Source organism: Euprymna scolopes, chromosome 35 (assembly GCF_053919585.1).
Source record: "Euprymna scolopes isolate OS-2025 chromosome 35, ASM5391958v1, whole genome shotgun sequence".
Classification (NCBI taxonomy): domain Eukaryota; kingdom Metazoa; phylum Mollusca; class Cephalopoda; order Sepiida; family Sepiolidae; genus Euprymna; species Euprymna scolopes.
Window position 1 is genome coordinate 69,035,811 of NC_136516.1, and position 243,947 is coordinate 69,279,757.

At 34.1% G+C, this 243,947-nt stretch overlaps 4 protein-coding genes and 2 pseudogenes across 4 annotated transcripts; 4 read left to right on the plus strand and 2 right to left on the minus strand.

Moving 5' to 3' along the window:
- The first annotated feature begins 4,715 nt into the window (after positions 1-4,715).
- On the plus strand, positions 4,716-5,006 carry LOC145259657 (uncharacterized). The gene has a single exon (XM_080117313.1). The coding sequence runs from the start codon at positions 4,716-4,718 to the stop codon at positions 5,004-5,006; it is 291 nt and encodes a 96-aa protein (XP_079973439.1).
- Positions 5,007-11,178: 6,172 nt separating this feature from the next.
- LOC145260047 (U2 spliceosomal RNA) lies at positions 11,179-11,308 on the minus strand (annotated as a pseudogene).
- A 54,384-nt stretch (positions 11,309-65,692) lies between these two features.
- On the plus strand, positions 65,693-65,809 carry LOC145260022 (5S ribosomal RNA; annotated as a pseudogene).
- A 2,876-nt stretch (positions 65,810-68,685) lies between these two features.
- On the plus strand, positions 68,686-187,912 carry LOC145259906 (protein disulfide-isomerase A5-like). Its single transcript, XM_080117836.1, has 21 exons — positions 68,686-69,107; positions 97,161-97,287; positions 111,240-111,327; positions 127,825-127,890; positions 130,994-131,039; positions 134,483-134,575; positions 140,394-140,454; positions 141,083-141,150; positions 142,982-143,073; positions 145,367-145,435; positions 148,094-148,230; positions 153,806-153,873; positions 160,041-160,135; positions 163,028-163,093; positions 165,416-165,555; positions 165,678-165,748; positions 166,281-166,409; positions 168,734-168,926; positions 170,644-170,711; positions 176,071-176,152; positions 187,881-187,912. Exons 1-21 carry the CDS (start codon positions 69,045-69,047, stop codon positions 187,895-187,897), a joined length of 1,839 nt encoding a protein of 612 aa, XP_079973962.1. The 5' UTR covers positions 68,686-69,044; the 3' UTR covers positions 187,898-187,912.
- A 151-nt stretch (positions 187,913-188,063) lies between these two features.
- Positions 188,064-190,167, plus strand: LOC145259907 (endoplasmic reticulum resident protein 44-like). Its single transcript, XM_080117837.1, has 3 exons — positions 188,064-188,223; positions 188,587-188,822; positions 189,987-190,167. The coding sequence occupies exons 1-3, from the start codon at positions 188,204-188,206 to the stop codon at positions 190,127-190,129; spliced, it is 399 nt and encodes a 132-aa protein (XP_079973963.1). The 5' UTR covers positions 188,064-188,203; the 3' UTR covers positions 190,130-190,167.
- Positions 190,168-208,132: 17,965 nt separating this feature from the next.
- On the minus strand, positions 208,133-242,654 carry LOC145259908 (uncharacterized). Its single transcript, XM_080117838.1, has 4 exons — positions 242,386-242,654; positions 216,915-217,008; positions 210,125-210,193; positions 208,133-208,479 (listed from the first exon to the last, which is right to left on the minus strand). The coding sequence occupies exons 1-4, from the start codon at positions 242,500-242,502 to the stop codon at positions 208,322-208,324; spliced, it is 438 nt and encodes a 145-aa protein (XP_079973964.1). The 5' UTR covers positions 242,503-242,654; the 3' UTR covers positions 208,133-208,321.
- Between the last annotated feature and the right edge of the window lie 1,293 nt (positions 242,655-243,947).

A 243,947-nucleotide genomic window follows, 5' to 3' on the forward strand; every position in this document is an offset into this window, starting at 1 on the left:
AGTTTGGCACTTATAAACATGCCGCCATTTATTTACATATCTATTTGTTTATATTTTTTTCTAAAATTATCTACGTTACCTTTGCATTTTGGGACTGTACCAATATTATAGTAAGGCATTGTTTTGCCATTACATGTATTCAACCACGGAAATCCGAGACCAAACGTATACAAAGCTACGTAAAACTGCTTCTTCCTTCACTTACCCCCGTCACTACTCACTCTCCCCCTCTCTCTCACTCTCTCACTATTCATTTAGCAATGAACGGTTCGACACTTAGGAACATGCAGCCATTTATTTACATATCCATTTCTTTCCATTCTTTTTTTTTTTGTTGTTGTTAAATTACCTTTGCATTTCGGGACTTTACTGATATTATATTAAGCCATTGTTTTTGCCATTATATTTATTCTCTTTTTTGTATCACGTGACATTTTCTTGGCAGTTGTGTGTGTTGATCTACTTGTATTGTGCTTTCCTCCGCTATTCGATGAGTCCTCATTCATTTTTTTTTTTTACATTCTGTCATTAATGATATGCGTCATTTATTCTTATTTCTATTTATTTATTTATTTATTTTAGTTCATTTAAATCCGGACCATTGTCCTCATCTTTCATCGTGGTTGTTTCACAAAGTTACATCCAACTACTCCCTCAACTTCAGTTGGTCAATAACCTGGTGAGCCAACAACATCTATGAAGCGCTGTAATTGCTGATGATTCAATTACAAGATTCATCATTCCGACACCATTGCGGTTAATCACCAGACGAAGGCCAGAGGAATAGTGGGGCGAAATGTTGTGAAACAATAACTATAAACGTTAAGGATAACAGTCTGCATTTATATAAATAACTAAACTGTTTTCTTTATTTATTCAATTTATACCTATGAGCTTTCCCGTGATTTTCCGCTATTTGCATAAATGAAACAACATTCGTCACACTAATTGTTTCTTTATGATAAACATAGTTATATCGCAAGATCCCCACACAGTTACATAAACGAAGGACGGGACGAGGAGGAACTATGGAACAACAATGGCGGCGCGGAGACAAATATTGTTTGTCGGCAAAATGTTCAGAGCCGTATTAAACACACATCGGGGTGTCAAAACACATCCACTCCCACACCCACACCAACAGCATAACCCGCAAATCATCCGGGTGGAAAACACTTAAACGGCATTAACTAAATTAGGAGTAGAAATATTAATAATACACCTGACAACCCCTCTCACATGCACTTCAAACATAAATAGTTAGGTCACGGAGTACGGTCGCGACGTAATTCCTACATAAGTTGATTTGCAATGTTTACAGCTTTGATGGGATATATACAACTGAATATACCTCCAAATAAGCGAATCCCTGATGTGTGGTTAATTACGGAAAACTAACACAAATAAAAAATACGACAGCCATTTTTGTCTCGGAGCCGCTATGTCCCCTACTACGTCCGCGCTCGCTGTATAAATAAGCCGACCGTCAGAGAAAAAAGTCAGTTACCTGCAGATTGCCAACCAGAGCGGATCGCCTCGCTGACGGTATCAGCAGCAGCAGCAGCCACGCCAGTTCTCTTCAGCCCTTTCCAGCAGCAGCAGCAGCCACAGCCGTTCGCCTCAGCTCTTTCCAGCAGCAGCAGCAGCCACAGCCGTTCCCCTCAGCTCTTTCTAGCAGCACCAGCAACAGCCACAGCCATCCCCCTCAGCTCTTTCCAGCAGCACCAGCAGCAGCACCAGCCACAGCCGATCCCCTCAACTCTTTGCAGCAGCAGCAGCGGCAGCTCCCCTCTCGGCGACAGCAGTTGATTCAAAAGTGCTTGGTCACCTATCACTGTTTGTTCCCTGAGGCCTACCACCAGAGGACTCCACCTCTCTTCAGCAGCTCCCCTCTCGGCGACAGCAGTTGATTCAAAGATGCTTAGTCACCTATCATTGTTTGTTCCCGGAGGCCTAGCACCAGAGGACTCCAACCTACAATAACACCTGGATCCCTATTCCGGTCTTCCTGACGCCTAGTAGACCGTGTATACCAATTCACCTTGACCCTCAATAAAGGTTTGAACTGAATTACTTCGTTTGTTCTCCTTGCTTCCATACGCTCATGTTATTATATAACAACTGGTGTCAGAGTGTTCAGCAAGATGTGTACAGACAGCTACGAGGGTTTCACGCGGTCGGAACTATTCACATTAATTAAAGAACAGAAGCATCTGCTATTCAACCTGAGGACAGGCTCGACACAACTGTCAGAAGAGGCACTTCAGGAGATCCTAAACGACATAGATGCCATGACAACAGCCCTGAGATCAACAGCAATAACAACAGCTACCACAAGCAGCGACTACAGCATGCTAATGCGCCAGTAAACAATTCGAGACGCCATGAGACAACAGAAGCCCTTCCACCCTGGACAGGACGTAAATCAATTCATATCAGCACTCACCAAAATATATGCAATACATGTCTTACCAGAGGTAACAACATACCCAAGTCTGGAGGGCGAATTTGTCAAGTCCGCAAAAGACATGCTGGACCAGGGTATATTTCAGCAAATGCTGGACTCTGCACAAGGCACATCCACCTTCAACAACCTGAACCTTCAACAACCTGAAGGAGTATCTACTAACAACCCACGGCAGCCAAATGACCACCTTCCAACATTTAAGCAAAGCCTGGGACTTAGAACGACATGATGGCGAAAAACTAACAGATTTTGCTGGTCGACTCAAAACCACGCTCAGGGAAGCAGCCGTCCACATCAAGGCAAAACACAGAAAGGACAGAAACAACGAATTATCCGTTGATGGACTCATATCAATCATAGGTGCAACGCTTATGAGTGAAAAGGTGAAAGCATGGAAAACAAACATCTACCCTCACCTCGTCAGAACAATGGACAACCACTATACGGCAACTGGTATAGCGGCGGAAGCACAGCGATACCTGGATCGCGGCATAAAATCTGATGTCACCACTTCCCAAGACTCCGCACTTCTCTCTCAAGAGCACTACCCGAGCCAAAGAAAGCCCCACCACGTAACAAACATGCACACGCACTCTAGTGGACACAATCACTCAAACTTTATGGATGCACACAAGAAAACCGATCAACGTCAACATCAGCAACAAGAAACTCGCAGACAAACAGTAGGTTTCCCTGTATGCCAGAGATACCTCAGAGGCCTACCCTGCTTTAAGCAAAATTGCAAATACCGTCACCCACCCCGCACCCAAACACAAGCCCTTGTTGCAACAACAGACGACAACATGCCAGAGACAGAGGACCAGGATTTTCACTTCGGTCAGGACGAGATGTGATGCCCCGCCCGACCCGCTTCAATATCAGTCATCACATCTTCAATTTTCAAGAACGAACCAACTACTCACCACTTGTCCACTCCACCTTTTACATTGGCGACACAAAATTCTCAGACATCGTGATGCTCGATTCCGGATGCTCGACCTGCATCATACCAGCATCGCAGCTGCCAGACGAGGCCAAGAAACACATAAAACGCTCGGACGTCCAAGTGAGGGGCATCAATGGTAGCATTACCGCGCTTGGCCAACTAACATGCGACATTATAATCGGCAACCAGGACACACCCACATTCTCTGGCATAAACACCCTAATAACGGCACAATCTACACCAATCCTGATTGGCCAAAACATCTTATGCCATGATACCTCATCTCGTACACGGTCGACAACGAAAAAGCGAAAGTGGAGTTCAAGTGCACACTCGCTCAAGGAGGCTCCACACACACATCTAACATCGTACGGCAAACGTCGTCACCAAACAGTGCCACAGGCGACTCACATACCAATGTCATCCAGGACTACCTTGCTATCGGACCCCATCATGAACTCCACACCTTGGACGAAAAGCTTACATTGCTAAAACACAACACAGGACACACACTACCAAACCATCCTAACCGAGACGAACTAGAGGCCACCACCAACCTATTAATCCGCTATGCCGATATCATCGGTACTGAAAATGGCAACAAGGGCACATTCATCTGTCCCATTCGGATACCAACCAATGGCCAATCACGCAGCCAAAAACAACATCCAATTGTCCAAGCCTTGGAAGAGGAGGTTAATGCCGAGATTGGCCGCATGGCAAACAAAGGCATCATTGAAGCCTGCAGCGACCCCAAAGGTTTCAACAGTCCAGTATTTGCCGTACGTAAGAAAAATGGGTCAATTCGCGTTGTTGCAAACTTTAAAAGAACGCTAAACAAGGTGCTAGTCGACCTGGACCCCTACCCAATACCCAGGATGGATCACCTGCTCAACAAAATCAGCAAGGGCAACAGGTATTTTGCATCCCTTGATCTGTGTAGTGGATATTGGCAGATTGAAATAGATGAGCAGGACCGGCACAAAACAGCCTTCACATGGAAGGACAAATGCTACCAGTACACTCGCCTGGCTTTTGGTCTCACTTCAGCCGGACAAATCTTCTCCCGTTGCATAGCAGAGGCTTTAGCCACAGTCACATCACGCAGCAACATATCATCTTACATCGACAACAACCTGGTGCATGCTAAGACGTTCAACAAAACAATTGTTCATGGCCCTTGGACTTAAGCTGAACCCAGACAAATGCTCCTTCCTAGCACCTGAGGCAAAATTTCTCGGCCGCATAATAAACAGTGAAGGGTTCAAGGCTGACCCCGAATATGTTCATGCCATAGGAAAAATGAAACCCCCAACCTCAAGAAAGGAACTCCAAAGTCTCATCGGCCACCTGGTTTGGATCAGACAATTCCTTGAGACGTGCCTTCATGAACAGATCAAATCGAGCATGTTCTCAAAACTCATGGCTCCTATACACGAGCTCAACAAGGCCAACAAGCGATTCCACTGGACCGAGAATGCGGACAGAGCATTCAGGAAAATCAAGGACCGATTATCCTCCCCGCCGGTTATCTCATTTCCAGACTTCTCCATGCCCTTCACGCTCACTACTGATGCCAGTGATGTCGCATGAGGAGCAATCCTGATGCAAGAGTCCAGCAGCGGGAAGAAGAACATTGTCGCAGTCGTGTCCCATTCCTTCAATACAACAGAGCAAAACTGGTCCACAACGGAACGTGAGGCATATGCAGTGAAGTGGGCGATACTGAAATTTGACTACTTTCTACGTAACCGTCCCTTCATTGTGTTCACCGACCACAGATCGCTGACATATCTTGACCAACGAGAATTCAATAATGCAAAAATACGAAGATGGCAGGATGAGATATCGTGCTACAAATTCGTATTAGAATATGTGGAGGGTGAATCTAACGTTTGGGCTGATATGCTCAGCAGAGGCTGTGGACAGAAGATCAAGACTCCCAGCGACCCCAATCCAGCAGGAAGGACATTCACACTGGATGGCTCGAGCTTACGCATCTACATCCCATCATGGTGCGTCGGTGACATCGACAATCTGAAACTGCACACACCACAGAACGCTCACACACAAAGACGCATGAGCGACGCGTTTTTCGCATACCACACCTACTGCTCCATTCCTGCTGAACAAATCTGTGAACACCTGGATATTGCAACTGAACAACAGAAGGATGAGACCCTGGCCGGAATCATACACGCACTCCAAGCATCATACCCGGACGGTCCACAAATTGATCCCGACGACCACCGAGCTAAGTTGTTCAAGAGAAAGCTACATCAATTCTTCTTAGAACCGGGAACCATGGTCCTAATGATAAGAGACCACAAACATTCCCTTAGGCTGGTCGTACCATACAAGCTCAGACCCAAATACCTCCATCAAGCACATGACAACAACCACTCAGGCATAACACAGATGCAGGAACTCCTCTCCAGTTACTGGTGGGAATCAACGACATCAAGGTTTATGCTGATTCCTACATCACATGTGCAAAATGCAAGGGAAATTATGGTAGACGCACCCGCTGGCCCATGGGCCACTGCAAGCGGGGTAAGAGACCTTTTGAACTCATCTTTGTGGACTTTGTCACAATGCCCAACTCAAAGGGAAAAAGATATATACTTACAATACTGGACAGCTTCAGCCGGCATCTCATCGCTATACCATGTGCAAGAGACCGTGCCATTGACACCGCCCGTGGCCTGTACCAGTTCTTCCTCCGACACAGAGAAATCCCACGCATAGTGTCTTCCGACCGAGGCACACACTTCACAGGGGAAGTATATCGACAGTTCTGCGAACAAATGGCCATCACACAGGAACTGCATTGCCCTTGGCGCCCACAGAGCTCAGGGAACATAGAGAGACAACACCGGACAATGAAGAACGCCATCTACATGCTGTGTGAAGACAGGAATTGCGAGTGGACAGATGTTCTCGAATCGGTTGTGTCATCCATGAATGCCACGACCAATAAGGCCACCGGTGTCTCCCCGCATTTCACAATCACGTGTCGCTACCCTAGCATTGGCTACCAACACCCCACAGAAAGGAAGCCAGGAGCGATGACCCAGGTGCATATGGCATGCAAATTAATGCCCTGCTAAGGCAGGTTCACCACCATGTCGCCCTGGCCAATGATGAAGCAGATCACAAAATGGAGAGCCGCGCAAAGCACTTCTCCCACAAGAACCCGCTACAAGTAGGAGACAAGGTACTACTTCACCGCCCTCAATCAGCCACGGCCCAATCAACACACATGCAATGGATAGGAAGCTTCACTATCACCAAAACCAACAGCATGATGTATCAAGTACAAGATGAGAGCGGCATCATAACCTGGATACACCGGGCGCACATCCGACGAATAGCACCGCACCTGTCTATCACAGACCTCCCACCCCAACCCAGTATCACTGATGAACAGCAGCCCACGAACGGCCCCACATGAAATCCTGACGAGAATCGGATGCCATCCTCACAAGCCAGTCAACCCAGAAGATTACCAGCCAGAACAACAAGAGGACAACTCCCTACACGCTTCAGAGACTTCGTCATGTAAATATGATCGAGATCTGGGGGGGCATTGTTATATCGCAAGATCCCCACACAGTTACATAAACGAAGCACGAGACGAGGAGGAACTATGGAACAACAATGGCGGCGCGGAGACAAATGTTGTTTGTCGGCAAAATGTTCAGAGCCGAATTAAACACACATTGGGGTGTCAAAACACATCCACACCCACACCCACATCAACAGCATTAACCGGCAAATAATCCGGGTGGAAAACACATTAACGGCATCAACTAATTTAGGAGTAGAAATATTAATAATACACCTGACAACCCCTCTCACATGCACTTCAAACATAAATAGTTAGGTCACGGAGTACGGTCGCGATGTAATTCCTACATAAGTTGATTTGCAATGTTTACAGCTTTGATGGGATATATACAACTGAATATACCTCCAAATAAGCGAATCCCTGATGTGTGGTTAATTACGGAAAACTAACACAAATAAAAAATACGACAGCCATTTTTGTCTCGGAGCCGCTATGTCCCCTACTACGTCCGCGCTCGCTGTATAAATAAGCCGACCGTCAGAGAAAAAGTCAGTTACCTGCAGATTGCCAACCAGAGCGGATCGCCTCGCTGACGGTATCAGCAGCAGCAGCAGCCACGCCAGTTCTCTTCAGCCCTTTCCAGCAGCAGCAGCCACAGCCGTTCGCCTCAGCTCTTTCCAGCAGCAGCAGCAGCAACAGCCGTTCCCCTCAGCTCTTTCTAGCAGCGGCAGCAGCAGCCACAGCCGTTCCCCTCAGCTCTTTCTAGCAGCTGCAGCAGCAGCCACAGCCGTTCCCCTCAGCTCTTTCCAGCAGCAACAGCCACAGCCATCCCTCTCAACTCTTTCCAGCAGCAGCAGCAGCAGCCACAGCCGTTCCCCTCAGCTCTTTCCAGCAGCAGCAGCAGCCACAGCCGATCCCCTCAACTCTTTTCAGCAGCAGCAGCAGCAGCCACAGCCGTTCCCCTCAGCTCTTTCCAGCAGCAGCAGCAGCAGCAGCAGCATCAGCAGCCACAGCCGATCCCCTCCACTCTTTGCAGCAGCAGCAGCGGCAGCTCCCCTCTCGGCGACAGCAGTTGATTCAAAAGTGCTTGGTCACCTATCACTGTTTGTTCCCTGAGGCCTACCACCAGAGGACTCCACCTCTCTTCAGCAGCTCCCCTCCAGGCGACAGCAGTTGATTCAAAGATGCTTAGTCACCTATCATTGTTTGTTCCCGGAGGCCTACCACCAGAGGACTCCAACCTACAATAACACCTGGATCCCTATTCCGGCCTTCCTGACGCCTAGTAGACCGTGTATACCAATTCACCTTGACCCTCAATAAAGGTTTGAACTGAATTACTTCGTTTGTTCTCCTTGCTTCCATACGCTCGTGTTATTATATAACAATACCTTTTGTCTTCTTTGTTATTTTTGTTTTTTCTTTTGTGTTTGTTCTCCACTTAAATAATATGAGCCACAACAATTCGATATTTTGTTAAAAGTGAAAATATGTGTGTGTGTGTGTGTGTGTGTGTGTGTGTGTGTGTGTGTGAACATTTCCCTACCAAATAACTCTGTCAATTTTCAGTCTAGAAACTCGAGATTTGACATAAAGAGTATCGAGATTTTGGAAAATCTTTTTAATCAGTTTCCATCCAGAAATTTGGCTGTCAAGGGATAAAAGTTCAACGACTTGACCTTTGAGAACTTTACCAAACTCCTCTGTCAATTTTGGGTCGAAACACTTGAAATTTTAAATGTAGGTTACTTGGACGTGGATCAAACTTTTTAATTTGATTCGAGATCCAAACGATAAATGTTATGGGGGTCAAAATTGGGGTCAAATTAAAAAATATTTGACCTCTGCGGTCTCTACCAAATTACTCATCCAATTTCTGATATAAACATTTGAAAATAAATTTACATAAAGGGTAGTCAGAGATAGGGCAAGCTTTTTAATTGGTTTGCGTCGAAAATTTGAGCTGCCAAGGGCTTAAAGTTCAAAAGATTTGACAGTTGCGGTGTCTAGCAAACTACTCAGCCAATTTTGGGTCCAAACATTTGAAATTTATACATAACGGGTATTCAGACATGTGGCAAGCATTTTAATCAGTTTTGGGGCGAAAATTTGTCTGGCAAGAAGTCAAAGTTGAAAGAGTTGACCTTTGCAGAAATTCCTCTGCCAATTTTGAGTCCAAAGACTTGAAATTTTAGATGTAGGTAACTTGGACATGGATTAAAGTTTGTATTTTGATTTGAGACGAAAATAATAAATGTTAAGGGGTCAAAATTGGGGTCAAAGTTTCCAAAAATTTCCTATGCGGTCTCTACAAATTACTCAGACAATTTTTGGTCTGAACATTTGAAATTTTACATAAAGTGCATTCACACATACGGCATGTTATGAACAATATATAAGGCCCGAGCAAAGCCGGGCTGAACTGCTAGTTTTTTTATAAAAAGGTTTCATTGGGGGGCGGTCTTCTTATAACATCAATGATTCATCTTTTCTTATATAAAAACATTCTGTTTACAGTAGATATATAAAAATTGCAAAAAGTAAATAAAAAATTAATATTAAAAATAAATAAGCGATACAAAGTGCAAGTTTTCTTGAAATATATATATATATATATATATATATATATATATATATATATATATATATATATATATATATATATATATATTCAGTAAGTTTTATATTTTATTTTTAATTTATTGTATTTATACTTTTTTTCAGTTTCTTTGTTTGGATATTCGTCTGCGTCTGTTACTTTGCTAGTGACTGAGTGCTGGTGCTGGTGTGGTCGAGCCCAAACCATAAGTTACGCAAAATCCCGAGGATCCGGGTATAATTCTACTAGAGTGCCAAACTTTTCTTATACCAAATATAAAAATTAAAGTTGCCTTGAAACTTAAATTCAAATTCTCTTATAACTCCTCGTGCAACGCCAAAAAAAAAAAAAAAAATGGGTCGTGCTAGTTAAATAAAAAACATTTCATTTATATGTTTCCTTTAATCACAAGACTGAAACTTTTGCAATTATTCGTATAAGTATATAAACATGAACATTTTGGTGATTTTGATATAGATACATGTATCTATAAAGTGTGTAAAGAAAGAAAAAGAAAGAAGAAATCGATTTGCGTAAGAGATGGTATGTGTGGTGGTAGGAGCTCTTTTTTGAAAATCATCGCGAAAGGGAAAGAAGAAGAGAAAGAGATAATCATTCGTTGACTCCCTTTTCTTTATGAAATCTTCTCACATAACTCGTCGGTGTATCTTTCTTTCTAGTGAGCAATGTTAGTTTAATTTAAGAGAGGCTTTAGTAATTCATCCATTTTTTTTTTTTTAATTTGATCGCTTAAATTAATTTCTGTTAATGTCAACAAAATCATTGTATATATATACATAGGAATAATTTGAAAGTAATGCATAATCACGTTCATTGCACCGGTTCTCATTAGATCAACAAAGTTAAGCAACATTAAGCCTGGTCAGTACCAGATGGGTGACCAATTTGGGGATTCAAGACGCAATATGTAGGGAGACGTCAACACCTTCCAGCAAAAGTTGCAAAAACGTAACATCGTTATCTTCCCTGACGAGAATATACATGTGACTGGGGACTGCTTGTTGATTTCATACTCCCATGAAACTTCCTTCTTTCTGCTGGTTAAACCCGCATAGGGTTAGTGCCGTTTCCATATATATAGGAAAAATAGGATAATAAAATGACAAATGATTAACACTAAACATTAGTTTATAATGAGTTGCTTAGAAATAGTTATAGAAATTAAGTATTTAGATAACTGTTTTTTGGTGTTTTCATCTGTACTAAACAGACACTATTTCAAAATATTATGTTGTTATATTATTGATTTAAATAAAAATAACACATTTAAATTGTAATATATAAGTGATAAAAAAAATTTTGCCATTTATTCTTTGAGGAGACTAACAGGATTCCTGACCTAGGGATTTAGATGAAACAAGGCAATAGCCATTAGTCGCGTGCTCTCGTGTAATGAATGAATGCGTGAATGTACTTGCAATAACCCTTATCCCTGACGTAATGTACTTGCAATAACCCTTATCCCTGAGTGACTTCCGGGCCTTGATAAGTGGTGATCACTGTGTAAAAAAAAAAAATTGAAATTGAATGATCTGGAGAATGACTTGAATGGCTTTGAGACTGACTGGTTGTAAAGTGGGTGATCATTTTAAATTAAATTAATGCAGAAAAGTGATCCCCCACTTTATATCACAATAAGTGCAGCAGCATGTAGTAAGAACAGATACTAGACTTTGATCTTGGCCAAAAGGCCAAGAAAAGGGTATTTATTTGCTCCCCCACCGAGCAAATTAGGCACAAGGCCGATTTTTAATGTGAGGAGTGAAGGGGAAATGAGGACCAACTCCCCGGGGAGTAGGGGAGCTGGATATTGACAATTGGTATAAAGGGTTGCCCCTACATTGACCAAGATCTTATATGTGGGGCTGGTATTTATTTGCTCCCCCACCGAGCAAATTAGGCACAAGGCCGATTTTTAATGTGAAGAGTGAAGGGGAAATGGGGACCAGCTCCCCGGAGAGTAGGGGAGCTGGATGGTGACAATTGGTATGAAGGGTTGCCCCTACATTGACCAAGGTCTTATATGTGGAGTTGCCCCCACATATGGTCTTTGCTTGCAGTATCTGCCGGAACAGATACTACACTTTGAGATATTAAATCTTTTATTCATATTAAAAATACAGTGAAAATCAACAATGAACAAAAAAACTTAAGCACATGGCCAACTCAAAAGGGGGGATTGTGGGGGTCGTTGGTCATCCTTGTCACTCCAGAACTAAACAAAATCAAAAGTTTCTCCCAGCTACTATCTTCTTTCACCATAATACCGCATTCACCCTTTCGTACTGGGGGACGTCCTACTTAACTCCCAATTTTTAAAACATTTTTTATTGCCGTGTAAAAACAAAAAAGATAACAATAAAATGGTACAATAATTCATTTGTATCGAGGGAGGGGGAAGAAAAAACAAAAGGTGATTAGTAGGACCCTCCCAACCCCGTCTAGTTGATAGACTGCCCGTTCCACTAGGTTTGTAAAAGGAACCTCGCTTCTGTGGGTCAGTCTCTAAGTGGGGATGCCCTCTAGATGCGGGTGAATGGAGAAATGAAAATTTTTGTGGGTAAGGGATGGAGATTAGTTTGTATTTCTTTTTCTCCAAGATGGGTAAAATTTAGAGGAAGGGGTGAAAACAAAAATTGCAGGTAAGAGGGGATGGGGATCTTGGAGGCTTCCTAATCGGAGAGGGATGGAACACACACTCAGCTAGCTGAGAGGCTACTTGTTTAATTTTACTTTACAGAACTGCGCGTTCCACACCTAGGCGGAGAACACATATTCAAATTTGGCTCCTCTTCGTACACAAAAACTTGCTACATGTATCCATTTTCTGTCAAATGCCGTGCGATGCAGCCTTCTTCTATCACATCTGATCTTCACCCGTAGTTGGTGTTTAAAGAAAGCGATCAGATCCTGATCAGAAAAAGACCACCACCCCCCGACAACCTTGCAGACGTGACGTCCAAATCACCATTCTCGCCACGGCTAGGATCGTAACGTAGACCATTTGTCTTTCCCGGTCCCACAGTGGCCTCACGATGTCCACGACATTGGATACGGTAATTGGGCGAGGATGCTCAGGATCGAATTGACAGATGATGTGGAGCGGATCTCACTCTGCTGCTAACCCAAACGCGTGCATAGCAGGTTGTCGGCAGCCCCCTTCACTAGATCCCTTGGCTCGGCACTCTTTCATGTAGGCAGATTCTCCCCGCGGCCTACGACGGCTCCCGATAGAAGGGTCGAGAACGAGGTCGGGGAAGGCAGCAGTAATCATGGGGTGCCACGGTTGGTCATCTTGCATATAGTGGTTCAGGAAGGCCAGCCTCTCAGCGTCTCAATGACATCTCAAGTCTGGAATTCCCAAGCCTACCTCACACAGACGTTGCATATAGACCTGTCTGCTCACCCAGTGTCTTCCTCTGTCCCAAAGAAGCAAGGACAAGAGTTCAACGAGAGCTGTTAGGTGTTGTGCAGGCAGGGGAAATACGGCCAATCGGTAAAGGATGAGAGGAAAGACGTAAGTGGAGCACGCCTCAACTCTACCCTTTAAGGAAAGTTTCCGAGGAAGCCACGAATTGCAGCCTCCACCTTTGACCGTATCACCAACCAATTTTTGTCAAGCTGGAGACCCAGTCCGAACCATACGCCGAGGATCCGAACCGGGCCATCCGACCAGTTAAAGGGCACCGGGAGGTTGGCATTGCCATTCCAGGCGCCCAACCGCAGTCCTGCCGACTTGCTGCGGATTATCTTGGTTCCTGCAATTCTTTCGTACCGAGCGAGCGCCTCCGACACGATCTCAATGTCTCTGAAGCTCGACACAAAGACAGTGACTTACCCACCACTTACTCCCAGTAACCGCCCCACAAAAGGCCAAGAAAAGCTTAAAAAGCTAAGAACAGCATCTATTAACAACAGACCTTTGATCTTAACCAAAAAGGACAAGCACAAAAGTTTTACGGACAGACTGGTCGATAGACGGACCGACGGACCGATGGAGTGACTTATAGAGTCGCTTGCATGTGACTAAAAAATAGAGAAATAAAAATGTAATATCCTTCTTTTAAAACTTCTTTTTCTCTTCCCATCGATTTATCCCCTCTGCTCTTTATTTATCTCCATACTCTTATCTAATCTCTAAATATCATTTCCGACAAAGATAGTAGTTCTTGGTGACCTCCAAAGGAATGAATATTAAAAAAAAAGTGCCCATATTCTGGCAATACTCAAGAAATTATTGTAGCTTTTTTGGTATGTGTTTTCTAGATTTTTCTTTTTTATTACACACGCGCATGCGTGCGTACGAACAACTATCTCCTATAATAGACTAACAGGCCGCAATGCCCGGTCATAAAATACACATAAATATTATATTTTGCAGATTTTTTATTTATTATTATAGAACCAATTCTCTATTGATTATTATCCAATAAATGCTTATGATATAAAAAAATTATGACTTTGGGTACCATCCACTAGAATCGAAACCAGAACATTTAGTGCTCCAACCTTAGTCAGTAGTTATCACTAACAGTATTGTTACCATCTGAGTTACTGACAGATTAATATGAAAGATTAAAACTTAAGGGACTTTGAGCTATGAATGTTTTATTTTGCGCATGCACAAAAGTAACAATAGGAATAATGTTTTATTCAACTTACCCTGGCACGGTAAACAATTTTGTTTTCAATTTTGACCCCTAAGCAGTAATTTTTGCCAGCTAAAAATCCAAATCGAAAGTACTACAGGTCCAAATACACTACATATCAAATCTCAACTGTGTAGACCAAATATTCCAAGAGGAATTTGGTAGAGACTTTTTGTACACACACCAAAGGATTAGTTGGCCAAAAACATGCCCTTTTCTTTTCCCTGCGACCTCTTTCCCACAGAAGAGACATTGCAAGCCTGTCTCTGCTTCATCGTTATTTTCACGGCAAATCCTCAGCTAAGCTTCAATCTATGCCACCCCCTTGCCAAACTTTCACGAAAAACACTCGTCTAGCCCAAACCACTATCAATAATTTCCCACACTCTTTATCTGTGCCTAAACCTAAACGTAGATTTCATGAACAAAGCTCCTTTCTTAGAACGGCGGGCCTGTGGAACTCTCTTCCGATTGCCTGCTTTCCAGTCCAACATAAACAAGTTCTTGATAAACCGTCCCCCTAAGTAATCCAATTTACAAAATTCCAACTACTTACGTTCACCACGCCATAATCACATTGACTAATATATACTCATTAACCCTTATCCTCTAGTGGCCTCCGGGCCTTGATAAATGGTGATTCCTGTATAAAAAAAACGTGGTGAGGCAACAACAAATATGAAAGGCAGTAATTACGTAGGATATAGTTAAAAGATTCAGCATTCCTATCCCTTCGCGTTTAACCACCTGACGAAGGCCAAAGGGATAGTTGGCTGAAACATTGTGAAACAACAACTATAAAGATGAAGATAACAGTCCGCAAATAAAAAAAGTTTCACTCCATTATTTACTTAATCACTCAAACATTCCATATGGCATCTTGCACTGCAAATTAGAGAAAAGCAATCATTCTTATTGAATAAGAATTCCCATCAATAGGTTCCTAGTGAAAGCGTACCAAGACAAGATGTGCTTAATCTTGGTACAGGGCTTTGTTATAAAAAGAATAGAATGAAGTAAAATATTGTCTTTGCTGTTTATGGCATTTTTTTTTTTAATTTCTCTTTTTATTTGATTTACTTAATCATCATCATCATCATCATCATCATCATCATCATCATCGTCGTCGTCGTCACCACTGCCACCAAAACGACGTCCATTTTACATGCTGACGTGGCTTTAAGGAATTCAAATTTTAATTTCATTTTTTTTCACTCCATCCCCCCAACACCACCACCACCACCACCACCACCAAAAAATTACATTTATTTAAATTGTTTCAAAGAAAAATTGTTTTTTTTTATAATAAGTTATCAGATTGGGAAAAGCTTTCTTCTTCTTCTTCTTCTTCTTCTTCTTCTTCATAACTACCAACTACCACCACCATCATCATTATAATGTCCACTTTACATATGCTGCCATGTGTTGGACGATTTCAAGAAATAGAAATGAGGACTTGGTTTGTTTTACAGCATATCAACCATCTATGAATTATTTAACCCAGACTTATGTTGCACATAAAGCTGGAAACGAGAACTGAGGTTAATGTTGGACTAGCATTCAATGATGATCAACGAATATTTCACACTCCTATATTTTTATTGTCATCGAAATCCGTGAAATCGCCCGAGAGGAAGCTTCACATGCTTCCATGCAGTAACAGTCCAAAATATATGTTATTCTACATTGCACTCTAGAGAACTTACTGTTTCTTTTATAAAGTTTTATCTAAAAATATCAGTGAATTTGTGTAGGTAAAAATAGTAAATAAAAATATAAAGCTACAACTAGAATCTGACTCAGATCGGTTAGTAATAAATTTTCAAATATATAAAAAAAAGAGTTAAACTCGACTATGATTAGAACATGCAAAATAGCTAGAACAATATTAGTGAAGAAATAAAATTTGGAAGCGAGCAAATTTTTAATGAATTAAAAAGAAAGACTTTGAAATTAAGAATGTTTACAATAAACAACTCAAGCAATTTCTTGAATTGTTTGGATTAGATGAAAACAATTTTAATTATAGAATTTGTCAATAAGTATTAAAAAAAGTATTTTTGCGAATTTCTCCACACGATTGAAAAAAGTATTTTTGCAGATTTCTCCACAGGATTGAAAAAAGTATTTTTGCGGATTTCTTCACAGGATTGAAAAAAGTATTTTTGCAGATTTCTTCACAGGATTGAAAAAAGTATTTTTGCGGATTTCTTCACAGGATTGAAAAAAGTATTTTTGCGGATTTCTTCACACGATTGAAAAAAGGATTTTTGCGGATTTCTCCACAGGATTGAAAAAAGTATTTTTGCAGATTTCTCCACAGGATTGAAAAAAGTATTTTTGCAGATTTCTCCACACGATTGAAAAAAGTATTTTTGCGGATTTCTTCACACGATTGAAAAAAGTATTTTTGCAGATTTCTCCACACGATTGAAAAAAGTATTTTTGCAGATTTCTCCACAGGATTGAAAAACGTATTTTTGCAGATTTCTTCACAGGATTGAAAAAAGTATTTTTGCGGATTTCTTCACAGGATTGAAAAAAGTATTTTTGCAGATTTCTCCACAGGATTGAAAAACGTATTTTTGCAGATTTCTTCACACGATTGAAAAAAGTATTTTTGCAGATTTCTCCACACGATTGAAAAAAGTATTTTTGCAGATTTCTCCACAGGATTGAAAAACGTATTTTTGCAGATTTCTTCACAGGATTGAAAAAAGTATTTTTGCGGATTTCTTCACACGATTGAAAAAAGGATTTTTGCAGATTTCTTCACAGGATTGAAAAAAGTATTTTTGCAGATTTCTTCACAGGATTGAAAAAAGTATTTTTGCGGATTTCTTCACACGATTGAAAAAAGTATTTTTGCAGATTTCTCCACAGGATTGAAAAAAGTATTTTTGCAGATTTCTCCACAGGATTGAAAAAAGTATTTTTGCAGATTTCTCCACAGGATTGGAAAAAGTATTTTTGCAGATTTCTCCACAGGATTGAAAAAAGTATTTTTGCGGATTTCTTCACAGGATTGAAAAACGTATTTTTGCAGATTTCTTCACAGGATTGAAAAACGTATTTTTGCAGATTTCTCCACAGGATTGAAAAACGTATTTTTGCAGATTTCTTCACAGGATTGAAAAAAGTATTTTTGCAGATTTCTCCACAGGATTGAAAAAAGTATTTTTGCAGATTTCTTCACAGGATTGAAAAAAGGATTTTTGCAGATTTCTCCACAGGATTGAAAAAAGTATTTTTGCAGATTTCTTCACAGGATTGAAAAACGTATTTTTGCAGATTTCTCCACAGGATTGCAAAAAGTATTTTTGCAGATTTCTCCACAGGATTGAAAAACGTATTTTTGCAGATTTCTCCACAGGATTGAAAAAAGTATTTTTGCAGATTTCTTCACAGGATTGAAAAAAGTATTTTTGCAGATTTCTCCACAGGATTGAAAAAAGTATTTTTGCAGATTTCTTCACAGGATTGAAAAAAGGATTTTTGCAGATTTCTCCACAGGATTGAAAAAAGTATTTTTGCAGATTTCTTCACAGGATTGAAAAAAGGATTTTTGCAGATTTCTCCACAGGATTGCAAAAAGTATTTTTGCAGATTTCTTCACAGGATTGAAAAAAGTATTTTTGCAGATTTCTCCACAGGATTGAAAAAAAAAGTATTTTTGCAGATTTCTCCACAGGATTGAAAAAAAGTATTTTTGCAGATTTCTCCACAGGATTGAAAAACGTATTTTTGCAGATTTCTTCACAGGATTGAAAAAAGTATTTTTGCAGATTTCTCCACAGGATTGAAAAAAGTATTTTTGCAGATTTCTTCACAGGATTGAAAAAAGTATTTTTGCAGATTTCTCCACAGGATTGAAAAAAAAAGTATTTTTGCAGATTTCTCCACAGGATTGAAAAAAAGTATTTTTGCAGATTTCTCCACAGGATTGAAAAAAGTATTTTTGCAGATTTCTCCACAGGATTGAAAAAAAAAGTATTTTTGCAGATTTCTCCACAGGATTGAAAAAAAGTATTTTTGCAGATTTCTCCACAGGATTGAAAAAAGTATTTTTGCAGATTTCTCCACAGGATTGAAAAAAGTATTTTTGCAGATTTCTCCACAGGATTGAAAAAAGTATTTTTGCAGATTTCTCCACAGGATTGAAAAAAGTATTTTTGCAGATTTCTCCACAGGATTGAAAAAAGTATTTTTGCAGATTTCTCCACAGGATTGAAAAAAGTATTTTTGCAGATTTCTTCACAGGATTGAAAAAAGTATTTTTGCAGATTTCTCCACAGGATTGAAAAAAGTATTTTTGCAGATTTCTTCACAGGATTGAAAAAAGTATTTTTGCAGATTTCTCCACACGATTGAAAAAAGTATTTTTGCAGATTTCTCCACAGGATTGAAAAAAGTATTTTTGCAGATTTCTCCACAGGATTGAAAAAAGTATTTTTGCAGATTTCTCCACAGGATTGAAAAAAGTATTTTTGCAGATTTCTCCACACGATTGAAAAAAGTATTTTTGCAGATTTCTCCACAGGATTGAAAAAAGTATTTTTGCAGATTTCTCCACAGGATTGAAAAAAAGTATTTTTGCAGATTTCTCCACAGGATTGAAAAAAGTATTTTTGCAGATTTCTCCACAGGATTGAAAAAAAAAGTATTTTTGCAGATTTCTCCACACGATTGAAAAAAGTATTTTTGCAGATTTCTCCACAGGATTGAAAAAAGTATTTTTGCAGATTTCTCCACAGGATTGAAAAAAGTATTTTTGCAGATTTCTCCACAGGATTGAAAAAAGTATTTTTGCAGATTTCTCCACACGATTGAAAAAAGTATTTTTGCAGATTTCTCCACAGGATTGAAAAAAGTATTTTTGCAGATTTCTCCACAGGATTGAAACTAAAGGATTAATACTATACCCTGTTTAGTTCAGAAAAGATTTTTGCTAAACTCAATTGTAGAAAATCTTTTCAAGTTTAATTTAAGTGATGGTTATCTACAAATATTTGCAGATGAGAATTGCTTAAAGCTACTTTGTATAGATGCCAATTGGAGTTTATATGAATTCAAACAATTACCATTTAAACTTAAGATGGCATCAGCCATTTTTTAACAAGTGATCCATATGGGGCACAACTAAAAGGTGTGATAATGATCATGACTATGGTGTCAGCATTACTATGATGTGTTGGTGATGTAACCTATTCCGTGATTATATGAACTCTTCTAGACATTATGTATAGAGAAGCCAATGGTTAAGGACGAGCTGTATATCTATTCTGTATTTCTGTAAATGCACTCATTACTACTGGCCAAAGCTGCCAAAAATAAATGTTAAACTTATGATGATGATGATGCTGTGCCATTGAAAATATCAGCACAAATATATATTCATGTACCTACTACTAAGATGAATATCAAATGGGTAAAATAAGAGAGTGTATATTTATGTACTTATGTAAAGAATTAAATTACCAAGAAACAATAAAACTGGTTAATTGGTTTGGTTTGGTTTTGGTTATTTTGTTTGACAGCATTTCAATTTTGTTTGTTTGTTTTTTAATGCTGAATCTAGTCATTTTAGTAAAAGTTTTTATGCTCTAAATTCTTTATCTTCAAATATTTATTCACAGTGTTTAGTTTGTTTGTTTCATTTTACAGCATAAATCAACTCTTTTGGGGTTATTTAATGCCAAAGCCAGTTATTTTACTATTTATTTCTTTTTGACTTTTTCACCCTAACCAAGGCATATTGTCACTTGGAATGTAAGGGGTTACTATCTAGGATTGAGCATTAGTTGTGCAGTGAGATGTCTGTTCACATTACATTTAAACTTCTGCAGATTATCACAGTCAGGGAAGTGGAAAGCAGGGAGGGAATTCCAAATTCTAAGGGAAGAAACTATTAGAGTAAAAGTATTTCCAGAATCAAGATACCTCAACAGTGAAGTGGTTTGATTTTGCGACTTTTTAGGTTAGTCAGAAATATGTACGTCGAGGGAGCAAAAATGTTATGAGTTCATCAGAGCACATTTTATTAAAGTGCTTGTAAAACAGACACTTTTTTTCTTTTTTTTTACACAGGCATCACCACATTATCAAGGCCAATAGGCCACTCAAGGATAAGGGTTATAGTCATAGATGCAACATTGTGGCGATGAGACAAGGGTTAGATCTTAACTGATGATGCGCAACGTATATGATTGGAGATCGTTTTTGGATCTTGTCTAAGAGTGAGAGACAAGTGGCAGATGCAACCCTAACCAAGCATGGGCAAATTGTGGCTTTTGGTAAAAGTTTTTATGCTTCAAGTTCTTTATATCTTCAAATATTTATTCACAGTGTTTGCTTGGTTGTTTTATTTTATGGCATATCTTTTCATTATTTTATGCATAACTTTTCATTATTTTATGCATATCTTTTCATTATTTTATGCATATCTTTTCATTATTTTATGCATAACTTTTCAATTTATTTGATAATAAATATCTAGTGCACTTTTTATCAAACTACTTGATTACGAGTTTTAATTGGTTTCAGTGAACAAGTTTGATGTTTTATTCACAAACACTTGAAAAGATTAAGTTGTAAAAAATAATTGCATGTAGTATCAACAATATACAGTAGCTGCATATTAATAATTTATACATTGAATATCAAAATAGATAAAGCATCAATTTAGATGGGTTTAATGCAACTGTGAATATTACAACATAAAATAATAAAACCAAAAAAACAATAACTTATTAATATAAAAATATAAACGTAAGCTCTGTGCTTCATTTCATCTAAGAAACCAATACTACTGCAGCTGCCGACCTTGTGACAGTCTAATTGCCACTACGATTATTTGCATGTTGTAGGTACAGTTTATCAAAGGTCCATGAAACAACTTAAGCATTAGAATTGTCGATGTAGTTTATACAATGAAAACTTTTAAATTAAAAAACAATAATTATATTGACAATAAAAAATAATAGAAATAATTATATATATACTTTTTCACTTATATTCATCCCAAACAACACACATTGTCAGTGGGATGTAAGGGGTTACTATGAAGGGCTAGATTAATAAGAACACCGTAAGTGGGGAGTTGTACAATAAGATGTTTGTTCACATTACATTTGAATTTCTGCATGTTGATTCAGTCAAGGAAACCGCAAACATCTCTGAGGAAAGAAGCTATTGGAATAGAAAATTTTCCAGCTTCTGAGAATTGCTACAGTGAAAGGGTGAGATTTTGCTGGTTGGTTGGGAGTATTTACGGTAAGGGGGCACAAGTGCAGCAAGTTCATTAGAGCATATCCCATTGAAATATTTGCAGAACAAGCACAGGAGATGCAACATTGTGGCGATTGAGCAGGTGTTCAAACTTGGCAGATAGTGAGGGACTTATTAGATTAGAGATTATTTGTCGGATGTGATCTAAGAATAGGAGAGCAGTGATTGCTGCACCGGCTCAGATATAGTAGCATTGCTTCATGATGACTTTATAGAGGTATAGAATACTGGCAAGGGTTGAGAAGTTTTCTATTCTGGTAGAGGGAGCCCACCTTCATTGCAGTAGATTAGCAATATCTTCTAAGTATTTGTTCCAGTTCATGTTACTTGTGAATAGTAGACTGAGTAGTTTGAATGTTCGGTGCTATTAGACATGGCAGTCAATAGTTGAAAAGATTTTTTTATATAATTGTAAAGATCTTTGTCTTGCTAGCATTACATGTTACCATTTATCATCTGTGTTATGATCCAATTTCACTCCAATCGTCTTAGGATTCAACTTTTGCATTGGATATGTTGCATTCATTTTGCTCTCATGTACAGAATAGAGCATGGTGTGATCAGCAAATATACCCATCTCAAGTGCAATTGCATCAGGGAGGTCGTTTATGAAAATCAGGAATAATAACAGTTCCAGAATTTACCCCTAGAGCACACCTGTATTAATTTCATGTTACTTAGATGTACACCCATTGAGAATGATCTGGATCTTTTTTTTTTGTCTAAGAAGGATCTAATTATATCAAATATCATTTGGTAATACTGTACAAATTAATTTTCATAAGACAACCTTTACGTCATACCTTGTCAAAGACTTGGGGTATGCCCAGTTCTATCGTCCTAGCTTCATCTTCCTTGTTCAGAGTATTGCATCAACAGTAGAATAAACTTACTTATTCTAGTATTTATCAGAAAGAAATTTACAAGCTGGTGAACTATTGCTAGGTTGATTAATATAATTTCAAGATTTTAGCAAAGAATAGCAGGAAACTGATAAGGCGAATCAGTTATTTCACCACAAATGCAATTTTTTTAGTTATCAGAGCAGCACGATTTGACAATGCATTTGGTATTAAATTTGGAGAGGATAAGTACCAGCTTAGTAGCTATCAATATAAATTTGGAGAGGATAAGGAGCAGCTTAGTAGCTATAAATAACAAATATACATTTGTCTTTATTATTAACTAATAAGGAAGACTCAGCATTACCTAGTATTGAATAAGGAATATTATGTCCGTTTTCAGCATATTTTGAATGTCCTCTTCTAATCCCCTCATATAGTCTGAGGAATCTGAAATTTTAGAAAACTCTCCAAATTAATACCTTATACATATTGTTTAAATTCCATTAAATACATATTTGAAATTTTCCCATCATTCTGTTGATGAGATTTGGAGTTATTTTCATTGCCTGCCTTGAAAATTTCAAACATATGATTTAAATTTATTCCCAAAAGGATATATTTGAAGTTTTAAGAGAAGTTCTGTCTTATAGATCTCTTAAGAGGGACTTAAAGATTCAGTACCACTTCCATTGTTTTTCTTAGACAATTTTATTTTTAATTTTTAGATTTTGTATTCTTTCTTCACATTGACATTAGAGTTTGAATTATCTACTAGACACTATACTCAAGTGTCTTTGGTCTCTTTAGACAAGGTGTTGTCAGGATAATCCGACATGGGGATATGTCATTTTACAAGTAAACCCTAATCAAATATTCAAGATAACATAGTATTTGAAGTCCAAAGAAGATCTCATCGGCATAGCGAGACACTGGCTCATACGAGGAATAGTGTACCTTCTCCAAGTGATGTTACATCAAATAACTTCACTAAATTGGATACTCCACCAGACTAGATGAATTCTTATCCTAGAATCCGGCAAGACCACAAGAAAGACATAATATAATATAGTTACCTGATCAATTAAGAGGAGGAAAATTATTATTTCTCAATCCTTTACTAACTTAATATTTGAGAAGTAGAGGGTAATCTTGATTGAATACACGAATATCTATGAATCATAGAAATCAAGGGGTAGCGGCCTCCTTGATTTCTTAGAACTTACTAAAGTAAACAGAAAGAACATTATTTCATAACATTAAAAAATAGTATTTAAGGGAAGTAACTTATATTATAGTGTATCATTAATTATCTCCCTTTGTTAACTTTTCAACTTATTGTTAATACAGTAGCTATGCCGATGAGCTTCAAATACTATGTTATCTTGATTAGGGTAAACCCTAAAAAAAAAAAAAAAGTATTCAAGGGAAGTAAGTATTTATTATAGTGTATCATTATCTCCCTTGGTTAACTTTTCAACTTATGAAATGGATAAACAAAAGTATTCAAGGGAAGTAATTATTTATTATAGTGTATCATTATCTCCCTTGGTTAACTTTTTAACTTACTTGTGAAATGGACAATTTTATTCGTCGTGAACGATCAAAACCATATAACTGGAGAGAACATTTTTCTGTTGCTATGAATAGACTGATATGAATAAAGGTTCATTTATAGATAAGTAGATCCTTCCGCGAAATTTTGATTATCTTTGGTTTAGAAGCACACGTGAAACATAATGTTTTAATGTAAATACCTACTATTTGTTACGTATCATTAGGTATCTCCAAAACAATGTGAAAAAAAAAAAAGAAAGCATGATTCTGTGACGTCAGACTTGTCTTAACTATATGAACTATGGAAAAGCAGAAACGACTTAATGATTTTTCAAACCTTTGTTTATCTTCTTCAAACTGCAATTAATAATGAATCTTTGTTATAATTTTGTTAGGTTGTAAGATTTACACAGTTTAATGATTAATAATATTATAAACATTTGTGTCCATAATGTGTTTTTTGTAATACCTCTTGTTGCATTGATCTGGATATTATTATTATTATTCTGTTTGATTTCAATAATATTCCATTTTCAATGGGCAGTTTGTCCCGATAAGACCAATAAAGTCTCATATTTTTATCCACTTCTCTGAGTGTGTCGCACCAACCTCTTAGAATAATGTCCATCAATTCACATTGTGTGGCATCCTCATTTGTTGCTTGGTGCAATTGAGCTAGTTGTTGGATATAAAATTGAACAAAATCCACCCTCAGGTTCAAGTCAATGGCTTCTTTAGCTTTTTTTTTTGATAACCATAAGAATCCATCCATTAATGTCATATCTTTTCCAAGGTGATATAAAATCGTCATATCATACCCTTGCAAAAATAACAGCATGCGTTGGAGGCAAGATGGGGCTGCAACCAAATTTTTTAAGTTGATCATTTCCAGAGGCTTATGATCACTTTCCACCTGGAATGCACTTCAATAGATGTAAGTTCGAAATCATTCACAGTCAAAATCAGCTGCAAGGAGCTCCTGCTCTATGTTGGCATAGCGTTGTTCAGTCTCTGTCAAAGATTTGGATGCAAATGCTATGGATTTTCCTTCTTGAAGGAGAGCAGTGCCAACTCCTCTACTTGATACATCAACTTGGATGACGGTTTGCTTTGCAGGGTGAAAGTACGATGGCAGCATAATATCTTTGCAAATTAGATTCTTGATTCGCGGAAGGGATCTTTGGTGATTGATTTTCTGTCCATTGGTACGCCACTTCTTTTTTAAAGAAATCTCTCAATGGTGCTGTGATATCTGACAGGTTTGGAATGAAAGGTGCTATGTATGTGATGATTCCCAACACTCTCTGCAGGTTGGTGGTGCTCAATGAACTAGATAACATTTTTTATTTCTGTTACCTTGCTGGGGTCAGAGTGCATATCATTTTGATCATATATTGCATAAAAAAATGGAATCTGTTTCTCATTGATTGCACTCTTTTCACAGTTGAAACAAAGTCCTTCCTTCTGTGTAATTGTTCTGGGATAGTTAATCTATGATATTATGGACTCCTCTGGCACTATGTAAGCCAGACATTTCTGCTGTCGAGCAAAGAGCACATGTGTAGTTTAACCACTCGCAGTGAACACCAGGATTCTTTCACCTTAATATTGTGACCCCCTAAACAGGGCCACAATGGTGTTTTTAACTAAACAAAAAATATATGAATAAACACAATTGCCCAATTACGTTTACACATTTATTATACATTGACAAACATTTAAACAACAATACAATATAAACACAATACAATAGCGACAGTTCGATAAGACTCACCGACTGGTGGAAAAAGTTCTTGCTACAACTCACCTCGTCTTGAGAGGGAAAAGGCAACACGTCTGCCCGTGACCAAAGGGAAAAACCAACCAGCCTTAGAGCAGGGGCAGATTACTCCTCCCCGGTGTCCTCTAATTTTTAGTCCCCTACAATGGTAATCCTCATTAAATTGTAAAGGTTCTTGTTGTGCACTTCTTGGATTCCTCTAAAAACAATAACATCATTGATCAGTTATCGAGTGCCAGGGCACTTCTCCAGGATCATATACGTCTTCGTGTTAAACATATTCTGAGACGTCACTAGACCAAAAAGGCATCTATTGGAAACAAACTCTTCCAAAAGGTGAGTTGAAGATAGTCAACAGTTGTGAAACTGCATCGAGTTTGATAGACCAATAGCCAGTTTTGGCATCCAATTTAGAAAAGTATTTGCACCAGAGAGTTTATGTGCAAGTTCTACCATTGTAGGGGTCTTGTAATGTCATCTCATGATGGCCTTATTTAAATCTTTTGGATCTAAACACAAGCAGAGTTTTCCATTACCTTTACACACATAAACCAAGCTGCTGACCAATTCTGTAGGCTTGGTTACTCTTCTTATGACACCTTGTTTGACCATATTCTCCAACTCAGTCTGGATTGGGACATTTTCTCTGTGCATGTATAACAGAGTGGTTGCCTGCTTTCAGGACAATATGAGATTCACCCTCAAAATTACTGATATTGTCAAAACAATCTGGGTACATATTTACCAGATCCTGTGTTGATCTTTTTGAAACTGAGGTTTCCTGGATTGCACAATGTAGAGTTACCAGTTTAAGGTTTCTGGTCGAAGTCCTATGATAGTAAGATCTTCTGTTGTCACAACAAAGAACTTGAATGTCTTCTATTTTCTTTTGATTGAACAAGATATTTTTATGGATCCGTGCTGTTTAATATTAGAACCATTATATGCTGTTAAAACAGTCGGTTCATCCTTTGTTTCACTGGAGAGTAACTGTCCTGTTGCACTTACCAGGTGTGGGAACATCTTCTGGAAGGTATGTAGAGTTTAGTTTTCAGAAAGTGCCTCGGAGGTTGGGAAATTTGATTATAAGGTTTGTGAAAATTCCTGCCTGACGATCATTTTGATTTTGGATAGAGTCGAACGACATTTGTTCAAACTTATTAAATGTCCCTTCATTGTCTCTCCAAGAGACATTTACAGAGTGCACACGGTTGCTGTGCTTCTGGTGCTTGTACTGATTCCTTTGTATTTCTCAACGTTGTGGTTTACTATTTGCTTCCTTCCGTGAGTATTGGCACATGCCTAGCTGCTTTCTCATTTTTATTGGTGCAGACTTTGGCCCAATGATTTTTCCGCCCACAAGTTGAACATATGCTGGACATTTTCCACTTAGGTGGGAGCCTCTGTATCGTTTATTTCACTGCATCTATCTTTTGCTCTTTTCGTTCGTCTACTTCAGCTAGTTGTCTCACGTGGTCTATGGAAATTTCATGTGTATTGCCACAGTTTATAGCTTCCTGCAGCGTCAAATCTTCACCCTTTGCTAAAAGTTGTTTTTGAAGTTCTGGATGCTCTATAAGTCGTCCCTCTGTTTCTTGTATATCTCGGAATTTGCACTTTAATACAAGTAATTTACATTTGGCTAGAAAGTCATCGAAATTCTCTGATTCCCTTTGTTTATAAACAAGATAGAACCAAACGTGGAAATTCAATTATGGTAACAATCTTTCTTCAAATTTTTGCCACATGATTTTTGGGTTACTTCTATTGGCTTCATTTTCGAATGGCCAGGTGTTATACTTTTTAAGACATTCTTCTCCTGAATTCTAACAGAATATTTTTGACTGAGAAATAAAGGTTACAACGCTGCTTAAAAAAATCTGAATGCTTCAGTTAGGTCTGCAGATGTCTAACACAGACGGTTCATTCGTAGCCATTGTATACTTAGTTCCAGTCGATATTAAATTCACAGGTTTTTCTTTTTTATATTATTATTTATTTAAATACGAAAGAAGAAACGTACATGTATATTTGTTTTCTGTAGAAAACTATCTGTATGCAAATTTATTTATTTTTTATTTTATATATATATATATATATATATATATATATATATATATACGATGGCATCAAAAAGATATTGTATATATATATATATATATATATATATATATATATATATATATATATATATATGATGGCACCAAAAAGAAAGTCCGCACTAATAATTCTTTCAAAAAGTACAAATTTAAGTGAATATAACTCTTTAAAAAACCTATACCTCATTTGATTCATCTTTTATTCTTCTATAATTTATAGTATTCTAGTGTTATTAAATGTAAGTTTAGAAAATTAATGCAACACAAATACCACAGGAACACAATGAGCTAGTTAATATTTAGTAGCATAGCCCTTCTGCAATTTGACAACCTGCAATCTTTTGGACATTCCTTGAATAAGTCTGCAGCAATACTCTGGTGGAAGGGTATCCCACTTTTCTTTAATTTTTATTCAAAGTTTTTCTAGATTTGAAATTTTATCATTGCATAGCTGTTGCTTGATGTAATGCCATACATTGGATTGAGATTTGGAGATTGTGCAGACCAATCAAAATACGGAATATCATGCTCTTTAAGGCACCTCATGACATTGCCAGCTGTGTGAATGGGAGCATTATTCTGTATGCAGATGGAAATATCATCAAAATTTCAGCCAAGTAAGGTAGAAAATGCTCAGTGAACATATTTATCTACTTGATCGAATTAATTTTACCTTACAAGCGAACTATAGGCTCTGAACCATTGGTATTAATAACACCCCACATGAAAATTGAACTGTAACCATCTTGTAGCGATGAAACTGTGTACCTAGGATTAAATCCTCCATCCTTCCTTCGATGGATATACTGCCTACCATCACTGCCTAGCCTATTGAACTTGCTTTTGTCACTAAAAATCACTTTCGACCAATATGAAGAGTCATTGCTTCTGACGTAGTACAGACAACACTTTCTGCTCTTTACAGAAATCATTGGTTTATGCCTTGCAACACAGCCTTACAAATTAAATTACTTCAATCTGTTCTTTACTGTAGAAAAAGAGCACTTTTTAACAAGATTACACTTGGATTTGGGGAGCCATTTCAAATCTGTTTTTGAAACTGCGGATCTCAAAAGCATTATCTTCCCTGTAAGAAGTAACTCTAGGACAACTGGATTTAGAATCATCACAAACACTGCCAGTGTTTTGCTACTTTTGTACAGTATTCGTACTGTTTTCTCATCACATTTAAATCTGCAGTTGATTTCTAGATTGGATAAAACAGAAAGGTGGAGATTAAAAAGCTTTTGACGATCACTAAAAGAAAGTTGAGGCATATGGACTAAATGTAACGTTGTATAACCTAGAACAACAAGAATTACGATTAGAGATGTTTTGTTACCTAAAAGGTGGATATTTTAAGCTGGTTTTAAGCTCATTTGTTGCTGTGAAGTTTCTTTTTTACCTCTGCAATTATAAGTCAATTTTTTAAATTGACATAAACATGAGGATACTTCAATTAAAAGTCAAATATGAACAAGTAAAATTATAGAGGAATAAAAGGCGAATCAAATGATGTATTGGTTGTTTAAACAATTACATTAAATTTAGCTTAAATTTGCCGTTTTTGAAAAAATGACATTTCATATTTCTTAATAAAAACTTAATATGTCTGACTATGTAGTGGTTTTTCACGGTGGTCAACTGAAATATACATCTGTAAAGGCCTGAAACTGCACCGTTATCCATTTACACTGAGATTCGGCATCCTCAAAAGACGCCAAAAGTGCCCCAAAATGGACAAAAATTACACTTTTTCCCCCATAGCGTTTGATCCATCCATTAGATTTTCCTGAAACTTGGCCAACATGTGGAGGCCAATGTTCTTAATATAAATTCAGTATGAGTGACCCTGGCAAAATTCTGGTTCGCATCTCCCTGGGACCTTTAGGATTAAAAAAACATGCCTTTTTGGAGCTCTTTTTTCATATTATTCAGAAACGCCAAAAGCCAAGTACGCCCAAGGACGGAGTACTGCTGCCACATTTGGGCAGGAGCTACTAAAAACAGCCTATGCTGCCTTGACAGAGTACAAAATAGGCTTCGTGGCTTAGTGGGGGATGCCCTTTTATCTTCCCTGCAACCTCTCTCCCACAGGAGGGACGTTGCAAACCTGTCTTTGTTTTATTGTTACTTCCATGGCAAGTGCTCGTCTGAGCTCCAATCCCTGGTCCCCCCCCTTGCCAATCTTTTACAATAAACACCCATCTAGCTGAAACCACTGTCAAAAATTTTCCCCACTCTTTATCTGTGCCAAAACCAAAACGTAGATTCCATGAATAAAGCTTCTTTTTTAGAAGTGCACGCCTGTGGAACTCTGTTCCGTTTGCCTGTTTCCCACCTAACTACAACCTGGATGTCTTCAAGTCCAACATAAACAAATTCCTGATAAACCGCCCCCTTAAGTAAGACACTTTATCAAATCTCAACACTAACGTACTGTACACGCAGTAACCCTTATCCCCGAGTGGCTTCTGGGCCTTGATAAGTGGCGACCACCTTGTAAAAAAAAACAAAAAAACTTGATCTGTGTGTCTATGTAGTGGTTTTCCATGGTGCTAAATTCAAATATACATGTCTTAAGGCATGAAACTGCACTGTTTGTCCATTTTCACTGGGATTGGGCATTCCCAGGAACTCAAAAGGGGTCACAAATGCTCCCAAATTGCAAAAATTACACTTTTTACCCCATAACTTTTGCCCCATCCATTAGATTTTTCTGAAACTTAGCGAAAATGTGAAGGTAATGTTGGCCCTTCACACTTCTCACATTCATCATTTCTTCACTATTTTTTGTGGTGTCATCTCACCAGAGAGGGACCGTGCATGCGTGGCTTGTTTATTTTCTTAGTAAACCCGCCTGAACAGAAGGAGTTGTATATCTTAAACTCTGTCGATTAGAGAGTTTACTAAGGGAATATAATGGTAACATATTATCACACTTACTTGATTACTAACATAAAAAAAGACATTGTTGCTTTATCAGCAATTTTAAAGTTTTTTTTTTTTTTTCAAATCATGTGATGGTTAATCACCTGACCGTTCAGTTATATAAGAAGAAGTAATCTTCCTACACGTTTTTTTTTGGATACCAGTTGTGTTTTTCTGCCCACCAAGAGGTTACATCTTTGCCTGGCAAGATACTAAATTAACTGACTATCATGTCATGAAAGGATGCAATTCTTCTGCAAACTAAGGTCGGTGCACACTGTTTCCTTGTCTTCACTGACCGGTTATTGATTTCTTTTGGGGGAGAATTAATTTTTTCACACATTGTGGAAGAATCCCTTACTAATAATAATAGTAGTAACACAAATTTGTGGAAAATACTTTCTCTTCTAAAATTAGAACAATGCTAGAGATGACCCTTATGGAAAATGAACTTTATGTAAAATAATTCTCTGCCTTGCAGAAATCCATTGCTGAGTATTTGATGAAATGGGCGTATGGGTTTGTAAAATTCAACTTCAATCTTCTGAGGACTGGGTGCAGATTGAGAAGAAGTCGCTTGCACATACACTGAGATTCAAAATAGAACTGGAGCATTTTGAGTTAAAGTTCCTCCCTGCTGCCACTGAGTCCCAAAATCTTCCTCCATATTACCCAGAAGTTGAAAGAGGTGTGTCATCATTTACTATGAAGCCGCCTTAAATTCAAATTACTGGACCTTCTTTTGATGGGTTGGATATGCAATCCAATCCCATGAGTTTCAGGAATATTTTGTTGCAGTTCGAGAACTGCTCTATTGTTGATTGACCACCTTAATATCAGCAACAGAAATTATAAGGTGGCTCTTTCTGTCCTGAAGAGTGAGTACCACAATGAGGATGAACTCATAAACAATATATTCCAGGACGTTCTGTAAATGGGACAGATCCGTTACTTCATACCCTAAGCAGCCTCACTTCTGGCAGAGTTGGAGGGGTCTTTTGACTGTTCATTTTCTGGGGTTTGCCTTATGATTGAGGTTCTGTTCTCCAAATTTCTCAGAGAGGTCAGAGGAGAGTTTATTCAGATTTCTAAGAGAATCACCACCTTGTCATCCATTCTGCAAGATACTAAGGAGGCTGTCAAACCTCTCCTTATCAAGGAAGACAAAATTTCTGTCTTGGCACTTAATACTATGTGAGGTTCCTTGGGGAATGTATCGTCTAAGCCAATACTTTGTTCCTCATGAAGGAATTCTTCTCTTCAGGTTAAAACCTGTGTTGTGTTCATTTGTTCAAAATCAACAAAAGGGATATATAACAATTGTAGCCATCAATTATTATTATTATTATTATTATTATTGCTATTATTATTATTATTATTATTATCGTTATTGTTATTATTATTATTATTATTATTATTGTTATTGTTATTATTATTATTATTATTATTATTGTTGTTGTTATTGTTATTATTATTATTATTATTATTGTTGTTGTTATTATTATTATTATTGTCATTATTATTGTTATTATTATTGTTATTGTTATTATTATTATTATTATTATTATTGTTATTGTTATTATTATTATTATTATTGTTGTTGTTATTATTATTATTATTATTGTTATTATTATTATTATTGTTGTTGTTGTTATTGTTATTATTATTATTATTGTTGTTGTTATTATTATTATTATTATTATTATTATTATTATTATTCACTAGAAGTTTTAACACAAGTCATTCACAATGATTGTTTATCGCCAATAACAAATGATAATCCTTGAAGTCTGATTTGGTGCTACCAACTCATGTTGTCTGAAGGTACCAGATTCTTGACTTAAATGCACCAATCATTGATGTTATTGTGTTTTCCTTTCACTTTGCAAATCACAGTCATGTTCTGCAAAGTCAAAAACAAAAACAGTAATTTTCCTCTATAAAAAATAAAACCAAACATCATTAATAAATACACAAAATTATAAACAACTTGAAGGATAAAATCTTTCTTCCAAAATTACTGGATTTGGCATTAAATAACATGAAAAAGATTGCCGTAAAACAAAACAATTGACCTTGAAGTCTAAGTGACAACAAGTCTTCCCAGATTTCTTCCATTTTTTTGCCTTTTCCAATGATCTTTCCAAATCGTTTTGTAAGTTTGCAGTTTTGTATGAAGTTAAGTGACAATAAGCTTCCCCAAAGTTCCAGTATTGTTTACACCTTTCCAGTAGAAGTCTATTTATTGCTCTCCTCCTTCAATCTTTCCTTCATCCTTAACCCTTCATGATCATTTTGTTCGGCGTCAACGAAGTGTGTGCATTTTTTTTTTGGTGGGGTGGGGGGAGAGATCATTTTATTGTATTTCTCCAATAGTAATTTTGATTTCTTTTGGCCCATGTGATGTTCTTTCTATATTTTTTGTTTCATTTCTTTTTCAGCTTATCTTTAACTGGTTGACATACATAGATCTGTATGTTGGTTTCTGCATTAAAGGATTTTCCTTAATATTTCAGTTGTTTTCATCATTTCAGTTTACTATATGGTGTCAATCTTCTTTTTGATTCCAATTTCTCCTAGTCTTACCAAGGTTTTTTCAGTTTTACCAAGGTTTTTTCAGTTTTACCAAGGTTTTTCCAAACTATTGCTAGTGCTGTTACGATTATTGTATTATAGTGATTTCATTTGTGTTTCATATTCCTTTCACTTCAAGCTTCATAATGTTGCGTTGTTGAATGTATATATAATTTTCTAGCCTGTACATTTTTTCAAATGCTTGCTAAAATCTTATATACACACTGACAATTCTTTTGTCATTATTTTCAAAATCAACACAAAGATGAATTTATCAACATAAGTTCTATTTACAATTAAACTTTTGCCCATCGACAAGAAAAGAGAGATACTAGCTTTAGGGGTTGGTTGGTGTGTGGCACGATGACGGAGAGATATTTTTTACTCACGTTCACCCCAAAACAAAGCATATCACCACTTGAACATAAGGGACTACTAATTGGGACCATGCTTAAGAAAGATTAACAAGATGTTGGTCTATGTTACATTTGAACTTCTGCATATCAGTACAGTCAGAGAAGCAGGTAGCAAGAAGGAAATTCAAAATCTAGCTGTTCGAGGAAAGAATTCCAAATCTAACTATTTGAGGTAAGTAGAAAGCTTTCTGGCATTTAGGGACCTCAAGAGTGAAGGGGTGTGATCTTGTTTCTGAGCAGGTTTGTCGGGATATGTATGTCAAGAGGGCACAAGTGCAATGAGTTCATCAGAGCACATTCCATTAAAATACTTGTAAAACAGGCACAGGGATGCAACATTACGGCGATGGGCCAGGGGTTGGAGCCTGACAAATTGGGACCTATTAAATTGGAGACTCTTTTTTGGACTCTATCCAAGAGGGAGAGACGTGGTAGATGCACCAGCCCAAATATGATAACAATGCTCCATGCATGGGTGAATGGTGGCCTTGTAGAGGTACAGGTGTGAGTTGTTTTTTAGTATGATAGAGGAAGCCCACTCTCCTTGCAGCAGCAATGTATTTCTTTTAGTTCATATTTCCTGTGAATGTTAAGTCGAGGAGTTTGAATAAAAAATACTCATGTAAGGAATTATTTGTCATGGATATCGCTGGTTGGGGAGGCTTTTTATAATTGTTAAAGGAGAGCAGCTTAGTCTTACTAGCATTAAATGTTACCTTCCATTTATCCCCATTCCACTATGATCTCATTTTCTAAGGATTCAGCCATTGTTTAGATTTGTGTACATCCGTTCTTTCCTCATACATATTATAGAGCATTGTATTATCAGCAAATATACCCATCTAAGACACAATATTATCAGGGTCATTAGTGAATATCAAGAATAATAGTGGTCCAAGGATCGACTCATGAGGCACTTCCATATTAATGTTATGCTGCTTGGATGAACGTCCATCAATGACAATCTGGATGGTCCTATTGTCTAAGAAGGATCTAATTATATTTAGTATACATACAGTTATACTATATGATCTAATTTTCATCAGCAGCCCTTCATGCCAGACTTTGTCAAAGGCCTTGGATATATCAAGAGCTATAGCCCTGGCTTCGCCCATCTTATTCAGTGCATGGATGACTGTTAAAATATCTGTTAAAATATCTAGATGACTGTTAAAATATCTGTTAAAATATCTAGATGACTGTTAAAATATCTGCAGTAGAATGACACTGCCTAAATCTATACTGTTTGTCAGAGGAAAGATTAGCTTTTGTAAGGTGGTGAACTAGTGCTTGATTGATTAGCATCTCAAAGATTTTAGCAAAGAGAAAGAGAGGAGACTGATAGTGTGATAATTGACCAAAATTCTTGTACACTAGTACCACAGAGGCCATCTTCCAGCTATTAAGGAAGCAAGATTCAGCAACGCATTTGTTGCAGAGTTTGGAAAGTATGGGGGTAGCTCAGTTGAGCATTTCTTAGTATAGCAATGGTTGGTAAATAGTGGTGCAATTACTGATTGCCTTTTATTCATGACACTATTATAAATTTTCCAGAAATCATGAGTTCCTATCTTTTGTGATTCTATGTGTTTCCTGGTTATTTCAGCATGCCTTTTTTTTTTTGACTATGGCTATTGCTCTCTTGCACTGATTTCTAGCATCTACAAATTTTTATCTATTTGTATTTGACTTATGATGTATAAACCAGCAGAATGCATGCTGTCTTTGTGCGATGGCAGCTGCACAATCTGTAATGACTATGGAGTGAGTGGAGCTTTCTATAATACTTCTGTGCAAGGACATGTACTTCAATGCCCACTTGTTTCATTGGCACACTATTCAGCAGGAAGAGAGAAGATATTGGTCCATGGGGAACCTGATATATTCTCTAATGGCTTTATCAACATAAGTTTTATTTACAATTAAGCTTTTTGCCTATTGACAAAGAGAGAGATGTTAGTTGTAGATGTTGGTGTGTGGCACGACAATGGAGAGATGTCAAAGGTGTCAATCATGCTCGACCGCTGTCAGTCTTCTTTCTATTGTTATCTCTTATATAGACATCAGTCGACATTCCTTGAAATGTAAATATTAAGATATTATATTATTTTAATTGGAATTCATTATTGAGATGAGCATTATTTATATTAATTTATTTATTGTGGACTTTTATTCTCATCTTAATTAGTTATTGTTGTTGTTTCACAACGTTTCGGCCAACTATTCCTCTGGCCTTCGTCAGGTGGTAACCGCGATGGATAGCAACTTCGAATCTCCTAACTGCATTCTCAGCAGTCACTGCCATCCATAGTTATTGTTAATAAATTAATATAAATTGTCGTTGTTAATAAATTAATATAAATAATACTCATCTCAATAATGAATTCCAATTAAAACAATATATATACCCGTCCATGGAAGATCAGATAATAAATAAACGTGGATTTATAAGATCAAAAAACCCAACCTTGATCGCCCTTCAGGGCCCGTGGCGCAGTTGATAGAGACGTTGAATCTCTACGGTTCCAGACGAGCATTGTCTGAAGATAGCGGTTTCAATCCTACCCAAAGCCGGCCAGAGGCTTACTTGGCTAAGACGTGGTGAGACGACAACAACTACGGATGGCAGTGATTGCTGAGAATGAAGTTAGGAGATTCGAAGTTCCTATCCATCGCGATTACCACCTGACGAAGGCCAGAGGAATAGTTGGCCGAATTGCTGTGAAACAACAACTAATAAAGATGAGAATAAAAGTCCACAATAAATAAATTAATATTAAGATATTACATTCTTCTTTTCTATTTTGCTTTGTGCAATTCATAACTTCTGATCTTGGAATATAAATATTTCTTTGTTTTTGTGAATTACAATTTCGGTCATTTTTATAGGATACGAGAATGCAGATCAAAATCTATCTAGAATATGCGTAGATGGGATGAAAACATTAGCTGGAAAAATAATTTCCCCAAATTTAATCGTGATAATCGTTGGCACCATGCCCACCTGCAAATGCTAAAAAAAAAGAAAAAGAAAATTTTGGGGTGACAATATCGGTATGAATGAAGTAGATTTGTTCTTGCACGTGGCAGCCAGTGAATTACAGTGCATGATCGAAGCCTTTATATTAATATCTGTATATTACTTGTCGCCACAAAATTTTGAATGAGATTTTATTACGCAGCATAGGTAAAAACCTGTAAAAGTCGGAATCCTAAAGAAAAATGCAGAGGGAGGCCTAATGTACAAATTTACCCCCCACAAAAAAAAAAGTAAACGTGCACACAATTTCTAGAATCAGTCCAGAAAGAAAATAAAATGAAATACTCCACCAAAATCAATTCTCTAATTATTGAAATTTACGTTAAAACTGTAGGGTAAGTGATCGGAAAAAAAAAAAAAATCGGTAAGACCATAATTTTCAAACACACCGGTAGGTCTGTCAGTTGAGGTATGTAAACACAAAATAGTTTGACAAAATAGATCAGATAATAACATAAAAAAGAATGCGCTAAAAAAAAAAATGGACGAAAAAGTTTACGTCTGTTTATATATTTTTATGGTAAACAAAAGTAAACCTAAAATATTGTTAACTGTAAAAATAGTTGTGGATATTTTACATATGAGAGAGAGAGAGAGAGAGAGAGAGAGAGAGAGAGAGAGAGAGGGAGAGAGAGAAAGAGGGAGAGAGATATGTTTATTTACATGTAAATGACTGCTTAGATAGATATTTAATTATCTAGTGGTACTCAGGTTTGATTAGGTCCTTTTTTCCACCACAAATAAATAAATAATAAAAAAAATCAAACATGTAAATAAACTTTGCAAAAATGAATCATTTTTAAGTATCCAAAAAGTGTGTCTTGGTAGACAGTTCTTATAAATGTGAAAGTTATTTAGACTGTTCATTGGATTGAAAGAAAAAAAGCAGAGAATGTCCTTTGTTTTCTTAGTGAGAAAACAGGCTTACTCTTTCTGTGTGATATGAGAAAGAAAGAGGAAAGTAAATGTCTTTGTGCGCAGCTGAATATCTGCATTATTCTGTGTGTGTGTGTGTGTGTGTGTGTGTGTGTGTGTGTGTGTGTGTGTGTGTGTGTGTGTGTGTGTGTGTGAATAGGTGTGTTTTGTCATGCTGGCGAGAATAAGTGCCAACGACAACGTTGGTAAGAGAAAAAAGAGGTGGAAAGTACATGTTTGTGTCTGCGTACATGCAAATAGGTGGGTTTCGTCATGTTGGCAAGGAAGTAGCAATGAAGACGTTGACACGAGTAAGTGAAAGGAGAAAAGAGTGAGTGAGAAGAGTTCGCTCATCGTTTATATATTTTTCGATAGGCTCCCAGGCGAATTGGGAAAAAATTTTGAAAATTAAGTCTTTCTTTGAGCATTAATTGGTTAAAAAGTGCACATCTTTGTCATGTGGTATACTTTCAATTACGTCCACCGAACAAAGCACATTTAAGTTTTCTTCCCTGCGGAATTTGCGTTAGCATATTTTTTTAAAGTCTTTGCGCCTCTGAAATTTATTAATTTCTTTTTGTGCACATAATTGGGTTTTTATTTATTTGTTATTTTTAAAACAAGAAATGAATGCATTTTTTAAGTGTGTTTAATCGCACAAATACTCCCCCTAGATTGGAAAAGATATGAATATTTTTCAATATGTAATGTATTCCTTCAAATGTTTTGGTTTTTAACGTAGGTTTCACGTTTGTATCTTTTTCTGCTGTACTCCCTTATTTCATGGGAGTTTGTTCTGGTGGGGAAATTTTCTGAGGGTATTCCTCAATGTACACTGGTTAAATTTGGTCGAACGCGATGTTATTTTTCCTTTCTTTTTGCAGAACAGTAAAATATTTTTTACACCTATTCAAAACTTGGTCCTGAGGAATTTGGACAAAGTGGCTTTTTACTGTGTCATTCCTGATAAACACATATTGCAAGTGTGAAGGTCGTTTGGAATATAAGTTTGTCTGTCAACCCTGCTGGTGAGTGTAAAATTAAGAAAAGACATTTTGTGTTTTAACTCTGTCACAAATGTAGTTGTGGGTGAAATGTCTGTGTTCTCATGAAAATATTGTCCAGGTAGTGTCACCGCTGACCCAAAACCTACTTTTGCTGGCATGCTTGGCAAATCTTTTATTGTGTTTTGAATCATTAGAAGAATAAACGGTAAATTATCTATCCAGTCTGCGTTGTTAAGACTCGTAGCCAAAGAAGTTTTTAGTTGTCTGTGAAAACGTTCAACAAGGTCATTCGAGCAGGGGTGATAGGCTATGGTCTTTATATGGTTTGTTCCCAATAATTGGTTAAATTCTGTAAAGAGGGTCGATTGGAATTGTGAGCCTCTATCCATCGTGATTACCGAAGGTACTCCAAAGATCACTATCCAATTCTGTAGTATAGCTTTAGCTATTGTTGCAGCCAATGTGTCCTTGACGGGTATGGCTGTAGGCCATCTTCTAAGTCTGCTGACTATTGTGAAGATGTGGGTATATCCTTTTGAGGTGGGTAATGGTCTCACCAAGTCGATGTGGATATTGGTAAATCTAGCATCAGGTGTGCTGAAAGTGCTCAGTGGTGATTTTGTGTGCCCGTGAATTTTATTCTTTTGGCAGGATACACATGTCTTAGTACAATTTCGAATATCTGTGTTCGTATTTGGTCAAACAAAACGGTCTGTTATTATTTTTACAGTGACTCTTTTGCCTGGATGGGATAAATGTTGGAAAACTTGTCATCGGATGTTTGGCAATATGTACGGACGTGATTGTTTTTTTGCTGTGTCACAATAAAATGTTGTTGTACTAAAGGGTATGGGCATTTCCTTCAGTTGTAAAAAGTTTTCCATCTTTTGTTCTTGTGCAATTAATTCCATACTTAGTGAACTGGAATTTAACGAGGTAATTATAGCTTGTGATAATGCGTCTGCTACAATGTTTTCTTGTCCCTTGACGTATCTGATATCGGTGGTAAATTGGGCTATATAATCAAGATGTCTGATTTCTTGTGGACCATATTTATCTACATGTGTATTAGCGTTGGGATGATTAATTGGAATCGGAATCAGGAAAATCGGAACTTTTTAGAGTATCGGAATTGGTATTGGAATCGGATAAATTTGAACCTATTTTCCGATACCAAAACCGATTCCTTTAATTATCTATTTTATTTTATTTTGTTTTTATAAAATGTCTTCGATTGCTTTTAGTAATAATAAAATCATAAATATTTATTGATTTAAACTTCCAGTAAGATTAAAATCTCTGTATCACTCCCTCACAAGTGTGTTTTTATGTTTGAGAAAATATAGGCACATTTAAGATGTGTTTTTATGGTAATCGGGACAAAATAACAATTTTTATAGTTAAATATTTAGAGATTTATAAAGAATCGGAATTGGGAATTGCTTATGAAATCGGTAATTATATCGGAATTGGGGGAAAATATTGGAATCGTCCCAACACTAATGTGTATGCAGTGCGCACAAAGTAAACAAAGTAACGTGATAAAAAATGAATAAAAAAATGTATAAAATAAATTGTAAGGTTACTGAATATCTCTATGTAGACATTAAATATTTTTGTCTTTGTTGCAATAGTTATAAAAACAGATGTCTTGTTTATGTGTCAGGCATTTGCCGGGCCCAAGAATGTTTCTTGTGATACTATATTTTTATTATTACTTTTTTAAAAAAAATTTAGTAAATGTTCGTTTATATATAGAAGATGAGAATATGCAGAGATCAGCCAATGAAAGTTGCCGGATATTTATAAGGGAGAAATTATTATTTTTGGAGCTGGGAATGGAATGATAATGTCTAAGTGTTTATGAATCAGTTATGAAGGGTGACAGAAAAATATAGTTATAATGTGCATATATCTTCTTGGTCATGAATGGGTGCAGTATGAGGACTTTAGATATAGAAGGAAAAATAGGAAGTACTTCCTATAAAGATGTTAACGATAGTGGTGATGTTTCTCCTAGGATGGAATATAGAATCTTATTATAACGAATAAATGTGTCTATAATGTTGTTCTAAAGTTACATAAGATAGTGACTAATAGTCTAGACATAATAGATTTGTATGTGGCATTTGTTGTTGCAAACCTACGGTACTTTGGTCCAGAGGAGAATTTCTGCAATCAAAATATTATATATAGGAGATAACAAGTGAAAACACTGGCAAAATATAACATTTTTCCATCATTCCATCTCTAGCAATAGATTGTATTTTGATATCAAATAATCTTCAAGAAACAGACAAACCAAACCATACTACAGTGTTTCATATTCGATAAGATATAAATAAATTGACCAAGATGCTTTGCAAGAAACTGGCCAGTTCATTTGTTTCTTTTCCCATGATTCCTTTCGTCTCAGTTTTGGTTTGTTTCTTTGTTTTTTTTTTTTTTTGTTTTTGTTTTTTTTATTTGCTTTGTTGCTCTGGCCACTGACCTTTGCAAATGACAGCCAAATGAAACGGGTATTTGTGATTCAAGTGGCCACTTTTATTTATTGCATACTTGATCATTCATCGATTTTTATTTCTGTCCGCTGGAGGATGCTGAGATGGAGAGACGTTCTTTTTTGCCTCATGATGTGTCCATCTGAATCTTCTTTCACTATAAGTTCATACATGTGCATCTGCACTCATATACACACGTTTACAGACACATACAAACATGAACATATGCATACAGATGCTGGGTTAAACAGAACTGAGAGGGAAAAATAACGAAATACCAAGGTCTTATGTATGACATAAAAAGAAACTAGAATCATAGGAAGATTTCCATCATTCCAGTTATTATAGGAGCAATCGGACTCATGAAAAAGAATTTCAAAAACTACTTGGTGAAATATATTATACATATACTCGGTGAACCACGTGCAAGAGAGATACAAACAGTTGCACGTAAAGGGACGGTTAGAATCTTAAAAAGATCTCTCGGTTCGAATGTATGAGATAATGAGTGAATGTCTAGCATCCAGAAGGATGCCCCATCCCCAGCTAGAACAAAATGATAAGGAAAAAATGCAGTCTCTCAACTTCTAAAATAGTGGGTGAATATTTGGCATCTGGCAGGATGTCCATCCCCAGCAAAACCAAAACGATATGATAATTGAAAAAAAAAAAAAGAAAAAAGCCAACACAATGAATCCATTTTGAGTACTTGACATTTGGGATGTGTATATTTATGAGCAATAAAATTTCCACTAGGATGGCCCCAAGTGTAAATGTGATATTGTGGTGTCTGAAATGATTTTAGTTAAAAATAAAACAGACATTTTTTTATTATTTCTAACATAGGACGATTAATGACATGCCTGTTTTGTCCTCAGTCCTTCTATGCCATAATCTAGAGTGCCTCTTTTGAGGGAGTTGGATTTTGTTTCCATTAAAAACCAATCCTGTGTCTAACTCAGCATTGGTGGGGAGGAAAGTAATTAGAAACACATTTTCCAGGGATACGAGAGACAAACGCATAGACGTACACACTTTCACACACACATATGCATACATATGTGCAGCCATGCATATTGACGCACAGATGAACACATATGCATGCACATGCATGGGGGAGAATTTGAATGCCTACTAAACGTTATCTTTGAGTGTCTTCGGTCTTTGTGTATAGCAGTTTGTCAGGACAGCCTGGCATGAGGATACTTCCATCTGTAAGTAAACCCTGACCAAATAGTCAAAATAATATGGTATTCAGAGATCAAACAATATCCCCTTGGTATGGTTACACACTGGCTCATACGAAGAAGTGATGTTGCCTCAAGTAACAGTACTTTGCTGGATACTCCACCAGAATAGATGAATTCTTGTATTGGAATCTGGCAAGATAAAGCGACCATAAGAAAAAGATATAACATGTTCTTCACTTCTTTATTAACTAAAAGTTTTTTTTTTGTTTTATTTTGTTTTTTGTATATTTTTTACAACCATTCACATCAACCAAAACATATTGTCATTGAGACATAAGGAGCTAATATTAATTAGGGGCTATACAAGAGGAGTTGTTACACAAGATGTTTGTTCGCATTACATTTACATTTTATACATATTAATACTGTCAGAGAAACAGGGGGTAGGGAGGTAATTCAAAGGGTAACAGTTTTTGGAAAGAAGCTATTACAGTAGAAAGATGTCCAGCATCTGGGTACCTCAATGGTGAAGGGGTGAGATTTAGCTGAGGTATTAACATCAAGGGGACACTAGTGAATCAGCGCATATTTTATGAAAGAACTTGTAAAATCTGCAAAGGGGTGCAACATTACGGCGATGAGACAGAGGTACACAATGTAGAACCTATTAGATTAGAGGCTCTTCTTTTGAACCCTGTCTAAAAAGAAAAGATTGGTGCACCAGCCTAGATGCGACAGAAATACTATGTACATGTGCGAATGGTGATTTTGTAGAGATAAAGGATACCAGCAGGTGTGAGAAGTTTTCTAGCTTGGTATAAGGAGCCAACTTTGGCAATGTTTCTTATGTATATTCATGTTACCTGTGAATGTTGGATCAAGGAATTCAAATAATGGAATCTCAGGTAAGGTGCCACTGGCCATAACAATCGATGATTGAAAAAGTTTCTTATAATTGTTAAAGGAAAGGAGATGTGTCATAGTAGCATAAAATGTTACCATTTATTTATGTCTCCATTCCACTAAAGATTGGTGGAAATTTTCAAAGGAATCAGCCATTACTTCACATATGTGCGGGCTTGTTTTGTCCACATGTTCAGAATCGACATGCTGTTGTCAACAAATATACCCATCTTGGACACAATTGCATCAGAGAGGACGTTTATAAAAATCAAGAAAAATAACAGTCCAAGAAATAACCTCTGGGTTACACCTGTCTTAATATCATATTGTTTAGATCAGAGGTTCCTAACTGGGGGGTGCAAGACGATATTCCTGCAAGACGATATTAAGTGTGAAAAAAGTTTAGATAAAAAAAACTAAGTTTAGCGGGTGCGAGATTTGAGGAAAATTTCTTGAGCGAGTGTGTACCCATCCCCCCCCAAAAAAAAGGTTGGGAACCACTGGCTTAGATATATCAAGGACAATATATAGACTAGAAAGATAAAGTCTGATTCTAACATTTAAAAACAACTTTATCTATTATCTTCATTAATCTATAATATAAATCTCACCTGTTTAAATGTATGTATATATGTATTTATGTATGTATGTATGCCTAAAACTTTCGACAGAGGCGACGTATTTTTACAAGATAAGTATCGTTTTGAAGCTCGACCCTTCGGATGACAAATATCGAAAAATTGGCTAAAAACATTTATTCCTTCACCCTCAGCAGGGCACTTTTCTATAAGGAGAGGTCGCTGTTTTCGCCGATATTTTCGGAAGTAATCCCTTATTTTCGATTGACTAGCCTTAATTTAAACCTTCGCCACTTTGGTGGTGGACGCAACAGCAAAGACATCATCTTTTTTTTTCATATTCTTTTCTCCCTTTACGGTACGAGTTCAAGTCTGCCTGCCTACTACCACTTTTTTTTTTTTGCTCAACACATACCTCCAAACACCCGAGCAACGCCGGGCACCCAGTTTAGTGTTTTAATAAAAGAGAAAAGTAATGGAGAAAAATATTAGTAATAGAATAAGTCCATAAGTATTGATGAAGATAAAAAGGTTAGGAACTAAATGTGGTGTTAAACGAAGTTCTGAGGAGAAAAGTTAATATATGTGTACCATATTGAAGTCACGGTTCGACGGTAGCCATGGTGGATTATTAATCTCCTTCTCGAACCCTTGGTCAAAAGCGCAAGAAAATTCTGTTGTACCCGAAGAGAGAAATTTAAAGATTCGTCCAAGTCACGTGGAGTTGTTGTCGGTACCATGAGAGTCATTTATTGACTCTGTCACACTTTCATTCATTTCCTTCGATTAATGAATTTACATTCTTTTGATTAAAAGAAATTCGGGGCTGCTTTTTCTACTGAGTTCAATGAACAAAGAGTGACCTTGTTATATATATTCTATTTTTTTTTTTTACTATCGTCCTTATTGATCTGATAGTATAAGTTCTATATAACTTTATTCCTTATCTTTGTAATTTAATTTATAAATTGATCCTCTTACAGCCTTTTCTATCTTGATAGGTTTGCTTTAATTAATAAATCACATCCTTATACCATTTGTAGACATTTATGCTGATGGCACTACCATCTATGGTAGTACATCTAAGACCGTAAATGACCAAGTTATATCCGATTCTCTCTACTCTGATCTTGAGCACATAGCACAATGGGGAAAGAAGTGGCTGGTTACTTTTAATGCATCTAAAACCTATCTTTACATCATCAACGTTCTGATCCCCATCTGGCATCAATTGAAATGAATGGCTCAGAGGTCCATCCTGGGCCCAACTCTCTTCCTGATCTACATCAATGATCTCCCAAATCACATACTTATATCATTCATTGACATCTATGCTGATGACACGACCATCTGTGGCAACACATCAAAGGCCGTAAATGACAAGGTTCTCTCTAATTCTCTCTCTCTTCTGATCTTGAGCGCATGGTACAGTGGGGGAAGAGGTGGCTGGTTACTTTTAATGCATCCAAAACCAAGCTTCTATCTTTACATCATCAACGCTCTGATCCCCATCTGGCATCAATTGAAATGGATGGCTCTCATCTTGGGGAGGCTCCATGTTTTGACAAGCTTCTGGGTTTGACCTTTACTCCTGATCTGAAATGGAACACGTACATCAGGTCTGTTGCCAAGGATGCTGGGAAAATGGTGGGATCCTTCTACTGCTCCAGAAGATATTTCACTACTGATGCAATTCTCTATCTGTATAAAAGCCAAGTTCGTCCAAGGACGGAGTACTACTGCCACATCTGGGCAGGAGCTGCTAAAAACAGCCTATCCTGCCTTGACAGAGTAGAAAATAGACTTTGTAGTGTAGTGGGGGATGCTCTTTTCTCTTCTCTGCAGCCTCTCTCCCACAGAAGAGACGTTGCGATCCTGTCTTTGTTTTATCATTATTTCCATGGCAAGTGCTTGTCTGAGCTCCAATCTCCCGTCTCCCCCCTCGCCAATCTTTCACGAGAAACACCCGTCTTGCTACTGTCAATAATTTTCCCCACTCTTTATCTGCACCTAAATCCAAACGTAGATTCCATGAACAGAGCTTCTTTCTCAGAAGTGCACGACTGTGGAACTCTCTGCCTGTTTCCCAACTTGGATGTCTTCAAATCCAACATAAACAAATTCCTGACAAACCCCCTTATAAGTAAGACACTCTATCACATCTCCAATTGTACACGCAATAACCCTTATCCTTGAGTGGTCTCCGGGCCTTGATAAGTGGTGATCTCCATGTAAAAAAAAAAAAAAAATAAAAAAGAGCCAGGTACGTCCAAGGATGGAGTACTGTTGCCACATCTGGGCAGGAGCTGCTAAAAAGGACTTGTCCTGCCTTGATAGAGTTCAAAATAGACTTCGTAGCCTCATAGGAGATGTCTTTTTCTCTTCCCTGCAACCTCTATATCACAGAAGAGATGTTGCGAGTTTGTCTCTGCTTTATCATTATTTTCATGGCAAATGCTCTACTGAGCTTCAATCTATGGTTCCCCCTTGCCAAACTTTCACAAGAAACACCCGTCTAGCTGAAAACACTATCAATAATTCCCCCACTCTTTATCTATGCCTAAGCCTAAACGTAGATTCCATGAACAAAGCTTCTTTCTTAGAACTGCATGCCTGTGGAACTGTCTTCCGTTTTCCTGCTTTCCAGCTAACTACAATATGGTTGTCTTCAAGTTCAATGTAAACAAATTCTTGATGAGCCGTTCCACTTAAATTAACAAATTTACCGAATTTCCATTACTAACGATTACTATATTGTCCAATTGACTACTGTACACTCTTAACCCTTACCGTCGAGTGGTCTCTGGGCCTTGGTAAGTGGTTATGCCTATGTAAAGAAAAAAAATTTTTTTCAGGTTCATTTATTATTATATCTATATATCTATATCTATATTTATATTTAACACTGTTTCTGATGCCGGACGACATCATGTTACCTTGCTAAGCAACCATGGCAAGTCAAGTGTCGTTGACACTGGTTAAGAATTCCAGATATCCCAAATTTTTGCATATCAGACATTAATGAATCTCTCAATAAAGTAAAAAACAGTTGATGATAAAATGTCGAACTAACGTCCGTGGAAATCTCAGCAATCAGTCATATGTCTTATATCGAATTTAAATAAGCTTCGTTTTTCTTTGTGGGTTTAGTTTTGATAATAGGGGTTAAGAAAACAGAAACAGATTGTCATATTTTGTTTTGCTGGATTGTGGCTGGGAGAAGTGATTTAGCCGATAACATATTTTATTTGTTAAGAAAAAGAAAGAAAACAAAAAGAGCTATCAGACGAAAAAGAGAAAGAGGAAGAGAGAAAAGTATTTTAGAGTCAAGAAATAAAGAAAAAGAAAAAAAGATTCAGAAGAAGGAGCAGTAAGAGAGAGGAGAGGGGGAAGTGCTGATCTCAGAGAAATGGGGGCAGAGTTAGTGGTTTTCATAAAAACGACATTTGTTTTAACTGATAGGAGAGACTTGGGTTGCTTGCTGGCAGACAGCACACATTGGCTTTGGTCCGACAGCCAAAAGCTGAAGACTTCTGAAAGTGCAAAGTGGAAAGAGAGACTTTCTCCACGACAGACACAGATATAAACTTTGTCTTGAACCTTGCAGCAAACACAGAATTAAGTTGAAAATCCTGCATCCAAAAATATTAGTTTGTTCTTAAATCTAAAAGAAAACCTGAATTGTTTAACTTTGCTTTGCATGAACTGTATCTGAAATTGTTTCATGCAAACAGTTATTTTTGTTAAGAAAATCATCTCCGAAATTTTCATAAATTGCTGATTGCCTGTTTATTTTGAGAAAACCATAGTTGAATCCATATCTACCCTGAAACTTGATACCCAAATTGCAGCTGATAAATGCACATATTAACCGCCACCAGAGTATTAGGGGGATGAAGAAAGAATTCAACCACAACATCAGACAACGATGAGTTAAAGGTATTGCCACACAGACTTAGCGTCGTGTGCATTTTGTATGCTTTGTGCATAAGAGTGGTAATTTCCAGTGACCAGTGAGGTTTTTTTGAGGGGGTCCAAATACAACTTGACTTTAAATTAGAAGAAAAAGCCATAAAAAATATCATACATCGATACATATCCCTAATCGACAGGAATAATAAAATTAGACTTATCATTAACTATAGAAAATTTAAGACTCAAACCTTGTAGTAAAAAAAAAATGCTTCTCCTAAAACTATTAGAAAGAACCAATGGCATCTATAGGTTTAAATGCATCATGGGAGAATGTAACTCCTACAACAACCTTAAATCCAATAGTTACAGTAAAAGTGTAACTGCTGGGACTTAGGGTTGGTGAACATCTTCTTGCTCATATGTCCGTGTGCACAACCTGCTCACAAAGAGATTACATTTATGGTCTCATGTTTAATTATACCTTCTTTTATTTTTATTTTTTATTTTTCTTATCATTTTTTTTGTGTGAAAGTCATGTCAATACATGCCATACATGTATTTTTCGGGCGCTTTTGCCGGATTCAGCTAGCATCATCAGGAATGATTATATCAGACGGAGAAAAACTGAACGAGAGGGAGTTTTTTTTTTTTTTTTTACTAATAGCAGCATTGATCATATTAGCATATAGTTTCTCATTAAAACCTAGATAGCAATTTATAGACGAACAGGTGTTTGCTCTATTTAGGATATTCCAATTTACAATTGCTGATGATCACTGTTCAATTAATTCGTTAAAGTATTTAGATAGTGATGTTCGGTCTACATAGTTTGGATTTTCAAAAGGATATTTGTGCCCTGTATTTCTTTCTTTGAATGTGTTACTTGCCATGCCAATATAATGTATTTTATTATCCGGGGTTTCTTTTTAGTAGAAATAGTAGCTTTGTAAACAACTGAGGTTATTAGGCAGTTTCCTTTAAGGGGCATTCAGACTTTCTCCTACAATTGCGTGATTTAGTTACTTTAGGTGTATTTCTATTTATACTATTTAATATTTTGTTATTATGTTTTTTAATTATTTTTCTAAATCATCACAACTATAGCTTAATTTGATAGTATTTTCATAAAGATTTTGTGCAGAATGTTTTTGGGAAGGAAATGTCTTTCGATAAGGTTTAAAAATTTATTGCCTAGGTTAATTTTAAGCATCATATTAAAAGGTGGCATAAACCAGATTATTTTCTTTTTCTGTTTATTTTAGATGTACTATTGGAGGGTATTGGTTCAATATATTCTAGTTGTGTATTTCTATAGTCATTATCTTTAAGGGCTTTATTGTAGAAATTTTGTGGGAGTTGAAGATGCTTTTTTTGGAGGAGTTGTTAATAATCCTTTTGTTATTGACTTAGGTATGTGTTTGAACACAGATGGGATTAGCATTATCCTTCTTATATGGTTCATAACACTCCCTCCTTAAATCTAAGGTTACATAAAAATTTTTTTAACTATTTTACTATTAGAAACAATATCAACATTTAGCTTGATTCTTCAAAATCAAAAGATTCTCTGCTTAGTAATACAGTATTTCTGCACTTTCTGATGATTTGAATCTCATCCTCAGAAATATTAGAGAGAAGCTTTGCGAATTCAATTACCTCCTCGAAAAGTTATTTTGTGATAGAAGGGGTAGTAGTTTTCAATGACAAATTGTAAGAAGGAATAATTTTGTTTACTATTTATGTTTGAGAACCACTTAATCGTATCAGTTATCCATAGATTAAGTTTGTAATTTGCCTATTGATTCCATCAAGAATATTTTTGCTGATCCTACCTATTTCAGGTCTAGTTGGGTAAATAAGTCTACTTGTCGGTTTGCTAATAAAATCAGGTTTTTGATCTTTCAGGAGTATATAGGCTTTTGTAAAAATCATTGAAAATTTTATATCTATATCATTAATTGCTAGATGAAAGATAATGTTTTTAAATTGCAACAAAATGTACATTACATAAAATAAATCCAAGGTCATTTTTTTTATTCAATTTAAATTAAATTTTTATACCTTACTTTGTAAAATTTATAAAAGTGCACTTCGAAGATAAATAAATTTCAAATTGAATCTTGTACCTTTATTTTTAAAGCCTATAGTAAAAACATTTTGTTTAATAATTTTCATGCCTTGGTTGAAATGCTTTTCTAACTTGTATCTTATCTTTTTAAGATTATATTTTAAAACTCTCCTTCTCTCTATTTCAGTTTGTATTTCTCCTCACACCACAACTCATTTTTGCAACCCCCCTCTTTGTATTACTACAGGTCTGAATATTCTCTCTGTTTCAGTTTGTATTTCTCCTCACACCACAGCTCATTTTTTGCAACCCCCTCTTTGTAATACAGGTCTGAATAATGAGAAAATCTGATTTTTTTTTTAACAAAAACTTTAAAATAACTTTTTTAGATTAAATTTTTTTAAACTTCTTTCGGAATAGAAAATCTTTAAAATTTAATAAGGAACATATTTCATATAGGTTTCATTAACAAATATTCAGTAGATAACGAGAAAAATAAATATGAAAATTTCAAAAGGACTGTATAACTGGTTACGGTCAATAGTAGTCCTCGCCAGCGAAAGTCTTTGTTATTCTATTATTATTATTAGTTAAAACATTTTTTGTCCTGCTCTTTCATGCCAGGACTAATACATATATACATATAGATATTCTGTACTGTTCAACAATGTCTGTCTAAATGAAAACATGCTGCCTAAATACACAATAGATATATGCATATCCATATATTTACATACATATATTTACATACGTATACGCACGCACACACACACACACACATACACATACACACACACACATATACAGGGTGACCCAAAAAAAAAACGGCCCCAACTCTAATTAGGCCCCGTTTCTTAGTGTTTTGTCCGAATGAAATGAAACTTTGGTCATAACTAGTTTATTATATTCAAAACATCACATCAAAACACTCGGGTCTTTGGCCTTTTTTTTTCTCTGTTGACTGTAAAATGCTCAGGAAAACAATTGAATGTCCTCTGTTTTTTTTGGGTCACCCTATATATATATATATATGCACACACACACACACACACACACACACACACACACACATATATATGTATTGTATGTACTAACAAATAACTACTTATCAAATATAAAGGGCATCAGAAATAAGGATTAATAAGTACCATAAGAATGGTGAAACAATCTGAAAATTAATAACGGTGATTGAAACTAGGCAGAAGTTTTTTTAAGGACAGCTCAACAAGTATTTGTTAACATTGGACTTTAAGACGAACATGTTGCAGTTATTAGGAATGCAGAACCGTGGTAACATGTTCCATAGATGGGTACTTCTTAGAAAAAACTTTACTCTATTTCCATTTAGTTTTAGGTACACAGAGTGAGAAAGACAATTGTTTACAGTAGCTGTATGAAGACAAGGTTTTTACTGTGAACCATACATTGGAGCTTGATCGAACATCTACCACGAAAATAATGATTGAGTAGAGAGAGACTAGCAACTTCTCTTTTGTGTGGAAAAGGCTGCAAGGAAGAAGACACCAGACCCACTATATTTCAAATTCGCTTTTATACTCTGTCAAGGCAAGAAAGGGTGCTCTGAGTAGCACCTCCTCATTAGTGGCAACAATACTTCATCTTAGGGTGTATTTGACTCTTATACCAGAAGGATTGCGTCAGTAGTGAGATAATTTAATGGTTGAATTATTGAACTATTTTTCTAGCTACTTTCAGTATAGCTGAACTAGCCTCTATCTTAAACCAAGGATTGAACCTACAGTTATTTAACAGATAGCAGCTCTAACCACTAGACTCATACGAATCCATCTGAACCATATAAAAGAATTGGACTACTGTTCTGATCTTGGATGTGATTCTCATAAGATTTCGGTTGATGTAACCTCCAACCTTCTTTAGATGCATTTTGTCATACTCGGGAATCTGTATGTCAAATGCGAGAATGTGTACTGAAACTTCCACAACGATTTGTGATGTAACAGATGTAAGTGCTAATTAATAAGTTCTAAGTGACAGTCTTCTGGAGATTGAAGGTTACACAGCATACACACATACATTTAGATATATGTATACTACACACACAACACAAATACAGTTGCATATATATACACAATACACACAATACACATATATATACAAACGCACACACACATAGATTTACATATATACACACAACACACACATACATTTGAATATATGTACACAATACACATATACATTTGCATATATGCACACAACACACATATATATTTGCATATATGCACACAACACACATACATTTGCATATATACAAACAACACACATATACATATGCATACAACACACACACATACCTTTACATATACACATAGCAACATGTTGAAAAGATCAAATCTTTTTAATAAATTAAAAGTTAAGATCTTTTGTCTTCTGACCTTTTAAAAACTTTTTGCATTCAGAGTATGAATAATTCTTGTAATTAATTTTTTTTTGTCACGCCTGCTCAGCAGGGGATATCGGAACACCTGTGACGCTTCTCTCGTTTATCAGAATTAAAGCGTTTCAATGTTGGTATTAACAGCATTGAACATTACAATCCAGAGTTATTGATTTAAAACTGGAAAGTAGAAGAGAAAAACTAATCAATTACTGGACAGCGGAGATATTTACTGATCGCTTCTATTTCAACGTGTTCACATGTATAGCTATTAATAGAAGTTTTTCTTTTTATTGTTGCATGTTTTTCCCTTTGTTCAATTCAAATAAGGCATATTGTTGCTGAGGTGTAAGGGGCTACTGTAATAAGAGGGCACAAGGGGGCAACATGGGTGGGTAGTTCGGTATCAAGATGTTTGTTCACATTATATTTAAATTTCTCTATGTTGGTAAGGTTGAGGAAAGGAATTCGATGTAACTTCCAACCTTCTTTGAATGCATCTTTTCAAACTCGAGAATCTTTATGTTGAACTCGAGAACCTAGGTGGAATTTCAAACTGAATCATATATCTAATCCACAGAGGAGGGGTAGATTGTTCTTTTTCCATCAACCAGGACCAGGTAGAAATATTAAGTAATTTTTATTTTCATTCTTAGTATCGTCTGTAATCAGATTAGGTTTAAAGTTCACAAGCTTCATGCTAGAATTGTTCACACGTCTACAATGGATAAAGGTGTTGAATAACAGTCAGTGGTTTGTTTTCCAATGCACAGAAATTCGACAAAAAGTGGTCAAGAATCAAATATATAACAAATAAATGTTACCAAATATTGGAAAAGTTACTCTCCTACCTAACGAGGTAGGTTTTTATGGTTTTTATTAATGTAAAATGTTTATTCAGCTAAAAAACAAAACAAAAAACAAACAAACAAAAAAAAAAACAAGTAATAAGAACTGGTACTTGACTACAAAAAAATATATTTGTCATGCGGCCATTTTTTTTCTTATGGTCGCGTACCGGTTGACATAGCTTGGTTTTTTAACCAATCAAACTTGTACACGTTACTTGTTACATTGTTTTTATTTTTTAACCAATCAAACTTGTACACGTTACTTGTTACATCGTTCTTATTTTTTTAACCAACCAAACTTCTACACGTTACTTATTACATCGTTTTTATTTTTTAACCAACAAAACTTGTACACGTTACTTGTTATATCGTTTTTATTTTTTAACCAACCAAACTTGCACACATTACTAGTTACATCGTTTTTATCTTTTTTAACCAACTAAACTTGTACACATTACTTGTTACATCGTTTTTATCTTTTTTAACCATCCAAACTTGTACACGTTACTTGTTACATCGTTTTTATCTTTTTTAACCAACCAAACTAATACACGTTACTTGTTACATCTTTTTTTTTTTTTTTTTACAAGATGGTCACCACTTATCAAGACCCGGACCACTCAGGAATAAGGGTTATTGTAAGTACAGTACGTTAGTGTGGAGATTTAATAAAGTGTCTACTTAAGGGGGAGGTTCATCAGGAATTTGTTTATGTTGGACTTGAAGACATCCAGGTTGTAGTTAGGTGGGAAGCAGGCAGACGAAACAGAGTTCCACAGGTGTGCAGTTCTAAGAAAGAAGCTTTGTTCATGGAATATACGTTTTGATTTAGGCACAGATAAAGAGTGGAGAAAGTTTTTAACAGTGGATTCAGCTAGACGGGTGTTTTTCGTAAAAGATTGGCGAGGGGGGACCAGAGATTGCAGTTCAGATGAGCACCTGCCATGGAAATAACGATAAAACAAAGATAGGCTTGTAACGTCTCTTCTGTGGGAGAGAGGTTGCAGGGAAGAGAAAAGGGCATCCCCCACTAAGCCACGAAGTCTATTTTGTACTCTGTCAAGGCAGGATAGGCTGCTTTTAGCAGCTCCTGCCCAGATATGGCAGCAGTATTCCATCCTTGGACATACTTGGCTTTTATATAGATAGAGAATTGCATCAGTAGTGAGATATCTTCTGGAGCGGTAGAAGGATTCAACCATCTTTCCAGCGACCTTGGCAACATCGTTTTTATTTTGTTTAACCAACCAAACTTGTACACGTTACTTGTTACATAGTTTTTATTTTTTTAACCAACCAAACTCGTACACGTTACTTGTTACATCGTTTTAATTTTGTTTAACTAACCAAACTTGTACACGTTACTTGTTACATCGTTTTTATTTTGTTTAACCAACCAAACTTGTACACGTTACTTGTTACACCGTTTTTATTTTTTTAACTAACCAAACTTGTACACGTTACTTGTTACATCGTTTTATTTTTTTCACCAACCAAACTTGTACACGTTACTTGTTACATCGTTTTTATTTTTTAACTAACCAAACTTGTACACGTTACTTGTTACATAGTTTTTATTTTTTAACCAACAAAACTTGTACACGTTACTTGTTACATCGTTTTTATTTTTTTAACCAACAAAACTCGTACACGTTACTTGTTACATCGTTTTTATTTTTTTTAACCAACCAAACTTGTACACGTTACTTGTTACATCGTTTTTATTTTTTTAACCAACCAAACTTGTACACGTTACTTGTTACATCGTTTTTATTTTTTTTAACCAACCAAACTTGTGCAAGTTACTTGTTACATAGTTTTAATTTTTTTAACCAACCAAACTTGTACAAGTTACTTGTTACATCGGTTTTATTTTTTTAACCAACCAAACTTGTACACTTTTCTTGTTACATCGTTTTTATTTTTTTAACCAACCAAACTCGTACACGTTACTTGTTACATCGTTTTTATTTTTTTTAACCAACCAAACTTGTACACGTTACTTGTTACATAGTTTTTATTTTTTTAACCAACCAAACTTGTGCACGTTACTTGTTACATAGTTTTTATTTTTTTTAACCAACTAAACTTGTACACGTTACTTGTTACATCGTTTTTATTTTTTTAACCAACCAAACTCGTACACGTTACTTGTTACATCGTTTTTATTTTTTTAACCAACAAAACTTGTACACGTTACTTGTTACATAGTTTTTATTTTTTTAACCAACCAAACTTGTACACGTTACTTGTTACATAGTTTTTATTTTTTTTAACCAACCAAACTTGTACACGTTACTTGTTACATAGTTTTTATGTTTTTTAACCAACCAAACTCGTACACGTTACTTGTTACATCGTTTTAATTTTTTTAACCAACCAAACTTGTACACGTTACTTGTTACATCGTTTTAATTTTTTAACCAACCAAACTTGCACACATTACTAGTTACATCATTTTTATCTTTTTTAACCAACTAAACTTGTACACGTTACTTGTTACATCGTTTTTATCTTTTTTACCCAACCAAACTTGTACACGTTACTTGTTACATCGTTTTTATTTTTTTAACTAACCAAACTTGTACACGTTACTTGTTACATCGTTTTTATTTTTTTAACCAACTAAATTTGTACACATTACTAATTACATCGTTTTTATTTTTTTTAACCAACCAAACTTGTACACGTTACTTTTTTACTGTTTTCCACTAACTGGAACAATGCATATTTTTTGTTTTCAAGAATGGTCTTACACAAAACTGAAATGTTCTGTCAACCATAGCAATTACAATTACCTGGAAAGAATTGGGAGATTTTTGTTCAAGGTTTACTCCTCTAGTTATGTCTATAGCCATGCATATTGATGGCTAGTCTTGTGAAGAATGTGGCTCTTTACTACATATGGACAATCATTCATTTTGGAGAAACTATATGTTGTGCATCAGATAATGCGGGGTTGTATGAAGATCCGTCAATGATGCTATTTCAGAAAGATACTACTCCTCTACAAAGCCTTCCCATCTATATACTATAAAAAAAAACTTATAGTGTTTTGGAGTTTATCTGTCCATACACAAATAGAAACATGTGATTTGTTGATAAAAAAGAATAGGTAGAGCATACTTTACTAAGGCAATAGTTTTTATGATATCAATACTCAAGTTCAAATCTCACATAAATCTAAAGGAAGGTTTTAACTTGATGGTTTGGTTTACCGCATATCAACCATCTATAGATTACTTAATGGATAAAGTTGTCAAATATAATTGCATTGATAGCATCATTGTTAATATTCTCAGAATATATGACTTCCAGAAAACATTGTTCTTAGAAAACATTACTCATAGAAAACATTGCTCTTGGAAAACATTATTCATAGAAAACATTCTTCTTAGAAAACATTACTTATAGAAAAAAAAATTGTTCTTAGAAAACATTGCTCTTAGAAAACATTGCTCTTAGAAAACATTGTTCTGAGAAAACATTACTGATAAAAAACATTGGTCTTAGAAGGAAATTGTACAGAGAGGATAGTAGCATTACTAGTGTTGGGACGATTAATCAAAACCGGAATCGGGAATCGGATAAATCGGAACTTTTTGGGGTATCGGAATCGGTATTGGAATCGGAAAAAAATTATAGTCGAATTTCTGATTCCAAACCAATTCTTAAAAATTTTTAAATAAAAAATGAAACAAGAACAAATTATTTTTTTTTTAAAGCTGTTCTTTTACAACATAACACTGAAAAGGGCCACAGAATGAGTTATAAATCTCATTTACAGATTTAACATTGATTATTAGAGTTTAATTTATTTTATTTATTGGTCATTTATAACTTGCCTATTGCCTTTGAAATCTATTCCCTAAAATGTCTATGTGCCCTCACCAAAACGAGTTCATATGATTATTAACAAGTTTTAAATGCTCGAGGGGGGGGGGATAAATTTCGTTGGTGCCAGCTGTACATTGGGATGTTTGTCATCGGCTTCTTCTGAAATAATTAAAGCTTTATGGCACCTTCTTGGACTCAAGGAATTCCTCAGACTCTCCAAACCTAATTTAATTTGTTTTTATTAGTTTTTATTGTAAGCAAAGAGTTCACTTGCCTAGAGTTGAACTTGCCTAGAGTTCACTTGCCTAGAGTTGAACTTGCCTAGAGTTGAACTTGTCTAGACTTCACTTGCCTATTCAATATCACAGATTTTAAAAAGCTTTTTGCACCTATTTGATAGATGGCCATATGGAGTGTATTAGAGATTTGAACTTTAATATCAAAGATTTAAAATGCTTGGAATTTTTTTCTGGTGCTGGTTTTGTCTGATCACCACATCCTTTGAAATATTTCATGTTTCATTTTATTTTGTTTGGTTTTGGCACAAGTGAAAATATAGATGAACATCTCACAAGTTTATAAAAAATTTGGAAGAGCAAACATTGAGAAGTTTATTTACTTAAAAAAAAAACAACTTTCATTTACGCTTAAAATACCCAAAGCATATGAGACTCTACTTTTTTAGGCGATTATATGTGAGCACACTAAAACGTTATTTTAGAATTTAGAATGGGGGTTCAGTTGTGCATATAAATATAATGTAAACTAATCCCATTTCGGTACACTATAACTTTTTAAGCAGTTAAGTTATTTTCGCCACTAATTCTGAGGCCGATCAGCAAAATCATAAAATCACATGTAATTGCTATATTTTTCGTATTGCCACCCATACTTAGGGTTAGTAGTAGGAAAAGAACATGGTTTTTATGACATTTAACAAAACTATATATTAATAGGATAGCATGCTTGTTATTTATTTTGTGTGTCACGATTACATCCAACTGACTATTGTTTAATTATGGATTCCCATTTCTTATAATAAATAATTTTACCAAGAATTCTTCATAAGTTTTGGTTTTGGTTTCGATTATAGCTGATGGAACTCCAGTGATCCATTTTTTTTTCTTTATAAATAATTTTATCAAGGATTCTTTATAAATTTTGGTTTCGGTTTCAATTATAGCTGAATAAACTCAATTTGATGCACCAAAGTCATATGGATATATATATATTTTTTTTGGTTTCAATTCTAGTTAATGGAACCCAAGTCATTTTTTTAAACTTTTGAAATCAGTACTATATATTAGATATAATATAATGTTCAATAGAAAATTGGATCCACAATAATAAATACAAAATCTGCGTAAATCAAAATTTATTTAAGTGTAGTTTACGACCGACACTCTTTTGATAGTCATTAAATAAAATGTCACGTTTAAAAAATTATTTAAATTTTTAAGAATTAGATGTGCATAAGAATTGCGTTAAAATATTTGGAAAACATAATTTGCAAAGTATTTAAACTAACATATAGAAATAATACTAAGAGACACTGTTGTCTGAGAAATATAATACAATAATTATTGCAGAAATCTTTTTTGGATATATTTCTTCTTCTTCTTTCTTCCCTCTTCTTCCTTTCTCTTGAGTTTGCTTCACTGCTGCTAATGTTGGTCATGTAACTAATTTCTGCCTGTTGATTGATCTGCACATTCCCGTGTTTTGTGATAAAATTCAAGCTAAAGTTGGTAGTTCGTACTTGACACTTGAAATGTGTTGACGTGCTATCTTCTCTCCATCTAGACAGGACGTTAAAACATTGAAGTGAACTCATCTAAGTTACCTGGTGAAGTTTATAATGTTGAACTGATTGCATCTAAGCTACCTGACGAATTTGCATCTCACAGAGAAATCAAGTAAATCCAAGAAATCTGTCAAGGACTTTGCAGAAAAATATGTCAGAAAAATACCAGCTTACAGGAGAGAAGACACATGTGGGAAATATTCTCATGAAGAAAGATTGAATTAGAAGTGTCAATCACTATAACTAGATATTTTCATTTAAGGTCTGAAGAAAATAGATATGTCTCAAGCTGCAGTTTTTTTAAGTCAAAAGAAAATATTTCTCTTCTAACCGGACACAAAGAAGGAACAAGGAAGTTTTTTACTTCTTGCCTCTTCAGAGAATGTTATTATATGAAGAATTATATGTATTTTTTTCCAAGTTATTCCTTCAGGAAAATGAAGAAATAAATTCCTTGCTCTAAAGAACACCCTTGGAACATTATTTCAGATAAGTTATCTTTGTCTGCAGATATTTCAACTAATCTACTCGAGAAGGCTATTATTTTAAAATAGATGGCATCACAAAATGTAAGTTGAAAGTGCAAACAAAGGGAGTGAACTCTTTTCGACTTTGCCTAAGTATATTGACCTGTCTAAAAAAGTCCTACGTTGGTTAAAATCTCTTATCACAGCAGTAAGTTAAAAAAAAGGCCTTTTCAACCCATCTGTACAAAATAGACTTCGTGGTTTAGTGGGGGATGCCCTTTTCTCTTCCCTGCAACCTCTCTCCCACAGAAGAGACATTGCAAGCCTGTCTTTGTTTTATCGCTATTTCCATGGCAGGTGCTCGTCTGAGCTCCAATCCCTCGTCCTCCCCTCGCCAATCTTTCACGAGAAACACCCGTCTGGCTGAAACTACTGTCAATAATTTTCCCCACTCTTTATATGTGCCTAAATCCAAATGTAGATTCCATGAGCAAAGCTTCTTTCTTAGAACTGCACGCCAGTGGAACTCTCTGCCGCTTGCCTGTTTCCCACCTGACTACAGCTTGGACGTCTTCAAGTCCAACATAAACAAACTCCTGACAAACCGCCCCCTTAAGTAAGACACTCTATCAAAACCCCCAATACTAATGATTACTACAATACTATCTCATTGATTACTGTACATGCAATAACCCTTATCCCTGAGTGGCCTTCGGGCCTTGATAAGTGGTGACCCCCCATGTAAAAAAAAAATATCTATCTTTCTTTTTATCTTTCATAATTGTTACCACACAAAGGACTTACTTTGTAGCTGGGAGCAAAATCTTAGCAGCAGACAGCTCAAGAACATGTTTTTGGCTGTAAGTTTCTTTTTTTCTCCTAATAAAATTGCTTGTTTGTTTCTATCCACCAAGTCTTTTCTCATCTCATTTTTTTTTGTTGTTGCTCTTCTTTGTCTTTGTATTGGTAACGTTTTTATTCGTCAGAGTGACCTTCATTGGAAGTGATGATAGCAATTTCGACACACTGCTAAGATTTTGTGGAACCTGATTAAAAAAAGGGGGTTTTCTAGTTATAGTGGAATTTTTTTTGCCTTTTATTTTATTATAGAAATTGCCCCCCTACCCCTCCTGAATTAGTTTTTGGTGGCTTAGTCACATTCAGTTTATTTCACGCTGTCTGCTATGCTCTTTGGTCTTTTTTTGCCAGTTTTGACTGTCATATTTTCTCTTTGGTTAAATTTTGGTGAGTTTTTTTTGGGCGCCAAGAAGCAAGTTACATCATTGGTTCTCCTTTTTAGGAAATCTGTAACAACTGGGATTTGTTCAATTACTCCCTCTCTCTCCTTGTTATCTGTCGTCTCTGTCATGGTCACTCCTCTCTCATTCTCTCTGTCTCCTACTGATATAAATCTTGGTGGGCTGTTATTGGGGGTAGAGCTTAGCATAAAAATGGCTTCTTCTCCTGCTACTACTGCTTCGTTGGTGCAGTGGAGGAAGTTAGCCAGAGACAAAATATTGACTATGTTTGAATTGTTAGAGTTGCAGAAAGAGGTTGGGGTATCTAGTTTGGCATTATATGAAAATCAAATTGATGATTATTTGAAATCTGTGAATCTTTTAGAAGAACAGATTTGATGGAAGAGATTGATGAGACTATGTTCGAATTCTTTAATAAAGAGTGTACGTTGTTCTGGATACAAGTGTTGGAAAAAATATATAACTTACGACCTTCTAAGGTTGATGATTCCATTGAACATCAGGAGTCTACTTGAAAACTAAGGGTCCTAACTTGGTTCTTAAGATTGAGTTCTAAGTTCAATGATAAGGATCTGGAGACTGATAAGTTGACCTTTCTGAATTTCAGTTAGGAATTTCAGAATTGCGTAGCTAATCTTGACTGCGATGCTTTAAAGATAGTCATTTTGAAAAATTACATAACTGGTTACGCCTTCCAGTTAATTAAACATTTGACAGTATCTGATGAAAACTATCAGGTAGCTCTAAACATTCTCGCTACAGAATTATTGGATGAAAAGATATAATTGATTCGATTTTTTCTTCTATATTATGTACTGACAGACAAGTAATGTTTTTGCTGTCTGGAAATTTCTGAGTATTTTGAAGGCTCAGATATAAGAGCTTTTGGTCTTTATCAAGAGCTGATTGGTATTGAAAATCTTGAGTTCAACAGATACTCTGTCGATACTGATTCTGTTGCGCTTTTCATAGTATTTTGCGACTCTTCAGATGAGGCTTACGGTATTGCTGGATATTTCAGCATAGTAAAGCTAATTTAATTTTTGCCAAGGTAACGGTAGCTCCTTCTGTTAAGAGGGCCTTGCCCGTATTGGAATTATTAGCTGTTTATATGTGTGTTAAACACGTTTCTGTGCTGATTAATATGTTCTCTTCCAAAATGTTGAGTGAAATCATGATAGCCGTGGATGCTCAAGTAAAGTGTTGTCCTGGCTTCTGTCCTATACTATTAACTCAAAGTGTTAATCTATCAGAAATCGTTCAAAGGATATTAAAACAATGATTGTTGATTTACGTTAGAGGGGATATAAGGTGAGTTCAAATATATCAACACAGGAGATAATCCTGCAGACTTTGTTATGTGAGGCATCTCTCTAAATAAATTTAGAAGGGAGATGGAATTTTGGTTGAGAGGTCCTGTCTGTTTGAAGGGAGATAAATTAGACTGGCCTACCTTTGGCTCGGAGTGCCTTAACTTGACTAATAAAATACTCACTGCTGCATACACTAGGTGTGAGGATGAGTTAAATGATCTTTCTCTAATTAATGTAAAAAGATTTTCCTCTTTAAATAAGTTAATAAGAATATTGGTTTAGTTTTTAAATTTATATTTAAAATAAAAAGTGTTGATTGTAATTTTAGTCTTAAGGCCAGATCTTATTTAATTAGGATTACTCAAAGTCAATTTTTGGTCAGGAAAAAGAATTATTTGGATAAATCCTCCTGTAATGAGATCCATTTATTGGTATCTAAATTCAATCTATATCTGGATGAAGAAGGGTTGATATATTCTCGTGAACAAATTAACGTTACTTATTTTTCCAAAGATATTATGCATCCTATTTTGTTGCCTAGGTATCAGACCATACCTATATATTCAGCTTGGTATGGGGCAGTGTAGGAAAGATTAATTAAGGTGGTTAAGAACTGTCTTTTTAAGGTAGTAGGACGAAGGAAGTTAGATTATTTCCAACTGCTAACGGTCTTGCCTCACTTGCAAAGGTCTATTAATGTCGATGATATCATATCCAGGTCTGTAAGATCTGGCAAACCTTTAAGTGAAAAAGATCTTGATTTTCTTTAATACTGAGTTGGGTGTTGAAGGAATTCTTTCTGACTTTGCTAAAGTATATTGACCTGTCTAAATATTCCTACGTTGGTTGAAATCTCTTATCATAGCAGTAAGTAAAAAAAATAGGCCTCCTCAACCCATCTGTCTTTCTTTTTTTCTTTCTATCTTTCATAATTGTTACCACGCAAAGGACTTTCTTTGTAGCTTCAAAATCTTAGCAGCAGACAGCTCGTGAACATTTTTGGCTCTAATTTTTTTTTTCACAAATAAAATTGTTTGTTTGTTTCTATCCATCAAGTCTTTTCTTTTCTCATTTTCTTTTTTGTTGCTCTTCTTTGTCTTTGTATTGGTAACGTTTTTATTCGTCGAAGTGACCTTCATTGGAAGTGATGATAATAATTTCAACATTATTTCTATTGGAAGATTCACCAATTAATTTTTTTCACAGAAATAAACAAATACACAATAACTGAATTAATTATTTAAATTATTTTTAAAAATCTATATTAAAAAATTGTTTTTTATTTTCTCATATTCAAATAGAAACAAGTGGTAGTTGACACAATAAAGGGAATAGGTAAAAATACACATTATTTAGGCAATAGTTTTTGTTTTTATGAACCAGAGTTCGAATCTCACATAAGTCTAACTAATTTTAAAAAAAATTGAAATCCAATCTGGCAACATGTTTTATAGATTTAAAGAAATTAATACATTACAAAAATATATTCTTTTTTAATTGGAATCCAGTCTGGATTCATATTTTATAGATTTAAAGAAATTAATACACAACAAAAATATATAGTTTTTTAATTGGAATCCAGTCTTGATAAATGTTTTATAGATTAAAACAAAAAATAATACATTACAAAAATACATTGTTTTTAATTGGAACCCAGTCTGGATACATGTTTTATACATTTAAAAAAATTAATACATTACAAAAATATAATGTTATTTAAATGGAATCTAGTCTGCATAGATGTTGTATATATTTAAAGAAATTAATACATTACAAAAATATATTGATTTTTAATTGAATCCAGTCTGGACACATGTTTTATAGATTTAAAGAAATCAATCCATTACAAAAATATATACTTTTTTTAACTAGATAGTTATTTTATTTTCATTTTATAATCCACAAAAATGTAGATAGGAAGTCAATTCAACATTAGTTCAAAGCGAATGAATTTTTCTTAAAAACACAATTTCTAATATTTTTTTGCCAATAAAAATAATGCATAAATGCATTCATCATAATTACTTACTCTCTCATGAAAATACTAAGTAGCATATTTTCGACAAAATTTCACAAATATTTTTCTTCAAACTACTTATAAAACAGTAGAAGGTAGGTAAAAATGGAAATTGACATACCAGGTACTATACCAACAACCAACACCACTCAAGCAGTTGGTATATGAAAATTTATACTTGAATGTTTAATTTGAATGACAAAACAGTTATTGGTTGTAAAAAATATAATTTTCTTTTTGTGTTCATTATTGTGTAACAATGTGTGTAGGTGTGTACATTATTTTGAAGCTATAAAATTGATGTGTTAATAGCGATGTGTGTGTGCGTGTGTGTGTGCGTGCGCGTGTGTGTGTGTGTGTGTTTAATACTTACAAATGTGCAAAAGTTATTGTACATTAATTTATTTGACATAACAATGTGTGTAGAAGAGTGCATTATTTTGAAGCTGCAAAGAAATGAGTATAAACTGATGCTAACATATTAAAAATGTATGTCATTTCTTTTGAGTTGCTAACCTACAACATACATTTTAATAACAATGTGTCTGTTATTATTTGAGAATATCAGATTTATTTGTTTAGTTAAACTTTAATTTGTATATATTGTTTTTTTGTAAAACCTAGTTTTCATTTGAACAATAGTCACATTGAAAGAGTCGTTACATTTAGTGGGATTGGTCAAAAGTCGAACCCCAAAAGCATTTATGTATCATAGTCTCAAATCCTCTCTAAATCAAAGTAATTTCTTGTATTTCCTGACTTTTCATGGAATTCAAGTCGTTTTTTTTTATAATACCACTCCTCATTTAAAAAAATAATTCCAATAAATGTGCATTATTATCATTTTTTGTATTATTTTTATTTTTTTTGTCTTTGTGTCTCATATTTATAAACAAAATGAAATTCCAACGATTGGGGATATTTTAAGTAGAGTAACCCATAGAGTAAATGTGGTATTGTGGTGACTGCTGAGGTGAAAGGGATGGTCAAATGGTGAAAGAATGAAAAATAACAGTGTTTGAATGAATAGATCAGAATTTTACTTTGATTTTCCCCAAACAAGAAACATTGCCACTGAGCCAGATTTATAGGGACATCTTAAGTCAAAATGTTTGTTCACATTACATTTAAATTTCTGCATGTTGGTAGAATCTGAGAAACAGTGAACGGGGTGGGGGGGGACTCCAAAGGCAGTCAGTACGAGGAAAAAACAATTAGATGTATGAAAAACTTTCCAGCATCTAGAGATCTCTGCAGTGAAGGGGTGGGATTTTGCTAATTGTTAGATCGATCAGGTGATTTATGCAAAATGCATTTAATTAAAAGTAGAACTTTTTAAAAATAAGAATGAAAATGTTAAAGAGTTCAGAGCTGGGAACAAGAGTGCACATTAAATCCTAGAAAAAAGTTGGATATGCCTCATGGAGGTAAAATGCTATTAATTTCTCAAAATTTACTTAATTTATGTCACTTAACTCATCCCCCCCCCCCACTTTTCATCCAATCGTTGTCTCCTACATTAAAAAATTGTAAATTGTAAAACAATACAAAAAAGACAGTTAATATGTTATAGACTAGGTGCACAATCCCATAATGTTTCTCATTCAATCCAGGACAACGCCAGGTTATTCTACTAGTCTTTAATATAAAGAGCAATTATTTGTATGTATGTATGTATGTACTGATGGCCTTTGGAGTCCCCCCCCCCGTTTACTGTTTCTCAGACTCTACCAACATGCAGAAATTTAAATGTAATGTGAACAAACCTCATGACTTAAGATGTCCCTATAAATCTGATTCAGTGGCATATTTCTTGTTTGAGTAAAATCAAAGTAAAATTCTGATTTATTTGTTCAAGCACTGTTATTACATACATACATCATAATCACATTGACACACCGGTTCTCGTCAGATCACCGAAGTTAAGCAACGTTGAGCCTGGTTAGTACCAGATGGGTGACCATTTGGGAATTCTAGGCGCTGTATGTGCTCTCCGCTTATCTCGGCATTTGTTTCCAGTCGTCTTGTACATACATTTCACTTGCCACAGGTATTTAACAATGTCGACTCAGGAGATGTGTGGTTGGAGATTTCGCACCTTCTGCCACAAAAATTTCACGCGCAGCACCCCTTCGTGGGTATCCATAGTCTGTTAAAGACTGCAGGAGCCCTCTTATGTATGTATGTATGTATGTATGTATGTATGTATTTCTTTATTTATGTATGTATGTATGGCTAAAACTAAAAAAACAATAAAACAATCACCCACAAAGTTGTCATTTTTTTTATCAGCATTGCCTTGGATGAATATCTAAAATTTAGAAAATTATTAATTCTTTGACTCTAAACTGGTACAGTTGGCGGCAGGGAAGGCCATTTGTTTTCTAACCACTAACTAAAGGAAAATACTCTGATTTTTTTCTTAAGGAGTTAATTTTCTTATACTCATTCGTTCCTTGGAGAATCTCTAAAACGGGGCAGGGTTGTCTGTGTATGTGTATATCTAGAGAGAGAGAGAGAGAGGAATAGGCTGAAAAGTTAAATGGCATCAAGGTTTGTCAAGTGAATGGCTGGTGAAGTTACTCAAACAACTAGACTATATGAACCAACATCTAAATTGCGATTAGAGTCCATGGAAAGCAGGGAGAGACACTACACTTTGTTCTTGATAATTGTCCATGTCATGGGTTGAGGAATTCGCAGTTTCTGCTGGCATGGCTGTTGGATCTAAGCTTACCAGACTGACAAATGAATTTAACATTCAACCTGGGAAAATTGGTGACTTTGCAAACTGTCTCGTTTGTTACGAAAAGAGTGGCGGTTGTACAGCTTGCAACATAGCTTTATCATATTTCCCAAACAAAAAAGAGTGATGGAGGCAGCTTCATGTTTAATAAGGTTGATTATTGATCATAGATTTTGAATTCTGACATTTTTTAGAGAGATGAAAATGTTAACTTCATTTAATGTTTTCATCGCTGGCAGTTATGTGTTTTCCTTTTTGTAGATGAAAACAAATGTTTGTTTGTAAAAAAAAAAAAAAAAAAAAAAAATTAACAAACACACGAAAACAAATATTTTTTTTAATACAAAAACGGTGCTTGATCAGAATTCCCCTTCTGAAGAAGAAGAAGAAGAAGAAGAAGAAGAAGAAGAAGAAGAAGAACAACAACAACAATAACAATAACAATAATAATAATAATAATAATAATAATAATAATAATAATTTGGGGAGGCTTAGTGCTACCCAAATACCAGTGAAGACCGATGGTTGATACCAATGAAAAATCAGTAGTAAACGGCTATTGTGATAACGCAAACTAATTTGCAAATGTTATCAAAAGAGGTGGTGAGTATTGAAAATCTGTGGAGACTTGTTATCACTCAGACTCCAGGGAACACTACAGGTTTTTCATAAGGAGAATTCTTTGATGATAGCCCGTATGAAAACTTCTATTGAGTAATAAAATAAAGAAAAGTTTGTATGATGTACGACGGAAAGAAATTATCGTACGCCAAGTGGTTTTATTTTTAAATAAGAATATCAACTGTAAGGGTTAAACTATGAGCGACGGTCTTGGACGCCATCTTGAAAACAGACTGAAAAAACAAGGGAGATAACTCCAAATCGAAATATTTAGAAAATCACTCTTAATATGATGGTAGAGGGGGGTATTAGAAAAATTCAAATTTGCTTAGAAATGGGTTTCTTTATTATATATATAAAAAAAAAAAAAAAAAAAAAATACTGAATCTATTTATGTGATTTTTGGTGTACGAATTTTTTTCTGCGTCTCGCGTACGTACATCATACAGATTTTTCTTTATTTTCAAAGAGGGAAGGAATTTTTGAATATGCGCCAAATAAAACTTTTGCACTTTAAAATTCTACACAAAACACGTTTTGACAGAATCTAACGAATTTAAAATTAAAGATGAAACTCTAAAAATATAACTTGTCGATAATTTAATAACTGTAACTTTTTAACGGCTTTATGTAAGAAAAGTTTAGCATCTAATTTAAAATCTATAAATTAAAAAAAAAAAAAAGGCAAAATACACTTTGATTTCTGGACAACACAAATCGATTATAAATGAATTCAAATTTAATTGATCACCCACCGTCTGAGCAGAAAATGTTGTTGATGTTCGTTTCTGAACACCTAGCGAAGGAAGGACAGAACGAATAACCATTTTGTTTCATATTTTTAAAATGATTATCGTTTTGATTATTACATTTTTTAAAACTATTAGGATATTTTAGATTTTTTTCTCATATCGTCATTCTTGTTGCTTTACGGATCCTACCTTTTTCTTCTGTAATGGCAATACGAAAATTAAATAAAAATTTAAATAAAATGACAATACATGGAAAAAATTAAAAATATATAAGTAGTTCTGAAAAATATTTTTTTTTCTTAAATGCCTATTTTGCAAATATAAAAAAAAAACGGGGGTTACTTGTCATATGGAGTTAACAACTGGATGGCCAATGTTATTTACGTTAGTAAACTCTAAAATTGCAGAGATTCATTTCTTTTTAATATAAGTATTTCTATGATGTTGACATAAAATTGCAGGAAAAAGAAAGAAAAAAAAATCTCACTTTTATTTTACCCTTGATAATGTGGGGGCAAAGGGTAAAATTTTACCCTCAAAATATGTCTTAAGTTTGTATCATTCGTTTTATTTATGTTCATTTAGAAACATAACATATTTAAAATAGTGCAAAACTGAATAAAAAAAGACTTAATGGGTGTTTAAAATAAAATTTTATTAGATATATAAATGAATTCGTACACGTGTAAAATGAAACGGAAAACTAGTTGAGGGCGACCCACCGATTTCCCGCAATATGACGTGTCACTGTTATGCGCCTGCGCCCTAAACGTGGCGACTCTCTTTTCTTTTTAAGTCAATTTGTGTTCTCTTTTTTACACGTGTGTCTTCCCCTCAGTTTATCTCTTATTTATATCTTTCTGTTGATGAAGTTACATCTACTGCTATTGCAACAACCAAAGGGACAGCAAACGAAATAAACACGACTACACAGACAAGTAGTTCAAATAGTAATTGTGGTCGTAGCAGTGGTGGGTTTTTATGTATTTGTTCAACCCTCCTGTAATCCAAAAAGGCAGTGTCGACTGATTTCTGGGGTCTTCATCCCCCAAACCACTGCTTGCTATTTTTTTTTCTTTTTATATATTTCATTTGTATCTTCAACATGGCAGCGGACACTTCGTCTTATACACGGTCACTTTTCTTTTTATTTCTCGTCTTGATGGCGGTGAGTAATAATTTAAAAATTAATCTTGGGAGGTGGGGAAAAACCCAGGGAAATCAGACCCCGAGCGATTTTTTTTTTTTTTTTTTTTTTTTTTTTGTGTAACTATTTCCCTCCTTTTGCAGAACTCGATTTCAGAGAAGAAATAAAGGCAACCGACGAATCAAAAAACTTTTGATGGCTCCATGTTCAAACTAATTTTTTTTTCTTGAGAGGTCCCTTCCTTGATAGCTGAAAAAGAAGACCCACCTAAAAATAGAATAGCTGAAAAAGATCCGTCTAAAACAATAATTAAAAACCATTTATTTTTTTTAAGAGCAGAATTAAAAGATAGGGGGGGGGGAATAAAAAAACACAACACAAAAGATCCCTTTAAAAAAGAAAATCTGAAAAAAAAAAAAATCTTCAAATCGAAAAACATGCCATAAGTCTTATTTCCACGTGCACAATAAAGGGTTGTGCTTTTCGGAATAGAGGCCGCAGCTTTTTATTTATTTTTTTAGGGGAGATAATTATCCAACATAAACAAAAAATAATGCATCGAATAATTTTCTAAATATACTAGCTGTATTTGATATGGACTGTGCAACTGTGCTGAAATAATGTTATTTAGAAACTCATTCTTAATAAGGAAGGGCAACTGTTCTACTTAACATGTAAATAAACAAAAATACCGTAAAAATTGGATTGAACTTGAAGATTTTATCTATCCTAATCCGTAAATACAGCCGTATTTACCTGGCGTTACTCGGGTGAAGGTTTTACGATGACAATAATTCAAAATAGGTCGTTTTTTTTCAATGTGGAACCCCCTCCCCCAAGAAGAACTCTGAATTGGGACAAAAATAAAATTTCCCTCCGTCTGATCGAGAACAGATGGTGTGTAGTATACTACACTTTGAGCATTAGCCAAGAAGTATTTTGAAATAGAATCTTAAATCGTTTTGATTTTCTCTTATTTTTTGGTTTCCACAAACATTCAGCTAATAGTAAATACTAAAAAAAAATAATTCAACGTGTATTTATGAAAGTTAAGTCGATGCGAGAAACATACTTCCGATAATTTTGTCTAAAACGACTTAATCGACAATAATCTGCAGTTCTTTTTTAAACGTCAGAAAACGATGCGGTCTCTATTCCAAAGTTAAAGTGACATTTACTTTAATTGTATTCCATTTATTTGCAAGGTCGATTTTCCACGCGAGGGCCCCCTCCCCTCCAAAGAAGTGTTCTGGACTAGGAACAAAATAAAAAAAAATTCCTTGGTCTAGGAGGATTTCGTGAGTCCAGAATTGTCCGCCTCGTATAAAGATAGAACGAAATTGTTTTATTTATAGTTTGTATCTAATTTGAAACGAGAAATTGTACCCTCCCCCCACCCCTGCCTCTAAAAAATAGTGTTGACTGTTGAGTGTTTTCTGTTTAGACTTAAGGGTGTAAAGTTGAAAACTTAAACTTCCCCAACCAAATCCTCAAATAAACATTATTTTTAGGACCTGGAAAGTTTCATTTGAACGATTGTATACGTGTTTTTCCATTCATGAATATCCCTAATTTTTATAAATTAAAATGTAATAAATGAATACCACGTTTTTGACAGTTTAAGAATGGACTTAGAACCCGCCCATTTTTTTTTTTTTCTATTTTATTTACTTAGGACTTATTACTTGTTTAAGATCTAATCGCCTAATCTTCTCCCGGCATAATCACATTGACATGCCGGTTCTCGCTAGATCATTGTTGTTAAACGACGGTGGATGACCATTTATAAATAATACCAGACACTATATGTGTGACTGTGAGAACGACGATACTCTCTCTACCAAAACTAATGTCGTTAAAAGGGTCTCTGGCTGGCAAATCCTCTATTTTTCTCAGTGTGCTAAAACCTGAGACAGTGCACAGTGCACAACTTTACATGTAAAAGAGAAATAAAAAAAACATCAGTAAACCAAGAGTATCCGATTTGAAACGAGGTTCTGTCAGATTTAGGCCCTCACATTAGAGCTCGAAATATTTAATTTTAAAAATTTAATAAATATTCAGAATTTGTTTCAAAAAAGCATTTTGTTTCTTTTCTTTTTTTTTTTTAATTTTCTCATTTTGTTCAAGCTGGGCATGGGGCATCCTACCGGATGCCTGAAATTCACTCCCTATCTCGTACATTCCAACCGAGAGATCTTTTAAAGATTTTATCTCTTCAAGTGTAATTGTTTGAATGTCTCTTGCACTTGGTTTACTAGGTATATTTTTCAAATAGTTTTTGAAATTCTTTTTCATGAGTCTGGTTGCTTCTATAATTACTGGAATGATATCTCGGAAATAAGTGTCTACCAAAGCTGTATCACCTCAAAAGAGCAAGAGGTATGAGTTTCTTAGAAACTGACCATGAACATCGAGCCACTATTAGTGAGCACCGACCAATATCTGGAGCAGATGAGCTCCCAGAACCCAGACTTAATGATGGTACATCAAGAAACAAGAGCCAGTAGAACAATCTCTATCACAAAACTGGCCAAACGTCTTGGACAAGACTTTTATAAATGAGACAGAAACACCAAACAATCCTACCAGGGAAATAGCCTAAAAGAGCTGCCAGAAATACATCAAGACCCTCCATTGCAGAAAATTAGAAGAATGGGTCAACCAATGTACCAAATATTTTCTGGATGAACAATTCCTGGAATATATAGATAAGAAAATGCCCCAAATCAAGGCTTGATGACCAATACTTTTAAGATGAGTGGTCTCAGCAATGACAATGAGTCAAGGTTGTGCCACACAGAAATAGTGTGAGCCACCTGATGTTCTGTTGTAAGATTCTGTTGGGCTACTATAAAATGCGACACAATAGATTGCATATCTCCATTGGACCATCTATAAAAAGAATTGAATATGTAGTTAGCAGCTCGTCCCAGGAATTTATACCAGAAACAACTATTGGAAACGAAGCATGCATCATCTACTATGACTATGCAACATGGAAAACAAAGCTGTTAAATCTGATATGGGACAAGGAGAAAGTAAGCACCCTAGTTGAAATCAGCATCTCTGATGATGAAGATAACAAAATACCAAGGTTTTATGTACGACATGAAAAAACCCCTGAATTTTATGATCGCCATCGTTCTAGTAATTATAGGATCAACCAGACTAATGAAAAATAATTTCCAAAACTACCTAGCAAATATACCCGGTGAACAAAGTGCAAGAGAGATGCAAACAATTGTGCTTAAAAGGAGTAGTTAGAATCTTAAAAATATGCTATAGTCTCTGAAGTAGTAGGTAAATGTCTGGCATCCAATAGGAAGCCCCATCCCCAGCAAAAATAAAAAGATAAGATAATTATATATGTACAGTAGAACCCTGGGATACGGTGACCCTAGGATACTTTTTTTTTCAGATTACGATATGGAATATGATGCTTTTCCAGCCCTTGGCTTTGGTATTTGTCCTGCCTTACGGTGTTATTTATAATGTTATTTGATTATATACATGTGTATTATATACTGTACTGTATTTTGTTAATTTTTAATATGTACTGTATAAAATTTTGCTTAGCTCCCGCTTAATTAATGCCATATTCTGTGGTTCTACTGTATATACTATGAAAAAATCTGGATTTTTCTTGTAAATTTGTTTGTTTGTCCCTGTGCACACTGGATATGTCATCCATAAAAACAAAGATGAGGATGACACTAAAGATTACACTGGGCAACATTTTTTACTTTTTAAATGTTTAGATTTTTACAAGTGATTTAGAATACTTTTTGCACTGCTGAATCAGAAAATGGCATTTGTTTTTCTCCATCAGGTCAGGTTTTTGTGTTAAGTTGAATTGGAAAAAAAACTAAAATAAAATAACAATATCTTGTGACAACATTGATTACATTTTTGTCAACACATATCATCCTAAATATGTTTTTAAGAGAAAAAAATGTTTTGCTAAAATCATATATTGATTACCTGATAGAAACATCGAATAAACTCAATGGTGGGCATAGATAAAGCTAAATAAACGTAAATTGTATGTTGCTTCACCATTGTTCAAACTTCAGGACTTGAACTTCTGTTTCTTCAAACACCTCGAATGCTCAGCGGCAGGGAGGTCTCTCTTCAGATTCCAACAGCAGTCTGACATCATGACTGTATTCCAGCGACCCTCATACCTGGTCTTCATCTCTTTCAGGTCCTGATGGAATCTCTTCCCCTGCTCATTACTCTTTGAACCCAGGTTCTCAAGAAACCGGTCTATATGTGAAAATAGGTAGTGCATCTTGGTGCTCATGTTGCATCCAGGTTTCTGAAAGAAGTCAGCATGTTGTTGACAAGTTCTGTGTAGTTCTTGGTCTTATTGTTGCCAAGAAAGTTATTCACTACCTGAACAAATACCTTCTACGCTTCGTGTTCCATTTTGTTCATGGAGTTTTCAAACTCTGAATCTGAGCGGCCAGATCCGAGGACTGACAAAGATGACAGCTTTCAACTTCTCCATGGTCAATCCTGGAAAAGCTTGGCACAAGTAATTGAAGCAGTCACCATCCTTGTCTACAGCCTTGCTGAACTGCTTGATTAAGCCGAGCTTGGTGTGCAGCAGCAGTGGCAAGAGTAATCTGTTCCTGTTTACCAAAGGGTCGTTGATGACGTTCCTTTCTTTGCAACCATTTTCTCCTGCACAAGCCAGTTCTTCTTTGTACCAATTTATGGAAAATTTTAAGGTTTTGATATCAAACAGATCCCTTTTCAACACAATCACCCAGAACTATCGGACCTTAAAAGAGGCATTTCCAATCAAAACAATTATTCGACGTGACAGTTTACCTCTACTATCTTCTAAAATACTCCACGCATGCATACATGTGAACAAAAACGTAAAACATAGTATGTGGCCATAGCTCAAAAACTTTACTTAATTGAGGAAAACCAGTGTGATGTTTGAATTCAGCACATCAGATTCGTCCTTACCTGTCTTATATATACATACAGGGTGGGCCACAAGTAACTTATCAGTCAATGCTTTCTTGTAACGTATAAGACATTTCATTCTGACTCGCTTTTTTTTTTTTTTTCTGCAACTTAAACTGTTAGATATTAAACTATATTTCTACGCATCTCACAAATGTTGCATGTACGATTGGTTTTACATTTAAAAGATGTGAACTTGACTTTTCCCTCTCGATTCATAAAAACGTCCTGATTTTGGGTTTATCGTAGTTTTCAAACAAAAAGTTCAAGAGTGTTGATCGTTTTAGCTCAATAAAAAAAAATTCGTTGGTATTAAGTTACATTTGAATAGGAAAATAAACAATGATCATTAAGAGGCAAATGGGTGGTTATTTAAACCTATTTTCAAAACAAAAATACAGAACAATCTTTAAAAAATTCAAATGTCCGATTGTTTTCTATTTGTGTTTTTTGTCGCTGTACTTTTTCTTTCCTTCTAAGCAGAGGTAAATACAATTTATGTTTTTATTGACAATTATAAGTAAACGGCGATCTTGCTTTCCAACTTCCAACAATTTGGTCGTTTTCAAGTCCAACATAAACAAATTCTTGATGAGCCGTCTCCTTAAGTAATCCAATTTGCCAAATATCGACTACAGACGAGTACTACGATATTATCCCATTGACTACGGTAGACTTATTAACCCTTATCCTCGAGTGGTGACTACTCCTATGTTAAAAAAAAAAAAAAAAAAAAACTTACCCGTCACGGAACGAAGATACTATATTCCAAAATATCACATCGAGTATTTTTAACTAAGAAAATCAAATTTTGTTACGAAGTGAGACGACGCTATTTTTGATCCGCCATGTTTTATAAATGAGGACACAACTTACTTCGAACTATCGAGATCAAAATCAGCCTTGTAATGGATACAATTTACTATTAAAATCGTAAAAAAGTTGTCTATAGAGAAAAAAAAACTACTTGATCAATTTGTGATTTTTGGAATATGACATCTTCGTTCTGTGATAGGCACGTACATTATAAAGATGTTTCTACAATTTAGTTTTTGTTTTTAAATAGATATACTTCAAAACACGTAATATTGAAGTAAAGTTAATTTAGATGAATTAAAAAAATTTTCAAAAGGACTTATTGCGTAAAAACGATATTTTGTGGTCATAAAATGTCTGTTATATAAATTGAATAAAGACATTTGTAGTGAAATTGAGCTTTAAATGTCTATAATAGAACTTCTAAGTTGATTTCCTACATGGGCTTATCTGTTTTTAATGTGGGGAAAATCTACCTCTTCTAAAGAACTCTGGATTAGGACAAAAATTATATGTAGAAGGATTTCTCATTCACTAACTGAGGACAGAACAGATATTACACTTTGATTCTAGTCAAAGATTGTCACTCGCAACACCTCCTCACCCACCGTTTCTGATGGTTTTGCCACACGGACTTACGGTTAGTGGTAGGGTTAAGGAACGGCATGCTTTTTTTTTTTTTTTTTTTTTTTTAATAAATTAAGTTAAAGTTAAATTTTATTGTTTAAATCGATTTCAAAATCCTGGTTCGAGGGCCGGTCCTTGTTAAGGATCTCCAAGAAATTTTAAATATCTCTGATTATTTTATTTTCTCTTTACGAGTTTAATTTCAAATTTTTTATGATTGATTTTTTTTTTTTTTGTAAAATGTTACACCTTGTCTCAACGCTGTCAAAAAGAAAAAGATGAAAAAAAAATGAGATTAGCTGATTGACTTAGAATAAGTACTTTTATGTCAAATTGATCGTCGATTGTGCTTATTTTTGCATTAAATACTAATCCATAATCCCTCACTGTGCATCGAACGGATACCATAATAATTAGGTCGCTGCACTTTATCATAACAAAGATCCATAGACAATTTGAGCGAGCGGCCGAGAAAAAGTGAAATGGACAGAAAGAAATATTTACGAGTAACCATTTTTTTTTTTTTTTTTTTTTTTTTTCAGAACTACTAGCATATTTTTCTGGTCAGGAAATAAGTAATCAGAGTATGTTAGTAAAATGAACTCTCGCTATACGATCTCACCTTTTATTTTTATGCCCCCCCCCCTCTATTTTCTCAGGATCTTGACGTAATTGCATTCACAATAGTCTCACTTTTGTTTTTTTTGTTGATTATATGGGGGCAAAGGGTAAAATTTTCTCATATTTTTCCGTATTTTTTTTTTGAATTATCAAACAACAATAATGAAAAAATCAACGACGTGTATGTTTGGATTTCTCACCATAACTTCGATAATTATACATTGAATTATTTTTTAGTTATTTATTAATCGCTTACTTACTGAAATAAAAATAAAATAATCGAAAACTAAAACACTACTTAAGATAGTTGGCAGGTCGATTTAAAAAACATGCTATTTCAAATAAGAAACAAATTGTCATGTCTAAAGTATATATGCGTGTAATATTTGTTGTCTATAGCGTTGCCGTTCTACTTAATGAATTTTCGTAATTTTTGGATATATTAGTATTTTCGACATAATTAAATACGTAATGTTGTTTTTGCTTAAAACGACATATTTGTCCACTCTATCTTAACAAGCACCACTAAAAGGAAGTAAAAAAAGAAAATCTGTATTTATAAATTCTGCTGAAATTAAAATAACATTATTATTTAGAAACCTTTTTTTTTTTTTTTTAATGCCGTATTTTGACGTTTAACTTCGTCAAAAAACGACATTATTTTTGCACCAACATAATAACATGGAGATGGGGGCTTAAAAAAACTATTCTGTACTTTCATCTAACAATTAAAAAAAGTAAAAGATATTGTAAAAATGAAATTGAATTTGAAAATCTCATTTATAATTAAAATAGCACGATTTGTTTTCTGCATAACTGCCAAAGTCTATTAACATAAAAATGTAAACATTGACTATATTTTGAATTATTTTTCTCTAAACTTTCCACCCGAGCAACACCCGATGAATAAAGCGAGTGAATGAATAAATACATTTTATCTAAATTTAATTTTATTGGTGAAGAATATATATATATATATATATATATATATATATATATATATATATATATATATATATTTCTGTTTGAAAATCATAAATCTGTCGCAAGCTACAATGCGTTTTTGCGAGCTTAAATGTTTTGATGCGACATTTGAAAAGATTTTTTTTTTCAATATGAAATTTACAAATTCAAGTTTTATTTTGCCTTTTCTGTTTCAAATATAATTTTTATTTAAATTTGAGAAACACAATAAGATTAAATTTATTGTATGAATTTGACCATTTTTTTTTGTCAACACAATACATGGATATTGAATAAATGTTGCTTATGTATTTTTTGGTACCGCGCTATTTTTAAATATATATATATATATTTTTCAGGTTAAATTTAAGTTTCACAATATCTTTTTTTTTTTTAATCAAATTGTTAGGTGAAAGCAAAGAATAGTTAAAAAACACCTTCCCTTCCCACATGTTAAGAATGGCTTTCGAAATAATAACGTTATTATTTCAGCGCGGTACCAAAAGTACATAAGTACCAAATAAATCCTATTCGTGTGGTGTTGTGTGACCATAAAAATATCTTCTAAGATTTTCTTTTATTCTGAATAAAATATGACAGACAGTAACCAATTTTTGTGTTTATTTTAATAGAAAAAGTAATTAGGCTGTATAACGTTTATTAACCGTAATACCCTTAAGTTCAAGTTGACAATACAAAAAGAAGAAAAATCTCACATATACTAGTAATTCTGCTCTACTAACCTTGGCCTTTTGGCCAAGATCAAAGTGCAGTATCTGTTCTTCTTCAGTGCTTGCTGCACTTCCATTTCTTGTTCTCTTTCGGTGGAGGAGCAGTCCTTCACGACTGAGACAATTTTTTTTATTTTTGTACCTTTTCTCCACGTTAAAAAACGACCCTGGGAGGCATTGTAAATAGGTACTAGTAATTCTGGGGGAAAAAACCATCATAAAACGGTACTGCTTTCTGTGGTTGTTGTGCTGGCTGATCTGATGCAGATGCACCTTTGTTAAATAATATTTTTAATTTAAATTCAAGTTTTACGATATCTTTTATCTTACCATGTTAAGAATGGCTTTCTAAATAATGTTATTTCAGCACGGTAACAAAAGTATATAAGTACCAAAAAAAAAAAAAAAAAAAATGATTACTTGTTCTGTACGTAATGCGCCTTTGAGTCAGGAAGTTGACCATTTTACGTTATATTTATATAGTAAAGTGATTTCCCCCTCAAACGCATTCTGTTTTAAAATGAGGTATCTACAAAGTTTGAAGGATAATGATGTAAACCAAATTAGAAATCTTGTTTTTATTTTTCTCTTGGCAGCGTGGGGGCAAAGAGTATAAATTAGATCAAAATGGCACAGACATAAATATTATTTTTATCAAATCAAAACATTTTTAATGAGTTAATTTTATTTCTTATCAATTAACGTTTATAGTATGTTTTCTCTAAAGTCGATAATCATTACTTGAGCATCTCAAAATCAACAAGAATAGGACCTATTTCATTTATATGTATTTATGCAGAATACGGACCGCACTCACTGAAGTAACGTTATTAAACCCGTTCTTATTCTGTATTTTCACCCAACAATTTAATAAACAAGATACCGTAAAACTTGAATTTAACTTGAAAATCCTATCGAAAAAAATAACACGGTCCGTATTCTGTATAAGTACTCATTATGGTACTAGTGCATAGAGTGATCCGGACGTAAATAACGTTATTATTTAAAAAGCCATTCTTAACATGGAGAGGGGAGGGTGTTTTGTTTTGTACCTATTCTATACTTTAACCTTACAATTGAATAAAAAAACATATCAAAACTTTCATTCAACTTGGAAATACGATAAAAAAAAAAAAAAAAAAATAGCGCGGATCGGATCACTCTCTGCACTAGCACCGTCATTATTTATGAGTTTGTCCGTACACGTGAAAGGCCGAAATGAAAATTCGACCGAAAAATATAGTCGCCATTTTTATGCCATTATAATCAAGTCTAAAAAGGATAAGGCAAAAGAAAAAAACGTTTTCTTGATTTTCATCAGAAAAATGGTAAAATGATATTTTATCCTAAAAAAAGGTTCCTTGTCTTTTTAACTAAAAAATTATGGAGCTAAATTTTTTATCAACCCTTCCTTACCTAGCCCCTTTCTCTACTTAAGATAGCAACTATATTTTTCCGAGCGAGATTTTATATTAAGAATAAATTGGGTATTAACACTCGCAGCTAAATAAATAAAAAAACAAGGTTCTATTTTTTTAGGCGATTACGTATAAACAGCTTGAAAACTTGGTACAAACAAAAGTTTTGTTTGTACCAAAAATGGTGCAATAAAGATGGGGGGGGGGACCTAGTTTTGAAAGCCGATTTATCATAATTTTTTTGTAGGTTTCCGACTACTTTTTAATTGTTTTTGAAAAATTAAAGACTAAAGTTAATTTTCTAAAGGAAAAAATATTTGTACATGTGAAAAAAAGTTATGAAAAATGTTTTCACGGCAAGCTAATTCAGCTAAATTTTGAAGTTAAATAAATTCATTGTAAAAACATGAGTTTTGTGGGTCTGTTTTAAAGATAATTAGTAAAGTCCTAAGATATTAAATTAAAAAAACAAAAAACACCTTGTTTATACAAAAAATAGCTTAATTAGCTCCCAAAAGCAAGAGATTCTTGCTTCGTTCAACCAAAAGAAAACAGTCCTCGTCACATAGATTATACAGAAGCTCAGTCGAAAAGCTGTCTGAAAATGACGTCAGGTAATTAAAAGGAGGTAAGGGGTGCTGGTTTTCTTTTTTTTTTTCCTCAGACGTGCATCCGTACATTCCTATCGTGAACGTTTGTCTAATTTTTACCATTTTTTAATTTAATTATTTTTCTATATTCCTGCTTTTAAATTAAAATTTTTAATTTTTATTTTTCAAGCTTATATAAAAATTATGTTATGCCGAAAGTTTCACATTCATGCAAGCAAGGAAAATATTAGAATCGTACATAGAAAAATTATGCAAAATCTGTAATTCCAAAAACAAAAGTAGAAATATTTTTTGCAATTAAAATTTTTTTATATGAAAATATTGAATAAACAATGCTTAATTCAATGATAATATCGGTAGTTCGAGAAATTAATTTTTCGATTTAAATATGGACTTTAGGGGCTTTTTTCGTAGTGTTTTTGTAAAAAATATATTTTTTTTAACTGTACAAAATTTACAATACTTTATTTTCATAACAAAATAAATTCATGCATTTTTTTTTTTACTACTGATACCCATAACTTTAGTAAAGGTATTTTTTTTTGTTTAAACAAAATAATACAAATAAAGATTCAAATAAAAATGTGTTCATTATATTCCGTAATCATTATTTGATAAATACTGAAACTTTTATTAAAATTGGTTAATTTCCTGATTTTTGAAGTTTTAAGTAAAGGGAGGGTCAAAATGTTTATACATTTTTAGCATCGCCATTCATTTTGCACGTACCTACTTATTTTATAATTTAAAGTGGGAGATCAGTTTCACATTTAAATTAAACGTAAAAATATCCTCCATTTCCAGACCATAACCAAATTATGGCAGTTAACCAAATGATTTACTTTTGCTATGAGAGAGGCAGGTTAATCCTTTAAATTGACCCACTTCACTTTTTAGGTGACTAGAAAGTAACCCACTTTCAATGCAGCAAAAGTTTGTCACTATTGTTTTTTTCTTTTATGTGTCGTGATATTTACATTTGTTTGTTAAACAAACAAACAAATGATCAATAATCAAGATGACGTTGTCAAGCCAAACCTTCTTGCTCAAGGTTTACATATAATTTAAAATTGTTTTAGATCTTGGGTGTGAAAGTAATTTAACTAAAAGAGGTCACCTGAGAAATTAGGGACTGTTACTGAGGGCCGAGTTAATATATACTTGGTTTGGTTCCGATCTCAGGAGACTGGAATTACCCACCTCGTTTGGCCAGGAAAAAGAGTTCATTGCTTGTTGTACGAGTCACCCTCATTTGGGATGATGGACTGACCAGACTTTACAGGTCAGTTTATTCCCAACACAGTGCCCATTTTGAGAAGAATTGGATGTCCCCCCCCCCGTATTAAAACCCAATATTCTAACTTTGCTCTTGTGATAGGAGGAGGGAGTAAATAATTGGCCTTAAATATACTATTTGAAAACTAACCCTAAGTCCCGGTGGCTACACTTTTTAACTCTGTCAAGTGGTGGACCCTTCAAGGGTTACCAGAATCTCACTAGTTCCTGGAAAATACTGCTCGGATGCTTGAAACACAGAAAATGTACACAACCCTAAGTCTGTATGTCAACACTGTTCACTTCGGCTAGCAGTATGTCACTTTGACGTTGTGCTGATTTCTCTTCTCTTAACGGCTTGGTCTGTGTCTGCACATTCAATTTGACAGGCAATCAGCAAATAAAGAAAAAAAAAACTAGTGGTCATTTTTCTTATAAACAAAAACAAAAAATAATTATTCACTGACAGTTACAAAACTCTGATCGTTCATGTTCTGACTCTTAAATACAAATGCTCTGGGGACTGGCAGCTTCTATTAGTAAAGTCGGGGCTTGTGTCTTCACAGTGTAGATTCATGGGCTTAGAATAGGGTGAAACTTAAGTCATGAGTTTCTCTCTGACTGATGTGAAAACCCCAGACGATTGGCAGAGAGTGTGTCCTTGAAGCTATTTTTGCCTCCCATTATATTGAGAATCCGGTGGCTTTAACCCTACCTCCGATCCCCAGAATTTCATTTGATAATTCTCAGAAAACCAATTCCAGGCAGTTTTTGAAATTCTCAAGTTCTAAAAACATTTTCCTTTCATTCTTATTCCTCAAATTTGTATCTCTGACTGCCACTCTCAACAGGAGGGTCCATTGCCTTCACCCTCCAGTAGGTCTCTACCTTTCACCATCACTCACGTGGAAGGGCCTCTCCTCTTCTTGCTTCATTTGCATAACCAAAGATTTTTCTCAAGTGCCATTTCGTATGAGTAAAAAAATAATTTGGTTATTTTTGAGGGATTATCAAATTCCCAGACAATAGTTAGTAGACCCTTGAATTTCTATCCACCATTTTGTTTTTCCTTATCCAAAGAAACTCATAATATCTGGCCTATATTTCTTATGACTTGCAAATAACTTGACCACCCAAGAAACAAGGTTAACTGCTTTTCTTAACAGGGGTGGTATTTAGATGAAACTTGTCATATCACCAAAAGGCACCATTTCTGACATTTTTTGAGATATCTTTATATTTCAAATGTCTACGTTTTCAGCTAGTGTTTTTTTAATAACCGTTTATGTCAACACAAATTATCATAAAAAGTAAAGATTTCTTCTTTATCAATATCCACAAATAAGTGTGTGCATGTATTAGCTCAATACCATAACAACCTTTCTTAACAATGCTCTCTTTTTTTTTTTTTTTTTTTTTCAATCATCATTAGCATTATAACTACCATCATCAACATCATCACTGCCATCATCATCATTATTGTTACATCCAACGACACTGTCACATTATTTGTACTCTCTAGAAGTTCTCCGACAGAATATCAGAGTACTCGCTGACAACAACTGGTGGTGTTTCTTGGAGTCTGCATAACAACAAATCTCCCCATATTTCCAGTAATCTTCATCTTTTTCAATAACCTTTGAAAATGATTTTATTATCGCAACAGCCATTTATGATTGGCAACAACCATTTGTTTTCAGTGGAACTTGGGTGGTAATAAGCTTCCAAGGTTACAGTACTCTTTGTACTCATTTAGTGGAGATCTGGTGAGTGCTTTCCTGTGTTGGTTCTTCCATTCTCCTTGACCCTTCACACCTGTTTTTCTGGTATCAGCCGAGGTTGATGGATTTTTTTTTTTTTTTTGTAGGAGTAGCAGTTCTTTTTTTGTTTTGTGGGTGGGGAGAAATATTATTAAAAACATTGAAACAATTCAATAAAACCTTCAGTAAATATTAAGAAAAGAAGTTTTTAAATGTTAATTTTTTGGTAATTCATTGTTCACACACACATTTCCACTTTGGTGTTGACTTTCAAGCCGACTTCGTAGATGTAAGATGGCATGATGTGTCCCTCACTTGAAACCACACCAAAGACCATAACTGTGGCCGGAAAGTTTGTTTTCATCACCCTGGGTACATCCTGTTATTTTGAAGGTGCTGGCAATGGTCCTGTTGTCATAACTTAAATTCGTAGAGAGCATGAGTTGTACAGTGGTACATCTCAGATCTCGCTCGTATAACATTGGGTCACTTTCACACATGATAGAAGGCTCCTATTGCTCTTGGGATTTGTACACAACTGGTCAACTAGTAGATAGTCTACAACAAAAAAAGAAAACCGGTTTTCATCAAATGGAAATGGAATCATGTCTTTTCTGGGGCGACTATTTTGATTGTTCCATTATGTACATGTGATAGCAGGTGCGATGCCCTGTTCTCAGCAGATGCCATACCAAGTGTGATAATATAGTTTGGATGGCTAAGGCGATACTGTTGACACAATTTTATCCTTCCACACTATGTATAAATCTCAGTCGACTGTGTGTTTTTATGTCCGCTAAAACTTGTCATTCGCATCAAACAACCATGAACCAATTACCATTAGGAAGAGTGATCTCTTGGACACATAATATCAAAAAATTACAAAAAAGTTATCAATTATTTCATGTAGAAATATCGTTTTGTTTGAAGGGGGGGGGTCAGGTTTTTGATGCTGTTAGTTAATCGTGAACTGTCGGTTCATTGTTTCATTTTTAAAAGCTAAATTTGCAATATGATAACATCGGTGACGTTTTGATCTGATCGATAGTGTTCCCTTACAATCATAAGTTTTGCACGTTCGTGCTCAGTTTGTGGTATTTTTCTTTTTTCTTTCTCCTATCTTTTAAAATTCTCAACTTTATTACACGCAGCCACTATGTGGCATTTTTTTGTTTCAATGAAAAAAGATGTCACCCAAGTCCTGTTTTTTTAAAATATTTTATTTAATTGTGTGTGTGCTAAAAACTTTTGTCAACTTCATTGCTGCAGAATGGACATAGTATCATTAGAAAGAGCAGTCTCTCATACAAATAATATCCAAAAAATTGGAAAAAATCCTCAATTATTTTATGTAGAAATGCCGTTGTGTTTGAAGGCAGAGGGTTAGGTAAAAATCTTTGCTTAGATGCTTTTTCTTAAACATGCATGTGCAAATGTGAGTTTCTAACTTTCAACTTAAATAGATAAATTTGCATCTTGGTCCATTGTATAACCTTACTTACAGTCTTATCTTTTATAAATTTGTGCCTGGCACATGTCATTTTGTTTTTTCCTTTTAATAATGCGATAAGTATGTTTTTTAACAAATTTCTTTTAAACTGCCGAACAATCATGTTCTTTTTTATTTTTGTGTTTTATCTGTTGTTTTTAAACATATCTTTTATTTTTCAAATTAAAGTGCACTTTAATTTGAAAAACAAAAGATATGTTTAAAAACACAAAAATGTAATCGCCACCTCCAGTGTGATTGTGCGACAGTTTAAATGCTGCATCAATGTAAAAAAAAAAAAAAAATAAATAAAAAAAATGATAAAAACACAAGTGCTTGTAGTTCGTCAGAGCATCCAGCATTAAAGTACTTGTAAAACAGGCAGAGGGATGCAACATTTCATTGATGCGACAGAGGCTGAAGCCTAGATGATAGTTCAGCACCTATCAGGTTGGCGACTCTCTTTTGAACCTTGTTCAGGAGTGAGAGACAAGCAGCAGATGTACCAGCCCAAATGTAACAACAGTACTCCATACATGAGCGAATGGTGGCCTTATAGAGGTACGGGATACTTTCAGGTGTAATTAGCTTTCTAGCATGGTAGAGAGAGCCTAGCTTCTTTGCAGCAGTCTTGGCAATGCTCTTAATGTATCTATTCTAGTTCATGTTCCCTGTAAACGTTGGGCCAAGGAGTTTAAAGGAAGTACTTTTAGGTAATGTTTTTTTGGCCATTGCTCTACCCTCCCCTGCTTTGCCCACTGAACAGTATATATGTTAGGAGACTGCTGTGGAATGGGCTTGCCTAAATCTATATTGATTCTCGATTAGAAGTTTAGCAGCTGTAAGGTGATGGACTAGAGCTTGATTAATTATGGACACATATTTTGGCGAAAAGCGGGAGGAGGCTAATGGGGCAATAATTCAATGGGTCAGTTCTTTTGCCAGAATTCCTGGAAACTGGTACCACAGAAGTAGTTTTCCAGCAGTCAGGAAAGCAAGATTCATTAAGGCATTTGTTGTAAAGTTTGCAGAGAACTAGAGCAACCTCACTGAGGTTTTCAGCAGAGCAATTTTTTAATAGCACAGCCGGGATGAGATAATTTTGTATGTGGCATCTGTTGTTGCAAACCTATGATACTTTGGTCCAGAGGGGAATTTCTGCAATCAAAATATTATATATATAACTTCATATTCCTGTCTGTTTGTTTGTTCACAATTTGATTAATATATACAGAAGGTCCGTTAGTTTAGTATTTTATTTATTTCTATATATAGTATGATTCTTTAAAAAATATACGATTAAGAGGTCACCTCATTTGTTTATTATATTAAGGAAAAATCAATTGTACTAAATAGCTTTATGTTAGTTTAAGTTAAGCGAGAGAGTTGTTTTAATTGTTCTATTTAAGATTATTTCATCAACTCTAAATAACAATTATATTGATAATATATTTAGTTAAATTTATTTGGAATTATTACTTCTGACATCAATTTTTTTATGAAACAAGTAGTTATTTCCCCTGATGAGTTTTTTTTTATACATTCCAAAGTTCGAAAGATAAAAAAATCAAACTCTTCCCAAATAAATTAATTTGGTAATCGCAAGACATTTCTAGCGTGAAAAAATAATTTCGTGTAGACAAAAAAGATGTTTTGCTTTATTTTTAAATATTCAATACTCCTGCATAATTTGACTGGGATTCTCAGGAATTCTCGTCAAGCATGAATCGAGCGAGATCAGCAATCATCGGTTTAAGCCGGGCGTTGTAACAGACGCTTTAAAAATAAACAAACCAGAAAAAAATACAAATGTAAATAATCAAAAATAACAAAAACCTACCTTTAAAGGATTGAAAATATTTTTATTTATTTTATTTTATATATTTTGTTTTTTTAATTTTTTTTTTTTTTGCAAAATATTTATCAACAAAAAGTTTTTTTAGTTTTTTTTTTTCCTTCAAGAAAAGATGAAAGTTTTACTTTTTTTTTTTCACCGTAAATTCTTAGCCGTAAGTACAAGATTTTTTTTTTTTTTTTTTTTCCAAGACTTTTTTTTTAGTCAAGTTTTTTTTTTTTTTTTTGGGGGGGGGGCCACAGAAATTTTAATTTTTTTTTTAAAGAAAATATGTTGAAAAGCGTAAATTGTTAGATGAAACTACAGGAAAATTTTTTTTTTTTTTTTTTTTTTTTTTTTCAAGAAAACTTTTATTTAAAAATTTTTTTTTTAACGGCTGTTCATTGCCGATGGAAGAATCTTTTACTTTGGTCACCTGTTGAACGGCCATCGATGGCAAAGAGGGAGGAGATAGGGTAAAGGAAATGTGTAAGTGTACGCCGATATAATAGCGCATTTCCCTTCGCGTATTTTTAAGGGTAGCCATTTCGGACGCCCATAAATAAATGATTTTTACTATTGTTAGAATCTCACCTGGTGGAGGGGGTATCACATACTTTTTTTTTGTGATTACATTTACGTGTTTTCATCTGTTCTTTTATTTTTGAAATTGTTGTGTGTGTGTGGGGGGGTATCGACATTATCCATGATGAAAATGATTAATATCCTTAGTTATAGTAGGTGTGTTAAAAACGGAACTTTATGTCGACCCGGGCAACACCAGATACCCATGTTAGTATTATATATGGAGATGAGAATTCCATCCTATGAAGTCCAAAAATTATTACTAATGTAATCCAATGAACGATTGAAAAAAAATGAAATTCAAAAGCCATCTTAAAACAAAGTCCCTAGAATATCATGAAAATATCCAGAATATATGGTTCATTTCGTAGGGAATCAGTTTATATATATATATATATATATATATATATATATATATGTATATATATATATGTATTTGTTTATATGATCACGACAAAAAAGAAAGGTTGTCTTCCACAAGAAAACCAGTTCTCATAAAAAAAGAAAAAAAAAAAAAGAACTAATTTTCTTCTTGTGGTAAACAAAGATTCTTCTTTTTTTTTAAAGTCCCCTGATGATGGCTTGTCGTTTTAAACAACCATCTATCTACATTAGCATTAAACATTAGCATGTCCAGTGTCGCGACCTTGTAAATTTGTCTACATCAATAAAAATATATCTTGCTTTATTTTTATTGAGCACTCTTAATAACCTCATTAAATTCATGAGTTTTCTTGAATATCTATAACTTGGTATATAAATGACAAGAAGATGTTCCAAATTCCAAGATATTGTTCATCGTACTGCTTATTTCTTTGAGCATGTTAAAATGTTCAATTCTTGATAGCACCTGTTTCGTAATGCAGAAACAATCCTATAATTATGTCAATTTTTGAGTAAATAAAGGGTGAAATATAATCGAATAAACATTTTCCCCATAAACTTATATAATACTGTTTATTTGTTTTATATGCATTTCTATGTCGCTACACATTCACGAGCATGTTTCGGTCATCCATATAACATGTAGCTAGAGACCTCTTCAGGCGATATTACTTATACAAAAGTAGAGACACTAGTGCAAATTGGAATAAATTGGAAATTTCCCACACATTTAAATCAGGAGGTTTGTCGTATGATATTTAAAAATAAAATCAAGCAACAGCATTTAAATAAGTGAAGGAGAAAGGAAAAGGAGGGAATAAAATAATGATATATAAGAAATAGACAAGAAAAAGAAAAAAATAAGAATAAAAAATTTTGGTATTGAGCACTCTTGTATAAATCCTGTTAAAATTCATTGGTTGCTTCACTTCTAGAAAAATATTAACTGGAATAATTATATATATATATATTGATTCTCTATAAACACAATATTTATTATGTATTTATTGTCATATTCTTTTCTCATGCTGAAATAAGACATTTGTGAATGATTTCCAAATTTCTTGTCTGCCACCATTTTGCTTGTGCAGACTATTAAATCAGGTCATCATTAACTGATCCCACATATCTTGAAGGGCTTTGTGTGATCAATGTCAATATGGGACATACTTTATAACATTTTACTAGCGACAAGAAGCATGACCGTACATATCAGTTGAAACATGCGACATATTTCCTTATACAAGGGGCGTGCAATAAGTAATGCCCCTGACCCACTTCCCATAGCAACAAAACTTGGCACAGTTATTAGTCTTTTTCTGCATAGGAACCACCCAGAGTTATGCATTTCTCCCATCGTTTGATGCAGCTCTGAAGACCGTTTTTGTAGACCACCCCAGGTTGGTCCTCCAACCACGACGTGACTTCAGAAATCTAGGCTGTATCATCTGGGAAATGCTTTCTTTTCAAAAACAACTTAATGGCTGGGAAGAGGTGAAAGTCAGAGGGTCCAAGGTCAAGAGAGTAGAGAGGATGGGGGAGGATTTCATAACCACATGCCCGTGCTTCTGATCTGGCGACATGTGAGTTGTGGATCGGAGCGTTGTCCTGCAGGAGGAGGGTACCTTTGCTGATCTTGCCCCGCCTCTTAATTTTGATAACTTCCCTTAATTTCCTCAAAAGTGAAGCATAATAGGCTCCTGTAATTGTGGTACGCTTTGCCAGGAAATCTGTCATCACTACTTCGTCCTGATTCCAGAAGACTGTGAGCATGAACTTGCCAGCGGAGGGCTGCACCCTTGTCTTCTTTGGAGGTAGTGAGCCCAAGTGCTTACACTGCATTGACTGGGCTTTGGTCTCTGGATCATAGTGATAGACCCAGGTTTCATCCTGTGTAATCAGTCTTTTGAAAAACTTTGACTGATCTTCTTGGCACATCTCCAAATTCATCCTCGAGCACTCGACGCGTTCTTGCTTTTGGAATGGTGTGAGCAACCTGGGAATCCATCTGGCAGACACCTTATACATATGCAAATGGTCATGAATAACAGTTTCCACAGACCCTGTACTAATCTTGACGTCTTGGGCTATTTGGTGAATAGTAATGTGCCGATCTTCCAAAATGGCAACCTCAACTTGACAGACAGATGCCTCATCAATGGCAGAAGGGGGGTGACCAGGTCTGGGAGCTGTTTCCACAGACTTCCGGCCATGTTTGAATTCCTGATGCCAGCGTTTTACAAGGTCATATGATTGGGCATTATCACCATAAGATTCTTTCATTTCATCAAAAGTCTCCTGTGGTGTGCGTCCTTTCAAATACAAAAACCGGATCACTGCTCGACATTCAACAGGCTCCATTTCACACCTGACTCAGTTCAAACACCTGTAAAACAGAAATCACAATTAGTTCAGAGCTGTAATTTGCCACATAACCCGTAGAGATATAAATCATTGCACATGCAAAATTTCAGGTAGATCAGACAACTGGAAGTGGGTCAGGGGCGGGCATTACTTATTGCACGCCCTTCGTAGCAGCATGTAGAATGAGAATTTTCTCTCTCTCTGTCTGTCTGTCTGTCTGTCTCTCTCTCTCTGAAGCGTTACAGTCAGGATTCTGTTGTTGACCACGTTTTGCAGCAAGAGTATAGGTTGGATATGTATGTTGTATGCTGTCACTCTTGCATACAATGGTATCTATGAATTATGAATTATGTAAACTTGTTGGCAACTGTCTGAAAACTCCATGTGACAATATAGTTGTGTCAGTTCCTAAGTCGGTGAACTCATTGACTCTTTCGGCACTTGCGACAATTTGTTTCTTTGGGAGTTGAGTTTCAACAGGTGGTGTAAATGAAATTAGCTGCATCTGCTATATACGGTACCAGCAAGTTGGCAAACATTTTGTCATGCCACTTAATGCATGTTCTGCATTTTATGGAGTGAGAGCCAATTCCAGACTGATACTGCATGTGTGGAACAGATATATCTTTAGTGTCAGATAGCATGTGCTCCATCTTTGTCATATTAACCCTAAAGTCACCCTTTTCAAGCATTGATTTTTACTTGTTAAATGCTGTACTCGTTTCTATTGTACTGCGTGCACTGATAACAATATCATCTGTGTACAAAACCATCATGGAACACCACTTCAAATTTTTGTCAGCTCGTCAGAGATATAAACAAGTACTGATCTCTGGTGCACTTCTACCGTTATTTCTAGGGGTTCAGAAACTATTGAGTGAACTTTGGGCCTTGATAAGTGGTGACTCATGTATAAAAAAAAAACTCGCGGTCGTGGTTGATTTGCATTAGAATCTGGAAACTGCATTCACTAGTTACTCAGAACTCATTTGCACCTGAGGGCCTCAAGGAAAGCTTTTCTTGGCACCTTTTCTAGATCAATGAAGACCTTAAAAAATTGCCTTTTATGTTGGAGGAATTTCTCACGAAGTTGTGATGGCAGCAAAAATGCATCATTCAGTGCTCAAAATCCACAATGTTGTTTGGCCTTTCCGATCAGGGGAAGACATCCAATTCACAAGTACTCTTTCATAGATCTTCAAGCCATGCTCAAGGATACTTAATCGTTTATAACTTCTATGCTGCAATGTGTGTCCTTTATCCACTGTAAAGTGGAGCAGTGATGCTATTAGTCCATTGAGTTTTTTTAAGAAAAAAAAATTGGCAGAAGTAAGTAATTTTGCCTTCATGATTCAACTAATCGTTTGTTATACTTAATTTAATAGACTGGAAGCCTTGTTTCTCAATGATAGTGCAGTGATTGAATTTAACTTGCAAAATCCTTTAAAAAAAAAAATCAGATTAATTAAAACACATTGAAACAAAAATGAAAATAATAAGGAAAGACACCCGGACAACACCAGATAGATGTTGCTAGTAAATAGATAAATCTTAAATTTAACTTGGTTGATGGGAGCTCATATTTCGAACATATCTATTTTATTTATATAAAAATGTCAGCATGTCATGTAACTGGAGCCCCCCTCCCCTCTCATATGACCTTTTACCCTTTTGTTTATTTATATCCACGTAGACAAAACGGCCAGAGTAATATTTGACTATATATTTTTTTTGTTTCTTTTTTGTTTTTGATGCCCGCTATGGCTTCACAAATTTCACTACTTAGAGCGCTAATGACATTAATTTTTAAATAATAAACATTTAATTCATTACTTTGTAAATATGAAACAAAAACTTTTGCATAGACATTTTACCATATTAACATTTTAGAAATTTCGATTTAACAAATTTATTTATCTTTGACCATAAAGAAAGGAAAAGAGAAAAATCAATTGTGTGCACATATTTGTTCAAAGAAGCTTAACTTAGATTTTAGAAATATTCAATTCAGTTTATTTGATCAAATATAAAACTAGCATGCTTTGCCAGGTCGAGAAAGTAGGCGAGCACGTGTCCAATTTTGAATTGTGCATTGTTGGCGCGTTTATTACCTCTTGTGGAAGTCTATTCCAAGGTTCATGAATCTGGAATGAGAAAACAGTCCTCTTCTAGTTCATTTGAACCTGATGGTGAAATAATTCTTGTGGTGTATCTTTTTGGTGTTGGAGTGACTAATAGAAATAGAATGTCATTTTTGGAAAATTTTGTTGGTCATCCTAAAAAAAAAAATTGAACACAATTGCTGAATATTTCTCTACAAAATGAAAATTCATTAACAGAACTATTTTTTATGTTAAAATCAAAGTAATGAAATTAAAAAAAAAAAAAAAAAATGGCTAATTAATAAACTACCCTTTTTTAAAGCAATATCTAAATTAGTTAACCTTACAATATCGCATATACCATAGCCTTATATAAAAAAGATAGAGTATAACTATTAAATACAATTGAATTAAAACAGAACGTTTTGACTTCACGGTTAGTGAGTTAGTACAAGATATAAGCCCAACTTTTATAAGACAAATCATAAAAAACTGTTCTTTCTGGAGCAAAACATTTTTTTTTTTTTTAATACAAGTTTGGTAACATCTTTGAAAACATTATTTCGAAACCCAAACAATGCTATAAAATATTTTACTAAATAATTAAAATAATTTTTTTTTCTGAGATTTACAGTGTAAGACACCATTTCCAAAAAAGATTTACTTTTTCGTATTTTTTTTTCTTCATTGTATTTGTGTTACTAACCCCAAGGATTTAAACCCTTCGTGGAGAGAAAAATCTTTGAAAAAAAAAAAAGTCTTAGACAAAAAAAAAAAATGATTTTAATAATTTCATAAAATATTTTATAAGACTAGTTTTCTAAAATTTAAAAATGAACTTTATGAAATAATGTTTTCAAAGATATGATCAAACTCCTATTCAAAATTTGTATGAACCATGCAAACACACTTTGATTTTAGACTTGCAACAACTATCAATAACATTAGTCATATCCTTTTTTCTCTTCATGAGGGTTAATACCACCAACAAAATGAAGAGAAAAAACAAAATAATAAAAAAACAAGTTTTCTTTGACAAGGTGTCTTACACCAAAAGTTTCAGAAAAAAAAAGTTCATTCATTTAAGAAAATTTAATAACATTATTTGGTTTTCTAACATTTTCAAATTTGTTTTAATATGCAGAAATAGTAGTGATGGGACGATTCCAATATTTTTCCCGATTCTGATACAATTACCGATTCCGATTCTTTATAAATCTCTAAATATTTAACTATAGAATTTTTATTTTTCTTGATTACCATAAAAACACGTGTTAAATGTGCAGATATTTTCTCGAATGTAAAAATACACTTGTCGAAGATGATCTATAGATCTTAGTTTTACTGGTTGTTTAAAATGAACACATATTTACTCTTTTAACAGTACTACCAACAGTGGAAGATTTTGTTTTAAACAAAACAACATAAAAGAAGACAAAAGAATCACTTTTGGCATCGAAGTAAAGCCACAAATTTTCAGATACCAATATCCACAAAAGTTTCAATTTTCTCGATTTTTACTTAATCCCAACACGAATAAGTAGTGCAGTTTGAAATATAGGCACAAATTTTTCCAATACAGATATCCACAAAACTTCTGATTTTCTCAATTCCAATTAATCGCCCGAACACTATTAGGTAGTTCAATTCTTCATTTAAAAAAAAAATGATCGAAATATCTCTAAAATTAATGAATGATATCTTTTCTTTTTTTCTTGCTTTTTGTTTTTATAAAAGTTCAAAGTGCTTAACACTCCAGAACTTACAAACCCCCAAAACAACATGATTTCTAAATAAATAAAAAAAAAACATTGAAGTGAAATTTTCTATCAAACTTGCCTAGGTTTGTGTGGGAACAATTTGTAACATTTTTTTTCTTTTTAACCATTATTTCTTTTTGGTCTTTTGGTTAGGAGGAAAGCGTATTATCTGTTTTCATATTATATTCTTTTTTTTTTTCAATGAAAGAAAAATATTTCTAGGCTGGGACAATCTTTATTTTTGTCCTAATTCAGAATGTACCCTTTTTGGGAATTGGATTTTTCCTACATTAAGAACAGAACTCATAGAGTCATCTCACCCCAATTGGTAGATTGATTTCAAACCCATATCGTAGCAATTAATTGAATATTTCTAAGAATGTTCAAAAAAGCAGTTTGGCACTATTTAAAACAAATTAGTATTGCATGAAACCATGCATATAATAATAGTAATTATTTTTTACAAAAGATAAGAGTAATTATTTTTCGTAATAGTATTCCTCCTAACAGACATTTATTATTTTAAAAAGGATATTAATCTATATATATATATATATATATATATATATATAAAGTGGCATGCACGTTTTTGTATGTCCAAGAAGGGCTTTTTTCGGGGTGTGTGTGTGTGTGGGGGGGGTTCTTGAGAGGGTTACTATTTTGCAGAATTTTTTATATACTCCCTAGATTATAATATGTACGATTTGCGAATGGATGTCATCTCTACATTGATCGACTTTTATAAAATTCCCTCTAGTCTGTCCTTTCGCATGTTTGTTGGTCCTTTTCGCAAAACTAATCGAAGCGAATGCCATTCATTGTCCCTCTCGACCGGGACCTCCAAAAAAGCAATTAGCTTTGATCAATGTGGGGAAAACCCTTCATATCAGACAATTGCTATTCATTTGGACACTGTTAGAGTTTAAACTTTTTGTGTGGAGCTGGTTTTCCCCACATAAACTACCAAACAAATACCACGATAGAAAGCTTAACTGGCCCCAGGCCAGGTTTAAAAGCCATTTTCAATTCTGTGCTGACTTCTATGATTCTTAACTTAATTTCCAACTCAATAAGTTCACTGTCCTCTGTGGTGTAATGGTTAGTGAGGAAGACTAATTATCCTACGTTTTCGAGTTTGATCCCACCTCTCTATCTTTTTTTTTTTTTTTTAAATTTTTTATTTTGTCTTTGTGCCAATATCCTCCACCTGGGCAAAAGTTAATTACCCACTTTTTTTTTCACATTCTTTTTCCTTCTTAGCGGTACAGGTTCGAGCCTGCCTGCCTACTACCACTTTTTTTTGCTCAACACATACCTCCAAACACCTAGGCAACGCTGGGCACCTTTGCTAATAAATTATAAAATCAAATCAAAATTATCAAGGGGAATACCTCATTTTTATTGAAGAATATGAAAAGCTGACTCCCTTTACTAAAATTTTATTTCAATATAAGTTTAAAAAATTAAAAGTAAAACCTAAAATAACTTTACTGCATCCTGGGTGGCGCTTATAGTTACAGCTAGTTTATTAATAAATTTCTTTCACTATTGTGTGTGTGGGAATAATTCTCACCATTACGTAACTTACAACTTTCTTAATTACTATTATTCAATTATTAAAATAACATGACTTTCTTACTATCACTTAGATTCAAAGCTGGTAATTGTTTTACTAAACATACACAATTCATAAAATAGTTCTTAACTCTTCAAGACTATTGATTGAAAGTCAATCATTGCATTATGCTTCATTTAGGCTCTTTCTAAACAAAACCCTGGAGAAACAAAACAAAAGAAAAATTGTTATGTTCATGGCAATAACTGAGATTCAATCTATGGTCCTCTTCTTCCAAACATTCACAAAAACGCCCGTCTAGCTACAACCACTATAAACAATTTCCCCCACTTTCTGTCTGTGCTTAAATTTAAATGCAAATTCCATGAACAAAACTTCTTTTCTTGAACCGACCACCTGTGGAACTATGTTCCACTGACCTGCTTTCTAGTTAACTACAACATGGTAGTCTTTAAGTTCAATATAAACAAGATTTTGTTGAGCCGTTCCCTTAAATAATCAAGTTCTACCCAAATTCCATCAGTAACGATTACTATGCTGTTGTCTTAGTGACCACTGTACACTCATTAACTCTTATCCTCGAGTGGCCTGTGGGCCTTGATAAGTGGTGACTACTTTGTAAAAATAAATAAGAACAAACATTTTCTCCGTAAAATAATGAACCATGTTATCTGAATATTAATCAAATATTGAGTGGTGTATATTTTCTTGCCTCTATCGATATTCACAATCTGGTGTTGTAACGTCACTCTTGTTTTTTGAAAATGTAGCTTAATATGGTGCCCTGGGGTTGAAGTAGGAGTTACTTGGATTTCTCATTTTTCAAAAGCGATGCGAAGACATGGGTCCTACTAGTGATATATAAATAGTTCCATTAAATATTCCTTTGCCTTTCATCAGACTATTTGGCATAGTTTGCTAATGGGTCGGAATATTAGGGTTCAATCCTTCAGAGTCATATAAAAGACTAAAAAGAATGGTACTTGATTTCTCCACTTGCAAAAATCGTTTTTGTTAGCTCATCAGAGACAATTATAAACAAGAATGAGTTAAATACTGATTCCTGGCATACTTCTTCCATTATTTCTAGGGGTTCAGAGACTACATCATTAACCCTTAACCTTGAGTGGACTTCAGGCCTTGATAAGTGGTTACTCCTATCTATAAAAAAACCCAAAACACTCATGGCTGTGGTTGATTTGTGCTAGAATCTGGAAACTGCATTCACTAGTTACTCAGAACTAGTTTGCATCTGAGGGCTCCAAGGAAAGCTTTTCTTGACACCTTTTCTAGATTAATGAATACCTGAAAAAGCTGCTTATAATGTTGGAGGAATTTCTCATGAAGTAGTAAAATGCATCCGTCATCCAGTTCAGTGCTTAAAATCCACATTACATTATAAGTTAAGCATCAAGATTAATCCTGGGAAAGGAGTGGTGTATCTCCTACACCTTGGTGCAGTAACCTGTAAAATGGAAGCCTTTATTTATTTTTTTTATATAGATGTTCCTACTTGCTAATAAATTTGAGAGAATTAATATCTAAACAAAACTTGCGGAATAGTCTAATAAAAATGTGGCACCAAATTAGATGATCAACAGAAAAGATATTCTTGATTCTATGCTGCACCCATTTATTTGACAGGATTCACTAGTCTTTTTTCAATGGTGATGTGGCAGTCAAATCTATCTTTTCTCCATTGCTTTCCTCTTCCTTCCGACAATCATTTCTGCATATATTATTAAAATTAAAACAACAAAAAAGGAAAAAAACCCTCAACAAATGCATTTATGCATGAAAAATTTGTTCATGGTTTTATTCGTTCTTCAGAATATACAAATAAAACAACCCTTTACGTTATACCCCATGTAGCAACTATCAGAAATCTCAACAGCCTTCTTTAGTAGTTCAGATGAAAAACACCAGATTTTCTCTACCAATTTGCCATATTCATTTAACATCACAGCCAAAACATGTAGCTTATAATCTTAAATGGAAAATTCCACTCTACCTAATTTTTAACGTGTAAATATACTGTACTAATACTATTCTTACACAAGTTTCTAAAAATTTTGACAAAGATCATCCAAACCTTTCTAATTCTTACTCCTTGTTTTTCACAGAAAGTTTAAATTTATCTAAATTTATTTCTGTTCATTTTTTTTTTCTTTTTAGCTATGCTCACCTGTCTTTAGTGCACAAAAGAAAGGAAAACAGGCATTAGCAAAAATTGAAGACTTCAAAGAATTTAAGAAATTGTTGCGGACAAAAACAAATTTACTTGTGATATTCACAAAAACAGGTAACTATTTTTGTATAACCCTTCCTTCGACCTTCTCTATATGAATACATATGTGTGCACGGTGTGTTGGAAGTGGAATGTGGCCTGTAAGAGTTGAGGATATGTGTTGCATGGAGAGAAAAGAACTAGCAGGACTCATGGAAATTCCATGGAATAAAAAATATATTTAATCAAATGTTTTGATAAAGCTGATAATTTTTCTGGATCATGCAATAAGATTTTTTTTTAAACCAAAAAAAAATAACATGCCGCAAATATGAGTTCATTAACATTTCTATGAAAATAGTGTCCATTGTATTTTAAATATAGAATTGACACAAATGAAATAAATTAATAAATACTAATAAATACTCAAAAAGTAATATTGTGCTACATAGTGCAATACAAATAATAAAATCACATTGTAAGAGACAATCTTTAATTTACATCTTCAGTCCAGCATCATTTGACAATGTTCTTTTATTCCTCCTGTTTCTTTTGAATGTTACTTTTTTTTATGTAATATTTCATTGGCTTTTTTGTTGTTGTTGTTTTCAAGTCTAATGTTAACAAATTCTTGTTGAGTTGACCTCTTAAATAATCTAAGTCTGTCCGGTTTTAACTATTATCTTTAATCATCAAAATGTTTGTCTTATCGTCCATCTGATAAACTTATTAACCCTTGTCCTTTAGTGGTCTTTCGGCCTTGATAAATGGTGATTCATTAGTTCAAAAACAAATTCATATAATAAATTTTTCATTTTAAACTTGCACCATTCTGGCACAAGGCTGCGATCTCTGATCACTCTCTTTTGTGAATGTATTACAATATTACTACTTGATTTATATATTCATGGTAGCAGATTATAACTATTGCTGTTGTCTATTTAATTCAGCCATATCTTAATATGTGTGGATTAAATAGAAAACAATACAATTATTATAACAGCAAAAGCAAAAGTATCACAGGTGTAGTCTTGCCGATTAGTGGTACTCGATGTGGTTTGTTTTGTCATTGTTGTATGTCCATCTGGAATTAATACATTTCTTAAAAAATAAGAAAATTGAATTGTTTGAAATATATTCATCATTTTATTTACTTTTCTAACATACAATTATTCGTATTGCAAACTGGACTTAGGGTTAGGAAAGGGCATATACGAGGGGCATGCAATAAGTAATGCCCCTGGCCCACTTCCCATAGCAGTAGAGCAACAAAACTTGGCACAGTTATTAGTCTTTCTCTACATAGGAACCACGTTATGCATTTCTCCCATCGTTTGATGCAGCTCTGGAGACTGTTTTTGTAGAACACCCCAGGTTGGTCCTTCAACCATGACGTGACTTCAGAAATCAAGGCTGCATCATCTGGGAAACGCTTTTCTTTCAAAAACAACTTAATGGCTGGGAAGAGGTAAAAGTCAGAGGGTGCAAGGTCAGGATTTCATAACCACACGCCCATGCTTCTGATCTGGCGACATGCGAGTTGTGGACCAGAGCATTGTTCTGCAGGAGGAGGGTACCTTTGCTGATCTTGTCCCACTTCTTGATTTTGATAGCTTCCCTTAATTTCCTCAAAAGTGAAGCATAATAGGCTCCTGTAATTGTAGTACCCTTTGCCAAGAAATCTGTCATCACTACTCCGTCCTGGTCCCTGTGAGCATGACCTTGCCAGCGGAGGGCTTCATCCTTGCCTTCTTTGGAGGTGGTGAGTCCAAGTGCTTACACTGCATTAACTGGGCTTTGGTCTCTGGATCATAGTGATAGACCCAGGTTTCATCCTGTGTAATTAGTCTTTTGGACTCATCTTTTTGGCACATCTCCAAATTTATCCTCGAGCACTCTATGTGTTCTTGCTTCTGGAATGGTGTGAGCACCCTGGGAATCCATCTGGCAGACACTTTATGCATATGCAAATCGTCATGAATAACAGTTTCCACAGACCCTGTACTAATCTTGACATCTTGGGCTATTTGGTGAACAGTAATGCGCCGATCTTCCAAAATGGCAGCCTCAACTTGACAGACAGATGCCTCATCAATGGCAGAAGGGGGTGGGGGCGACCAGGTCTGGGAGCTGTTTCCACAGACTTCCAGCCATGTTTGAATTCACAATGCCAGCGATTTACAAAGTCATATGATGGGGCATTATCTCCATAAGATTCTTTCATTTCATCAAAAGTCTCCTGTGGTGTGCGTCCTTTCAAATACAAAAACTGGATCACTACTTGACATTCAACAGTCTCCATTTCACACCTGACTCTGTTCAAACATCTGTAAAACAGAAACCACAATTAGTTAAGAGCTGTAATTTGCCACATAACCTGTAGAGATATAAATCATTACACATGCAAAATTTCAGGTAGATCAGACAACTGGAAGTGGGTCAGGGGCATTACTTATTGCACGCCCCTCATATTTTTTTAATGTACTATTTAAAATATGCAACAATATTAATGTAAATGTGTGTGTGTGATGCAGACTTTAATAGATTTAAACAAGAATAAAATTAAAATTTAATTTCACCCAGAGTTATCAAAAACACATACTTTTCCGTAACCCTACTATTAACGCTAAGCAATACAAAAAAAAGTCTCACTATCTGTCTGCGTTATGTTTTTTTAGTGTAAGATTAATTTCATAGAACAGGATGTTTTTTTTCATCAAACAAAAAAAAACATATCACCTAGCATTTTTGTTACCAAATACCTGTTTGGTAACACAATATTATCAAAGTACTGAAACATTTTTAAATAATTGCCTTAAAATAAAATCGAACCCAAAGCCCTGAGGCGAAGTTGGAAAATAAAATGTGAAAAAAAAACATGAACCATTCGGCCAGCCAGAATGAGTTACTGAAAGATGTTTGAATTCATTTAAGTAAGAACCAAATTGACAGGTGCCCGCACGGAAGTCATAGAGCGTTACGACGACGACGTAAGCAATAGCTATTCAGCAAATGAGGTCAATGACCAGGTTTGTTATAAACGAAGTAAAAAAAAACATAAAAACGAACGTAAAAACTTAAGATGGGGGGGGTAATCAAAACATCGAAATAAAAACACAAAAAAAAACTAACGTAAGGCGAACGAACGATGTTAAATGTAAAAATTGAAAAAAAGAAAACAGAAAAAGGAATGTTAAAACTAAAAACCAAAAAAAAAAAAAACATGTGAAAAATGGCTTAAATAATGTGGGTACCCGGGTGTTTTTGGGTGTGTGTGGTTGGTCGGGGGTGTTAATGAAAACCTAAGAATAAGCAAAGTAAAAAAAAAAAAAACAGAAAAACGAATGTTACGTGAAAAATGGCTTAAATAATACTGGTTAAATATTTAAATTTTAAAAAATCGAAATAAAGACATCTCACACCACGATTCGAACCCAAAACCTTTAAATAATGACCCAACACTCTAACCAACTGAGCTAACACGATGTACATGAAATTTAGTCAGTTCTTCAATTTTTTTAAGTAAATCAGGTCATGACGTCATCTGACGCATGCATAGAACCGATCTCGTCATGAGTGGACGGTGTTTGTTGACCCCCCCCCCCTCCCTGTAGAAAATTGTTGATTTCAGGGTGAAAATATTAACGTTTTTGGCCAATTTTTCGATATTTTTCGGGCAAAGGATGGAGCTTCAATATGATACCAAATTTGTGAATTTTTGTTCTGTCTGTCGAAAGTTTTTAGCAGACATACAAACACACATACATACATACACACATTTTCGCTTTTATATTTATAAAAGACTAGCAAAAGTACCCGTCGTTGACTGGGTTCAAAAACAGCCTACAGAAAATAGACTCTGATTTATGAAAGTATGATAGGTTATGAAAAGGAAGGGTTGTAAAGAGATGGCTTCGAATTTGGGGGTATCAAAACCAAAGCAGAATATGATGAAAGTAAAAATAAAATAGATAAACTCCATAATTTATTATACCATACCTGTTCACACTGAAACATTTATCACAATATTCTGTGGATCGATATTAAAAAATCTTGTTAAACTTTGTGACATATATTTCCATTCTATGGTACTTCTACCCAGTCGTAGCTGACAGAACGAGAGCATGTTACTCCTGTCGATTAAATAAAAGATTTTGTTCAAAATTCGAAACAGATTCCCAAGTTTAACAAAAGTTTTCAAGTTACACTTGAAGAAGGTTGGAGATTACATTGGCTGAAATGTTGTGAAAATAACACTCAAGATGAGAACAAGCATTTGAATAATACAAATAAGAACTTTTTTTATTTCAAACACAACTCAATCCTAGAACTAAAGAATATTTTATGTATTTTGTGTCATTGAAGTGTATAGGAAAACATTCTTAATGTTGATTGATTAAGCTTTAGTATAATAAGATGCGCATAAAATATTTGCAAATAAATACATATACAGAAATACAATGATTATTTACTTCTAAAAGGATTGTCAACCAGCAATTTTCTTTTTCGATTCACAAAGCCTATTCATGAAGAATATATTTAAAAATAAACCAGTTCCATTATTGTATAGACATCCTGAGAAAATCCAGATGCTATTAATAGTGCTGTTAAATATGACAGTCACATTAATATTGCATTTTAACTGCACCTGTTTGTTTGGAAATAAGCCATGTTGGACTCGTATTACAGATAGTGTATCACTGAAATTTGATTGGTTAATATAATCATGTGACTTTTCCATCAATCATTGTGTCAGGTAGCCTAAAAACTATTAGCTTATCTCATATACACTGTCCTCTTTGTCATGGCTAGCATTATGTCAAATTTATTTTTTGTTATATTTTTTTACTTGTTATATTTTGACTTCATGGATCAGTGTCATATTTTACTATTATCTTGTATATACTAACAGTATTTTCATGGCTTGGGATTTTTTTGTTTAGTTTCTGTTAAGTAATCTATTTTGAAAAATAATCCATTCAATTTGGTGGACAAAATATAAAGTATTAAGTTACTTTTTATTAAAAAATTCCAAATTGAAAAATTTGGTGAATAAAATTTTGCAAAAATTTAATTTTATAAAATGTTTTTTATAGCATTGATAAAGCAGGATTTCCCAAATAATAATCAATAAGATTCATAACAATTTTATTTAACATCGCAGATGGCGTAACAATAAAATGCACCATAGGTTTAAATTTTTTTATTTTCAATTTCATATTTTTTGTTAATTTGAAAAAGCATGTACAAATATCCCTTTTCCTCTTACACCCTCCACTGCATGAATAAATAAGCCATCTTTCCCCTTTCCGTGACCATCATAATAATAGTATCAAAACTGAAGTATGTTCTCTTTCTTTTTTTCTCTCTACCTCAGTTTTTCTTTTTTCCCTCTTTTTTTGTCCCCTCTCTCAGTTTCTTCAATCTGTTTTTTGTTCTTCCTCCTCTGGTTCTTTCCCCTCTCTTTCTTTTCTCTCAGTCCTCTTTCTTGCCCTCCCTTCTTGTCTATTTCTAGCTTCCCCCTGCCTCACCTTGGGCATGTTCATGTTCTTTTGAGTTTGTCAGGATAAGAAGGGAATGGATGCTTTGGTTTCTGGTGAAGGTATGTCGAAAAAAAAAGAATGAGAAGAGTAGAAAACTAGAAAAGGGAGGAGTTAGGGACAGGAAACAGGAAGTTAAAAAAAACCCCCAAAAACAGACTGAGGCAGAGTGAACAATGAAAGAGCCTGATATAATGAATATCAGTACACCCAGGTTCATCCTCACTGGTAGAGCCACCTGAGAGACATTGAAAGGTACGCTGAAAGTCTCCCGCTAAGGATATACAAGCTCCAACCATGAGCACTTGTTCAGTAAGACGACTTATTAGATTATTATTTAAATAGGTAGCTAAAACCACTCGGCTGCTTCAAACGAATATATCTCTTTTACGGTACATATCAGAACTCCATGGAGATGGATTGCAAAAGTAGATCTTGGTAAGTTTTAGAAATTAGTGACAAGATTCTCACAACATTGTGTCCAACTATTAAAGTGCATGCAATGTCTTTAATCATGATAGAACACACTACAATCCATGATGTAAAAAAGCAATGCACAGAGCAATCAGTATTTTTTCCTTTGGTTTGGCTGCTGCTGAACACAATAATCAGCATATGTGGGTTTCACACATACACACACACACTTCACGGTGTGTAAGAAATTTCCCTCAACATACACACACACGTGTGCATATCATCTGCAGACTTTATAGTACATATTTTCATAGCAAACACGGTTTTGTTTGTAAGGAATAAATCTTTTTTGCATACATTATTGTTTCAGTGTTGTTACTTTGTTTCATTGGTGAATGTTTCTATATGAACATACACATAAAATTGTCTCATAATTTAAACTAGTAATACTAAACAATTAAACACCTTTTAACACTGGATGAGGCACATTCCACTACTGAATAGAAGTGTGTGCTTTATTCTAACCATCAATGGACCTGACGTAATCTTGCCAGCATTGGACAAAGCCAAACTCTTCACCAAAAACTTTGTAGCTTATGCAATCAGGGCTGCCAACTTCCTCTTGTGTCTGAAAACATGTTATGCAGTTGTTATATCGTAGATTATATGAATAACAAGTCATTACTGGGGTTGTACAGAAAGGGTTTATTTAGGTAAAAAGGTACACACATTTCTAAGCGTCCATTGACAGCTTAGTACTAAATTCTGTCTCCCACGTGAGGAGAGTTTGCTTGTCTTTTTATAGACGTAACAGTCCATTCATTTGAGGGGTGTTGGATCAGTCCATTATATCACCTTCCTCCCAAGCTAAATTCTTCCCTAGAATTTCGCTTCACCATTTTTTTCTTTTTTGACTTTGTCCAAAAAATTCAGTTCTTTTTCTTTTCTTTCACTTCTCCTTAAAATTTGCGTTTGCGAATTTTTGGATTTTGGAGAGTGACTTGTATTTTCAGTTACTGGTGCTTCCTTTTTTGGAGGCTCTATGTGAAAACTGTCATACAGTACTTCCATCGGTACTTCATTGTTTTTAACTATTTCAATATATCGGGGTCTGAGTTGGTTTATATGTTTTTTGTGGGAAAATGTCTGACCTTTTATAATGTAGACCATTCTTCCAATTCTTTTTGAGATTATGCCTTCTTCCCAAAAACTCTTCCCTGCCCGATAATTGTTGAAAAAAACTTTATCCCCGTCCTTGTATATCTTGTATCGTCCATTATCTTTTACACTTTTTTTTACTTTTTTACTCGGAATTAACCGGTCGAACACAGAGCGCACTTTTCTGGCAAACATTATTTCCACTGGGGATAAATTTGCATTTGTATTCGGATTAGGCCTTATCCTGTATACTGCTAAAAATTTCTGAAGACTTTTTTCTTCCGTGTCGATGTTATCGTTCTTTTTTAACGCTCGTTTAAAAGTATCGACAAATCTTTCAGCTTGTCCGTTAGATCGAGGGCTATAAGTTGGTGTTGTGACATGCTCTATGGCCATTGACTCACAGTAGATCTTAAATTCTTGACCTTTGAACATGGTGCCATTATCACTAACAATTGTTTTTGGTATGCCAAAACGCCCAAATACCTCGTCCAACGCCTTTATTGTGTTTGCCGCTGTAGGATGTTTGAATTTAAAAATTTCTGGCCATTTCGACATGCTATCTACTATTACCAGGTAATAATATCCTTTTAGAGGTCCTGCGTAATCTATATGGATCCGCGTCCATGGTATATCTGTTTTAGGCCAAGGTTGCGTCTTAATGGGCGGCGCTTTTGCTGCTAGTTGGCAACCCTTACATAATTTTATTATTTTTTCTATGTCCTGATCCATTCCAGGCCAGTACGTATATGCTCTCATTAGTGCTTTCATTCTGGAGATTCCAGGATGTCCCATGTGGAATTCTTTTAAAATTCTCTTCTGTAATACTTGAGGTATTACCACTCTATCTGCGTACATTAGAGTTTCATCGCACTTTGAAAATGGAAAAACGGTTAATCCTTTCCTCTTCTTTTCTTTTTGTCCCACTTGTTTTTTTATCTTGTTAATGTATTCATCTGTTCTTGCTGCTTTCTTTATTTCCTCAAGTGTTACTGGAAGTTCCCTAACAGTATTTATTAATATATCTGTTAGTTCATTTTCTTCTTTTAGTGCAGCTATAACAGTTTCTTCAAGTAATTCAGTTTTATTTGGGATCAACCTGGACAACCCATCTGCGTGTGCAATTTTGCTGGATGCTAGGTGTTTCATTTTAAAATTGTAGTTTAACAGAATCATGCTCCATCTTTGTAACCTATTAGCCGTATGAGTAGGAACTCCTTTTTTGGAACCAAAAATAGATAACAAAGGTTTGTGGTCCGTTTCCAATATAAAAAATCTTCCATGGATGAACCTATGAAATTTCCTCATGGCGTATACAATTGCCAGACCTTCTTTTTCTATCTGACTATAACTTTTTTCTGCGGGTAGCAAAACCCTCGAGGCATGAATAATTGGTTTAGTCGATCCATCTTTGAGTCTGTGTAGTAGCACGGCACCTAAACCGTATTCGCTCGCATCTGCTGCTACAATTAATTCTTTTTTCGGAGCGTAGTGAGCTAGTGCTAAATCCGATAACAGACATTTTTTAATCTTTAGGAATGCTTCATCACATTCTTTTGTCCAGAGCCATTTTTTTATTCTTTTTCAATAATTCGTTTAAAGGTGCTCTTAGTTCATGCATCTTTGGGATATAAGAATTATAATAATTTGCTAGTCCCAAAAATGACTGTAGCTGCACTATATTTTCTGGTCTAGGCATGTTTTTGATTGCTTCAGTCCTATTAGGATTAGGTTTTCTACCATTTCGATCAATCACTTGTCCCAAATATTCAATTTTGTCCATCCCAAAATTACATTTTTCGAGAGCCACTTTCAATCCATAGTTTGATATTCTCTCGAATACTTTGCCAATGTGGATTTTATGCTCTTCCACATTTTTACTTCTTATAAGGATGTCATCTAGATAAGCCATAGCAAAATCCAAACCTGCTAGCATTGTATCCATAATTTGCTGGAACAAATTTGGGGCTACTTTCAAACCAAAAGGCAAACGTTTTAGTGAAAATAGTCCTTTATGGGTATTTAATGTCAGGTACTTAGCACAATCTTCCTGGACTTTTACTTGCCAATACGCTTCAGACAAATCAATTTTTGTAAAAATTTTTCCTCCGCTTAACTTCGAAAAAATTTCCTCTGGGGTAGGAAGCGGGTAGTTATGCTCCTTGAGACAATCATTTAGACCTGCCGAAAAGTCCGCGCATACCCTGATTTTATTATTTTTCTTCTTAACGTAAACCGTGGGTGAAGCCCATTCAGAGTAGTCCACTTTTTCTATTACTCCAATATCTTGAAGTCTCTTTAATTCTTTCTCTATAGTTTCTAATGCTGAATATGGAACCTTTCTTTTGGGTTTGAAAACTGGTGTAGCTTCGTCCTTTAGTTCAAATTTCACCTCCGTTTTCGTGCAGCAACCCAAACCTTCAGAGAATACCTCTTTAAAGTCTTTTTTTAATTCGTCAATAAACTTTCCTGGTAGTTTAGACTTTTCTAAACCCGCCAGACTTACTTTATTGCAAAATGAGCTTATGGGTTTTCCCCATAAATTAAAAAGAATCATTAAGTCTATACCGAACAAATTAGAATTTTTCCCCGGTACGACATATAACTTGGTTTTCACAGCATTCTCCTTTAGAGACACATTGGTAAAAAATTCACCCTTAAATTTTAGTTTATTTCCAGACACACTTCTGGCAATTTTTTTTGTATTTTGTAACTTTGGAAACCCAATTTTCTTCTAAGTTACCTCGTCAATTATACTTATGTCGCTTCCCGTATCTAGAAGACAGTTCACATTACAGCCATTAATTTTAATTTTAATATATTTTCTTTTATCACACCTAGACTCATTTTTAGAACCAATGGTCTTTATTTCTGCTTTTCGGTATTTTCCTTTCCTGCATACCGTTGATTTATGGCCTTTTTTTATTACATTTGTTACATATTTTGTATTTAAAGTAACAATCTTTAGTGAAGTGGTTTTTTCCCCCACATGTCTTACAGGATTTTTCGTGTGTACATTTCATCACCCTTTCCATTTTTTTTTCTTCAAAATTTTTTCCTTCGATGCTTGTATTGTCCTGCTTTAAATTTAACAGTTTCTGACACTCTTCCGTAACTTTTTGTAACGTTATTTCTGTGTCTTGGTTCATAATGGATAATATCCTTGAACGAATATCCTTATCTTTAGAGGCTGTTAAACCTTGCACAAAGATTAGACTTTTAAACATATCCTCTTTGAGGTCTTTTAATTTAAAGGATTCACAATGAGCATTCACTTTCCCTGCATAAGTAATAAAATCTTCGTCCTCCTGCTTCGTGATATTTAAACATTTATAACGTGTATAGAATAGACTATCTCGTTCACTGAAAATGTTTGACAATATTTTTATTGTTTCACTAAAAGAAATCTCTTCAGGTTTCTTTGGCAGGATAAAATTTGTATACTTTGTATTTTCCTGAGATCCAAGTTTTTGAAGAAGAAGGATAATCTTCTCTTCGTCTGTCCAAGACTGACATCTCTTAGCAAAAATATTTTCGTGTCTCCGAAAATATGCCGGAAAAGTTAACCCATTTGTCAGCTCGTATACAAATTCGGATAAAGAATTTGCTATTCCTTCAGGAGTGAAACGACAGTCTTTCTGCTGCGTTAAAATACTCTGTAGTATTTCGCTTTGCTTCAACTGCTGCTTCTGAAGTAATTCCATTTGTTTTTGTTGAGCAAACAATGCCGATTGCATAGTTCTAGTGAATTCCGCTAATTGCTCCATGTTAAAAAAAATTTTTTTTTGTTTTTTTCACAAAACCACACAATTAAACAAAAGATTAACTCATATGTCCTATAAATTCAATGAATTAAAAGCACAATGTCCTTCCGAAGAGAAGAAAAAAAAAAAAAACACTTCCAGCCGAATAAAACTTGAAATGGACACTCCTTTTTTTTTTTTTTTTTTTTTAAATATTCTTTTCAAAAAAAATGTTAGTTTCAAAATGTCAATTTCTTTTTTTTTTTTTTTTTTAGGAACGTAACCGACTGAAACACTTACTTTTTAAATGTTGGCTCTGTCAAAGTTTTTCTTTTTCCTTCTTCCTTCTTTGGATTTCTTTTGTTTTATGCTCGTTAATCTTCTTGTGTGCTTATTCCTTCGCTTTGTTTTTAGTGAGTTTCGTTCGAATTCTTCGTCGCCAGTTGTTATATCGTAGATTATATGAATAACAAGTCATTACTGGGGTTGTACAGAAAGGGTTTATTTAGGTAAAAAGGTACACACATTTCTAAGCATTCATTGACAGCTTAGAACTAAATTCTGTCTCCCACGTGAGGAGAGTTTGCTTGTCTTTTTATAGACGTAACAGTCCATTCATTTGAGGGGTGTTGGATCAGTCCATTATATCAGCAGCATACGAATATCTGTGCGTGATGTTGCGAAGCTAATCAAAAACCTCAATTTCAGTAAAGCAACTGGCCCTAACGGTATTCCTTAGTGCTCAAAAAGCTTCAACCAGAACCACATACTTACGAAGCTGTTTAAGCATTGTCTTAAGGAGAATTGCTTCCCAACACCCTGGAAAACCTCGTTAGTATGTCCTGTATTTAAAAATTCAGGTGATCGGTCATCTCCCTCTCAATACAGACCAATCAGTTTTCTATGCATCATAAGTTGCTAGCATCTGTGTTAGAGAAGTAGTCAACCACCTCAACAAAAATAGTCTCCTCAGGGACATGCAATATGGTTTGTGTTCTGCTAGATCTACAACAGATATGCTAACAGTTATATCTCTTAGGATTAGAGAATCTCTCACCGGAAGCTTCCTTTCTAGGGCAATTGCATTTGACATATCAAAGGTCTACTCCACAAAATCTCCAGTATAGCTGAAAATGTCTTTTCAATTATTAAATCATTTCTCTCTGATAAATTCATAAGAGTATTGGTTGAAATCAGCTCACAATATTAATACTGGAGTCAATTTCAAGTGTCTCCCAAACTTGTGAAACACTTTATTTAGAAACCCATTCTTAGCATGAGGATAAACTGTTTTGTAACTATTCTGTACTTTCACCTAACAATTTAATACAAAAGGATGCCGTAAAATTTGAATTTAACTTGAAAATAATATTACAAAAATAGTGCTGTAATTTTTTATTTTGTTAAAAAAATTGTTTTTGTTTACAATTTAGAGAGATATGAAAAAGTGGTCAAAAAACAAATATATAACAAATAAATGTTACCAAAGGCAAGATAATTTTCTATCTACTTCGATAAATGTTTGGTGTTGTAAATATTTGTTCTGTTTGAAAAACAAGTAGTGCTGAGCGTTACATCAAAACAAGAAAAAAATGTCCGTGATGTCTCTTGAAATCTTTTGTCTCGACGACTACTTAAAAATAAAAAATTATACAAAATAGTGGTGGAAACCCACCTGATAATTATCACAGCAACTTAAAGCCATTAAAATGAAACTTAATTATGCTAATTAGTTTAATGTACTTGAAAACATAATTCTAATCTGTGCAAAATTTTCTTTCATTTGATATAATACAAGCCATATTTTGTTAATTTCTTTGAATCATGTCATGGTAGCCATCTTGGATTTTTCATGATGTAATAATGACAAATGATAATGTCCATCAGAATAATACTTCATATGATGATAAAGCCGTACCTACCATTTTTCTCAGCTGTTTTTATATTTCTACTTAAAGCCGTTAAATGACACTGAAATATGCTAATTAGTATTCAAGTTAGCAAGTGAAATGGTTGTAAATACAGCCATCTATACCTTCATGGTGTTATATGTTCAAAATATCATGATAATATCCTAGAAAGATTTGAAGATACAGCTTTCTAAAGATGACTAGTCTGTAAATTGTGTAAATTTACTATCGTTTTCAGTCACAAGCTTATATGCATTTGATTGAATAGGAGCGACTTATGGCAAAATGTCTAGTGAACCATGCATTTTTTGATACTTTGAATGGTCATAACTCAAGTTCTAACGGATGGATTTTAAAAAACTACTGATATTATTTCTTTGCTTTTTTATGCTCTTTTCAATAATGCTTGATTTGAGTTTATTCAGTGCAAAGAAAAATATGGCGTAGCATTGCTATTTAAACATACTCACAGAAGTTGGACAAAATTAGTGAAAAATAATTAAAAGTAGTCATTTTCTGATGGCAGCCTTTTCATAAAATCCAGGTTTGTGAAACTCACAGCGAACAATTTTTGTTGAAACGGGATTATCCAGATGATTGTGAAGCTCAGCTGTAATTTTGAGTGTCGTGGTGTTGTACTCTTTCTTCACAATCCTTACAACAGCTCTACGATCTGTTTCAGATAAGTTTAGCTTTCTTCTAGAATTTTGTGTAGAGGAGGATGTTTTTCTATCTTTCTCATAGGCTGTCATCACCTTCAAGAGAGTTCCTTTCAGTATAACCACCACCTTAGTGACTTCCATTACAGTAGCACTTGGCTTTATGGGCACCAACGATCTGCCCTCTTTGGAAATCTATTAGATTTGTCATTTTTCTGAAATAAAAAATAAATTTAATCAATAAATTCAGGGCAACACTAATCATAAATAAAGCAAAAAATGAAATAAACATGGTAACTTAAAAATTTTTTTTATAGGTATTTTAAAATTGATACAAAATTCATATGGTGTTTGCATTATTTTATTCAACCGTCATAGATCAAAGAATCTGATGCAGTACAAGTGTTGGTTAATCCCACTCAATTTCAAAAATTACTGTTGTCTCAAACCCATTTTGGTATTACATTTAGTTTTTAATTCTTTGAACACTAAGATGTTTTATTGATTTCAATGAGACAATGGTTTAGCGAATTTGTAAAATGTAAATTGTTTTGAAAGAAAACATACTTTTTCTGCAATTGTTGTTTTCATTTTGTGTTTCAGAAAAATCTATATCCTCAATACAATCTGTGGTTACGAGTGTAGCAGAGGAAATGAAAGGGAAATCAACAATTGTAACGATAGATTGCAGGTAAATCCACCCCCTAAAAGAACATTTTCTGTACTGTTTGCTTTCATTCTTTACTCTTGTTCTCCCTTCTTTTATTCTTCCTTCCAGCCCCCGTTTTTGGCTTGCTCTCCTTCTCTCTATCTCTCTCTTGCGCTCTCTCTCTCTCTCATATATATATATATATATATATATATATATATATATAATTAATCAGAATACTGTATTCTTTGTATTGCATACAATAAAATTTCTATCACAAATTTTAAATTCCTAAATTATGATATATATATATATATATATATATATATATATATATATATATATATATATATATATACACACAAACATATACACACACGCAGGTTGGACCAAAAGTAGAAAATGTTTGTTGAAGCGTAAGTAAATAAGATTTAATTTTTATTAATGTAATTGCTTTATTACATATACTTGTATGTATACGTGATCTCTAAATAAATGTTTTTTTACTGTCCACCTACTGTTGGTTCATCCTGTGTATATATTTATGAGGCGCTGAATGTCATAACTCGGTAAGTGCTACAAACAAAAAAAACCCCCAGAAAAATGATGTTAAAGTTTAGTTTGGTGGGTATATTGTGCATTACTTGATTTCTACTCATATCCTGGTCTTAATTCAACTATAACTACTATTTTACATGTTAGTTAGAGGAGGTAATGGGGAATAAAATGATATACTAACTTGATATTTTGCCACTATGGCGCTTACCGAGTTATGACATACAGCGCCTCATATATAAAATGTATATCTTTTTAAGGTTTTTTCAATTTTCAAAACTGTATGGAAAAAAAAAAATCAAATATTGAAATAAAAAAACTTTTAGTCTCAAGTCCTTTATTGGAAAACTCCTTTGCTTGTAAGTCAATCTTTTGCAATTACTGCATTAGTTTGCTTCCAAGAATTTGTGCTAGTCATAAAATTATTGAAGGGATTGTCAGTTGTTTACCATGAAAAACTGATTTTGAGATTTCAAAAGAAAGCAGTATTTTATCTTATGGCTCCCATACAGTGTTGATCAAATACAACCTTTATTAAAAGCAAAAACGTTCTCAATATTGAATCTAGTTTTCTGCTCCAGAACATTTTTAATAACGAGTGGTCAGCAAAATAAGCTGACCACTCGTTATTAAAAATGTTCTTCTTACCTGTGTTAACTTTAGCCAAGAACAAAGTTTTTTTTTTTTTTTTTTGCATAAGGGTCACCACTTATCAAGACCCAGAGACCACTCGAGGATAAGGATTACTGAGTGTACAGTAGTCGGTGGAATAATATAGTAATTAATAGTAGTGGAAATTTGATAAATTGGATTACTTAAGGGGATGGTTAATCAAGAATTTGTTTACATTGGACTTACAACCAAATTGTAGTCATCTGGAAAACAGGCAAATGGAAGAGAGTTCCACAGGCGTGCAGTTCTAAGACGGAAGCTTTGTTCATGGAATCTACATTTTGGTTTAGGCACAGATAAAAAGTGGGGAAAATTATTGACAGTGATTTTAGCTAGATGAGTGTTTTTCGTGAAAGTTTGGCAAGGCAGGGACCATAGATTGGAGACAAGCACTTGCCATGGAAATAACAATAAAGCAGAGACAAGCTCGCAATGTCTCTTCTGTGGGAAAGAAGTTGCAGGGAAGAGAAACGGGCATCCCCCACTAAGCTACAAAGTCTATTTTGAACTCTGTCCAGGCAGGATAAGCTGATTCTAGCAGATCCTGCCCAGATGTGGCAACAGTACACCATCCTTAGACATACTTGGCTTTTATATAGATAGAGAATTGAATCAGTGAGATATCTACTGGTGATATCTAGAGGGATCCCACCATTTTATTAGCGACCTTGGCAACAGACTTGATGTACATGTTCCATTTCAGATCAGGAGTAAAGTCAAGCTTAGAAGCTTGTCAAAACATGGAACCTCCCCAAGATGAAAGTCATTCATTTCAATTGATGGGGATCAGAGCATTGATGATGTAAAGAAAGAAGCTTGGTTTTAGATGCATTAAAAGTAACAAGCCACCTTTTTCCCATTTTACTAAGATCAGATGAGAGAGAATCAGAGAAAACTTGGTCATTTCTGGCCTTTGATGTGTTGCCATAAATGGCTACAAATGATCTAAGGATGTTATTTGGAAGATCATGGGTGTAGATCAGGAAGAGTTGTGCTCAGGATGGACCCTTGAAGGTCTCCAGCATTAATACTGTCAGCTTCTGATTTCTGCCCATCAACCACTACTATGATAGACCTATCAAAGAGAAATGATTTAATAATTGAAAAGACATTCCCAGCTATGGTAAAGCTGGAAATGTCTGCTTATTCACAAACCTACTGTATTTTCATATATATATATATATATATATATATATATCTTTTATATATATATATATATATATATATATATATATATATATATATATGTATGTATGAAAATACAGTAGGTTTGTGAATAAGCAGACATATATATATATATATATATATGTATGAAAATACAGTAGGTTTGTGAATAAGCAGACATTTCCAGCCGCACTGATGAGCTGTGAAACAGCGAAACAGTACTGTATGTGGATGACTATATATATATATATATTTGTTTGTTATCTTTTGTTTTTGGTAAAATATGCATAATTATAATTGCTACAATTCATAAAACTTGTGTAAATAAATTTCATAGAAATTTTTCTCACAATTTATCTATGCAATAAAATTGTATTATGACCTGTCATTAGCAGTTCATGTTCAAATCTAACTTATTGGATTAACTTTTTTAAAGTGTTATAATTTTAAGCAATTTTATTCAATTAACAAAACTACTTAAATGCTACCTTAAGGTCCTTTTAAATTTCAAAGGGTCATGAATTCATTTCGTAAGCTAGAAACAAAAAATTAAAAAATGACTTTGTTTATAGAAATGAATTCTGATGTATTGAGTTTTATAATTGAAGTACTTTTTTAATTTCTATTAATTTTATGTGATTGCATTTTTTTAATTTCATTCACTATTCAATGAATAGTAATTTAGTTTTAAATATCAAAGTTATAACGTGAAAAGTACACTCACACACATGAATAATAATAAATGTTTTGGTTTTGTTTTGGTTTTCAAATGGCGCTCGCCCAGGTTAAACTATTATGAATGTCATTTCAATTTTCTGTTTTTAATAAAAAAAAAATTGTTCCATGAAAAACTTTCCCGTTCTCATCAATTAAATCGAAACATTTCCAATTAAACAATTACGGATGTATGTTCTCTTTCACTTTCTTTATTTACTTTTAAAGCAACATTGGACTTTTATAAAATAGTTTTTTGTTTTATTTTATTTATTTATTTATTTTTTTTTTTTTTCGAACAAAAAATAATTTAAAACAATTTTTTGAATTGTCAAGATTCATTTTCTCCAGTAATATCGGTTTACCAAGTTTCTGGAAGTAATAAATGATAATTTTAGTTTAATTCAACGTTTCCGGAGGTAATAAATGTTAATTTTGGTAAATTTATTCTTTCCCTTTCCGGAACCAATCGTTCGGCCATATAATGATGTCTCCCCTAGATTTGGATAGTAAGTGCGTCAAAAAAAAAGTGGCGTCTCCAATTTCGGCAATAAAGTGTAGAAGCACCCCAGATTTTTATGGGTCGCTATTTTTGCCATAAATTGTTAGGTGAAAGGGTTTTTTTTTTTTTTTTTTTTTAAAGTAAACGTTTCTTTTTGAAAACAGAATTTGGTACTCATCGGGCGTTGAGTTCCATGGCGACCAGCATAAGAAAAACATGCATCGCTCCCTTTCTGACGCAAGCGCACATAACACTTTTTTTATTTACTGATGTTGTCGTAGTAACTGAATGATTATTTGTCACATTATTTATTTTGAAAAAAGTTTTACTCTTTATGAATATTAAAAGAAAAATTACTAAACATTTATTAATAATGCCTCACTTTTACAGACATTTGTTTTTAAATTTCTTTTTAAATGATGACTTTTAGCGACTTTTTTTTTTTTTAAATAGCATTTGCGGATGAGTATGCTGACATTTGTTTTTTTTAATTTCTTTTTAAATGACTTTTTATTGACTTTTCTTTTAATAGCATTTGTAGATGGGTAAAAAGCGAAAAAAAATAACTAAGCCATTTACTGACAATTTCTCGGTATCTTGATTTTTATAACATTTATTTGTTAAAAATATTTGTAAAAGTGAGACTTATCAGTAAATAGTTTAGTTATTTTTTTTCGTTTTTTACCCATCCGCAAATGCTATTAAAATAAAAGTCGATAAAAAGTCATTTAAAAAGAAATTAAAAAAGCGTCAGCATACCCATCCACAAATACTATTAAAAAAAAAAAGTCGATAAAAGTCGTCATTTAAGAAATTTAAAAACAAATGTCTGTAAAAGTGAGGCATTATTAATAAATGTTTAGTAATTTTTCTTTTAATATTCATAAAGAATAAAACTTTTTTCAAAATAATGTGACAGAATCGTTTAGTTACTACGACAACGTTAGTAAATAAAAAAAGTGTTACGTGCGCTTGCATCAGGAAGGGAGCGAAGGACCTCAACACCCATGGAGTACCCCAAATTTTTATTATAAAAAGAAAAGATGAATGCTTTATAGAACACTGTAAATAGTTAGGTGAAAGTAGAGAAAAGTTAGATTTTTTTTTTTTGACTGTACAAATTATTTTTTTTTGGTCAACAGATGTTAAGAAAATAAACAGAAAAAATACTCTCATCATTAATTCTGCAAAAAAATAAATAAAATGTTGGTTTAGTGTTTAAACATTTGGACAACCCTTGGCTGAATTCGGTCACCACGATGGCTAGTCAAACCCTAAACTAATTGGAATCCGGTGTGTGTTTGTGTGGGGGGAGGGTAAATTCTGCAGGAGTACCATTCTTTTTAATTTTTCCTTTTGTTAAATTTTTGTGTGGCCTTTTAGCGATTGCAAACTAACAAATTTAACCAAAATGCAAAAAATTCAACAATTAAATAATTTTGCTCAGCTTCTAATGCAGATCCTAGTAAATAAATCCCTCTTATAAGAACACTCAAGGGAAGGACGGAATCAAATTATTGCCAGTATGTTAGGGAGAGGTTCTATTTTTTTTTTCTTTTCTTTTTTTTTTTTTTTCTTTTTTTTTTTTTTTTTACAATATTTTAAGCAGATTTGACACTGAGTTACCAGATTTTTATGGGTTGCTCGCTAACTTACGATAAAACTTGCGAAGTACGCGCTGGATTGTTGTAAAAATGGAATGGAAATTTAAATTTCGCGCCGTTTGTTTTTTTTTAATTGTGCTTCTCCAAAACAAATATAATCAAGAGAATAACATTTAACAATTGTACTTTATATATATAAAACATGAAATATTAAAAAAATATATATTAACGAAAGAGAAATAATTCCATTTTATATTGAAAACAGTCAATTTGGTATATAAAAGTTCCGTTTAGTGATGTCACGTGATGGCACGCGGTGTGAAATAATTGTCCCCAAATAAAAAAAAAATGGCCCATCTGTACAAAGAAAACCACCTATTTATTATAGAAAAATTAAGTATGTTATAATTAAAGAGATATATAGAAACACGCATGGGTACAGTAAACATATTATACCAAAATGTGGAAGCCATCCGTCCAGTGGTTATTTAGACTATTAATTACGAACGAACCAAGAGTTACATTTTTATATATATATATATATATATATATATATATATATATATATATATATATATATATATATATCTCTTGGAAATTTTCTTCAACAAACAAGCATTTATATATATACATAATAAATAACAAGGCAGAACTGCGGCTTCCTTATATAAAACACAGGAACACCAACAACACTCCGGACATGCACTCACTACAAACAAGTAATTCTATTACATCCTTGACCACTAATCAATAACAACATATGCATAAGATTAGATGAAATTCAGAGAAATAAAAAAAAATATATATATACATATATATGTCTTTACATAAGCATTAGTTTGTTGCTACACAGTCATGAGCATGTTTCGATCTACTAGTATTTACTAACTAGAAACCTCATCAGGCTACAACCCTTATTTTTCAAAATGGAATCCTAAATGAAGAGCGAAAATTTATCCTCAGCAAAAGAAGGCTTTTTTTTTTTTTTTTTTTTTTTTTTTTTTTATCATGAATGTGAAGAATAGGGTTGAATTAAATTTATTAGTTTATTCATTCTTGTATGTTTATTTACTTATCTATGGGTGACTTTATTCAATTTCGTGTTGGTGTTAGGGGTTAGTTTGTGGGTTGAGGGGGTTTGGTTCTAAAACGAGGGCTATACAGATGTTATCTTTAACAAGGGAGAGGCTGCTGTTTGTCCATGTCTGAGACCTTCAAGGGTCAATTTGTCATAAAATTCTCTTTTTTTTAAAGTTTATTTCAATTTAATATGCTTATATCTGAGAAGAGGTTAGGAATTTACCCGGGTCTGTTGAATGTTGTATGGGCTTCCAGTTGAAGAGAGGGAAGAGGGGTTAGAGGCATAAAAAAGAGAAAGGAAGGAAGGTGGTAGGGAGAGATGGAATGGGGAAGAAGGAAGAGGGACTAAGAAGTAGAAGAGAAGGTGGCATCATTTAATAGCTCTGCTTTATCTTACTTAAACAATATCGGTTATTTTTGGACCTCCCCAATATTAATTTCTCTTTCGTCTGTTCCTTTAATGTTGATTCATTAATATTAATTTGTGTATTAGTAAATTCATTAAAGACTTTTTTAATGATGATAATTGCAAAATTCAGGATATATGTCTTTTTTTTTTTAGAACCAAATCCCTTCAACCCACAAACTCTTACCCCTAACACCAACAGGAAAATGAATAAAAATTAATAAAGTCACCTGTAAATAAACATACAAGAATGAATAAACTAATAAATTCGCACCCAATTCGACCCTGTACTTCACACTCATGATGATAAAAAGAAAAAAACCTTCTTTTGCCGAATTTTCGCTCTTCATTTAGAATTCTGTTTTCAAAAATAAGGGTTGTTGCCTGATGAGGTCTCTAGTTAGTAAATACTAGTAGACCGAAACATGCTCATAACTGTGTAGCAACAAACTAATGCTTATGTAAAGACAAATGTAACCTGCTCTACTTCTGTATTGAGCACTCTTGTATGAACCTCGTTATATTTCACTGGTTACCCTACCTTTGGAAAATAGCAACCTCAAATTATATATATATATATATATATGTGTGTATACATATCTCTATATAAATAAAATGAACTCATTTTTTCCCGTCTGATTTTGACCTTAATAGGATTAAAAATCAAGATATTTCATGCAAATATAATATGCACAAACGGCAGAACAATATCTGAGGTGTGTTATAGGCTTATTATTTCTCAAATTCCTCGATAATCTTAGATTTCTATACTTTTTCTGCTGAGAAGTCATGGCCAAAATCGGTTAAGATCAATGGAAGTGGTAAAATATTTTCTCTCTAATAAATTTCTCCTCCCCCTGCCACCACTTAACACCGTTTGGGGATCGTTCACAAGGAACAGTTGAGAAGAGAACACCGGTTTGGCTTCGTAGTTCTTTCATGTGAAGTTATTTAAAATCACTAAACTAAGCTACAGTGCTCTGTGGCGTAGTGGTTAGCGTGCTGGACAATTCACATATTTTCATGTTCGCACCGACCTACCGTAGTCGTTTTTTTTTTTTTTTTTTTTTTTTTTTTTTCCTAAACAACTGGAATGGACTTTTCTTGGTGGCCGAACTGTTAACGTTGCAGATGTTTTTTTTTTTTTTTTTTTTTTTTTTTCACACTTTATTTTCCTACTTTTACTCATGACTCCGGGCTTGATCCTTCCTACTTACCTACCATAACAAAACAAACACTCGGGCAACGCCGGGTACCCCCGCTAGTAAATAAATAAACAAATAAATACAGATTCGAATCAAATAAAAAAGTTGATCTTTAATGTGCTATGAATCAACAAATTAAAGATCAACTTAATTATTATAGTATTATACATTGGGTAGTTGTACTCTTCAACTTAAGAAAAAAGTATTGCTTGAATGGGCCACTATTTTATAAATGAATCAAAAGCTAGATTTAATTTTTGATAATCAATTTATTTGAAGAAAAATCATTTTTTCTTTTTTTTTTTTTTGTTTCAAAATAAAATAGCTTATAAATGTAGTTTGTACAAATTGTTGGTTTTGTTTATATCCGCTGCATCTGCTTTCTGAGTTCAATCATATTGAAACACAAATAATATTACAAATAATATGGTGGATGGGATAATTGCAAATTGCTACTACAAAAGTTAAAACAACATAATTATAAGAAGGATGTTGTAGTTTGTTTGAAGCATTGTGCAAGGAGTTGTTTGAAGGCTACATCAATGTGATTCGTGGGAAACACCATGGACACAAGTTAGTACATAAAAGAATAATGACAATCTTAGAAGGAATTTTTAATAATTTTCAATTATTACATTTATTTACCAACATAATGTGTTGTACAAGATGTTAGGTGTTGATGTCCCTAATTTTTGAGAGTAGCATCTCTTCAGGGAAGAAAAGAAAGGAACGCAATCCAACCAAAGCATCTGCATTCCATAAACACCTATCTAACAATCACAACCACAACAAAGGCATACAAACAAAAATACTAGCCACAGAAAGAAACCAATATATGTTGAGGTTGAAGGAATCGCTAATAAAAAATACAAACCCAAAATAAATAACAGGGCAGAACTGCGGCCTCCTTATATAAAACACAGGAACACCAACAACACTCTGGACATGCACTTACTACAAACAAGTAATTCTATTACATACTTGACCACTAATCAATAACAACATATGCATAAGATTAGATGAAATTCAAAGAAATAAAAAAATATATATAATGTATGTATGCATATAAATAAATAGAATAAAAAAATTGATGTATAGAAAAAAAAAATTCCATTATTAAAATATGTGTGCATGTATGTATATGTGTGTGTTTAAGCTACAATAATTTCTAACAATACTTAATATCCATCACAATTCGTATTCTGGAAATTGAATTGACAGCCAGTCTGCGACACTGTTTTCTAGAAAAATAAATAAAACAGACAAGTTGAACAGTTGTATGTTTGTTTTTCTTTTCTCTCCTGAAGAAGAGATACTTCTCGGAAGTCTTGTACGAAAATGAATTTATTTACCTAATTGTTTTTCTTTTACATCTGTACCACATCACCCCACAAAAAAAAATTTTCATCAAAATAAACGCTTTCTTCAATTTTGAACGAATATCTATCTACACCTTCTTTTTCAAAAAAAAAAAAAAATGATGCTATTCTTTTTTGTATACTTTTCAAGTAGTCATACTAATGAAGCACTGCCTAGCATCGAATATGTTAGCAAAAGGGGTAAACAATTTACATTTAAATCAAGTCTGGAATGACTCGAAGAAAACAGCTGAGTTGTTCAAGAATTACGTACATAAACTTTGACAACCAAATTCTTTATTTCAGAGGGGAACCTATCGCCATACTTTCTCCTAAACAGGTTAACTGAACTTATATTAAGAAGAATACTAATTTTTTTTTTAATGGAGAATAGAAAATGTATTTTAGATGCGTTGTTGGCAGCTCTCGTAACTCTCACTTCTCCTAATTTGTCCTTCAGTCCTCATTCAGCATGAGTGATTTTTCTGACAAAGAGAGAAGAAAAAACTGTATTCTAGGTCGGCAGTAGTTTTGCATAAGCAGTTGCCTGAGATGTCGGAAATTTTCTGTTTCTATTTCTATCCTTCTAACCATGTCACTAATAAGGGTGCTGGAGATAAATGTTTGATAGTCAGGGACCCGAACCTTGGACTAACCACTAAGGAGGCCATCCTATCAGCAGGTGTAAAGTACTGGGGCTTCTGTATTGCCATTTGGTGAATGGATTCTAAACTATGCAGTAGCTTTTAGTGGGGCTTCTTAATGCCATATTAGTGAGTACTTGTTATAACTTTACAATGGTTTACAAAAAAAAAAAAATTCTTTGCTTCTTTTTCTCCCTTACTTTCCCTCTCTGCCCTGCTCTAACCAAGTCTGTCGGCCTGTTCCACAAATCCCAAAACTCCATCATGTAAAGTTTCCAGAAAGAATACAAGATTAAACTCGGAACTCCAACTTCCAACCTATGCCCCTACTACTATGTCTTCTTCTCCAACATCAGGGGTCTATGTTCCAATCCTTCCAGAGGTCAAAACCTGATTACAGGAGACCAAACCAGACCTATTATTCCTGAACGAAACTAGCATTAAACTGACTATTTCTTTAGATGAGTTCATGATTGAAAGATACTCTAACTTAACATCCAAATCTAATCCCCAAGATTTCCATGGGTATGGAATATGTGCCTACATTAGAGATAGCTTTCCATGTGGTAGGGACATCTCCAGAGAAGACCCTAAATAACCCTATATATGCTTCCGGGTTGCACTTGCTCATATCACGGCCTTTATATTTGCTCTCTATCGCCCCCACAACAGCAGAGTTAAGAGCATATCTGAGAAAATTAACCTCATCCTTCGACTAACATTCACATCTGTGGAGACTTCAGTGTTCACAATGTGGAATAGTTAGCCCACTCAAAAAAGACACATGATGAGGGGAGGTTCTGTCATGATTTCTCCATTGCTTATGACCTAACTCAGATTGTTCACAAACCCACCTGTGTGCCTAATACTGATGATCAGTATGCAAATCTCCCAGACCTTTTTCTCACAATTTACCCTGAGCTATGTTTATCCTCTGTTCTGTCTCCACTGGGATCTTCTGACCACTTAGTTGTCTCAGTTAAGATAAAAACAAAATATAATAAGTAGTCTGACATACCTCTCCTTCGTACGGAATATTGATACTCTGGCTGACTGGGATAGCTTCCATACATTTATATCAGATCTGCCTCTGCATTCCATTTAAAAAAAAAAATAGTGTCCTCTATAGTATCAGATCTGACAGAATGGTTAATTGTAAGTATAGACCGCTTCATACCCTCCAAAAATTCCAGCAAAAATCTAACATTCAGCTGTGATGCTGCCATTTCACACAAAAATCACTTTGTCTATTGCTTGTAATAGATGTACTGAGACTAAAGCCACCTACAATACTGCAAGCAACCACTGTAAAAGAGTAATAAAGGATGCGAGAGAGTTGTATGCTCAGTCCGTTAAGTCCAAAGTAGCTGAGCAGTGACTTGGTTCTCATCAGTTTTGGCAAATAACAAACAGTCCTGAACGGAAGCGTCTGCTCTATCCCAATCATCATCAATGGACCTGAAGTAATCTTATCAGCATCGGACAAAGCCAAACTCTTTGCCAAGAATTTTGCAGCTAATTCTACCCTATGTGATGAGGGCCACCAACCTCCCATATTTCCTCCTGTGTCTGAAAACATGCTATGTGACATACAAATATCTGTGTGTGATGTTGCCAAGCTAATCAAAACCCTTGATTCCAGTAAAGCAACTGGCCCTGACGGCATTCCTATTATAGTGCTCAAAAAGTTTTAACCCAAACTAGCTCCTATACTTAAAAAGCTGTTTAAGCATTGTCTTAAGGAGAATTGCTTCCCAACACCCTGGAAAACCTCATCATTATGTCCTATATTTAAAAATTCAGCTGATCAATCCTCTTAGTACAAACCAATAATAACCTCCTCAGTGACATGCAATATGGCTTCCATTCTGCTAGATCTACAGCAGATGTGCTAACAGTTATATCTCTGAGGATTATCGAATCTCTCAACAGAGGCTTCATTTCTAGGACTACTGCTCTTGACAGATCAAAGGTCTTTGATAGAGTATGGCATAAAGGTCTACTCCACAAGATCTCCAGCTACGGTATAGCTGGAAATGTTTTCTCAATTATTAAATCATTTCTCTCTGATAGATTCATAAGAGTAGTGGTTGATGGGTGGAAATCAGAAGCTTACAGTATTAATGCTGGAGTCCCTCAGAGGTCCATCCTGGACCCAATCTCCCAAATCACTTCCTAAAATCATTTGTAGATATTTATGCTGATGACACTACCATCTATAGCAAAACTTCAAAGTTCTTTCTGATTCTCTCTCCTCTGATTTTGAGCACGTGGTGCAATGAGGAAAGAGGTGGCTGGTTAATTCTAATGCATCTAAAAGCAAGTTTCTATCTTTACATCATCAACGCTCTGATCTCCGCCTGGCATCAATTGAAATGAATGGTTTTCGTCTTGGGGAGGCTCCTTGTTTTGACAAGCTTTATAGGTCTGACCATTACTCCTGAACTGAAATGGAACATGCACATCCAATCCACTGCCAAGACTGCTGGAAAAAATGGTAGGATCGTTCTACAGCTCCAGTAGGTATCTCACTGGTGATGTAATTCTCAACCTGTATAAGAGCCAAGTATGTCTAAGGATGGAGTACTGTTACCACATCTGGGCAGGATAAGCTGCTTCTAGCAGCTTATCCTGCCTTCTTGACAGAGTTCAAAATAGACTTCATAGTCTAGTGGGGATGCCTTTTTTCTCTTTCCTGCAACCTCTTTCCCACAGAAGAGATGTTACAAGCCTGTCTCTGCTTTATCATCATTTTCATGGCAAGTGCTCGTCTGAGCTCCAATCTATGATCCCCTAACTTTCACGAAAAACACTCATCTAATTGAAACCACTATCAATAATTCCCCCCACTCTTTATCTGTGCCTAAACCTAAATGTATATTCCATGAACAAAGTTTCTTTCTTAGAACTGCACGCATGTGGAACTCTTCTGTTTCCCTGCTTTCCAGCTGACTACAATATGATCGTCATGAAGTCCAACATAAACAAGTTCTTGATGAGTGATCCCCTTAAGTAATCCAATTTACTAAATTCCCACTACTGACGATTACTGCGATATTGTCTCATTGACTACTGTACACTCATTAACCCTTATCCTCGAGTGGCTTCTGAGTCTTGATAAGTGCCGACTCCTATGTAAGAAAAAAAAAAAAAAACAACAAAAGAAAATACACATTATGTTGATAAATAAATGTAATATAATTGAAAATTATTAATATTGTTATTATTCTTTTATATACTAACTTGTTTCCACGGTGTTTCCCACGAATCCCATCGATAAAGCCTTCAAACACAACTTCTTTCACAACATATAATTATAATTTTAATGCATTAAAAGGGTAAAAGGATTGATTTACTATTAGTTGGGATACATGTTTTTTTTTTTTTTTTTTTTTTTTTTTAATGTTCATTTACTCATTTATGTTAAAGGATTTTTTTTTTTTTTTTTTTTTTTTTGATATATTAAAAAGAAGAACAAAATCCCTGGTGGTTCACATCGGTTTGCACCCTCACCAGTATTAAAAGCTTAATTTTTGTTAATTGTTTTCTAAATTTCAAAATGATCTTCCCCATAGAAAATTGCCAACGATCGTTTAGAAGCACCCCCCCCATTCCTCACAAAAGTTGCAAAAATACATATTAACAGTGTTAACATATTTATCAATTTTACTTGCTTAAAACTCTTCAAATATATCATAGATTTATATTATTTATTAATCCATGTCAAAGTATATTAATTTCTGAACAACATGGTGGTATTTTTAGGTCTTAACAGGCCTTGGTTTTTTAAAATATGAAGATCTTAGTAGAACTACCTTGAAATCTGATTATCCAAAACGTTTTATGGTCAACACATATTGCTAGTCTTAGCATCACATATTTAAATTATATATGTTGTATTCTATAATGACCTCCATTGTCATTGTAAGTTTTGTAGTATTAAACTTTGCTACCGTTCAGTGGAGATGGCTACTAATTATAGATCACTCAAACCATGCATAGCTTTTTATTTCATGCTTGCTTAAACATCACAGATTAGTTTTATTTCACTGTTTACATTTATCCATAATCTTCCTTAATTCTTAAGAGGTCAATCTTGTGTCAATTCTAAACTGATCTGCAGAGGTCACTGCTTGTCTATTTCTTCTTCTCTTTCTCAGAGTTGATTTTCAAAGGAACACCTGGCCTATCAGCTCTTCCTTACTCCTCCTTCACTTGTGTTTTATGAACTTCAAGTTTCTTACTTTTAACACACTACGATTAATCAGGAATCGAAAAAATCAGAACTTTTGAGGGTATCTGAATTGGGAAAATTTTTACCTATTTTCTGATGCCAAAAATGATTCTTTCAATTGTCTTTTTTATTTGATTTTATTTAAAGCAAAATCTTCCACTGCTGGTAGTGATGAAATAATAAATATTTATCAAATTTAAACTACCATTAAAACTAAAATCTATAGATCATAGTGGAAAATATCTACATACTTAACGTGTTTTTACGGTAATTGTGGAATAAATAATACTTCTATTGTTAAATGTTAGATATTTATAAAAAAATCAAAATCAGTAATTGTATTGGAATTGGGGAAAAATATCAGGATCGTCCCATTACTAGTTGATATGCAACAAAACAACCCAACTAAGTGTTTGGCTTTCAGCACCATATACAAACACACTCACTACTGTTGATCTAAAGAATTTAAGCTTTCATTCATGACAGAATCTTTTGAACAAAAGTTTTGAATCACTTTTATGCCCTTTTTACAGATTGAGATATAATGATACTAAACTTTATGCCTAGAATCCTTAATCTTAATTCTAGAAAATGTCTCAATTTTAAGGCTTAAGCTTAAGGGGACTTCAGAATAAATTGAAATTCAGGGAATCTTGCTTTATTAGTTAGTGCCTAATAACTACGGATCAAATTTATTGCAAATTTGATATATTTGAATTTTCAAGTGAAAGGTTGTGCCAATATTATGCCCCCTAAAAACCCTTTTAAGATACCTCAATGGAACAGAAATTTGAGAAATATCTATCAATTTAACCCTGGCACCTAATGTTAAAATTCACAAAAATTAGGTCTCTGAATGTTTACAAAGCTCCCAACTTTTTTGTTTTGATCATAAAATAAATTAAGTATATCCCATATTTGGATCCTTTGCACCTAGCAACTGTATTCCAAAGTTCATAATATAAACATATCTAACCTTATAGATAGTATACATTCTCTGCAAAAATGATAAAAAAATGCTATGTCAGCAATTTTATACTTGCTATTTGTCGAGATAAAATCATAGAATTACATCAGAAATTTAGGTTTTAGACATAAATTCACCATTACGTTAGTGAGGGATTTTTTTCACGAATTCGTTTCAGCTGGAAGCGTAAGTGTGAGATGCTCATTTAATGTGCTATTTACTTTCACACTTCCTCTCACCATTTGAAACGGTTTTGTCAAGGATGTAGAATGAACCAAACATTGATATTGTTTATTTTCCTTTCCTTTTGCAAAATTCAATCATGTTCTGCAAAGTCAAGAACAAAAACAATTTTCCACTACAAAACAATCAAACCAAACACCATGAACAAATATTTAAGATATTAAGAACTTAAAGCATAAAAACTTTTCCCAATTGACTGGATTCAGCATTAAATAACTCGAAAAAGATTGATATGCCAAAACAACCAACTAATCTCTTTTCCTGTTTTTCTCTCATCCTCTCATTATGTTTTGTCTTGCCTCACTTCACCTTCTCTTTTCATTCTTTTTCTAAAAAATGTTAATCTGGCTATACTTCAAACGATTCATGGGTAAGGGAGGTAGAATTCTCTTGTTTCATCAATGAATGTCTTCCTGTCTTCTTTAAAAAACATCCGTTGATAATTTTAGTATGAAAAAAAAAAGGGGGGGGGTATTGTAGGTTAATAGCTTCCGCTCTCTATTTTATAGGTGATTATGATGAATTCCTGGGCTGAAAAATTGTTTAAGATGGTGTGAGACTGATCTCCCTTTGTTATATATTATGATTTTATATCTCAATTTTGTGCTCTTTTGAAGAAAATTCAGGAATCCGTATCAGATTTTTTTTTTTGTTTTTAATCACGAGTTAATGAGTTGGAGTGGTAGAAGACTTTTGTTTTATTAATTAATGTTTTCCTGTCTCCTTTAAAACATCAGTTGATACTCTCGGTATGAAAAAAAAAATGGTATTATAAATTAACACCCTTTGCTACCCATCCCCCACCCCTAACCTTTCAAATGAGTTTACAATTATTAATCAATTATGAATGAACACTTTGCCCCACTATGTTGGGAAATTGATGGGGAAGGGGCTGTGACCTTCCCAGGTTGAAAAATTCACTCCCATGTTATTTTGCCATTGGCCACTCTCATCCTCATAGAATGAATGATGCCTGTAGGGATGTGCATCTGTATTTCATATAAAATTTTGTCTCTATTGAAATATTTTTTAATTCGATTGAAGCATGATTTTCTCACTCAAATTAAAAAAAAAAAAAAAATTATTTACTTTTTTATTTTTTTTTTGTTTCAGTGAAGCCAAAAAACTGCAAAAAATTTTCTCAGTCAAATTTAAAAACAAATTTTTACTTTTTTTATTTCTTTGTTTCAGTGAAGCCAAAAAACTCTGCAAAAAATTAAAAGCTTCTCCAAATGATATTCATCTGAAACATTATAAGTAAGTATTGGCGTGAATTTCCAACCTATTTTTATTCATTTTAAAATCATGAAGGTTTTGATACTATTGGAGCACAGGGTGGAGCAAGTGCTAGTATGACTGCAAGAGTTATGAGTGGATGGAGTAATTTCAGGGAACTTCATGACATAACGAACAGCATTATCATTATCAAACAAGGAAAGAGTCTATCCTTGATGTGGATGCAGTGTGATGATGTATGGAAGTGAAACCTGATCGGTGAGGATTGAGGACATATGTTGCATAGAGAGAAATGAAATGAAAATGATTTGATGGATGTGTAATGTGAGTTTTAAAGATAGGCTTAGTTTTGATGTTTTTAGAGGAAGATGAAATCTGAACAGTATAGAAAGATGTGTAGAGAACAGAAGACTTTGATAGTATGGACACGTTGAAAGAATGGATAAAAAAGTTAGTAGATATAGGACAGCTAAGGTAGTAGGATTGATATACAGAAAAATGTCAAGGAAAACATGGGAGGAAGTGATAAAAATGGACTTTAGGGATGAAGACCTGGTCAGAGATAGATTACTTTGGAATCTATTTCTTAAAGTTGTCCAACACATGTCAGCATGTAAAACTGACTTTAAATCGAATATAAAGATGATAATTGTACTTTCGTTTGTATTATGGCTGAAGGGAGGATGAAATTATGGGTTGAAACATTTCCTTACAATATTACTGCATAAATGACCCCAATAGATACAAGGTCCTGGGTATGACATCCTGAGGAATGTGGAGTTGCCCCTTAGTTACCATTGCCTTTAGGTTCACTTTGATCCAGAGTAGTAATTCCTGTTAGGGCATTTGGTGCTACCAGGTCAGGCTGTCTGAAAGTACTGGCTTCCTGACCAAAAATGCATCAAACATTAATATTATAGTTGTTTTCTTTTCTTTTGCAAAACCAGGGCTTTACATTGTGAGTGAAACAGTTGCATTTGCGAGAGATGTTTTTTAAATGGCAGCTAGAAATAATGAAACCTTTAACTTTTGGCGATTGTATTTTTTTTTTTTTTTTTTGCCAACGATCTTCCAAAGCTCATTACTGAGTGAAAAATATCTTTTCAGTCGTTATTTTTTTTTTTAAAACGAGCAGTCAAATGTTTTAAACAAAAATTTAATAGTACAATGTATTTATTTTTTTTAAACTAAAGCCTTTTAAAAAAACATCTGCAGAAATTCGAATGTTTATACCTTCAAGTCTCAACATAAAAAATTTAGTTAATATTTAGAATTACACTTATTTAAAAAAAAAAATACATAAAAATCTTTATGATATACATACTTGTCATGCAACAAAGATGTCATATTGCAAAAAATCATGTGGGTTTGGCTAATAACTTTTCTATTTGGCTAGTAAACAAAAATATTTAGTTTCAAAGGCCAATTAAAGATAAATTTGTCCATATAGCTCTGAAAATCGAGCAAAGCATTTTTCTTTTACAAAACAATCAAACCAAACACCATAAAAAATATTAAAAACATAAAATATAAAATTCATAAAAATATAAAAAACTTGTATAAAATTTTTCCAAAATTACTGGATTTGGCATTAAATGATCTGAAATGGGTTGATTTACTGTAAAACAAAATGACAAACCAGACACCATGAATAAATATTTGAAGATATAAAGAACTTGAAGCATAAAAACTTTTACCAAAATTACTGGATTTGGCATTAAATAACTGGAAAAGTGTTGATATGTTGTTAAACAAAACCAACAATAGATCTGACTGAATTTAAACCCAGCAGAACCAATTCCATAAGCCGTGCATCACCTGCTCAGTCATACTTCATTTCACCGTTGCTATAAAACCATTTTTATTATCAATGTACTCGTGTATGTGTCGTTGCTAGCATAGCTTTTGTTGTCTGTAATCAATGCAGAAGCACTCAATGAAATGGCCATAAATGATGCAGCTAATGGCATTAGAAGGCCATTACTAAAGCCATTACATAAGTCTTTAATCCAAAACACTTTGGTCGATGCTTCAATAAATATTGGTAAAACCATAAAAAGAAATTGAATCAAACCAATAAATGTTAATGTTAATATATATTAAGTTTTTGTATATTTTTTGAGATAAGGGTTGATAATTATTAAAGAAAAAAAGAAAGAAATAGACTTGGCGCTATTTGCGTCTTGAATTTCTAACAGCTATGTTTTCTAACGGTTATGTTTGTTCGGGAACCCCCTTTTCAAAAAAAAAAAAACAATCATTATTTTATCATTCACCAATAGCATCCTGTGTGAATGGACCTGAAGATGCCAGGAGGTTACATCGGCCAAAACGTAAGAAAAACAACCAAGATGAACAATCCAAATAATAGAAAAAAATATGTAGGAGAAATCCTTATAGTGTGAGGCAGTTTTTATTTTTTGTTCTAATCCAGAGTGACCTTTTTAGGGAGCTGTATTTTCTCCACATTAACTCTTATGTCTAAATCTTCCTTCATGAGAAAGCAAGTAGGATATATTATAAAAAAAAAAAATAATATTAAAAACAGATTGTAACATAAAAATGCATCCAGTTAAAAATGTTTTTGAATGAAAAAGAAAATCTGATTTTTTTCAAAATAATTAAAATATTGAATTAAGTTTTAAAGTTGAATTAATTTCCAAATCTTTAGCTGAGGCTAATGAACGCTTGTTTCTTTAAGGCTTTTTTTCCTATGTTTTCATCTCAAAATGCCTGCAAAAATACTGCTTAGTTTTTGAGATCAAGTTATGTTTTAAAACAAATAAAATATCCATTTTAATTGTTCTAATTAGCTACAATTTGCTAAACCATTTCTTAAATTTCTGTCTATCATCATTGTTCTCATCTTGAGTGTTATTCGTGGTATAATGGATGAAGTACGAGGTAAAATTTAGTTGACACTTTTTTGGGGGTTGAACGTTTTTCACTTTTTCCATACCAAATTGATTTTAATGCTATATTTTTAAGCAAGTCACTGCACATCACCTTTCTAAAAAAAAATTATGACATCGGGGAGGAAACTTCACATTTACCAAATGATGTAGTAGTTAAATATTTTATTAAAATAATTTGATTTCTGTTTTATCTTTTTTGATTTCCATAGAGATGGAGAATTTAATCGTGACTTTGATCGAAAATATACAGTAAAGGTGAGTAATTTTTTTTTTTTTTTTTTTTTTTTTTTTTTTTACCCCAAAAAGCGCATATATTGCAACTTGGGGTATAAGGGATTGTTATTTGGGATTGTGTCTATCAAGGTAATTTGGGGAGTTGAGCAACAACATGTCTGTTCACATTACATTATAAACTTCTGCACATTAGTACAGTACGGGGAGCAGAAAACTGGGAAGGAATTCCAAAGTTATGCTGTCTGAGGGAAGAAATTAAAGTAAAAGACTTTTCGGCATCTAGGGATCTCAACAGAGAAGAGATTTTGTTGCTAGTCATTAAGTTAGTTGGAGCATGTATGTTGAGGGGGCAAAAGTGCTGTGAGTCCGTTGGAGTACATTTTGTTTTCTAAATAAAAAAAATATTGTTGTACAAGTGATTAACTTCTTTTATTCATTTAACACCAACTTTTCGTTGTTAAGGAGTGAAATATTTTCTGATATTTTGCAAGCTCACTCTTCAATCTTCAAATTGACCTGTCATGTTGTTCAAAATGAAGTAGAGCCAGCAAATTTAGGTACATTTTAATCATTTGAAAACTTTTTAATTGTGTAAACTCTACTTTCTTATAAACTGCATTTGGAAATTATATGTAAATTATGAATTGGTATAAAAAGTTGCATCTTTAATGTTTTTACTTTTTAGATTCTACTTAATATTATTTACTTAGAGAAAAGTATTGTTTTTGGTTAGAAAAAAATTACTAAGTTAAAAAAAAAAAACTAATTCGACTGACAGTAGTTTATTTGAAATTATTTATTTTGATACTTTTATGTTATTTTGATACTTTTACATTATTTTTATATTTTAACATTATTTTTATATTTTAACATTATTTTTATATTTTAACATTATTTTTATATTTTAACATTATTTTGATACTTTTACGATATTTTGATACTTTTACGATATTTTGATATTTTAACATTATTTTGATACTTTTACATTATTTTTATATTTTAACATTATTTTTATATTTTAACATTATTTTTATATTTTAACATTATTTTTATATTTTAACATTATTTTGATACTTTTACGATATTTTGATATTTTAACATTATTTTGATACTTTTACGATATTTTGATATTTTAACATTATTTTTATATTTTAACATTATTTTTATATTTTAACATTATTTTGATATTTTAACATTATTTTGATATTTTAACATTGTTTTGATATTTTTACGTTATTTTGATACTGTTACATTATTTTGATATTTTTACGTTATTTTGATACTGTTACATTATTTTGATATTTTTACATTATTTTGATACTTTAACATTATCTATTTTGATACTTTAACATTATCTATTTTGATACTTTAACAGTATCTATTTTGATACTTTAACATTATCTATTTTGATACTTTAACATTATCTATTTTGATACTTTAACATTATCTATTTTGATGCTTTAACATTATCTATTTTGATGCTTTAACATTATCTATTTTGATGCTTTAACATTATCTATTTTGATGCTTTAACATTATCTATTTTGATACTTTAACATTATCTATTTTGATACTTTTACTTTTTAAAATATACATAAAAAATCAGAACCTCCTAAAATTTATTGCACAAATGCTTTCTTTTTAATAACTATTAGCAGTTTCTTGTTAGATTTGCAATTTTAGCCACTGGTATTTTCTATAGCAACTTTAACTGCCTGCCAGAAGTCACACTTGATGTTGAATTACCTTCTATTAGAATAAATATCTCTCGAGAGGATGCTTCACAGATTCTTGATAAGATTTAAGTTATAGCTATTTAAAGGCTAGCCCACAAGAGAATCTTCGATAAGCCCCTTTTCTTTCAACCAGAATTGAGTAAACTTTGATGCATGACTTGGTGTGTTGTCTTGCATAAAGATCTTAGATCAGTGGTTATAAGGCCAATATAGGGTACAATCCTGTTGACACGCCGGTTCTTTCTAAATCACCAAAGCTAAGCAACATTGACCAGTTTTGGAATACCAGGTACTGTATGTAGAGGAGCGTTAACACCTCCCTGCAAAAATTGCAAATACCTAACATCGTCATCTCCCCTAATGCTACTGAGGACCGCTAGTAAATTTCATACTCCCATGAAACTTCCTCTTATAAAGGAAACCGATTACACCCTATTTAGGGTTAGTGTCATTTCATATCAAGCCATTCAAAGAAATATTGCTCTAGAAAATCGCATTAACTTTTGGAATTCATTTTGACCATATCTTTCACTTTAAATGGACCCACAAGTTCATTACTAATAATTCCATGCCATATTATGAATTCCACCACTGCCTTGTTGGCATTTAAAATATTGTCTTGTGTTATGTTGCTTGCAAACACATTAGGCCCATTAAGAAGTGATCCTCAATTCATCTGTAAAAAAGCACTTAACTAAAATTGTGTAGGGTTTCTTTGATTTTTTTTTTTTTTTTTTTGTACATCAACAAATTTCCTTAATGCTTGTTTTCCTTGATACCATAGAATCTCGATTGGTCTTAAATATGAATGCACTTGATGCATTTGGGCTACTTATTACTTCTCTTTGAATATGTGATCTCACTTAACTTCATGAATTCAGTCTGAGATATTTTTTTCCTTGTTTGAATTCGAATTTAACATATTTTCTTGATTGTTCAAATAATCTCTTTACACTGCAAATTGTTATAATTACTGAAAAAATACAAAATATCTGAAATTGAAAATTAGGACTTAATTGCTTTCATGTTTACTCATAATAGTGCAAATTATTTCATTGGAGAACACATATCTGAATTTTACATAAAATATTGGACGACACCTTTTTTTTGCATATAATGTCTAGATGCAGTTAAGTTCTTTGTATTGCAGCATGTTTCTAGGCCAGACTTCTGGAACTTTCTAAAAGAATACTTATCCATACACAGGCACAATTTTTTCTTTTCCTTTATTTTTTTCTTTTTAGGATAGGTATTCTAGCTAGTCTCTAATATTGCGAAAATCCAAACTACTTAAAGGTGAATATACCGATATCAATAAATCTCTCCATAAACAATCACCTTCTCTCCATAAACAGATAATTACTGCAATGAGAAGCAGGCACAAATTTTTTTAATTCAGCACTTTTATTCTCTTGATTTAAAATTTAGTAGGATTAGTAGATGTAGAACAGTTGAATTAACAGGATCAGTTAGACAGGGAAGCTAAGGAAAATGTGACAAAGTGATGAGGATAAACTTGAGAGAAAGAGGGATAAAGATAAGACTAGAGATAGGTTAGTTTGAAAGTCAATTTCAAAAGCTGTCCAACACATGCCAGCATGGAAACGGGACTGATGATGATGTTTAATATTTATTTTATTATTTTCTTTCTGTATATAAAACACGCATTAGACTAAGATGATATTGATGATGATGACATCATTAATGTTAACTTTTTTCTTTTTTTAGTCTATGGTAAAATTTTTACTTGATCCCAAAGGTGACATTCCCTGGGAGGAGGATCCAGATGCAGAGAATGTTGTACATATTGACAATGAACAGGTAAGATTTAAATTTAAAAAAAAAAAAAAAAAAAAAAAAAAAAATCTCTCTCTTACTTTCCCTCTCTGTCCAACTCTAACCAAGTCTGTCGAACTGTTTCACAAACCCCAAAAACTCAACATGAAATATCTCCCAAAAAAAGACATGAATAAACCTAGAACCCCATCCTCCAACGTAGACCCCTACTACCATGTCTCCTCCAACATCAGGGGTCTACATTCCAACCTTCCAGAGGTTGAAACCCAATTACAGGAGACGAAACCGGATTTACTCTTTCTAAGCAAAACTGGCATAGGGCCGACCACTTCGCTAGATGAGTTCATAATAAAAGGATACTCTAACTTTACATCTAAATCTGACCCCTAAGATCGCCATTGACATGGAATATGCGCCTACATTAAAGATGGCTTCCCGTGTGGTAGAGATATCTCCAGAGAAAACCCTAATTTACCTTATATGTGCTTACGAGTTGCACTAGCTTACACCACCGCATTCATATTTGCTCTCTATCGCCTCCACAACAGCGGGGTTACTGTCCTTAAGAGTATATCTGAGAAAATTGACCTCATCCTGTCTGCTCATCCTTCGGCTAACATTCACATTTGCGGTGACTTCAATGTCCATAATGTGGAATGGCTGACCCACTCAAATAAAACAGATGATGAGGGGAGGTTCTGTCATGATTTTGCCATTGCCTATGACCTCACTCAGATTGTTCGCGAGCCCACCCGTGTGCCCGATACTACTGGTCAGTATGCAAGCCTTCTAGACCTTTTTCTCACAACTTCCCCTGAGCTATGTTCATGTTCCGTTCTATCTCCCCTGGGATCCTCCAATCACACAGTTGTATCAGTTAAGATAAAAATGAAATTCAATAAGTCTTCAGATGTACCTCTCCACCGTACTGTATATCGATACTCTATGGCTGACTGGGATAGCTTCCGTACATTCATATCTGATCTACCTCTGCATTCGATGTTTAAAAAGGATGTGTCCTCTATAGTATCAGACCTGATTGAATGGTTAATTGTAGGCATAGACCGATTCATACCATCCAAAAAATTCCAACAAAAACCTAACAGCCAGCCATGGTTCTCCCCTGAATGTGCTGCTGCCATCGCGCGCAGAAATCACTTTTTCCATAGCTACCAACGTAATAGATGCACTGAGACTAAAGCTGCTTTCAGGACTGCCAGCAACCACTGTAAAAAAGTAATAAAAAATGCAAGAGAACTATATGCTCAATCCGTTAAAACCAAAGTAGCTGAGCAGCAGCTTGGTTCCCACCAGTTTTGGCAAATAGCAAATAAGACCCTGAACAGAAGCGTGTGTTCTATCCCAACCATTATCAATGGACCAGAGATCATCTCGTCAGCATCAGACAAGGCCAAACTATTTGCCAAGAACTTCGCAACAAATTCTACCCTATACGACAAAGGCCATTAACTCCCTGTATTTCCTCCTATAACAGACAACACGTTATGCAACATAAAATATCTGTGCATGAGGTCGCCAAGCTAATCAAGAACCTTGATTCCAGTAAAGCAACTGGCCCTGGGGGTATTCCAATTATAGTGTTAAAAAAACTTCAACCAGAACTTGCCCCCGTACTTACAAAACTGTTTAAACGTTGCCTTAAGGAGAAGTGCTTTGCAACACCCTGGAAAACCTCATCAGTATGCCCTGTATTTAAGAACTCGGGTGATAAGTCATCCCCCTCTCAGTACAGACTAATAAGTCTCTTGTGTGTCATGAGTAAGTTACTGGAATCCATATTAAATAAAGAAGTAGTCAACCACCTCAGCAGAAATAACCTCCTTAGTGACTTGCAATATGGTTTCCGTTCTGCTAGATCTACAGACGATATGCTAACAGTTATATCCCATAGGATTAGTGAATCTCTCAACAAAGGCTTCCTTTCTAGGGCAATTGCTCTTGACATATCAAAGGCCTTCGATAAGGTTTGGCATAAGGGCCTACTTCACAAGATTTCCAGCTACGGTATAACTGGAAATGTTTTCTCAAGAATTAAATCATTTCTCTCTAATAGGTTCATAAGAGTAGTGGTTGATAGGCAGAAATCAGAGGCCCACAGTATTAATGCTGGAGTCCCCCAGGGGTCCATCCTGGGCCCAACTCTCCTCCTGATCTACATCTATGATCTCCCAAAACACATACTTAATTCATTCGTTGACATCTATGCTGATGACACGACCATCTATGGCAACACATCAAAGGCTGTAAATGACAAAGCTCTCTCTGATTCCCTCTCCTCTGATCTTGAGCGCGTGGTTCAGTGGAGTAAGAGATGGCTGGTTACTTTTAATGCATCTAAAACCAAGCTCCTAACTTTACATCATCAACGCTCTGTTTCTCATCTAGCATCAATTGAAATGGATGGCTCTCGTCTTGGGGAGGCTTCATGTTTTGACAAACTCCTGGGTTTGACCTTTACTCCTGATCTGAAATGGAACACGTATATAAAGTCTGTTGCCCGGGCCGCTGGGAAAATGGTAGGATCCTTCTACCGCTCCAGAAAATATCTCACTACTGATGCAATTCTCTATCTCTATAAAAGCCAAGTACGTCCAAAGATGGAGTACTGCTGCCACATCTGGGCTGGAGCTTCAAAAAACAGCCTATCCTGCCTTGACAAAGTACAAAATAGACTTCGTGGCTTAGTGGGGGATGTTCTCTTCTCTTCTCTGCAACCTCTCTCCCACAGAAGAGATGTTGCGAGCCTGTCTTTGTTTTATCGTTATTTCCATGGCAAGTGCTCGACCGAGCTCCAATCTGTCCCCCCCTCGCCAATCCTTCACGATAAACACCCGTCTAGCTAAAACCACTGTCAGTAATTTCCCCCACTCTATATCTGTGCCTAAATCAAAACGTAGATTCCATGAACATAGCTTTTTTCTGAGAAGTGCGCGCCTGTGGAATTCTCTTCCCTTTGTCTATTTCCCACCTGACTACAACTTGGACGTCTTCAAGTCCAACATAAACAAATTCCTGATTAATCGCCCCCTTAAGTAAGACACTTTATCAAATCTCCAATACCAACTATTACTACGATAATATCCCATTGATTATTGTACACAAAATAACCCTTATCCCTGAGTGGCTTATGGGCCTTGATAAGTGGTGATCCCCATGTAAAAAAAAAAAAAAAAAAAAAAAGAAAAAAAAATACCAACATTTTTTAAGGGTTTTTCTTAACCATTCTACTCTTTTTATTTTTTCTATTTTGTTTGATTTCTTGATGTTTACCCGCAAATCAAATTGAGTTTATTTTGACATGTAAACCCCAAGTCAGATTCAGTCGGAAGAGTGCATATTTTTGTGACTAGGAGACTCTTAACGCCACATTAATTCTGCTATCCAAATTTTTACCGGTATCACAGTTTTAACTATTAACCCTGCTACTTCATCGTTATCCACTGTGTGGGAAGCTGGGTTACTTAATACTTGTTCAAGGTGTAAGGAAACACACCCGATGGAAGGAAGGCATTCTGGTCTAGTGCAAACAAAGTCTGGCTATTAACCGAGTGTCATATCCATAACAATGTGTATTATTATGGAATCCAAGACAAGTTTGTAATTCCAAATGAGATGGCATTCACATATTTTTATTAAAAGAAACATTTTCAAAAACTGCATAAAAAAAACAATATAAAATTTGAAAAAGATACTAACAAATCAGCATCAATAACAAAAATGTTAATTTTCTTTTTCATTTCATTTTACTTCAGTTAAAGCTCATATATCAAGGAGCCTCTTCCTGTTAGGAAATAGGTCGAACATAAAGAAATATGGTAAATTGTAGACACATTTTACCGGAAGTGAGGGTCAGCTGATCGGATCTGCGTGTGAATCACGTGATCAGGTTAGCTGGAGTCAGGCGTTTGGGTTTGGACATAGAGAAGAAAAGACGGCTTAACAGGTTGTCCTCTCCCCTTCACTGGGGGGGAGGGAGTGCGCTAACATGCATGAAAATAAGACCTTGAATTAACCATGCAAGCAAAGACATTCACTTTCCATTCTTCTGCGATCGATACCGGGAAGGTGAATATAAATATATAAAACCAATTCATCATCTTGGAGTGAATATTCGTCCAAAACAGGTTTCCAGTCTCCCCTCCAAGAACAAGATGAATTCCAGGTGGACAAGATCAACGACGCATGAAGAAGGTATGTCCAAAATACATGTACCACACACACACACACACACACACAACTGCATATGAACAATTAGAGATGAATATATCACAAATAGACAGCAAAATATTAAATGATCACACACACGGTGCCCCTTTTATGATAACAATACAACATTCCTAGAGACTAACACTTGATCTCTATATGTGGTACATAGATATCTGAATATTCCATTAAAGTTCTTTTTTACATCTTAAATACTTAAAATAAAGAAGTGAAATAAAGAAGTTGAGAACATGTTTCCTCTCCTCAATTGACCACCATGTAAATATGTTATAGTGAATCTTTCTTGTGGTCTCTTGATCTTACTGGATTCCAGGACGATTATTCATCTAGTCTGGTGGAGTATCCAGCTTAGTGCTGTTATTTAAGGTAACATAATTTGGAGAAGGTGCATTATTCTTTGTAAAAGCCAGTGTGAGTTAGTCAAAGATAGGAAATCTTATGGGGACTGCAAATGCTATGTGATTTTGAATAATTAGTCAAGGTTTACTTGTAGAAAAGATAAAAAAATTGACATTATAATTATATGAATGGCTTTGCGCTACAAAACAGGTGCTGTCAAGAATTGTGCATTTTAACATGCTGAAAGAAATAAACGATAAGATGAATAGCATCTTGGAATTTGGAATATAATATATTTTTTGTCATTTATTTGTATATGCTCTGTAGTTACATAAGCATATTTTCATATATATATATATATATATATATATATTATGGAAATTGGTCAAGACAAGGCACAAAGCCAATTGTTATGAGCTAACAAAAGCAAAAGATGATTAAAAGGTAGAGTATGTCTATTGGACTTAATTTTGAAAAAAAAACAAGTGAATAAGAGGAAAGCATTCAGCAGGAGGAGGCTTTAACAAATTTGCTGTTCTTGGAAAGAAGCAACTCTGGTGTAAAAAAGTGGTTAGAGCGATAGAGAGAACCGATTTTACAAGAAGTAGAAAGAGCAGTTGATCTAATATATGAAATTACAAAAAGTTTGAGAACGAAAGATCAAGAAAATTCAGATTCAATTTCTCATCGAGTTCAGAGCCAACTATAAGAATCTCAAGAAGAAAAGGGACATGCCTATAATTGATAGCCAGGAGTTGAATCTTGACAGGATATAACGAAACAAACTATTTATCTTGATCCATAATTGAACCAAGGTTAACTTCTAGATCAGCTGCATGGTTCAACTGATCCAAGGAAGCAATATTAGAATAGAGGGTTTTATCATTTGCATAAATGTTAATGTTCTGAATAATATTTTCTGGAACGTAAATTATATAGATAAGAAACAGTGTTTGACCTGGAAGAGAGCCCTGGGAAACGCTGACATTGATAGAAGAAAATGAAGATACACCATCCAGGGTTACTCACAAGCTTTGATCAGAAAGAAAAAAACATTAATAATGTCGATAATCTTACCGCTTGAAGTTTATGTAGAAGACCAGATTGCCACACCCTATTGAACGCCTTCAAAATGTCAAGTGCAATGACCCTCTCCTGAATTATTGATAAACCAACAGATTTGTTTAGTTACAATAGTTGATAGATCGGCTTATAACTTTTCTATTTTTAAAAATGATTTTTTTTGTTTTCATTTCAGAAATTAAACAAAATGTTGAAAAAACAAAAGCTTCCAATGCTGATCATGTTTTATGCACCTTGTAAGTTTTTGATTATTTTTTTTTTTTTTAAATCTCTCCATATCTAAACCTTATTTTGAAGTTTCCCTCCTTTTGTAAGGATTCCACACCAACAATCTCCCTGTTTTAATATATTTATATCTCTTATATAGAAGAGTACTAAAATTTGGCTTAATCAGAGATTAATTACATTTATCCTGTTCCAACTTTCTTAAATATTTTTTAAAAACTTATCTTCATCCTAAACAAGCACATGGCCTCTGGGACATGAGGTGCTACTGTGAATTATGGGATATATTAATAAGGATAAATTATGAATTGTATTAATAAGGACATCCTAAGTGAAGTGTTGTTCAGTAAGATGCTTGTTCACATTACATTTAAAATTTTTCCATGTTGGTACAGTCGTAGAAGCAGGGAGTGGGGTGGGCATTCCAATGGAAAACAGTTTGAAAAAAAAAAAAAAACCCAGCTATTAAAGTAGATATAAATATATTGAAACAAGGACATTCGTTATGTTATTAGAAGTAATTTTTTCCTTGAATATATAAATGTAAAGTATTACACACATACCTTTTATAAGTTGAAACAAAGACATTATACATATTACTATTTTAAATGAAATTATTTTGTTCATTTCTATTTTTAGGGTGTGGATTTTGTAAAAGGTTTAAACCAGAATTTGCTGCTGCAGCTACAGAACTGAAGGGAAAAGCTGTAAGTATTAAAATACCAAGTGTGACCATACCATAAAAAATGGCAGCATATTATTTCCTTATTTCTCTTTATTGCATAATTTTGTACCACACAAGTGAGTAAGATTAATAATTTCCACAGGATCCTGCTAGTTCATTAAAATAATGAACTAGCAGGGCCCTGTGTAAATTCTTATTTTGTGTCCAAATTCATGTTTCACATATTATCCCTTTTCTTTGATAATGGTCACATGACCAAATATTCAAAAATATATATGTGAAAGACAGGAGGAGGATAAAAACAAATGAAGAGAGATAGTGTGATGGGAATTTTATTGTAGCAACAATTAGGATGACTGTAGTACTCTGTGAACTCTGGATTAGTCAAGCCTTCCAAATTGGTTTAAACCTTGCTCTCTTGTACTAAATGCTTGGGATCATCTATTCCTGATAATTAATTTTTCTGAGCTTAATGTTTTTCATGGCTAATAATATTAAAGAAATTGCCTTAATTTCCATTGTTAACTAAATATTCATTAAATAAAACAAATATTTACTTGTTTATTGAAACTTGTGATATTTAAAATATTTATACAATATTCTTTTTCTTTAAAAATTAATTGATAATAAACTAATCATCAACTAATATAAAATGAGTATCACTTTTTAAAGCCATCTGTTTAAAATTGTAATAGTTATATGTAAATTTTAAGTACATTAAAATAAGAAGAATTCAAAGAATAAGTTTTGAAAACCAATTAAGTTTACAAGATGAGAGAATTCAATTTTGGAAGTACTCATTTTAAAACTGGTAACATCTAATTTTTTACACCAAGAAACACCAGATATTTCCTAATACAAATGAATATACAAGCATATATTTATTAAGTAAAGAGCTGTTAAGCATAAAGAAAAAATATTAAAATGATTTATTCTTTCTGTTAATTTTGATTTTATTACTCATAATTGAAAACTGTTTTTGTATTACTCATTGTCTGAGCAGGACTACATCACTTTTAAAATAAACCACAGCAGAATAAGTTATTATAGAGCCAATAACATAGGCTGATAATAACTTAAAGTTGGCTAGTCGGAATCAAAGTTTGATATATCAACATAATCGCTATTGAGGTTCAACTCTTAAAATTTCACTAATGTTAACACAAGTGAAAATATTTCAGAAAAATGTGAATGATGCTTTAATAATCTGAAATAAAAAAGTTATAAATTAATCTTGGTAATATGTTTAAGTAATAACAATATGCATAAAATCAATTACAATATTTTAAAATGGCCCTTCTACAAACTGACACACCGACCTGATACTATAAGATGTTGAGTAACAATTAGTTTTTAATGGCATTCTTCTGGAGGTTGAAGAGTCAATTCTCACTACTATGAATCAAAACTTCTGCTAAGGCTAACAAGATGAGATCAATTTACCCCCAGTTAATTAAAGAGTTTAGTTTGATATTCTGTATAAATTTTAGAGTTTGAAAAGATGCACCTAAAACAATGTCACAGGTTACTTTAGCCAAAATATGAAAATAACATATGATGAGAATAAAAGTCTAAAGTAACCAAATTAGATTTTGGTTTCTTGTCTCTTAATTTCATTTTCATCTTTTTTATTCATAGAAAATTAAGGATTTCTATTTTGAAGTCTTTAGAGAGTTTCAAAGAAAATAGAAAGTCCTTTAGTCTGCATAAAAAATGACTAGTTTTCTTTGAAACAGTTTTAATATCATTATAAGACAACTATCCTGGAGACAAAAGGATTTTCTTAGTTTTCCTTTTTCCAATTCTGCAGTATAATTTGATTTTACTATGGATTTGTCTTGTTCTTCTTTCAGATTCTTGTTGGTATAGATGTCGACCAACCACAGTTTTTCCAATTACGTGTTACTTACAACATCACTGGTTTCCCAACTACTTATTATTTTGAGTAAGTATTGGAGAACAGGAAGAGGATGTTATATCTAAAATTATAATTTTTTTTCATATGTGTATATTTAGGCAGAAAGTTGTTATCCGAACATGTCTGATTAAATATGACAGAATCATTTTTTTTCTTTTTTTTTCTGGTGATTCTCTTGATTTGACAAGCAATTCTTTTGGTCTCAGCTGGTAAGTTGTGTATTGTAACCCTGGGTGATCTTGTCTCGACCATTTTTTTCTCGAATGCTTCCAATCACATAATTGTCATCAGGAGTATTTTTTTTAAAAGAGGTTATGTTTGTTCAATTTTATATTCTTTACCAAGTTGTCTGGCAGACGAAGTAGGATAAGGATTACTAATACCAAAATTATGTACAAAAATAATTGCCCTCACATTAAAGCAATAAAAAAATACAACCAAATGTTAACAAAGTAGCATTTAATACAGGTACTAAAATATTAAGCCTATTAATTAGAATGAACCAATATATAATTACAACAAATAAATAATAGACTTAACCATACCTCTTCCTTTTCCTTCTTCTGCTGTCAGACAACTTGGAAAAGAATATAAAATCAAACGAACAAAGTATCTTCCAAAAAATACTACTCCTGATGATCACGTGATCGAAAGCACTCGAGAAAGAAATATCTGAGACAAAATTGCTTATTTCCATAATGCACAAGTTATCAGTAGATACCAAAAAAATTGTCCGTCAAGTCGAGAAAATTATCAGAAAAGTTATAAAAAAGAAAACTCCACCATATTTAATTAGACATGCTTGGAGATATATATGGCAAATTTCTTTTTACATTCGAAGAGTACGTTCGAACATTGACCTGCTAAATAGAAAAGACGGTCACAAGAGAAACAAACAGGAATTTCCTCTGCTGTTCAACGAAACACACACATATATATATATATATATATATATATTTATTTACCAGTGGTGAAAAAAACGGACTAGAGTGCTCAATGTGTAGCCAGAGCAGTATATAAGAAATTTATTACTGTGAGTCCAGAATGAGTTTACATATTGTTTCAACTAGAGGAAGATCCTCAAAGAGAGGAAATATCCAACTAGCATCGTCAAAATTCATGAATTCTGACGATGCTAGTTGGATATTTCCTCTCTTTGAGGATCTTCCTCTAGTTGAAACAATATGTAAACTCATTCTGGACTCACAGTAATAAATTTCTTATATATATATATATATATATGTATATGTCTGAAAAATGTTTGAAACTTTATCAGGGCACTGCTTACACTCTGACTTCAATGCTGTTCATAATCACTGGATATTTTCTTTGGCTACTTTTATTTCTACTTCATGCTTTGCCCTCTTTAAGTCATCAGCTTTTAGACATAAAATCATCTCGGTTAATTGTTTTGACCAATAGGAATACAGATAATGCTTTCGGCCATCATGGACGCACTTTGAAGCATTTTGGATTATTGATGACTTGCAACATGACCATATCAGTTGAGACATTGTTGTGCGATATATTTTCTCATGTAAAGTAAGACAGATAATATTCTCTATCCAACATACTGCAGCCAGAGTTGTGTTGAAATTTTGTTGTTGGCCATGTTTCGCGGCCATACAAGAGTACAAATCAGACACGTGTTCTATGTTGCCACTCTTGCATACGATGGGATCACTGCAAAATTGTTGAAAGCTATCTGAAGACTTCTCATGACATTCTGGTACATCATCTTATAGTTATTCTCATTTCTAAATTGTTGGATATTATTATATCCACTAGATCCCATGGAAATTCCATGGTGATTTTCATATCATTCTGTATAATTTATTGTTAATAATAAAATTCCTTTTAAAATAATAAATCTGTCGGTCAATAATGTAAGGAAAAGAAATAATTCTTATTGTCAACTAAATATTCTTTAAATAAACAAATATGTTTCTTCTGAATTTTGTTATTTAAAATTAATTTAATTCTTTATTGATATTTTGTTATTGTAAAAATAATTGTTCTGCTAAATATTTTTTAAATCAATCATTTTTTGGAAATTTATGTGAAATTGTGCTGTTTGAGTCAACTGGATTATAAAATTTGATTTTGGAACATTTTAAAAATGGGTAAAATCAGATTTTTTTTTTTATCTTAGTGACATCAGATTAATTGCTAATCACCATTTTTGCAGATTGGATGATCCCACATTTTAAAAATAAGATAGATGGTGATAACATGAAATTATCTTTGTGTATGATTATATATATTGTATTTTTCCAGATTATGTATGTGTGTCTATAAATATATAATTTTTTTTTTCCAGAAATGGAAAATTAATGTATCAATACAGTGGAGAAAATAATCAGGCAGGAATTGTTAGTTGGATGGCCAAGTAAGTTCATATTTGATAAAATATCTTAAAATCTGAGTTGCAGAATATTAGCAGTTCCCAAGGCAATCACTCATATTCAGTGACTTTGAAAAAAAAAAAAAAAACAACAATCGTCACACAAGGGATGGAATCCATTTTCAAGCTATTTTTTAAATTCTTTTATTCCTTTTCTTTACTATTTTGGGTCACCACTTATCAAAATAATGGTTAATGAGACAGAAAAATTGTCAGCCGAAAGATTAGGAACATTATGGGAGTACTAACATTCACTAATGGTATGACTTGCATTTGATTACTGACAGGGCGGTTGTTGATAGGAATTGTTAATAGATTTGAAGACAACAAAGTTGTAACTAGCAGGAAACAGTCCCATAGGAAACCATTTGCAAAGAAGTTTATAGTATAGAGTATAGAAATTCTGTCTGATGCTAGGCACATAGGTGGAGGAATGAAAGTTTTTTTGTTTTTTTTTGTGGTAGAGAGACGAGTTTTTGTGAATGGTTAAATGTCACATTGATAAACAAATTATGTCCAGGAAAATGAGATAAGGAGTTGGTATAAAAAAAATGTTGACTCTGCTCAGTATTAAAAAATTGAACAAATCCAACTAGGCATCTGCTAAAATTGTTGACTGTGACACCGTACATTGAAGGTTAGCTTCAATCCAGCTTCCCAAAAAAGGGCACTTTGGATTGGGACAAAAATAAAAATGCCTCAGTCTAGAAGGGTTTCTCCTTCACTGACCGAGGACAGAAAAATGAAGTGTAGTATCAGAACAGATACCACACTTTGCTCTTAATCAAAATGTCAGGAGAAGTCAGATGAAAAACCATCTGACTCTGGAGATTTTAAAACTGACTCTGAAACAAAACTGATCCAACCATATGTGACAGTGAAGAGTCGGGTGAAAAACATTTGTTTCTGCATTTTTGAGATGAGGATTAATAATTTGTATTATTCAAACTATTGTTCTCATGTTGAGTTTATTTGTGCAACGTTTTACCCGATGTAACCTCCGACCTTCTTCAGATGTTGAACTCTAGAATCCTACTATACAATTGTTTGCAAAGACCCATGGCATAATGGATAAAGTACTAGGTAAAATTTAGTTCTTAGTGACACTCTTCTAGAGGTTAAAGGTTCAATGCTCAGTGCGGGCGATACTAGTAATACAATTGAGAATTACTTAAGAGTTCTACCCAGTCGTGACATATGAAGCAAGAGCATACTACCTCCGTGGATTAAATATAAGGTTCTGTTCAAAATTCTGTGCAGATTCTGAAGTTCGACGGAAATATTCTTGAATTCGATAAGATACACCGGAAAAACGTCAGAGGTTACATTGGCCAAAATGTTGTTCAAATATCACTCAAGATGTCTGAATAATTCAGAAAAAACATTTGATTTTAGTGTTTGTTTTTTAAGAAACAACTTTTCATGACTGCAAAAATGTTTGACTTCTCATTGTATTTTGGGAGGAGGATAAGTACAAAATTCATACGGATAATTTTAATCCTCTATTCTATAATAAAGAGCAATTTGTATTTTATAAATATATATAATTTTAAAATATATTAGCTACGGACGTGTTTCATTATTATATGAAACACATGTTCATAGCTAATATATTTAAGATATGTCGCTCCCAATTTGGGGGCACCACATAGGTATGGGGAAAATTATCTCAATTAGCATTAAGGTATTGCAATCCACAAAAAACAGTGTTGCAGGTAAAAAATAAAAGAAATGACTACTACTACTATATAAATACTAGCAGTTCAGCCCAAATTTGCTCGGGCCCTATGTACTGTCTATAACTTTGTGCATATATATATATATATATATATATATATATATATATATATATATATAATGTATGCATTAAAATGTTTGACACATGTCCAGGTAATCTAAATCTAAAATTTCAAGTGTTTAGACCCAAAATTTGTGGAGGAGTTTGGTAGAGTCAGCAAAGGTCAACTCTTTCAACTTTGACCTCTTGGCAGCCAAAATTTTGCCTAAACTAATTAAAAAGCTTGCTGCATATCTGAATACCCTTTATGTAAAATTTCAAATGTTTAGACTCAAAATTGACTGGATAGTTTGCTAGAGACTGCAAAAGTCAAATTTTTTGAACTTTGACTTCTTGGCAGCCAAATTTTCGGCCAAAAACCGATTAAAAAGCTTGCCCTATGTCTGAACACAATTTATGTAAAATTTCAAATGTTTAGGACCAAAACTTGGCTGAGAGGTCAATTTTTTAAAACTTTGACCCCAATTTTGACCCCTTAACAGCTATTGTTTTGGGCTCAAATCAAGTTAAAAAGTTTGATCCATGTTCAAGGAACCTACATCTAAAATTTCAAGTGTTTAGACCCAAAATTAGCAGAGGAGTTTGGTAGAGTTTTCAAAGGTCAAATCGTTGAACTTTGACCCCTTGACAGCCAAATTTCTGGCCGAAAACCGATTAAAAAGATTTTCCCAAATCTCAATAATTGAGAAGCAAATCTATCCTCGTTTTAAAAAAAAAAAAAAAAAATTTTCTTATTTCTTTTAATTTACCTGTGTTTGGTGCTATTTTATATGAAAATATTATTGAATGATAATTTTTTTGTGTACACTTGTGCTTTCATATAACTTATTTTTCTTCTTGTTCAGTCCGGGCGCACCAAAAGAACAAGAAAAAGAATCATCATGGGCAGATGAAGAGTCAGACGTGGTCCATTTAACGACAGACACATTTGATGAATTCCTGCAGACACATTCTTCAGTTTTGATCATGTTCTATGCACCTTGTAAGTAATTGTCAGTTATATGAAACAAAATTTGTTCCTCTTTCTATCATAACCACCATATATAATTTGATTGATATTAGTGTTGCAATGGTTAATTGCAAGTGGGAATCTGAAAAATCAGAACTTTTGAGTGTATCAGAATTGGAAATAATTGAGCCTAATTTCCGATTCCTAAGACGATTCTTTTAATTTAAACATTTTCTATTGCTAGTACTAATGGTAAATCTTTATTAACTTTTAACTATTCTTAAAACTAAAATCTAAAAATCAGTTTTTTTTTTTTACAAGGAAGTCACCACTTATCAAGGGCCAGAGGCCACTCGGTGATAAGGGTTATTGCATGTACAGTAATCAATGGGATAATATCGTAGTAATCGCTAGAGTGTCTTATTTAAGGGGGCGGTTCATCAGGAACTTGTTTATGTTGGACTTGAAGACATTCAAGTTGTAGTCAGGTGGTAAACAGGCAAACGGAAGAGAGTTCCACAATCGTGCACTTCTAAGAAAGTTTTGTTCATGGAATCTATGTTTTGATTTAAGCACAGATAAAGAGTGGGGAAAATTACTGATAGTGGTTTCAGCTAGACGGGTGTTTTTCGTGAAAGATTCACCAGGGGGGGGACCAGAGATTGGAGCTCAGACAAGCACTTGCCATGAAAATAATGATAAAACAACAGGCTCGCAACGTCCAGGGAAGAGAAAAGGGCGTCCCCCACTAGGTTACGAAGTCTATTTTGTAATCTATCAAGGCAGGATAGGCTGTTTTTAGCAGCTCCTGCCCAGATATGGCAGAAGTACTCCATCCTTGGACGTACTTGGCTTTTATACAGATAGAGAATTGCATCAGCAGTGAGATATCTACTGGAGTGGTAGAAGGATCCCACTATTTTTCCAGCAACCTTAGCAACAGATTTGATGTACATGTTCCATTTCAGATCAGGAGTAAAGGTCAATCCCAGAAGCTTGTCAAAACATGGAGCCTCCCCAAGACGAGAGCCGTCCATTTCAACTGATGCCAGATGGGGATCAGAGCGTTGGATGATGTAAAGATAGAAACTTGGTTTTAGATGCATTAAAAGTAACCAGCCACCTCTTCCTCCATTGTACCACACGCTCAAGATCAGAGGAGAGAGAATCAGAACTTTGTCATTTAGATAAAAATGGCAAGAGTGAAAAATGATGAAAATCTCACAATGACTTTATACAAAATCTTGGATACAATACATAGATAAAACATTAAGAAGTTTGTAAAATTAAAAAGAAAATTATATCAACATTTAAAAGTTGATTAAGCCCCCCCCTCCCCCCACCTCCAAATTAAATTCTAACTTTTAGATGATTTTAGAATTGGATTCCGAATCTGTAAATTGTATTGGAATCAAGAAAAAATATTGGAATCATCCCACCACTAATATATATATATATATATATATATATATATATATTTTTCACAATGCTCATGACTCCGTATTTTATTGTTTTAATGAATGTTTCACCTAATATAGTAAGGAGGAACTGCAATTTTGGCAAACTCTAAATGTCTTATATACATACTAGATTGAGTGCCTTGCATTGTGTTGAACAAAAAAAAAATAAAAAAAGTAGTAGTAGGCAGGCAGACTCAAACTCGTACCGCGAATGAAGAAAAAAAAACATGTCTTTGCCATTGCGTCCATCGCCAAACCGGAAGTGGCGAAGGTTTAAATTAAAGCTAGTCAATAAAAAAGAGGGGATGACTTTAAAAAATATCGGCAAAAAAAGTGACCCCTCCTTGTAGAAAAGTACCCAGTTGAGGGTGAAGGAATAAATGTTTTTAGCCAATTTTTCGATATTTGTCGTCTGAAGGGTCAAGCTTCAAAACGATACTGATCTTGTGAAAATCTGTTGCCTCTGTCGAAAGTTTTAGGCAGACATACATATGTACATACATACATTTAAACAGACAGGTAAGATTTATATTATAGATGTCGTTCATATGGCTTAAATTTCAGTACAATTGGATATGTATTGGAAGTTTTCAGTTCTTCCATAGCTCTTTAGGGATGGAGTAAGACTCTCATTGTCTTCCCGAGAAAAATTTATGCAGATGATTTAAATTTAATCAAAATGGAATACATTATGATTAGGGGAGCATTTAGATTTGGGACCACTTCAGTTGTATCTCCAGAAAATTTTACACATAAATGCCTTTATATTTTTATGTAGATTCTTTAACCTATTTTTCCTATAAGGAACACCTAGACATTGATGTATATAAATTTGTGAAAATGTGTGCTTTTGCATCTATTTTCTATTCATTATTGTCCTTTTTAAAATCAGAAGCTCGATGTTTAATGTATAAAAACAAAGCATATGTAAATAATTTCATTAGGTTCTAAAAACAAGATGATTTTTCGTTTTGATGACCAACTTAATCAGAACAAGATGGTGCCCATTATTGGACAATATTCTTGGTTCTTTCTGTACATTTTCATGAGTTTGACAAGATGTACCTGAAGAAAGTTGGGAGGTTACATTGGTCGAAACATTCTGAGAATAACATCCAAAATGAGAATAGTACCTATTTACAATGCCTCCCCACAGGACGGAGTTAGATACCAGGGTCGTTTTTTAACGTGGAGAAAAGGTACCAAAATAAAAAAATTGTCTCAGTCGTGAAGGACTGCTCCTTCACCGAAAGAGAACAAGAAATGGAAGTGCAGCATCTGAAGAACAGATACTACACTTTGATCTTGACCAAAAGGGAATAGTAGTCTGAACAATCTAAATGATCCAAATCATCAATCCTTATCTCAAAAATTTCGGAACGTATACATCATACCATGCAATAATTTCATCAGCCATTGATACCTTAGGTTTCATGGATAATGGGAAAGAATTCTGCATGCATCCAAATCCTCAGTCTGAAACTAAAAGTTTTCATTAGTTGATATAATGGGAGAAAAAAAAAAGGCAGAAAAAAAATGGTAGAGAAGGTTGAGAAATATGCATTTTGGAGTGATAGTGTTAGGTAGAGTTGAATACTTTGTCTTGAACTATCTGGAACATTCAAGTTTTAAAATCCAAATAATAAATTATGGTATCTAAAATAACTTTTAATGTTTAGGTCCATTTTTTTTTATTTTATGCTTTTGATTTGAATAAATATTTGATTTTATCGTAAATAAATTATTCAAAAGTTATTTGATGTTAGGAAGACACACACACTCGTGAAGTTATTTCATAATTGTATTAATATAGATTTCTTTTTGCCATGTCTTTTTTTTTTCTCAACAGCAGTTCTACTAGAAAAGCTAATTCAGTGAGTACCATCAGGCTCTCTAACATTAAGGTGCCGGGGATAAGAAGCGAAAAGAGAAAGTCATGAATGCTTTTTGATGAAGTGGGCTTCGTTATAATTATATCATTGCTTTGAATGTTTTTGTTTATATAGTTTTTTTTTTTTTTTTTTTTTTTTTTTTAAGTAGGTCTCAAAGAAAAACAAATTATGGTGCATGCAAGCAAGCAAGCAATAATAATTAAAAAAAAAAAAAAAAAAAAAAAAAACTGCAAAATATTTTTTCTTCCAAAGTTCAAGAAAAAAAAAACAACTTTTTTTTTTTAAAGTGATGAATTTTTACTGTATCCCTTACTCCTCCATTGAGTGACATCATCAAATTTGGCCATTCTGGGTCCCAGTTGGTCAGTTGGTACTCTGATGAAGGCCCTGGATGTTAAAAGGTTCTGTTTGACAAATCACTACTCTCCCCATGTGAAAAGATCAAGAGAGCAAATCGCTTAGCACTTGTCATTGAAGTCTGTATCATCGAGGAGCAAAGGTCATTTCAAACTAACAGATGAAAATATAGCATGTTGATGACTGATCTTTTTGGATGAAGTAAATTGATTATTCGTTGAAAGATTATACAACTCTGATCATCTATAAGCTCTTAACATTTGTGTTTGAACGATGCTAAATCTCGTTGATTTTTGAGTTTAGAGATTTAAACCTCAAGTCAAGGGCCAGTCTCTTAATGACGTGGATTCATTCAGAACAGCCGTGAAGCTTACTTATGCATTGACTTATATTGAGAATTAGCTCCCTCACCAATAGAATTTAATTCATAATTTGAAAATATAGTTTATCATTTTAATTTATTGCTATGTTTACTGGTTCTAATATGTGAGAATCCGCTTTTCTGACACTGGAATGTTCAACAGATTTACATTCCGTCCTTCCTTTTTTAATCTATTTTTCATCTCTCTCATAATGATGGGTGGGTGGTCCTCCTCCCCTTGGGCCAATCCTCAAAATCAAATACGTTTTCTAAATTTGCGTTAACCACAATTCTTCTATGTTTAATTTGTAATCAAAATTTCAACCATGAGGAAAGGTCTTTTGGCAGGTAATTCAATTATCAATTCATCTTACCCACATTAATGCGTAGTCTCCTTTTCAGCTTTTAATAAACAATTTTCCCACTTGACATATTGCAGAAACTCTGTCTCCACATTTGCATCACTGATTAGTGTACTTGGTTTCTTGTTTTGCCTACATTATTGATTACCCTTGTTCGAATATTGGTCAAGATTCTTCTGTTTATGATAAAAAAAAAAGAAAGCAATTCACCCCCTCCCCTCCAGATCAGACCCCTCTTGGCAAATTTGATTGATACAACTATCCTCAGTGAAAAATGTTTAACATGCCTTGATAAGTGTCATTACTCTTTTATTAAAATGTCAACCAATTTTTGACCCTCACAAGCATTTAACACAGTTCGTCAAACTTTCTTTCTTTCCATTTCTTTTTCTGCCTTTTCTTTTTATTTTCCATCATCGGAATCTCGACGTTTGTCTCCCATGGCATATCAACCCTTTTAATCCGTCAATATTGTCACATACTCTTTATCATTATGATACCAAAGGAAAAAATAAAAACTGGATTCTATTGTTTTACATATCAACACCTTGCAAATGTCTAAAATATAAATGTTTAACTTTAAAGTGTGGGTTCATAAATTTATTATAAATTAATCATCCAATTCTTGACATCATAGTGTAGGACAGAATGAGAAACCATTTTTTTTATATTTTCAAAACAGACATCATTTTGGAAATATAAAATTGTTATTCATAAAAAATTGAACTGTAAATTTATAAATTTTAATATACAAAATCAAGTATTTAAATAAAATAATAAAAAAAATGTTTATTTCTTGCATACATTTTTAAGGAGAATTATCTCCCTTACTCATGTTTGGTCTTGCAGTCATGACTTGTTTTAAGATTGAAAATCAATCAGATCTATGGCACGGAGCATGTTAGGTCTGAATGGTTTTATTTATTTATATAAACAATATATGTAATGATAATTGGTATGGCTTTTAGCACTGCATTGGATAGGGAAAGCAAAGAAAGCTGACAGACAATTTTCATTGTGTGTGTATATGTGTGTGTATATGTGTGTGTGTGTATATGTTTTCGTGTGTGTGTATATATATTAAAATGTATTGTTATTCAGAACTGATGATTTAATAGTTTTGGATTAAAGTTTTCATTTTGCATTTATCATGTTTTTTTTTCTCCTTTCACTCAGGGTGTGGACATTGTAAGAAAATGAAACCAGAATTTACAGATGCAGCAGCTGCCTTAAAGACTCAGGGTGTAAGTAACATATTTAAGGATGTCTCTGAATTCCGATTATTTTGATATTTATGTATTTAAAAACCCTTTTTCCCCCTATTGCAGCTTTGACTTAAAACTCTGAATATCTTAGCTATACTTATCCTGTTTCACTGTTTCTCTTGTTTTGTTTTTATTTTTTTATTTTTGTTAAATCTTTTTTGTCAAATATGCCTGGTACTACTCTAAACCAGTTTTTAAATGAGTTCCTCAAACCTAAATTCAATATAACCCGACTTCACAAGTTCCATTAGTGGAAGTTAATTTTAAGGTGAAGCTCGAACGTTCTAACTCGAGGTATATAAAACAAAAAACATCCACGCATTAATATGGGAGGGGAGACTATCTTCAATTATCATCCTAAATCGGAAATGGAGAAACGGACTTTATTAAGTAGATATTAATAAGTCCCTCTTACCCTTTTCTGTTTCTATGTCCATCCTTGCAGCCATGTCACTAGTAAGGGTGCTGGAGGTAAACGTTTTATCTGGGCTGACGTTATCCACCTGATAGCCAGGGACCCGAGCCTTTGATTAACCACTAAGGAGGCTGTCCTATCAGCAGGTGCAAAGGACTGGGGCTGCTGCATTGCCATTTGGTGAGTGGATTCTGGACTATGCAGTAGTCGCTGGTGGGGCCTCTTGATGCCATACTAGTGGGTAATTGTTACGGCTTTACCTTATGTGCTGCAAAAAAAAAAATTCCTGTTTTTTCTCTCCCACTTTCTATCCTGCTCTAACCAAGTATGCTGACCTGTTCCAAAAATCCCAAAATCCTCAACATGAAATATCTAAAAAAAAAATAAAACGAATAAACCAAGAACCCAATCCTACCATGTCTCCTTCTCCAACATCAGGGGTCTACGTTCCAACCTTCCAGAGGTTGAAACCTAATTACAGGAGACAAAACCGGACATATTCTAAGCGAAAATGGAATAGGGCCGACCACCTCCCTAAATGAGTTCATAATTAAAGGATACTCTAACTTAACATCTAAATCTGACCCCCAAGATCGCCATATGTGCCTACATTAAAGATGGCTTCCCATGTGGCTGGGATATCTCCAGGAAGACCCTAATTTACCTTATATGTGCTTCCGGGTTGCACTTGCTTACACCACCGCATTTATATTTGCCCTCTATCGCCCCCACAACAGCGGAGTTACTATCTTTAAGAGTGTATCTGAGAAAATTGACCACATCCTGTCTGCTCATCCCTCGGCTAACATTCACATTTGCAGTGACTTCAATGTCCATAATGTGGAATGGCTGACCCACTCAAATAAAACCGATGACGAGGGGAGGTTTTGTCATGATTTTGCCATTGCCTATGACCTCACTCAGATTGTTCACGAACGCACCCATGTGCCTGATACACCCGGTTAGTATGCAAGCCTTCTAGACCTTTTCCTCACAACTTCCACTCTATCTCCTCTGGGATCCTTTGACCACTCCGTTGTATCAGTTAAGATAAAAATGAAATGTAATAAGTCTTAAGACGTACCTCCACCGTACTGTATACCGATACTCTATGGCGGACTGGGATAGCTTCCGTAGATTCATATCTGATCTACCTCTCCATTCCATGTTTAAAAAGGATGTGTCCTCTATAGTATCAGACCTGATTGAATGGTTAATTGTAGGCATAGATCGATTTATACCATCCAAAAAATTCCAACAAAAACCTAACAGCCAGCCATGATTCTCCCCTGAATGTGCTGCTGCCATCACGCACAGAAATCACTTTTTCCATATCTACCAACGTAATAGATGCACTGAGACTAAAGCTGCTTTCAGGACTGCCAGCAACCACTGTAAAAAAGTAATAAAAAATGCAAGAGAACTATATGCTCAATCCGTTCCCACCAAGTTTGGCAAATAGCAAATAGGATCCTGAACAGAAGCGTGCGTTCTATCCCAACCATTATCAATGAACCAGAGATCATCTCGTCAGCATCAGATAAGGCCAAACTATTTGCCAAGAACTTCGTAACAAATTCTACCCTATGTGACGAAGGCCATCAACTCCCTGTATTTCCTCCTATAACAGACAACACGTTATGCAACATACAAATATCTGTGAGTTAGGTCGCCAAGCTAATCAAGAACCTTGATTCCAGTAAAGCAACTGGCCCTAGCGGTATTCCAATTATAGTATTAAAAAAGCTTCAACCAGAACTTGCCCCCATACTTACAAAACTGTTTAAGCGTTGCCTTAAGGAGAAGTGCTTTGCAACACCCTGGAAAACCTCATCAGTATGCCCTGTATTTAAGAATTCAGGTGATAAGTCATCTCCCTCTCAGTACAGACCAATAAGTCTCCTGTATGTCATGAGTAAGTTGCTGGAATCCATATTAAATAGAGACCACATCAGTAGAAATAACCTTCTTAGTGACACACAATATGGTTTCCGTTCTGATAGATCTACAGCAGATGTGCTAACGGTTATATTTCATAAGATTAGCGAATCTCTTGACAAAGGCTTCATTTCTAGGGCAATTGCTCTTGACATATCAAAGGCCTTCGATAAGGTATGGCATAAAGGCCTACTTCACAAGATTTCCAGCTATGGTATAACTCGAAATGTTTTCTCAATCATTAAATCATTTCTCTCTGATAGGCTCATAAGAGTAGTGGTTGATGGGCAAAAATCAGAGGTTCACAGTATTAAAGCTGGAGTCCCTCAGCAGTCCATCCTGGGCCCAACTCTCTTCCTGATCTACATCTATCATCTCCCTAAACACATACTTAAATCATTCGTTGACATCTATGCTAACACATCAAAGGCCGTAAACGACAATGTTCTCTCTGATTCTCTCTCCTCTGATCTTGAGCGCGTGGTAAGTTGGGGTAAGAGGTGGCTGGTTACCTTTTAATGCATCTAAAACCAAGCGCCTATCTTTACATCATAAATGCTCTGATCCCCATTTGCCATCAATTGAAATGGATGGCTCTCGTCTAGGGGAGGCCCCATGTTTTGATAAGCTTCTGGGTTTGACCTTTATTCCTGATCTGAAATGGAACACGTACATCAGGTCTTTGGCCAAGGTCGCTGGAAAATGGTGGGATCCTTCTACCGTTTCAGAAGATATCTCACTAATGATGCAATTCTCTATCTATATAAAAGCCAAGTACGTCCAAGGATGGAGTACTGTGGCCATATCTGGGCAAGAGCTACTAAAAACAGCCAATCCTGCCTTGACAGAGTACAAAATAGACTGTGTTGCTTAGTGAGGGATGCCCTTTTCTCTTCCCTGCAATCTCTCTCCCACAGAAGAGACATTGTGGGCCTATCTTTGTTTTATCATTATTTCCATGGCAAGTGCTCGTCTGAGCTTCAATCTCTGGTTCCCCCTCGCCAATCTTTCATGAAAAACACCCGTCTAGCTGAAACCACTGTCAGTAATTTTCCCAACTCTTTATCTGTGCCTAAATCAAAATGTAGATTCCATGAACAAAGCTTCATTCTTAGAACTGCACACCTGTGGAACTCTCTGCCGCTTGCCTGTTTCCCTCCTGACTTCAACTTGGATGTCTTCAAGTCCAATATAAACAAATTCCTGATGAACCGCCCCCTTAAGTAATGACTCTTTATCAAATCTCCGATACTAACTATTGCTACAATACTATCCCATTGATTACTGTACACACAATAACCCTTATCCCAGAGTGGCTTCTGGCCTTGATAAGTGGTGACCTCCATGTAAAAAAAAACTAAAAAATTATTGATTGTTATTTTCACAGTGCTTCTGCAGATGTAATCTTTGACCAGATGCATCTTGCTAAACGCAGGAATCCTTATGCCAAAGTCAGCGTAAACATTGTGAAAATAGCAACCAAAATTCGTTGTAGAATTTTTGATAGCTTCATAATACAAATAATGAATTCTCATCTAAAATAATTCCAAAACACAATGTCTTTAAAAACAAAAAAATAATCCATTTGTGAAACTAATAGTAAAACTGTTTTTCAATCTCAAAAATCTGATGCTCATTCCCAATTTTTATAAGGTCCAGTCCAATGGAAGCCTGCACTCCATTTATATCTAATGATAGCGTTTACTTACGGTGCCTCATATTCCCATGTATTTACCAAACTTAGTATAGAGGTGTGTGTTGACCAATTAATATCATCTGTGCCATGCCGAGTTCAAATCCTACCTTAGGATCTATTGTTTTCATCCCTCAATCTCCACTATGGTTAAAATAGTGACTCATGTTCAACTCATCCTCGTCATCTGGTTGTGATCATTCCACGAATTGTGAGTATATGAATCATTAGATCTTTCGATAGTTGTATTTCAGCTATAGATGCAGTAGATCATTTGGTGAACTAGAATGCTCCACTATTGACATAAATTAGTGATTCCATCGTCTGGGAACACACATTCCCTAACCTGCTTCCCATGAATTTTGAATTTTTTGTTAACACAACTAAAGCAGAGCAGATTCTTCTAAATCGACATGGAAATAGCTTTTATCTAAATAGGACTTGTCTAAAAAAAAGTCAATGAGTTTATCTTGCTCGTCAAATTGTAAAGGAAAATTTTATAGAAAGTGAACTAAATATGCAAATAAGCAAAAGCTGTGCTCGACAATTGAAAAAAAAAATCTAATCTTTCTTGAAACATGACTTCTTTGAAGCCAGTGTTAATCAGTTCTTGTATCTGGAAGTAGTACTTGAATTTACCAAAAGATTGGGGAATACAATTGATGGTGCACTTAAAATCTTCAAAGTGCATTCCATAGTTTTGGTAGTCACAGATTGTGAGCATTTAATTTGTGTATGACTCATAGATTTTTTGATAGCTGTATTTTGTCTATGGACGCCACACCAATAGACAATGTGAACTAGAGTGCTCCACTATTGGCTTGCTGGAAGCACACAGCCACCAAGCTGATTCCATGGCTTTACCGTAACTCGGGCATGGTGGTTTCTGAGTGCTATACCTTGCTAGAGGGTAGCTCATGATTATGTCCAGCACTTCTTATTTTTGTCTTGCAGTTTAAGTCGATGGTATAGCACTGTACTTCTACAAAAAAAAACCCAACTGTCTCGTCTATAGGAATGGCATCTTTAGACAAAATATAGCTAACAAAAGATTTACTATGACTGTACACAAATCAAATGCTCAAACAATATTGCTCGTCAATAGGGGATGCTGGTCCCGATTCTGAATCCTGACTAGATAACACATATATATGTAAGTAGTAGTGTTCGTGTGTGTGTCTATCATGACCAAACCTGGCATAATGATGGTGCCCTCACCTAGGGATGGTGCACACCATCTATATAAAGTAGTAGCGGTTGTGTGTGTGTGTGTATACAAATCTCCTACAGTCCATACCACTGGAGCGATCATGACCAAATCTGGGATGATGATGGTCTACCACCTAGGGATGGTGCACACCATTTTTCAAGGTCAAAGTCAAAAGTTAAGATCATACTTGGTGTGTCTCTTACAACATCCACTTACTGCAAGGGTGCCTGCAAAGTGGGTATCCTGCATACAGCAAAGTCACGTACTTTGCTTGTGATAGAAGATTGTCACACATTTCCCAATCTTTAAATGGACAGTCTTATTAAAAGTTAATCTAATATATAAAAGGTTGTATGTCTGTCTGTCTGTCTTCATATTTTCAAACTTTATCTCCTCTGAAACTAAAAGTTGCAGAGTGGCGTTAGGGGCTTCAAATAATTGGATTTTTTACGGGTTGTTCTTTTATGAGTCTTTAGCTGATTGAAATTTTTTTAAAAAAGTTTTTCAAAAATGGGTGAAAATTGAAAAAATCCTTAAACATTTTGTACATTCATCTTAGTTTATTTTTAATCAGTTTATATGCAAGTCATGTGTGTACAGTAGTAACGTCACCAGCTTTGAATGCTAGAGTTTTGGTTTCGATTCTAGCTGATGGCACCTAAATACTTTTTTTTTTACTTTTAAAATCACAACTCTATAATAATATATATGAAATCTGGGCAAATTGAAATATCATATTTAAGCGTATTTTATGCCTCGGTAAAGCCCCCCCCCACTTCCTGCTAGTAAGTAAAAAAAACAAAATAACCTGTTTACATAATTAATTGTAAAATTTATAAATAAATCTAATTGATTTTGTTATGAATAAATGATTATGTATTCTTTTACAGATTGATGGACATTTGGCTGCAATCGATGCCACTAAAGAACCCAAACTTGGTGAACGTTTCAAAGTCACTGGTTATCCCACCGTCAAATATTTCAAGTAAGTTAACTTTAATTAGTTAATTTTTATTAACTTTACTATCAATTAGTTTTAATGAAAACTTCTGATGCTTCTTGAGATAAGAGTTCTAATATAACATTTCTACTTTCAAATATTTGATTCTAATTTTATTTTATTAAAATTTATTGTATTAAAAAAAAAAGTTAGATTTTAAGTTTTAGTGAAAACAAGTGTTTATAGCCTTTTGGCTAGGAGCCAAGTGTAGTATCTGTTATGATATTACACTTTATTTTTTCTGTCTCCCATCAGTGAAGGAGAAATGTGACGGGCATATGTGGAAGCACCCGAGAACAATGTGTACGTCCTCTTATTGGACACCCCTTGGGATACCAGAATACATTCACCCAGGTGCAATATAAGGATTACTCTAATTCAGCAGTTGCATCGTAGATCACTTGTAGCACATGCATCGAAGTGAATCATGAGGAGTTGATGCAGCGAATTGCGTTAAGTTGTGGTCTGGCGAATTGAATTGCAGAGAAGTTTAAACAGTTTGACTTTATTCTAACAAGAAATCTGTCTAGACTGAGGCAATTTTTATTTTTATTCCCATCCAGAGTGCCTACTTTTGGAGTTATATTTTTCTTACATAAATGATCTTATGTCTAATTCTGCCCTTATCAGGAGATAATTATATTTTTTTAAATTGTGGGAGTTATGTGGTGGTGGCGTTGCTCGGAAAAATTGAGGAACCCAAGAATTGCAAACATCAGAAGTATATACAGAAAGACTCATTCCGTCAAAAATGCAAAGCATTTATCGATGATATAAAAATATTTGAAAGTAGAAATGTTATATTAAAATAAAAACAATCATTGAATAAAAAAATCGATTAAAACGAATGGTTAATTAATGAGATGTCCTTTTGCAAAGCAATATGCAAATTAATTAAAATTTAATGTTCATTTCATAAACATAAGTATATTGAAAACTGTTCTATTATAAATAGAAAATTGGCTTTTAAGCATTTCAATCTCACTGTCAGTGCAATAAATGATCTAACTTAAAAAATATGCAGATTTTTAAACTTTAAAGTTAGACATTCATCTTTAAGAATAAACTGGCAAGGAAGATAACTCAATCTGACTTAAATTGATCCGACTAAAAATCCTGATTATTTTAATTAGTAATTTATTAAATTATTATTTTAATTAGTAATTTATTAAAGAACCAGTGGGGGAGTCTGGCATTGCCCAGGAGTTTGGAGGTGTGTGTTGAGAAAAAAAAAGTGTTAGTTGGCAGGCAGGCTCGAACCCGTGACACAAAGGCGGAAAAGAAAGTAAAAGAAAAGCTGACACCTTACTGCTATGATTTGATACGAGAGAAAGTGAAAAGCATTCAAATTTAACGATTAAAAAGTTGATTTTCAGAAATGGATAGTTAAGTGAATGAATTCATGTAGGCGCAGAAATGAATGTCTGGCTGCAGGCCAGTTAAGTTTCCAGCTTTCTGCCGTTATATTTATTTGTTTCCCCACGATGTTGGGAAAAAAAAGAGGAGTCCAAATGAATAGCAATTGTCTGATACGAAGGGTTTCCCCACATTGATCAACGCAAATCCCTTTCAAGATGTCCTGGCCGGAAGGTCAGGAAGTTGCATTTGCTTCAATCAGTTTTGCTTTATTTATACAAGAAAGACAAACAAGCACGGGGAACCAGTGATTTTTTTAAAAAGTTGATCAAAATAAATGTACAGACGACGTCCGTTCGTAAATCGGAGATATTATAATCTAGGAAGTACAAGGAAACTTCTAAATAAATCTAAGCTCCTCGAGAAACCCGGCAAAAAAAAAAGAAAACCTTTCTTAGACATACAAAAATGCACGCAGCCGTTTTGCCTTTTATATATATATATATATATATATATATATATAGATGTTTGATTTGAAAATAACAAAAATTGAAAAATTTAAATAAAATCCTTTTTTGTACTAAAATTTGAAAAATTAGTACGAATTAAATAATAAAATTAAAATTAGTACGAATTAAATAATAAAATTAAAATTAGTACGAATTAAATAATAAAATTAAAATTAGTACGAATTAAATAATAAAATTAAAATTAGTACGAATTAAATAATAAAATTAAAACTCCAAAAGCAGGCACTCTGGATTGGAATAAAAGTTAAAATTCCTTAGTCTGGAAGGCTTACTCATTCACATTAACATTATTTGGCATAATATGACAGTGGCTAAGTGGTTAATAACACAGACTGCAAATCTAAGTGTTTCAAGTTCGAATCCAGTTAGTTCCACAAAAACACTTTCATCAAACCCACACCTGACCTTAAAAGGAGGTAAATAAAATGAATCAAAATCTTAGTTTCTTTTTTTTTAATGGAGTCACCACTTATCAAGTTCTGAAGGCTACTTGTGTATAAGGGTTAATGAGTGTACGGTGGTCACTGAGACAATATTGTGCTGATTATTAGTGATGGAAATCAAGTAGAATTTGATTATTTAAGGGGATGGCTCAACAAGAATTTGTTTACATTGGAGTTAAAGACGACCATATTTTAGTTAGAAAGCAGGCTAGTGGAACAAAGTTTCATGGGCGGGCAATTCTAGGAAAGAAGCTTAGCTTATGGAATTTGTTTAGATTTAGGTACAGATAGAGATTGGGAGAAATTGTTGATAGTGGTTGTAACTAGACGAGTGCTTTTATGAATGTTTTGCAGAGGGGGGAACTATAGATTGAAACTGCTGAAGATTGTTATCGCAACTTTTTTTTCTATGTAACAGGTTCGATTACTTTGTCTCTCAAATTGATCGTTGCAAATGATGGCCGCACGATGTAACAACTTATAGCAAGTTGGTGTTAAACAAATTTAAAACACATATTTGTAAAAAAATGTTTTCTTTTTATTTGCAGAGACGGTAATTTCTTGTGGGATTATAATGAAAGAAAGAAGGAACAGATCATTTCTTTTATGAAAAAGTGAGTATGGTTTTTGACAGGATTGTTAAAAAAAAAAAAAAAAAAAAAAAAGGTTTTGCGACAAATATTTTTTTAAAATCAAATCAACATATATGAATTGAAAACAGGGAATATTTAAGATTTGAAAACAAAAAAAAAAAAAAATTTTTTTAATTTTTGATAGAATTATATGGCTGTACTTTTTTTTTTTTTTTTTTTTTTTAAATTTATTTTTAATTTTATACACCTTAAACAAGGCATACTGCCTCTGAGGTGTAAGGGCCTGCTGAGATTGGGGGCCAGATTTATAAGTGACATCCTAAGCAGAGAGTTGTGCAAGATGTTTTTTCACATTACATTTAAATTTCTACATGTTGCTACAGTTGGGTAATTAGAAAGCAGGGAAGGAATTCCAAAGGCAAGTGGTTCAATGAAAGAAGCTATTAGAATATAAAATTTTCTAGTATCTGGGGATTTCTATAGTGAAGGGTTAGAATTTTGCCACTAGTTGGAGTATTTATGCTTTAAATTAAATTATCTAAAATTTTTATCAGATTAAAAAAAAAAAATTCTTTTATTCAGACTGTTTTCATCAAAGACATGATACATAGCTGATATAAGTGCTAAGTACAAAGGTCGTTCCAACAATAAAGCCTCCTATATTTTAAACTTAAAAAACTGGAGAGCTACAAAGATGAAAGTGGTACCATTAAAACAAGTAACATTTTCTGCTCCAGAATTTATTTTTCTACATAGTCACCATCATTCTCAATGCACTTTTGTCAGGAATTCAATATCTCAGCTTCTAACACACATCCATAATAAGGGTTGCTTTCTTAGTTTCACACTGTCAATATCTACAACAGAGAGATGAAACTTTCAGGTCATGAATGCAGAAGTTCAGTTATCATAACAATGCAATTTGCAATCCCTTTTGATTCATTTGGGTGGAATAAAAAAAATAGGAAGCATTTCTTTTGGAATGCCTCTCTCATATATATATATATATATATATATATATGCGGGACATTCCAAAATTAATACTTCCTATTTATTTTTATTTACTTTTAAAGTTAACGAGTTCTTATTCTTCTGATGAGTCAAGGCAAAAATATTCAAAAATTTACGTAATGATTATATGATTGTTTCTGCGCTACAAAACACGTGCTTTCAAGAATTGAACGTTTTAACATGTTGAAAGAAATAAATGGTAAGATCTTGAAATTTGGAAAATAGTCTTTGTGTCATATATATATATTTGAATTATCTACTAGACACTGTCTCTGTACACGTGTTTGTTAGGACAACCTGACATGAGGATATTTCATTCTACAAGTAAATCCTGACCAAATATATTCAAAGCCCAAATAAAACCGTGACTCATACAAGGAATGGTGCATTTTCAAGTAATATTACCTCAACTAACAGTACTTAGCTGGATACTCCACCAGACCAGATGAATACTTGCTCTGGAATCCTGTAAGACTTATATCAAAAGAAAGATATACTATAATATAGTCAATTGGGGAGATGAAAATTAATATTCTTTGCTAATTCACGTTTGAAAGATAGAGGAGAATCTTGATCAATCACTTGAATATTTATGTATCTCCACGTGCAGATCGAGTGTTAGTATGTCCACGTGCAGATCGAGTGTTAGTATGTCCACGTGCAGATCGAGTGTTAGTATGTCCACGTGCAGATCGAGTGTTAGTATGTCCACGTGCAGATCGAGTGTTAGTATGTCCACGTGCAGATCGAGTGTTAGTATGTCCACGTGCAGATCGAGTGTTAGTATGTCCACGTGCAGATCGAGTGTTAGTATGTCCACGTGCAGATCGAGTGTTAGTATGTCCACGTGCAGATCGAGTGTTAGTATGTCCACGTGCAGATCGAGTGTTAGTATCTCCACGTGCAGATCGAGTGTTAGTATCTCCACGTGCAGATCGAGTGTTAGTATCTCCACGTGCAGATCGAGTGTTAGTATCTCCACGTGCAGATCGAGTGTTAGTATCTCCACGTGCAGATCGAGTGTTAGTATCTCCACGTGCAGATCGAGTGTTAGTATCTCCACGTGCAGATCGAGTGTTAGTATCTCCACGTGCAGATCGAGTGTTAGTATCTCCACGTGCAGATCAAGTGTTAGTATCTCCACGTGCAGATCAAGTGTTAGTCCCAGGAGGGAGCCTCTTTGATTTCTGTAAAATTCAATAGAAGTAAAATGAATTGAAAAATAATCATAGCTAAATTTATAAACATTCGTACACAAAAAATGCCATGAATAACTTTTGAATCGTCCTTTACCTCTCAAGTTGAACATTTTTTCATTGCTTTTATCTCCAGTCCCCAAGAACCTCCACCACCTCCTCCACCAGAACCAAATTGGGAAGATGTTGAAAGTGATGTTGTCCATTTAACAGCTGATACATTCAAAACTTTTCTCCGGAAAAAGAAACATGCTTTGATCATGTTCTATGCACCATGTAAGATTTTGCACTTTTTTTCATAATGTTTTTGTTTTGCTTTTTTGCTTGAAATCTCAATTTATTACGATAGATATGAATTTTTCTCTTCAAATTGTAATAATGAAATTTTCTCTGAATAGGGTGTGGCCACTGTAAGAAAGCGAAGCCAGAATTCCAAGCTGCTGCTGCACAGTTTAAAGAAGATACAAAGGTATGGATGAATATTAATTTACTTGTCCGACGTCAAGTGTCACAAAAAACATCATCGCAAACATCAATTAATGAGAAATGAATTATCTCCCTTTATAGTCACTCTTATCAGTTAAAAATCATTAAAACCATTTCCTCTCCAAAAATTTTCAAAACATAAAAAGAAAACATGGCTGTCTGTTTATGGTTTCAAATTGGCCATTTTATTTTATAATTTAAAAAAAAAAAAATAGTCATGTTGAGAAGAGACTGAGTTTTTTATTTGGTATTTTTTTTTTTTTTTGTACTACTTGCTCCAGCGTAGTATAAACACCTACAACCACCCCATGTTAAGAACGGCTTTCAGAATAAACACCCCCGAACCTCCTCTTGTTAACTTATAGTTGCTTTTTCCTCCCAGCTAGCAATCTCTATTGGCTGATTGCTATTTTCTTATGTATTAAACCTAGAATTAAATAATCCAAAGATTTGTATGATTTAAAACAAACCAACCAAGAAATGAAACTTTCTATTAAAAAATTTCATCTTTTTAGGTTGCATATTGCGCCATTGATTGCACTAAACATTCCCCAGTTTGCAATGCTAACGAAGTTAAAGGATACCCAACTTTGAAGTATTTCAACTACGGCAAGAACCCACAGGACTATATGGGAGGCAGATCGGTAAGTTTTCACTTTTATCAAGTTTTGTTTTTGTCTGTTATTGTTAAAAGCATTTTGTTCCATCTTGGTGGTACCAAAGTGCTTAATATTTGCCCTCTAGTCAGTGGAAAGAGATTGTTGGATTAGGTACTATATTTAGATGTAACTATATTGTTTCAATATTCAATATTTATTGTTTCTGGGTAAATCCATTATTCATTAAATAGGTGGATTGGCTTACCTTATAACAAATAATATTACTATTTTGCACAACATTCCCTTTTTGGTCCCCCTGACAAAAGGAGGGTGAACTTGTAAATTTATCCTTGTCTGCTCGTCCGTTCTTCTGTCCGCACTTTTCTCAATAACTACGCCTTAGAATTTTTTTGAAATTTTGCACAAACATTAAACATGATAGGAGTAAAAAAATAACGGAATGGATTTTCTGGGAAAACTTTGCCCCCCCCCCTCCTGCCTTTCGGGTTAAAATGGCTAATATTGACACTTATGCTTCTTAAAAACAAATTTATGCCTTAGATTTTTATAAAACTTTCTGGAAAGTTGTAACTTACTGATTTCTATATAATTTTGTTTGTCTATACTTTGCGATAACTCTTGGATGTGGCCCAGGGGCTCTTTAGGGCACATAAAAACACTCCATTTTTGGGACTATGTTACCATATTTGTCCATAATTTTCTGTGTATGTCTACTTAGAAGTTTTGCATGGTACTGAACTCAAATTTAAATATGCTAAAGCCTTGGGGACTTTTAGGGCTAAATGGGTGGGGGGGGGAGGGTGCAAATGATGGACTTAATCATTTCTATTTATGCATGATGCGGAACTCAAATTTACATATGTTAAGGTGTAGAACTGCACCGTTTATTCATTTTCACCAGGATTTGATGTCCCCTGGGGACTTTTGGGGCTAAATGGGAGGTGGGGGATGCTGAACTTAGTCATTTTTTTTATGCCTTGTTCACTGCACTCACGGGGGATCATGCATGCTTCACTTGTGTAGTATTAAATCTTTTTATTTTTTCCTTTCTTTATTATCTCTAACTTTTAATAAACAGAGAGTGAAAGATCTATATATCTATAAAAGTGAACGTGTCTTTTTCTGTCTGTCTGTACATTTTCCTTCGCATAACTCTGTCAATTTTCAGTCTACAGACTCAAAATTTGATATACAAAGTACTGAGATTTGGGAAAATCTATGTGATCGGTTTTTGGTCAGAAATTTGGCTGTTAAGGTGTCAAAGTTCAACGATTTGACCTTTGAGAACTCTACCAAACTCCTCCAACAATTTTTGGTCTAAACACTTGAAATTTTAGATATAGGTTCCTTGGACATGGATCTAACTTAATAACTTGATTTGAGCCCAAAACAATAGATGTTAAGGGGTCATAATAGGGGTCAAAATAAAAAAATTGACCGTTTTTTTGTTTGGCTCAGCATACACTTCCAAACACCCGAGCAGCACCAGACACCCATGCTAGTATTGTATAAAACAAGAACGGGTAGTTAAACAACATGAAATGAGAGAGGGTGAGAATGATAAATAGATACTAAAAAATAAGTCACAATTTTTTTGTTCATAACACGAAACAATATATACTGTATTTTACATAATAGACAAATTTTTAAGTAACTTTTGCTTATGAGGCTATACTGGTCAATTGAATAGGGGAAAATTGCACCTTACCTTACTTTATCTATAAGAAGATAAAAAATTTAATGAATATTTTGCAAAATCTAACTACTACCTTCTTATGTTTGCACATGTTAGTGTTTTGTGTGTGTATATTTGTGTATAGAGGGTTAAAGTTTTATATCCTTCCTTTCTAAATAATGAAAATGTTCTAGTATTAGTCACAATTGAGAATTGCATTTCAAATTAAAACACTTTGATGTCCTTACGAATCATGCTGAAATAAGTATCTTCATCAAAAATTTGAAAATTATGATAAATAGATCACTTAGAACTTTTTATTAAAAATAAACATTGATTTTATTGTATTTTCTTGATCCACCATTGAAAACAGCAGATGTACCGGAAGTTCATGTGAAGCAGGGGAGATAAGTCAGTCTTTCATGTAAGCAAGTAAAAATGAACAACATAATATGGTAAAACTGCAATTCATGATAAAATTGTTTTTTACTTGCAATTAATATCCTATTTGATCATTTTTAACATTTTTTGATAAGGATACTTATTTCAGCATGACATCTAAGTACATCAAAATGTTTTTACGTGAAATGTGAATTTCAGTTGTGACTAATAATAAAGGCCCCTCCCCACCATAAAAAAAAATATATATATTTTTTTTATTTATTTTCTACAGGCTCAGGATTTTGTCAATTTTATGGCATCCCTGGCAGGAACACCTAAAGCCCCTGAGAAAATTACATCACCCCAAGAGGAATATTTCCAGAAGATTCTTGGTTATGTAAATAAAGACATCCACTACTTGTCTTTGTCTGATTTTGATTCGTTCATTAAACAGCATACATCGACGCTCGTCATGTTTTATAACCGTCAGTACCAATTTTTCTTTTACTTTTTTTCCTTCTATTATTATTTGTAGTTATGAATTACAGATATATATCAGCCTTCCCTAAAAGTATTGGCTTGACAAACAAACAAATGAAATCGCTTTCTGTCTCCAAATTTTTGAGATGAGGATTGATCATTCGTATTATTTGGATTCTTTAGACTACTACTCTTATCTTGAGTGTTATTTTAACATTTTGGTCGATGTAACCTCCGACCTTCTTCAGGTGTATCTTGTACAACTCTCGGGAATCTTTCTGTCAGACTCTAGAATCTGCACAGAATTTCGAATAGACCACAAGGATCTGTGGTGTAGTGGATAAATTACTTGATATAATTTGATTGTAAGTTACACTTTTCTGGAGGTTGAAGGTTCAATCCTCAGTGTGGACAATACTGAAAATGCAGTTGCAGATTATTTGGAATTTCTACTCAGTGCTGGCTGACGGAACAAAACCATTCTACCCTGTGGATTAAATAAAGGGTTTCATTTGAATTTCAGTGCAGATTCCAGAGTTCGACTAAATACACCTGAAGACGGTTGGAGGTTACATGAATCATGATGTTGTGAAAATGACACTCAAAATGAGAACAGTAGTCTGGGGAATCCAAATAATACAAAATCATCTTATATAAATTTACTAAAATCATAATATCTTGTTGTAATATAACTTCTCAGTTTGTTAGGCTCAAGATCAGATTATTTACCATTTCTCACTTGAAGCTTCACTACCTTTGAACATGTTAACTTAATTTCTAGTGGATATTTCTTTCTATGTAATCTAATTGTGACGTGGATATTTCCATTTATTTTTAATACTAATGCATTCACCTACTACAAATAGGTAGTAAGTTGCTGGGGTGGGTAATGCATAATATTCTATTTTGATCGTTTTGGGAATGTGGAGTTCTAGCATTAATATGATAAAGAATAGCACTTAAAGCATATTGACAGATGTAAAGAGGTCATAGGAAAGAGGACTACGTCGATGGTTAAATACGATTTCTATTTTTTCTTTTATTGAGCAGAGATGTGCATTCTCCACTTCTAAAAATCCACAAAAATTTTCACTGTAATTGATAAAACCTTTCATGGTTATGAGTTTTTCTCTTTTCCTTTTTCTTTTTTCCTTTTTCTTTTCCATTTTTCTTGTTGCTTTTTTCTTGTCGTTTTCCTTTTTTCTTTTCATCTTTCCTTTTTCTTTTCGCTTCCCCCTTCCTCTCTCTTTGCCTCTTGTTTACTCTCTTGCTTCTTCTTTTCTATCACCTATGGCAGTTCTTTTTGAAAACTGAGAAACCTGTCATGAAGACTAAGAGTTCAAACGATTCATGAAAGGGGTAGGGGAGTTAGATGCATTTTGTTTTATCAAAGAATGACTTCCTGTTTCCTACATGCTTATTTTTTATTTACTTTTTTTATTTTGACTTAGTTAAATATGACCATAATTGTTTGGCAAAAAATGTTTTTTTCTTTGCTATCGCCATACACAATTGGAAAATAGATCTTGCTTTCAGGATTTTTTTGCCAGTGGCTACTCACATTCTTTGATGGAGTCATGGATCTAAAAACATGACAACATAACTTGCATTCTAATAAGAAATAGAAAATTTTAATTTCACATTTTATAACAGCATTTTTTTTTTTTTTTTTTAAAGATCAAATTTCCTTTAGATATTAATAATTTTTGCTTTACTTTATAGCCATTAATTTGGATGAAGATCAAGCCAAGGAATTCTTCATTGCTGCTTCCAGACTCAAAGAAGAAAGGGTAAAGTGGAATCTATTTTTTTTTTTTTTTAATGACTGGCAGAAAGAAACAAAACTCACCAAAATCACAATTTTTCTCTTGGCCTGGTCTTGAAAATGTATCTGTTCTATCCTCCAAATTTTTTTTTTTTTTTTTTTCTTTTATTACATTTTCACCCCAAACAAGGCACATTGCCACTTTAATGTAGGGGGCTACTATCAGGGGAAATATCTACTGGGGTACTATGTAGGGATTAGGGCAGCGAGATGTTGGTTAACGTTGCACTTGAACTTATGCATGTCAGTACAGTTGGGGAAGCAGTGACCTGGGATGGAATTCCAAAGTCTAGCAGTTCTGGGGAAGAAACTACTGGAGTAGAAAGATCTTTTACATCTAGGGATCTCTACAGTGTGGGGGTGGGATTTTGTAGCTTGTCGGGTCTGTCGAGGGTGTTCACGTCGTGGGGGCACAAGTGCTTGCAGTTCTTCAGAGCATTCACCATTATAATACTTGTAGAACAGGCAGAGGGATGCAACGTTTTGACGATGGGACAGAGGCTGAAGTTTAGATGCCAGTTTAGGGCCTATCAGATTTGCGACTCTCTTTTGAACCCTGTCAAGGAGCGAGAGACTAGTAGCCGATGCACCGGCCCAAATATGACAGCAATACTCCATACATGGGCGAATAGTGGCCTTATAGAGGTACAGGATACTTTCGGGTGTTAGAAGTTTTCTAGCACGGTAGAGAGAGCCCACCTTCCTCGCAGCGGCCCTGGCAATGCCCTCGATGTAATTGTTCCAACTCATGTTTCCTGTGAACGTTAGGCCAAGGAGCTTGAAAGACGTACTCTCAGATAAAGAGTTGTTGGCCATTGCTATAGGTGGTAGAGAAGGTTTCTTGTAATTATTGAATGAAACCAGTTTTGTCTTGGTGGCATTGAACGTTACCATCCATTTTTGTCCCCATTCCACTACTGATTGGAGGTCATCCTCTAGTGTTTCTGCCATTACTTTAGATATTGTCCTGAGCAATTTTTATTTTTGTCCCATTTTTATTTTTGAATGTTCCTTTTTGTGAAGCTGTATATTCCTAACACATAAAAAAAAAATAAGCTTGTGTCTAACTTTGCCCTCATCGGGAGGCAAGTAAGAATGTCACCTTTAGAATGTTACAATCATTTCTGCATTCCAACCATATTTGGTACAAATAAATTTCAGTCTATGTCCAACTTGTCCACCAAGTTTCAGTCATGAGTGACCAACAGTTTTGTTTTATCACAAATTATATGGGAGAGAGGTACTTTAGTGATAATATCAGTAGATGTGATATATTACACTCACTGAACCTTGCCCCCCCCCCTCCTTCCAGATTTTTTTCTGTGGGGTAATCTCAAAGACAATATCACCAATTATTCCTGAATTGAAAATGGCTATCACAGCCCAAGTAAGGACAGTGCAATTTGAGGAGTATTAAGTTATTGACAATTTTTCAAACGGTATCTAGATGTGCTTATTGTTGAACTAGCCTGGGTGCTTGGCGTTGCCTGGGTGTTTGGAGGTGTAAAAAAAAGAAGAAAAAAACGTTGTAGTAGACAGGTAGGCTCGAACCCGTGACATGAAGGCAGAAAAGAAAGTGAAGGAAAATCTAACGTCTTACCACTACGCCATGACACGACCGGAAGTGTAAAGCATTCAAATTAAACATAGTCAATTAGAAAGGTGACTTGCAGAAATGGTGTTGCTTTTAATCCTCCTATGAACGTCGTTTTAAATATGGGAGAAAAGCAGCTCCCTTAAAAAAAGGAGGCACTCTGGCAGTATCCAAATAAATAGTAATTGTTTCAGTATGAAAGGGTTTCCCTACATTAATCAAGGACCAATTACAGAACAGATACTACCCGGGTAAAGGCCAGGAGTTTGCGTTTGATTAGTTTTTCTTTATTTATACAAAAAAGACAAACAGCTGACACGATGGCATGGAGGGAATTTTTGAAAACTCGATCAAAAAAGAGATAGAGACGATGATCGTTTGCAAATCTGAGATATTATGATTTAGGAAGTATAAGAAAATTTCTCCTGGAATCTAACCAACGCAAAAAGCCTCATTTTGCCTTTTATATTTTAGACTAGTGATGGTGCCTGGTGTTGCCTGGGTGTTCGTAGGTGTGTGAAAAAAAAGTGTTAGTAGGCAGGCAAGCAGGTTCGAACCCGTGACGTGAAGGTGGAAAAGAAAGTGAAAAAAAAACTGAGAGTTTAGCGCTGCGCCATGATGCAAGCGGAAGTGTAAAGTATTCAAATTTAGCAATGAAAATCGCTCAAATTATCTGCGTGTCAGTTATATTTTGTACATACAGTGAAATATAAGAAAGGAAAAAAACATGAATCAGTATATAGAAAAATGAAAAATATTTTTTTGGTTCTTGTCCATTTGTATTGAAAATAATGTTTTCATGAAATGTACATATGAATAAAACCTTTCTAATGAATCACAAACTAATGAGGAGAGGAGAAAGTCAAAGTTGGGTTTACATTCGTCAACTTTGTAACTATTATTTTCTCTATGCCTTTTATCAATTGTCCTTACAAGTATAAAAAAAAAAAATAAATAAATAATAAAGCATACTTAAAACAAAACTATGCATGAAAACATGAAAAAAGCAGATTAAGATGTGTACGAGAATGTCACAGATTTTGCCGGGATGAAACAGGAACACTGGAAAAACAAATGCTGTCACTTTGAAGTTCTGCAAATATATTGTTACTTTTTCCTTTATTTTCGGCAGTTTTGTGCTCACTAACTTGTGTGACAAAATATCTAAAGAAGGAGGGGAGTGATAAGTGGTATGATTTCATCTGAACCGTATAAAATATGACAGTTTTGTAAATAACAAACACTTGCTTTTTTTTTTTTTTTTTGGAAGCAAAGGCAAATGACACTGACATGAATAGGTTAGCAAAAATAATCTGGAGCAAAATACTAGATCCGATATCTGGATAATGTTTTTGTTCTTATTTTTTAAGTGGAGGTGGTATTTGATCAACACTGCTGAAGAGCCATGTTTTAATATACTATTTTGTTTTTAAATTCCCAGAACAGTTTTTCATGGTAAACAACTGATGATCCTTAAAATAATATTAGGACTAGCATGAATTCTTCAAAGCAAACTAATACAGTGATTGCAAGAGATTAATTTACTTATAAGCAAAATAGTTTTCCGATCAAGGATATAGGCTTGTAAATGTTTTTTGTTATATAGTTTGTAAAACTTTAAAAGTAAGACTCACATGAGAATGTACATGTGTGAGGATAATTCTCAACCTATATACTCAACAATTTGTAATCTACAGACTTGAAATTTGGTATATAGGGTATTCAGACATGTGGAAAAATTTTTTAATCGATTTTCATCCGGAAAAAAAAAGAGCTGCTAAGGGGTCAAAATTGGTACTTGGGGCAGGGTCATCAGATTTTTATGTTTGTCAACTGTTTCACACACATGTGCGAATTGTTCACATGACAGCTTCCTTATGTTAAGAATAAGTAGCTTTGAAAAACGTTTTAAAGATCATAGCAAGCTGGCCTTATGGTTATCATATTTAACTGTCTAGGTTTTAGTTTCAATCTCAGTTCGAGTATTTTTTATTTTTTTTATTTACTAGAAGTGAACTGTTTAGAAAAAAAACAATCCTCGTATGCACATGTCTCAGTTTCTACATGAATTAAAATATAATATTTATGCATATTTTATGACCAGGCAACACCAGGCGACCTGCTAGTATATATATAAATGCACATTGTTCTTTATTATCGAATAGAGAATAAACTGTTTGCCTGCCAACATGTTTCCAATCTGGTTATGCCATAAAAACAACTTTTAAAAAAGAAAAAAAATGAGATCAATAAAAATTAGCAAACACTTTTCAAACACAAATAAATTTGTCTGATAATGTTGAGTAGATTCTTTCAAATGTTTTATTTTACAATTTTTATATTATTGATATTTTACATCTAATGCAGATTTTTTTTATATTATTGATATTTTACATCTAATGCAGATTTTTTTTATATTATTGATATTTTACATCTAATGCAGATTTTTTTTATATTATTGATATTTTACATCTAATGCAGATTTTTTTTATATTATTGATATTTTACATCTAATGCAGATTTTTTTTATATTATTGATATTTTACATTTAATGCAGATTTTTTTTATATTATTGATATTTTACATCTAATGCAGATTTTTTTTATATTATTGATATTTTACATCTAATGCAGATTTTTTTTATATTATTGATATTTTACATCTAATGCAGATTTTTTTTATATTATTGATATTTTACATCTAATGCAGATTTTTTTTATATTATTGATATTTTACATCTAATGCAGATTTTTTTTTATATTATTGATATTTTACATCTAATGCAGATTTTTTTTATATTATTGATATTTTACATCTAATGCAGATTTTTTTTATATTATTGATATTTTACATCTAATGCAGATTTTTTTTATATTATTGATATTTTACATCTAATGCAGATTTTTTTTATATTATTGATATTTTACATCTAATGCAGATTTTTTTTATATTATTGATATTTTACATCTAATGCAGATTTTTTTTATATTATTGATATTTTACATCTAATGCAGATTTTTTTTATATTATTGATATTTTACATCTAATGCAGATTTTTTTTATATTATTGATATTTTACATCTAATGCAGATTTTTTTTATATTATTGATATTTTACATCTAATGCAGATTTTTTTTATATTATTGATATTTTACATCTAATGCAGATATTTTTTATATTATTGATATTTTACATCTAATGCAGATTTTTTTTATATTATTGATATTTTACATCTAATGCAGATTTTTTTTATATTATTGATATTTTACATCTAATGCAGATTTTTTTTATATTATTGATATTTTACATCTAATGCAGATTTTTTTTATATTATTGATATTTTACATCTAATGCAGATTTTTTTTATATTATTGATATTTTACATCTAATGCAGATTTTCAAATATTATTGATATTTTACATCTAATGCAGATTTTTTTTATATTATTGATATTTTACATCTAATGCAGATTTTTTTTATATTATTGATATTTTACATCTAATGCAGATTTTTTTTATATTATTGATATTTTACATCTAATGCAGATTTTTTTTATATTATTGATATTTTACATCTAATGCAGATTTTTTTTATATTATTGATATTTTACATCTAATGCAGATTTTTTTTATATTATTGATATTTTACATCTAATGCAGATTTTTTTATATTATTGATATTTTACATCTAATGCAGATTTTCAAATATTAATCATTTTGCATTATTTTAGATGCCGGGTTCATTTGCTGTTGTTGATGGGGCGGTTGATACAAGACTCGTTTCAGAGTATGGTGTCGTCAGCTTTGCAACATGTGAGTATACTAACATTACTGCTTTTTTTACGTTTCTTTTTTAATCTTTATAATTTAACGGTAAAATTAAAATTAAAATAAAACCAAAAACTAAGTTCAAATTATTTGACCTTGCGGAGGATGCTTGAAGCATTGTATGTAGTGTATATAGAGTTGTGTTTGAAGGCAATATCAATGCAGTCTTCTAGAAAGACACTGTTGGGTAGGAGACAAGATGAAATGTTGAAAGATTTCAATTGTAAATTATTTACCAACATCCGTTGAATCAAGATCATATCATGGTGTTGTTCTTTGAATTTTTGAGATATACTCCATCTTCAGAAAGGAAAAAAAAAATTAAAATATGTACAATCACTCAGTGTAGGCATGTTGTGTCTGGAGCTGGGAGTAGTAGGACAGCAATAGAATAGATCCATAGAGGCTCTTAAATATTGCTTGTTCTTGAAAATTGGGTAAAATTTTACCCTTTGTCTTGATGTTATCAATAGAAAAATTAAAATTAGATTAGCTTGTTCTGTGCGTGATTACATACCAACACCGTAGAAATATCTGCAGAATAAAAAAATCATATTCTCTTACTAATAACGATTTGTTTGATGCTTAAACGACACTATTATATTACTTGTACTATCGTTTAATGTTTATTATACTGTTTGAAACTAATGAACTATTTTTCAATACTCAATTCAGTGAGGTAGTGTAGTATCTGTTCTGCTATGATACCATCTTCCCTGTAATTACCTCCTCCTTTGAAGGCAATGTATAGTATCTGTTTGGCATGATACCATTCTCACAGGTATTACTTCCTTTTGGGGTGGGGGTAATGTATCTGTTCAGGGGGTCATGATATTATTCGTACTGGAATTACCTTCTCCTTTTGATGGAATTACCTTCTCCTTTTGAAAGAAGGGTTAGTAATATAATAACAAAAATATTCGACCAGAGGCCACATATCTTTCTTAGTAGTAATAATATTAATGATAATAAAATATTTTGAACTTTACAGTGGGGTTTCACTTCATATAAATTTATTATAAAATAATTATAGGATGACAAATAATCATTTTATTGTATTTCCAAAATGGTTGTCATTTTTAATGCAAAAATGTTGTTACTCATTCTGTCCTTTGTAATGTAGTTAAGAAAATATTTTTTTAATCAAAAAAAATTTATATATTTCTTGGATGTTGACATGTATTGAAAAAATTGAATCTGGTTTTTATTTGTCCATTTACAGCATAGGGCAAAAGGGTAAAATTTAGTTGGAAATTAAAGATTTTAATGTTGCCTTTTTGATCACTACAGAGTCTCTTTCTGCTCAATTACTTAATGATCTGCTGAATAGTTGTATCAACAACCTTGTTCTGTCAAAGATGATATCTTCTCATCTTTTTATTTTACTTTTGATTTGCATCGTTTCTTTTTTTATTATAATCTATGAAAATATGGTGTAATGATTTTATTTCTGACTTTAGGACCAAGTGGAGATTTAGTACACCCATTATATTGGCAGCTAAAAGAAATATGTCTTAAAAATAATTAGCTTAATATACCCAAAAATAAAAATATAGCTTTGGATATGTAGTTATGGCGCAATGTCTATGCTTACTGCAGTGCTACTGTCAAGAAGTAAATAATATATATATCTACTTTGTTTAGTCACATAAATTAATATTAGTCAGGTTCCTAATGGCACAATTTTAACGTTTGTGGGAACTTTTTGGAGATTTGCAAATCTATACATTTTTGGAAAGGTTATTGTCTAAGGAATCAGAAAACCAATGTTTGCATTTGCCCAGATGCCTATATGGCGGCCATATTGGATTTACAAAATGGCCGCCGTAAAATGTACGTTTTGTAATATCTTGGCTTCTAAATACGCTGGAACACTGATTTTAACTGCTAAACCTACATTTTCAAGGTCCAGGAAGCCACTGGTGGTAGTTATAAAATTTTACCATATGTATATATGGCAGCCATATTGGAATTTTACAAAATGGCTGCCGTCAAATGTATGTTTTGTAATACCGCGGCCTCTAAATAAGTTGGAACAATGATTTTAACTGCTAAACCTACATTTTCAGTGTCAAGGAAGTCAATGGTCCACGTTATCATTTTATCTTTTGTACCCCACCCCCCTTTTGAAACACATAATCCAACATATGAGTAAAAAACTTAACAACCCTGGCAGTTAGTCAGAAAATTATTTTTATTGAAATGCCTTTTAACTGTAAACTTCGAATGTTTGTGCAACCATCTTAAACATAATTAGATGTTTGATCATAGTCTATGTATAATCATCATCATCAACATCATCATCAACATCACTTTCATACATCACAGCTTGGGAATCTTCATCGTTTTCGCACTGGCTGCTGCACCGACACATATCAGTACAAGCTAAGTCTTTAGACCTGCAGGAGCATCTGCCAGAAGAACAGTCAAATATACATTTGCATGTGATCATCTCAAGAATGGCCTTAGGGGCTGGGAGGACCTCTGTGGTTGTTAGTTTTAGGGTGCCATCCAAATCTTTGAAGTACCCATTTTCCAGGGGATCCAGTTGTGAAATCTGCAGAGCAATGGTTGCTTGTGCCCATACCCTTGCTTGGACATGGACTCTTAAAATATGCTGCTTTAGAGCTCCAGGTGTTGGAGGGAGCCTGTCACTTTCTGCCCTATGCTTGCAGAACAGATGCCATCGCAGTTCAGGGATTGTTTTTATGTTGATCCCTTTTGGCGAGTAAGCTGCACATACAAAGGATTCCAGTTTTGACAGCATTCCATCTGTCACTTCTGCTTCATCCATAAGCATTTGCAGAGCATTGACAACATCTGAGTCTGCTTTGAAGTAGATCTGTAGCCAGGTTGTCTTGCATATACGAGAGAACCTCCCTGTGTTGTCGGTCCCAGTGAACGCATGGAAGGCTGGCAAAGCCTTTGCTCTTTTTTTACCTAGAGCTCGCCACAGTGGTTCAATTTGTATAACACAAGAGGACATAGAAATGGACGTGTTTTTCAGCAATAGGTCATAGTTTGCTGTGACTAGCACTAAACGTCCGTATCTGGAGAGAAAAATACTAACTGTGCATCAGGTGGGTTTCGCTGTGAAGCCAGCACAGCCTGGTGGATAAGCAGCGTGTCTGCTTCCTCATGGTTATTTACTTCAAAGACCAGGTCTCTGTTGCTCTTAGTGTATCCAAAAGCAGATATGATGATCAGCTTGGATGATCCCTTGTTATACTCTAGAGTTTGGGCAGCAAGATAGTCAGTCAGATCAGCCTTCATCTTGTCATGGGAGAGGAACCTCCTCATTGGGATGTGTTTGATGTTAGTGTCATCTCTGACTTGATACTGAACAGAAGCTTTTCCTTGTCTTCGTTTTTCTCTGGTTGCACTTTTCAGAGAATCTGCTCGGTATGTGTCAAAAACGAGGATGATTTCATCATAATCTCGTGTTAGTTGCATCAGTCTGTCATTGAAGCAGCTACTCAGATCCTTGAGTGTCACTAGAGTCGCTGGTTTCTTGCTCAGCTTCTGCACAAGCACCATGCCATCCACCAGTGCTATCTTCCGACTTGGCTGATCAGTAGATGTGGGCTCTGTAAATCCTGTATACGTTGCATCTTGGTGGGTAGAATTTCCAGCTTGAGGTGACTGGTCTTCATGGGGCATGTCTTCTCTTGTCAGCTTCTCAAGTAGATGGATTAACTTGGACTTGTTGTAGCATGTCAGCATTGTTCCATCAGGGGCAAACAGTGCTCTTGGTGTCAGAGTGAATTCATGGTTTCCTATGGCCTCTTTCTGGTTGATGTCTCGGCTTGACCTGGCAAGTACCATCAGCTTTGCAAACAGGTCGTTGGTCTCCTTCAGATCCACAGTATTGTCTCTGAGTTTCACTGTAATCTTCTGGTTCCCAGAAAGGAACATCTTGTTGTTCTCTTTCTTCACAGGGGCCCAGAGGCTGACATCTCCATTGATCCGTTCTGACACGTAATCCTTATACAACTTCTGTCCAGTGACATCAATATTCAAGATATGTGGTACATACTCATCTGGGATGTAGGCATTAGTGATCACATTGTACAGCTTTTCCACTTTAGTGGTAAAGGGGTTTCCATGGCTGAGCAAGGCTTCCTTGATCTTGTCGACTGTACCATGTGCCCTCTTGACTGCACTTGGTCCAAGCTCATGATGCTCTGTGATTCTGTCAGCTTCCATGCCAAACTGACTCTTGAACTCTTTTGACAGACGTGAAAGTTCTGGTGTGGCCAGAAAAAATCTCTGTCTGGCATTGGCATTGTTGGAGATGCCTATTATGCCAGAGCTAGTCTTCATCAGTTTGTTCAGGTGTTCACATGCATGGTCTGCCCCAACAGACACGAAGGGAATGACACTTTCCGTGACTGATATATTGCCTGCTCGTAATTCCTCCCATGTATGAGGGTGATTGCTTCTCAAGTCATGCATATCTGAAATGTATCTTGGCCAGAGTCGCTTATACTTGATGCGGTCCATGGCAAAGAACAGTTTGCTAAGTGCTTCTCCAGCTTGCAGATGGAGTTCCAGGTCAGCATTTCGAGTTGCTGCTACAAAGAACAGAATTGCTTCCACCCAATCTAGGTACCTCATCATGGCCTTAAACATTGCATTCTGGGATTTCTGTTCCTTCCATTTTTTAAATGCTGTGATGACCTCAGCAGTGGTCAAGGCTTCCTGAAGGGTGCTGTTTGCTTGCTTCACGGATTCAGCCTTTGTGTCTTTATCCTCAGAGCAGGCAGCTTCTACTCCTTCTGCTGCCGTCAGGCACACATCTTTCAATTGTGGGTTGTCCTTGAAGAACACCTCCAGAGCCATTTCATAGAGTGCTATGTATGAGTAGATATGGGCATGGAGAGCTCGCTTGTAGTGTGTGCATTTCAGGATTTGCCTTGTCGTGGCAGGACCATACACACCTGCTTCCACCCAGGCATCATCTATGCCTGAGTTCTCCATGGAGGGCAGCCATTATGACATGCAGCTCACCTAGTCTGGGAACAACCATTTGTTTCAAGTTAGGTCTGGCATCTAGGAGCTGCACCACCTTCTCATAAAGAGCCATGTCAAAGGTAATGACTGTGGGGTGATCTTCCCAAACTGCCAACTTTCTCAGCTTATTTGCTTGTACGATCACAGTTAGTAGAGTTGACCACTCGTGTGCCACCTCAGGGAGTAGTGGCAAGGCTCCAACCTGTGTCAAGGGAAGGCTTTCAGACAGCAGTGAGTTGTATCCTGCCCAGCCTGGAATCTTGCTGGAGGTTTCTCGAGGTTTCATTCTGGATAAAGCAGATGCAACAACCCATCCAAGCTGTGTCAGCTGATAGGATTCTGAGATCCCCTGGCCAATGGCAAACTGTTCTGACCTCTTGGTAGCCTGTGGTTTGGGCTTATTACAGTGAAGCATGTCTACATGATAGGGTGTGACTGATATACTCTTTGCATCACCTATAATCAAAGGTTCTGCAACAGGTTCTTTAGAAGGGTCAACTTTCTGGTACACTGCTGTGATGGTTCCGTGGGTGGTTCCCTTCCCATTAGGAGTATCCTCTGCAAAATCTGTGTTATCTACGGCGAAAAACACAAAGGTCCCCTTCTTCAGGAATGGTGGTACATAGAGGCCTTGGTATGCTCTGGTGTTTTCTACAACAGCATTTGCCAGAGCAGTTTCCATGAGAAGGACACGGCGATGTGAAATAGCGTAGCCATGAGCATTGAGAAGATTCAACAGCTTCTTGTTGCGTGTGTCATGGTGGACAGTCAGTGCCAGTCCCAGAACCTGAGAATTCCCTCGTGAACGGGGTGACTTAAATGCTGATTCATTGCTTGGCTTGTACCTTACCTGTTTACTGGATTTGAACCCATACATGATATTCTGGCTCACCGTCAGTGTTGCTTGGTCAACATCTTTAGTTCTCTTTACAGTTTCCAGCTTTTCAGCACGCCCAACCATTATCCAATGGATTAAGGTGTATAATTCAGCTGGAACATCATTATTGTCACTAGATACCTGCATGACATTTCTTTCCTTGGGCTCTTTGAAGGTTACAATGCTTTTCCTTATCACCTGTGCTGCTTTGTAGATTGTCTTCATGCTGTTCTCCTCCTTACCAGTTGTCATTGAGGTATTAACCATGTCCTCTTCACATGCATCTGGGGAGTAGAGGACAGTTGGCTTCCTTATGTTTGGTCGAACAGACTTCAGGTGTGGCAAATAAGTAAGGATCCTTTCTTTCAGCCATTTTCTACTGAATACAGGTACATGACCTTCAAAAACTTCCGAACCAAGCATATTAACATAAGTCGTTTCAATATCATCCATCCCAAGGTATGCTTTGTTTTTTGTTTCTACATCAATAAGATTTATCAGCTCAAGCAGACTCGCCTTTTGTAGAAAGGGTTCTTCAGCAGTTTTTCTAGTGTTAGTATCTCGAAGAGCATGGAACACATTTTGGGTCCAGCAAGCTTTGTGGTATAGGGCATCAATTGCATGTGCATCACCTGGTGATATGCAGGTGTTCAGCCTAGTTTTCAGTGCAGGATTATGGGACCTTTCCACAGCATCTTTGAGAGTTTTACCTGCATTCTCAGTCCTGATCTGGTACAGTTGTTGGCCATTGTCCTGTTGGCAGAAGAAGCACTCTTTCTTATCCAGTGGACTTGTATGTGATCGTGTGAATGGCAATGCAGAACCAGATGTAGAGGTGTCTGGAACAGCCTCTTCTGTAATTCCTCTTTTCTGCCCAGGCTTTTTGGCAGTGTAGTGTCCTGTAGCTAAAGCGTGTGCGATGCGATCTCTTGCACGTTGTATTTCAACTTTGTTAGTTGCACTCGAATGACATGAGCGATGCCAGACCGCCCTCTCTTCACACAATGTTTCTGGTGTGCAGTTCTGCAATCGCCTTTGGATTTGGATATAGTCCCCATCATTCAAACTAGCCCTCTCTAGAATTACTTGCAGTACGAGCCCATAGGACTCTAATCGAGGATGTTGCACCAAGACTTTCTTTTTATCATCAGACTGGCAGAGAATGCACTGCTTCCAGTTAATGGACTCCTTGGTTTGACATGCTTCCTCTCTACTTTGCGACTCATCACTCATGCCTCACCTACAAACAAAGAGAGAATTACAGTAATGTTAGAATAGCAATACAAAAAGTATCAGAGGTAAATTAACAATTTGAATTAGTAATATAAAGGAAGATTTTTTAGGAACAGCTGAAATATGAATTTATAAATGATACATATTTTTTATTACAAAGATATTGCAATAAAACAACACCACATCAGTTTGAACCCAGATATGCATCTAAAGGTTAATGTTAAAGATGTTGTTGCTTTATAACTACCACCATTGGATTCTATGACCCTGAAAATGTAGGTTTAGCAGTTAAAATCAGTGTGCCGACTTATTTAGAGGCGAAGATATTAAAAAAACGTACATTTTACAGCGGCCATTTTGTAAATTCCAATATGGCTGCCATATACACATCTGGGAAAATTTTATAACCACCGCCATTGGTTTCCCTGGCCCTGAAAATGTAGGTTTAGCAGTTAAAACCAGTTTTTCAGCTTATTTAGAAGCCGCGATATTCAAAAACGTACATCTTATGGTGGCCATTTTGTAAATCCAATATGGCCGCCATATACGCATCTGGGCAAATGCAAACATTGGTTTTCTGATTCCTGAGACCAAAACCTTTCCAAAAATGTATAGATTTGCAAATCTCCAAAAAGTTCCCACAAAATTACATTAGGAACCTGACTATATATGAAAGTATAAATTTATGCGTAAACTTTAAGTATTTACTTCAACAGTGCTCAATGTGTATGCAGAGCTAGGTAGTAAGTTATAAAATATATATGACGATCAAGCTACACAGAATATTCCGCATTTCATCCACGCTAGGATTCCTCAGGCTTATGCATAAGCCTGAGGAATCCTAGCGTGTGTAGCTTAATCGCCATATATATTTTATAACTTACTATATATATATATATATATATATATATATATATATATATATATATATATGAGCAAACAGTTAATAAAATATGTTAAAAAACACTTTGAAATGAGTTAAAAACATATTTAATCTGAAAAGGAAACACTAGATAAATGGATAGTCCTTAATCCGCAGAGTTTCGAAGAAATACTCTCCTTCTCACAGAGGGTAGGAATTAGCAAAATGCGGGATCGGATTTTGCATGCAGAAGTATTTGATGAAACAACAAGTAAGTCAAAGATCTTACTTGAAAACAAAATAAATGAAGCAGAGGGAATATAGTGAAGAAAAAGTTGATTACACATGAATGGATAGTCTGGTGGAAGATAAAAAATCCAGTGACCGTAAAATCCAAATGTAAAACTTCAAGAAAGTTAAAAGAATTTCCATTTGTACAAGTAAAATCCAAGGAAATCCCGTAATTGGAAGAAGATGGTCCATAATAATCCAAAGGCAGAAATCCATGGAATAATTAATTACAACCAGATTATATTATATATATATACTAGCAGGGGTACCCGGCGTTGCTCGGATGTTTCGAGGTGTATGCGGTTTTGATTAAATCAAAACAAAAGAATAAAGCACCAGAAGTGTCTTCCTGAGACTGTTCATAATGTTCCCATTGTCGACTTCTTTTTCTGGTTGCAAAAAAAAACAATCAACAACTTATCGACATTGTTTCACTGTTTCTGAATATTGAAATAAAATACATTACTACACATTAATAATATGTCACTTTTAATCACTGTTAATCACTTTTATCGACATCTTCAAACTTTTCTTACTCTTTTTAAATGACAATGTTAATGTTTATGAATATTGAAATAAAATACATTAGTAAACATTTATTAATATGTTTTTTTTTTTTACTGTTTATGTGTCAATGTTTTTGACTTTTTCTTGTCTGATATTGAAATATTATATATATGAAATATTGAAATTATTCTTATATTGAATATTGAAATAAAAGACATTACTACACATTTATTAATAATATCTTATTGAATATTGTAGTAATACTTACGTTTAATTAATGTTATTTTCTGTTTTAATAGCATTTTATTTTTAAATGACGACGTTTGTACTGTTTATGAATATTAAAAGAAAAATAATTACTAAACATTTATTAGTAAGAAAATGGGTGCTAGTGCACTGATTATCCGCGCTAGTGCACTGATTATCCGCGCTATATTTGAAATCGTATTTCTAAGATTAAAGTATAATGTTTTTTTCGTGCTGTAATAACGTTATTATTTAAGAAGCCATTCTTAACATGGGGAGGGTGCAAATGCGCCTGAAAAAGTAGAATCACATTTTACGGAATTAGCTAAGAGTGTTAAATTACAATAACAGGTATGGCACCATTGGCACTTCTGCATGTCAGTAACATGGAGCTAATGCGTGTAATTTAGTTTCAAGAACCGCCGACAGATGTCGTTTGTCAGGCAAAGAACCGGGGTCGATAACAATTGTTGTAATGAATAATTATAATGAAAAAAAAAAAAAAAAAAAGAAAAAAAAAAGAAGTTTAATTCCACACACAAAACTAAAAACATAAAAAAAGTTGGGAAATTATTTTAATATTCATTTTAAGAAAATGCTATTAAAAAAGAAAAAGTCGATAAAAGTGAGACATAAACAGTAAAAAAAAAAAAAAGCTGTTAATAAATGTTTAGTAATGTATTTTATTTCAATATTCATAAACATTAACGTTGTCAATTAAAAAGAGTAAGAAAAGTTTCAAGAAGTCGATAAAAGTGATTAAAAGTGAGATATTATTAATGTGTAGTTATGTATTTTATTTCAATAATAATAAACATTGACGTTGTCATTTAAAAAGAGTAAAAAAAGTTTTCAAAAGTCGATAAAACTGATTAAAAGTGAGATAGTATTAATGTGTAGTAATGTATTTTATTTCAATATTCATAAACAGTGAAACAATGTCGATAAAAAGTTGTTACTATGGCAACGAAAACATGTCCTTACAAAGAAAGAAAGAAAGAAAGAAAATAAAAGAACGGAAGGAAAGAGCAAAACGGAAGTTGTGTTTGTGAAAGTAAGTTTGGTGCGTTTCACGTAAATGTAAATCCAGGTTTTCATAAAACTCTAACCATGCGGGTTATAACGAAATCGAAGTAATGTAATTGAGAATTCAATTCCAGGTAACGGATTGTGTTCTGTTTTAATTTAATTTTATTATAATAAATGCTTTATAAATTGTGTTTATGTTTTATGCTATTCAATGGCAAAGTAACCGTGGTTCGTTTCAGCGTAAGTCCAGACCAGTTTTTAGATAAATTCTAACCGGTGATCGGTTTTAAATGTCTCCTGTGAACGTTCTGGAACGGTGTAAGTGAGTGGCGGTAGTAGGATGAATTTGTTAGAGAGAGTATACTTTACTACTTCCATTAAATGTAACCGATTTTTACAGTGGACTCTCACCAGACAGAATATAGGAAACTCTGATCAGCAAGATACTGGACAGCTAATAAGCCTATAACATACGACAGATGTCGCGATTCAGTTTGTGAATGATACGGCTGCACCAAATGTATACAGGTGCAGTCCTATAAATGTCAAAGTCGGAGGGGAAAAAATGAGTTCATTCTATTTATATAGAGATATATATATATATATATATAATCTGGTTTTAACTTGAGTTCTATCAGTTCTTATGGCTCAAGATCAGACTAGATTATTAGTCATTTCTCACTTGAAATTTCTTTTAAATGACATCACTGTCTTCGAACATATTAACTTAATTTCTAGTGAATATTTCCTCTTTCTATGCAATCCAATTTTAATACAGAAATTTCTGTTTTAACACATCCATTTACCATATTACAAATAAGTTGTCTGCTGGTTTCTAATTTATAGAATATGATGGGTGATGCATATAATCAGCTTACATACTTCCTAATTTCTGGCATTATCGTTCTTCAGTATTTCTTTTATAAAGTGATTTATTGAAATAAAATATAGGAAAAGGATATTATTAAAAAATAAACAATAAAAATTAACAAAATTATGCTGATAAAAATAACACCATCAGTCTTTATTTGCACTTTTAATAACAAAATTGAAAAAAAAAAATTATTTACAATTTTATAAGAAATATATTAAATTATAAAAATGTTTTTTTTTATTTTAAAAATAAGTTGTTTTTTTTATTTGAATTTATATAATATATGTTTATGAAAGTTTAAAAATGAAATTATTGAAATCAAAATGTGTAGTTATGAGATCAAATAACAAAATTTCAACCATCATGAAAAATATTCTCAAAAAAAATCTTTAAAAAGATTTTAAAGTGTTTTCAATAATTCTTAATTAAAATAAGATCAAACAACTTTTCAATGATTATTAAATATAAAAAGAATGATCAGAAAAATGTAATAAAAAATGGTACATGGTGATAGGCAGGAGCGAAAAAACTGAAAGAACTGCCTTGTCATTGCTTTTGGTAGCCATGCCGGAATTAGGAAGTATGTTAGCTGACTATAACCTAATTTTCCACTTTGATCTTGTGTTTTTCTTGACATGCAGTAGTAGCTTAATTAGTTATGACAGTGCTGGATAGATACAATTAGTTACTTCTAAAATCATGCTATAAAAGTTGCTTTTGAATTTGAAAAATGTTTATCATTTTCAATTTTTATTTACATTTTTTTTCTTCTCTTTTTCAGTAAAATATTTCAGGTAAGCTTCACCTTCTTTAACTACTTCCTGAATTTTCCTTTTTGGTTCCTGGCTAGATTATTGGTTATATAGACACATTTCTAATTAAGCCAATCTCTCATCGTAATGTCATCAGTATAATTGTTTTTACAATTTACAAAATGCCTTTTCTTTTTTAGTCAATCTCTATGTATAAAGATGTGAAATTTCTTGCACATAAGATGACGTTACTTTTTAAATATTTAACATTAAAAGAATTATCTATTTTTTTTTTATTCTATTTAGAAATGGTCATGCTCTCATTGACTGTATTGCCAACAATGCACATGAAATGGTTGTTTTCATGAAAGAGTAAGTGATCTATTTTTGTTCACTTTTATTCTATTTTTTTTTCTATTTTTCATAGTATTTTTTCATCCTATTTTTTCATCCAATTTTTTCATCCAATTTTTTCATTTAATTTTTTTCCTTTCTATTTTCTTTGTTCTATATTTTTTCATTACATATTTTTTCATTCTACATTTTTTGTTCTATTTTCTGTTCCATTTCTACATTCTATTTCTTTTTGTTGTTGCTGTATTTCTGTTTTTTTTTTTTGTATTTCTTGTCATACTTTTTTGCTGCACATCTTTTTTGCCGTATTTCTTTTTGTTGTATGTTTTTTGTTGTATTTTTTTTTATTCTAAATTTCCTGTACCTCCTTTTATTTTGTAGTCCTCCAGAGTCAGTAAATGAAGTAACTTGGACTTCAAGTCTTAGCAACGTGGTTCATCCAAATCCTAACGAACTCCAAGAACTTTTCCAGGAACGCACCAAAGTGTTTACTGCCTTTTACACCGAAAACTGTGTTGGTTGTGAAGAAATGAAATCTGAGTTCATGCTTGCAGCCAATGCCTTAAAAAGTGATAAAAATTTGGTCTTTGCAGCCATAAACTGTGATTCTTATCATGGTAAGTCACACTCTCCTACTGCACTCTCTATTTATGATTAAAACAAAACTGTATTTTTTGTGACTCAGAGTATTTTCATTATTATTTTCATTGTAATTTTCTACTTTTCATCATTTTTGGAATTTATACTAATTTCAACATTACATGTAAGTATGTCATGTTTTTACCTGAAATGTGTTGGTTTAAAGATCACCAATCTATACAAGCATCAAATTTTTCTTATGACGTCAGTTTATTTTTAAAGAGTTTAAATTTCTTACAAGTGATTTTTTATGGCTAACTTGGAAAGCTCAAAATGCTATAAACTTTCTGAGTGTCGTTACATCTAAAAAAAAATTTAGTGCGTTTTTATATCAATGTACATGTGAAATATGGCAAATCAAAATAAAATATCAGAAAAACTTATGAATATAGTTATCAGTTGAAAATGTTACAGTACATCCAAAACTGCGTAAAATAAACAAGTAGAATTTTAGTAATAAATAAAATTAATTTCTTTCTCATATTTCCAGTTTTACATTGACTCTGAGTCATTTTGTCTGTATCATTTATCTTCCCTTTTACATAACTCTTTGTAAATAAAGATTCAAAATGATGCCAATTCCATATATAATCAGAAATACAAGAAATACATTTTACTTATAAAAATTTTACTCAGTAATTTTCCATAATTTTGGTGTACACTAATATTTTCAATTAGTAAGTATATCAATCAGTTTTCCTGCTATTGTATTTAGAACTGACATATTTTGCATGTATCTCATTCATAAATTGCCAGAATTGTGATGTTGATAATCATATTTTTTGTGCCAAAGATAATTATATTGAGTCATCTTTGTTCCATGATTATGTCAGCAAATATTAAAATCTTACATTTTCCAAATTTTTTCTGGTCTATAAATAAAATAAAACATCTTTACTGTTTGTAGATGTTCCACGTGAATACAAACTCCACAATATTATTACAAAGATGCCTACTATATAATTAATACTAACATCTGATTTGTTGTAAAATTTTATTTAAGAGCAGTTGTTTGATCTTAGTATAGGGATCTATTTTTGATTTCACCTCCAGAACGAGGGAGAGGTGTGTATATATTATTGTATTAATTAACTGAAAATTTTCTTTGTGTCTAAACTAAACGTTTTTATTTTTAATTTCAGATTTCTGCACGTCAAATAAAGTAAAAAGTTATCCCAATTTTAAACTATTTGAAAATAGAAAATTGTTAAAAGACTTTCACAAAAATCCTGTTATGTCAAACTTTATAGATTTTATACAAGGACAAGGAAGAGATGAATTGTAACAGCACTTTTGCTATTAAAAAATTTCTTTAAAAAAAGATTTTGATTTTATTTTTTGTCTATTTTGGTTCTGTACAATTTATTTACCATTTTTTTTTTTTGTTGTTTTTTTCTTCGATCTGATTTATCTATGGATATCCGGTATGAATGCAAACTCCACAATATTGTTGTACTATCTTTCAACAACAAGCTGTCAAACCTGTCCAAAACATTTGAAACAAAGATCAAAATTCTTCGATAAGCAGTTTTTAATATTAAAAACAAACCTCCTATTGATTTTATTTTGTAGCTTTCTAAGATGGCCACACTGTTAAAGACTTGATATTAAAATACTGTCTTCTATGCACAATATTTTACTGACAATGTATAATGTAACCGATGGTAAAGGCCGCAAAATTACAATCGACTGTACAGTTACACACACAAAAATAAAAACAACAGTTCCTTGATCAGAATCCACATCATTTGTTTAAGAAAAGTAGAAGACACTGTATGTACCATCCTGTGCCAGGCAACGTCATCATTGAAAGAAAGTTTGCTCAGCAGGTTGATATGTGATAGATGACATATCAGCAAGAGGAAGAAAACTAAGCAGACAGAAGCCTCGCTCGTTATCGTGGTGAAGACAAAAAAATGACACACCGCCATGTTAACAGTTCCATGTATATATTTCCAAACAATTTCAGTTAATAATTCAGGTCAAAGTATAATTCAAAGAGTGAAGAAGAAAGAAAGAGTAAAAAAAAGTTAACAAAAAACAAACAAAAATGTGTATCCCAATGTTCTTATCAACAAACTTCAGTAACAAGTGCCATTTTTTTTTTTTTACATTGCTTCTTTCCCATCGCAGGTTTACATCGTTAAAAAAATGGTTTTCTAACTATATTTCCTTCCCTTTCACTTTTTTTTCAATGTTGAGAGGAGAGGAATATCTTGCTGTTTCAAGTTGCTATACCATTCCTTCATCCATTTTTATCTTTTATTTCAAAAGGTTTTACGGATCTTTTTATTTCTTGGAGATTCTCTCATAACTCCTATGAAACTGAGCTATTTTGCTGTCCAAGCTTCATAACTTATTTCAGCTGACAGAACTTGGCGGATATTCTCTGATGGGATTCTGACGGAACTGACTACATGAAACTTGATGTTGCTAACTTTCTCTCTCTCTCTCTCTCTCTGAGAAACTGCCAAAAAGCAGCTTTGCACTACTATTTATCCTGAGAAAGTGGTCAGGTAGAGGCACAACCCCCCCTCCCCTCGCCCCCTCAATTGACCAACCAGTGAGTGCCACATCGACTCATGCAGAAGTGAATTGGTCAATCGAACATGCCAGACTGATTGACGCAATTCAGGTTTTTTCTGATGACACGTAATGACAGCATGTCCTGGGGTTTAGCCGAGGTCAACACGTTCTCTAGTTTTGACATCAATTGAAATGACATTTCTTCTTTTGCGTAGAGACAATCAATAATAATTTAAAAATAATTCTTTCAATTGAAATCTCAAAGTAAACCGGCTTTTCCGTTTTTGCATCTTTAACAACAATTCAAAATAGATATTCAACCAAAATAATCAATTAGTCCACTTGCCCCTGTTGGTGGGTTCAATTTCGTTACTCAGCAGATCAAAATCATAAGCGAACTGGCTTTTAAGTTTTGCATAGAATGAAATCTTTAACATAAGCAACCATTATTTGTCATTCTTGCAGGTCAGTTCTATTATTTAACCTCCAAACATACATTGAAATTGAAATCCCAAAGTGAATAAACACTTCCTTTCTTGCCGAGAAATATCTTTAAGCAAACAATTATTTGTCATTTTTGCATCTTAATTATCCAGCCAAACACACATATACCAGTCTTGATATTTACTAGTTGACATATTGCTCATGTAATCAGGGCTCATAGTTATTATGATGATTAGCTTGGCCTAGGGCTGAATCTCCAGCGACTAGCTACACTGGTGAGACATTGGGGCTCCGCTCCTGTGACCATGTTACAGCAAACATGATTGAAAGATTTTTCTTTTTAATTTTGTCATTACAATAAAATAAAAACATTTTTTTTTTTCTAAATGTTTCATTTTAAGTTATCATGAATCTGTGTTTTGCACTATTTGTCATGGATGGCGGGGGCCAAATATTTTGTTGGGAGCCCCCATTCGAGATGATTTGAACACTAGTTCAATGATAATGAATACTAATGCAGATTGTTTGTGTGCTGTCTCTGAGAAAAAGAGGGATGCTGGCTATCCCAAATATCTGAGATTATGAGATGCGTTAAATTATGCAAATAATAATCAGTGAAAATACCAAACAGCATTCAATGTAAATATTTGCGTTCGATATAAACATAATTCGGCATTTGACTTTGGAGCCAACTGCTGTTTAGATTGCTGTTCTTTTTTTTTTTTTTTTTTTTTTTTTTTTTTTTTTTTTTTTACAAAGGCATCACCACATTATCAAGGCCCAGAGGCCATTCAAGGATAAGGGTTAAAGAGTGTACAGTAGAAATTGGTCAATATAGTAATCATTAGTAATGAAAATTTGGTAAATTTAATAACTTATATGGAACGGCTCATCAAGAACTTATTTACTTTAGACTTGAACACAACCATATTGTAGTCAGCCGGAAAGCAGGAAAACGGAAGACAATTCCACAGGCGTGCAGTTCTAAGAAAGAAGCTTTGTTCATGGAATCTACGTTTAGATTTAGGCACAGATAAAGAGTGGGGGAAATTATTGATAGTGTTTACAGCTAGACGAGTGTTTCTTGTGAAAGTTTGGCGAGGGGGGACCATAGATTGAAGCTCAGTTGAACACTTTCCATGAAAATAACGATACATCAGAGACAAACTCGCAACATCTCTTCTGTGAGATAGAGGTTGCAAGGATGAGAAAAGGACATCTCCTACGAGGCTACGAAGTCTATTTTGAACTCTATCAAGGCAGGACAAGTCCTTTCTAGCAGCTCCTGCTCAGATGTGGCAACAGTATTCCATCCTTGGACGTACCTGGCTCTTATATAGGTAGAGAATAGCATCAGCAGTGAGATATCTACTGGATCGATAGAAAGATCCCACCATTTTTCCAGCGGCCTTGGCAACAGATTTGATATACGTGTTCCATTTAAGATCAGGAGTAATGGTCAAGCCCAGAAGCTTGTCAAAACTTGAGGCCTCCTGAAGACGAGAGCCATTCATTTCAATTGATGACAAATGTGGATTAGAATGTTGATGATGTAAAGAGAGAAGCTTGGTTTTAGATGCATTAAAAGTAACCAGCCACTCCTTTCCCCATTGTACTACGTGCTCAAGATCAGAGGAGAGAGAATTGGAGAGAACTTGGTCGTTTACTGTCTTAGATGTGGTACCATAAATGGTAGTGTCGTCAGCATAAATGTCTACAAATGATGTAAGGATATGATTTGGAAGATCATTAATGTAGATCAGGAAAAGAGTTGGGCCCAGGATGGATCCCTGAGGGACACCGGCATTAATACTGTGAGCTTCTGATTTTTGCCCCTCAACTACTACTCTTATGAACCTATCAGAAAGAAATGATTTAATAATTGAGAAGACTTTTCCAGCTATACCATAGCTAGCGATCTTATGAAGTAAACCTTTATGCCATACCTTATCAAAGGCTTTAGATATGTCAAGAGCAATTGCCCTAGAAAGATTGCCACCGTCGAGAGATTTGCTAATCCTATGCGATATAACTGTAAGGACATCTGCTGTAGATCTAGCAGAACGGAAACCATATTGAGTGTCACTAAGAAGGTTATTTTTGTTGAGATGTTTGATTACTTCTGTATTTAACACAGATTCTAGCAACTTACTCATGACGCACAGGAGACTTATTGGCCTGTACTGAGAGGGGGATGAGCGATCACCTGAATTCTTAAATACAGGGCATACTGATGAGATTTTCCAGGGAGATGGGAAACTATTCTCCTTAAGACAACGTTTAAACAGTTTTGTAAGTATGGGCGCTAATTCAGGTTGAAGTTTTTTGAGTACTATAATTGGAATACCATCAGGGCCAGTTGCTTTACTCGAATCAAGGTTTTTGATTAGCTTCGCAACATCACGTACAGATATACGTATATCACATAGCGTGTTTTCTGATACAGGAGGAAATATTGGGGGTTGGCGGTCTTGGTCGCAAAGGGTAGAATTAGCTGCAAAGTTCTTGACAAAGAGTTTGGCTTTGTCTGATGCTGACGAGATTACCTCAGGTCCATTGATAATAGTTGGGATGGAGCACACGCTTCTGTTCAGGATTCTGTTTGCTATTTGCCAAAACTGGTGGGAACCAAGCCGCTGCTCAGCTACTTTGGACTTAACAGATTGAGCATACAACACTCTTGCGTTCCTTATTACTTTCTTACAATGGTTGCTGGCAGTCCTGAAAACGGCTTTAGTTTCCATACATCTATTACGTTTGAAGCAGTGGAAGAAGTGATTTCTGTGCGCAATGGCAGCAGCACATTCTGGAGAGAACCATGGCTGGCTGTTAGGTTTTTGCTGAAACTTTTTAGAGGGTATGAAATGGTCAATACCTACAATTAACCATTCAGTTAGGTCTAATACTATAGAGGACACATCCTTTTTAAATATGGAATGCAGAGGTAGATCAGATATAAATGTACGGAAGCTATCCCAGTCAGCCTTAGTGTAACGATATACTGTACGATGAAGAGGTACGTCTGGGGACTTATTACATTTCATTTTTATCTTAATTGATACAACAGAGTGGTCGGAAGATCCAAGAGGCGACAGAACAGAAACTGAACATAGTTCAGGGCAAGTTGTGAGAAAAAGGTCTAGTAGGCTCGCATACTGGCCGTCATTATCAGGCACACGGGTAGGTTCCTGAACAATCTGAGTGAGGTCATAGGCAATGGAGAAATCATGACAGAACCTCCCCTCATCATCGGTCTTGTTTGAGTGGGTCAACCATTCGACGTTGTGAACATTGAAGTCTCCACATACGTGAATGTTAGCTGAAGGATAAGTAGAAAGGACTTGGTCAATTTTCTCAGATATGCTTTGAAAGATAGTAACTTCGCTGTTGTGGGGGCGATAGAGAGTAAATATAAATGCAGTAGTGTGAGCTAAAGCAACCCGGAAGCACATATAGGGTAAGTTGGGATCTTCCCTGGAGATGTCCCTCCCACATGGAAAGCTATCTTTAATATAGGCACATATTCCATGCCCATGGCGATCTTGGGGGTCAGATTTAGAAGTTAAGTTAGAGTATCCTGAAATTGCAAACTCATCTAGGGAAATAGCCTGTCCAATGCCAGTTTCACTTAAAAATAAAAGGTCTGGTTTAGTCTCCTGTAATTGGGTTTCAACCTCTGGAAGGTTAGAACGAAGACCCCTGATGTTGGAGAAGGAGACATGGTAGTAGGGGTCTACGTTGGAAGTTGGAGAACCGGGTTTAATCGTGTATTTTTTCTTGAAACTTGTCATGATGAAATTTTGGAATTTGTGGACTAGGTCGACAGATTTACTAAGAGCAGGGCAGAGAGGGGAAATTAAGAGAGAAAAAGAAACGAAGAATTTTATTATTTTTTTTATTTGTAGCTAATGATAAGGTAAAGCCGTAACAATTACCCACTAGTATGGCATCGAGAGGCCCCACCAGAAGCTACTGCATGGTCCAGAATCCATTCACCAAATGGCAATACAGCAGCCCCAGTACTTTGCACCTAATGATAGGACAGCCTCCTTAGTGGTTAATCCAAGGTTCGGGTCCCTGACTATCAGGCGGATAACGTCAGCCCAGACAAAACGTTTACCTCCAGCACCCTTACTAGTGACATGGCTACAAGGATAGACATAGAAACAGAAAATTTCCGCCATCTCAGCCAACTGTTCGCAAAAATACTGCCAACCTAGAAAACAGCTTTTTCTTCTCCCTTTGTTCATAGAGTTTTTTTTTTTTTTTTTTTTTTTTTTAGTATATGTACGTGTGATAATATGGACTTCCCCAACATAGTCAGGACTACCGAGAAATTAGGAAGCAAGATAAGCAAATGACAATAAGGATGTTGTCGAATCTATTGAACTTCCCAGACAGGATGGCGCTCTGACAGTTGGTTGTTAGTTTATGAGTGGTTGGTTAGTGATAAGCTAAGAAAAGTTGTAACCAGTTTTGATGACCAGCTGAAAGACAGGACAGGACATCTAAGATTTTCAGTCAAAAGAACATATATTGAGGAGATGGAGTCAGTTTGATTGAAGGAAATCACTGAGGTCAATGACTCTACATTAGACAAAGATTGTCACTGGGGCTTACATGACCAGATGGTGATCAACAGCCAGTGTTTGTGGTCCTTAGCCAGAATAATAGTATCATACACATACATACACTCACTGAAGCACAAAAACAATTGGATGGATAAAATATAAATAGTTTTCATTTTCAGCTTCACAAATTCATACCATTTCCAAAACATCATCCATTAACCATGACTGATTTCAGGATCACTCCATTATAATCTAAACTGTGTCCATCGCTTTATTGCAGATTACAAAATAATCAATATTTCAGTAAATATAAGCAATAAAAAGCTGAAAATTACACCATCCAAGGACTGTATTAAGGTGAGATAAATCCTAAAATTTCATCAAAATTCATGTTATATTTAAAAAGTTATGTTATTTTTTTAATATTCAAGGAATTTTCACCGTCCATCGCTTTATTGCAGGTCTCATAAAATGCCAAAAAAAGGACGTTTAACAGCTACCGAGAAGCAGAGGATTATTGCAGGACTAGCAGAAGGACTCTCGATCATAAATTTAGCCACAGAACTAAAAAGGGATCCCCGAACTTTAGCTACATTCGTCAAGAACCCCAACATCAAGTCCAGGAAAGATAAGGGCACAAGGAGGAACCTTTCTGATCGGGATCTTTGAAAAATTCATAGAGAGATTGTGCGCAACCCAAACAGCACCAGTGCAACAATTTTTGCGAGGGCTGGAGTCATACCAAGGTCCAGACAAGCCCGATGCAATGTACTGAATGAAATGGCAAGGAACATCAATCCTATTCCAAGGCCTCCATTGAGCCAAACCCACAAAGAAAAACGATTGGCTTGGGCACAAAAATATATGAAAATTCATTGCCAAAATGTTCTATTTACAGATGAGGCTCGTGCTACCCTTGATGGACCGGACGGATGGGCCAAAGTTTGGAATCCAAATGGAACTCCAACGCCTTATAGATTTCGTAGCCAACAGGGAGGTGGAGGCATAATGTTTTGGGTGGGAATTATTGGGGATAAGCTATGTGGACCATTCCGAGTGCCAGAAGGTGTCAAGCTCACCAGCAATGCCTACACTGCCTTTCTAAATGAGAATTTGTTACCATGGCTAGATGATCTTCCCTTGTCACGTCGTTTTAAGATTATTTTTATGCATGACAATGCCCCATCTCATGCTGCTAGGGCAACTACATCCTTCCTTGGATCTCAGGGCTTTGTTGGAGAAACCCTCATGTCCTGGCCACCGTGTTCTCCGGACCTTAACCCCATCGAACACCTATGGTCAATATTGAAACGAGGAGTTTATGAGGGAGGAGAGCAGTTTTCTTAGAAGGATGTCCTTTGGAACAAAATAGTCGACGTTGCCAGAACCATTACTCCATCTCAGATCAAACAATTGTTTAATGTAATTTCAAAACATGGGGGATATGTGGACAAATAATTCGTTTGTTTGACACTTAGCCCTTGGGATGTGCCTTTGTTTTTGTTAATTTTCCCCAGAAAATGTGTTCAATATAAATTTATGATGCTTTGGTATTGTTTTATTGAGCTAAAACATTATCTTAGAAGACTTGCAATAAAGCAATGGACGGTGAAAATTCCTTGAATATTAAAAAAATAACATAACTTTTTAAATATAACATGAATTTTGATGAAATTTTAGGATTTATCTCACCTTAATACAGTCCTTGGAGGGTGTAATTTTCAACTTTTTATAACTTATATTTACTGAAATATTGATTATTTTGTAATCTGCAATAAAGCGATGGACACAGTTTTATTCCCTGACTTCATTTTCAGTGTTCAATTCTTGTTGAATTTCAGGTTTACATAAGGTTGATGTAAACTTTTATTTGAGATGGAAAAGTTGCTGACAGACGACTGTTGATCGCCATCCAGTCATGTCAGCCCCAGTTACAATCTTTGTCCGATACTGAGGCATTGTTATTTTTCATTAATAAATTCATTTTTTTTTTCCAAACAGATTGCTTATGTCTGCGTCATATATCCAAATTCCATTAAGATAGTAAAAAAATATAGAATCTATTCAAGTTAAAACTACCTTAGTGATCCCTTAATGACTTCTTGGCAACTCTGTGTGTGTGTATATATATATATATATATATATATATATATATATATATAATGTCCGTAGATCTTGAAGAACCTTATGAGAATATTGTTTGGAAAAAGTTTTAACACAGAGCTGATCATCAGGTGAGATAGACATTTGCATGTCTTTCATCGAAATAATGAGATGCAGGTGATTTGCAGCTCATTCCTTTAATTATTTATGTATCAAAAGATGGAGAAAGAAGAAAACCACTTGCAGCACAACCAAAACGGCAGAAAAACTCTAAAGAGAATTATGAGATCATGGTAGCTCACCATCTGTAGACATGTTGGGGGTCAAATGAACTTCGGCTGGATTATCTGGAGTAAAGTGTATGACGTTGATAAGACCCAAAGCACCTAATGATTCTAGAAATGTATCTGACGATGAGTTTAGATGCATCAAGATGCATGTTCCAGCTGCATGCATATTGATGCACTTTTTTTTTTTTTTTTTTAAACTTACATGCACATTGTGATAGTATTACAACTTTTAATTGTCAATTATCATATTTGATGAATTGTTAATGCTTCTCTTTGAGGTAGAAATTCCTGAAATTCTGCATAAGGATTTATACACGCATCAATCAAAACATAATGGTTGACTAATCACGTATTAACTCATGTTTGAACTTGCTCCAGGTAGTTCAACTTTTCAAAACTTACAATATCGTATCAACTTTTTACTGATTCCAAAGTTTTGTAAATTTTCTGATATCATTAAAGCACAGAGAAAATCTGATGCTAATGTGATTGAGTAATTTTACACTACTTTTCCCATTGAGTACTATACACTCTTTAACTTATCCTCGAGTGGCCTCTGGGCTTTGGTAAGTGGTGGTAAAAAAAAAAAATAAAAAAAAAAAAAAAAAATTGAAGTTAGGGTACTTTTACCATTACTAACCAGCAGAGTGTGACCACTGTTGATCAAAGGAAGAGTATATCAAGCATATGTGTATGCAGTGTGATGATGTATTGAAGTGAAATCTTCCTAGTGAAAGTTGAGGACATGTGTTGCATGGAGAGAAATGATATGATAATGATACAACGGACGTGCAATGTGACAGACTTCAATCTGGTGATGTATAGAATCGTCACTGCCATCAAAAATATAAAAAGAAATGGACTTTACTTTAACAATTTATTTTGAGTTATTAGACATTGTTATTAATTGAGATTGTCAGACTGACTTCCTCATCTTGGTTGTTATTGTCACAACGTTTCGGCCGTTTTGCCCTCTGGCCTTCGTCAGGTGTTTTGTATCGAACTGTTAGGAGTCTCGAACCCAACCCTTTATTATTATTACGGGGGTACCGTGTTCGGACTCCAGCTAGGCTTTGGGACATAGTGGCTGATTCTCTGTTTTTAATGTTACTTTTTCACTGCCCCCGTAATAATAATAAAGGGTTGGGTTCGAGACTCCTAACAAACGGTTCCCCAGTTCGATACAAAACACCTGACGAAGGCCGGAGGGCAAAACGGCCGAAACATTGTGACAATAACAACCAAGATGAGGAAGTCAGTCCGACAATCTCAATCAATGAAAACACCTCATCTAAAAAATACAGACAATTACTAGACATTGTTATGTTTGTTTTATTTGCAAACTAAAAAATAAAAAAAAAAAGGATGTTGTAAAACAAGAAAATTATTATTTGGATTCTTCATATTTTCTTATTTTTACGTTTTGGCCAATTCTAACCTTCAGGCTTTTTCAGGTGCGTCCTTTTGAATTCAGAAACCTTTGTCAAAGTTCAAAAAGATGTTCTTGTGAACATAATCAATATGAGAATAGTAGTCCAAATGATAACAAATTACTAATCCTCATCTGAAAATATTGTTGTACGCTGAATGAATACTTGTTTGGAAGAATTGTTTTTCATGTTGTAATATATTAAATATTCTTTACAACAAGTGTTGTCTGTCGAAGTCAGAAGGTTAGGTTTGATGAGTGTGGGGAATGGAAGTGAGAAAAATGTGATGTCATTGAAAAAGTTAGAAAAGATTTTTTGTAAGGAAAACTGAAGCAGTTCATACAAAATTTGTTACAAAAAAATGGAGTCTGCAAGAACCTAAAAAAATGAGTGTTATTTGCCTAAAGTTTCAGTCGATGTAAACACCGGACTTTCTTCAGATGTATCTGGTCGAACTTGAGAATCTCCCAGCAAGGATCTGTGGCATAGTGGATAAAATACTTGGTAAAATTCAGTTGTAAGTTACTCTTCTGGAAGTAGGTTCAATCTTCAATGCAGGTGAATTGCTTAAGACTTCTATATTATCATTGTTGATGAAATGAGAGCATGCTACCTCGTGGATTAAATAAAGGATTCTGTTTGAAATTCTGAACAGATTCCTGAGTTCAACATAAAGATTCAAAAGTTTAACAAGGTACACCTGAAGAAAGTCCGGAGGTTGCCTTTGTGACCAGACGTGTGTTTCCGACAGATTGCTGATTCCCAATATCGTGTATCGTGGATTTTTCGTTCGACTATTCCTCTTATGGCCGGATCGTCATTTTCTCGCTGGCGACTGTCGATGGGAACACGCATGGTTTCACAAAAGTAGAAATATAATAAATCGTGGAACAAAGAAAGGAAAACACACAAACGTCAATGTTTCACATATAATTGACTGTTGGACTTGTGTGTGTGAGTGTGTGTCTTCTCCCCGTTCTATCGATGTTACATTCATCTCTATTTCTGTTTCACAGTCAACTCTAAAACTGTCCAACTCCCATCTGCCGCGACGGGCATCTAGTTGTCAACTAACTGTCTCCTCTACGTTGGTATCTAAGGTCACCCCCACCCAGACTACCGGAAGCTGCCCTTCCCTGTTTTATCTGTAGGTTTCTATTGTCATTGTCAACTCTAAAAAGCTTGATCTAAAAATACCTACAGATTCATTGTTTACTACTTCCTATCTATTGTCTCCTATTTTTTTGTCTATTGCCCCCCTTCCTCTCAGCACTTAGTCCACCTCAGGTCCACTTTATAGTATCACACATTGACCGAAATAACATTCCTGAGCTTTTTCTGGCCGAAATTTCATAAAAATAACAATCGAGAGAGAACAGTAGTCTGAATAATGCTAAAGAAATGGAGGTTGTCTCTCTTCCTTCTTGCCACTGTCCTACAACAACGATGATGATGAAAAGAAAACGTCATCATGGTTAATGATGCTTTGTTGAAAGTAGCAACAGAATCCAGTTTCTACCATTAAAATAATGGTTAGCTAAATATTTTTCAAACCAATAAAATGAGTGATTTTCTTCAAATTCATTTAAAGTTTAGTTGATAAGACGGCATAATTTGATTTCGAAACAATTTTAAAATTAATATATATATTTTTTTTTACATTAGTGATTAATTTAATGTTGCTAATCAGCATCTTTGCTGATTGAAAGAATTCATTTTTTAAGATGTGTGAAAGGTGCTTTCGAGTATTATCATTTGGGTTATGACGACAATATTCTTTTCATCATTTTTACTCTTGAGTATATACCCGACATAGTTAGGCACAGTCAATCAACTGAGAACCACATCGTCACTCTATATAAAAGACATAGAAGACATCAACAGATATATACTCGAGAGTCGAAACAATGGGAAGAATATGCTGTTGTTACAGCCCTAATTATTATACAGATTAGCAAAAGAAGATTCATTTTAAGGATTGACAGGTTTCAGGCAGGATATCATTTCCATTATTTCTTCAAGATTCCAGATTCCCAAGTTTTTCATCAGTCATTAGATGATCAGTCATAATGAAAACCTTCGACCATACCTGCTCTATCTTCATCTTCCCCATCCTGCAGTGATAGAGATTGCAACAACAAAACCATGCCTATGATGGAGTATTGTTATTGGCACATTAATGCCGATTCACTGACCATTAATCTCTTTCTTTTGGACAAAGTTCATAAAAGAATTTCTTATCTAATAAGACTTTCACTGTCTGTTGAATCGTTGCAATATTGCTTGTTTTATAAGCACTTCCATGGAATGTGCACTGATGAATTTAATGAACTTGTGCCCCCCTCCCTCAACGTAAATACCTCCAACAAAACCAACTAACAGGAAAATACCTTTCTGATACTATTGGTCCTGGATATGACCTTAAACTATATCCAGTGGTGAGGCCCCAGCTTGTGGGCTTTGGGGAGTGTGGAGCCACCCTTTAATTACCATTGCTCCCAGGTCCACTCTGACCCGGAGTGGTAGTACCTGTTAGGGTTCCAACTGTGGGTTTAATAGAAACCGACTTGAAAACAACAAATATATTCTATTAAAAAAATTTTTTCTTCAATCTTTGGATTCGGCATTAAATAACCCGAAAAGGGTTGATATGCCGTAAAACAACCAACCAACCAATCTGATACTATTCGAGCACAGAAGAACTGTTGCGAGTGTGATTGCAAGAGTTAAGAGTGGATGAAGTTCAGAAAATTTCTACTATTACTAACCAGCAGAGTGTTGATGAAGGCAGGAGTATACTAAACCTGTGCATGTCGTGTGATGATGCTTGGAAGTGAAACCTGGCTAGTAAAGGTTGATATCAGAAGATTTGCTACTCAAATAGCTTGTCGTTTGCCCTTAGAATTTCCTTCATATTCCCCCTTTCACTGACCGTACCAATATGCAGAAATTTAAATGTAATGTGAACAAAAATCTTGTTGCCCAACTGTCCATCTGAGTACCTGGACCAAATTACAGTAACTCCTTACGTTTCAGTGACAATATAATTGTTTGAGGTGAAAAAGAGTAAAAATAAAAGAACTCTTGGCATTAGTAAAAATAAAATTCAAACACTTTTGCATTGCAGCATTTTTATTGAGACATAATACTGATAATGTACATAATTAAATAGGAACATATATATATATATATATATATATATATATATATATATATATATATATATATATATATACATGTAACGAAGCAAACATATAACGTATGTACCTGACCCATAGAGGTCTGTTCGTCAGTTTATATTTCATATACACATATATAACATTGTAGTTGAAGAAAAAAAGACTTGTAATATGAGAATGGAAGAAAGTGTGATAAAAACAATGATCGATTATATTTGAAATTACAATTCAGTACAACCTCTTTAATCGGAAACCCTTGATATCTGGCAAATGATAGATGCGTGGATATCCCAAGGTTTGGATTTTCTCCACTTTAAATATTGCATTTGGAATAATGGGAACAATAAATCAAATATGTAGTATAATTTTCTATCTTTATTCAAACATTATTGGCTACATATGTGCGTACGTGTTTCAGCTGTGATTTCTGTGGAAATTGAACACTATTCTAGACTATTTTCAAATGCGAACGTATGACTACTTTTTTCCAAATTTTCCTGTTTTCTTTTGCTTTTCTTTTTGGAAGAGGAAAAGTAGAGAGTAAAAAGGGAGAACTTGAAAAAGTAATTCATACATTCGCATTTAAAAACAGTTGAGACTACTGGTCTGACGATGTTGGATTTAGAAAGTGATCACAACTGAAACATGTATGCACATATGTAGCTAATGATGTTTGTATAAATAAAGAAAATTATACACGAAGATATCTCTTTTTATTATTGAGCACTATTTTATGAACATTACAGTTTCACTTGATAAATATCTAAGAAACCACAGCAATACCATCATTATATATATATATATATATATATATATATATATATATATATATATATATATATATATATATATATATATATAGTGATTTCAAAGTTATGAGGATTTTTTGAAGCATGAAAACGATGCTATTTTTTTTATTTAATATTTCATTTTATATTTCAAGCGGTCCTTCACTATTGGTCACTATATATATATATATATATATATATATATATATATATATATATATATATATATATATATATATATAGATATATATATATATATATTATAATTTATTTAGATTGAATGTACAGTATTTGTTGGGAGAGGTGGATGGGAAATGATTAAAATACTCAATTACAGAAGTAGGAGTGCAACTTTATTATTCAAATAGATGCAGCTAAAAGATTTAATTAGTGCCGACGTTTCGAGCTCTTCGACGTACAGCGAAACAGCTAGAATCTTCTGTGTTTGAATAAATACGTTAGACTCTTATAGTATTCCACTCAATTTTCTGTACACTCTTTCTCTCAAGTATATATATACAATATTATATATATATATATATATATATATATATATATATATATATATATATATATATACAATATTATATATATATATATATATATATATATATACAATATTATATTATGATGATGATTGCAACGTCTTGTCAGACGAGTGCATATTATATATATATATATGTATATATAAAATATTATATATATATACAATATTATATATATATATATACAATATTATATATATATATACAATATTATATATATATATGTATATATACAATATTATATATGTATATATACAATATTATATATATATATGTATGTATATATACAATATTATATATATATATGTATATATACAATATTATATGTATATACAATATTATATATATATATATACAATATTATTTATATATATATATATACAATATTATTTATATATATACAATATTATATATGTTATATATATGTATGCAATATTATATATATATTATCTCTATTGCATATTGAGATTTTTTATTCGGTTGGGATTAAATTTTCTATATATAAATACTGTTATTATGAAATTTGCCATTGCGTATATCAGGTAAACACTACATACCTTTGATTTCAAAATTATATATATAAACAATAGTATATATATAAGCAATATTGTATATATATATATATACATATATATATAAACAATATTGTATATAAACATATATATAAACAGTATTGTATATATAAACAATATTATATACATACATACATATATAAATGTGTTTACGTATACATAAACATATAATATAGACAATATATAATATAAATGTGTAGACACTTATAAAGTCAGAGAAATTAATTGTATTCTTGAGTATTTAAAATAAATTACATGCTTTAGGATGCAGTTACATTCAGTTATTGCTTGTTGGTTAAATTTGTGTAAAAAAATATTATTCTCCATATTATTTAATTTTGATTTATTATTTAACAAATGAATTAATTTAACAAACGAATAAAAAGATTGTGAGTAAAAGAAAAACAAACAAAATGAGAAATAAATGACAGCGTTTGATCCCAAGAACGATTTCCCTCAATACACAAAAAGGCTTTCTCGCGTATGTATACGTGTGTGTGTGCATAGACCCACGTGCGAGTGCAATTCGAAAGAATATTGAGAAAAGGTCAATTGGAAAGTGAATAATCGTCTAACAGAAGACAGATAAAAATGAAAACATTGTTAAATTCATTAATAATATTTCGACCCTTTAACCCAAAGAACTTAGATAAAGTTCTTTGAATAAAAAGGAACGACAAATTATTCTCTTAATGGAATTTGCTATTTCATTTGTTTTTTTTTTCCATTTTTTTTTAAATCGTTGATGAGATTTAGCAATTATCCATAAAATATTCGTGTTTAGTCAACAACCTAAAATATTTCGATAACTAGTCCGTATTTCTTTTTCAAAATATTATTATTGCTTTTTTACATTCAGATACATAGTTTCGATGCTTTTCTGTAAAGAGAAGACAATTTTTTGATTTATGTTTTATGAACTCATTTACTTTCTTCTTTCTATATAATTACATTGAAGACTGTTGATGCAATATATATTTTTCATTCAGTCGCATATTTTATGGGTATTTTTTTTGTATGAAGTCAATTCTTCTTAGTTTATTTGTTCCGTTATTTAATCTTTTCCGTCTGTTTCCATATATCTTCATGCATAACTTAAGAAATATTGACACATTTAAAGAACAATTTAAGTAACTTATGTATAAAATTTTCAAAATAGATATATTTTATTCTTGAATATCATGTTATGGTGATTATACTCATGATTAGATTTATTTTAAGTAGATTCAATATATATATATATATATATATATATATATATATATATATATATATATAAGTAGCTAATAACTGCAATTTTAGCCGTTTCACGCTGTAATCTACGCCTCCCAATTATTGAAGCCCTACTAATCCGTAAAAAGAAAACAACTATCAATCAGGCTCATTACGAAGGAGAAGGCAGGCTTAAGTGCTTTTAAGTATTTTAAGTATATTACACGATTTTAATCGTCTTTTCATTAAACTCACTAACGCAATTTTTAAAATTTTATTTCATCACTAGCCTGAGGACGACTTATGAAAGTCGAAGACGTTCGCGAATACGGCAAATTTCTTTTTACATTCGAACAGAATGTTCGAACACTAGTCCACCAAAAAGAAAAAAAAAAAAAACGGATTGCAAGAGAAAAACATAAATTGTCCCTGCTCTTCAACAAAACATGCATAAGTAGATAATAAATGCATTTTCTCGTATTATAGTCCTTTGTTAATCTAATATATACTTGCTTCGACATGGCCTTTATACAAATTTTTACCTTTCTTTAGTCTATAAACTTCATGATTTTCTGAACAAGCGTTGGCTATTTTCACTTTAGACTTGATTATATGACCATTTTCTATTTGATGCTGATAAGCAAACTTTATTTCAATAAAAATTCCTATAGTCTCAGAAACAATCGCACGCAGATTCGCTGTTGATGTTGAACTCTTATAGCTTTCCATAAATCATATTACCTCCTAACTTGACACACACACACACACACACACACACACACACACACACACACACACACACACACACACAACAGGATTAATTTTTATAAATGATTAATATATATATATATATATATATATATATATAGTTTATCAGGTTCTTAAATGAAAACGAAAATGAAAACGGTTTTCATTTAAGAACCAGATGCTTTGAATAGTAGATAAAAACTATTTCTCTCGCCTGATGAGGAACGGTTGGTTTTTAATAAACCAATTGCTCGGAAACATTAGCATGTTAAGTGTAGCGAGTATGTAATATTTGTCTATATAAATAAAAAATAATATATTTGCCTCTTTTTTCCTGAGCACTCTTAATAACCTCGTTTTAATTCATGAGTTTTATTTCTTGAATACCTTTAACCTGGAATATATATATATATATATATATATATATATATATATATATATATATATATATATATATATATATATTGGATATTCATATAATCACAATATTACAAGATATTAAATATATCTTATTAAAAAACTCGAAAAACTATAAAGATTAAGATTTAAAATGCCTTTAATCTTACCCCGTATCATATACGGTGCAAAAAAAAAAAAAAGAGGCTAAAACAAATACGCAGACAGATGCAAACAGATGGAAGAGAAATGATAAAATCGTCCAATGTACACAGGTTCACTTCGTCTATTACTATTACGATTACTCGATGCAATTATTAATGAAAATTATTCCAGAATTAGATTTGTATCATTCAAATAACGAAGAAGCATTAGATGGCTAAAGACGTACCGGATTTGGGGATCGGACAAGGGAGGGTGTACTAATAGTAGTTAAGTAAAGATTAGTTTGTTACCAAACAAATAACGGTGATAGTCAAAAGTAGTACAGTAATAACAATGATATTTTATTCATAAGAAACGGAAATAGACGATTGATGTCCCTCGAACCGGAAGTGTGATTGGTGGTTTCTTATGATCGTTAGACGCTTGACACAAATAAATCTTTGTCAGTCTTGTTTCGATAGATCCACGGTTCGACGGCTATCTCAGTCGGGTTGTATTTTCATACGAAATTAATTCTTGAAGATTTCGTTTTCTACACGGGCGTTTTCGATGCACATAACTGGACCCTCAGGCTCACCACAACGCAGACTCGGACTCATGCGATGTCGGTAGGTTTCCCGGCAACAAAGACCGACGTTGCATTCGGAACTTTCTGAACAGGGTTCACCTGGGAATAAAAAAAGAAATGTTTTTTTAATGGAAATTTCACATTTTTTATGTGAATTATTTATATTTAGGAGTAGTTATTTATTTCCTTCCCGCGGCAGGAAAATGTAACACAAGAGTCGGAAAGTGGGATCGAAGAGCCAGCAACCTTGAAGAGGAGCATTCTGGCTTGAAAAAATACCTGGGAAATTAGCATTCCCCAGTAGAGGCGTCTCTAATGATTAGCTATAAGCAAACCCTTTCTCAAAGAGAGGAGGTAATGCCTGGAAAGGTTGACCCCCCCTAGAACCGCACAGTACCAGTAACATACTGCAGTCAACAGGGAAGAAGCCATTAAAATGGTACAAATTTTGTTGATTTTGGCGCCAAGGAGAAAAATTACCCCGTTTGGAATATGTCCCTCATTCAATACGACAAGCAATGGACAATCAACAGGCAATTAAATCAGCAATGAAACAAGCAACCTACGAATAATAATAATAATAATAATAATAATAATAATAATAATAATAATAATAATAATAATAATAATAATAATACAATCATTTAATATGAAAGAAGCAACTAAATGAACAATATTATTTCTGTTCCGTTTAAAAGAATGACGAGACACTGAAATATGAAGAGATAACAAAATATATTTGTTGTTGGTGACGATCAGAGATGGCTGAAGATACACGTACGAATTTCGATGAATTTATTTTTCTTGTACTCAAATCGTTAACCAACCAGGATATCTTTTTCGATTGTTGTTATATAACAATTTGTGACCACATGAAACTGTCCTTTGGGACGATATTGTTACTGTAGCCACACCCTGGTTATATTCAACCATTGTCGTTTCACTGGATTAACCTGCCGAAAATGAGCTTTCAAACATCATAATTTTAACTTATCTTCTTTTTTGACAATTGATCAAGTTTGTTGCTTCTTCACAGCAGGTGTCTGCACCAGGCTCATAGTTTTTATTTAAATGATTATTTGGTACATTTAATAATTATTTTATTGTTCCTGCATTTGGTAACGTGCACGTTTTTGTCAGAATGATGTCACCGTACAGGAAATAAGCAGTTAAATTAGCAAGACAACGATCAAATCGGAGAATAAAAACTTATCTCTGTATTATTTAAATTACTCGAACTACTGTTCTCATCTTGAATGTTATTCACACAACATTTCGCTCGATGCTGCCTCAAGTGTATCTTATTGAACTCAGGATTGTTTCTGTCGAACTCGGGAATGTGCACGGAATTTCGAACGGAACTCTTTAGTTTATCCATATGGGCTAGCATGCCCTCGTTCTATCAGTCATGACTGGGTAGAATTCGTAAGAAATTCGCAATTGTATTTTGAGTGCCACCCCTAAACCTTCAACCCCCGGAAGAAGGCGTTTCTTAACTTTTTGAATTTGACTTTCTTTGTAACAGAGCACGGACGCGCGTATGTAACGTATAATTAAATTTTCCAAGTACTTTATCTACTACGGAGATTTATGAGTTCGACAAGATACACTTGAAGAAGGTCGTAGGTTACATCAACCGAACTGTTGTGTAAATAACATTCTTGATGAGAACAGTAGTCCGAATAATTCCAAATAATATGAACTATCAATCCTCATCTAAAAAAATCCAGAAACGTAAACTTACCTCTGTCTTTCAAAGGATATCCAACTGCTGGCTGCTCAAGTCTTTTGCACAGTCCGATTTTTCTTTCCACTACAAGAGTAAAAAAAATCAGTTTTTTGTAGGATGACAAACAGCTTCCGATAAATATTTACAACCAAATGATATACGCACGACAACATTGGCATGACTTCAATCTTGAAACAAGCACTTTCATTAAAATATCTGTTTTTTTTTTAACAGAAAACAAGTAGAGCGACGTTTCTTAACCTTTTGAATTTGACTTTCTATGTAACAGAGCACGGACGCGCGTAAGCAAACGCATGCGAAATGACGTAATGAGGTAAAGACAAATACTATAAAAAAGGAGAAAGAGCACGTTAAAGAGGACGATCACGTTAGAGATGTGGAGGACGTTAGAGAGTACGCTCGAAAATACGATCACGTGATAAACGTCAAATCGGTAATGAGAGCCTGAGGAAATAAATGTCGTTGTACAGCAGCAACAACAACAACAACAACAAACAAGTTCTATTCTTGGTTTCCTTTGCGACTGAGGCTACAGCGTGTTGGTTTCCATACAACGTTTCACCTATGTGCAACTTGATGTACTTACGTATTTATTACGATGAAAATTAAACGAGAGTCTATAATTTTGTTTCTTTCGCAAGGAGAGAGGGCTTCTTGAAAGTTGTCATTTATTTGAAAGATTACGCAACGTCCAGAAAGATTCAGAAACGCCGATATAGAATATTTTATCTTTATTCAAAGGGGCCAGATTTTATAAATTCTGAAAATAAACAACCTGAAACGCAGCGATTTATTTTGAAATTTACAATCTTTACCAACGTTTAATTTTAATCGTAACAAGCAAGTAATGGAATAAAATGAATGAATTTTGTATGGATAGACATTCGCATTCTTTCTTTTGGTAATGTTACAGACATGCGATGCGCAGCATGCTTTGCTGGTGTATACGAATGGCAGATGTTGCAGTGATAAATGTTTGACTAAGAAACATTCAATGTTTGTTCAGGAAAAGCACTGAAAATATCCTTGGCCAGAGTCCAACCACCCAAAAGGTATTTTCTTTATTTTCAGAGAGAGAAAAAAAAGGGGTGAAAAGTACTTCAGTTACGCTGGGATCGGCCTTTGTGAAACCTCTATGAATGTAACGTTGTAAAATCTCTATGAATGGAGGAGGTCTAGATGTTATCTTCGTGGATGTATCGAGTGGTCAACCTTTATGCGGCCGAATAGCGACCATTAACAAAAAGCCAAAATCAGCCAGGGAGGAAAAGTCCACGAGATGGGAAGGGGGAGATGGTAATAGCCAATCTTCCAAAGGAGGAATAAAAGTGAGCGGAACGTTTGAGAGAGGTAGTTGATTTTCCTGAAAGTTGATAGACAGTTCTTTGGTCAGGTTGGCTTCTTTGGGGCTCTCAGCCAAAGGAGTGTGTAACAGGACTTAGGTGTCTCGGTCTGCTCAGGCACAGATCAGCAAGTCTGTTATTCAACCTTGGGAAAGCGAGTACCACGGTAACATCCAAAATATAAACATTATTATTTGTTATATTTTGTGTCTTTTTTTTTGTGTGTGTGGGGGGGGGGAGAGGGGCTGACTGTATCGGACAACAACTTTGAACCAGTACAACAAGTAGGCGACCACGGATGGTGCAGCGAACACAAAGGACATGTTTATAATGCCGTGTCCACTTCAAAACGTTTTAGGTGAAAAACAGATATTTTATGTACAGGGAGAAATTGAGTATGCATGTTCATTTCGGCTGTTTTTTTTTGTTTTGTTTTTTTTAATTTTCTTCCTTGGAAGATTGAAGCGCTGGGTATGGGGCAGCCACACCAGCTGCCAACATCGCCCTGCTTTTTATTGAAATCGAGAGCTCTTTTTAGTATCCTCGTTGTTCTCTAAAGTGCAATTGTCTGCATCTCTTTTGCAATTGTTTCACCAAGAATATTAGTTAGGTGTAAACGAGATAAGCATGTTCATGCGTCTATTAACGTGCTTCCATTTTGTTAACGAGAGAGCGCATGCGTCGAAAAATTTGTGTACATGTGCTTTCAGTGAGCGTTATGTTTCTGGGTGTACAATAGTTCGTGAATGACTCTCGTCATGTGTGTGTGCTGTGCCGAGCGCTTTCTGTCCCAAAGGAGTTAAGCTGGGTGTGAGGTGCACACGTGTGTTGTCTGTGGAAGAAAAAATTAAAAAAGAAAGACATGTGTTTGGGCTTTTATAGTAGGCGTTGCAATCTGGAGTGAATATTTCTGAGTTTTATAGTTGGCTAAAATAAACTGGTGATTGGAGGTTATGTCAACTCGATTGTCAATACGTAAAACTGCTGCTGCTAAATACTATTCATTCGTTTCGTTTGAAATTGTTGGCATTCATTTCGAAATATCTTTCTAGCTAGAATTATTTATAGAAAGCCATCGAGGGGGATCACGTAAAAAGTGCCAACATCTCTAAGTGAAAGTGTTTCCGTGGAACGAACTGGATTCGAACTTGGCTCAACCAGGTTGTTAATGCGTGGTGTCACCTCTCTGCCGCTACGAACATATTACGTGTACGAAATTGAATAAAAAAGTATATATAAAATGTAAAATAGTATATGTATGTATATATATATATATGTATATATATATATATATGTGTGTGTGTGTGTGTATATATGCATATATATATGTATATATATATGTATATATATGCATATATATATATGTATGTATATATATATGTATATATATATGTATATATATGTATGTATATATATATATATATATATATATATGTATATATATATTTGTTGACGTTTTTTCCTCTGAGGAGAAGAGCCTATCTTTGAAACTCCACGAAATAAGGAATTTTTCTCACTTTTTCTTGTATTCCTTGTTATGAATAAAATATTGTGAATTTAATTCTACAATATTGTGACGTCTATTATATATATATATATATATATATATATATATATATATATATATATATATATATATATATATATATCACTTGTTCTTGAATTACCGAAAAATAAATAAAAAATTCTATATTCCGTGTATACTATGATATATTTTTTTTTAATATAAATTACGATGAAAATAACATGAGAAAGATGAGGTATATAATTGTTTGCTTTTGCATAGGGATTTCCTGAGATATGTTATTTATTTTAATAGTAAAAAGTTTGAGACGCGTTGCATAAGACTATCTGCCCCCACCCCTCCTCGATGTTTCTTGTTGGCATTCTTCATTATGTAAATAAAAATGTCGTTTACATCGTAAGATTTTTTTGTTTTGCGGCCGTTTTAATTAGTTCATCCATTTTCTAAGTATTTCTCAACATTATGGTTTCACAGAAGAAGCAGGATCACATGCACGGAGAAAGGGCCACGAATTAGCTGTGTGGGTGAGTGGGTGGGTACTGGTCGCTAGTTTTAGGAACGGGAGACGATCGGGTTACTAAAACGGTCGCTTGGTAACACATATGCAAATTGTTTCCACTTAACGCGTAATCATAATTGTCGCATGCCATATAAAACATGCGTTGCTATTAGCAACTGGTCATGACAACGTATTTCATAACAATCGAGGTTCGCCCCGGCAATCAATCTAATAGCACAGGGGCAACATAACTTTCCGCCTATGGAACACATTACCGTAGGATTACTTCCTTGCTGATTGCTTAGTCGTCTTCAAATCCAATGTGAACAATAAGCAGCCCCATAAGCAATCACTGCAATTCATACCATTAATCAATGTTAATACTCAGATAGTGTTCCTTATCTTTCAGTTGCCAATTATTCCTGTACCATTAACCCATTTCCTCGAGTGGCTCTTTGCCTTGATGAGTGGCGAAGCCAATATTAAAGGAGGCCATTCTTTTGTCAGACTGGTCCGACCCTATCTCTCAAGTATAATTCCTTTGCTAGTGTTTTATTACTAATCGTTTGAGGAGCCCCTACTGGGAAATTCCAACGGCTCTGTTCATGGCTATTTTCGCAGAGTCTTCATGACCATTGTTGCCTCCCCCTCCTTTGACCTTATTTCACATCTTCCTACGCTGGAAAAGAAGCAAACATTGCTGCTCTGCACGCTATCTTAATCTTCCAGTTGGGATCATTGAAACGTTCGATGTTTGTTCAGAACTCCATTATCCTAGGCTTTGCCTCCTTCGAGGCATATGTTTATGCCTTCTTTATGAACTTCTGTGATGTCGACTCAAGTCGAGAATTGAATCTTTCATCAGAAGGCATCATACCAACCCCTTCAAACGATTATTATTAATCCGATCTTCGAACAGTGCTGGACCTGTATTCCAGTTTCTGATGACGACTATTACTTTTCGAGGTGTTACCAACTCTATTCAGAGACAAATTAGGCATTTTCTTGTTTGCAACGAAAATTTGTGTCGAATTTTAGAGGTATGCTTTGTTATTTTTTGCCACTGCCTTGGAACAAAAACAGGTGAAAAAATAATTTCTCATATTACCGAAATTTATACTAAAAATCGGGACCATAGAAATTTCACGATTGCTTTCTTTATTCGTCTATATAATTTATAATTTGCTGTCAATGATAATATATCTGTTGAAATGATAAATTCACGTACGATTTAATGTCATCTAAAAAGAAATTGTATTTTTCTTCTTCCTTCAAAATAATTGTCACTGACAGCAAGATAAATAAGACGGCCATGTCTCATCATTTATTTATTGAAACTATTAACAATTGAAATATTGGTGCTTACTCAGATTGACACTTACGGCGAAATTTAAAATTAAAGAAAATATGTCGGGACGAAGATGAAAAATTCAAAAAATCACGTAATTTAATCAAGTACTTTTATTTTTATTCAAGAAACTTACTCTATTTCGAAGCAGGTAAAAAAAGCGTCCAACGAATCGGTGGACAAAGGCAGATAACCCTAATGCACGTGAAACTTTCAAAATAATCACTGCTTACCTTCTCTTATTATGTTCTCTATAAAAACATGTCCTCGGCAGTCACTTAGCGATAAAAAAAAAAACGGCAAATTTGTTTTTCGTAAAAAAAAAAAAAAAAAAAAAAATTTACTTGATCAATTTTTGCGATTTTCGAAAAATATAGTTTTCATACCTTCACAAGCAGGTACCTTGTTTTTCTTCATGTTTGTTTATCGCTATAAGTACAGATCCGAATAAACACCGTAATATTTTAAAACAATAAATATTCTCTCTTTATTATTGCCGTAAAAATAGGTGTCGATAAAACCTGCTTTAAATAAATAAAACAAATTTTTTACTTAAAAGACGATTTTTTTTAAATCATAACAATTTACATGTCGATTAAAATTAAATTCAAATAAAAAAGCAGATAAATAACACACACACACACACACACACACACAAGAATTAGAAAAATACATAATACAGAATACCGAAAGAATAATTACCGCAGCAAAAGACACCGGAAAAACGAACAAGAGACAAGAAATAAGACGAGAAAAGAAAGATGGGAAGAGAAACAGCTACCCGGAAGATTCACAAGGATTACAAGATGAGACTAACGAAAACACTTGGACATGGCTACAAAAAGGAAACCTAAACAGAGAAACTGAATCCCTAATAACAGCTGCACAAGATAATGCAATTATAATCAACCACATCAAAACAGGATCGACAAGACACAAGAAAATGGCAAATAAGGACTCTGTGGACAAAGAGACGAAACAATACACAATACATAATAAGCAAATGCAGCAAATTAGCACATAAAGAATATAAAAATAGGTACGATTATATGCAGAAGGCAGTACACTGAGAATTATGCAGACAACTGCATCTTGAACACATTGACGAACGGTACAAGCACAAACCGGTAGCAGTACTTGAAAATTAAAGTCACAAAATCCTATGGGACATGGATATACAAAAGGATAAATCCATTCAAGTAAGAAGACCAGATGTCATAATAGTTAACAAGAAGGAAAAGTCCTGCCAGATTGCAGAATTTGCTTTTTCAGATTGCTGGAAATCTGGGGAGACTTGTTGTCACTTAGACTCCAGGGAACACCACAAGTTGTTCTCAAAGAGAAATCTTTGGTGATGGCTTGTGTTACTACTCATAGTTAATATCAAGGAGACACAGAAGAACAGCAAATACACGGAACTGGTCAGAGAGCTCAAAGGGATCCGGGAGTCAAAATAACACCACTAATAGGAACAAATAACACCACTAATAGGAACAGTACCGAAAAACTAAAAAAACAAAAGATGGGGTAGAAATTGGAGTCAGAGGGATGACTGAGAAGATACAACGGATAACAATAATGAAAACTGCAGAAATATTAAGGAAAACCCTTGAATGCGGAGACTAAGACGCATGATCCACAGGCGCTAGCTTGACATATAGAAACTTCCACAGCGATAATATACAAAGAAACACCACATGGCATCATGAAAACTGAAGCTGCAGAACTGTAAGCTACCCCTATAAACCTGGTGCCACACCAAATAAGTGAGGGTTCAAAAGGATGGAAAGATCGAGACGAGAAAGCCAGACCTCTGCTGGATGAGAGCAAAAAAAGATTGGGAAGGTTTATTGAGATTCAAATTCCAGTGAAGACACTGCTAACAAGAAATCAATGATTAGCGACTGTTGTGATAACGCAAATTTTTCTGCAAGGGAGATTACTGGAAATCTGGGGAGACTTGTTTCATTTAGACTCCAGGGAACAACACAAGTTGTTCTCAAAGAGAAATCTTTGGTGATGGCCGGTGTTACTACTCATAGTGAGTAAATAATAAAAATGGAACTTACCTTTGAAGTCAAAGAGACTGTAATCGAGAGAGCAAACTTCGGACATTTCGCAGCATTGGTTTGTCGTCAAACACTGACCATTCGATGGAACACACTAGAAAGGGAAATAAAACCATTATTTTAACATAAAGTTGACTGAAACAATTCACCATTTTTTTTTTACTGATCCAAGATTGACGAAATTAAAACAAGATCGGCAGATCCACTCTTAAGACAACGGCTAATTATTAAGATACATCTATCAACATTTTTAAGATGCATCCATTTAATCTGCGCTTTTAACGATAACAATTCTATTTCAAACTTAAGCGTGATAGATCAACGAAAATTCCACTTCAGACTTAAGCGTGGCAAATCAATAAAATGCTACTTCAAACGAACGCGACAGACCGACGAAAATGCTATTTCAAACAAACGTGGCAAACCAAAGAAAATGCTATTTCAAACAAACGTGACAGACCCACAAAAATTCTATTTCAAACTTATCACCGGTAAAAAGGTAAATATATTCATATAATCATAACCGGAAAACATATTTTATTAACATGAATTGCTAAAGTAATAAAAATGTATTAAAAATTTAATCAAAATAATTTTCATTCCATTCAGTTTCCTCCTCCTTAACTATTTATTTTTTGGTACTTCTTGCTTTCGATTTTGTGGGATCATTTTTTTCAGTTGATAGTTGATTTACCATTTTTGATGTCGTAAGAATCGATAAAAAAATAATGGTATCTACTGACTTTTTGTATCAATTTCAACTAAAAGCAATGATATCTATTTAATTGGCATATCATATTACCGCATTATTTAAAAACCGCGAGTTTTCGATAATTATCGTAAAAACCCCTCGCCATATTTCTTTAGGAACACATGACATAATAACAAGGAAAGTAAATCAGTTATGCTAAAAACAGGGCAAATAACTCATATTTATTAACGCACAATTTATTTAAAAATTTGTACATCACCTTAGAACTCTCCGGTATTTTTTTTTTAGCCGAACATTGTATTTTCGCTAATTTTCGCAAAAAAAAAAAAAAAAAAAAATGTTTTCTTAAATAATTTTTTCTACCTTATCATTTTTTCTAATTTTTGGATATATTCATTGCTGTAGTTGAGAATTAAGTAAAGACCATTTGTTAGCCTTGAAATGCAATATAAAACAATCGAATTCCACTATTATAGTGTAATTAAACTTTATTCTTTAGCTAAATTCTAAATTAGAAACAACAGCAACAACACACACATTACGACAAGCAAATCAGTCAGTTATCCCCCATCTCATTAAATTTTTTACTATACTATTAGGAACGAAAAAAGTCTTTCCGCTTCTTTCCGATTAATTTAGTTTTGCAGGCTGCGATTCTTGATTTCCTTAAATTTTACGGCCAAGTGTTATATGTTTTTATTAATATATTTACATACTAAGTTTTACATAAAATCTAAATAATAATAGAAGACAAACTCGATTTTCTTATTCTTCCAAAGAATCAAATCGAGATGCATTCAAACGCTTCCAAACAATATGGCGTCCACCATTATTTTGCCTGGTATTCATTTCATTAATATTTGCTTCAATGTGGGAACAACCTATAAAATGTCGAGAGACAGCCATATTGATCAATGAATTCATTCAAACATTTTTAATATGACCACATATTTGGGAAAATCAACAGCTTTTCTCCAGTGTTCCCGTGGGGACGATTTACTTGAGACGTAGTTTATTAATTTGAAAGAACAAACAGGAAAAGACGCTGACAGAAACACCGGTGAATTATTGATTCTTATTGATCAATATATGAAATGATAAATTTGCATGACAATATTCCCAAGGAAGTGATACGAATAGAAGTTAACCAAAACGATCAATAGTCTCTTGGAATTAAATATTCACAACTTTCTGTTACAGTATTATAGATACATTCAAATTGATCGGACAATCTAACATATAAAACTATCGGATTTTTAAAGTCAGACCCAAATACCAATCTCTCTGACGTATAGATACTTGATTCAAACTAACCAGTTTTTTGTTATTTTCTATCACTTATAATATTGGCATTACATATATTGTATTATGTGGTAGTCTTACTGTTAGAATGAATACAATTTTCCTAACACATCGACTATTCTTAAACATTGACGGGATGTAATCGTATTAAAATGAAGAAACTGGATGGTGCAAAGCATCCATTGAGACACACATTCTCACACAGAAATTATATAGCAAACCCCGTTCTCCTAATATTTCATTTTAACCTGTACAGCTATTTTTGCACAAAAGTAGCGTTCATTCCGTCAATTCATCCGCCATAAGTCAAGTGCGAAATAAGTAAAAATCATAGGTGCTAGAAATCAATGTAAGAATTAAATAGCCGTAGTCAAGAGAAGATATACAGAAATGGCCAGAAAATGCACTGAATTACAGAAGTTAGAAACTTGCAATTTCTGAAAAGCTTGAAATAGTGTTTATAATATAAAATATTAAACTAGTGTTTATGATAATGTTTATAATAGGAAAGGTTATAATAATAATTGTTAATTACCTACTATCAATAGTGGGCAATCAACAATTCCATCACCATCAAACGACCATAAAGTTGCTTGCACGACAACCGAAAAGGCTGAACTGCTTGCCCAACGGTTGGCCTCTATCTCCACCATAGGCCACACAAACAACTCCTTTCCAAATTTCCTTTTGTGGACAGAAGACACACTCGATGATTTGATTATCACAACTTCTCATTTACGCGATATTTTAAAAAAACAAAAAACTTACACACCTCCAAGGTGTATGGGCCTGATTTAATTCCTGCTATACTAATAAAAACATACTCAGCTGAGCTGACTCCTCTTCTCTATAAACTCTATAACAAGATTGCCGAATCTTGAATCTTGATAGCTGGAAAATTGCCACTGGGGTACCATTATACAAGAAATTTGGTGAAAGAATTGACCCACTCAATTGTCGCCCCATCAGTGTTCTTCCCGTCTTCCAGGTCGCTAGTTTACCACCTCGAAAATACTAAACTTCTTTCTAACCGACAGTATGGATTTAGGCAAGCCCGTTCTATTATACAGGGTGGCCGAAAAGTCCCAGGACACTATACATGTATTTTTAATAAAACACAGTATTTTTAATGAAACAAACAGTAAATACACTGATGTCAGTCATAACCTGAAAAAATAAATGAAATAAATTGTTTTAACAACATTAGAATATTAAAATCAATCATATTTAACAGCATTAAAATATTAAAAATAGAGTGACCTGGGACTTTTCGGCCACCCTGTAGATATTTTAATGATCATCTCTGAACACATATACCATCCACTGGATAAAGCAGGGAAAATAGAACGATTGCCTTTGATATAATCGACAGGTACTTAATATAATACGATCCTTATTAGACAAAAAAAAAAAAAAAAAAAAACGATGTTGTCCACGATGGACGTAAATCTAAACAACATGATACTAATGCGGATGTGCCTTAGTGATTGATCATTGGGTCTTTATTATTCATAAACGACCATTTTGATAAAATTGCATCAGAGATAGATTTACTGATTACACCATGCCCTATACTAAACATAAAAGAAATGTCCACACATTGAAGATAATGATATATACTTTAGAAAACGACCCAAAGTCTGTAATCGGTAGTAGAATAGCGGGCATAAACGGATAGTACCATTTAATGCTACGAAGACTAAGTTTTATTTCTATAAAAATTACAAGAAAACTTTCTTAACTGCCGATTGCCGTGACTAATAACACCCTACTTAAGAGCTTATCGTTCGAACTCCTCAGTTCAAGCAACATGAATTGGAACAAATACATTGAGAACATTGCCAAGGTTGCTGCAAAGAACGTGATCTCTCTCTCTCTCTCTCTCTCTCTCTCTCTCTCTCTCTCTCTCTATATATATATATATATATATATATATATATATATATATATATATCTGTCTGTCTATCTGCCTGTCTCTGTCTGTCTGTCTCTCTTTCTTTCTACCATACTAGAAAATAACTCACACTTGACACTATCCTATATCTCTGTAAAACGACCATTCATTCCTGCATGAAGTATTGTAGGTGTACCAGCTACATTTGGGCTGGTACATCTACCACAAGTCTTAAACAGGGGCAAAAAGAGTTTTTAATCTAATAGGTCCTGAACTGTCAACCAAACTCTAACCCCTATCCTATTTCCACAATATTGCAGCCTTATGCCTGTTTTACAAGTACTTTAATGGAACGCATTCTAATGAACTTATAGTACTGATTCCTCTCGACATACATACCCCGACTAACTCGACAACCAGCAAAATCGCCTCCTTCACTGTATGGGTTCCTAGATGTCGAAAAGTCTTCTACTCCAATAGTCTCTTCCCACGGACTTTGGAATTCCTTGTTTGTTTTCTGCTTCCCTGAATGTACTAACATGCAGAAGTTTAAATGTAATGTAAACAGAGATCTCGCTGCTCAACTCCCTATATTGTACTCAGTAGACATGGTCTCAAATAGTAATCTCTTATATCTAAGCGCCTTGTTTTGGGTAAATTACAGTAAAAAGGAGTAAACCTTGTACATACAACTGCATAAACATCGAAGCATCAATGTGTGTGTATCTTATTATGATTATTTTTACACACACACACACACACGCACGCGCACACACACGCTCGCGCGCACACACACACACACACACACACACACACACACACACACACACACACACATATATATATATTCATCCACATACAGTACTGTTTCGCTGTTTCACAGCTCATCAGTGCGGCTAGACATAAACTAGACATTTCTGCATCTGTCAGAGATAGATACCCAGGTTTCATCCATTGGATCACACACAATTTTAAATAAAGTCTTATTTAATATGATCGCGAGGGACTCTCTTAAATATTTGATCTGAGATTTTTCTATATCAGTTATCTCAGAGAGGCTGGAAAGCCCTACATGGTCATTTTAAACTGCTTTAAAAAAAAATGTCGAGTTGTCGGATTGACGAAAGCTGGGTACCTCTAACTAACGGAGTATAAGTATCCAAGTACATATTCAATTCTTGTATTACTTTTATGATCAAGTACTTTGATTGACTTTTCATTGATTGATAAGAGATACAGGGACACATACGAGTCACATGTAATTTATTCATCTCATTGGCTATACACCCTCCACACACACACACACACACACACACACACACACACACACACACACACACACACACACATACACGCACGCGCGCACCTCAATCCACTGAAGAAGCTCGAAGGAAGCAGCCTAGAGCTCGTTTCTTTTTAAGAAAATATGACCTTTTCAGCACATTTCGTATTCTTACGATGGTTAAGTGGTTAACGTCATGAACTTAAAACCTGTGTGGATTTAGTTGCAATCCAGTTCGTTCAACAGAAACGCACATATTGATCTTGTGTCAATCACTCGGGATACGAAGTAAATAGATAAGAAGCTGTGCATTTGAGCACATTAATTTTATAGATAATACCATAATATATATATATATATATATATATATATGTGTGTGTGTGTGTGTGTGTGTGTGTGTGTGTGTGTGTGTGTGATGCAGAATTTTTGTGGTCACGATTCTTGAATAGTATGATCACATCAGAAAACAAAGTCCACATCAGAAAACAAAGTCCGCAATAAGTCATGCATATCATTCCATTGGAACAGAATTCGCTATTTCTGCTCCCAATGGCCAAATCAGCAATTAGATTCCTCATTTATCTGCCAGTGAGCGTTGTTTCGTCACCTCATATGAAACGGAACAGCTTTTCGTGGGTTAATTATCTTTCGTTTGTTTTTGCCGGGCGATTTACACTGCACGGTTGGCATCACGAACACATCGATATTTTGTAAGAAAAGCTATTTATGAAAATCACGTATGTATGGAAAAATAGAAATAATAATTAGAAAACAATAAAAATAGATCGATTGGGATTCTGTTATTGATGGGCATTATATTTCTCGGTCTTCAGGTTGGGATCAAAGTGAACATAAATATGAAATGAGGTTTGCAATTGAATGAGGAAAGAGTAGAAGTTAAAATGAACAGAAGATAGAAAAAGAAAAAGATAAAAAACAACAAAAAAACAAAACTAACATTTTGAAGGTGCGTCAAATAAAAACAGCGAGAAGAACGCTCAGGGTCAGTGGCCTTGTGCTAGACGAGTGCAGATACAAGCAAAAATAAAACAACATGAGATTTAACTTTAAAACATGATCTGGGCATAAAAAAGCTGCAGATTACACAAGCGAAGTAACGCAAATTTGAAATATGCATAATTTCAGGCAAAACAGTATGAAATCAGTGTTAAAAATATGATATAGACATAAACATCCACAGAGTATACACGCTAAATATGGCACAAATTTAAAGGTTAAATACAGAATAATAAAAGAAAAGGAACAAGTCGAAATCGGCCTCTTTTCTTTCCAAATATTGGATAGATCAGACGTTGGAATCCATGTCGTCACAGTTAAACGTAAAACAATTTGAAATTGATTTTCAAAACAGGATACGGACATAGAAAGTTACCAAGTACACGAGCAAAACAGTTGTTGAATATTATAACTCCCGGACAGCGCCAGATTACCCAAGAGAGTGAGTGAAATAAAAGATAACACTGCGATGTTTACTCGTTATTCTTTCTGGTTAAAAAAAGGCTTTAGAGAAAACAATCATTGATTAACCTTGCTTTTGTATAATACATAGATTAACTATTAGGGTTAGGGTTACTAAAATAACTAAAATAACTAAAATACAAAACTATTATACTAAAATAACATTTCATGTCTTTGCATGTTGACCAAATAAAAAATAGGAAAACTGATAAAAATAGCGTTAAAATATTGCGCATTTGATTTTGATTCTGTCACTGATATTTCATAAAGTATTTCAATCCGATGTCGCCATCTTTAAATGGAGATGACGTCAAATTAATATTTATAATCAATTGTCGATTTTCATGTCTGAAATCGAGAATAATGTGATAGTAATTATAGATAGATATATGATAGTGATAGTAATAATTTGTTCAGTGTATTGGTGAAATTTTAGGCCAAGGACAAAACCATAAACGATTATTTTCAGGTAATGGCTAATTAAGAAATAGTGTTGTTATATCGTCGACGGTAGTAAGGAAGCTCTCCTTGAAGTTGTTCGGTCTGGGCGACTTCTTTAATTTGTACTAGTTCATATATGAAGATGTATGTTACTACGTGGTCCCCCGCTAGACAGCGATAGACAACCCCGACGTCGTGTTCTGGGGCTTTCTTTTCTTTCCTCTTCTCTTCTGGTTCTGGATATGTAGTAATCTTCCACGCATTTGCAATTGCTGAGGAGCGCACTGATAAAAACAAACAAAACACAAAAGAAAACACAGACTCCGACATTTTCTGTAATCATTAGTCGCATTCTGAGCATCAACCCTCTACATATTAAGGTCGTATCTACATCTTCTGTCGGGGCTGTGTTCGTTAGTCGGTTGATCAATTCATTTCCCCATCTCCTTCAAGCCACAACCTGCGTTCTATTGAGTCAAACTGGCAACTTCCCTCAACCACCGTAAACTCAAGACTGTTCGCAAAGCGTTCGTAACCATTGTTTACTATTGTAAAATTCAATCACTCCTCAAACTAAAATATATTGATCTTCTTTTTTACAATTATCGTAAAACCTTGACGAACAATCCACTTCAGCTTCCTTTTGTATTTCTTAGTGAACAACTTCCTATGCACTGTCTTTTCACCAACCCTATTTCCTAAACCTTTTTTCATAAAATAATCTTATTTTCACTTCTCCTTTATCATACTTTTTTCTCTTTAATTCCTACTTCCTAACATTTGAAGGGGGACTCCGATAGTATCGCAGATAAACGACGGCCGTTTTACTAAAAATATATAACCTTTATCCCTGAGTGGCTTCCGGGCCTTGATAAGTGGTGACCGCCGTGTAAAAAGAAAATATATTAATCCACATGAACCTGTTGCAACGGTTAAAGTGTTGTTCTATCACTGAATTGATATTTCTCCTTTGCGTGTTTAATAGAAAGTTTCGAATATAGGAAACACAACTCAATTTGCTTTTCGTTTCTCGTCAGAAAAAGGAATGTTTCTGTTTTATCATTTCTTTGCTAAATAATCTTTGTTCTTTTGTCTTTTATATAAAATGTGTCTGCCGAAGTTTGAGTTTTTAATTCACATCGAAGCCCAAATAATATTGTTGGTAAGGAGGTTGAAAGTTCAATCTTTGCTGAAGACGATAATAACTAATAATGACATAATTAATTAACACTTCTTTTCAGTAATAGCTGATGAAACGAAACGAAAACAATTTATCTTCGTGGCTTAAATAAAGAGTTCAGTTCGAAATTCATCATAGACTCCAAAGTCCGACATAAAGATTCCCGAGTTCAAAAAGCCCCTGGAGCAGTTCGGAAGTTTCTATCGATTGAAACGTTATGAAAATGACAATCAGGCTATGAATAATAGCTCGAATAATCGAAATAATACAAATTCCTATATTTAACTTAACTATGAATCCAATTTTCTTAACTATAAGTCCCCATTTATCTGAACTTTACTCACGTATCTTCAGCTACTAATCCCTAACTACAAATCTTGCTATGTCACATGAGTAAAACCAACCAATCAGTTTAAAAAATAAAATGATTCTTTTTTAAACTCACAGGATGAACTACAAGTGGCTTTCCGGTATAACAAATTTTCTAAGGTGTCATTAGCAATAATTTCTTCTATCAGTGGTGGGTTTGGAGTTTATTGTCCCAGCGTATTGCGTACTTAACCGCTGATCGTATTTGTATGCGATCAGTCCTTCTGATTTCGAATTTCGGCATGAATATACTTGCTACATCTGTCACACTGACGAACGTTGATGTCGAAACGGCAGTCTGTGAGTGACTATATTCACTGATGATCTGGAAGATCAGAGTTCAATTCACGAACGAGTCATATCAAATACTAAAACCAAACGGTACTTGCTGCCTCGGTTTGCTAAACACCTAGCATTATAAATCAAATCGTGACCCCAAAGTCTTTGCAAATAGACAAAATGTGTACATATACCATCAGAATTTATTTGGAACAAAAAAACAATCTTAAAATACTGTCGATATGTTTGACATTTGTTGATTAATATATTGTTTTTCATATTTTATTTCGAAAATATCTAAAAAGTAATGTTTTTAGCAAATAAAGTGATATAAAACGACCCCAAAATTTATGCACAGCATTTATAAAAGTGAATTGTGTTTTAACCAACAATAAAACATTGAAAATGGTGATAATTCTGCAGCAACAAAAATAAAACACGAAGGAAGTGGTTTACCTTATCTTAATGTTCTATTTTTTTCGGCCATTTTTTAAAGCAAATATACGATTGTTTTTATTCGGTAATGAAGTAAATTTTGTCTCAAGTTGTCACCAGAGAAAACACTTTTCAAAATATCATGCCGTAGATCATCTTTGCAAGTATATTAGCGTCCATTATCATAAATTTGGCGTTTCATAATTAAACAAGCTTACACCAAGCTAAAGTTTTGGCTTTGAAGTGCCCCCCCTGTAAATCAGCAAGCTACAAGATGCATGTTGAGAGACATTATCCTACTGAAATACCAGGCTTTTTACAATGTTTTCGTTCTATGAATCTAAACAAGAAATTAAAGTTTTTTCGAAACTGGCGATAGTTACAAGAATTCAGTTTTATATCTACTGTCACTCCGACTCATCACTGATCCAACTCTAAAAGTCTAAATCATGAGGACTTCTATCTTCAATGAGTCAACCTCTCTTTTATCCGTCCGTGTCACCGAGTGTTGCTCGGGCTTCATTTTGTCTACAAGACAGTTTAAACATGTTTTTTATGTACTTATCTGCACATCCCATTTTCTTATTTCGACTAGTTTCATTCAACATGGAACAGTAGATGATCGCTGATTTGCCAACTTTTCAAGAATAGGATTTCGTGTTGTTTTTGATGTTCTTGAGACGCCAGCTTGATAAAAAAGTGTTTTGTTTTTACTGCTTTGATTCTTTGAAGTTTTCTTTTCTTACTGGTCGACAATTCATGTCGGCAACCACTTTCTCACACTACGATGTATACGCGTTCTGTTTTTCGTTGGTTTCTGTGGCAGTGTAGTCTACTACAAAAATTAACTAACAAATCCGTGCATCACGACATATTTGTTAATTTACCGATGAATTAAGATAGCATTTCCTTTAACAATACAGGGTCATTCAAAATGAATAAATCGATTTTATTACATAGGATTTCAATGTGAAAACACTTTTATTTCCAGTCTTACAAATATTCAACGTGATCACCACCCGGACCATTGGCAACGTCAATATGATAAGAGAATTCATACTAGATGCCTATCAACATATCAAGATCCACACAGTTGATCGTTGTTATTTCATATTTAAGAGTGGAATGCCGACGGGGATGCTTCTGACCTTGTGTCACATCTCGCTGTGGTGGGAAGACAAGTAAATATCTACGGATTAAATATAAACGCGAACTTTGATGCATCTGCACAAGATAAAATGCAGTAGGGTTTGGAGATCACGTATGCAAAGCACAGAGCTCATCAAGTTGTAAAATTCTATCCACTTCTTTTTGTTAAAATTGGTAAATGTTTAAACGAGACGTTAGTTTTAGTAAACATCAAATAATTGATTGGGAGATCGCAAACGAAGAGCTTGCTTGATTTGTGGACTTCCGTGGATTCTTCTTCAAACACAAACGGATTTTTTCCATTTTTTACCCCGAAACTCATGGTCGTCCTGAATTTTATTTTAGTTTACTTTAAACACACACATCTAAATTTGCGAAACTGTTTAAAGTAATGATCTTAGAAAAGAGTATATTAATTACGGATTGCCTTTGAAAATTATATTACTGTATGATAAGGGAATTTTGCAGGTGATTTTCCATTCGGAGTGAAACAACTGAACGTTTCCGTTACAAATAGTAAAGAATGTGTTCAGGACTCAAATGGGACTATAATAAATACCCCAACTTCGGATTAAAGAGCACCTGGTCTAATTTTAACTAAGGGGTAGTTCTACGTTTGCCAAAACTCCCAAATTAAGGCCTGACAATTTGGGCGCACTTTAAAGTCATGATTAGGACTCTCTAATTTGAAGTATACCGGAGAAGTGACCATTATTTCATTTTCCAACAACAAATAAAATATTTCACTATTCAAAAGAATTCCCTTAATTATAATGCACTTCTGCGCACTTTTGAAAGAACGTTTCCCGACTCTGTATTTATGTGGGTTCTTTACGACAATCGGCGGCGCTCAGATCAGTGGTTAGACCCCGATGAAGCCCCACAACCTTCTCGAAGCCAGAGTTGCACCAAAAGAAGGTCATGCTGGCCGTTTGATGGTCTGTGACCGGTCTCATCCATTACAGTTTTTTGAATGCAGGCGAAATTATTACGGCGGAAAAGTAGTGTCAACAAATGGATGAAACTTCGACAACAACACCCAGCATTCGTCAACAGAAAAGGCCTAATTCTCCTTCACGACAATCCCCGACCGCACGTTGCTAAACCGACCGTGCAGATGTTAAACGAATTAAACTACGAAACTGCTTCGCCCGGCATACTCTCCAGAACTTTCACTTACCGACTACCACTTTTTAAAGCATCTCAACAACTTTCTGAGTGAGAAATGCTTAAAAAAATTAAGCAATATCAAAAACGTCTTCAGCGACTTCATCGCAACCAGAACGTTAAACCAGATTTTTTCACACACACGTAAAACCAGATTTTTACGTTACTGACATAAATACACTTGTTTTGCATTGGCAAAACTGTGTTGATTCTGATGGTGCTTATTTCGATCAGTAAATTTTTCCTTGAACCAAAATATATTCATCTGAATTAAAAAAATTAAAAACCGCAAGAACTTTCTTGTCAACCTGATATATATAAAAGTAATCTTGTCTGTCTATATTTCTGTCTGTCTGTGTGAGGAACGGGTTACAAAATATCTATCTATACGCTAAAGTTGGTTAATTTTAAACTATTTCTTATCCATCTAACGATAGTTCAAACGGCAATAGCGAAGGCTGGAGAGCTATATGTTTTGGTTTGGATCATGCAATGATTAGATCGCTCTAACAGACGTTAAAAAACATTTAAAAATAAATATTTAAATTTCAGCAATATTTCTCGCGGTTAACGATCGCCGAATGGATTTGTCCCTTGCTAATGGAGTCAGAGATGGCTTCGTTGTCGGGTTCGAATCTATCGACCGGTATTAATCGCGACACCTTATAATGATGATCCCTGAAAGATGAAACACTAGTGTCTGTATGCATTTAATAATTATTATAGTAAATAATTATGTCAGCCCCTTTAAGAAACTCATTTCTTATCTTATCGTTGAGCACTTTACAGTTGAAATAAAGTCGGTCAATTTAGCTTGAATGTGCATATAATGATTAGATCACTCTGACAGACGCTAAAAACATTTAAAAATAAATGTTTAAATTTCAACAATGCTTCCTGCGGTTAACGGTGGCCAAATGGATTTGGTTCTTGCTAATGGAGTCAGAGATGGCTTCGGTTCCGGGATCGAATCCTGCACTGATGATTCCCTAAAGGATGAAAAACTAGTATCTGTATTATATATATATATATATATATATATATATATATATATATATATATATATAATTTATATGTTCAAATTTCATTTAAAAAGAAAAAAATTTTCAAAATAAAAAAATTCAATGTTTAAATTAATTCCCTTAATCAATGTATTTTACATCTCAGAGGAAAAAATCTAGCAAAATACTAATATTGGTTTGCAATTATTTTGCTAAATAGCACACACATAGAGAAAATATTAAAGATGAAATGCCTTTAAGGGGCACAGATAAGTGTTGAAAGCAAAAAAAAAAAAAAAAAATATGATAATTAGTATCTAAATATAGAATTAATCCTTGAAAAAGTACGATAGTATAATTTCAATATGTTAAAGCATATATATAACACTTTCAGAGAGAATATATAATTATTTCCACAGCCAGAAAACCGTCGCAGCTCACAAGAAACATGACAGCCAATAAGCCGGAAGTCTATGATTGAGTCTCGCCCTCATTTGACATCATCAATTAAATACAACCAAACTCGGGATTCAAAACCAGAGTCACTTGCATGCAAGGCAGGTATTCTACCAACTGAGTAAACGCGCCACACACAAGAAATTCTATTAACTAACACAGACCAAGCGAACTGCGGCGAAATCCAACAGTGGCTGTCATGGTTCTTGTGAGCCGGGACGTTGTCTGGCTGTGGAAATAATTTATATATATATATATATATATATATATATATATATATATATATATATATATATATATATATATATATATATACAAACAGACAGTCTAAAAAGTATTTAATATATAAAAATGAAGCTGAAATTTACACAAGTATCGCTAGAAAATTCACAATAACTAATTTCAACTATATAAAAATGAGAAATAAACAAGAAACCTTAACTTTAATTGTGAAATAGCAACTGATTATTATGTAGCTCTTTGGAATCTATCTATCTCTCTCTATATATATATCTATATATATACATATATATATACATATATATATATACATATATATATACACATATATATACATATATTTGTATGTGTGTGTGTGAAATCGAGTGTGTGTGTGACTCAAACTTAAATGCGAAATTAATTGCTTATCATCTAATCAAAAATAGAATACAGTTTATGAGAATTCATTTCATTGATGTAGATTACACGTGTTAGACCCTCGTGGCCAAAGGTGATCATATACAGAAAGGGTATTTTTCTATGAAATGTCTCTATCTAGAGTTGGCCTTAACATCTAAATTAATTGCCTGAATATTCGGTGAGTTACGATCGAAACCTTTTCACGTAAGTAGGAGGAGTTTTAAGATTCGAATGGATCTGTAATTAGAAAATTTGTTTTCAAGCGTCTTCCAAGGACTGTACACACTTACACACGATAGGAAAATCCAAAGAATTTAATTATGTTCTTTTAAGTTTGATATTATCGTTTTATATTTTCTAATTAATTGGCGTGGTGGCGGTTTTAGATAAGGACAATAAAATTGCTGAGGCGAGTACAACTCCAGCCTAAACCGTTTCGAGTTAATTTTGTGTGGGCGTGTGTTTGTGTATGTTTTTTTTGTGTGTTTGTGTATGTTTTTTGTGTGTTTGTGCATGTTTTTTTTTGTGTGTTTGTGTATGTTTTTTTGTGTGGGCGTGTGTTTGTGTACGTTTTTGTGTGTGTTTGTGTATGTTTTTTTGTGTATGTTTGTGTATGTTTGCGTACGTTTTTGTGTGTGTTTGCGTATGTTTTTTGTGTGATTTGTGTATGTTTGTGTATATTTGTGTATGTTTTTGTGTGTTTTTGTGTATGTTTGTGTATATTTGTGTATGTTTTTTGTGTGTTTGTGTATGTTTTGTGTATGTTTGTGTATGTTTTTTTGTGTTTGTGTGTGTTTGTGTTTGTTTTTTTGTATGTTTGTGCATATGTTTGTGCATATGTTTGTGTGTGCGTGTGTCTAAATATTGACTCTGTTATGTCATCGTGTGTATTCTTGATAAAGCCCAAACTTCAGGCCGAATATTGAATCAAATCATGATCCTCTTTTGTCTTTTTACTTTTCTCTATTTCCATGAATTTTCTGCGGATACACATACACAAGTACATACATACATACATACATACATACATACATACATACATACATACATACATACATACATACATGCATATTCATATACACATATATCGTCCGGAAATCTTACTCTAACATTATCTCGCTCGTCACGGGAAAACATATCAAATATTTGTGTCTATAACAACCGAATATTTCCACATTGTTATACGTTAAGAAACTGAAAGTGTCGCAACTGAATGAACAAGTAAAAAAAAAAAAATGACTCATGCGCCATAAAAAATGGCCACACCCGCCCAAGACACAAATTGCTTCTACCCTTATTTTCGTTCACTCAATTTAACTATTTCTCATTTTACTGAAGATTTTAATTGGCATGAAACTGTAGTCATATTAAAATATTAAACTATAGTCATATTAAACTATGCATAAATAGTGATCATGCTCATTCTCTCTGATCTGTTTTATTGAATGTCTTGTTGAACGTGCTCTCAAAATGCTCTCCTTTTTATAGTCTTTTTCTTTTTCCTTGCCGTGACGTCATTTCGCTCACGGCTCGGTATTTGCATATAGCCGCCATACGCGTCCTGTTACAAATTAACGTTTTGTTCCCTTATATACCAAAATCACATAATATACATGCTAAAATATACTTTAGTTCTGTGAGTAAGTTATGCTTGAAAACAATTCGCTTTAAATTCTATTAATTATCTGTAATTTGTAATTAACTGAACCATCTCTCATTTAGCTATTTATGCATTTTTCTCACTCTTCTGATTCTTTTGGCTTAATCATTTGTAATATTTGTTAATGTCTTCGTGAGCATTTATATAAAAGAGAGACTTTCTTTTTCAGCGTTGCCATCTAATTTACATAGGGTCTATGCACACCACAAAAACGTACGTAAATTAGATGGCAGCACACGCCTTTATATTTTTATATTATCCATATGGATTATATAGAAATAATGAGAATTATCTTTAGTTATGCAAAAAGAATGGATTACAAGATGTATTACAGTTTATGAATTTTCAAATGAATAGTAAAAGATACTATGGCCCAACGGGCCAGGAACACGAATTAAAAGGTAAAACAATGCCCATTTCTTCTTTGTTTCTAAAGTCTTTACACGATGCTAAACCGATTATTTAAACAAGTTATTTTTTCGCGCAATAATTTACTGTCGTCCCGAGATACGTTCGCTCCGTTCATTGCCCGCTTAAATATGATATTTTGATTCATGCAGATTTCGTATATATTCTTATATTACTAGCATGGGTGCCCGGCGTTGCCCGGTGTTGCCCGGCGTTGCCCGGTGTTGCCCGGCGTTGCCCGGTGTTGCCCGGCGTTGCCCGGTGTTGCCCGGCGTTGCAATTTTCGACCGAAACCGATTAAAAAGCTTGCCTTATCTCTGAATACCCTTTATGTAAAATTTCAAATGTTTAGACCAGAAATTGTCTGAGTAATTTGGTAGAGACCGCAGAGGTCAATTTCTTTTTAACTTTGCACCCTATTATGACCCCTTAACATTTATTGTTTTGGGCTCAAATCAATTTAAGTTAGATCCATGTCCCAGGAACCTATATCTAAAATTTCAAGTATTTAGACCCAAATTTATCGGAGGAGTTTGGTAGAGTTCTCAAAGGTCAAATCGTTGAACTTTGACCCCTTAACAGCCAACTTTCTGGCCGAAAACCGATCATATAGATTTTCCCAAATCTCAGTACTCTGTATATAAAATTTCGAGTCTGTAGACTAAAAATTGAGAGAGTTATTGCGTAGGGAAATGTACACACACAGACACACACACAGACACACACACACAGACACGTTCACTTATATATATATATATATATATATATATAGATAGATAGATAGATAATGGACCTATATCGTATTTATTATTATATTAGCAGTTCCGCCCGACTTTGCTCGGGCCCTATGTTCTGTTCATAAGGTTATGTGCATATGTATGTATTAAAAAGTGTGAATATATAAATTAATGCCTTTCTGTATAATGGTCTTCCTTAACTACCATAGATAACAGCCAGACAGACATTTTCACTTTTATAGATAGATAGATTGGATGAAATATATAGTAATGATTTAAAAAGTATACAAAAAAAGACTAAGGCGCGATCACTGAGAAACGAAACCAAAACATTCAGCTCACAATTTATTTTACCTCTGCCGTCAATGACTGGGCTATGAAAACATATTTACTGCAAGGCTAAAAATTAAAACATGTACCAATAGCTACTACATTATGCATTCGTAATGCCGACGTTCGACCTTCACCTGCCGAATTTTATTTTTTTTAATTTTCACACTTCTGCACCGATTTTTTTTTTGGGCTAAACCCAAATATAAAGTTTTGCATGGATTCAAATACCTTATATATAAAGTTTCAGTTCAAAACTGGTAGACAAAATTTGTTAAACAAAAATATATACGTATACATAATATATATGGACACAATTTTGTGTTTACTATAAACTTTTTACGCAAATATTACGCAAATATAAATCATGTAGCATATCTGCATGAATATAATTACACGTAATAGTTTACTTAAGATGATTATCCCATTAGAAAACCGAAGCAACTAATAGAGAATTAATTAACATGAATGTTTAAAGAATATGCAAATTAGCTAGATCTTTTGCTATTGAATGCGATTCCAATACCCATACATAAGAAAATTGTATTTTCTTTTTAAATGAACAGAAAAGTGGGATTTTAATATGCATATCAATACACACAAAAGGAAACCGAATTTACAGGAGTATAGATGGATTATATTGGACCTAATCTATAGTAATGATGTATACAGTTTAAAAAAATGACCCGTGCGCCATCACCTAGAATCGAAACCAAAGCATTTAGCTTACGATTTTACTTTTTCCTTTGACATTAATGCCTGAGCTATAAAGACATGTTTGCTGGAAGGTTAAAAATAAAAACATGAACCAATAGCTATTACGTTACGCATGCATATTTGTAATACCGTCGAGAACAGATTTTCGAGAACAGAGTTAGAGAGATTTGAAATGTTCCACGACCGAAACGCAAATTTAAATTAACCGAAATAGAATTAATTGGTTCCAGCGTTTAAAAGTCCCTTTTTATCTGTAAACTTTGCGGATTTTATACATTTTATTGCACAGAAAATCACGTATAAACATATATTAAAATGATTACAATAATATAATCTGTATATGTACGAAGAGAGTAAATTCCAATTAAACTGCTTTTACTTCTTACCTTTCAATGATCAAAAATGGCGCAAGTGGGTGGATGGAGGAAAAGATAGGGAGGCACATGACATTGTCATTAAAATGTCACATGACATTGTAATTAAAATGGCACATGACATTGTCATTAAAATGGCACATGACATTGTCATTAAAATGGCACACGACATTGTCATTAAAATGGCACATGACATTGTCATTAAAATGGCACATGACATTGTCATTAAAATGGCACATGACATTGTCATTAAAATGGCACACGACATTGTCATTAAAATGGCACATGACATTGTCATTAAAATGGCACATGACATTGTCATTAAAATGTCTACATGTCTGTTGGTTGTAGCGATATCTGGGTGATATTTAAGCACAAAGGTTTTGATACTATTTCACTTGTTGCATATTTCTTTCAATATTGTTGTTGGTGTATCCTTCTTCCTTTCTCTGAATGTTCCTCCCAAAAACAGGCTTCTTTTGTTCATTTTGAAGAAGTTCTTCTGTTGCCAGACTAGACGCATGCTCTTCCAGTAGTTCCTCAACATCATGGGTGTCCACCTCCAAACCTAGGCTTTTACCTAGAGACACAATATCCTCCACAATTGCTTCAGCTTCAACAGAAGGAGCCCCCTTACTGAGACCCGCACTATCGTCAAATCCTTCAAATTCACAGTTTGAAACACAATCAGGCCACAATTTCCTCCAATAGAATTCATGGTCTTATAAGAAATATCAGACCATGTTTTATGCACAAGAATTATGCTGTGGATGATATTAAAATGATTTCTCCAGAAATCACGTGTGGTCAGTTCGGTGATATTGGTTACCTCGGAGCATTTTCTAAACAAACTTTGTGCAAAGCTTCTTAAAATTAGCAATAACCTGCTGGTCCGTTGGTTGAATTAAAGGTGTGTTATTAGCAGGCAAGAACATGATTTTTATTAAATAATGTTTTCCTGTTAAATCTGCTTCCAAAGATGAAGGATGGGCATTATCCATTATCAAGGAGCATTGTTTAGGTAACATTTTCTTTCCCAAATATTTTTCGACAGTAGGTGCAAACACTTGAAAAACCCATTTAGTAAAGAATTGCTTGGTAAACCAAACTTTAGAGTTTGCTCGCCACATAACGGCTAAATTACTTTTGATCACTTTGTGTGATTTGAAAACCCGGGGATTCTCAGAATGATAGATAAGTAGTGTCTTTACTGTACAATCTCCGCTGGCATTTGCACATAACAAAAGTGTGTACTTATTTTTCATAGGTTTAGGTCCAAAAAGTAATTTCTCTTCTCGTGTAATGAAGATTCTGTTTGGCATTTTCTTCCAAAATAACCCTGTCTCATCACAATAAAAAATCTGTCGAGGTAAATGCGTGTTCTCTTCTACATAGTTTGCAAACTTGACCTTGAACGCATCTGCTGCCGCTATCCGAACTTGCCGCCCCTCCGTGTCGGGAGATGCTATGAATACCACTTCTCCTTTTGTAATTTCTCGAACTATCTTCTGCCAGCTTTAAATTCAAATTTCTCCTCATTTGTGAAAGAATTTAATTTCAATAAATCATTGTAAATATGTTTTACTTTTTGGCAAACAAGTTCCTCGCTTACATTGTCTCCAGCTAATGCCAATTGCTTTATGCAAATAAAAGTTCAGTTTCCTACTTTCTCTAGTAACTTTGGCCTTTGTTTAATAATTGTAGTCACACCTTTAACTGCATCACTAGGTTTAATAGAATTTTTATGCTTTAAAATAGTGCTTATAGTTTATTTTGCCATTTCATGTTCATTTCAAATTTCTCTATCTTTTTAAATTCGATCGTTGTTCGCTCAGTTTTTCATTTTGCACTCGCTTTACTGCTTTTATTTCTCTTTTCTTTCTTTTTATCCAATGGTAATAGAATTTCTATTTCTTCTTTGTTTCTAAAGTCTTTACACGACGCTAAACCGATTATTTGCAGAAGTTATTTTTTCGTGCAATTAATTACTGTCGTCCATAGATACGTCCCCCCGGTCGTAAAATACGCTTAAATATGATATGTTCGACATTTACCTGACAAATTCCATTTCTTCAATGCGCAGATTTCCCCTAGCTAAAACCCAAATATAAAGTTTCGCATGGTTTGAATACCTTGTATATTATATGTTGTTTCTGTAGACCAAAAACTGGCGGAGGAGTTTGGTATGCAAAATTTTTTAAAATAAATATATATACGCATACATAAATACATATAGAAAGAGGTTTGTGTTTGCAATAAACTTTTTACGCAAATATTATGCAAGTGTAAAGCATGTAAATTATCCGCATGAATATAATTACACGTAACAGTTAACTAAAGATAATCATCTCATATGAAAACCGAAAGAAAAAAAAAACTAATAGGGAATTAATTAAAATGAATGTTTAAAAGAATATGCAAATTAGCTTGATCTTTTGCCGATGAATGCAATTCCACGACATATATAAGAAAAGTGTATTAAATTTTGAAATAAATAGAAAAAATGGTTTTTAACATGAATATCATTACACACAAAAAAAAAGTTATAGAAGTTTAGATAGAAAGGTGACATTATCTGTTTGTCTGTCTGACTAAACCCCTGTCTCTATCGATCACCGTCAGTTTTGGTCTACAGACTTGAAACTTAATATTTGGACTTGTGGAACACACTCGATTTGGTCTTTAGCCAGTAAAAATAGCTGCTAAGCGATCAAAATTAAAAAAAAAAACATTGGAATTTTGCAGGCGTAAGTCGACTTAAGTGTTCTTGTAAGAATACGCAACGTACATTTATACGTTAAAGTCGGTTAAATTTTAACTATGTCTCTATCCATCTGCCGATAGCTCAAACAGTAACAAATATGGTTGAAGCGCTAAATGTTTCGCGTTAGATTCTAGCTGATGGTACCTAAGTCATATTAAAATACTTTTGAAATCACTACTATATATTGGGTACAATATAATAATCAATATCATTTTAGCTCTATAATAATAAGTGTGAAATCTGCATCGATTAAATTTTCATATTTAAGCGTATTTTGCGACCAGTTCACGTCGGAAGCCACTACTGTGTATTGGGTACAATATAATAATTAATATAGAATTGGCTCTATAATAATAAATACGAAATCTGCAAAAATTAAAATATCATATTTAAGCGTCATTTATCACCAGCTTGCTAGTATATATATATATATATATATATATATATATATATATATATATATATATATATATATATATATATATATATATATATTAGCAAAAGTGCCCGTCGTTGACTGGGTTCAAAAACAACCTACAGAAAATGGACTCTGATTTATGAAAGTATGATAGGTTATGAAAAGGAAGGGTTGTAAAGAGATAGCTTCGAATTCGGGGGGTATCAAAACCAAAGCAAAATATGATGAAAGTAAAAATAAAATAGATAAACCCCATAATTTATTATACCATACCTGTTCATACTGAAACATTCATCACAATATTCTGTGGATCTATATTAAAAAACCTTGTTAAACTTTGTGACATATTTCCATTCTATGGAGGTCAGGCGCGAACGAACACCCCATAATTTTATTATACCATATTTCTTCAAACTGAAACATAATTATCAAAGTATACTTACGCAGATAGATATGAAAAGTCTTTATTAAAGTTTGTGCCTATTTCCATTCTATGGAGGCCAGGCGCGAACGGAGACCCCACTATTTTCTTATACCATCCCTATTTAAGTTAAAACATACTTATCAGAGTATTCTTATATACATCTATATCAAAAACACTTGTAAACGCTTTTTTTTTTATTTTTAAATTTTTTATTTCCATACTTTGTGGACCAGGCGCGAACGCAGACCCCACAATTTTAATGAACTACGGTTCTGCCAGATCAAACATACCCATTCCTGTGTCTTGATACATCTTCTATCATTATATGTAATCAGTTTTTTAAAATAGTCAACCATATAGGAGCCTATTCGTGACCAGACACACACACACACACACACACACACACACACACACACACACACACACACACACACACACACACACACACACACACACACACACACACACACATTCAGCTTTATATTATAGATATATATATATAATTTTGATAATATCTGATGAGCTGTGAAACAGCGAAACAGTACTGTATATGGATGACACACACACACACACACATATATATACGTTTTATTTTTTATTACCGTATCTTTCTGTTAAGTTACGTTATTGCTTCGGCTACTCGGCCGTTTTTTTTTGGCCGTCTGTAGCGTCCTCAGACTTTTACAGAAATGTTCGCTATTTTGGGATGAAAGAGTGAATGGAGTCGGAGGGGGGTGCGAGGAGGGCGGGAGAAAGAAAGAGAGGAAGGGAACAAGGGGGGAAGGTGGGGGTGGTATGTCGATAATGCTTTAGTTTTGGGGTTTAAGGAACTTGTGGGGGAGGGTCTGGGAATTTCATTTCTGGTATGGCTGAGGGCATAGGGATACATGAGGGGAAGGGGAATATGTGGGGGTGGGAGGAGGGGGTTACTTTAAGATTCGAGTCTTAATGTTAAAGTTTTTTAGCGTCTCGTTGGTGAGATGATTTCTTTTTTTTAATAATATATATATATATATATATATATATATATATATATATATATATATATATATATATATATATATATATATATATATATGTTATTAAAAAAATTTAACCAAAATTTTAATATATAAAAATATAATAAAATTCGGTAATGTTCATATACCAATAAAAATTTAAAGTAAAAAAAAATTGATTCAATTATTAAGCTTCATGATTATCAAATTTTATCATCGAACATTCATATATTTTCACAAATCCAAGACAATAAAACAAAACATGAGAGAATCATGTTTTGTTTTTTCTTTTTTACTTTTTTCAGGCAAGATTTTATCAGGAATTGATGGAAATAATCTGTTATTGTTCTTTGGTGCCGAGGGAAAAAGTCCCCTGCTGACGTATCCTAACAGTTACTACCGGTCCGCGTCAGAATGTATCTGGAAATAATGGGAACTAAAGAGTGACTAAAGCTCTTCCCAAAATGTTTAGAGTTTGATATATATATATATATATATATATATATATATATATATATATATATATATATATATGTGTGTGTGTGTGTGTGTGTGTGTGTGTAGAGAGAGAGAGAGAGAGAGGGGAAGAGAGAGAAATACAGAGAGAAATAGAGAGATAAAGAAATGGAGAGAGAGTATTTGATAGGTTGGGCAGTAGGGTAAACGGGAAAAAGAGCAAAGGTAAAAGACACAAGAAAGGTGATTTCAGAATCGTCGGTTAGAGTGAAAACGAACACCTTGCTCACGGGTATTCGAAACAGTTTAATGTACCCCCCCCTCGCGGGAGTATATGAATCCGCAACTTCACTTTGGTCGCGTGTAGATAAAATAGAAATTTGTGTTCAATTAATCGCATCCGATGAATCATTCACTAAATGGTTGCATTTTAGCATAAGATAACGCGAAAAAAAAAAGGTCGATTTATCGTAAAAAAATATTCAAGAGAATACAATCGATTCTATCCTTTTAATTTACGAACTGGTAAAAGTATGAACCCTCATTTATAAATAAAATAGCAATTTGTGTTCAATGAATAGTATATGTATCATGTTTCCGCATTAAAGAACTCCCTTCCCGAAGGCTCGATTTAATAGAGCCAACGTTATTCGAAAAGAAAAGAAAAAAAATGCCAGGATTTTGTATTTAGGCATCTGGATTGCAAATAAGTTAAATAAATGAAAAGTGTTGATTTGCTGTTAAAACAGAAAATCTAAATCAAACTAACAACGTTCTGTGTTCAAATCCAACTTAACTATTCGGAAAGGCACGAAACCAATCTCTTGCAACGAGCTTTGGACATAATAGAAACTTGTTCATTTAAATCGAATACAAATAAGTTTCCAATAAGCGTAGTGTATCTACGAAGGTGCGTGATTAACGCAATGTATACCGTTACGGCCTATGGAATTCAAATCGAATCGATGATGATCGATTGACGGTAATCAATTAATATCAAAAGAGTATATATTACGTAAAGCAAACAAAATAAAAAAAAAAAAGGAAAAGAAAAAAGGAAAAGAAAAGAAGAAAAAAAGAATGTTAAAAATCACAGAAATCATATGTTGCCCCTTCTTGAATCTTCACGGGGGAAAAGTTAGACAAAAGTTAGGATTTTAATGTGGTAAATTCAGCCTCTCATCCAAAAGGGGAAACCTTCGAAAGCAAACATAAACTGTAAAGCCTCTAATTAGAGCGTCCCAAGATACAGGCAATATCCCTCCTCTGGAAGGAGAAAAGTAATACTTGGGAGATGGATAGTCTTTCGAAACTGAATAGATTGTACTCATTTTTCCTAGCTAAAAAAGTCAAGAGAATATGGTTCAACTTATGCAACTACTTTGCTGGAAGAGGGTACGTGTTTGACGTGATGGATACTGTCGTGACATATTGAGTTCAAATCGGTTGCGACCACTGATACACTGATTCTGCTTGGTAAAATTATACCCATCTTAGAAACTTGTGTTCAATTAATTGCATCTATTTATTCATTTATTACTATTTTTCGGAATTTAATAAGCCACGTGTAGGGTCGATTTGTCGTTGAATTGATACAACTAAACTAAGGTGAGATTTGAATCTATCATGTTTTTGGTCCAATTGTTCCATACAAACACAATTATGTAAAATAATAAATAGACTGACCGTAGTCGAGAGCGACCCGGAATCTTTCTTTTGATTGGTTACTACACTTAGGAGAACAGAAAGTTAAGCTACAGTTTACTTTCAACAGCATCGTAAATCTCATTTTTCTTATTTTATCCTTTCGTCCTCACATTCCATGAACGATGTTTCTGACAAAGGGGCAAGAATTGCTGTTTTTTTTTAATCATTGACTGATTTATTTTTATCTGTAAGTAGTATTTTAGATCCTTATATCAATTAGCTCCATGCCTTGTCTGGCGCGTTAAAAAAACAAAAAAACAAACAAACAAAAAAAAAACACTGAGATGCAGGCAACCGTTTTTCCATGATGTAGCAATCCTGGAAAAATCACCATACCTTGCATCTCAGTGTTCTATTCTTTTTTTTTTTTTAAGTTTTCTTTCATGAAAATAGCTCCGCTCAAGACATGAAACCAATTGATACAAATAATCTAAAAAATACTACTTCAAACATTGTCCCCTCATCTTATAATATTGAGCGTTTATCATTTTTGAGTCTTTGGTATTACTCAGCCGAAGATTGAACACGGATCTCCCAGATCATAATCACAACCTCTATCCAGCAATCCAAATGGACTGGTCAAGTGCGCATGCAAACTAAACCAAAGAAAATTAAATAAAGAAGAGGAAGGGGTTCATTGTAACTTTAAAAGAAATATGTTTTCAAAGTATATAGACATGCGATTCAACTTACGCGACTACTTCGACGATTTGAGGACCACAGACTGTTTGCGTGAATCCGTGGAATCCAGGCCGATGCAAGGTAACAACAGCTTAGACAGGCGAACAATCCGGTGACCAAAAGCTTCATGATTCTTGGAAAATATTTCTTTTTCGTTAAAAAAAGTATCAGATACGATAAAAAGCAGCAATACCAGGCGATCAACTGGCGCAACGATTTGAACTGACGTTTAGATTTGCGTCCCTCTGCTTATATCCGCACGCTCAACCCCTAATATATATATATATATATATAATATAATACATTATATATATATATATATATATATATATATATATATATATATATATATATATATATATATATATATATGCGTGTGTGTTTTCTAATTATCCGCCTAAATATTTTCTGCGCGCACGAGGAGGGCGTGGTTTGATGCGAATGCTTTGGTTATCCACACCTACTCAGTAAGGGGCGAGGCAAGGGTCGGATCTGAAAAATGAATGAATGCGGAAGAAGAAGGTGGGGTCCGCCTGTTGCTCTGCTGTCGAAGTTGGTCCGCAACGGACGGTCGTCTTTCTTTTCTTGAGAACGAGTTAAGAAGGGTGGAGCAAGCCGTGGCGAAAAAAAAAAAAAAAAAAAAAAAGGTTTTAGTCCGTAGCAGTTTCCACATACGACGACGAAAGATGAAGATAGATTAACGAACTAAAACTATGGATGCTGGTGACGCTGTGTCGATGAAGCTGGAGCGGCTTTCGGTTCCGCTCTATCTTCCTCTCTTATGTGTTCTTCATCATCCCCCCTCCCTTCTTTTTATTTCAAGAATTCGAATGCAAGTTAAGTTACCCACGCTGAAAATTATTCATCGCTATAGCACACCTCAGAACCATTTTAGTTCTTTGCATAATATATTTATTTACGTTTCTTTTACAGTCAAATTCGATATTTGAAATCTTCGCCTTTTATAGTTTAATTCTTCGATTTGAAGAAATTGGATTTATCGCATTTTGTATTCAAACGCGTCATCTTTATGTTTCTGAATTTTTGAGATGAGGATTGATAACGTGTTATTTGGAGTATTCGGGCTACTGTTCTAAGTCTGAGTGTTATTCTCACAACGTTTCGGCCGATACAAACTCCGATCTTCAGATATACGTCGTCGAACTCGGGAATCTGCACGGAATTTTAAACGGAATCCTTAGCGTAACAATAGGTAAAATTCAGTCATAAGTGACACTCTTCTGGAGGTTGAAAGTTCAATCCCCAGTGCAAGCAATATTAAAAATACAATTGCGAATTACCTAAAACTTCTACTCGGTCATGGCCGATGGAACGAGAGAATGCTACTCCCGTGGATTATTAAATAAATGTCTGTATTCGAAATTCTGTACAGATTCACGAATTGAAAAAAAAAAAAAAAAAAAAAAAAAAGAAAAGATTCTCTAATCAACAGAAAGATTCCCGAGTTCAACAAGATACATCTGAAGAAAGTCGGAAGTTAAATCGGCCAAATCGTTGTAAAAATAACATTCAATCTTGAGATTTGATCCGAATGAAATGAGCTAACATACGGA

Coding starts and splice junctions, on each gene's coding strand:
- LOC145259657 (XM_080117313.1), top strand. CDS start 4,716: ATGAAACCCCCAACCTCAAGAAAGGAACTCCAAAGTCTCATCGGCCAC.
- LOC145259906 (XM_080117836.1), top strand. CDS start 69,045: ATGGCAGCGGACACTTCGTCTTATACACGGTCACTTTTCTTTTTATTT. Junction 131,040..134,482: donor ATCGAAAATATACAGTAAAG/GTGAGTAATTTT, acceptor TTCTTTTTTTAG/TCTATGGTAAAATTTTTACT. Junction 143,074..145,366: donor CCAACTACTTATTATTTTGA/GTAAGTATTGGA, acceptor TTTTTTTTCCAG/AAATGGAAAATTAATGTATC.
- LOC145259907 (XM_080117837.1), top strand. CDS start 188,204: ATGGTTGTTTTCATGAAAGA. Junction 188,224..188,586: donor ATGGTTGTTTTCATGAAAGA/GTAAGTGATCTA, acceptor TTTATTTTGTAG/TCCTCCAGAGTCAGTAAATG. Junction 188,823..189,986: donor AAACTGTGATTCTTATCATG/GTAAGTCACACT, acceptor TTTTAATTTCAG/ATTTCTGCACGTCAAATAAA.
- LOC145259908 (XM_080117838.1), bottom strand. CDS start 242,502: ATGAAGCTTTTGGTCACCGGATTGTTCGCCTGTCTAAGCTGTTGTTAC. Junction 217,009..242,385: donor CAAATCGTCGAAGTAGTCGC/GTAAGTTGAATC, acceptor TTCCCTTTCTAG/TGTGTTCCATCGAATGGTCA. Junction 208,480..210,124: donor ATATCCTTTGAAAGACAGAG/GTAAGTTTACGT, acceptor TTTTATTCCCAG/GTGAACCCTGTTCAGAAAGT.